This window comes from Ovis aries, chromosome 6 (assembly GCF_016772045.2).
Source record: "Ovis aries strain OAR_USU_Benz2616 breed Rambouillet chromosome 6, ARS-UI_Ramb_v3.0, whole genome shotgun sequence".
NCBI classification, from domain to species: domain Eukaryota; kingdom Metazoa; phylum Chordata; class Mammalia; order Artiodactyla; family Bovidae; genus Ovis; species Ovis aries.
Genome location: NC_056059.1, coordinates 45,706,616 through 45,953,726, shown reverse-complemented (window position 1 = coordinate 45,953,726; position 247,111 = coordinate 45,706,616). Strand labels below are relative to the sequence as shown.

At 44.1% G+C, this 247,111-nt stretch overlaps 3 protein-coding genes and 1 non-coding gene across 8 annotated transcripts; 1 reads left to right on the top strand and 3 right to left on the bottom strand.

Annotated features, from left to right (window-relative positions):
- The first annotated feature begins 31,743 nt into the window (after positions 1-31,743).
- On the top strand, positions 31,744-141,635 carry SEL1L3 (SEL1L family member 3). Of its 2 annotated transcripts, none has more exons than XM_004009750.6 (24): positions 31,744-31,927; positions 48,330-48,900; positions 62,008-62,134; positions 64,065-64,186; positions 64,542-64,657; positions 66,948-67,006; positions 76,081-76,213; positions 78,122-78,254; positions 79,710-79,850; positions 92,597-92,808; positions 94,303-94,482; positions 103,236-103,355; positions 105,340-105,480; positions 109,808-109,870; positions 112,880-113,056; positions 115,787-115,914; positions 117,296-117,379; positions 125,348-125,438; positions 125,571-125,655; positions 126,762-126,871; positions 131,069-131,196; positions 132,025-132,127; positions 132,210-132,282; positions 140,475-141,635. In XM_004009750.6, the coding sequence occupies exons 1-24, from the start codon at positions 31,763-31,765 to the stop codon at positions 140,612-140,614; spliced, it is 3,402 nt and encodes a 1,133-aa protein (XP_004009799.3). In that variant the 5' UTR covers positions 31,744-31,762; the 3' UTR covers positions 140,615-141,635. The 2 variants fall into 2 exon arrangements, with proteins under 2 accessions (XP_004009799.3, XP_042107220.1); XM_042251286.2 differs by lacking the exon at positions 140,475-141,635 and adding an exon at positions 138,623-140,452.
- Positions 70,020-70,387, bottom strand: LOC114115299 (large ribosomal subunit protein eL37-like). Its single transcript, XM_042251287.2, has one exon. It carries the CDS (start codon positions 70,356-70,358, stop codon positions 70,065-70,067), a length of 294 nt encoding a protein of 97 aa, XP_042107221.1. The 5' UTR covers positions 70,359-70,387; the 3' UTR covers positions 70,020-70,064.
- Positions 141,636-179,742: 38,107 nt separating the features above from the next.
- On the bottom strand, positions 179,743-206,275 carry SLC34A2 (solute carrier family 34 member 2). 4 transcript variants are annotated; one of them, XM_042251284.1, is made up of 14 exons: positions 206,236-206,275; positions 206,082-206,143; positions 194,831-194,945; positions 194,593-194,727; positions 193,496-193,624; positions 191,995-192,138; positions 190,709-190,820; positions 188,356-188,551; positions 187,368-187,463; positions 186,842-186,962; positions 185,518-185,685; positions 183,882-183,998; positions 183,661-183,785; positions 179,743-182,120 (listed from the first exon to the last, which is right to left on the bottom strand). In XM_042251284.1, the coding sequence occupies exons 3-14, from the start codon at positions 194,940-194,942 to the stop codon at positions 181,494-181,496; spliced, it is 2,082 nt and encodes a 693-aa protein (XP_042107218.1). In that variant the 5' UTR covers positions 194,943-194,945; positions 206,082-206,143; positions 206,236-206,275; the 3' UTR covers positions 179,743-181,493. The 4 variants fall into 4 exon arrangements, with proteins under 4 accessions (XP_042107218.1, XP_042107219.1, XP_014951914.1 ...); XM_042251285.1 differs by having other exon boundaries at positions 194,849-194,945; XM_015096428.3 differs by lacking the exon at positions 206,082-206,143.
- A 3,432-nt stretch (positions 206,276-209,707) lies between these two features.
- Positions 209,708-209,814, bottom strand: LOC114115501 (U6 spliceosomal RNA). The gene has a single exon (XR_003589837.2). It is a non-coding gene; the product is annotated as a U6 spliceosomal RNA (small nuclear RNA).
- Between the last annotated feature and the right edge of the window lie 37,297 nt (positions 209,815-247,111).

The following is a 247,111-nucleotide window of genomic DNA, read 5'->3' as shown; positions in this document are numbered from 1 at the left end:
AAGTTGTTTTTCCAGATGAGATTAACACTTAGATCAGGAGATTTCCAGTAAAACAGATTACCCTCCATCTGATCAGTTGAAGCCTTAATAGAAACAGACTGATCTCTCTGGAAGAAGAGGGTATTCTGCAAGCAGACCACCTTTGGACTCCAGCTGAAATCCTCCCAGATCTCTAGCTTTCCAGCCCACGCTGAAAATTTTGGACTGGCTGAGCCTCCATGATCATGTGAGTGAATTCCTTAAGACAAATTCTCTCTCTTGCCACCCCACCCCCCATATAAATATAAATACAGTTATGCATGGTCTGTTTCTTTGAAGAGCCCTGACTAACCCACCATCCTAGGGTCCCTGTCCCTGACACCCTCCTCCTCAGGCCTCAGCATCTTGGCAGGGCTGGCAATGCCTCACCTAGAGAGAGCTGAATGCCCGAGGGCTGCCTTTCAACCCATTTCACTGTAAACAAACTATCACTGAACCACTGAACAAGCATATTTCTGAGCCTTCAACTTGTATTATTCCCTCAGCAAAGGAAGGTTGAACGTTCAGTCTCAGTGTGAACTGCTGTAGGAGATGATGGGGAAGAAATGAGAAGAAATTCCTTTGCTTCCAAGTTAATACAGTTCTGGAAGCTACTGTTCTGTACGAGGAGTCAGAGCGGAACTGCTCTTTTAGAACAATGCACGAAATGTTAAAGACATGGTTCATGGTCTGGTGACCTACTGTTGTCTGGCAAACTATTTCACAATTGAGTGGCTTAAAATTGTACCTATTTTATTTGTTCAGGACGCTGAGGGTGAGCAGTTCATGCTGGCCTCAACTAGCTGGTTCTCCTGCTCCATCTCTTCCGAAGTCACTGCGGCAGCTTCTGTCGCCTGGCTAGTACGGCTAGGTTCAGGCTGCTGTAACAAAAACGTCATAGACTTTGTGGCTTACACAACTGCTGGGAAGTTCAGGACGAGGGGGCCAGCTGATTGGGTTCCTGGTGAGACCGCTCTTCCTGGTTTGCTGGGGGTGTCATATCCCTGTGTTCTCTCATGATAGAGACAGAGACCATCTCTCCCATGTCTCTTATAAGCGTTGAATGAGTGCTCAGTTGTGTCACACTCTTTGGGCCCCGTGGACTATAGCCTGCCAGGTTCCCCTGTCCATGGGATTTTCCAGGCGAGAATACTGGAGCAGTTTGCCATTTCCTACTCCAAGGGATCTTCCCTGCCCAGGGATTGAACCTGCATCTATTGTATCTCCTGCATTGGCAGGCGGATTCTTTACCACTGTGCCACAGGGGAAGCTCTCTTATAACAGTACTAAAACCATTGATGAGGGCTCCACCCTCATGACCTAATTACTTTTCAAAGGTCCCACCTGCAAATACCATCACACTGGGGTTTAGGGCTTCAACCTGTGAATTTGGAGGGACATAACCACTCACTCCCGGAGAAGGCAATGGCACCCCACTCCAGTACTCTTGCCTGGAAAATCCCAGGGACGGAGGAGCCTGATAGGCTGCAGTCCATGGGGTCGCTAAGAGTCGGACACGACTGAGCGACTTCACTTTCACTTTTCACTTTCATGCATTGGAGAAGGAAATGGCAACCCACTCCAGTGTTCTTGCCTGGAGAATCCCAGGGACAGCGGAGCCTGGTGGGCTGCCGTCTATGGGGTCGCACAGAGTCGGACACGACTGAAGCGACTTAGCAGCAGTAGCAGCAGCAGCCATTCACTCCACGGCACTGGAACTAGATGGTCCAAGATGACCTCACTCACACATCTGACATCTGACAACTGGTACTGGTTGTTGACTGTATACTCAAAGTTCTCATCTTCAAGATGGCTAGCTGGGGCTTCCTTACCTGGTGACACCCTGTGTTTTAAGAAGGTGAAAGCAGAAGCTGCAAGGCCCTTTAAGACTTAGGCTCAGGCACTTCCATTGTATTCCTTTGGTCAAAGCAAGTTACAAAGCTTTCCTATGTTTAAGGCAAGGAGGCATAGACCCCACCTTAATAAAACAGACAGGAAGCGATTCAAAGTGACGTTATAAAGGAATGTGCGTACAGCGATATGAGGATTTGTTGTGACAGTTTTGCAGGTGATCTACCACATTCACTGAGCGAATTAAACGCGTGAATATACAGGACGAGTTCTGCCTGGATACGTCAGTGGAGGTGACAGCGTGATACCAATCAGAGCCAGAGATCAGAGGGGCACCTCAGACGTGTGAGGGTATGGCTGTTTATTACGCCCTTTGACTGAGGAGCTGGCAGGGAAGCGTTTTGGACTCCGTCTGATTCCAAGACTGCTCCATAAATTTTTTCCTGTGAAATTACATATTTGCCTCATCTCTGTTACAGCACAGCTAGAGGCATCTGGTAGGGCCAGCTAACGTATGTTCTTAGATTTTCCTTGGCAGAAATTAATCTTTTTCCCCCTTAGGAATTTGTTTTTTCTTTCCCCAAGGCTGAGTCTTTGGGTTAATACCAGGGATCCACAATTCATAAATTTGTTCCTCATGGTTCATTGTTCCAAAACGAGACTTTTAATAGATTCCGAAGACTTAATAAGAGTGCTGCCTAGTCACATAATGAAGTTACTGTGCATGTGGCTGACAGGTAGTAATTTATTATCATCCTTGTCCCTGATAAGAGTCGTACCATGCATGGTGGGTGCCCAATAAATATTAGCTGTAACAACAAAAGCAACAGAAGAAAGTTTGTCTCTTTGTGTTTCAACCAACTATTCACAACACATTCTCCTTTTACCACCCTGTCTATTTTCCGTGAATTTTATCAGTTCTATATAGAGGGGAGACAGAGCTGTGTGTCTTTATTACTGTTAGTTTAAACGTCCTAATTTACCCTGTCATCATGTTTCACTTAGCATAGCAAGTCACAATATTTTTCTGTCCCTGCAGTGAAAGACTGCAGTAAGTTGATCTTGCTAACAAGAGATAATTATTAGCTTCCTCAGGAATGTTACTGTATATGCATTGCTAAGCATTCCAGGAGGATTAATATTTCTGTGAATTTTGGACAAGATGAGGTAGCGGCCCAGAGAGACAGGGCTGTTTGAATATTTGTCCTTGCTCCATTTGCCTCTCCATCACTTGTAATTTGTTAATGCTGCTTGTGTTCCATCTGAGGTCACGCGGAGAATTAATGCACCTCTACTGACTAATACACCCAATTCCAAAGAGAGAACGAGGTAAGACAAAACCCTGGATGATCCTGGCAGTCACAAGGTTTGCATTCAAGAGCAACGTCTTTGCAGGGTGATGCTTTTCTGAAAAGTCGGCAGTGAAATGGCAGTTTGAAATCACGGTTCATTGATGTTCAAGGGTTTCTTCCTGAGATGAGCAGAGCTGTTCTGGCACTTGGAATTGCAACAGTTTTTTTTTTTTTTCTCTTTGCTTATTTGTTTATTTTTGTTATTATTGGGAGCAGACAGGGAAGGCAAGGGGATTTAAAATTCAGCAGGGGATCACCGAGAGTTAGAGGCTGATAGGGCTGGGAAATCTTTGATTGTCAAGCTCAGGGTCTGAAAGAAACAGAAACCTTTTGAAACATCTAGGCCTAGTCATACCTCAGTTAGACTAGACACCCTAATCAGACTGCATATACCTGTAAGTATTGAAGGCATTGAATTCTTTTAATATGTTTCCAGTGAATTCTTCCATTTAGGAAAACTTTAGAAAAACCACAAATAGGCAAATGCTGACATATTAACTCGAAGTGGGAATTTAGCTGTCATTAGTACTCTTGCCCGGAAAATCCCATGGGTGGAGGAGCCTGGTGGGCTGCCGTCCATGGGGTCGCTAGGAGCCAGAATGACCGAGCGACTTCACTTTCCCTTTTCACTTTCATGCATTGGAGAAGGAAATGGCAGCCCACTCCAGTGTTCTCACCTGGAGAATCCCAGGGATGGGGGAGCCTGGTGGGCTGCATTCTGCGGGGCCGCACAGAGTCGGACACGACTTAAGCGACTTAGCAGCAGCAGCGGCAGCAGTAAACCTTTATGCAGTCTAGCTTATTCATTCATCAGTTCATTTCATCAACCAACAAACATTAATAATTATCGAAAGTCTCATGTGGGCCAGATGCATGGTGGGCTTTGGGAATCCCGGAGGGGATTGTGGTCTAGAGGGGAAGAAAGACAAGGAGGCAGGTAGTCTCAATACAACAGGATTTATGGGAGGGGTCAGTCCAGAGGGCTGTGTGGACATGCACAAATGTCTCAGGCCTCAGAAGGGAGTCTGGGTGAGTCCCTCTGGAGGAAGTGACTTCTCAGGTGAGGCAGAAGGTGTGATGAGAGGTGAGGCAGGAGGGTTAAACAGCACCCGGTCTGTGATGGAGTTTGGCTGATGGGAGTCATGGCCGACTTTAAGAAAGGAAATGACAAGATTAGGCTGAGGTTCTAAAGGCTACTCTGCTTGCAGTGGGGAGGGTGGCATGGAGAGGTGTCCTAGGCTGGGATGCCAAGAAGTTGAGCCTGAGACTGGCTTTCTGGGCAAGCAGTTTCTGGAAGAAGTGGGAAGCATGTGTGTGGGAAGCTTGAATAGGGCAGGCAGAGATATGGTCTAGCCCCAGCCTGATCCCATGCAGAGCTCTGGGTGTGGGGGCCCTGTGCCTTGTTATCAGGCTGTCCCCAGAAAAAAAGGCAAAACCTCCAGACATTTCCCACAAAAATGCCTAGTGCTTTTCTCCCAGGGCAAGTCTCTGAGAAGGGAGCAGCTGTGAGCTGTTAGCAGCCCCTGGTCAGGGGGACATGGGTGGGGTACCAAGAGCATCTACTCCCAGAGGGAAGGTAGTCTCAATACAAGTAGGCAAATGCTGGCAATGCTTCCTTCCCAGAGGGAAGGAAGAGCCATGTAGGTGGTCTTGACCTCTTCCAAGGGGGGAGCTTGCAGCTTGTAGTTGCTGGAAACGAAAGGGCAAATCGGTTTCTCTAATGGAAAATGCATTAGGCCGTCTAGAAAGAGCAGCTAAGCAAAGAGAACAACGGGAGATTACCAGCGGTTCGGCTGAGGGTGAGACCAAAGAGGTGGGTCATCAACCACGAAGAAAAGAGGCCCACAGTCCTGAATTAATCAGAGATAAAGGGAGTGGGATTACTGCAAGATAGCATTGCAGTAAGCGTCTGGCAAGGCAGGGACCGGGCTATGCCAACATCTTCAAAATAAATAATTCTCCCCCGTTTCCATCCGAGGTGCTCAAGGTAATTTGCAAATATTTGCGGGCAAGTTTTCACCAGGCTGAACTGCAGGCAGAGCTCCCACTGACTTCACAGAATGCTCCCGGGGGACAGGCAGCAAGGTGAGGCTTCGGTTCTGGGTAATTAAGACTTACGGCACCCTCGTTAGTGAAAAAATCCCGGTGCACATCATTGAAATGCAGCGGGCTCCGCAGCCCTACGGCCCCTTGGCGGCCTTGGCTGTCAGAAGCCCACTGAAGCCATCATTAATTTTGCTATCCTTCACTTTCTGAAATCAAAGGATGACATCACTTTGATTAAGAGGAACAAGCACGTTACAGACAATCAGTGGAGTCAGTTTGCATTGGTCAGTGTCCTTAGAGTTGGTGGCCTTGGGGCTCCCACAGGGATTATGAATTCTGTGAGATAGCTCACAGTCACCTTCTGAACAGGCGAAACTCTCTCCAGAACCCACCTGCACCGCTTCCTTAGTTACACTATTCTTTTCTGCTTCCCTTCCTATCACCATCTCTGAGACACCAAGGTGCTCATTGGTAGTCAATCCCAGACAGTAAGAAATGTCTCTAGAACACTCTGATCCCTCCTCTGGATCAGGGTGGAGGAGAGATGGGTAAATGAATGAGCAGGGGTCTATGAAGCTTCGTCTCATGCAAGATGCTGTGCTGGCAGCTAGGAAAGGTACAAAGAATTCTGGAACACATTCCTGACCCTACGTACATCTCTTTCAGCCAGGGTTAGCAGCACAACTTTGAAGCAGACAGCCTAGGTTTGCATCCTGGCTCTATCACACTGGCTATGTGACCTCAGGCAAATTACACAACCTCTAAAACCTCAAGTCTTCGAATCTGTAGGATGGGGATAACAACACTACCTACCTCCCTCATAGGGTCATTGTGGGGGGTAAACATATTAACAAAAGGGCTTAAACCATGGTCATTACTCAGTAAACGTGACCAAGCAGCAATCATTTGTAGAGTATTCACTGTGCTGAGTGTTTTATATGCTCTATTTCATCTAATCTGCAAACAACATGTGAGATGGGCACCAACGTTATCCTCGTTTTATCAATAAGGAAGTGGAGTCTCAGAGAAGTTAAGTGATTTTTTATACAGAGCCACAAAGCTAGGAAGTGATGGAATACTGGGGTTTGTACCCAGAGCCCAGGTTCCCTAGAAGAAAATCCACAAGGTCTTTAGGTATGCAGAGAACAAAGCTCCCAGGGAGCTGGGGCAGTCAAGGAAGTTTTCTTCTGAGTCTTCCATTCGCGGGAGGAGCTCCTTTATTTCTTCAGCCAATATTTGTTGAACACATACTGTGATCGGGCACAGAGCTGGGGACCTTATGAGTAATGCATGGCTTCTATTAACAGTTTGAAGTGGAGGAAGTAAACCACTGAATGCTACGTGGCAGGGAGGGACCTCTGTAAAGAGTCACTCTGAGCAGGACCTTGAGGGAGAAGTTGGATGAAAAGAGATGGAAGAAGGGAGAAAAACAGGATGAGCAAAGTTCAGAGGGATGAAACAGCTCCAGGAAACCCCAAGTATTTACACGTCTGAAGCCAAGGGTGAACGTGGATAGGAAGATAAGAAATCATTATCATAACCAACATCCTCTGAGTACCCACAGTGTGTTAAGTACTCTCTGCTATCTCTCATTCTTTCCCTGAAGTAGGCAAACTGCAGGCCAAATCTAGTCCACCACTTGTTTTTGTTTTTAGCCTAAGAGCTAAGCTAAGCATGATTTTTCACAGACGAACATTTGCAAAAGATTTTGATGATAGGAAAATACTAAGACTGAACCTAATTAAGCAAAGTATTATCTTTTCCCCCAAAAGAATTCCATTGTTCTCATTAGCAGACATGTATTATTATTAGAAAAGTCTTCAATCTTCAATTATTATTATATTTTGTATTTTATCAGTAAAATATGTTGTGGAAATTTATTCTCTCTTTAGTTATGTATCATAGCCTTAATTTTGCATCTTGACCTACAAACTGACCTACAAAGCTGGAAATGCTACCTGGCCCTTTATGGGAAAAGCCTGCCAACTCTTGTCCTTTCCAAATGCCCATGAGGCATCATTCTAATTTAAGGAGGTCTAGGGAAGAAGCTCAGAGAAGGCAATGGCACCCCACTCCAGTACTCTTGCCTGGAAAATCCCATGGACGGGGGAGCATGGTAGGCTGCAGTCCATGGGGTCGCTAGGACTCGGACACAACTGAGCAACTTCCCTTTCCCTTTCCACTTTCATGCATTGGAGAAGGAAATGGCAACCCACTCCAGTGTTCTTGCCTGGAGAATCCCAGGGACGGAGGAGCCTGGAGGGCTGCCATCTGTGGGGTCGCACAGAGTCGGACACAACTGACGTGACTTAACAGCAGCAGCAGCAGGGAAGAAGCTGAGGACCTGAGCCATAGCAACCTGACAAGGAATGAAGAGGATAAAACTGCCCAGACTCGGAGACAAGCAGGAAGCGAGAGGCTCCCCTGGCTATCCTGATGTGTGTGGACCTGGGCTCAGGTTTGGGGCACAATGAGAGTAAGGCTTGTTTCCCAGAAAAGAATTCTTGGCCAGGGGCAGTGTGTTTCTCCCGTGGATAACCAGGTATATTCTCAGTGCTGCAGGAAGTGCCAGAGGAAGTGCAGGTCTGGTGGACTGAAGGTGGGACAGACAGGTGGAGCTGGAAATGGCACAGGGGATAAATATGTGGAGATGTCCAGGAGGAGGGTGGGTCTCCAGAGCCAAGGATAGAGTTTAGAGTCATTAGGAATGGGGGCTGAAACCTCGGAGAATCAGAATTCGTGTACCAAGGGAAGAAATTATTCCCTCTGTCAACAGGAGTTGAACAGTTCACCTTTTCAGATTGAGAGCACAGATAGAACACTTACTCATCTTTGAAGCTCTTGGGGGTGGGAAGGAGGGGAGTGGAACCAAGCTGAATTCAGTAGATCTGGAAAAAGGAATCAGAGCTATTTTTGGAAAGGGTTATCCATGTCAGTATATGATATTTCTTCACACACACACACACGCACATACTCCAAAGGATCATGAAGGATATATTTTTAAAACTCCAGTGTGTGCATTAATTCACACAGAATTATCTGATTAGCTTCAGAGGCTGCTGACTTGAAGATCTCCAAGTAAAAGCATAGGGGAAAACACTCGTTGTGACTGAGAATGAAGGGAATTTCCTTCTAGAGAAGTTTCAGGAAAACAAAGGAAGAAGCCGCTCCTGGTTACATAATTCCAACCTGGGAAAGTAAAAATCTTTGATTATCTATTTATGCCCTGCCAAACTCAGAGCCCAGAGGATATCAGACAAGCCTAAAAGAAACTGATTTCCAGCGTTTCTCCTTTCCCTTGTTCTTGTTTGTGGTCTCTGTAACCTTAAGGAACTAGCCTGCGTGGGCTTCCTGCTGGTGTGGGGCTCCAGGCAGGGCCAGTTCTTTATGAGAAAGGGAGGTGCTAGTGAGGGAGAGACTGGGAGGAAGGGAGAAAGGTGATGACGCCGCCACCTAACTGGGGGCAGGACCGAGTCACCTTGCCTGCTGAGGGGCTCGATTCTCTTAGACCTACTGCTTCCCCAAGAATTCTCAGGGCAAATAAGGGGGGAAACGTGACGCTGTCCAAAACTCTACAGAGAGCAAGAGCAAGAGCAACTCTACAGCAAGCAAGATCGAGGTTTGGGGTGTGCCTAGTCTGAAATTTTTGCCTCGGTTTTCCTTGGGGCCAGTCCTGGACTGTAAGGTTCTTGTGTCTAAGTTATAGAAGTATGACCCATTGTCCCTGGACCCCTTCTCCCCCTCACTCTGGGCAGCCCGAGGCTAGGACTAATGGTAGAGCAGAGTGAGCAGCCTCCCACTTGCCCCCTTCAGGGAGCCTGGGGGCAGAGCATACCTGCATATCTCACCCCCCCACCCGCCTCCATACCCCCACCCCCTGATCCCAGTCGTGTGTGCCCTATTCGTTGTTGTTGTTGTTAAGTCACCAAGTCGTGTCTAACTCTTTCTGCAACCCTATGGATGTAGCCTGACCAGGCTCCTCTGTCCATGGGATTTCCCAGGCAAGAATACTGGAGTAGGTGGCCATCTCCTTCTCCAGTGGTTCTTCCATACCCAGGGATTGAACCTAGGTCTCCTGTATGTATAGTGGGCAGATTTGGTTTTTTTAACCACTGAGCCACCTGGGAAGCCTGCCGTATACATTAATTTGCAGAAAAAGCAGCATTTGCAAAATGGGTGCTGCAGAAAGCCAGATGACATGGGGGGGGGGTAAATTAAGTAGTTAATGTAAGTCCATCTCAAATACTGATCTTTTCCTTGGACAAATAATGTAACAGCTAGGAGTCGGATACGACTGAGCGTCTTCACTTTTACTTTTCACTTTCATGCACTGGAGAAGGAAATGGCAACCCACTCCAGTGTTCTTGCCTGGAGAATCCCAGGGACGGGGGAGCCTGGTGGGCTGCCGTCTATGGGGTCGCACAGAGTAGGACACGACTGAAGCGACTTAGCAGCAGCAGCAGCAGCCCCGGGGACACCTGGCATCTCATGAACTCTATTCTCTGCTGGATTTAATTCTGCGAGAGATCATCCAGGAGGCACTCTGAAAAACTGCAGCCACACATTTGGGTTGCTAGGGTTCGACTGAAGAAGTGATCATTCTATTGTTCTAAATGGAACCGGAGAGCAAGACCACAAGATCCGGGAAAGCCATTAATAAAAGAAAAGGCAACACATTCCCATATCTAATACAGGAATGAGATTTTCATGAGCTATCTTCCAAAAAGAAAAATGCATGTGCAGAAATAACATGGATAAATCCAAACCATTATCCCTCCCAATTTGAAGGGAACATATAATGTTGGAGAGATTTCTGTATTTACCTCTGAACCTGATTTTCATGTCATTCTGTCATTGATGAACAGTTCCCAAGTACCTTGTCAAAAAGAGTTGCTTATTAAGCCACTGAAAGTATGAAAATAACAATGTAAACTGTAAATCATTCCATGAAGCCCTGGTGGCCCAGACTGGATTTGGCACTGAGTTAAACAGTTGCACAAACATGAACTCAGCCCCTTTCCATGGCAGATCCAGTGCTAACTCCAGGTAAAGGATGAGTCACAAGGCACTGCTGTGTCTGAGCGTGTTCACAACCCAGGGGGGAAGGAGTGAACAGATTTTAAAAATACCGTACAAGATGAGGGTAAGCCATTAAACAACAATTGGAAGGGATCACTCTGAAGCTGCACTGAAGTATAGATTATATGCAGAGTGTGCTGGGGACACAGACGAGGTGAAAATTAACCCAACCCAGGGGTGCCAGGGAAACATCAAGACAGAGACATTTGAATGGTGTCTTGAAGGATGAATAAGAGTCTGAAAACAGTATGGGGAGTCTTCTCTGCTGAGTGACAGCGTGGGCAAAGATTTGGAGACATGACTCTGCACAGCTAACGAAGGAACAGGAAGAGATTTGCGTGGCTGATGGTGTGCGTGCAGCTGGAAAAGAGGGCAGGGTGGCTGGGCCGGCTCTATGTGGATATGAACCCTGGAGATTTTTAAGGCTGAGAAAGGCACAAGCAGATTGGTGTTTTAAACAGTCTTTGATCTGCAGAGCAGAGCCTCCCAGTGAGATACACCTTAAGGGTGATACATGGCGCTGTTTTGTGTGTGTGTGTGTGTGTGTGTGTGTGTGTGTTTGTTTTTGTTTTTTTTTACTGATTCAGAGAATTAATCCACTTCCTAAAGTTCTTTGCTTATTCTCAGGGAGTGTTTACCCTAGAACAGAGGTCTGCAAACTATGACCCACTGGCCATATCTGGTCTCCCACCTGCTTTATCAATAAAGAACACATTCTCGTCATTTCTTTGCGCTCTCCACTGTGGCTTTCGCACTGTGGCTGATCTCAAAGCAGAGTTGAGTAGTAGCAATATAGACTGTATGACTTGCAAGGTGTGAGATATTCATGATTTGATGCTTTACAGAAAAACTGTACTGACCCTTGCCCTTTGGTTCTCTGAAGTTTATGCCAATTTTCCCATCAGACTAGAAACTCTGGAGATCATCTTGAAGGTTTGCCTCATTACCTTGTGTACGGCTCACCTCTGCCTTTAACAAGTGACCAGATTTAATCGTGCTGATTAAGTCAGTAGCAGGAAAAAAGAGTGAAGAGTGTCACGTACAAAGGAGGGTGAGCACCAGGAACTAGACAAGTCTGGTCAAACCACTCCATTTCTTCTCGGCAGGAGTCCTCGAGCATGAGATGAGCAGCCTGCCAAGCATATTGATTACATCAGAGTTCAAAAACCTTCCACCATATAGGTAGAATGGAACTGATTAGTAGGTTGTGTTGATGGTCAAATAATGGCCTATACAATGTACAGATGAATGGGCTGACATCAATCTTGGAGATCTCTAACAAGTTCTCACAAGACTCCGGACTTAACTCCTGCCCCGCTCAGCATTTTTATTGGCACAAATAATTCAGAAGCCATACTATCAGTGTGAAGTTTGCCCATAGCTGGAGGATAGGGGATAGCTAGTAATGGGCATTGATTTGTCAGCATCACTGTTTCAGAAAATCTTGATGAGCTAGAGCAGGATAAATGTGAGACTCCTGAACATCCACCCCTAACATTCCTGGGCCCTGGGGCGAAAGTACAAATGAAGACCAGCATTCCATACAACCAAAGACTTCGAAGTTATAAATCAGTCTAACAAACTTTTAGACAAAGTGTGTTCTTTCTTCCTACCTTGACACCACCTGGAAGCCTAGATTCAAATTCAGATTCTGAGTCCTCAGAGTGGTAATGCTGGAAGACAGGCAGCGTGGGAAACAGTCCTAGTCCCCTGGGTTTCAGCTTTCTGGGAGATGAACCCATCTTTCTATTTTCTGGCCTTACTCGGGCTCCTCAGCAACTTCTTTCTAGTTGTTTCCTCTTTGTGGGCTCATCGCTTGTATCTGTCATTTGGTACCATTTATCTGGCTCTATCCTGTGGCTTTTATACTTAAACCCAATTCCTCTTGCATTGTGGGCTCATTTGTTTCCAGTCTCTTCAGGTAACCCTGGTCTAGTGCTTACATTTGGCAATCCCCAGGAGATAGTGTCCCTGATGGACTCCCCACCAGAGCTGGCCAACAACCTGGCCAACTCCCATCCACTTCCTAGCTCCCAGGTCTTCCATGATAGCCCCTCGGCATTGCCAATACCTCTTGAACTTAATCACCAAGGATGAACACATACTGCAGCAAATTTGGGGTAGTGAGCAACATACTTCTCTGAAAGCTAGTGTTTTTATTTTCAAAGGGTCACACGTTTTAAGAAAAAAAATTAATCTTTAGAATATGATTAAATATGCATAACATACATTCTAGAAAGTACACAAAGCATAAACAGCATAATGAATTATCACAAGGCTTCTGGTCACCAGGTAAACAAATGCCTCACAAGGCTCGCCCTCTTCTCTCTGAAGGAAACCAGCTACTATTGTCCATTTTGCCTATTCTGAGAGTTTATGTAAATGGAATCATGCACTATGTATTTCTTTGTGTATGGCTTCTTTCACTCAATACGTTTGTGAGATTCGCCTGTGATGCCACGTGTGGTTGTAGTTCACCCATTTTCATTGCCATGGTGCATTATGTGAGGACTCCATGATCCACTTGTGGGCTTCCCTGGTGGATCAGATGGCAAAGAATCTGCAGGAGACCTGGGTTCAATCCCTTAGCTTTCCAGAGTGACTGAACCCATGGAGAAGGGAAAGGCAACCCACTAAAATATTCTTGCCTGGAGAATTTCATGGCCAGAGGAGCCTGGTGGGCTACAGTCCATGGACACAGCTGAGTGACTAAAACTTTCACTTTCGCTTTTCATGATCTACTTACACAGCTCATCGTTGATGGGCATTGGGACTGTATCTAGTTGTTGGTTATTATGAATGTTCTTGTAAATATCTGTTGGCACGCCTGAGCATGAAATTGGGGTTATATAGATCTAGAAGTGGGCTTCCCTGGTGGCTCAGATGGTAAAGCGTCTGTCTGCAATGCTGGAGACTGGGTTTGATCCCTGGGTCAGGTAGATCCCCTGCAGAAGGAAATGGCAACCTATTCCAGTACCCTTGCCTGGAAAATCCCATGGACAGAAGAGCCTAGTAGGCTACAGTCCATGGGATCACAAAGAGTTGGACACGACTGAGCAACTTTACTTTCTCTTTTCACTCTCATATCTAGAAGTAGACCTCTAGATCATGGGTTTTGCATATTTCAGCTTAACTGAAACTCCCTAATAGTTTTCCAGAGTGACTGAACCCATTTGTGTACCCATCTTCAGTCTGCAAAAGTTCTTGTGGCTCCGCATTTTCTTAGGTTTTTAAAAAAATTATCCCCCATGATACAGCCATGTTTGTTTCCATGTTGAAACATATTATACATTTTTTGCCAGAAAGGGAAAATTGACCTTTCTGGAAGATGTACCAAGTTTATCCTGTGGCTTCACCTGTCCCAAAGTGGAGGAGCTCAACCAAACTGACCTCTTAGAGTTTCTTTAACCAGAGTCATTACCTTCTAGCCTTTCACCAACTTTCTTATTCAGAGCCCAGCTTCCCTCCTCTGTCTGTGAGGAGGACCCACTGCTGACCTTCAATTTATTTTTCCAAGACAGTTATCTGAATAATCTTATTTTGATCACACATTCCTCTCTCTGTCATTTGGATTTGCCTCCAAGTCCTTTCAAGGAAACGGACCATATACTCCTTTAATATATACCTTCATCACCTGCAGGAATTCTTGGGACCCCATGGGGAGCCATCAGGATTTGCTAATGGACTGCCCGGCTTAGTGTAGCTTAAATTCCATCTTTATACGATAGTTTAAGTGATTTAATGAGTGGCTGTCAGTGACAAGGCACTTGGGGACTGTGCATAAAATGACACAATAGTATAAAAATAAAGCTTTGCTCAGAGACTAATGCACAGAACTGCTTTCCATGTACACATCACTCTTTATCCTAGAGGAAACAGTGCTTTCTTCGGTCAAGTGCAGTCTGTTTTCATTGATAAAACTAAGCAAACCCTCATTCCTTTTTTGCCTGGCTTGAATGCTTACAAAGTCAGGAATCATATATAATATTCATTTCAGCAATGAATATGCAGAAAGTGCTGCAACTCTTTATTTAGGGATTTTAAACATTGCAGTCATGTTCATCATGGTGACTGTGGGCTTTTATATCTAAGTCAGAATCATTTCTCAAATTCGTATTTAAATATCTCAAATGGTGCTCTTGGCTTCTTGGGTACTTTACAACATACAACTAAAGAAGGAAGGTTAGCCACACCAAAAAAAAGAGAAAAAAAGGAAAGGAATGGTGCAGCTGTGACTATTTCACGTTTAGGAAGCAGCAGGATCAGGGAAGAGAAGAGAATTCTGGGGGAGCCAAATTTGCGATGAGAATCTGGATGTTGGCTTCATCCTAAAGCACAGTGTGGGAGTTGTTCTCTAACTTAATGATGCTCTAAGTGAGGTATACAATTTTTTTCTCAGTTGTTTTGTAGGCAAGGTTTCTCTTCTGCTCCTTTCAATAATCTCAATGCCGAATACCGACAATCCGAATGGTTACCTGGACCTAAGCACACACACAGTTTCACACCTATATCTTGGCTGGTGATTTTACGTTTTAGAATAGTTTCATTCATTCAATCATGTCGTTTCATTCATTTTATGTTTAATGTCTAATTAAATGGTCAAATAACAAATACTTACCCAGCATCTGTGATTTGGTAAGTGCTGTGCTTGTTGTTCAGCGTACAATGATGTGTCCTAGCCAGACATTATTCAAATAATTACACAAATGCTTGTAAACCTGCATCAGAGTGAAGGCACCAAAGGAAGAACAAGATGGAGATGTGTGTTTGAGGGCTTTGATTTAGGGCGGACTGGGAAGTGTTCTTAAGGAAGTGATGGGCTGAGATGATGTGTGTTAAACCAGCAAGTGAATTAATTAGGTAAGGTAGGCGGAGTGGAGGGGAGCTTGAGGAAATGGGAACAGCTTGTGCAAAGGCCCTGTGGTGGGACAGTGCCTCATATGAGGATTAGGTCAGGGTGGCAGGAGCAGAGAGAGTAAAGGCAGTGGGTAGGACCTTGCAGGCACTAAAGGAGCTTTGTCTTTATCTCAAGAGCCAAGTTGACACACGGGGAAGAATGGGTGGAGAACAGGAAGAGATCCAATTGCACAGTGTGAGTTGTGGGACTCAGAGGTATGCAAGGAAGAGGATTTTAGAACCTCTTGTTCTCGCCTTACCCACAGCCCCAGGGTGTTTATTTGACTCAATTGCAGATGTCCTCTGATAGCTGTCAGGCAGGCTTCTCTCCCAGGCCTGAGTGGGTAACAGGGAGGATGCTAAGGGGTGGTGGCGGGCCACGCTCCAGTGGTCCGGATCCGCTCTCTCCTCTGTGCACAAGGAGCCATTTGCAGGACGCCTGCGCTTTCTGCTGGGAGACCCAAATGTATTGAGCTGTAAGAGTCTGACAGGGAAGCCTGGTTTCAACTTTAATAGAACACAGTGCACCCAACCGACTGACATAATCTCTGTCCAGAAAGGTAATGTGTGGCTTTCGTGTGCTGGAGCTTCCATTTACAACCTAGATTAAATATAGACAAATGCAGAATATAAACGTTCTTGACCCCATTTATAATGCAAATCATAAAGTACATCGCAAATGGCATTCTCAGACTCCAGGTATTCAACATTTGGAGATGCAAAAGATCTGAAAAAATATTTTTGGTTCAAGCTATTCTAATGTGAGCCTGCTAAGACAACAGTAACAACAATAAGAATTCAAGCAGACTTCTGGGCGGGGACAGAAGGGAAAGGGCACCTATTTTCTGATGTTGGATGTGATGGTCATAGAGCAGAGTTTCTCAACGTTGGCACTGTTGACATTTGGGGCTGGGTCATTCTTTGTTGCGGGGCTTGTCCTATGCACTGCATCACTAGCATATTTAACAGCATCCCTGCCCTCCCCTCATTCCATGCCAATAGCGCATCATCCCCTCTCCTGGTTGTGATAAGCAAAAATGTCTCCAGACATTGCCAAATGTCCCCTGGAGGGAATAGTTCACCCCCAACTTGTGAAACCCTGTACTAGAGGATCCGTAATTAATATATATGGTGTAGAGACTATTGTGAAATAGAAGTATGCATTGCCAATAATCTGAAGATTGTTCCATGTAACAATGTTTGAATTTTTCTATGGAATGTGGCCAGAGGTTTTTCAACCTGAAATCAGTTTTACTTCTCAAACTATTTGGACACATAGCACATGTGTGAAAATGACTACTTGAAACTCCCAGCTAAGGGGCAAACCCCTTTCTATTCACTGAGGGAAGCTGAACTTTTGATTCTGCAAGTCCACTTTTTAATTTTAAGTTGGGAGTGCAAAGATGGTTTTGCCATTTCTTTCTTTGCAGAAGAATAGCAGCACCAACAAATAACTGACTGTTCATGTTCTGTGCTCTTAAGCCTTTAAATATTTCTCAGTTTGGGTGGGAAATGGGAGGATATTAAATGCTGCAATACAATCATTTGGATGCTTACCCATAGTCTGGAGGAATGGGAAAAACTTTGTGAAATTTCCCAAGAGGGTGAAGTGCCCTGTCTGGGGTCCAGTGTTCCCCGTCCTCTGCTGGGACAGGCATTGGTGTCCAGCGGGGGCTGCTGCAGCCAGGCAGACTGAAGAAATTTGGCTTTCAGCTTCTTTACTGTGGTGTACGTGAGTGACCTTGAAAATTGGCTCAATCTCCTTGGACCTCCACTGTCTTTTCCCCTGAGAATAAAAATAAAAGCAGTGACTGAATCCTTCATCTTAGTGTGGTGAGGTTTAATGAGATCACAGTTGGGGGATCTGGCGTTATCATTTAAGCACTGTTGCTTCTCACCTTGATGCTACCAGGGCTTTCCCCTTATTTTGCCTATTTTTGTTAAATTGGCTAGGTAGGCAGATGTTTCTTCTGTATAATTGGAGATGCAGGATTTAGAAATGTCAGGGAAGTACCTGTCAACCATCCTAACTTTAACTTTGATGAGTTGAAGTTAGATATAGACAAATTTAAGTGAATTTTATGTATATATAAAATATATAAACTTATATATACAAAATAAGTTTAATCTTATTTTGTATAATAAGATTAAATAAGTTTAATCTTAATCTCTAATATATAGTTATTTGCTCTCTATATGTAATATATAAAATAGATTCAAACTATAGCTATAGCAAATATCCTTAAATAGAGTCCTCATGTAAATGATAATAAAATATTACCTAAAATATTAATAGTGCCTTAATAATATAGCTTGTGTGTGTCTGTATACTCAGTTGCTTCAGTTGTGTCCGATTCTTTGTGATCCTATGCAGCCCGACAGTCTCCTCAGTCCATGAGGATTCCCCAGGCAAGAATACTGGAGTGGGTAGCTATTCCATTCTCCAGGGGATCTTACCAACCCAGGGATGGAACCCAGGTCTCCTGCATTGCAGGCAGATTCTTTGCTGACTGAACCACCAGGGAAGCCCAATAGGCAGCCTTTGTGTTTATCTGGGGGAAGGAGAATTTATCTACAGTCCCTGAAAGAATACAGGGACAGGGCTTGTTTGGTTTTGTTTTGTGGTTTGTGCTGCTGGGAGGAGAAGGGTTAGGTAGGAAGATGCTGGTCCATTTATGTGAAGGCTGAAAACTGCTCCCTGACTAAGGCTGAACTTCACCAGATAAACTGGGATGAGTGCAGGGGGGAAGCAAGCAATAAAAATGAAACTAACATCTTTGAAACTGGAGCATGATGTTGGAATATTTCAGTGGTAGCAGCTTGGGATGTTGGTCTGTGGGAAAAGGTGGGAGGCAGAGACCTCTGAGGTTTTCGTTCCTGATCCTCAGAAGTGTGTGTCCTGAATAGTAAGAATTTGATCCCTGTCCAAAATGATACAAATAACCCCACATCTGTGTAGTTTGCAACGCACTTCTCAGCCATCTTGTCCTTTAATCCTAGGAACAATCCTGAGAGTGGCTGGCATCATTTTCAATGGGTAAAGCCTGCTCAGGAGGGTGAAGGGACTTGCTCAAAGGTCCTTGATTGGGAGTTGGTGGAGAACGAATTCTATCTCACATACCAAGGAAGACAAATCCCTGTTTGTTTGTTTTTTAAAGGTAAAATAAAAATTGAAAGCAGTCAGGATTCCAGATGGAGTTGGGGATCCATAGAATGATTTTTTAAAAAGTGTCTTCCCCTGCAACTCACCACCCTTTCCTTTTTATTTGAATTTCCTGCCAATGGACTTCGGGTAAGGTCATCTTTCATTTTAAGGAGGTGAGAAAACCTGTCTTCTTGTTCATTGCCATCTCTCTCCCACACTGAGACTTCCTATAGGCTAATTGGCCACATCTCAACATTAGCTGCTGGTCTGTGTGTCACTGGGTGATAGGTAAGTGAATGATTACATGTTGTGGTTTCAATCACTTTGAGCTCTCCAAGGACCATGCCTGTTCTTCTATGCGTGTGGATTCCGGTTTATCAGTTGTAAGATGCAGTGAGCTGAAGTCTGTTCCTGTAATTGACCAAGAGGTCTTAGCCCAGGGAGGCACGTGGCTACTCTTCTCATTCTGCAGCCGTGCTCACTGCTGCTGCTGCTGCTGAGTCGCTTCAGTCGTTTCCGACTCTGTGCGACCCCATGGACAGCAGCCCACCAGGCTCCCCCGTCCCTGGGATCCTCCAGGCAAGAACACTGGAGTGGGTCGCCATTGCCTTCTCCACTACAGCCACACGTCTGCCACTTTCACTTCTCTTTTTTTTTTTTCATTTCCTATGATTTTTGTTTGGTTTTGCCCTCTGATGATTTGGCAAATACATTTATACTTCCCACAGAGATATTTAAGCCATTTGTGTTAAAGGTATGTTTTTTTTCTTAATATGTGTCTTGTCAACAGTGCAGTGAAGATACAATTTTAGAAACTGAAAATATGTTCAAACACAGCCTAGTAAATGTTATGGCTCATCACTGGGTGTTTGGCCTTTGCAGTTTCATTTTATTTAATGCCATATTTGATGTTCTTGATTTGAAATACTTCCTTTTATTTTTGTCTTGAAGGCAATATTTTTTTAACGTTTCCCATTCGACTTTCTTCTAATAACAGCCTCTCTCAAAATATACTAGATTTCTATAGTAATTCATCTCTATTTATGTGTTTGTCTGTCCTTCTAGCATCATTTATCTACCTTAAAAAAACCTGCTTACTCTGGAATGTGCTAAGACAGACCACCAGAGTGTCAGCCCCCAGAAGAAGCCTTGTGTCCTGTGGCCTCTGCCAGGCACCATGTGGGTTTGCTTTTTCGAAGCAACGCATCTGGTCATCACTCACCAACCTGCTTGGCTCTTCCTGGAATATTTTCACTGCCTTTCCACTTCACTCAGATTTGAGAGTTAATTATTTAATACGTTTGCAAAGCACATTGGGTTCCCTAGAGAAAATGTGCCACGTAAATATATATAAATGAATAATTAATTAAAGTGTAAACAGATTACTTGGTGATTTCTTCCTTAACTGCCCCATTTTCCTAATGAGGTGTTTTGAAGTTCCAGGCTGGGTTTGGTTTCTCGACCCTCCTCCTTCCCCACGCTTTCTCTTTCTTCCTCTTCTTAATTCCTTCTGTTTTTAATTCTTTTTCCCCTCTGCCAGTTCTATCAGCGCCTACCAGATTGTGAGCACTCAGTCAGTCACAATGATTTAGTGCCAGACCTATAGGTAAAAGCCTTCATTAACTTCAATGGGCATCATAAGCTCCTCAGAACTCTAGGGTGAGATTAATAATTAGATAATGATTCTAAGGCACTGAGAAAATGAGAAAGCAGGCTCCTGAGATGCTGAGCACAGTGTAGCGATCAGTAGTTGAGAAAACCTTGTTTACTGACCCCTTTTCCCTGATCCGTGTCAAGTAAAACAAGAAATCCCTGATACTCTAAAAATTAATATAAATAAAATCAAATCCCTCCTACAACCTCCCTTCCTCTCAGGGGCCAGAGCAAACCGAGGAGACTGCAATTTAAGAGCACGCTTTGGCAGTTTGTTGGATTCTTTTTGAGTGAACAGTGGACTGATTTAGATGGAGTTTGAAGGAGTGACATAATTGCTTATTGAATGTTGATGTCCAAATCCTAGTTATTCCTTTACAGAGATTAAAAGGAATCAGGGAACAGTTCACGTCCATCCTGCTAAACCTGACCCAGTTTATTTACACTGTAATCTTACTTCAGAGCAAGAGAGGTAAAATGAGCTCCTCTTATCAATTAATAGCTGAAGAAAAATTTAGATTTCAAGTTCAATGTAAGAGCTATTTATTCCAAAGTACTACAGAAATGAAGAGGTGTTCTCTCTTATGTTGGGGGTGAGGATGCGGGGAGGAGGATAAGGAAGTGCTGAAGAGAATTGTTTTCTTTCCCTCTTGAGAGTTTGAATTACTGTGCAATCTTGGATTTTCTAGTGACCTGTGTTAAAGCCCTGGGGCTAAAGCAGACCTATAATGGATCTATTTCTGAATTGTTCAGCAGTATTGGAGTTTAAAACAGCAGCCGTGGTACATGCATATAATGAGGCCAGTGCCTCCTTCTGCATCCGGGAGGGCACTGTTCACAGCCCTGCATGGCCTCCCAAAGTGCGGGGCAGACCCAGCTCTTCCTCAGCCCTCTCCTAGAATCCTTGAAGGCAGCCAGCCACATCCTGAACAGACACAGAAGTTACTTTCAGGATATAAGATAAAAGACCTGCAGAAGACTGCGCTCATCTCCAAATCCTCACTCTGCTTGGTCCACCTTACTCCCACCCCTATTCCATGCCTGGAAATTCCCTTCTCTGGGTGAAAGCATTGTTCCACATTCAAATACCTCTGGGAAGCATAACTCATTCTCTTTACCAGTCATTAATAATTTAGTGTTCATTCGACAAACATTTGTTGTTTGTTGAATTTATTCATAACATGAATTAATCAGAGTCAGGGAGGGAGAAGACATGGCAGAGCCCAAGGCTGCCTTTCTGCAGGTGGCAAGATCCCTCAGAACCTCAGCGGGCACCCCTGGAAACCCAGAAAACCAGGAAGATGGATCAGGAGACCTCCCAAGCACTTCCAGAGCCAGTATTGTCTGTCTCTCAGCCAGCTGTGGGAACCAGCACACACTAGACAGGTGGGGGATGGCTGGATTGAGCCCGAGACACAAGGGCATGAATGTGGAAATTCACCAGATGGCTCAGGGTCTCAGATTTGCTCTGTATTAACCTAAAACTAAGATCATGGCATCTGGTCCCATCACTTCCCAGTGGAAACAGTGTCAGACTTTATTTTTCTGGGCTCCAAAATCGCTGCAGATGGTGATTGCAGCCATGAAATTAAAAGACACTTACTCCTTGGAAGAAAAGTTATGACCAACCTAGATATCATAACAAAGGTCCATCTAGTCAAGGCTATGTTTTTTCCAGTGGTCATGTATGGATGTGAGAGCTGGACTGTGAAGAAAGCTGAGCACCATGGAATTGATGCTTTTGAACTGTGGTGTTGGAGAAGACTCTTGAGAGTCCCTTGGACTGCAAGGAGGTCCAACCAGTCCATTCTGAAGGAGATCAGCCCTGGGATTTCTTTGGAAGGACTGATGCTGAAGCTGAAGTTCCAATACTTTGGCCACCTGATGCGAACAGTTGACTCATTGGAAAAGACTCTGATGCTGGAAGGGATTGGGGGCAGGAGGAGAAGGGGACGACCGAGGATGAGTTGGCTGGATGGCATCACCGACTCGTTGGACGTGAGTCTGAGTGAACTCCGGGAGTTGGTGATGGACAGGGAGGCCTGGCGTGCTGTGATTCATGGGGTTGCAAAGAGTCAGACACGACTGAGTGACTGAACTGAACTGAACCTAAAGCTTTGTTCCCAGGTTCCAGAGCTCAGCACAGAGCCTGGGGCACAGTAAGGACCCAAAGACATTGAATTAAAAAAAAATAAGAAAAATGATAACACCTATATGTTAGTTTTCTAGTGCCACTGGAACAATATGTCACAAACTGGGTGGCTTGAAACAATAAACATTGCAATAGCCTTACAGTTCCAGAAAGCAAGAGTCCAAAATCAGGGCTCTGGCAAAGCCATGCTCCCTCTGAAGCCTCTAGACAAGGATCCTTCCTTGTCTCTTCCAATTTCTGGCAGACCCAGTCATTCCTTGGTTCATGGTAGCAAAACTCCAATCTCTGCTGATGTCTTCACACGGCTGTCTTCCCTCTGCGTCTTCACACTGCCATCCCTCTGTGCATGCCTATGTTCAGATTGCCATATTGTCTGAGTACAGCAGTAGTATCAGATTAGGGCCCCTCTTATGAGCTCACCTTAACTGGAAATCATCTGCAAAAACTCTATTTTCAAATAAAGTCATATTGACAGGTACCAGGGGTTAGTACTCCAACCTGTCTTTTTAGAGGACACAGTTCAACCAATAACCACCTACTCCATGGGACTATTGGAGCAGTGAACTGAAACTGGATTATGAAATGTCCTGATGCTTGGAAAGTGTTTATGCAAATGTAGGGTAAGCAACTCAGCTGGGATGTGAGTCTGGCCCTTTCTCCCAACCATTAGGCTATCCACAAGGAGCTTCAACATAAGGACTCTGATGTCCAATTGTGAAGATAAATGAGGGGGAAGAATATAGAAAATGAGGTTCAGGACCCAAAAGACAATTTTCACCACCTTTACAGGGCTACATAGGCTTAGTTCAGGTCCCAAGTGACTGAGGTCACTTCCAATCCCCATGTGCTGACCCAGACTCCCCAGAATATGTCCTGGGCATTGATTGCCTGCTGGTCCCAAGTGTGAAGGTCATACCAGAGAGAATGGAAACCACTGACTCACATTAATCTTGAGGTGGTTTATAGCCATAAACTTGGAAGGTCGCTTAATGAAGAAAAGCTTTAATAAGCAGCAGTAAGGCATTAAATATTGTACTATTCAGAAGATGGAAATGGTTCCTGACCTTCCAGAGTATGGGTCCTAAAGGACACAAGACATGAGCACTGGTATATATTTTATGTGTGAAGAAGGCTGAGCGCCGAAGAATTGATGCTTTTGAACTGCGGTGTTGGAGAAGACTCTTGAGAGCCCCTTGGACTGCAAGGAGATCGAACCAGTTCATTCTGAAGGAGATCAACCCTGGGATTTCTTTGGAAGGAATGATGCTAAAGCTGAAACTCCAGTACTTTGGCCACTTCATGCGAAGAGTTGACTCATTGGAAAAGACTTGATGCTGGGAGGGATTGGGGGCAGGAGGAAAAGGGGACGACAGAGCATGAGATGGCTGGATGGCATCACGAACTCTATGGACGTGAGTCTGAGTGAACTCTGGGAGTTGGTGATGGACAGGGAGGCCTGGCGTGCTGTGATTCATGGGGTCGCAAAGAGTCGGACATGACTGAGCGACTGAACTGAACTGAACTGCACCTGTTTTGGGGGGTTAGCACCAGGGAAGCACTGCATTCTAGTTGATTAGGAGCCACAAGTCTAAATTTCAATTCTGGGCTCAATAGTAATTTTTCCTGAAGGTTTGAATAAATCATCCAATCTGCTTCTGTTTCAACTGTTTCTGGCATTTCTATTTTAATCATTAATTTTGGCTGCTCAGGACCCCAGAGTCACCAAGCCTGTTTGTGACTTAATATGGGATTGGAATGAGGGAGGAGGCAGAAGATTCACTGGGAACCAAACAGGAGGAAATGGGCTTGAATTCCATTCTGAAAGATTTGGGCCAAATGCAAGGCACATCTTCTCCTTAATGACACCTGCAATTCTTTGGTTCACTCTGGCAAGGCAGATTATAGAATCTGAGCAATTGTAATTTTGGTAAAAATAGGAGAGATTGTCATGTAAGCAGGGTAGTTTAATTTTCATTCTGATTTGTCTGCAAGGAGATGGGTTAGATCAACTATCCATTCAAGTGAATCAGTACCTCAAGACAAGAAGAAGTGCGTATAATCCACTCTGCTCCTCTTTCTGCTTTGAATGCCAGGAAGCTCAAAGCCAACTACACAGTTCAGTTAAAATATTAAAAATTAGCCCGGGGCACTGTTTCAGTTATCTATTGCTGTGAACAGACAACCCCCAAACTCAGTGTCTCAAACAGTTTATTTGTATCTGTCATGGTTCAGTGGGTTGCCAGGATTCTGCTGGGCAGTGCTTGTTTGGGGACGCGAGTGCAGTTTCAGCATAATGGTGGCTGGGGCTGAAGTCATCTAAAGGCTGAACTAGGGTAAACATGCAGGATGCTTTGCTCATGCATGAGATGGCCAGAATGGCTGGAGGCTGGCTACCTGTCTCCCTCCAGATGGCTAGCTTGGACTTTCTCACTTCATGCCAGTGGTCACAGTTCACACATGGCCACTGACTTCCCCAGGCGTCATATTCCTCCCCTGCAAGCTTATAATGGGAGATGTGGTCTACGGGTGGGGTCATCTTTGGAGACATGCTCCCACGGCTATTTATTAACCTTTTATTATTTTTCATGGTCTTATAGGGGATGTCTGTTTTTGTGAGCTTTTTTTGAAGTAGACAAGCATGAATAACATCCACAGGATGCTTGACTCTTTTCTAGGCCTTGATAATGGACAATGCACCCACTTGTGCTACTTTACCTGGCCTTTGCAACACCATGAAGATGGGCAGGTCCACTGATTTCATCCTTATGTTTACAGACATGGAGACAGTTTAGAAAAAGATTAGTCATTTGCCCAGGGTCACACAGCTGGAAGCACAACTGGACAATGGTGTCTGAGCTGGCAGTCCGCGTCCTCACGCACCGGGCGGAGCCCTGATAGACGCCTAAGTGTGAAACCCGGGAGTGACTCCCTGACATGCCGCACAACACCTGCTGCTTCTCCAGCACCCACTCCCAGCAGGAGTTCAGCGAAGTGGCGTGAGCACGAGTCCTTGGGCAGAACTGAATCCAACCTGGCTCTGCTGCTTCCCAGCTGCCGACCTGGGACCCTTTAAACGACTCCGTGTCTTCGTCTGTAAAATGAGGTTGCTGATGACGATGCTGCTTATCCCCTCTCAGGACTCTCATGAGGATGAAATGAATTAATGCATCAAAGTCATACTTGATACCAACTTTAAAAAGAAATTTCTCCGTGAAAAGCTACAGAGATAAGTAGCTATTAAGAGGACTCTTGTCTAGCTTTCCTTCCTTTATGCTTTTATTGATTTTATATGGACCTTATTAAGCTTCCAGGATGGTATTGACATTTTACACTTTACTGGATACTGCATATTACCGGATAGATGAAAAGTCCTAAGTCAATGTTAATGACTGCCTGAGTATCACAAATGCAGTCGCAGGATGTAGTTGTAAAATACCATCAAGACTTGTCGACATAAGCCACTTCCCATGCTCCCGCACGCACCCATGCTCCCGCTTCAATTATTTACACTGACATTCTCTCCCTCGGTGCCCAGTGGCTCTCTCCTCTCACTCTCCATCCCGAGTGGATCTGCACATTCACACCCAACTCCTCTCCACTCTGCTCCTTTTCCACACACACATTCTTCTCAATATGCGCAACCAAAGACATCCTTCCACCTGTGGACATGTGCTCTTGACCTTCCGCATCTCAGAGCAACTTCCTTCCTCAGACCCACCGTGTACAAACATTTCTTGCTCACTGAGCCTGAAACGTCTCCCTCCATCTCAGATTCCCCGAAGGATCTGGAGAAGTTTTTCAGCTGTGCCTCAGAAGGGCAAGATGCAGATCTATGTATGAGTGAGGAGGTTCTGGCTGCACCTTCCCGGGGATGCTCAGCTCACAGAGCTCTTCATCAGTGGCCAGAGAGTGGATTTCCCTGCTGCTCACCTGGACACTGCACAGACATCCTGGGAGCGGACCAGGGATGACAGCTGGTGCTTAAGGGGACAAGTGTTCCCAACACGGGAGGGAGGAGGCTTGGCTAAGGGAAGCTGCCTGCTTTTTCCCAGCTCAGAGTTGGGGGGAGCATTGAGCTGAATATGCACCTATTCAGAAGGGCAAAGAGCCAAAAATAACTAGGAGCAACAGCATTTCATCTGACAGCCCCAGAAATAGAGCTCATTTCAGAGCTACAGACCGAATGATTCCAAGACCTTCAGCATCCCCACAGAAATACACAGGGAAAGTCTGAGGTGACACCAAGAGCTTTCTTTGCCTCTTCACTACAACTTCTCAGAGCGAGGGCTCTGGGGCCCAAAGGAAGCGTCTGCAGAGTCAGAGGCTTGAGGCTTGAAGGACAAGGTCTGGCAACCAAGACATGAGGATGGTACCTGGTGCAATGTTCTAAGGAAGGCAGAAATAGGAAGTAATCAGTCCATATATAACAGAGATAGTACTGGGATGGAGGGAAGGTAAAAACTAGGTGTCAAAAGAAAAATGAAGTACTGGACGTTTAAAAACACCGTGCAGAATTTAGCTGGATCCTGAATGCTGTCCTTGGCAGAAAGAAATCCCATGGTCTCCTGGTCAGAATGGGAATGTGTCTTCTTACAGCCTTCTTCTCTTCTATTTTCATTTTCTGCTCTTCTATTTTGATGTAAAAGGCAAATGTCACAGTTCATTCGTCTTGATTCCAAATATCTGAAATTGCAGAAAGGAAGTCAAGGATGGAAGAAAGGAGAAGGCGGGAAGATGCCAGAGACCTCTGACTGCAGTGGGGGCTGGGGGTGGGGAGGATGACTGTGTTCTAACAGAAGAAAATCAGGGAGAGAGGAACAAATGAAAAAGGAAAAGGAGGAAAGAAGATAAGAAGGAAGGAAGACAGGAGAGGGCAGAGAGAGGAAAAATGGAAAAGGAAGATAGTGGATTTGATTATATTCAAGGAATTTGTTTAGGAACTTTCTATGCAAAGCATGAGAGGGTTACTCAGAGCTGATTAAGACACAACCCCTGCTTTCAAGGAGCTCACAGTCCATCTGAGGAGGAGAAATGGACAACAAACTAACTACAGGATAAAGCAGGATTAAAGGGCTGCAGACAATGCTTAGTGGGAACAGAGAGAAATGACCAGTTGATTTTTTTCATAGGTATATAATTTTATTTAGTGGCATTTGAAAATTGAAATATAGTTGGTTTACAGTAGTGTGTTAGTTTCAGGTATATAGCAAAGTGATTCAGTTTTATATATATATATTTTTTCAGATTATTTTTCATTATATTGTATGTATGTGTGTATGTGTGTGTGTGTGTGTGTGTGAAAGTTACTCGGTCATGTCTGACTCTTTGCAATCCCATGGATTGTAGCCCTTTAATCTATAGGTTCCTCTGTCTGTGGAATTCTCTAGGCAAGACTATTGGAGTGGGTAGCCATTCCCTTCTCCAGGAGATCTTCCCAACCCAGGGCCTGAACGCAGGTCTCCTGCATTGCAGGCAGATTCTTTACTGTTTGAGTTGCTGCTGCTGCTGCTGCTAAGTCACTTCAGTCGTGTCTGACTCTGTGCAACCCCATAGATGGCAGCCCACCAGGCTTTCCTGTCCCTGGGATTCTCCAGGCAAGACCACTGGAGTGGGTTGCCATTTCCTTCTCCAATGCATGAAAGTGAAAAGTGAAAGTGAAGTCGCTCAGTCGTGTCCGACTCTTCTCGACCCCATGGACTGCAGCCCACCAGGCCCTCCGTCCATGGGATTTTCCAGGCAAGAGTACCATTTCCTTCTTGCCATTTCCTTCTCCATTATGATGATGCTAGTTCCTTCCTAATTTTTGCTGGCAAAAATGCCCTGTCTTGTTAATGAAATAATCCTGATAGAAGATTGTGTATAGGGGGTGGGGATTGTATTTTGTTTGGTGGTTTGGCTTAAATATTTTTACTCGGTAAGTTAATAGTTGGCCAAATGGCATTGCTCTCTGAGATTTTTCTGATCTCCAACCATTCCGGCCTGGAGTAGGAAATGGCAACCCACTACAGTATTCTTGCCTGGAAAATTCCATGAACAGAGAAGCCTAGAGGGCTATAGTCCATGGGGTTGCAAAGAGTGGGACATGACTGAGCATGTGTGCACGTGCGCACACACACACACACACACACACACACACACACACACCCATTCCAGAATCTGAGAACTACTGGCCTCAGATGTTACACAGCATCCAACCAGGCAAGCAGATACTCCCCAGTCCTTTTCCCTCCAGGACTCTGGGTGCTCCTCCACAGGTTAAGGGAGGCTGCCATCTTCCTTCCAGACTCTGTTGCCTTTCTCCTTTCCCATGTTCAGGTATGGAATCGTTCACCTTCCACTGTCTCCTTAGAGAACACGTGATGAACTGACTTATGCTTTGGCAGTAATGAGAGATATCACATTAATACACTTTCTCCAGGGGCCTTCACATTTTAGTGAAGTATTAAAACTTAATTCAAACCAATGAATTGTAATGGTGGAATTTTAAGCCATTCCACGGGGGCAATGGAAAAGAGGCTATTTTTAAATAAAGAGACTTCTTCTGAAACCAGACCACACCCTTCAAATTAATGACACAAACCTCTAGAGAGGAGGCAAGGGCAATAACGGATTTTGTCTTCTGGATCAAAATGTCATAGTCGACTGTGAATAGAAATCCTGACCTTCTCTTTCTCTGCCCCTCTGCAGTACAGAATTAATCAGTCAATCCCATCACCCCCTGCCCTGGACCACAGAGCAACTTGAAAGTCACTTCCAGAGGATCAAATTGTGTTTGGGTCAGTTTTCTGCCTGCCTGCTGCTTCTCAGGATTGCCAGTACCTGGGGTGGAGCCAGACACACAGTAGGAAGGCAGTAGAAGATAACTAAGTGAGACATAGCCTACATCAGGTTAACAAGAGCCCTGTTCCCTAGGGGGTGCCTCCACATTGGTGAGAGTTTGGTAAATTCAAACCCTTAAAGCTCAGAAGACTTGAAAGCTTTCATTCCACATATCCTGATTACAAACAACCCAAGAATTCAGTTCCCCAAAGACCAGTCTAAAGCATGTATAATGAAGGAGGAGGGAAAATCCAGAGGAAGGTCCTGGAAGACAGATGGGACCCCCAGAAACACTATGAGGTCCAGTTCTCTGGAACTGGAACAGATTGTCTTCCATAAGCATTAAAAAGTACCAACGAACCTATTTTCAGGGCAGCGGACACAGTGGGGGAAGGAGAGGGTGGGACAAACTGGAAAAAAACATCATGGAAACATACTCATTACCATAGGTAAAACAGACAGCCAGTGGGAATTTGCTGTGTGACACACGGAGCTCAATCTAGTGCTCTGTGACAACCTAGAGGGGTGGAATGGGGTGGAAGATGGGAGGGAGGTCCAAGAGGGAGGGGATAAAGGTGCACCTGTGGCTGACCCATGTTGATATATGGCAGAAAACAACACAATACTGTAAAGCAATTATCCTCCAATTAAAAAAAAAATTCAAAAAAACTACAGTCTACTATACTGATAGAAAAAAAATATGTATATAATCTAGGACAAAGCCACCAAATCTTTTATCCCTTTGGACACTTGATAGAATAAATGGTTTTCTACATCACACAGGAGAATTTTAAGAGCTTTGGGTCTGTGGAAGTGGGACAAGGTATAAAATAAAGAAATTCTCAAACGCTTTAATGTGGTTGCTTCTGGATGAAGGGGGAGCAGAGTGACCCTTTCCTATCAGCCAGTGGTTCTGGAAATGGGGTGTCCGGACTGGCAGCAGCATCACCTCCCAGCTTGGTAGCAAGTCCCACCCAGGACCAGCTGAACCCCAAATTCTAGCTGACTTGCCCAGCAATGTGGGTTTTAACAAACCCTCCTGGTGATAGCGAGGCAGACTGAAGTTTGAGAACCAGTGACACAAGACTACTTTGCAGCAAGTGACTTGGAGCCAAGAGCCTGACCCAGGGCCACAGCCCTAGGTGACCTAAAAAAAGTAAGGAATGACTCAGCTGAGTTGCTGAGTGTGGACAGGGCTGCAGAAGAGATGGCTGAGGGCATAACCAGGCACAGGGGATTCCAAAGCTGGTCTAACCCTACCCTGGGCATCCTCTCTTCACTACCAACTCTCTCCCGATGCCTGTCGGGACTTGACCTGCTATGGTGTCCTCTCAGGCTCCCAATCTATTATTAGTTCCAATCCGCTCAATCCACCAGTGCCAAAGGAAAGCTTTAGAGAACTTTCGAAGGCTGGTTAACTGTTTCACAGCAGCCGCGGGCCCAAGCAATTGTGTGAGCCGTTAGACACAGCCACACGCTTCCCAGAGCGCCAGGGCTGGCGCCAGCTGGGGACCCCTCACTCCAGCCTGGCCCCTTGGCCTCACGGCAGAACTCAGGACAGCGAGCAGCCATCCCAACCTGAGTCCTCAAGGCCGAGGTTGTGCTGGATTTTTTTTTTTTTTAAGCTGTTTGTGCACTTCAAGAGCCTCGCCCCTTTCACTTGGGGCTTGAGCACAATTGCACTGGCCTAATTAACTCATTTTCTTTTCGGTCCAAAGTGGAAGCCGCGGCACAGGGATGCAAATCAAATACAAACCCGCTTTGGGCGCCGATACTCTGGACAATTAAAACAAAGAGCTCGGCGGCGGCGGCGGCGGCGGTGCCAGCCGGGCACAAAACGCTCGGGAAGCATCCAGAACGTGCCGCGAACCAGCTGGCAGGGTGGGGCACAACCCGGGCTGAAACTGTGCAGGCAGGGAGGCGGCCCGCCCCTGCAGGTGGACAGGTGGAGGTTGGCAGGGGTCAAAATCCATCTTAAAGACTGGAAGCTGGGCCGCTGCGAGGCGCGACTCCAGGGGGCACACTCGTCCTGCGCCGGGAGGGAATGGCGCCCTCGCCAAAAAAGCCACCAAACAAAAACCCACTGCACGGGCGGGAACTGGGCTGCGCGACCCGCCGGAGGAGTGGGTGGGAGAGACGGGATGTGCAGGAGAGAGACAGAATGAGAAAAGGAAGGGGAGAGAGGAAGCGGATTGGGAGAGAAGGGAGAAAGTGGGGGGGGGAAAGGGGGGGAGGTTAGGAAGAGAGAGAAAAGAGTGAGAGAATTGGGGAGAGGGAAAAATGGGAAAAGGAGGGAGGGGAGAGGGATTGGGGAGAGAAAGAGTGCGGAAGGCGGGCGGGGCGGGGGGGGGGGTTGGGGAGGAGAGGAAAGAAAGGCAAAGCGGAGCGGGCTGGGAACTGGGGGCAGCGGCCAGGGGGCGGGGCTGGGGTCGGTCCCCACCGGCTTGGGCGCGGGCTGCCCCCTGGGGTGGATGCCCGGGGGCCGCAGGGAGCGGCCGGGAGGCGGGCTGGGCCGGGAGCGGAGGGGAGGGAGGGAACGTGGACTGAGAGGCGGGGAGGAGCAGGCGCTCGGCTGGGGCTGCGGGGGCGGCGACGGCGGGAGCGGCAGTGGAGGCGGCGGCGGGTCCGGCGGCAGGTGGCCCCGCGCGCGGCGGCCGCCCGGCCGGGGGCGGGCGGGAAGGTGGCGCCTCGGGCGGGGGCCGGTCCCTGCACCAGGTGACCTGTTCCGGCCCGGATCCGGGCGGCCTCGCCATGCAGCGGCGCGGCGCGGGGCTCGGGTGGCTACGGCGGCGGCAGCAGCAACCCCCGCCGCCCGCGGTCGGCCCCCGGGGCGCAGCTATGGCACCCCCGAGCGGCGGCGTCCCCCCGGGCCTCGGCGGGCGCCCTGCCTGCGCGCTGCTCCTGCTCTGCTACCTGGTGAGCGCCGGACCCTGCCCGGGTCCTCCCCTCCGCGCGGGGCCCCGGGGACGCGGGTGGGGGCGACCAGGGACCTCCGGCTCGCGGGCGGGTACGGCGCGGCTAGTTTTGTCTCTTCCTCGCCGCCGCACCTCGGGCGCTCCCGGCACCTGGGATGGGTACCCGGGGCGTGGAGAGGGGTGCGTGGACCGGACTTGCGGCGCTGCACTCTCGCCGGGATCCGTTCCTCTTCCTCTGAGACCCGCTCTAGACCCGAGTCAGGTTCCTCTGGAGCCCCGGTCCTGTTCCCCACTTCACCTGGGAGCCTCGCTCCCCGCGTTTCCTCTCTCCCTGCAGCGCACGGCTCTCCTGCCCCCTCCCCGCCAGTCCTGGGCTTCCCTGACAGTCTTCTCGCGGCTCCTTTCCTTCCCGTACCCAACTTCGCCTCTTGCTTTCCGCCAAAGCCACCCGCCTCGACCCTCCTTTTAGTTTCCACCCGGCCTTCATGGCCCGGACCGTTTTGTGCGGACGCACAGGGCGAGGAGCCTAGTATTTCCAGCGCTCTTCAACTCCTCCATGGTCACTCCAGCCAAGTTGCGGATGCCGGAAAGAAATCTAGTTCTTTGTAACACGCTTACCGCCAGAGTGGAGACTTCAGCTGCTTCTTGAGCATTATTTCAGAGAACACACTCGGCTCATGCATGTTCCGTTTACAGTTTGCACACTTCTTGGCTTCTGCTTTAGCCATCAACTAAATGGCAGTAGCCTATTATTTAAAACCAACTCATTTAAAATACCAGAGTAATTTAGACCCTCAGAACAAGGTGGGGAAATATTCCTCAATTCCTTCGGTAGCTTTCTTTCTTCTGCTTTGAATTCTCCTAAAGTATAGTAAATTTGCAGGAGGGAACACCCTTTCTGTCCAGCCAGCCTACCTTATGTTCCAGGATCCTGCAGAAATTTTGGGTTGTCTTGCCATATATTACTGTAAATAAATGAAATGGAAAATGCTGAATCATGAAACTGATGTAATAGGAAATTCACAGAATACTAAAAAGAAAAAAAAATGAGCAGTGTCATTGTCCAGAATTATTTTCATTTATGTGGCATTGTCATTATACGGAGACTTTTCTTTTTGGAGAATAAAACTGCTTAAGAACTGGCAGGAATTAGAATTTGATTCCAGAGAAACTTGCCATCCAGCCCAAGTTTCTTTTGATACTCTTTACTTCTTGGATGTTTCACTCCGTGAAGCAAGAGGATGTAAAAATGCACGTTGTAATTCTGCTTTAGTATCTACCTGTTGAGCAGCCCATGTTTTCCCTCATATTATAAAATAAGCCAGTACCAGGTTTTGTGGTTGGCTTTAGTTCATGTTTTTATAAGAAGTTGTCAGTTGACATGAATGATTTTTTTTTCACCCAGGAGATATTATTATTTAATATTTATGCCACAGGGTTATAGCACACAGGCTCATAAATAAAACTGCCGTAACAAATGACAGGGTTTCAGTGTAAACAGATGATTCCCGTCCACAATGCGCTGGTTACCCACAGAGGCAGAAATGATGTAGTAAAGCACTGTGTGAAACATTAATGCACAGGCGATCAGAAAAGTTCCACGTGGAAATCCCAAGACCTGGCAAGGAGAGACTGCTTCTTGACAGTTACAAGAAATTTAAAAAAAAAGAAGAAGAAGAAGAATAAAAGCCTAAGTGGTCCACAGGAACAGAGGCAGATGATGGAGCAAGTGTAAAAGTTCTCTATGGACCAAGGGGGATTTGAGAGAACCGATCACAGAGAGCACAAAAATGATGTTATGGACAGGCTATGGTGAGTTAGTGAAGTGGTAAGGTAGGGCTCCAAAAAGAAAGATTATAGAAAACACTGTAAGGTGGAAAATAACTAGAGCATGGACGAATGTCTTGGCAGACAAAGAAGGAATGAATTTTGGAATTATCTTGGAAAGGGAAATGTCAGTGCTTCCTGACTGTGTGTGCTTCCTTCAGATGAGCTTCGGATATGCTACTGTACAAGAAAAATGATTTGGATAAACAAGAAAGCCATTTTGCAACTGAATGAGAAAGTTTTGCAAAACCCAGAGAAGCAAACGTGTGACTTGGAAGGTGGGCTTAACCTTTTGTTCTAAAGGTCTAGCCATTGGCTAGAGATTTTGCTCTAGAGGTTTGTGCTACCAGAGAAACTGCTGAAAGGTAACCCCTCTTGACATTGGAGAAATTCAATTGCAAATTGGGGAAAATGTAAAACAGCTGCATGAAAAACATGGAACAACTGAGAAAGTGCATAATTGTGTGCATCTTGTATATCTAGAGAAAGTGATTGGTCAGGACAGAGAGGTGGACAGGTGGAGTGTAGAGAGCAGAAAAGCTAAGCAGAACCTCAGAAATATGGAGACACTGGAGGAAGAAAGCTATCCTGTAATTTGGAAACCTAAATAATAATAGCAGTACTACCACTACTAGTAGTTTGCATTGTGATAGGTTATTTATGTGCATTATCCAATATTAATCTTAACAATAACCTTGTGAGGTAGGAGCTAGTATGATCCCTATTTAGATGAGTTAACTGAGGCTCAGAGAGATAATGTTAGTTGCCCTGGGACACACAGGTAGTCTCCCTGACTACCTGAAACCCAAGTCTGTCTCCTTCCAGCGCCCCAGTTCTAGCCATTGGCTTCTAGCTTATTGCCTTCTGGATTTTGCTGCTTGTAACCCGTTCCCCTCATTCATAGATGTTTGGCCTATTAGTAAAGTTCTCAAAATTAGCAGCTACTGTGAAATGGGCCAGGATGTGAGGTCATGTCTAAAGTAGCTTAAAATATACAAAGCAGGAAGCCCAGCCACAGAGTAGAAGCAGAATGCTAAAGAGAAAAAAAAAAAAGGTAAAGTCAGGAGATATTTGCCATCGCAGTGGAGAGGTAAAGGATGGAGTCCTTGTACAGTCCAGAGGCAGCTGGCCGAGTTCAGCACTTGAATCTGTATGAACATGTGTCCATGAGTATAGCCAAGTGTGCCTTGGAATGTATTCCAAAGACAAACTGTCGGTGATCTGGGGACTGATTCCTCTTTTGTGTCATCCTTACCTACATGCTTGTTTACAAGGGCTGAAGGTTCAGAGTGGCTTTCTAAACAAATGCCTTTAAGCTCCTGCCCTCATGGGGGACATGCTTCCTGGAGCCAGGGTCCTGAGGTGATGGGCACATTCCTCTTCCACTAGCTGGGACAGAATAACCTTCAGGAGCAGCCCAAGAACAGTACTGTGACTGTAGCTAGGATACTGCCAAAGCATGAATAATTGTGACGAGGCCTGAAAGATAAGTCACGGAACGATGCCAGGCAGATTTCTGAAAAGATGATCCCTGGTTCCAGCAGCTGCCAAAAACATTCTGAGGTCGCCAAAGGTCAAGATGCAGAGAGCCTCCTCAGAGAGGCTGAGGCCCTTGAAAACAAAAGGGAATGGAAACCACTTCCACTGGGGTCACGGGTGCTGCCTGGTGTGGTCCGTGGAATTCTTGCCCAGCCTCACAGACCCCCTTGCCAGTCTCGGTCATCGTTAACTCTTACCTTCCTCCAGACGTGACTAGAATGACCTGAGGCTGCCCAGCCTCATCTGTGGCAATGGCACTTGTAGAAGGCAGTTCTGTCTGATCCGAACTCTAGTCTCGAATGTATAATTGTTTTTCTTAAATGGGAAAACAGATCTCACAGCGGCTGGTATTGGTGTCATCTGTAGAGCTGAAATATTCCGAGTGGACATTTGCACTTGTGAGACAACCAGAGGACAAAGAAACAAAAGTGCATTAGCGTCACAGATGTATATGGGGCTCATTAGCAGACAGGGACTGTGACAGAGTCTGGTGCAGAATTCTGACCGTCAGTTATCCCTTTAGAAGTATTCATTAATTCCTTGCTTTGTGTAACACAGGACCTAGGAAGTTCAAAACAAGGTATAGAGGCCCTCAATTATCCAGTTTGTGCAAGTAATTATGCATGTCTGAAAAGCACAGACCATCCTCAAACTTCACATCAGCCAATAGCTTCTGCATGCCTCCCAACCACAGACCCTAAAAGCTCCCAAATGGTGGTGTTTGCCTCATGCTTTCTCTTCCTTCTGGTTGCCTGTTGGCAACAGTGTAGGAGCCACTAGTTGGCTGAACGAAGCAGCTGGAGGGAAGGTAGAAGAGAAGGTGTAAAAAACCCGGGCAGTTTATGGAGAAGATGAATAGAGTGGAGTAGACCATAAATAGCCTGAAGCAAATTCAGTTACCCTGTTTATTGCTCATCCCATTCCCTGGGGAAAAGGACTGAGGGGCAGGAGGGCAAGCAGGATGTGAGGAACTGCTGAGGAGGTTCTGCTTTGGCGGCTTAGTATTGGTTTCCTAGCTTCACCTGAAGGGCTGACCCAGACTGGGGAGTCAGCTCAGTGCAGCGTGTGTGTTTATGAGTAAGATAATGTCTCCCCTCCCCAGACGTAATGCATGCATGGTGATCTGATGGCATTTTAACCTCTTACCCCCCACTTTTAAGATGAGAGTGAGCCAAGTCCTGAGACCATCCCACCTGTAACCAGAAGGTGGTGACAGGCATAGATGTAAGTGAGTGCATTTAGGCATCGTTTTGGGTGTTTCTGTGAGGCAGGAGCACACCATCACAGGCTTTGGAGTCAGCAGCTATGGATTTGAATTTTGGTTCTGCTTTTTAGTAGCTGGTTGCTCTTGGGCGAGTTATTTACCCTATCTGAATCCATTCTTAACTGCAATGCTGTGTCCCTCATGGAGCTGCTGTGAGGTTAAAGGGGAGACCTTCTGTGCAACTTAGTGTGAGAGGATGAGGTTAGAAATGAATGAGAAGACTTAACTGCATTTGTCCCAGTGCCCAGCACATAGTAGGTACTCAGTGAAATGAAACTGAACCAACCTTGTTTACCCTCCTGTAATGTGTGTTAGAAAGAAATAGCATATCAAACAATATTAAATGGGAGAGAGGAGTATTGGGTCAGCAAGGAGTATTGATCATTATTGTGATGGCGTTTCTCTAGCCAGCTCTCAGTCTGGGGAAGGCACTTGGGTCAGCCGGGAAATGTTTCCCCAGGCTTGTCTTAACCTTGAAGTCCGTGCTGACATCATTGTTCATTCTGCTTAATGGCATGCTTTGTTGACATAAACAGAGTTTTTGCTTATTTCTAGTTGGCAGAAGTCATAAACAAGAGCCTTCTAAGTCAATGCAGTTTCCCTTTTGACCTATGGAAAGTTTGATCCAGCCTGTTTGAGAGAGGGTGCTTGTCAAGAGCCAAGGTTTTCCTAGGAGCCCGTGGGGTAGAATAAACAGGGATGAGAAAAACAGTCAAGTGTTGTTTACAATCAGATACATTCATGTGCCTGTGTAAGTGTAAATGAATTTTCCTCAGCGAGGTGTAAAGTGACGAGAGTTAAGATTTTCTAATCTCTCTGCCCCTTCCTTAGCTAATAAGTGGATCGTATAGAGAGAAGAACCAAGTTTTCTCAGCTCTTTGGAACAAGCGAAGGTTATTTGAATAGTTTCCTCTTATTGATTTTTAAAGGAATGAGATGCACTCATCCTAAAAAGAGTTTAGGTGGCTTTGATAGATTTTTTTTGTTCATCCAAAAGATATATCAGTTCATCTGTGTCTTGATTCTCAGGCTGAATGAAATGCAGTTAGATTTCCAATTTGGGGTCTATTATTAGGAACATACATAAATGACCCATTTCTTTCTTTCTTTTTTAAAAATTACAAAACACACATAATTAGACAAAGACAAAGGAATCTGTTTTGTGACTCTGTGGACTGTTGTCAAGTTTGACTTTGATTAGGGCTTCCTTCTGGTATAAACAGATGTTTCAGGACTTCAGCCCAGCTCCATTGTGTGGGTGGAGCATGGATGTGGCTGCCTAAATGATCATTTGAGGGGCACAGCAATGTCCTTTACACCCCAACTATGTTGCTTATGAGCTGCAGGGCATTTGGCCTTGTTTTTAAGGCACGATCTCCCCCAAGCTGGCATAGAAATACAGATATATGACGTTACTGCAGTATTTTTTTCATTATCCCATTAACATGGATGAACTTGCCAGATGAGAAGGAGTCCAACAGAGGCTAGAGGGACAGGAAATCTAAAATTTTTTAATTTGTATTTTTAGTATATAGAAATGGAAAAGTTCTAGACTGTAGGGCAGTTGTCTGAAAGATATGGGAGAAGTCCACCTCAAAGGAACATGATGAGTGCTGGAGTACCACCTTCTCTGACCTCACTCACAGTCCCCCAGGTCAGCTCTAACACCCAGGGGCCAGGTGAGATGCCAGAGGTTAAGGGCTCTTTGGAAGGAGATTAATGAGGCTGGATGGACAACATGGAAGGAAGTTCCAATCCACTTCCATGACCAAAGAACTTGTGGATGTCAGCAAAGGGTGGTGGGAACTCAAGATTGGATCTAGCCCTTTAAATTATATGCAGGTGCCTCCGGGACTGTGGGGCAGTTGATCCGAGTTGGACCATTGAGGCTTCTGGCAAAAATGCCCATGTCTGGTACTTTATTTCAGCAAGAAACACTTAGCCAAACTCTGTACGTGCCGAGCTCTGTCTTAAAGCCGGAGACAACAATGAATAAGACATGGACTCTGACTATATAATATCTAAAGAAAGGAACATTTGGGGTAATTTTTAGCTTACGTTAATGCAACCTGGCATGTGAAAATACCTATGAAGGTTGGACACGTGTCATGCCTGTAGCTGAAACTCTTCAAGTTAATTGCCTTATTCTCCTGGCAGAAAATAGCTCATAACCACACACATGACTTGAGCCAGGAAATCAGCTTCAGCTTAATCAATATTTAGAGTGTGATGTGTCACTAATCGGTGTTGGTTTTGTACATAACAGAGGTAGCCACGGCTCACGGTGTAGCAGCTGCACACTGGGTCTGCTCCAACTCACAAGATGCCAGCTGCCTACATCACATAGGTGCCCACAAGACTGAAGATTGTAACACTTTCTTGGGGGATTTAAACCATGGTCTTCAAACCACTTACAGTGACTCTGAGGTCCTCTTTGGGGCCAGCACATCCCATCATATTAAGAATATTGCCCTATCCCTGACGTTGCTCTTCTCTTGTTCCCCAGATGACACTCATACTTCTCAAATCTTCTGTGTCAGTCCATGAAATTCTATCTTTTCTCAGCCCAGCTCCAACTTCTTGTCTTAGATTTTTAGTGAAAGAAACATTAGCAAGATGTCAACATGCCCACAAGAGACCCTTGGCAAAATAACAAATCAAACCTCATCAATCACACATATAGGAAATGATGCCTGATTGGGTAATTCATCTCATCTCTCCTATGTGATTATTCCTTTACAAAGTGTATCTCTGTCTTCTTTAAAACTCTGACACTTTAAGTGGTCTTTGTTGATTATTGTATGATCTTGTCAGCTTTCCAAATGGCTGTAATTCAAAATAATGACATGAGAACACATTTTCATAAAAATGACAAAATAATATCTAATGATACAAAAACTCTATCTAGAGTAAAGGCTTGACAATCTACAACAGTGATCTGCAAGCTATGGCCCCTGGGCCCATCTGGCCTGCTGCCTTTTTCTGTAAACAAGATTGCAGTGGGCGACAGCCATGCTCACTGGCGTGTGTGTTGTCAATGGCTGCTTTCTTGATACCGCATTAGGTGAACGCTGAGTGGCAGAGAAACCCTAAATAATTACCATGTGGTCCTTTTCTACAGGAAATGTCTCTGACTTCAAATCTAGAGTAGTACTACTGGGTAGAAATAGCACGTGAGCCACAAATCCGAGCCATATGATCACATTTTAGTAATGTATTTTATTTGAGTCACTTATTACAACATGAAATCAGTATAAAAATTATTAATGCGATGTTTTTCATCCTTTTCTGTCTTCAGTCTTTGGAATCCATTGTATCTTTTACACTTATAGCACATCTCAGTTTGAGTGCTTAGTATGACTTGTGGCTACTATACCAGATAGCACACATCCAGAACCTGTCAACCTGGAATATACTTTTACTTCACTTGAGACTCTGAAGCCAGTGAGAATAAAATGATCTTCAAATGAGTATTTGGAGGTTTCCTTAAAAACAGAATTTGAAGGGAAGGTCTTTGAGAGAATACCCCATACCTTCTTCATTCTCTTCTGTCACCACCCATCGCCACAATGAGGAGCCTGGGGTGTGGAAAGTTGTGTGTTACCACGGAAAAGTGAAACTATATTTAACCCAATACTGCACTTACTAACACAGAAAAGTGGGCTGGGGGATTTTTAGCAATAAGATGTAAACTAATGAACATTATTATTAACTGCACTTTCCAAATGAAATGTAAGGAAATCAGACAGCTCTGTTTAAAAGAGGTTTTTACTGGAGTTCCTAGCATCAGCAATAAAAGTGCGATTTAAAGAATCTGCCATATGACCCAGCAGTCCCACTACTGGGCATGTACCCTGAGAATACTGTAATCGAAAGAGATGCATGTGCCCCAGTGTTTGTTGCAGCACTTTTTACAATAAAGTAAATAAAGTACTTTACAATAAAGTAGCCTAAATGTCTGTCAGCAGATAAATGGATATGGAAATTGTGGTACATACGTGCAATGGAATGTTACTCAGCTTTAAAAAAGAATGCATTTGAGTCAGTCCTAATGAGGTGAATGAACCTAGAGCCTATTGTACAGTGTGATGTAAGTCAGAAAGGGAAAGACAAATATTGTATATTAATGCATGTGTATGGAGTCTGTAAAGATAGTACTGATGAACCCATTTGCCAGGCAGCAGTGGAGATGCAGGCATAGAGAGCAGACTTGTGGACACAGTGTAGGAGGGAGAGGATGGGATGAACTGAGAGGGTAGCATGGAGACATACTCATTACCATATGTAAAATAGACAGCCAATGGGAATTTGCTGTGTGACACAGGGAGGTCAGCCTAGTGCTCTGTGACAACCTAGAGGAGTGGGATTGGGTGGGAGATGGGAGGGAGGTTCACGAGGGAGGGGCTATATGTATACCTGGGGCTGACTCATATTGATGTATGGTAGAAACCAGCCCAATATTGTAAAACAATACCTTCCGATTAAATTTTTTTTAAAGTGATTTAAAAAAAAATTGAAGTGGAGAACAGGGCTTGGGTTAAGTGTTAAAGTATACGTAAAAAGAATGAGGAAGAAGTTTTAAGTCATTCTCCGAGAAGGGACACAATTATATTTAACAAGCCATAGCACATCCTGGACTCTGCTCCCTATTGTATCATTAAATAAGGAAATGTCTCCTTCCAGGGAGCTGAGGAAGGGAAGCCCCAGGGATTGGGGGAGTGGGCATTTGGACTGGGGAGTGTTATTCACCCATGCTCACCCCTCTGGTCCAGCTTCCATTAGCACCGGCCGCCTCTGGCTTCAGCTAAACTCTGCTGTGGGCTCAACAGCTCGATTCAGATCTTAACGGGGGCCACATCTTGGCACCTCTGGCCAAGTGAATAAACCCTCACTTGTTTAAATGCTGGCCATATCTCCCTTCATACAAAAGCAGAATTCAGCCTGGAGTTCTCAGGGAGCAGTGAAATGGCAAATCTCTGGTCTCGTGGTGTGTGCTGTCCAGTGGAGAGCCTCGGGGTGGGTGTGAAGAGAAGGAGCCGCTGAGAGTCTGAGCTGACTCGGCTAAGCCTCCAGTTGTGGGATGTTGGAGAACGTCCCCTCCGGCTTGCCGTTTCCTTGTCTTGAAAAATGGGGTGAGCTGATTTATCACCAAGGATTCATCTGCTCTAATATTCTCTACTTATGAGATGATTTTAATTTTTACTCCCCCTCTTGTAATTTGGAGGTCTACATGATAACATAAAACAGTTAAACTTCTCCTTGCGGGGGCGGGCAGTTTGGACTGTACCCACTTCTTGAGGTGTTTCTTCCTACAGGTTTCCCATGACAGATCAAAAGTTGTGGCGGGCTCTTCTAACATTCCTCTGCCTTTTGAAGAAGCTGCATTTTCCACTTTCATCTTTTAGAATGGTTGTTTTTCTCCGCCACCCTGAAACCCCGACTTTTAGGGGATAAATATTCATGTGACATGAAATTCGAAAGATGAGTAAAGACCAAGCGTGCAGGTCTCACTCTTCCCCTCTCTCCTGCTCACCTGGTCCTTCTCCACGTGAGCAGCCGGTGCCATGTGTGCTGAAACAGAAGTGTATATATTTTTCCCTTTTTTAAAAAGTTGCACTTCTGAATTTGCTTAAAAACAAACAAACAAACAACTGGAGATCATCCCATTATCTGCAGGAAATCTTCCTGATTTGAATAACTGTTTAGTACTCCAGGAGCAGATGTACTATCATTTACAAAACCAACTTTCTCTTGGTGGACATTTAGGTTTTCCATCTTGTGCAGTTACAAATAGTGCTATAGTGGAAAGTCATACATAGATCAATTTGCACAAATTTGACTATGTATATTTGTAGAAGCAAATCCTAGAAGAATTTGGGGGTCAGAGGGTAGGGGCATTTACACCTTTGATAGTGCCTGATTTCCATCCATGGAGGTGACAGCAATACATAAGGCCAGGCGTCCCCACTTCGACCAGTGCAATGTACTATTGGGCTTTTTCATCTCCGTGAACCTAGGTTCAAAATGGCATTTCAGTGTAGTATTTTTTTAATTTTAAAAAAATATTTTAAAAAATTATTTATTTTTTAATTGAGGGATAATTGCTTTACAGAATTTTGTTGATTTCTGTCAAATATCAACATGAATTAAGCATAGGTATACTTATGTTCCTCCTGAACCACCCTCCCATGTCCCTCCCCATCCCACCCCTCTAGGTTGTTATAGAGCCCCTGTTTGGGTTCCCTGAGTCATATAGCAAATTCCCATTGGCTATCTATTTTACATATGGTAATGTTAGTTTCCATGCTACTCTCTCCATACATCTCACCCTCTCCTTATGCCCCTGTGTCCATAAGTCTGTTCTCTATGTCTGTTTCTCCATTGTCAGTGTAGTTTTAATTTCCCTTTTTCTTGCTATAAGTGAGAATTTTGAGTAATATCGTTTGCTCATTTTTCTTGATTGCTAGCCTTGTTTCTACACGACCGTCAGTGCTCTAAAATAGAAACACTACCCCCTTTTTTATTTGCACACATTTGCGTATGAATATTCACTTATTCACAGATCCACAGAGATCAAACAGCCCAGTAGTACATTGTACTGGTCGAAGTGGGGATGCCTGCCCTTACGTATTGCTGTGGGCTTGATCTCCAAGGACGGGAAATCAGGCACTATCAAAGGCGTGAATGCCCCTACGCTCTGACCCCCAAATTCTTCTAGGATTTGCTTCTACAAATATACATACTCAAACCTTTATTGATTCTTTACTGCCAGTAGACTGCAAGTCCGTCTTCCTCGGGCTGAAATGTGGTGTTCTCCAGAGCTGGGGTTCTGCTCTTCTTTTCATCCTCCTAGTCCCATGTCCTTTTGTGTGTGTACCCTGTTCTGTTCTCTGGCCAAATCCAGCTGCTTGCTGGACCTTCGGACAGCCATGTTTCCCTGCCTTCATGCCTCTACTTAAGCTGTTCACAACACTTGTAGTGTTCTCCCTCTGCCTTCCTACCTAAAGAACTCTTCAAAGCCCTGTTGAAATGCCATTTCCTCCACAAAATCTGTCCCAGAGCCCCCAGTCAAAATGACTCGCGTTTGCTGTATTCCCTTAGGATTTTGCTTTCAGTTTGACTGGCGCACTGCCCATGTTCTGTCCCATGTCCCTACTATTTGCAAATGTGATTCCCTGATCCCAGACTCTGGGTGCTGTCCACCTTTGCCCCTCCTACAGAACTGAAGAAAGGGCTCCCTATTTCTTCCTTCTCTGGAGAAGACTACAGTGACCCTTTTCTTTAAAACTGTGGTGAGAATATTCATAACAAAACATTTACTGTTTTAGCCATTTAAAAATTTACAGTTCAGTGCCAGTAAGTATATCCACACTATTGTGTGGCCATCACCACCATCCATCTCCAGAACTCTTCTCAGCTTGCAGAACTGAGAGTCTGTGCCCATTAAAGCACACTTCCCCATTTCCCCTCCCTGTTGACGCTCGTAAACAACAATCTACTTTGTATCTGTGTGAATCTCACTTCTCTTGGTAACTCATGTAAGTGGAATCAAGCAGTATTCATTCTTTGGTGACTGGCTTATTTCACTTAGCATAATGTCCTCATCGTTTATCTATATTGTCGCGTGTGTCTTAATTCCCTTCCTTTTTAAGGCTGAATAATATTCCATTATATGTCTGTACCACATTTTGTTTATCTGTCTATCCATCAGTGAACATTTGGATTGTTTCTACCTTTTGAAAATGTTAGTTGCTCAGTCGAGTTCAACTCTTTGTGATCCCATGGACCATAGCCCGCCAGGCTCCTCTGTCCGTGGGATTTCCCTTACAAGAATACTGGAGTGAGTTGCCATTTCCTTCTCCAGGGGATCTTCCCAACCCAAGGACCAAACCTGAGTCTCCTGCATTGCAGGCAGGTTCTCTACTGTCTGAGCCCCCAGGGAAGCTCAGAATACCTACCTTTTTGGTGTTATGAATGATGCTGCTGTGAAGCTGCTTGTAAGTCTATGAACATATCTTTTCCAGTCCCTGCTTTCAACTCAGGTATAGACACAGAAGAGGCATTGTTCAATTATATGGGAATTCTGTACTTAATTCTTTTAGGGACTCCAGTACTGTTTTCCACAGTGGCTGTACCATTTTACATTCCTGCCAGTAATGCACAAGCGTTCTGATTTCTCTACATGCTCTCCAAAATTTGGTCCTTTCTTTTTTTTTTTTTTAATAGTAACCATTCCAATGGGAGTAAAGGGGTCCACAGTAACCTTTTTGCTATTGTGTTTTGGACTGGGAGCTGACTGTGGCTCAGATCATGAACTCCTTATTGCAAAATTCAGACTTAAATCGAAGAAAGTAGGAAAAACCATTCAGGTATCAAATTGTGAGCAATTATACAGTGGAAGTGACAAATAGATTCAAGGGATTAGATCTGATAGAGTGCCTGAAGAACTATGGACGAAGGTTTGTGACATTATACAGGAGGCAGAGATCAAGACCATTCCCAAGAAAAAGAAATGCAAAAAGGCAAAATGGTTGTCTGAGGAGGCCTTACAAATAGCTGAGAAAAGAAGGGACGCTAAAGGCAAAGGAGAAAAGGAAAGATATACCCATGTGAATGCAGAGTTCCAAAGACTAGTAAGGAGAGATAAGAAATCCTTCGTCAGTGATCAACACCAAGAAACAGAGGAAAGCAATAGAATGGGAAAGACTAGAGATCTCTTCAAGAAAATTAGAGATACCAAGGGAACATACATGCAAAGATGGCCACAATAAAGGACAGAAATGATATAGACCTAACAGAAGCAGAAGATATTAAGAGCAATAACACACAAAAGAACTATACAAAAAAGATACCTTCATGACCCAGATAACCATGACGGTGTGGATCACTCACCTAGGGCCAGACATCCTGGAATGCGAAGTCAAGTGGGCCTTAGGAAGCATCACTACGAACAAAGCTAGTGGAGGTGGTGGAATCCCAGTGGAGCTATTTCAAATCCTAAAAGATGATTCTGTGAAAGTGCTACACTCAATATGCCATCACATTTGGAAAACTCAGCAGTGGCCACAGGACTGGAAAAGGTCAGTTTTCATTCCAATCCCAAAGAAAGGCAATGCCAAAGAATGCTCAAACTACTGCATAATTACACTCATCTCACATGCTGACAAAGTAATGCTCAAAATTCTTCAAGCCAGGCTTCAGCAATATGTGAACCGTGAACTTCCAGATGTTCAGGCTGGATTCAGAAAAACCAGGGGAACCAGAGATCAAATTGCCAACATCCATCGGATCATTGAAAAGCAAGAGAGTTCCAGAGAAACATCTGTTTCTGCTTTATTGACTATGCCAAAGCCTTTGACTGTGTGGATCACAGCAAACTGTGGAAAATTCTTCAAGAGAGGGGAATACCAGACCACCTGACTTGCCTCCTGAGAAATCTGTACGCAGGTCAGGAAGCAACAGTTACAACCAGACATGAAACAACAGACTGGTTCCAAACAGGGAAAGGAGTACGTCAAGGCTGTATACTGTCACCCTGCTTATTTAACTTCTACACAGAGTACATCACACGAAATGCTGGGCTGGATGAAGCACCAGCTGGAATCAAGATTGCCGGAAGAAATATCAATAACCTCAGATATACAGATGACACCACCCTTATGGCAGAAAGCAAAGAAAACTAAAGAGCCCCTTGATGAAAGTGAAAGAGGAGAGTGAAAAAGTTGGCTTAAAACTCAACATTCAGAAAACTAAGATCATGGCATGTGGTCCCATCACTTCATGGCAAATAGATGGGAAACAATGGAAACAGTGAGAGACTTTATTTTCTTGGGCTCCAAAATTACTGCAGATGGTGACTACAGCCACGAAATTAAAAGATACTTGCTTCTTGGAAGGAAAGCTATGACCAACCTAGACAGCATTTTAAGAAGCAGAGACATTACTTTGCCAACAAAGGTCCATCTAGTCAAAGCTATGGTTTATCCAGTAATCATGTATGGATGTGAGAGTTGCACTATAAAGAAAGCTGAGCACTGAAGAGTTGATGCTTTTGAACTGTGGTGTTGGAGAAGACTCTTGAGAGTCCCTTGGACTGCAAGGAGATCCAACCAGTCTATCCTAAAGGAGATCAGTGCTGGATATTCCCTGGATATTCCCTGGACTGACGCTAAAGATGAAGCTCCAATACTTTGGCTGCCTGATTCAAAGAACTGACTCATTGGAAAAGACCCTGATACTGGGAAAGACTGAAGACAGAAGGAGAAGGGGAATGCAGAGGATGAGATGTTGAACGGTATCACTGACTTGATGGACGTGAGTTTGAGCAAGCTGTAGGAGTTGGTGATGGACAGGGAAGCCTGGTGTGCTGCAGTTCATGGAATCGCAATGAGTTGGACATGACTGAGCGACTGAACTAAACTGAGCTGACTGTGTTTTGGATGTCTAAATCACAAAGTCTCATTTAGAGAAGAGCTCTTAGCATCCATCCGTCTGTGCCTCCTAGTCAAAAAGCATTGCCTTGATTTCATGACAAAACTTTCCAGACTTTTTTTCTGGAAGGAACGTCTACACTGAGAGGGCCTCATCATTGGAACAAATAGATAAACCCACAGCTAAAAATCTTTCTTGGCACATCCGGCGCCATCCATGGTGAAAAAAAAATCAGACCACACAGTCTGTGGTCCGAGCCTGCCTATGTGTGATTTGGAGCAACAGAAACTTCCTGCTGGCTCATTTGTAATGTAGGCTTGTCCTGGCTCAGAACTTAACAGAGAAAAAGGGGCCAGGCTGGCATCCCTGATATGTGTTCTCTCGGGCGCCACTTTGAACTCTTCTCCCATCGTCTCATTTGGCTGCTTTTGACTACCATTTGAAGTCAGGACAATAGTTTGAAAATGTCTGCAGCTGGACTGCCTCTTTTCCACTCTAAGGCATGTTCACTGCTACTGTTCAGGATTTGCCCTGAACTAGCTCTTCCATTTGGAAACCAACTCTGGAATGATTGCCATGTAGCTTTGAAAGTCCCGTTTTGATCAGCAGATGCTACTCAGTCTGGGGAGAGAATTTAATGTGGCCTAATCTTCACTTGTGTGTATGTTGGTTTTTCTCCAATTGTTTGGTAGTGCTTTCGACATCCTTTATCTTCCACTTTCATTGCATGATGTAAATGGATATTTTTTTTTCTTCCAGGAATATAATGATTCATGTATCTGTTAATATGGGCAGTAGGAGGAATTGGGAGATTGGGACTGACATATGTACACTGCTGATACTATGCATAAAGTAGATAACTAGTGAGAACATAGTGTCTAGAACAGGGAACTCTACTCAGCCCTCTGTAGTGACTTAAATGGGAAGTGAATGCAAAAAAGAGGGGAGATATATATATATATATATATATATATATATATATATATGTATAGCCAGTTGGCTTTGTTGTACAGTAGAAATGAACACAGCATTGTCAAGCAAATGTGCATGAATGCCAAGTCAATTCAGTCAAGTCCAACTCTTTGCAACCTTATAGACTATAGCGCGCTAGTCTCCTCTATCCATGGGATTCTCCAGGCAAGAATATTGGAGTGGGTTGCCATGCCCTCCTCCAGGGGATCTTCCCGACCCAGGGATGGGACCTGTGTCTCTTATGTCTCTTTCATTGACATGCAGGTTCTTTACCAGTGGCGCCACCCCAGAAGCCCCTGTAAAGCAATTAAAATGAAAATTAACAAGAATATGATCATTTTTAAACTTACTTCTTTTCTTTTCTTCTCAGAATTTTGTACCATCTTTAGGGAGGCAGACTTCCCTGACAACGTCAGTGATACCCAGAGCGGAGCAAAGTGTGGCTTACAAAGACTTTATTTATTTCACCATCTTCGAAGGGAATGTTCGCAATGTGTCTGAAGTCTCGGTAGAGTATTTATGCTCTCAGCCTTGTGTTGTCAATTTGGAAGCAGTTGTTTCATCTGAGTTCAGAAGTAGCATTCCCGTGTACAAAAAAAGGTGGAAGAATGAGAAACATCTTCACACCAGCAGAACACAAATTGTACATGTGAAATTCCCGAGCATCATGGTTTACAGAGATGATTATTTCATCAGACACTCCATTTCAGTATCTGTGGTGATACTACGCGCCTGGATTACTCACCAATATAGCAGTGGGGACTTGAATGTTAAATGGGAGGAAAATTTGCTACACGCTGTAGCAAAGAATTACACGCTGTTGAAGACTGTCCCGCCTTTTGAACGCCCTTTCAAAGATCATCAAGTGTGCCTTGAGTGGAACATGGATTATATTTGGAACCTTCGAGCAAATAAGATTCCCCAGTGTCCTCTCGAGAATGGTAGGTCATTTGCCTTGCTAGGAACCTAATGCTCATTTCTTCAGACAGCCTGGATGGGAGGAGGAGGAGTGTATGAGAAAATTCTTATCTTAGCAGTCGGGGACACAAGGCAAACTGAGTCTATAATTTTGGACTTTGGGGAGAAAAGGGGTAAAATGAAAAGGTGTGAGCAGAGAAAGAGTAGGAGAGAACAGGATTGAAGATGGAGGTGAGAGAGGGACAGAGGGTCATGAAAGGGTGCTTTGAGAGGCTTGAATCTGCTTTACTTTGAAGAGGAACATTAGTGCCACTGAAATAAGGATCTGGAAAATCTTCCTCCTCAGGTCCCTCAAAAAGCCCTCAAGTGTTGGTTTTGGTGCAGCATTAGCTTGTCAGCCAAGTACCTGAGTTCAACTCCTGGCTCTGCCACTTTCTGCCAGTGTAACTTTGGAACTTTAAGAACCTCAGTTTTCTTATCTGTAAAATGGGATAATAAATAATTCCCTCAGGGCAATGTGGTGAGAATTAAATGAGATGTGCTTGACATATAATCAACACTCAGTAAAAAGTAGTAGGCATAATGATGATAGAATGCAAACTCTTTATTTTAACCCAAATGTCACAGGGTCACAGCCACTGAGGGATCAATAGAGAAGGCTCCTATGCCTTTTTTCAGCCGTCTTTAAGCACTGGGGTTGGAGGTCACTGGCTATGTGCATTTGGAAGAAGAGGGCTATAATTCTCTCCATTGTTGCAGGGGGCACCTTGCTATGTGGATATAGAGTGCCTGCCAGCTCTCTGCCCATCCTGCAACTGGGGGCCTATCCAGGCATGCTCCCAGGCACTCACCCCGAGCCTGGTCATGTTTGCTAAAGTGGGACCCTAGGATCACCTGTATCAGAATCACCCAGGGCTCTTGTTGCAAATGCAGATTCCCATTTCCTGCTTAGACAGGATCTGTGGGGTGTCCGGCCCTGGAATTCACATTTTAAATACATTTCCATGACTCTGATGCATCTTAAAGCTTGAGAATTCCTGGAGCAAGGATAGAGCTGGTGGGACTTTGAGTTGAAGTGGCTGGACCCCCAGGCAGACTTGGAGGGTGGAGGAAATACAATGGCAGTGAATATTTCCTGGGGTCACTCCCAAACAACCCAGCATATAATGAAAACAGAATGGACCAGGATAACCATGTGGTATATAGTTGGTCAGAGGCCGCTTGCTGTAGAACCAACACATTTGGCATTTAAAAATACTCTTTATTTTGAAAAAAATAGACATTTGCAGGAAGTTGCAAAAATGGGATCGAGTCCTTGTTTATTTCCCCCAGCTTCCCTTAACTGACATCGTCCATAACTAGAGTACAATATCAAAACCAGGAAATTGATGCTGATCTAATACTCCTAACTAGACTGCAGACCTTCTTCAGAGTGCATCTGTTTTTACAAGCACTTTTGTGTGTGCATAGTTCTAGACAATTTCATCCCATATTTTATTTTATAGTCCTCTTCTGTGTCTGGCTTATGTCTGAGCAGTGCTTTAAACATAGAGAAATCTGGAAGAAGAATCCCCTTTCTGTCTTTCTGTGTGTGTGTGTGTGTGTGTGTGTGTGTGTGTGTGTGTGTGTGTGTGAGTGTGCACACTGAGGGTAGGGCCGGATGGGCAGTTAAGCCTCCGAAATAGTCAAGCTGCCTGCGTTTTGATGATCAGTGTGCATCCCTCTTCCAGGCAGGGCCCCATGCTAGCATCTGCTGGAATGCCTTCCGCGGGGATACCTAATTTGTTAAGGAGAAGGCAACACGGGGCACCAGCAGCCACAGTTTTGCTTTGCCTCCGATTGATTTTGTCAGGGCTTAATGATTCCATTTCATGTTTGGCAAATCACATATTTCTCATTGAAGAATGACTGAATCGCAAACTGGAAGTTTTCAAATGAAGTCATTTATGAACTGGCTGAGTTCTTAGGGTGCCCGAACATACCCTTAAAATGCGAAACAGCTTTTCTTTCTTTTGTTGTTCCTTCTCAGTAGTCACTGGGCTCAGGAACAGCACAGTGGTTTTTGTTTCTCCCCACCTCCTTCAGACCATTACTTTTGGAGCGAGAACCAGTCTAATAAAGGCATAATGCAGAAGAAAACCTTTTCTAAGAGTCAAAATCACTGACAATGGGAGGGGGGCTCCATCCACCCGCAAAACCACCTATTTGCCAGGCTGAGGTTTGTTCACCAGGAAAGGGGAGCACTTCCCCTCCCTGTCTTAAAAAGGAAATCAAAAGAGAGTCTGCCGCAAGCCCCGTGGAAAGTGTCCACGACCTTTGTTCTTGATATCGGCGGTGCAATGGAAGGGGGCCAGGCCTCTGGCTGGTTCCCAGCGGGGGCTTCTTTATTCTGCTCTTGAAGAACAAGAGTCAAGTCCGAACAACAAGGTGGCATTAGTGCGCTGCGGGGGCGCTTTCATGCCTGGCCCCACCGCCGTCTGCCGCCAGCCCTGGTGTGGAGTTGGGGGGACGTTTTCTGTGTCAAGTGCCTGCTGTCCTGCAAGAGCTCTGCGTCTGAACTAAGTACCCCCTGTGACTCGCTTGCATTTTCTTTTCTCATTCTGAAGAGAGAGCCCAGTCTCGGTGCATACATGTTTCGTCTGTGTGGTTGGAGCGCCCCCACCTAAAGTCTTCAGTTAGGCTTCCAGGGCCAGAGCTGTGCACCCTGACACTCTTTGCAGCTCATCTCCTGTGCTGGGATTGTGCCAGCCTGGCCGGTGGGCTGGTTTTGGGTGGAGGTGCAGCTGGCTTCTGTCCCGTCCTGCTGGGTCAACCTACCCTGGATCAGAAGCTGGCAGCCTTTCAGGACACGTTTGTGCCAAGGCTCGGCCACGTGCCCTGCCAGTGCACCTGTTCTTGCCTTTGGCCAATAGATCCACCCTGCCTGGGCCCCGCTGATTGTCTGTTCCCTCCGGGGGAGGACACCGGGCATTATCCGCTGCCTTGTCACACGTGTGCCTGACTCACGCATGAGCTCACCCAGAGAAAGAAATCAACCGCTTGGGCTGGTGGCTCCAGGGGTGCACCTGGACCGTGCATTCTGTTGTGAGAGGTCAGCTGGCCCTGCGGCCTCCATCTTCAGCCCCGACCGCATATTCAATCTCTGTTCACCACGTGTCTGCTGTCATCCTGGCCTAAGCCACCATTGTCCCTGTCTGGATTCTGGCCGCAGTCTGCAAATGGCCTCCCCGCTGGCCCTTGTCCCCGTACGCAATGGCCCCTGCAGCCAGCTCCTCCCTGATGGAGTAGGGAAGGATCACCCACGTCCCTGGGCATGGCCTATGGAATCTGTCCCTGTCCCCTTACTGGCCTCATCTCCTGTCACGCTCCCCCTTGCCCATCTGTTCCAGCCATGCAGGCCAGCTTGCTTCTCCCTTGATGTACCAAGTTCATTCCCACTTTGAGATATTTGCATCACTGTCCCCTCCCCCTAACATGCTCCTCCCCTAGATCACTGTGTGACTTGCTCTCTTACCTCCTTGCAACCTCTGCATGAATGTCATCTTACTGGGGACAGCATCCTGGACCACCTTATCTAAGATGGCAGCCCTACCCAGTTGCTCCCACCACACCAGTATCCACCTTTTATTTCCTTCATAACCTTAGCTCCCCCAGGCCTTGTAATTGAATATACTGAATGGTTTATTTGCCTGTGGAGTGTCTTTGTACTAGCACACAGGCTCCATAAGGCCTGATGTGTCTGGTTCTGGTGCCCAGGGTGGCACCCTGTACACAGCAGGCACATGACAACTGCTTGTTGATTGAGGGATGAAGGCTCTTAGCCAAGAGGCAGGGACCCTTTCTCTCTTAGCTTATGTGTGACCGTCTCACTGTGACAGCCTTTTTCCATGGTAGGGAGCGTGTAGGATGGGGTCAGCCATGTGCCTTCTGTAGTGCCTGTACACACTGAGGCTTCCCGGGTGGAGACCGTTTTGCTGCGCTGGTTACGGCTGCAGTGATTCTCCTCTGCAACGACACATGAGCACACCTTCACCCCGCACCTGCCCTCTAGCTCGAGTCTGTGATCACTCATCTGTATGCCTTGGCTAATGCATCTCTTTTTACTGGAAGCTGCCACCCCGCCGCCCCCTCAACACTCTCTCTCCCAGCCCCGTGGCCATCTTTCATGTTTTCCTAGCAAAATCATAGTCATATTTCAGTAGTCCGCTCAAATTTTCTACTCCTTCCCCACAAAGGTTTCTTCTTTTCTTTTCTTTCCTTTTTTGATTCTCAAATCGGAAATGAACTCTCTGCCCTCTAGCTTCCTCTAGTTCTCTCTTGGTGCTCACCACCCCTTATGATGTGTATCGTGTTCAATTCCATAAAGACTGATTGAACACCTATCCTGCGCCAATTTCTTCACTAAGTCTGGAGATTCAAAGACCCAGACATGGTCGTTCTCTTTAACGTGGTTATCCACAAGTAAACACAGCTCCCAATAGTAACAGTCACTTTCCCTTACTGAGCACTCACTGTGTGCCAGGAGCTGTGCTAAGGGCTTGTGCAAGTATCTAATTTAATACCAGTGCACTACGGTCATTATTGATAGAGGAGGAAACTGACTCGGAGAACGAGAGTAATTGGTCTAAAGTCACACAGCTAATGATCGAACTAGGACTTGAGCTCAAGTAGTTTGGTTCCCAAACACCACACTTAACCACTAAGCTATATTGCCAGGAGATGTCGTGAAGTTATTTATTTATTTAAGTCACTTCTTCATAGGAAAAAGTTACTGAGCAATCTGCGTCTTAGGTACTTTGCAAGGGTTCTTCACAGAGGAAGTGACATTTGAACAGAAATTTTAAGAAAGAGTAGAGTTTCCATAGTCAGAAAAAGAATAAAGGAAAGAACCCATCTGCCAGGGCAGGAGACACGAGAGACACAGGTTCGATCCCTGAGTTGAGAAGATCCCTGGAGGAGGGCATGGCCACCCACTCCAGTATTCTTGCCTGGAGAATCCCATGGACAGAGGAGTCTGGCGGGCTTCAGTCCATGGGGTCACAAAGAGTTGGACGTGAATGAAACAACTTAGCATGCACGCACGCACATCTAGGCAGAAGGGAAAAAAAAGAGAAAGGAATGCAGTCTGATGCGGGAATGGGGACGAGCCTGCAACCCTTGGAATGAGGGATGGCAAATGGGTTTCATCTTGCTTGCCAGCTCAGAGCAATGGGGGTGGCTACCTAGAGCACAGTGCTGAGAAGGATTCTGAGGCCGAGTCTGTGCTTAGTGAGAGAGACGCTGTGTAGATTGATTACCAGTGTCTGCCGCAGGTGGAAGTGTGGAGTAGCCGCACTTGAGCTTTTGTTCAGGTAGACTCTCAAGTGTGAGATGGGCAGTTCCAGAAAGAAGACTGGAAAGGCAAGTTGGGGCGACACGTTGGAGTTCCTTAAATGCCATGCTCAGATGTAGCAAGCATTTTGTTCTACTTCCGTCTGCTGCACGCTCAGTCCCGCTCTGACCCCGTGGACTGTAGCCGACCAGACTCCTCTGTCCATGGGACCTCCAGGCAAGAACACTGGAGTGGACTGTCGTGCCCTCCTCCAGGAATCTCTTACGTCTGCTACACTGGTACTTCCACCTACACAAAGGTTTTTCTGACTTTCCCTCTTAGGTCAGAAACTGGCAGTCTTCTTCTTCTCTACTCTCTTTTCCTTCCATTAAAAATTCATTCTCATTTTCAGACCTAATGGATTATAAGCAAGATTTTCTTATAACAAAATTCGTTTACAACAAAATCATAGAAGAGTAAGTCAAATTTTGGAGACAGACTTTACATGTCTCTGTGAAAATATCAGTTTATTCAGTGGAACAATTCAAGTTAATGATATGATGATGCTTTTTGTAATGATAAGAACTACAAATGTGACACTCTTAGAGACAAAAGAGACTTCTTTCTTTCCCCCAGGTAATCACTGTAGACTGGGATTTTTCAGTAATACCATTAATGAATGCCTAGCGTCTACATTGCCCTTTATGATTTTCAAGTCACTTTTTCCATGCGCAGTGTCTCATTTAACCCTCATAAGAGCCCCAGGGGCGGACAGTAGTTTCATTCTCTTTTTACAGAGATGAAAATTGAGGCTCTGGGAACCTGTTTAATGGAGTCCAAGTTCTTTCAACTTTGCTAAGCTGCTTCTCTGACACATGTTAAAACAATCCCAATCCAGGTTATACATTAGAAGGAATACACTTTTGTCTAAGTTGAATTTTGATTGGCATGAATCACCTTGTTTTCCTCACCCACTGGACTTTGCCTCTTTGAAGTGGATTGAACCACTGGGGCGCCCAGGGCGGGGCAGGCCTCTGCATGTGGCAGGCTCCTTCTCCCTGCCGGCATGGAAATGCCCAGAGATGTTCTTTTCTCTTGTAGCCAACAAAGTAATACATGTACCTGGTTAAAAAATTCAGAGAGTGTTAAAAGGTTTGGGGGAAGAGTAAATTCCTACCTGCCCCAGTCTTTTGGTCCTATTTCTTAGAGGCAAGCTCAATAACACTAGATTCTGTGTTTCCTTCCAGGGATGTTCTCTGCCCATATAATCATTAGGCTGATAGACCCTTCTCTTCTTACACACGTGGGAAGATACTAAAGATTCTGCTTTGCACTCATTAACAATATGGCAGAAATTTTTTCTGTCAGTACAGGAAACATGACCACGTTCTTTGCAATAGCTCCCTAGCATTGCATTGCCTGGCAGTCCATAATTTATTTGCCCTGTCCTCTGTTGATGGTCATGCAGGTCATCTTTTGTCTTTTATTGTTAGCAACAAGGTTTCTGTAAGCACCTTTGCATGTGTATCTTTGTACACACAAATAAATATGTTTGGAGGATAAATTCCTGGGAGTGGAATTTAGTCTTAAGACTCCTAGTGTTGAACATCTTACAGGCTTCCTTATCCACTCACTACTTTGCCTAGTGCCCTTTGCAGGGATAAATTCCAACCTAAATCATACTTGCTAGAAAGTAGAATTTTTTGTTCCCAAGCTTTGGCTTTAAGGACAATGAAACTCCCAATCACCACTTCCTGTTCAGTGTCCTGCGTTTGGAAAGAAGATTGAGTTATCATCATTCTAACTTTACTTCTCTGGGTTGGAAAATCGTAGCTTATTTTCCTCCAAGTTCCCCTTACAGACTTTTAGCCTCAGAAACATCCCCTGGAGAAGGAAACGGCAACCCTCTCCAGTATTCTTGCCTGGAAAATCCCAGGGATAGAGGGACCTGATGGGCTATTGTCTGTGGGGTTGCAAAGAGTCAGACATGACAGAGTGATTAAACAACAGCAAAACAATGACTTCTTTGCCTCAAGACTATCTCTAAAGAAACATGAAAGTGAAAGTCACTCAGTGGTGTCCGACTCTTTGCCACCCCTTAGACTGTAGATTGCCAGGCTCTTCTGTCCATGAATTCTCCAGGCCAGAGTACTAAAGTGGGTAGCCGTTCTCTTCTCCAGAGGATCTTCCCAACACAGGGATCAAACCCAGGTCTCCCCCATTGCAGGCAATTCTTTATTGTCTGAAACAGAATTTCTCCACAAAAGGACTGGGGTTTCAGCTGCATCACTGTGGTGTATTTGAAGCTCATCCTAAATAAGGCTTTGTTATGTTGAAACAGGAACTTCCCCAAAGCAGGTATCCCTGTCAGGGCTCTGAGCATTCTGTTGAACTAGAGAATGGGCTGTATAACCCCCCAGCCACCCCACTTAGGGTAATAAGTTCAGTTCAGTTCAGTCACTCAGCTGTGTCCGACTCTTTGCGACCCTGTGGACTGCAGCCCACCAGGCTTCCCTGTCCATCACCAACTCCTACAGCTTGCTCAAACTCATGTCCGTCGAGTCGGTGATGCCATCTAACATCTCATCTTCTGCATTCCCCTTCTCCTCTTGCCTTCAGTCTTTCCCCGCATCAGAGTCTTTTCCAATGAGTCAGTTCTTTGCATCAGGTGGCCAAAGTATTGGAGCTTCGTCTTCAGCATCAGTCCTTCCAGTGAACACCCAGGACTGATTTCCTTTAGGATGGACAGTTTAATATCCTTGCTGTCCAAAGGACTCTCAAGAATCTTCTCCAACACCAGTTCAAAAGCTTCAATTCTTCAGCACTCAGCTTTCTTTATAGTCCAACTCTCACATCCATACATGACTCCTGAATAAACCATAGCTTTGACTAGATGGATCTTTGTCGGCAAAGTAATGTCTCTGCTTCTTAAAATGCTGTCTAGGTTGGTCATAGCTTTCCTTCCAAGAAGCAAGTGTCTTTTAATTTCATGGCTGCAGTCACCATCTGCAGTGATTTTGGAGCCCAAGAAAATAAAGTCTCTCACTGTTTCCATTGTTTCCCATCTATTTGCCATGAAGTGATGGCACATGCCATGATCTCTGTTTTCTGAATGTTGAGTTTTAAGCCAACTTTTTCACTCTCCTCTTTCACTTTCATCAAGGGGCTCTTTAGTTTTCTTTGCTTTCTGCCATAAGGGTGGTGTCATCTGCATATCTGAGGTTATTAATGTTTCTTCTGGCAATCTTGATTCCAGCTGGGGTTTCATCCAGCCTGGCATTTCACATGATGTACTCTGCATAGAAGTTAAATAAGCAGGGTGATAATACACAGCCTTGACGTACTCCTTTCCCAATTTGGAACCCGTTCGTTGTTCCATGTCTGGTGGTAACTGTTGCTTCTTGACCTACATACAGATTTCTCAGGAGGCAGGTCAGGTGGTCTGGTATTCCCATCTCTTGAAAAGTTTTCCACAGTTTGTTGTGATCCACATAGTCAGAGGCTTTGGTGTAATCAATAAAGCAGTAGATGTTTTTCTGGAATTCTCTTGCTTTTCGATGATCCAATGGATGTTGGCAATTTGATCTCTGGTTCCTATGCCTTTTCTAAATCCAGCCTGAACATCTGGAAGTTCATGGTTTACATACTGTTGAAGCCTGGCTTGGAGAATTTCGAATGTTACTTTGCCAGCATGTGAGATGAGTGCAATTGTGTGGTAGTTTGAACATTCTTTGGCATTGCCTTTCTTTGGGATTGGAATGAAAACTGACCTTTACCAGTCCTGTGGCCACTGCTGAGTTTTCCAAATGTGATGGCATATTGAGTGCAGCACTTTCACAGAATCATCTTTTAGGATTTGAAATAGCTCCACTTGGATTCCACCACCTCCACTAGCTTTGTTCATAGTGATGCTTCCTAAGGCCCACTTGACTTCGCATTCCAGGATGTCTGGCTTTAGGTGAGTGACCACACCATTGTGGTTATCTGGGTCATGAAGAAATCTTTTTTGTATAATTCTTCTGTGTATTCTTGCCACCTCTTCTTAATATCTTCTGCTTCTGTTAGGTCCATACCATTTCTGTCCTTTTTGTGCTCATCTTTTTTTTTTTTTTAATGTCACTCAGGGTGATATATATATATATATTTTAAAATATCACTCAGGGTGATATTAAAAACATTTGACAATTAGTACGAGGTGAGGGGGCCCAGGCAGGCTCCTCCAGGCACTGGCCCTGGTGCTGAAACAGGATGTGCTGAATATCGTTACTGAGCCAGATTCTACTCTGAAGGAGAAGCCAGAGTGGGTATTGTGTGTGTGTTGGGGCACATCATCTAAACAATACGGACATATTTCAGTATTTTAACAACCAGTAGAGCCGCACATGGGCATGCCAGCTGAACATCAGCCCTAGTTCTCTCTGGAAGGACTTGTGAGATGTGATGTGGTTTAATAACAAGCACATTGGTTTGCAGTGGGAGACCAGGTTTGAGTCATACCTGGGTCTCTTGTTAGTTATACGACCTTTAACAAGACATGAAAACTTCTCTTGTCTCCAAATGAAGGAGTTTGCACCATGTTAAATCTAATGCTTCTCCTTGCTCTAAAATTTGAGGAAACAAAGCAATAGAAGTGGCCAAGGGAGTGGGTTTCAAACCTGAACTGATTCTATGGCATTTCTTGTTTATGTCCCAGTGATGCCTCTTCCCCATGTAACTTCCTCATTCAAGATTAGCCAAGAGAAATGGATCTGAGAAAAGACATTTAATTTTTGACTTGGGGGGGGGGGAACATCGTAGAATGATGGAACATGATGGGTGAAAGAGACACGGATGCAGATCCCGATTTGGCCACAGCTGTGTTCATTTGTTCGTTCATCCATTCACTCTCTAAATGTTTTTTGAGGCTCTGTCATGTTTGGGCCACTGTTCTGGCTCTGAGGATGGATTAAAGAATGAAGTAAAGTCCTTGCTGCCCTGGAGCTTACATTCTATGTTAGCAATTCATTTAACCTCTTTGAGCCCATGTTTTGAAGTCGAGTTTTCCTACCTGTAAATCCTTCAATGGGCAGTGGCATTGTTGCTACAGTTTCCTGTTTAATGCCTATGCCAGTCATCACAAATCAATTATAGCAGTCCAAGCAGCCAGTCAGTTACTGGAGGATGTTATTTATCCTGGGCTAATATTTTATGTTGATGCATTTGATGTAGAAGAATTCTCAAGTCTTTCCCTACTCCAAAATGTTTCATTCTTATTCATTATTTCTAATGAAATGGGAAGACAATATTGTACTGAGGGAACCTGTAGTAGAACTCCAAATCATAGAACTATTATTAAAGCTACAGATTTTACAAGAAAACCATCATCACTTTGGTTTTGTTGGACACAAAAGATATGTGTTATTGTAAAATTATTTCAGATCTTTGGGCCTTAGATTTCCCCTCCACAGTCTTTTGCTGCAAGTTCTCGTATTCAACTAGCTTTACTTTGATCCCTGGATAAAGGAAAGGCTCATCAACATTCACTTTTGACTCCTTTCACTTTGGAAACCTCCTTTATGAAACCTCCTTTTACTGTAGTCAGATGGGGCAGAATCAAATCCTGCTCATTCTGATAAATTTTTCTACTATATACTAGATAACAGCAGTCACCAGCAGAAGGCTTTCCAGGGGGCTAACGTGGCCATCTGGTCTCCTATGTTTTGCTCACCACTGTGGAAGCCAGCCAAGGTTGGGCTGACATCAACCTCTTGGTCAGTTTTTTTTTTCCTTGGATTCTGAAGACACCCTTGCAGTATTTCCATTTCTAATCCTCTTTCCTGGCTCCCATAACTGACCAGCAAGTCCAACGTGCTCACATCGAGCTCAAATTGCAAAGAAAAAAGTTTGAAGTATTTCTGTTGGAATTAATAACTCCACCCTTTGGGGTTTCTAAATGTATCTCTGAGACTATGAAAACATCACTCTTATGATTTTCAAGTTATAATGAACTAGAGGGACCTCTTTATATATTGAAGCATTTTTCCCCAATGAGGAATGAGAGCTGGGATGTCCTCTATCCCAGGCTGAGGCTCCTATAATTTTTGCCAATATTGTCATTTGGTAACTTGCCCAGAAGTCAACTCTTCCCTCTCTAAGAAGACCAGGAAAGCAGATTATTTCCAGCATTTAAACAGAGACCTTTAGACCAGGAGCATTTTAAGAAAGAGAAAAGATGATCTTTATTTCTACGTTGAACTCAGTGAATTAATTTTTCTTTGAAGTGGGGTGGAGTATGGGAAATAAAAAAATCCATATTAACCTTTTAGACCTTAAATACAGATGAAATAACTCAGTTTTCTCTATAAGATTTGTTATAGGTACTCCTCTTTTCTAGAGCCACAGAACTCTCCCACATGTGCAAAATAAAGAGGAAGACTCTCTAGTTTTTTTTTGTTTTATTGATTCTTTAAAAAAATTATTTATTTTTAATTGAAGTTTAATTGCTTTACAGTATTGTGTTGTTTTCTGCCAAACATCAATATGACTTATCCATAGGTTTATTCATGTCCCCTCCCACTTGAACATCCTTCCCACCTCTCTCTCCATCCCACCCCTCTAGGTTGTTACCAAAGACTCTAGTTTTAAAGGGTATAGTGTTTTGCCTTAACAAAAGAAACCACTCATTATACACAATTCCACTCATTACACAACAATTTCAATATTTAATAGAAGACTATTTAACTTAATTTCAATATGCAGTCATTAAAAGAAAAGAAAGAACCATTAGAGAGAAGCAGTAGTATATTCATCACCAAATTGGGCCGAAACCTACATCCAGACTTGAACAGTGCTGGTAAATCCTGAATGACAGCAATCTGGAGTCCTAGTTGGGAAGAGGGTCCTGGACTGTGTGTTCACTCTGCAAGTAAGAGTTCAAATTGCAGTTTTCGCAGTTCTCATTTACAACCCCAGGCTGCAATCTGATATCATCATCGGTTTGCATCCAGAAATGCAGCTCTTATTTTTCTTTAACTTTTACAGTGCCCTCTGTTTCACCTTGTGAGTCAGAAGACTTCTTAGACCCCAAGTGAAAGAGTGAAAGTTGCTCAGTCATGTTGGACTCTTTGTGACCACATGGACTATACAGTCCATGGAATTCTCCAGGCCAGAATACTGGAGTGGGCAGCCATTCCCTTCTCCAAGGGATCTTCCCAACCCAGGGATCAAACCCAGGTCTCCTGCATTGCAGGCAAATTCTTTACCAGCTGAGCCACAGGAGAAGTCCTAGGCGGCTCAAGAAATTCCAGGACCCACTCCCTTTCTTACCTGAAGTGCAACTTGACTTGCTGAACAACTATATATATACATTTACATATTTATTTATTTATTTAACAGCAGTACAGACCATAGTAGATGGTACTTAAGTGTTAACTGTTAGTATTACACAAATTCAAAATGCTTTTCATAGCATTAGATGGGCAGGGCGTAAGGTAGTTAAGCACATGGAATCTAAGCTAGAAACTTGACATTTTGTTCTACTACTTATTAGCTCTGTTACCTTAGGCAAGTTATTTTATCTCTCTATACTTCAGGCTTTTCATCTGTAGAGTGGGACTAATGAAGACTCTCCTTTGTAGGGTTGCTATGGACATGAATTGAGATATCTCTGTAGAGTGCTTCTTGGGTGCCTGGCATATATTCAGGGTGCCATAAATGTTTGCTGATATTTTCAGACTTAAATGTTTGATTGGAGCTAGGCAATAGGTTGCAGAAAGAATGTGATGTTGAAAGCCGTGTTTTTCTGGAAATAATTTAAAGTCAGCTGTCTTGCTGTTTACAGATATGGTTACCCTCCTGGGATTTCTCTATGCCTCCAGTGGAGAAAACACAGGCATTGTGAAGAAGTTCCTGAGATTTCAGAATCGAGAGTTGGAGGCCACCCGACGCCAGCGGATAGATTACCCAGTGTAAGAAGGGGCTGGTGATGGGAGGCCAGTACGGCCATAGTGTTCTTTTTATCTGAGGACCAGAGCAGGCTGATCTGACTCACACACTTAGTCACTCAAACATGTCTGACTCTTTGTGACCCCAAGGACTGTAACCCACCAGGATCCTCTGTCCGTGGGATTTTTCAGGCAAGAAATACTGGAGTGGGTTGCCATTTCCTTCTCTAGGGGATCTTCCTTACCCAGGTACTGAACTTGCATCTCCTGTGTCTTCTGCATTGCAGGCAGATTTTTTACCTGCTGAACCATCTGGGAAGTCTAGAGCAGGCTAGTGGACCCACTTAGGAGGACCTACCTTTGTAATATGCTTTGAGGAAATGATGAGATCTACATAGCTTAGGCAGAATTTGTGGACCCAAAAACTTCAGCATTTGGAAATCATTCTCTCACTTAGCAATCCTCAGTTTGCCTCGGAATGACTGGTATGCCATTCCTGGGAATGACCTAAGTAAGGGAGTCAGGTGTTGGAGCCTGAGGCTTTGCAAGGTGTCAGATGCAGCCAGCCACAGCCCTGCCAGATTGCAACCTTTGGTTTGCTTTTTCTGCCTTGGAAGATTGGATGAGCTGCTTGAATCTCATAACGTCTGATCTCCTCCATTGATTTCAGCAAAACCCAGATATATATATATATATATATATATATATATATATATATATTTTTTTTTTTTTCCTTCTGCTGAATTGAAGATGCTGAAAATGGTTCGTGGTTCACCTCAGACCGGATGGATTCAGCAGAGTGATTTAATTCTTCCCATGCTGTTGGTTGTAGAAAGATCTTGAGTCACTTTACTAAGCGTATGTTCTTACTAAGCTTCCTTGTAATAACTTATCTTCATGAGCTTGCTCAGCTGGGTGGGTCAGGAGGGAGCTGTGTGGCACCATCTGTTTGTATATCTTACACTGATTTGGAGGCCAGATTATAAAGCCCAGAATATTCTAATATTCTAAGGTCTTGTTGGGATGAATCCCCAAAGAATCTGGAGCTGCTGCCACTTTAACCCAAACTGTGAATTGGTTTTTGGGGAAATGGAGAGCATTCTCTGTATTGGTTTTGACCTTGATTCATGTTTTACTCACAAAACACAATTTCTCTCAGCTCATCTTTAAACTGCTGGTCACTAGCACAATGTGTGACGTCAAGCAAGTGTTCAAACAGCAAATATTTGTTGAATGATTTGTGGATCACAAAGCTTGGCTAAAATATTTCCTCTTGAAGTTGACTACTGTTATTTTATCCTCACTTGGCAAATCACAGATGGACAGTGTATTTTTTTTCAACTAAAATAGCCCTTATCCAAAAATGGAACAATTAGAGTAGTTGCTCCATATCGGTCAGCCAGAACTGTGATACCAAACAACCTCATGTGTGCGTTAAAATAGTATTTCTGGGTCCTATTAACATATTGCAATTCCATTTGCAGATTATGACATGTTTCTGCCTTAGGGCTTTTATCTTTGAAAGAAGTGAAATTGCTCAAAAAGCCCTAATTATGTCTTTTTTTTTAATCATTGAAATTAGAATAGCTTCTTATCAAATCACCTCTTATTAAAACCCAGATTTTTAGTCTGTTTCTGGCTTTATAAGCCTTAATCAAGTATTCAAATGGCAAGTCCGTGTGATTCTCAAAAAGGCATAGGAATAGTTTTTGGTGCAAGGTACAATGTCTGCTAGTTTTATACAGTGATGCTTAACTCCTGTCTTTCCCAGTTACTATAACTACCTCCTTTGTTTCTAAAATCAAGCTTTGCAAGCGGATCTCCCATGATGAGCACGAAGGCAAATTCATCCCTTCAATGGAAAAAAAGCAATTTACTTGGTCATTGTTAACTATAATTACCTGTTCTTGGATGACATCAATCTGCAGAATTTTTTTTCTCCTCACTCTTGCAGGTTTACTGTTTCATTGTGGCTTTATTTACTCCATTATTGCAAGGCCAGTCTCTGTGGGATTCTGTACTTTGTTGACTCTAATGAGATGTACGGCACACCTTCTATATTTCTTACTGAAGAGGGTAAGTATGAAATAGAATCTTTAGAACGATAGTGTGGTTTTCTTAAGCTCTGTCTTTTGGACGATATGTCTGTCTAGAATAAGGAATGTTGTCGTTGTGGCCATGCAGGAGGAACAATGGTTTCCAAGTATGGACTTCAAGTTCAACTTTTTCTGGAAGCTTAAAACAAACATTTTTAATACAGACGAATGTACTTAGGTGTTTTTTGTTGTTTTGTTTCATTTTGCTTTTATTTAAAGGAAGAAGGAATGTGATCTAGTCATAGCTTTTTTGGAAAATCCTTGAAAAGATACAGCCACTGCCTTCACTTCTAACTATTCTTTGTCATTTTCACAAACTTTTGTTTTCCCTTTAGGCTACTTGCATATTCAAATGCATCTTGTCAAAGGAGAAGACCTTGCTGTAAAAACGAAATTCACCATACCTTTGAAGGAGTGGTTTCGCCTGGATATCTCTTTTAATGGTGGCCAGGTACCAAGAGCATGTTCCATCATGAATCATATCAGCACCGTCACTTAACTTTAAGCATTGCTGTAAAGTCAGGGAGCTAAGAAATCTGCAAAAACAAATTTGTGGTAGCTGATAAACTTTTACAACCATAACACTTTTTTTAAATAAAAATTTTATGGTTGGAATCTTAAATCATAAGCATTCTATCCCATTTAATTAACTTTTAAAGTGCTTTTTTCGACTATATTGTGAATGAATAATACATCTAGCTATATAACCACAATTATCTGAGCAATTCAAGCCTTTTTTCCTAGCAAAATAGGCTTTGAGGAGATAAATGGTAAAACAGCCTTGGCATATTTATATAGTGTTATCAAATCTACAACTTTTTTATAGGAAATTTATTGGTTAGCTCAGCCAAGAAATGGTTTGACTGTTTTTGGCAGTGAAAACAATTGCTTGTGTTTGACATTAAACAAATAATAACCAACAAACCTGAGTGATAATTCTGGTGAGGTGGACGTTCTTTATCTACTTTGTACTATGAAACACTGCGCATAGCAGTTTCAAGCACTTATAACACAGATTTTATGGATTATGGCAAATCTCTTGTTATTATTGAAGATAATTCCATTCCTTTATGTTGTTATATATGATATTGGTGTACTGCCTTTTTTCTGGTTACTTTCTTATCAGCTTCTCTTACTGATTGGTGATTTTCTGAAAATGAAACTGGAAAAGACGTTTTGTTTGTCTTCTGTGTTAGAGAATACACAGACTTCCCTTGGTGGTTAGGTTTATCACATGTCCTTTTTCTGAAGAGAAGAGAAATTGGGTCAGTCCTTGTAGCTTAACTGAGGAGAGTCTGTAAGATATTAGCTGGCATTTTTTGTATTTTTTTCCTTAATGTTGTTAGGTGACATTGCTGCGGTCTGAGTTTTAGTGTCTCATTTGCATGAAGATTATGATGGCATTATAGCTTGGTTGCTGCTTTCTCTTAAGGTCAGCTCAGTGCCTCATATCACTTAGGTATCAAATCATCAGAGCAAATCACAGATCTTATTTTATACCTGCTGTATGCCAGGCACTATGATCAAGGAGCTTAGAGACTATTTATGGAAGTCACATAGAGCAGGTAAGGGGTGTCATAAGGTGAGTCTAATTGCCAAATGATTCATATTCATTCACAGAAGAGAGACATCCAACTTCATGCTGGGATGCTCAGGGAAGATTTCCTAAAGAAGGTTCCTACAGATGGGGGACAGAGTTTAAATGGAGGAACAGAGCGGATATTTTAGCCCATCATTGGATGCTCACTTCCAATTTCTTCTTGCCATGCAGCATGGTGTCATTGAAGTTTTTTAAACAGAGGAGTAAATCAAAGTAATCCTTTAACTAATGGCAGAGTACATGATTGGGTAAAGCAGGAGAGAAGAGTTAGGAAGACCAGATGGAGTAGAAAGGAAAAAAAAGCTAGATTTTTTTTTTTAGTAGACATTCACCAAATGCCCTTTTATCTTTGCATCCCATCTGCTCTCCTTGATACCCCTAGGTTCCAAAATAATACTCACTGTTTTTCTACACAAAATCCAGCTCTGTGGTAAGACCACTGTATTCATTACTTTGACTAAATGGACACATTGGCCTAAAGTAAATGGTTGGTTTAGAAAGACAATTGGTCTGAGTCATTTTTTTTCTTTGAAACAACACGGTGTCTATGGCTGACTTGGACTGTTTTTTCTGGGTTAGCTTTTCTTTCAGAGACGTGTGTTGGAGCTACATCTTTGAGAATCTAGTTAAGCCAGAATGTGTTTTCTGAACACTTGCTCTGTGGTAGCACTGGGGAGTCAAAGAGCCCTCTAACCTTAAGGGTTTATGTTGTAGTCCAGCCACGAGAAGAATGCATGACAGCCAACAACACTCACGATGAAAACATTGTCACCACTGAAATGATGGTGACGATTCTTAGTGCTGGGGAAGTATCTTACACCTTTCTTTGTCTTTCTATGCAACAAGCTTTCAAGCACAAATTCACCAAAAGAATCTTTTGACTCAAAGTTTAGAAGTGTCTGGAACCCCCTGGGGGAAACTACGTTATAGATATTTTTATCATCTCAAGTCATTTGGAGAAATTAAATTTCTTAAGTCTCAAAATATACACAGTGTTGGTAAACTACTATTTTGATTTTTGCAGAAACTGATCAAACAAAAGACTATGAAGCATATTTTATGGGTAACTCATCCCCAGGACTGTATTTATGGTGTGGGGTCTGGAGGCATTACTAATCCTTGTGTATCTCTCCCAACATAGATAGTAGTAACCACCAGCACTGGGCAGGATTTGAAAGACTACCATAATCAGACCATTAGGTAAGTGTGGCTTTTCATTTGTGTCAAAATTTTCTGGATGAGGGCTAAAGGAACCTTCCTGTGTTAGCCCTGCACCCTAATGTTATTCCTACCCCATCCGATTCAGCTTTTCCAAGCACGAATGGTAACTAGTCTGCCTTGAAGTTAATCTTTGTACCTTTTTGTTTTTCTCTTTTTTAAATGCCCACAAACTCTCCTTGTTTTCCCCACAACCTTCTTTTTGTTTTTTCCCAAGCGAGAGAAACTAGTTCTGTCTCCAGATCTCATTGTAAATTCTTCCTTTTATAGCACTGCATAATTCGTGTTCTTTGAAAATTATCGTTTACAAAGGATTCTAGCAAACAAATCAAAGTATTAATGTTGCTTACTGGGAGGAGTTGATAACTTTGACTTAGTGTAAAACATAAAAGCAGACAGCCTTCATATTTATGTTTATAATCTAAATTTGAAATGTATGTAACTATTGATATTGGGTTAACTTTTCATCTTGATATAATCATTCTCTACAAGAGTTAAAGAAACTGAGAATTGGGTCTTTTTCCTTGTATATCATAGTTTTAACTTGCTTCTGCATCCCTGATTAAGAGTGGGTTTTAGAGTGGTAGAACCATGGGACATGAGTTCTTTAGGAACTCAGGATACCTCATTATGGTGTCATGCAAGGAAGAATTTACAGTGAGATCTGGAGACAGAAATAGTTTGTTCAGTTGCTCAGTCATGTCCAACTCTTTTGTGACCCCATGGACTGTAGCCCACCAGGCTCCTTTGTCCATGGGATTTTTCAGGCAAGAATACTGGAATGGGTTGCCATGCCCTCCTTCATGGGATCTTCCCCCAATCCAGAGATTGAACCTATGTCTCCTGCCTTGGCAGGCGGATTCTTTACCACTGAGCCACCTGGGAAGCCCCTGTATGTGTGTATGTGTGTGTGTGTGTATAAAACAGAAACACAAATTAGTAGCTTTGAATGTATAATTTTAAAAAACTTACCAGAGGAATTCCCTGGCACTCCAGTGGTTAGGCCTCTGGACTTCCTCTGCACTGGGCACAGAATCAGTCCTTCATCTGGGAATTAAAATCCCACATGCTGTGCTATGTGGCCAAAAGGAGAAAATCAGGACTGTTGGGCACTTTGGCTGGGGGGTGGCAAAGTGGTTGATTCCTTCATCTTATAGTCATCTCACAACACCAAGCATAAAACTGTCTTTCCAAACAGGCTCTGTTCACTCAGAGTCCCTGAGCAGTCCAGATTTTCTTGGAAACCAATTACTAAAGGAAGGAAAGCAAAGAGGGGTGATGTCAGCAGAGTAGGGAGCACACAGTCCGCTTTCCTCCCCCACTATTTCTCTTTCCATTTAAATCAAACAACTATGTCAGGACCTGGGCACATACAACAATTCTTATGTCCATGACCAGATTAATGGATGGAAACAGTGTCAGACTTTCTTTTTTTGGGCTCCAAAATCACTGCAGATGGTGACTGCAGCCATGAAATTAAAAGACGCTTACTCCTTGGAAGAAAAGTTATGACCAACCTAGATAGTATATTCAAAAGCAGAGACATCACTTTGCCGACTAAGGTCCATCTAGTCAAGGCTATGGTTTTTCCTGTGGTCATGTATGGATGTGAGAGTTGGACTGTGAAGAAGGCTGAGTGCCGAAGAATTGATGCTTTTGAACTGTGGTGTTGGAGAAGACTCTTGAGAGTCCCTTGGACTGCAAGGAGATCCAACCAGTCTATTCTGAAGGAGATCAACCCTGGGATTTCTTTGGAAGGACTGATGCTAAAGCTGAAACTCCAGTACTTTGGCCACCTCATGGGAAAAGTTGACTCATTGGAAAAGACTCTGATGCTGGGAAGGATTGGGGGCAGGAGGAGAAGGGGACGACAGAGGATGAGATGGCTGGATGGCATCACGGACTCGATGGACGTGAGTCTGAGTGAACTCCGGGAGATGGTATGGACAGGGAGATCTGGCGTGCTGCGATTCATAAGGTGCAGAGTTGGACACGACTGACCGACTGAACTGAACTGAGCTGAACTGAGAGAGGCTAAAGCAGTGGTATTCCTTAGCTTACAAAGAGAAAGTCAGGGGTGACTGGATGGCAGTATTGAAGCACAGAAGCCAAGATCTTAGGACAGAACAGAAATCTCAAGGGCACCAGGTGGATTTAGACCAGTTAGGAAGAATTCAACAGATAGGAGTTTTGTTATATAATGGGTGACCACTGGCTCTGCTATGAAGACTTTGAGAATAGGAAGGGCAGGGAGTTTACTCTGGAGAAACAAATGATGTGTGGCCCCTTTGGAAATGTCTTCCAGTGCCCTTTCCTGCCCCCGAAATGTTTTGTACAATTTCTTTATTTATTTTTGGCTGTGCTGGGTCCTCATGGCTGCGTGGACGTACTCTAGTTACGGCGAGCGGGGGCTCCTCTCTAGTTGCAGCGCCCGGCCTTCTCACCTCGGTGGCCACTCCTGCTGTGGAATACAGGCTCTAGGATGCACGGGCTTGAAAGCTGCGGTGCACGGTTGCCTGTGGCGTGTGGAATCTTCCTGGACCTGGGAGCAAACCTGTGTCCTTTGTGTTGGCAGTTAGATTCTCAACCACTGGACCACCGGGGAAGTCCTGACCCAGAAACTAAGGGTTTGCATTTCAGGATATAAAGTCTAAAATAATACCTGCCCTTTCTCCCCTGACACCCATCTCCAACCTCAGACACTTTGGACAACCAGTTGAATTTCATAAGCTTTTCTTTTTTTCCTTTCTGTGTCAGGGCTTCCTTTCTTCTTAAATCCGCAAAAATGTAGCTTCTGACACGAGTGGAGTGAATCACAGTAAGATCCAGTGCTAGGACCAGGGTAAGGCAAGAAGGGCACCTTCCACATAAAATTTAAGCAAGCCCCCCAAAACTTAGTGATTATATTATTTTGCCAAGGCTGCCAGAACACAGTGCCACAAACTGAATGACTTGTCCTAAGTCACTTCAGTCATTTCTTTTTTTTTTTTTTAAATTTTAAAAGCCAGAATATTTATTGTGTGACTAACCGTTGAAATCCTTAAGATGAACTGGATGCTGCAACAGCCGCTCGCTTGGGTTTAGGTGTTGTTCCTTCACGGAATCCATGCCTGAATCTGCGGTATACAATTTTTAGGTGCCTCATTCGACCAGCCCCGGTGGTATTTCGTCTTTTAGCTTTAGCACTCCAATTATACTTTCTCTTTCGCTTGGCAGGGTAGCCACACTTGCCACAGGTCGACTTCTGAAGGTGGTAGGCCTTAGAGCCACAGCGGCGGCACAGCGTGTGCGTCTTATTCCGACGCTTTCCAAACGATGACGTTCCCTTCGTCATCTTGCTTCTGCCGCCGAGCCCAAAGAGCCACTTCAGTCATTTCTGACTCTCTGTGACCCCCTGGACTATAGCCCGCCAGGCTCCTCTGTCCATGGGATTCTCCAGGCAAGAATACTGGAGTGGGTTGCCATGCCCTCCTCCAGGGGATCTTCCCAACTCAGGGATGGAACCTGCGTCTCTTATGTCTCCTGCATTGGCAGGAGGGTTCTTTACCTCTAGCATCACCTCTTTAAGCAAGAGAAATGTATTGCCTCTCACTTCTAGAGGTTGGAGGGCCAAGATCTAGGTGTTGGCAGAGCCACGCTCTCTCTGCAGGCTCTAGGGAAAGAGCTGTTCTAAGCATCTCTCCAGCTTCTAATAGTTCCTTGGCTTGTGGCAGCATAACTCCAATCCTCACATGACATTTTCCCTGCGTGTCTGTCTTTGTCCAAATTTCCCCTTTTTCTAAGGTTTACCAGTCACACTGGATTAAAGTCCACCCTATTCTAGCATGATCTCATTTTAGCTAACTATATCTGTAATGACCCTATATCCAAATAAGGTCCTATCCATACTGGGGGTTCAGATTCAACATATGCTTTTTACAGGGGGCACAATTCAATTCAACAATCTTCATAATAAATAACATTTAACACAGTGTTTTAAAAATCAGGATTAATGTAAAGAATCCTTGATGCACAAAGTAACAAATTTTTCTTTAATATTTATTTGTGTTTATTTGGCTGTGCTGAGTCTTAGTTGTGGCACGTGGGATCTTTTTAGTTGCTATATGTGAGATCTAGGTCCCCGACCAGGGACTGACCCCAGGCCCTCCGCGGTGGAAATTCAGAGTCTTAGCCACTGGACCACTGCTGCTGCTGCTGCTGCTAAGTCACTTCAGTCGTGTCTGACTCTGTGTGACCCCATAGACGGCAGCCCATCAGGCTCCACTGTCCCTGGGATTCTCCAGGCAAGAACACTGGAGTGGGTTGCCATTTCCTTCTCCAATGCGTGAAAGTGAAGTCGCTCAGTCGTGTCCGACTCTTAGAGACCCCATGGACTGCAGCCTACCAGGCTCCTCTGTCCATAGGATTTTCCAGGCAAGAGTACTGGAGTGGGGTGCCATTGCCTTCTCCGTACTGGACCACTAGGAACATTAAAAAAATAACAACATTTTAAGTAAAGACAGAACCAGTATGATCATATAGGATTCCAGAGTTCAAGACTGATGTTCAGGTACATACCAACTCAACATCCCAGTGAAAGCTTTGACATGGTTCCTTACCTGGGGATACTGGCAGTATCTAGGCCCAAGACTGCCCCTCACCACCATCTCAGCTGCTCATCCTGTACTCCTGGAGTACCCCCACTACCACCACCATCAATGGAACAACTGAAGAGTTAATCTTGGCCCACCTGGGATTCCTGTGGTTAGATATTTTTGAAATCTCATTCACCAGAGAGATTTCAGAATGGGCCAAGTCAGTATACTACGCCTCAAATATTTCAGGTGTTTATAGGTGTTTCAAGGAAAGTCTCTTAATCCTCCTTTTATTTGTTCTCATAATGTAAACATAATGATAGCTGTTATCCTACAAAAGTGGCGTAGGAAGATCAGTAATTAAGTGCTGAGAAGTGCAGTGCTGCACTGCATGAAAGGCTGCAGTGACAACCGCAGAGCTGTCTGCTGTTGAATTCATTCACCCATCCGTTTATCCATCCAGGATATATTCATTCATCCAACACGTTTACCGCATGCCTGACACAGTGCTGGACACTGGGCATAAAACAATGAACAAGAATACAATCCATCCCTGCCTTCGTGGAGCTAAAAATTCTAGCGTGGGGAAGACAGATTTTAAACAAATATATTCACAAATAAATTTAAAATTCCAAATTGTGATAAATGCAGGGAAGGAAATAAGGAGGTTTTTGGCTTCAGAGGACCACAAAGGGGCCAGAATTTAGACCAGGTCATGAGGAAGTGACACTTAAGATGACAGTTACTTTAAGGAGTAAGAGGCTCATTTGAGGCTCTAAGTTCCCCTGCTACAGAACCCTCGAACCAAAGCTGTTCCCTAGATTTGAGCGAAGCCAGTTTAACAATGGAGGCAATCCTTCCCCACTGCCGGGTCCTTCACAGTAATAAACCAGAGCATTCTCCTATGTCCAGATAAGAGTAGAGATGGCTTGCCAGTCTGTCTGATGCTTGCGTGCAGAAGGGACAGGCTTGGGCTTTCGAACCATCTAGCTCAGCTTTTATGTCAGCAAAATTGATGACCATCAAACAATGCACAGTGCAAGGAATTTCTTACAATCTTGATGCAGCCACTGAGAATGTTAGAGAAGAAAAATGTGGAGAGAGATGGAACTGAAAGGATCTATTAGTTGTATTATAATAATGACAAAAAATTACAAGCTAGTACCATAGGGACAAAGTAATTTATTGATTAATTGAGAATTCAGTTAAAGCAAAAATCCATACAAATATTCGATAAGCATTTTATTTTAATTGAAACAATGGATATGTACATTCATTTGCCAGTCTTTCTAGTTACAGCCTTGCCTTTGAGTATGGATCTACTGATTGGAGTTTCTTGTGATCTTTCTGGTATAAACGGTACCCAATTTCTGTTTCTTCCAAATGGAAAGAAAACAAAGACACTTGTGAAACCATTGAAGCCCAAAATTCATCAAGATTTCTTCAGTTTCTTTTCCCAGCCTTTTCCAGCTGTCCTAATTCCATAAGAGCTTTTTTAGTAACCATTCTTTACTGAGTCTACCCAAAATATTCAACTTAATTTTTAAAGAATGAACATCTCTTTCTTTTCCATGCTTTCGGGATTACGTAAGATTTAATTACATTGTAGGGTTACAATGACCAAACAGGTTTGGGAACAAACACATCTTAGTAAGCACGAAAAAAGTGAAAGTGAGTGAGGGGCTTCCCTGTTGGCTTGGACCGTAAAGAATCTGCTTGCAGAGCAGGAAACAAGGGTTGGATCCATGGGTCAGGAACAAGGAGACAAGGGTTTGATCTGCTTGCAGTGTGAGAGACAAGGGTTTGATCCCTGGGGGAGGAAACGGCAACCCACTCCAGTTTTCTTGGCTGGGAAACCCCATGGACAGAGGGGCCTCGTGGGCTACAGTTCATGGGGTCCCAGAGTCAGACATGACTGAGCGACTATCACTTTTTCACATCTTACTCTTGGTAAACATACAACTCAACAAATGGCAGCAAAAGTAGTAGGGTGGACTAAGTTAATAATAATAACTGTAGTTAACAGTTATGGTGCCTACTATGTGCCAGGCATCATTATAAATGCTTTGTTTAAGTGCTAATTTCTCCCAGTGACCTTGTGTGTGTGTGCATGCCAAGTCACTTCAGTCGTATCCAACTCTGCGTGACCCTATGGACTGTGGCCCACCAGGCTCCTGTGTCCATGGGGATTCTCCAGGTAAGAATCCTGTGTGGGTTGCCATGCCTTCCTCCAGGGGATCTTCCTGACCCAACATTGAACCCACACCTCTATGGCTCCCGCACTGCCACATTCTTTACCACTAGTGCCACCTGTAGATAGGTACTAATATTGTCCTCATTTAAAAATGAGAATACGAGGGATCCAGAGAGTAACCTCAGCTGGCTAGTATCCATTATGTTGAGGACTGGCCACGAGGTGAGCTGGTGAGTTGGTTAAGCAGAGTTCTGTCATGAGAGCTTCTACTTCAAAAGTGTTGCTTCGTGTCCACCAAGTGCTGGTATTACCTCCTCATGAGGGTAGTTGGAGTGTTCAAATCTTTCAAAGGTCTTAAGAAGCAGAATCAATTCGCCACTCTCAGAGATAATAACTTTGTGGTCCTGCCTTTAAAAAGAAGAAGAAGAGATCATCATCTTCCCCGGGCCCTTCAAGCCTAAGATTCTGGAAAAAGAAACAGCAGGCAAAAAGCATTTTTTTTTTTTCCTCATTGGTTGCCTTTGCAGAAAGCTGATTTCTAAGTGTTCCCTCTGGCTGCCATAGGGTGATGATGTCAGTGCCCATTTCTTCACCTTTGTGTCTTCCTTCCAGCCAGGAGTACCTGCTCAGGGTCTGGTCTCTGGCTGACAGTCAGCCCTTCCTCTCTCCTGGGATGACCCCAGGTTGCCTGGCTTCTGCCCCAACCACTGGTGGCCGCTCTGTCCCGTCTGCTTCACCCTGGCCCCTTGCTCCTGGCAGCCTGCCTGATGAGCTGTGCCCTTCCCTTCTGCTGCCATCTGCCCTCTGCACTCCCTCTGCACTCCTTTCATCTCTGCCTGGCTTCTCACTTGATGCCTGTCTTGACCCCCTCTTGCTGTTCACATGTGCTCCTTGTCCACCCACACCTATTTTACTTTCTCAATTGGTAGTAAATGCACATGGTAGAAAAGCCAAAACTATGTGAAAAGGTCTATAGTTAGATGTTTTGCTTCTATCTCTGCCCCCATCCACTCCATCCCTTAACCCTCATGCCAGGGGAAAATACTTTTATTAGTTTCTTATATATATATCTCTCTCCAGAGTTTTTGTAAACGCAGATACAAAAAAATCCACTCTTCTCTTCCTTAGATAAAATGTATATGTATTGCTCTGCCCTTACATTTTTATCTTTTTCACTTAACAGTGTATTTTAGATATTTCTCCAGAGCTTTTTGTTCTTTTTTAAACTATGTAATGAAAGAGCTCATGCTTAAGACCCATTGAATGGTGTGGGTACCAGTCCTCACTGACAGACACCTGGACTTTTCCAGTCTTTGGTGGATGTAAGCAATGCTGCCAAGAACAGCTTTGTACATTTTATTCATGTGCACCCATTTTCCTCTTCCGTTTTCCTTCCTGATCCTCTGAGTCTTTCAAGACAAAGTGAACTTCCAACACGTCATCTGTGCTGACCTCTTATCTTTGGCCAAGCCCTTTGACCTTGCTATGGCCTCCTTCTCCTAACTCTGAATTTGACCTTGGTTCTTATCTAATAGGGTGTGTTTTAATTTTTCTCACATTCACCTTCTGTCTACTCAACAAATTTTCTTTTTTTCTTTTAGAGTAAAATATTTCTATTTAAGATTAGCAATTACACATAAATCCAGTGATTCTAAACAGATTCACCAATATCAATAGTTGGCATGTATTAAATATTTATGGTGGGCAAGGCACTTTGCTATTAATAGACGCTGTATGTTTTCAGTAAAGAATCTGCCTGCAATTCAGAAGACCCTGATTTGATCCCTGGGTCAGGAAGCTTCTCTGAAGAAGGGAATGACTACCTATTCCAGCATTCTTGCCTGGAGAATTCCCTGGACAGAGGAGTCTGGTGGGCTACAGTCCATAGGGTTGCAAAGAGTTAGATATGACTGAGTGACTACCACTTTTTCTTTCACTTGCATTGAATATTTATGGTGGGCAAGGCACTTAGCTATTAATAGATGCTGTATGTTTTGTCTTTGCATCTACCTAATCCTTTTACCAACCCGGTAAGAGAGGAATTATCATTTTTACTAATGAGAAACCTCAGTCTCAGAGAGGCTAAGCAACTGATCCAAGGTCACACAGCTGATAAATAGCAGAGATGGGATCTTAGCTCAAGCCTGCCTGACCCCACCATCATCTCATCTTCTTGAATTCAGAGTAAAGGGTTTGTGGAAATTTGGGGTTTTAAGTCAAGGAGGGTCAGTGAAAAGGTCTTTAAAAAAATCTGTTCAAAGCTTTCTTAACCCTTTGTACTTTTCTAGTTTCCGTGAGGATTTTCATTATAATGACACCTCTGGGTACTTCATTATTGGAGGGAGCAGGTACGTGGCCGGCGTTGAAGGGTTTTTTGGACCCCTGAAGTACTATCGCCTCCACGCTCTGCACCCTGCACAGGTGAGCCCAGGGGACCAAGGCGTATTCTGGTGCTTATGGGTGATGGGCGGGTGGCTCAGGGACATGGAACTCAGTCCAGTGCAAACAAAAGATTTATCCATGCCAGACCTCGCATCAGCTCTGTCACCAAACATAATTAATATTGAGGCTTTTCCCCCCTGCAAACACGATAATAGATTTTTGTTAACGTTTGGTTCATTTAGTACTCATAAAATGGAAACCATTTACTTCCTCTGTTTTAATAACTAGTAGCTTAATTATAGAGTCGATTTTTATCAGGCTGTTGCCTCTCCACAGCTAATGAAAGGAGAGAAGCTTAGTTATTTGGTAAAACTTCTTTTATGTGATATTATTTAAAGTATCAGAAGAGGAGACACTCAGCAAATTAGACTCTTGGTTCTGCATACTGCTTTCTCCAGAAACAGGCCTTCAGCTCATACTGGGTGGGGTGAACGGCGGTGGCAGAGATCACAGAGGGCCCTGTAATCAGAATTGAATTCTCAAGTCCAAAACCCACCCGCAAATGGAATCGAATTGTCCAAGTCTCCAGGCCAGCTCCAGCAGGGCTAACAGCTAGAGGAGGGCTGCCCCACGTGGGAAACTTCACCCTGATTGCTTTTTGTGCTTTGGTAAGGAGATCGCTGGATACCTGAAAAAGGAATTTTTTTCATTCCCATGACCTTGTGGAGTTTGTCCTGGGAAAATCAGGAGTTACTAGGTAAAATCAGTTAGGAAAAATGGAGCACATTATTGCCCATGGGTCATCTTAGAGCCCCTGCTGAGAAATCTCTAGAAGAGGAAAAAAAAGAAATTTTTTTGTTCATTTGTGCAACCAGTGCTCATTAAGCACCTACTATGTGCCAGGCTCTGTACAAGATGCTGAGGCATCCAAGATGAATTAAGGTGGTGACTTCCAAACTCTTTTTTAAAGGTGATCTACAATTTAAAAAAAAATCTGTTTTAAAAGCATGAGCAATACATACATATTCATACATATACAGTACCTACGTGTATATATATGTATATATATATGCATATACATAATACACACACATAAATGTATAAACACAAAACTGAAAGAAGAATTTTACCAAGAACACAGACCCTTGGTGTGTTCAGTGTACTATAATATTTTGTATTCTGCTTCATAAAAAACAAAATCACTGCTAGTTACAAAGCACTGAAATTATGTCATGACCCTCTGATAATGGGTTGCAACCTGCATTTTGAAAACCACTGAGTTGAGATAAGACCTCTGGTCTTGAGGAGCTCCCTGCCTGGGTCTTTTTTTGTTTTCTGTTGTTTTGTTTTGTTTCCTGCCTGGGTCTTAAACAGTTAAGTTATGAAAGAATGGGGTCCATGCTTTGATTCAGACGTGAGCACGGTGTTTGGGAGTGCTGAGGCGGGCTCTTCTGCTTGGGTACTCGTGTGAAGGTGGGTGGGCTGCTAGGGAGGCAGCCCTGAAGTGATGACCTTGGATCTAACTCTTAGAAGTTGAACAGGAGCCTTCCAAGCTGAAGCAAAGGAGAGGAGGGCTGCCAGGGAGCAGGTGCATCACGGTTAGACTTGGTGCCCTTTGGGAACTCTGGGGAGATGAATGTGATCTCTGGGGATAGAATGCCGCAGTGGAGAAGAAGAGAGCACGGAGATCTGGTCTCTGGGAAATCTTAACATTTAAGAAGCTCTGCAGACGAGAAGATGCTACAAAAAGAAGCCAGAGGGAAGCGATCAGAGCTGGCATGCCCTTCAGTTCCTAGTAACACCTTTCACCTTTCGAGAATCCAGAGAAGATGATCTGTGTACAAACAAGCCAACTTGGGGCTCTCACTGGGAGAAGGAAACCCAGCATAGGTATCCACGGGCATTTGATGACAGTGTTGTTCCTTTCGTTTTCTTGCCCTTTTGCAGATTTTCAATCCCCTCCTTGAGAAGCAACTTTCTCAACAAATCAAGTTATATTACGAAAGGTGTGCAGAAGTTCAAGAAATAGTGTCTGTGTACACATCTACGGTGCAGCAGGGGGACAGGAGACAAGAAGCATGTACGTACTAAACTTAAGGAGAACAAGCTTTAGCTTGTTTAGCTTCAGTGGGGACAAATATGACCTCACATAGATTGATGCAAATGAAAGTGTGCCTTCTACCTAGATCCCAACAAGACCAACACTCAGCAGGAACCCAAGGCTGCCTCATAGCTTCAAGCAGCTGTAATTTAGTTTAAGAATATAAATGAGAGTGTTTTGAGCCTCAAATTGTATTATTCCCATCCATATGTGATCTTAGGCCAGTCTAAGAAAATAAAAATGAATTGGAAAATAAATTAATCATTAGAAATGTTTCCCCATCGGTGCACTTTTGTCTTGGGCCATTAATATCTGAATATTAGCTTTCAGAAATGTTGAACAATGGCTTTGTTGTCAGGGGCTGGGTTTTATTTTGTTTTAATCCTTGAAATTGACTCATTCTGGAAGACATTGGTGATTTTTCAACAGAAGGAATGAATTTCAAATAGAGTGTTTTCATGCCTGCCCGTATCTGCATGGACATCCTTTCATTCATATGGAGGGTGTACCTGTTATAAAACTCGTCTCGTCTTCCAACGTTCCAGCTTGGACCTAGCACTTACAAATTTCTCTGGCTATAGATCTTCTTGCATGGTATGGTGGCACTACAGTTAGTCACATATGTTCCTTCTGGAAGAGAAATTCCTGTGGGACCTTTGCCATCAGCAAAAGCAAATTGAGTATTTCAGTCTCTCCAAGATATCACACCATCCCCAGAGCTGAACTTCCCATTTCAGACCATGGAGGGATAGATGCCTCTTGCACAATACCCCATTCTGATAGGGTTCACATAAAATGGTCTTGGGAAGTGATTAGAGATGATGATAGGTAAGTGTGGAAAGGCAGCACTTCTGCAATTTAATTTAAGAATAGGCTATACTAGTCCCCCAGCTGCCGCTTTCACCGCTGAATCATCCAGAAAATATGATGCTGTCAGAAGAGGGGGAAGATATATAGAATAGTAATATCCCAAACAGGAAAGAAACTGATTTTGATAGCTGATGTAATTTCAGGAGAGATACCCGGAGTCAGAAGGCCGGTCTTGCATGCTGATCTGTGTGGTGGCATTGGGAGGACTTTTCTAACGTCTTCTGCTGCCTTGATTCCCTGGGGTCCCTGGGCTCTGCTCCTCGACTCACACTGCCAACAAAATGGCCTAGATATTGGCCTCTTGGGGACGCATCCGAGGCCAGCTGCTCGTTCTGTAGAATTATTCAACAGCTATCAGCAACTTTGGCACATTTCCCTTGGACGAGGCTTTGAATCTGTGACCTCGAGGCAGAGGCATCGTAGCCAATTTCAAATCCCTGATGTATCCAAACCAATATCTAGTAAGCTTAAGTCTGACGCCTTATTTCTGGTTCATCTTAGAGGAAGGGATTTAGGGAGCAAGCCCTTCCCTCTAACGGTACCTGGGGCTTCCCTTTCCTGTAGGCAACCTCCGAAATTCCTACCTGGACCTGAAACTTAGATATGGGCAGCCCTCGACGTGTAGAGCCTTCCCCTGGGAGAAGGAGCTGAGAGCCAAGCATCGAAGCTTGTTCCAGGCCTTGTTGGAGCTGAGTTTGGTGACAGGTAATTGAGTCCATGCCTTGTCTTTGGACATTGGTTAGAAAGGTCCCTGTTTTTCTGCTTTCTCTCACCTTCTTTAGTGATTTATGCCTCGAAGTTATTTTTAACACTAGTGTTCTAGCTTAATTTCAAATTTAAATTCTGCCCTTGTATGTCCAGCACTCTTGATGTACCTGTGCACATTTGTGACACTAAATAGAAAAACTTAAATTTAGGAATCACTTGAGCACGTCTTTATGTAAAGCCAAGGCCAGAAACAAACAGCCGACAGCCAGACCTCACCCCCAGGTGTGGTTACTCTGGCATACACATTGTTGTCAATTTTTAAAAAAAATTAGTTCCGGTTTCTAAAAACATATAAAAATACAAATTTCTAGCTTTTGTCAAAATATCCAAAGATCTGGCGATACTGGGCCTCAGTTCCTGAATGGCAGCGAGCTCAGAGGTGAGTGGTTGGCACAGACGGGTTTTGTCCATCTGCAGCCCCTCCTGCCTCTGGCTGAGCACTTCCTGTCTACCTCCATCATGGATCTCACCTGCCTGGGCCCTTGGGCCCTTGAACTTGAGACCCCCTGACTTGAAGTATTTCCAAGCGCCATTCCAGGAGTCTGTGTATATTCCCCAAATGTGGCCAGCTTAAGTCCATTGCCATTATGGTTTGCATCATAATTAAGTACACACTGTTGGACTGAGGGGTCAGGAAACAGTGTCTGTTGGGAAGAGGAGAGAAGCTGGAAGTGTGCAGCCTGGGGAAGGAAATGATAAGGAGGGTGATGAGAACTATTTTAGTGACTAGTGAGAGCCTGTGGTGTTCCTGGGCATACGATCAGACCCTTGAGGCAAGGCAATGCAGAAACTGATTTCTGCTTCGCTTAAGAACTTTCTAAAAATGGGAGCGTCCAGTGGAATAGATTCTCTTTGCAGATAGTGACTCACCCTCACCCCATCTTGAAAGAATTCAAACCATAAAGGATATTTCATCTTTGGTTCATTTGATATTTGCTGAGTGACTGCTCAGTTACTTGGCTAGACTGCAGAGTTAAGTAAAATAATTCAAGATTTCTGCCTGTGAAGGACAGACTTGAAAGCAAAGAAAAATCGTAATGTATTTTTAAAAATAAATGCTATGGGAGTAATCGACAACTGCACAAAGGGAGCGGTCAGTTCTACTTAGAAGTCTAGGGTGTTCAGGGTAGGCTTCCTGGAGGAAGTGACACTGGGATTGATTTTTTTCCTAATTTTATTTACTCATGTTTATTTTTGGCTGTGCTGGGTCTCCGTTGCTGCACACGCTTTTCTCTAGTTGCGGTGATTGGGGGCTAATTTCCAGATGCAGTGTGCAGGCTTCTCCTTCTCAGTGGCTTCTCTTGTTGCAGAGCATGGGCTCTAGAGCACACAGGCTCAGCAGCTGCAGCTCCCAGGCTCTAGAGTGCAGGCTCAGTAGTTGTGGTGCATAGACGCAGTTGCTCCGAGGCTTGTGGAATCTTCCTGGATCAGGGAATAAACCTGCATTGTCAGGTGGATTCTTTACTACTGAGCCACCAGGGGAGCCCCTGGTTCCAGTTTTAACTTAGTACTTTCTAGCTATGTGATCTTAGGCAAGACACTTCATTTCTCTGAGCCTCAGTTTCCTCATCTGCAAAATGGGGATGACAAACAGGAGTCTGTCTCTCCTACTGTTGGTTTAAATGAATTTATACTTAGAGTACTGGCACTTAGTAAACGCTATGTATACAGCATTTCTCAGTCTGGGCACTGCTGACGTTCAGGACTGGATAATTCTTTGTTGTGAAGGCTCTGTCTTGTGCATTATAGGATGATTAGCTTCATTTCTTGGAGAAGGAAATGGCAACCCACTCCAGTGTTCTTGCCTGGAGAATCCCAGGGACGGGGGAGCCTGGTGGGCTGCCGTCTCTGGGGTCGCACAGAGTCGTATATGACTGAAGCGACTTAGCAGCAGCAGCAGCTGCTGCATTTCTGATCTCTGCCCAGTAGATATCAGTGGCATTCTGTCTCCTCCCATGCCCCTGCACCCCCTCAAGTGTAACAACCAAAAATGTCTCCAGACATTGCCAAGTGTCCCCCAGGAGGCCAAACTCCCCCCAGCCGGGAATCACTGCTGCTGTGTACGTGTTAATCTGTTATTACCTGGTCTTCATGGATCTTCTGGGAGATGGTGGAGTTGACCCCCCGAGTTGGGTGAACAGAAGAAGGAGATGAATGTTGGAAGGTGTAGGCTAAATGGACGAAGACAACATCCACCTGAAAACTAGTTTCATGAGATTTTGGATATGCTTAAATATAGTTTTGCTGATTGGGAGCAGGAATGAATCATTTTTCACAAAACATTCTTTTTAAAGCAAATACTCTCAATAAAGAATGTTTTTGTGTTATTTTTACAGCTCAGAAGTTTCGTTTAAAGAATGTGGAATGATTTTATTCTCCGTGGAGGCCTAGAAAGGGAGCTCATTAAAAACCCAAATCATGAGCCCCCGAACCTTGAGACTCGATGGGCTGTGGTGCTGGGGAGCTGCCACGTGGCAGCTCACAAACGCATGCAGCTGCCCCGTGCCTGGGGGGAGAGGGGCCGCGAAGCTGGGTTTGCCGCTTCGAGGCTCACTGCTGGTGCCCAGCCAGCCAGGTGGGCCCTGCTGGTGCCAAGTCTGCTCACATCAGCACCAGTGAGCATACCCTGAGGGGCCTCTGCCTCCCCACGCACGGGGCCACCTGCATCCCGCCTCTCCCTGCCACTTCCTGAGGTGCAGGAGCAGGTGGGACAGGGATGGGGGCAGACAGGGTGGGCAAATCTCCAGAACCAGCCTCAGACCCCCGTTCTGTCAGCCCCTGTATGTCTAGTTTGCATTGTCCCATCTGTGGGAACTGGGAGCCGTCTGCAGAGGCAGGGCCTACACTCCTCGTTAAAATTCATCTCTGCCTGGCACACTGCCCTTACTTGGGGCAGTCATAGTTAACCAGATATTCTGCCTGCCTAATCCTAGAGAGAGACTGGTGTCGTACATCATGCCCAGTTTCTAACAATCCTGAGACAATTAAGAAAATTTGATTTTGTAAGTTGAGGGTAAAAAAAATAATAATTAAAGATTATTTAGATATCTTTAATCTGGCGCTATAGAAAGAAGGGTAGTCAGACTGGTGTGACTGTTTCTCTTCCCACGTCCTCACATACCTTTTCTCCCAAGTTTGTCCTGCTGTGGGTGTCTAGCTGGCTTTGGAGTGCTTTGGACAACTCCAGTCAACAGGACCTATGTTTGTATCATGTCTTCAGCTGTCAGCCTGAGCTGTTTCGTTCTGTTGACTAATAGACTTTTCTAGAATACCCTCATCAGATTGCATTTCTCGTATCTGAGATAAGCTATAGGAACAGACTCAAGGATCAGATGTTGGCTGCTCAAAATTCCTGATGTAGGAACCGAGCAGGTGCGGTGGCACAGATAAAGGAATGCAACTGTGTGAATAACTTAAGTCACTTGTATCACAACTTTCCATTCATTCATTCCCTAGACAAGTACTGACCAAGTGGCCCCCATGAGCCAGGATAGAACAAAGATGGGGCCATGTTTTGAGTGAGAGTGACTGAGGTCAAATGCAAAGAAAAACATCAGCTCCCACAGTTCCCACAAATAGAATTCACTGGTGGAATTATTTTTTTCCTGGCGTTAAAAAATACATATGACAGCAACAGACAATGGCCTGCAACTTCTCGTTCTTTGTGACAGACTCACCATTTTCTTGGCAGCATTGCCTGACATACACTGCCAACTCCATTGCCAGGCTGCTATACGTGCGCACTTCAGATGTGAGTGTGTCCCCCCACACCGACACCATATGATTTTAGATGGATCATCACTTCAAAGGAGCCATGGGAACAGTGCATGGGTACAGAACTGGGAGCTTGTGCTTCCTCACAATCAGTTGGAGTGTCCTCTGCTTTCTGCCCAGGGAAGTCAGGAGTGGTCACCACCTCCTAGCTGTTCGCAAAAGATTGAGCTGTACTTATCTACTACAGAAAAGAAAGTCAAGTATTTACACTATCACTCTTTAAGGATTGTAATTTTAAAAAACGTTTATGGTAAAATGCACATAATTTAAAATTCCCCATCATCACCATTTTTAAGTGTAAGGGCTTCCCTCGTAGCTCAGTTGGTAGAGAATCTGCCAGCAATGCAGGACATCCAGGTTCAATCCCTGGGTTGGGAAGATTCCCTGGAGAAGGAAATGGCAACCCACTCCAATATTCTTGCCTGGAGAATCCCATGGACAGAGGAGACTGGCAGGCTACAGTCCATGGGGTCATAAGAGTCAGACATGACTTAGTGGCTAAACCACCACCACCATCAGTAGTGTTAAGTACATTCACATTGTTGCACAAAAGACTCTAGAACTTTCTCATCTTGCAAAACTGAAACTCTGTACTCATTTAGAGGGGCTTCCCTAGTAGCTCAGACAGTAAAGAATATGCCTGCAATGCAGGAGACCTGGGTTTGATCCCTGGGTTGATATGCAGATGACACCACCCTTATGGCAGAAAGTGAAGAGGAACTAAAAAGCCTCTTGATGAAAGTGAAAGAGGAGAGTGAAAAAGTTGGCTTCAAGCTCAACATTCAGAAAATGAAGATCATGGCATCCGATCCCATCACTTCATGTCAAATAGATGGGGAAACAGCGGAAACAGTGTCAGACTTTATTTTTTTGGGCTCCAAAATCACTGCAGATGGTGACTGCAGCCATGAAATTAAAAGACGTTTACTCCTTGGAAGAAAAGTTATGACCAACCTAGACAGCATATTCAAAAGCAGAGACATTACTTTGCCGACTAAGGTCTGTCTAGTCAAGGCTATGGTTTTTCCTGTGATCATGTATGGATGTGAGAGTTGGACTGTGAAGAAGGCTGAGCACCGAAGAATTGATGCTTTTGAACTGTGGTGTTGGAGAAGACTCTTGAGAATCCCTTGGACTGCAAGGAGATCCAACCAGTCCATTCTGAAGATCAGCCCTGGGATTTCTTTGGAAGGAATGATGCTAAAGCTGAAACTCCAGTACTTTGGCCACCTGATGCAAAAAGTTGACTCATTGGAAAAGACTTGATGCTGGGAGGGATTGGGGGCAGGAGAAGGGGACGACAGAGGATGAGATGGCTGGATGGCATCGCTGACTCGATGGACGTGAGTCTGAGTGAACTCCGGGAGTTGGTGTTGGACAGGGAGGCCTGGCGTGCTGCGATTCATGGGGTCGCAAAGAGTCGGACACGACTGAGTGACTGAACTGAACTGAACTTAAGAAGATTCCCCTGGAGAAGGGAACGGCAACCTACTCCAGTGCTCTTGTCTGGAGAATTCCATGGACAAAAGAGCCTGGCGGGCTACAGTCCATGGGGTTGCAAAGAGTCAGACGTGACTGAGCGACCAACACTTCTAGTATACTCTTTTAGACCACAATTCCCCACCCCGCCCCCTGGTGGCCACCATTCTGCTTTCTTTGCACATGCATTTGATTCTTCAAGACCACATGTGAGTGGAATCATTTGTGACTGGCTCATCTCACTTAACATAGAGTCCTCAAGGTTTGCTCATGCTGTACCCATGTCAGAATATCCTTCCTGTTTAAGGCTGAATAATATTCTATTGCATGTCTAGATCACAATTTGTTTATTCATTCATCTGTGGATGGACACTTGGCTTGCTTCCCCCAACCCAATTGCACTATTTTACATAGTGCTGCTTTGAATGTAATGTACAAGTACCTCTTGAGGACTTGGCTTTCAATCCTTTAGGCTGTATACTGAGAAGTGGACTTGCTGGATCATATGATGATTCTACATTTAATCTCTTGAGGAACCATTATCCTGTTTTCCATAAGGGCTGCACCATCTTACAATCCTGTCAACAGTGTACAAGGGTTCCAATTTTTCCGCGTTCTCACCAACACTTGTGATTCTCTGGGGTTTTGATGGTAGCCATTTTCATAGGTGTGAGGTATAATTTGTAATTTATTTGCTAGGGTAAGTCTAGTTTCATAGGAATGAAGAATGCAATACTCTCATAAAGTGATGGTGTCTATGAAAGAGATCCACGGACAGAAAGGTAACTTATGGACCTGAGCCAGAGTCTCCCACGTAAAGCTCATCTCATCCGCCTTGAGACACACGTCCTTGATCCTCTGTGTGTCTCCATTACTTGCTTGACTGCAAGCCTGTCCAGGGTGATGTGAGAGGTGTAAGTATCCCACTGACACTTCCAATTACTTCGCAGTGTCTGCAATGATGCTGGACGTGGGTTAGCTGCTTAGCTATCAGCCCTTCTTCCATATGACCTGATGTAGTGCATTTCTGCACCACTCCCCACAGAGAACACATCTCCGCCACCTGTGCTTCTCAGCTTGCCTGCCTTGCAAGAAACCTTCAAGTTCCAACTCAAACAGCCTCTTCGCATCATCGTTCCTGTCCCCTTAGGCAGTCTGAGCCATCTCCCCCACCCTCCTTGCCATTGTGTAGGTTTTCTCTTATCAGTACCCATCTTACCAAGTTACAATATTGACTTACCTGTCTAGTTCCACAGCAGCACTCAGATGTCTTCAAATCTAGGCTTTCTTTGAAGACCCTCCGTATTTGTTGAGTCATTAAACGCACTCCAAATTAATAAGTGATCTCATTGTAAGTACTAAAAACATCTTTTGGGGGTATGAGAGAACAGGGAGTTTGAATTCCAGGAGATGCAAGTTCAAAGCCAAGCCATTATAGCAATCCAGACTGATGGAGTCTATGGCTTATTTGCCTTTTCTCTACACTTTTCTGATTTCTCTCACACATTTTTAGTCTGCTTCCCCCTCAGGAGGTGACATCCTGGCTCTGAAAACACTGTCCTGTTTCCCAGGTCAGGCAGAATGCTGTCTCCCAACTCTTGCCTGTCAGCACAAGTAGACCAGAATCCTTCTTAGACTATGCACACGCGTTGCAAAAGAATACCCGAAATACAGCCCTCAGGGTTCTTGCCTCCATATATCTGTAACCTCATTGCTGAGGTAATACAGGTGCCTGGATATGAAACTGCCCGAAGGTTCGTGCAGACCCAACTTGGCACCCATGTACTGAGAACCTCCAAGCATGGCGCTGGGTCCTGGGGCGACTGTAATGAGAAGCACAGACCGACCCACACACTGCTGTCTGCCAAGTGCCAGGGGGTGTGGAGGTGGGAGTCTTCTTACATGGTAACAGCTGATGTGCTAACCTGATATAAAATGCAGCTGTCCCCACTGGTAGTTCCCCCTCTGAAGCAGCACAGGACTTGTTCCTCACCTCCCGGAGTCAGCATGCCTTTGAGTTACAGATGGCAGTGCTCCTGGGGCACCCAGCTGCGATGCATACAGATGTAGCAGCCAACCCTTCCTGCCGACGGCGTTCCTGGGCCTCTGCTCTGCATCCTCTTTCCCTCGTGTGGTCCGAGAATGCTCCCATGCCGCTCTGTCCTGAAGTCCAGGCTCTGGGGGACATCCGACCAAGACCCCATGTTCAAGACTTCAGGGGGACCATTCTAATTGGCCAACCTCTGTGCTGTTTCCTGGGGAAGCTCCAATTCTCTGGAAAATGGCGCTTGTGAGAGCATGGAATCACCTATTAGCTGTTTCTAATGCTAGGCTGGTAGTATTTCAGTACGCACACCTTTTCATCCTTGAAGAGCTGGCTGCTTCTTTTACTCTCCTCTCACACCTTTCTTGATGGAAACCTTTGAATTCAGAAACCCTTTGAATGGGGCTCTGGAATCAGGGAAGAGAGACGGTGGGAACTGGCTGGTAAGAGGCTGCCGGAATGGCAAAGCCAGGTGAAGGCTCTGGGTAAGAGAAGTGCTCATGGTGGGAAGGAGTGAGGAAGGACACAAAGGCCTAGGTGCAGGGGACTCCCTGGCAGGGAGGGCCAGGGAAGCGAGACAGGTGAGCGGCTAGCACGCCCTCCAGACACATGCCCCGAGGCCAGAACTAGTGACTCCCTTTCTTCTTTTCGTGCCAGACTGGGCACCCCTGAGCCCATGAGAGCTGGTGACTGTGGCTACAGAGAGGCTGAGTTCTGCCTCAGGGGGTCCTCAGTGGTCCTCAGGGGGAGGCCGGGGTTGAGGCTGGGCTCCCATCCTGGGGCTGACGCCATTTGCATTGTTCCTGCAGGACCACTGCCTGGCTCCTGCCCCAGGCTTCAGAGAGTGGAGTACAGGAGACAAGGTTCCTCTTCACAATATGCAGAGGGGTGCTGGCTGCACTGATGTCACTCTAGCTTGTTTCTGAAAGGGAAAGTGTTAGTTGCTCAGTCCGGTCTGACTCTTTGCAATCCCAGGGACTGTAGGCCCTCAGACTCCTCGGTCCATGGGGATTCTCCAGGCAAGAATACTGGAGTGGGTTGCCATTCCCTTCTCCAGGGGATCTTCACAGCCCAGGGATGAAACCCACATCTCCCACCTTGCGGGCAGATTCTTTACTGTCTGAGCTACCAGGGAAGCCCCCAACTCTTCATATTTTTGCAGTGTTTGTTTGGAGACTAAAATGCAGAGCATGAAAAGGGTAGAAACACAATGGTGTTATTTAGCAATTTCAGGATGCTCTGGAATTTAAGAGCTACGCTTGCTGTTTTTCATTAAAGGGCCCCATCTAATTTTTTTAATTCAAGAAAGTATACATTATAGTTTTTAAAAAATACACACAGAGAAAGAGACAAAAAGAAGGAGGGAGTGGGGAGAAGAGGAGGGAGGAAGAGAAATGACGTGTATAAAGTCAGAAAATCTACACAGGACAGAAAAGTACAAATAGTTTATTTGGGGGAGAGAAATAAGCCACCTCTTTGAGCCTCAGGAACCCTCTGGGGCTCATCAGATGCAAATGCAAATGAGAGATGTGCTATTAAAAAAAATAACTAGTAAAACTTGGTGAAGATCTTTCCTTTTCTGGTTAAATGATATTTTCTCCTTCCATGTTTTTCCCCTCTTTTCAAACCTCTTTGGATACATTATACCTTTCAGAAGGTTGAAACCAAAAATGACTTTCTTAATGTGCCTTTTCCCCCTCACAAGGAATAAATAAGCCTGCTTTTTTCTCCCAAATTTTCCATCAGATGTGGCTTCAGCTCCTTCAGTAGGCAGCTACCTTCTCGCTTTCTGCTTTTTGCTTCTTTTAATGATGAGCCCACAAATGGTGACCTTATGGTATTGCTGGAAAAAAGAAAAAAGAGCAAAATAAACAATACTGTGCTCCTGGGAAGAGAGTGAGAGTTAATTAACGGTGGTGGTGCCTTTTGTTTCCTTAGCCTCTCGTGTAGGAAGAAAGAAAAATGGGAAAATGGCTCCACTTCTATTTTGTTTGTTTGTTTTTCATTACTCCATTAATCTCCATAAACAAGGCATGTTTTTTCGTTACAGATCCACTAGAAAAAAAATGCATATGCTAAACCAGATGGGTGAAATTAACAGTCTCATTAAATGTATTTTTAGATAGCCAGTTTTACAATATCACCAGTGACATCAGAGCTTTGATTTTGTGCCACATTTGAAATGCAAACTTTAAAAAATGTGCAAAATGAGCAATTTTCCTTTAGAAGTATTATTATTTTTATTATTATATCCACAAGGGCAGAAAACTGTCTTGATTCTTTTGTAGAGAAAGTACCGATTGGTAATGTTTGGGGGGAGTTAAGAATTTTAATAGGTAAAAGAAATAATGAAGGCTTTTCCACCTGCTTTCATTTCAGTCTGCAAATTGTGTGTGTGTGTGTGCATTTGCTGAGGATTGGAACTTTGTGAAGTTTCTCCCTCCTGATTATTATTCTCCAGCAATCCGTGCTTCTGGGACAATCCTGCTAATAATTTCTGGGGTTCTGTGCCAGATGTCAGCAGGGCAAGTGTTTCATTTGGAGCTTCATTTAGTTTGGAGTCTCTTCTCTCCTTTGAGTCCCCAAAGCCTATGTCCGTGGGTACTCAGGCAAAACTCATCATCTTAGTTATGTGTTTGGCAAAGCAGGTAAGGCCAGAATGAATCGTTAACAAAATGGTAATATTGCTTTGCTCTGAGTGTGCACAAAGGGGCATTGGAGATGAGCATGTATTTAAAAGTAAATATAAGAGCAAGTAGGGGTAGGGTTTATTTTGCAGCTCCAGCTGAGTGCTGCAGTACACACTGAATCACTGCAGTAGGTTCTCACCCTGTCTAATGGTTGGATGGGATGGAATTCTCTCAACTCTGCAGAGGGAAGATTCAAAAGAAGAGCCCCAGACTCCTGGTGGAAAAGGGGGTTATTATTCAGATCCATCCCAACAGATGAGCAGAGGAAAATGTTCAGGGATGTTCATTGGCATGTTGTTGGTTATAGCCAAACCACTGGAAGCAACCCAAGAGGCTAAAAATAGAGAACTGGTTGGAAGAACAACACTGCTATAAAATGCAAAACTATTAAAAGTTTGGGAAGAAGAAGAAGCTTCTGACTGCTGTGGACAGGTATTTGTGGTATGCTGTCAATTTCAAAAGAAAGTCGACAGATGAGCATAGGGAACTAGACTTCTAGGGAACTAGACTTCCTATCTGCAATAACCTACAATGGAAGAGAATCTGAATAAGAATATGTATGAGTCGTTTTGTTCTACAGCTGATACTAACACAATGTTCAACTAATTTCAATAAAAATATTCATAAGGGAAAAAAGTTGGGAGTTTGAATCTATAGGAGCTTTTCAGAAGGAAAATATGTATGTATATAGGCAGATAGATGTGTAATGAATTACTTGTGCTGAGGAAAAGTCTAGAAGTATATACACCAAACTTTCAATAGTTTTCCTTCACAATTAAAGAATGACTGGGAGAGAGGGGACTCTTTATTTTATATAAACCTACATTGTTTGAGTCTTTATTTTTTTTTAATAGCAAACAGCTATTTCTTTAGGAGTTTAAAAAAATACAGAAAGATGAGCAAAGTCTGTTTGTTCAGTGAGGTGGTTCTTTCAGCACTTACCTCTTGGCATGGAGAGAGTAAAAGCAGATCCAAGGTGCGGCCTCTGAACAAGCTGAGGAGGGTGAGGGTGAGGCGTTTCAGGAGCCAGGAGACAGGACTACCTTAGCGCTGAGGGGAGGTGGTGGGTGGGTACCTTTCCCACAGCTTAGCGAGTGAAGGCACGTGCCTCCCTGACAGGGGCAGTCAGCTGCCTATGTGCTCAAAGGGATAGGCACCAGCTCATAATCAATGGCGTGGGGCTCACAGTTTCATCCGTTGGATTCCGCTGGCTTCTGTGATGCCAAGGCAGAGGCATCAACCTCTGCCAATGACCTCCCCTTCAATCCAATCTCAGATCCTCCAGAGAGAGGTTTCCCACGTTGGAAACTTATCTCTGTTCATGCCTTTTGTGAATTTTTTGTGAAAGTCGCTCAGCCATGTCTGTTTGCAACCCCATGGACTATATAGTCAATGGAATTCTCCAAGCCAGAATACTGGAGTGGGTGGCCTTTCCCTTCTCCAGGGGATCTTCCCAGCCCAGGGGTCGAACCCAGGTCTCCCACATTGCTCTGAAGGAGTGCTGATAGAATGAGGCTCTCGTTGCCTCCTGGAAGTTGTTAGTAACATTTTAATGTGGGATAGATTGAAGAAGCTCAAAGAAAACAGTTGGACGTAATTCTTAGGGGAGAAAATTTTCGCTTTAAATAAGTTGACTGCATCTCTTTAAATGGAAATAGTACCTGTGCAATCCTATGTGGCTTTTTGTAACATAGCATCTAGTAGGTACACAGAGTAGAACTGCAAACATTTGCTGGCTGATTAATAAACGAGAGATGAATAATGTAGATAGACTTTAAAGGACTGTGACAGCTTATAAGGCCTTACAACTTGCCCGTTTGGACTTAGTTTATCAATTTATGGGAGGATTAGGTGAAAGGAAGTGCCATAGCTTAAAGCGATTGTATAGGGAGGTCTCTACCCATGGTAGTAAGGTACTTAAGACACCTGGTTGCCTATTATCAGGAAGAAGCTGGAGCGCAGTGAATAGGACTCTTTTTCTATGACCTACCAAGCTGGAGTCTAAGCGTGGCTCATCCATTTGCCAGCTTTTGTAACTTAAGACAAGTTAGTTGACTTCTGTAGACTTCAATCTCCTCATCCGAAAAATTAAGACCCTAATAATAGTACCTCCTAAAATTGTTTGAATTACATGATATAATTTGCATAAGGCACTCAACCCAGTATTGGGCATTTCATAAGCCTCCAATAAAAGTTGACATTCTTTTTGTTGTATTTAGAAACCCACAAGGAAAACCGGAGGCAAAAGATGATAAGAAGGCATCTCAAAATAAGATTCTTGTGCTCAACTTTTTACAGAAGCACCTAGAATCTATTTCTGAGATAAAACACACTCTCCTTCAGAGTTTTAGAGGGAAAAAAAAATCTCCCTGGCAGTTTCGATGGTCCTAACTTGGTGTGAGTTACACTGAGTAGATTATTCTCTTGAGGCGTTCTCTCAGCTATAGAAAGCACATCCTTTCCCCCAGGATACTAGGCTGTCATTTAGTGCCAAAGGAAAAGCTATTTACAGAATGACACTCTGGCATCCCCAACGGGTTTGATTTACTTCCCCGGAAGGTGGTATATTTCAAGGCACTGCAGGACCAGCAATATTAATAACTCAGGTGATTTAATTGGCTCTTCCCAATTCTTTTTAAAGCCATGTCGATCCCATGGTAGTTAATTGTGTGTGCTGTGAATTGTGTTATTTACAGTGCCGAGGAACCAAAATGAATCTGTATTAGACATCGGTGGGCGGATATTCGAGAAGGCTGTAAAGAGACTCTCCAGTGTTGATGGCCTTCACCAAATTAGCTCCATCGTCCCCTTTCTGATGGATGCCAGCTGCTGTGGATACCATAAAGCATCCTACTACCTCGCAGTCTTTTATGAAACTGGATTAACTGTACCTCGGGATCAGCTGCAGGTAGAGTATTTCATGCGTCGCAGGAATATCCGTCACCTAGATTGTATTTGCAGGGTAAGGCCCTCGTGCCCGAGGTGGAACTGGACATGTTCATGCTCCCTGGAGTCCTTTAAAATCTTTACACTCAAGAAAAACAGCTTAGGGCTGTGTTAAATACAGGATCTTCTGCTGGCAGTGAGTGAAGAAGTGCACTTTATCCATTTCTGGACACAGCATGGGGATACGATTGATATACTAAGGAATAGTTTGTGCAGGGCTTATCAAAACCCTAGTCCTTCAAGAACAGGTGCCTCTTACCCAATTCTTGTAACTATTCTGGCTGTGGGCCCATCATTCCATATGACTTTTTAGCTTAGTGGAATCATTTAGACCTCTAAGCAAACAATTGTCACATTCAGCCTTCTACCATTAAAACAGGAGAAGGAAATGGCAACCCACTCCAGTATTCTTGCCTGGAGAATTCCATGGACAGAAGAGCCTGGAGGGCTACAGTCTGTGGGGTGACAAAGAGTCAGACATGACTGAGTGAATTGCTCACATTAAAACAAAAGCCATACTAAACTGTTTTGTTTATGGTGTTGAATCCAAATTTCTTATGCAACTTGCTTAACATCCGGAGTTGCATTTTTATAAGTGTTGCTAAATAATCCCTGATCACATAGTTTTTGTATTTGCACCCAGGATTGTTTATCCTGGATTTGAAGAGACTCAGACTGTTCACACCCTCCCAGGTGGCTCCGCGTTTCTTTCACTTGATTCCTTTGTGTGCGCCTCTGGCCGTAGCAGCTCATGACTGATGGCATGCTTTCCTAAGTCCCTGAGGCAGTCCCCATCCAAGTGTATAGAGGGGAAGACTTGAGCCCTGTTTCTGCCACAAAACGACTGATTGACCAAAGGCATATGACTTCAACTCTCTGAGCCTCTGTTTCCTTAACTCTGAAATGAGGTGGTTGGACCAGTCTATCTCTAAGGACACTACCATTCTGAGATTGTGAGGTTGGAACGCGGCCCACCATTCAGATCCTCTGACCACAGATGATGTAGCTGAAGTGGGCCAGCATCCTTAGAACAGTTGGTGGATACACGAAGAGAAGCTGTGAGATAAGTCAGGAGAAGACCCTGTCTTCACTGCGAGAAGAACAAAGGAATTTTCAGCTATTAGACAGTAAGGACAGATAATCATGAGAAAGCTCTTGTGGCTTTTCTGAAGTTTTTCGTGTTTTTTGTTTTGTTTTTTGGCCATGCAGTGTGGCACGCAGAATCTTAGTTCCCCAACCAGGGATAGAGCCCATGCAACCTGCTTTGGGAGTACAGAGTCTTAACCACTGGGCCACCAGGGAAGTCCTATCTAAAGTTTTTCTTAAAAGGTGTATTAACTTCTTTCCAGAATGACTAAGTTCATATTATAGGGGTGGGTCCAGATGACCTTTCTGTGTTAGAATTTCACCACCCTTTTCTATAGTCTTGTGAACACTGTCCGTTTCTTTCTAACAGGGCATGTTGTACAGTTTGGTTGGAGGCCAGGGCAGTGAGAGACTGTCTTCGATGAATCTTGGGTACAAGCATTACCAGGGTATTGATAACTACCCCCTGGACTGGGAGTTGTCCTATGCCTACTACAGCAACATCGCCACCAAGACACCTCTTGACCAGCACACACTACAAGGAGATCAGGTACAGGAGAGAAATGGGTAGGAGTGGTTATGGCCCTGCTTGCTAGGGCTTCCTGAGCAATTTTATGAAGTATCTGCCTCAGCGGCTGGTTTATTCACTGGCCTTCAGAGTGCAAGCATAATCCCATGCAGAGAGAAGCCCTCTCATAATCTCTAATTCATATTTCCTCACTGTGCTCTCAGGCTGAACGCAGGGACCACCCTACATCTGTGCATGAAGAACTTTCCATGAGTGGGAAGACTGGTATGGGGAGGGGAGATACAGCCCTGGACAGACTTTGATTTTGAAAACCATGTGCACCAGAAAGAGAGACATTTTGTCTTGGCTCCAAAATCATGTGACTTGGCAGGATCTGGAGATGTCAGGGGAGATTGAGTCAAATTAAGCGGGGGCAGTTAGCCAAGGGCTGCTATCAACACATCACAAGCAGCAGAGTTGCAGAGTCTACATATAAGAAAGCTCCATCCCTCCCTATGTTCCTGCTGCCCAGCACCTCGAGAAGCATCTGCCCATCACAGGAGCCACAGGGCTCCAGGTGACTGACAGCAGGCAGTCCATCCTGGATTAAGGACTGGATGAGGGGCACTGACTCCAGCCTCTCATTTTGCAGGCTCACCTATCTTTTTGACTCGTTAGGCAAAGAAATCAGTGGCTAATATCTGCCTTCAAAACATGATGTGTTACACTGGACCAACTGATGGTTTGTTTCAGGAACTGCGAATAAAAGGCTATAGGTAAAGGTGATGCGTGCATGCACTGTCTATTCAGTCATGTCCGACTCTTTGCGACCTTATGGACTGTAGCCCGCCAGGCTCCCCTGTCCATGGGATTCTCCAGGCAAGAGTATCGCAGTGGGTTGCCATGCCCTCCTCCAGGGGATCTTCTTGACCGAGGGATCAAACCCATATCTCTTTACATCCCCTGCACTGGCAGGCAGGTTCTTTACCACCAGTGCCACCGGGGAAGCCCAAGTGAAGGTGACGGTGTAAGAATAAAAAGAAAGCTGCCTTTAAATTATGTAGATTTGCATCCAGCAGGAGTAGACTGTGATGTGGTTGGCCTCTCAGCTTGTATTTTTCATAGCCTTTAAGCTAGTTAAGTTGAGAAATGCGAGTAGACTGTACCAGGAGTTGACGATGTTTTTCTATATAAGGCCAGACAGTAAATATTTTAAGCTCTGATTTTATAGTCACTATTTCAGCTACTCAGCTTCTGCCAAAGATAGTATCTAAACCACTGGGGTGCCTGGGTTTGTGCAACCAGGGACAGTAGGTTGCTGTGTGGTCAGATTTGGCTCTGGTTGAAGCCGTAAGCTCTTGATTTTCACCTTATGCTTGGTGAGCCTGGGGGATGGGTCAGGCTTGTGGAATCTTAGACAGAGCAGGCTAACTGGGAACCAGACCACTTACTGTTCCCCGTGCTGCTCCTGTATTACATTTAGAAACCCCCAGTGCAGGAAACGTGTGCTTCGATGATTGGGAATGAATGGTTTCTGGAAAAGAACCCTGCAGTGGCCACTGCAGAGTTATGAAATAAATGACTCAGAGATACATGTTGTCAGTGAACATTGAACATGAATCAAGCTATAAGGCACCCAAAGGCTGTCTGTATAGACATTCTGATTCCTTTAGAAGATAATGATTTCTCCTGAATAGACTTGTATTCTCTCAGCATACATAGGCTATGGGCAAAATTTGACCTCAGTTTGACAGGAATGTTTTAATTTATTCATTTATAAAGTTTTTAAAGAATTATTCTGGAAACACATTCATAAAAACATTAGACCACCAAATTATATTGTTATTGTTCTGCTAAGCTTGAATGTGTTAATAATGTCCTGTACGTATACACTTTTAGGAATTCTAATGCAGCATAAATGAGCAAGGGGAGATGGTATGTTGCTAACAAGCTCCTTTTCTTTTGAAGATTTGGCCCATGAAGTGTTATGATTATGAAAGAAAATGTTTAATTGGTCAGAACCAGAGAAGATGAATAGAGAAGATCCATCTTGCAGCTGGAAAGTCGTATGATTAAGAATCATAGATACGAATTATACAGTCAGTTGTATCATAGCTCATTTTCTCAAGAGTGTGTAATTAATGGCTTCTTGAGAATTTTAGCAGGTGTCATACGTCAATTTAAATATCCTTTTGTTGAGAGATCTATTAATTCACTGGCAGCACACAACAAGGGGCTTCTCAGGTGCCACAGTGGTAAAGGATCCTCCTGCTGATGCAGGAGACACAAGAGACAAGGTTTCAGTCCCTGGGTCGGGAAGATCCACGGAGAAGGAAATGGCAACCCACCCCAGGATCCTTGCCTGGAAAACTCCATGGACAGAGGAGCCCGGCAGGCCACAGTCCATGGGGCCACAGAGAGTCAGACATGACCGAGCACACCCACACACAGCAGATAAAAAATGAAGAGATCTGGAAAGCCAGACCTCTAAGTAACAAACCAGAGATCCATCAGTGACTTCGTTCTTGATTCTTATTCCGTTTTCTATGTAACCTATGGTTCCCATCACTTCTGTGTTAGCAATCTCTCTTCATGTCACTCATATATGATTTAGAGGGACTCTACTTCAGGTCAAAGAGAAAGAAGACACTAATTGCTTTTTGGCTTGTTTTTGTGGCTTAATCACAAATGAGTTCCTATCATCCGTTTCGCCCTTCAGAATGTGCTCTTCTGAAAGGTTTGGTCCTCAGCCTTTTGTGTCTACACCTTCTAGAGGGGTCTCACACATCCCTCCCTCCACATACTGATGACACAAAAATCTGACTCTCAGGCTGAGCTCTTTCTTACAAACCCCCATCTGCAAAAATAACCTATCACAAAGGCAACACACTCTTGCCTCCTCTCCATTCCCCCCAAACTCCTCAACCCATGACACCCCTGTCCGTGCCAGGAACTGGGGAGTCACCTTCAATCCCCCCATCACCTTACCTGGGGTTATAATCCCCCCATCATCCTAGCTGGGGTTATAATCCCCCCGTCATCCTAGCTGGGGTTATAATCCCCCCATCATCCTAGCTGAGGTTATAATCCCCAGCAGCTTTACACGCCAACTTCTCTCTGCTCCCACTCCCATCCAATATACAGCCGCAGCCTACAACTGTCCTTTACATCTCTCCACTGAGCAGCTATGATGGCCTCCTTTTATGGACTGAGTATGGCATGAATTGACCGCTAAGTGCATAGACTGAAGCCCTCCCGCCCAGTACCTCAGAATAGGGCCCTACATTAAGGAGACAGAACCTTTGAAGAGAGGAAAACGTTCAGTCATGAGTAGCCCTCATCCAGCATGACTGGTATCCTCACAAGAAGAGGAGGTTAGGATGAAACAGAGGGGGACCGTGTGACAACACAAGTTAGGGAAAAGGGGCCTCAGAAGGAACTAGACCAGGACTTCCCTGGCAGACTCCGAGCTGCCAATGCGGAGGGTGTGGGACTGATCCCTGGTCCAGGAACGAAGATCCCACATGCCACGTGGCCAGAACAAACAAAAGAATGACGCCTGCCAGCCTCTTGATCATGGACTGCCAGCCCCCAGAAGCACGAGGAAGTTGGTTTCCATGGTTTAAGCTGTGCCATCTGTGGCTTTTTCTTATGGCAACAGCTCTGGCAAATACATTTACCCCCTAACTGGCCTTTCTGCCACCAGTTTTGTCCATTTCCGTGTTCTTCCCATGGAGGCCAGAGGGGGCTGACGACAGGGGAGGTTCTCAACCTGGCTGCACCTCAGAGTCTCGTGGGGGATCAGAGAACACCTCTGCGCTGGCTCCACCCCGCAGTCTCATCAAATTGACAGGGCGGGGTCCAGGCGTATAGTATGGGTATATACGTCTACGTGCATGTGTGTATTTAAAACTTCTTCAGATGGTAGTAACGTGCAGTCAGGGCTGAGAAATACTGACCCGGAAGCACCAAGTCCAGCTCATCGCTTGGCACAGGAGTCGATGCTTGATCAGGTTTCTCTCTGCTTCTCCGGTCTCAGCTCTCAGCAGTCCCTGCTTGGCTGGCCCACTCTGGAGATGCCAAGCTTTCAGTCACATCAGGCTGGCCATACTTCCTGACCCTGCCGGGTTTCCTCTATCTGGCTTGCTTTCTCTATGCCCACCCCTCCTTTTCCCATCTGCTGACCCTTCCTCCTCCTGGGACACTGGGCTCAGACATCACCTTCTCCTTGGATGTCCCCTTTGCCCTGCACCTGGGCACCCAGGCACATCCGTGCCCTCACTCAATGATGGGTGCTGAGTACAGGATCTGAGGACTGGCTGTACCAGTAGACTGGGAGCCCCCCAAGACAAACACTTCGTCTGTTCACGTTGGTGATCCCAATGCCCAGCACTGTGCTTGAAATTTAGATGGCACTCACTGTTGACTGACAGGATGGAATGCAGAGTAACCAGAAATGGACACAAAACGATAGCAGTGTTTTGTTGACTCTCTGGTACTTTTTCATGTGACCAGTGATCATTGTCGACAGCAAGCACCTAGGCACTTGGCTTTCAACTCTACCTCCCTTGCAGTCGACACCCCTTCTCCCTATTTGGGGAATCTTGAGTACTTGCTTCTGTGTCTACATTTTTGCACTTGATATTCCTCCATTCTTACTTTTAAAATCCCTAAAATGTTAAATGTCAACAAAGAACACTTAGATTCCCCGCATTGGAAGCCAAACATTGTAGTTGATTTTAAACACCCTAAGATCTGGGTTCCTCCCGGTGGCTCCTCCAGACCCTGAAGGAAGTGGTGGTTTAGGTGTAGACTCAAATTGCCCTGCTGCTGAGTTCCCGGGAGTGCTGGCTGAACCATTCTATTTCACGACTTCAGAGAACATAGATGCTCTGGGAAATGGGGGCCCGCTAAGAGCATTTGCTTCCCAGGTTCAAAGTCCACTAAGTCCTTCACCCTCCTTACCCCTCCCTGATCTCTGCTCCGTCCTGCCTGTCTAGTGATTAATGGCAGACATCTGGCATGATGTAGCCTGCAGGTGAGCAGAGAGAAAGGTGGCAAAGCCTATGAAGAGTCTAGGGACAGTGTGGAGACTTCTCTGATGCTGGGTCCAAGGACGTATGAAGATTGCAGAGTCTCTGGACACCAGACCTCCTCTCACCTGGTCAGCAGGTCTTAGCCCTGCAGTATAGGCTGTGAACTGCTCATCCTAGAGGCCTTGATTTTATAACAGAGCAACAAAAAGAACCCTTCCCCGACAGAAGCTACAGAAGATCCCAGAACTAGCCAGTCTGGACTCTTGCCAGCATCTCCCCAGCTCTGCCCCCAACACTCACCCCCACCGGTCTTTCTCCACACCATAGCTTCATCCAGGATCTGTCACTTTCCCATCTGAAGCATCATTCCTTGTTCTCAAAATGTTTGATGGATGAACAGTCCGACACTGCCCCCTTTTAGGGATTGTTCTTTCATCAGATGTCTTTGTAGATGGTTGACTTTCACAGAGGGCCTGGGTGTGTGGCTCTGACTGGTGCTGGTTGCCACTGTGGGGACCCCAGAGCTGTAAAGATGTGACCACCAGCCTGGGTGCGGCAGGCAGTTGAGGTGTAGCTTCAAGGCCAGTTTGCCTGGATTCAGGTTCCAGGCCTGCTGTTCATAGGGTGTGAAATCTGGGATAATTCCACCCACTTCTCTGTCTCTGCAGTTTTTCACTAGTAAAGACTGCCATGACATGCTCCACCTCGCAGAGTTGATAGCGTGAATAAATTAATTCATCTGATGTGTGCTGAGTGGAGCCCAACACACAACACGATGCTCTCAGATGTTTCCAGCCCTGACACTCCCTCCTCAGATCTCTCCCTTCCATCTTCAAAAGCATCAAACTCTCAGAAATTCATCCCCACAACGTAAGGCTCTGAGCTGTACAAAACTGCAAACACCAACAGGAGGGCCGATATTCTAAGCTGCTGTCAGCCTTTCACATGTTAGAATGAGTTCAGGACCTAAAACATGAGTTGCCGCTCCAGAGGGCTTCCCGTGTACCAGACGCCCTGCTAAGATCTTCACAAGCAATCTCGTTGAGTCCCCCTGCAACTCTGCGAGGCCAGTACAGGCATTGTTTCCATTTTACAAACGGGGCAGCTGAGACTCGGAGAAGCCAAAGAACTTGCCCAAACTACAACAAACAACAAGCAGGTAGTAGAGCCTACATTTGAACCCTGAGTGTTTATAACTCTTTGCAAGTGAAGTGAAGTCGCTCAGTCGTGTCCGACTCTTTGCGACCCCGTGGACTGTAGCCCATCAAGCTCCTCCATGGGATTCTCCAGGCAAGAATACTGAAGTGGGTTGCCATTTCCTTCTCCAGGGGACTTTTGCACTTTTAAAAATAATGGCTAGTAGGTAGAGTGCTTTTGATATAGCAGATACCATGCTACACTTCATTTTTATTGATGCAGAAGCTAAGACTCAGATCAATAAAGTCAGTGGCCCAAGGCCTACAGGTAGTTAGTGGCGAGTTAGAATTCATATCCCCTGGGGGTGATGTGAAAGATCTGATGTCACCACTGTGACACTATTAGATGGAATTCGTTGTGTATAAAGGGAGACGATGAACAAGACCCCTATCTGCTTTCTCCCAGAGGCATAAGTCCTTCACAGGGTGGTGAGGCTGGGTGAGGACTATCTCACAGCCAGCTGTCCTGGGTCTGATTCATTAGTTTGAAGAACTTGGGTAAGTTGCTTAACCTTTCTGGGCCTCATTTTCCACATGTGTGAAGTGGGGATATTGACAGGGACTGTCTTATGAGGTGGTAAAGATTCAGTGAGTCAATCTGGACCAAGCAGTCGGTCCCCACACACAGTCCTTGTTGGTGATTATGGTATGTTATCACCGCCAGAGAGTGGCAGAAATACCTAAGAGTATAAATTCTTGCAGCATAGAAACTCTGTCTTCATGTGCTATGTCTTTCATTCAAGTATCATAACAAAGTTAAGAAGGAAAAAGCAAAATAAGAAAAAGAAGAAAATCAATCCCAAATCAAATATCCAACTCCCTAGTTGACAAAAAAACCCTTATAGCTGAGAATTATATTATTTGAGCAGCCTGAGCTTCTGCCCAATTCCAGGCTCGTCGCAGATGACAGAGTATCTCCTGAAGTTTGACCTGAAGCGCCTACTTATTGGCCTTGCAGTTAGCGAAGAATGAGATAGAGACCAGTGCCCAGACAGGACTCCAGGGCCTTCCTGCTAGAAGGCGACATTGCTGGGGAGTCTCTCAGAGCCTGTTATTGGAGACAGGTCAACCTGGCTTCCAAGGCCCGCTCTACAACATGACCTTGAGCTCACGGTTTTACCCTGTGAGCCTCAGTTCTTTGCCTATAAATTGAGCACAGTGATGTTTGGGTTTCAGTCCTGTAATGAGGATTAAGTGAAAAAAATGTTTGTTAACCACCCTGCACATGGTTTCAGTCAAAGGTGGCAGCATCATTATTCTACTTGTTGCTATTTGCTGGGTGGTGTGTCAAGGTTAGACACCCAACAGGAATTGATACCTGTTGTGTTCTGAGTCCTAGCTCTGTCCCCAGGTCTGCCCTCTACTGCCCCTAAGAGGGACCTCTGGTTGCATGTGGTCACAGTGGATGATGGGGCTGCAGGCTAGAGCTTGTGATTCTGAGTCCTTTTCTCTTTTTAATTTTATATTGGAGTATAGTTGATTAACAATGTTGTGATAATTTCAGGTGAACAGCAAAGGGACTCAGCCATACATATATATGTACCCATTCTCCCCAAACTCCCCTCCTATCCAGGCTCCCATATAACACTGAGCAGAGTTCTCTGTGCTATATAGTAGGACCTTGTTGGTTATCCATTTTAAATACAGCAGTGTGTACATGTCTAAGTCCTTCCCTTCGCTGACAAACAGAGGATCAGAAGGGAAATCAGGCTGAGCTTTTTGTTCTCTAAAGCTGTTTGTTCTTTCTCCCAGCCTCATCCAGAACCAATTTTTTTACCATCTGCTTGTGGCCTTGAAGCCCTTCCCAGGCCCTCTGGCATTAGATAGAGTTCATCATGTATTAAATATAAGGGGAAACTGTGAAACAACAAGACTGTTTTTTGGATAAAGAGCCAAAATTTATACATAAAAATGAGCCTTATTTTCTTCAAAGGAGGCAGATACCTGGGAGGCTGTTTGCAAATTTGAAGCATTTTGTGAACTTTCCCCTTGGGTTCCTCCTTAGAACCTCTGGTGCATCCTTGTGCATATACTCAAAAAGTTAATATGCCCTTTTCTTTTCAGACCAGATTTCATTTTTGGAAATAGCCAAAAGATATTGGAGGCTGAGCCTGCTAAATAAAAAGGGCTAGTCATGCAGGATAATAATAAAACATAATAATAAGATTATACTTAAAATTCATTGATTTACCTTTTTTGACGCCTTGTATAATCTGGCCCTAAAACTGATGGCACAGAGGTGGACTTCTGAACTAGCTTGAGCAAAGGAAGAGAAAGTGGAGTAAGTTTCATCTTCCCAAGGCAAATGCTTTGATAGGAACAAAAATGCCCATTTAGATGCAAGGCGTGTGACCTACTCATTTAAAAAGAATGATCTTATGGCATTGTGGACACACCTCATATTTCCATTATTTGTGAGTTTTCACTTGAATAATTGCTGGTTTAAGAATAATGGCATGTCTTTTGCATGCCCAAATTATTTGGATATTTTCATTCTCCCTTCTCCCCTTCCTTTCTTCCTCTCTCCCTCCCTCCCGTCTTATATTCCTTCCTTCCCTTTTAGGCATATGTTGAAACGATTAGACTAAAAGATGATGAAATACTCAAGGTACAAACCAAAGAAGATGGAGATGTCTTTATGTGGCTGAAGCATGAAGCTACTCGGGGCAATGCGGCAGCTCAGGTAACTGTGTTCCACTGTGTTGGACACTGTCTCAGCCCTGATGGACCAGGATACGCTGTGATAACAAGATCTCCCAATCCTAGTGACTTAACATAGCACCAGTGTATTGCTGTTCACACTACTGGGGGTGCCGGCAGGGGCTGTGCGCTCATAGTTCTTCAGGAGCCCAACCTAACAGAGGAGTCACCAAAATGTGCTTCCAAAGCCATTGCCCTAGGGCCACCCTGTGACATGTCACAGCTGGCTCCTGACGCTTCTGCTCAGATGGGGCACTTCACACATTTCATTGGCCAGAGCAAGTCAGTTGGTCATTCTTTTTAAATAATTGGATTTCTGTCTTTGTTTCTGGTTCTGTTGGGTCTTTGTTGCTGCACGGGCTTTTCTCTAGTTGCCGAGTGTGAGGGCTACTCTCTAGCTTCGGTGTGCGTGCTTCTTTTTGCCATGGCTTCTCGTTGCTGAGCCTGGGCTCTAGGGCACGCGGGCTTCAGTAGTGGTGGCGCAGGGGCTTTGTTACTTGGCATGTGGGATCTTACGGGATCAGGGATTCTTTACCACTGAGCCACCAAGGAAGCCCAGTTGGTCACTCTTGACCTTGAGTGTAGTCAGATCTGCACCCGTTGGAGAGAGAGTCACAGGATTTATGATCAGTCCCAAGACCCCATCAGACATTCTAGTGCATCAGATATAATGATATAAATCATTTATATAGGGCAGTTCTTCAGGTTCTTTGTTTACCTTTGGCCATTTATCTGGTTTCTTTTTTCGTACTTGACCTACCCTAGGATACTCCCCTGTGTGTGTGACTGTTTCCAAGATGGATTGAGGCCTATGGGGTGGCCTTGGCATCACATATTATGGGGTGGTGCCTCCTCCTTTTGATCCCCAAGGAGCTTTCTGCACATGTGTAGTGTCTCTCTTGCCCCAAGAATAGGAAATATATGACCTCGTGATCCTTTACTCAAACAGGGTTTAGCCCCTCTCTTCCTGCCTTGTCTGTTATCTTAAGGTGTCCTCAGGGGACAAAGCCTGGCGATTTACCCTGTTTCTATTGTTATTTCTGTTTCAGTATGCAGACAGGAGGCTGGTTGTAAATATCTAACCAGGAGCCCACCTACCTCCTGTCTCAGGAAATGCAAACAGGAGGCCAGCTGTAAATGCCTAGCCTGGAGCCCATCTATCTCCTGCCTCACAGGGAGATGCCCTGACGGCCACAGATGTGCACAGGCAGGCATGCCTCACACTGGGCCCAGAAGACAGACAGTGACTCCCAAAGGGGAGGGCATTTCGAGAGAGGAGACAGTACGGTTGTTGATCCATCAGCTCTGACCTGGCTATAGTACATTCATTCACATACACACACCCACATCCCCCTGACACACAGCATTGTGTTAATAACTTGTATTTAACCCAGTACACCTTTAGGGCTCTGGTCCCCAGCAGAAAGATAGCATGTGTCCACCTAAGTCTCGGTTCTCAATATAAAAACATTTTAAACTAGGTTTGCCTTACCCTCTTTAAAAATCTCGTATGTTACGTATTACGGCTTCCCAGGTGGCTCAGTGGGTAAAAAATCCTCCTGTGATGCAGGAGGGTGAAGGGTAAAGTCGCTCAGTCATGTCCGACTCTTTGCGATCCCATGGACTGTAGTCTAGTAGGCTTCTCTGTCCATGGGAATTTCCAGGCAAGAGTACTGGAGTGGGTTGCCATTTCCTTTCTCCAAGGGATCTTCCTGACCCAGGGATTGCAGGCAGACTCAGGTTCAATCCCTGGGTCAGGAAGATCCCCTGGAGGAAGGCATGACAACCCACTCCAATATTTTTGCCTGGAGAAGCCCATGGACAGAGGAGCTTGGTGGACTACAGTCCATAGGGTCACGAAGAGTTGGACACAACTGAGCCACTAAGCGCGCGTGTGCACATACACACACATATATGTTAAGCATTTCACAGGAAAGTCATTGTTTTAAATTGCTATTGTCTTAAAGCAACGGTTGGCCCAGATGCTGTTCTGGGGCCAGCAAGGTGTGGCCAAGAACCCGGAAGCGGCTATCGAGTGGTATGCCAAGGGTGCCCTGGAGACTGAGGACCCCGCATTAATATACGACTACGCCATTGTGTTATTCAAGGTAAGAATCACTCAGTTTGTGCTGAGGTTGCAAAATTCCTATCAGATTTCCTGAGCAGTTTGATGTAGGCGTGCAGGCAAACAGGGAGCCTGTAACCCAAGAACCTCGGAATCTGCTTCTGTCAGGCTGGATGGAAAGGGGTATTTGCTGAAAAGGCAGAGTCAGAAACAGTTCCCTGGTCTTGTTTTTAATCATTAGTCTCAGGTTTGGCACCTGGATTCTCTTTGCTTTTGCAAACACTGTGGCATTCTGGAGGAGACACCCCATATTTTATGGATTGGTACATTGCTGGCAGCCCCCAAAGGTGCTGCAATTCTCTTATCAGGCAGAGCTATCGCTGAATTACAGCTGAGATGAAGTGCGTATTTGGCTGGATCCCAACAGTCTCTCTGATCAAAACAAAGATCTTGGTTTTAAGCCAACAGGAGAGCAGGGGAATGGGTGAGAAGACCATTAGCCCAGGAGACAGAAGATGGAGTTCAAATCCCTCCTCTGCAACCAGCAGCTGCATCCTTGGACTTATCTGACCTCATCAGTTCAGTTCAGTCGCTCAGTGGTGTCCGACTTTGTGACCCCATGAATCGCAGCACGCCAGGCCTCCCTGTCCATCACCAGCTCCCGGAGTTCACTCAGACTCACATCCATCGAGTCATTGGTGCCATCCAGCCATCTCAACCTCGGTCATCCCCTTCTCCTCCTGCCCCCAACCCCTCCCAGCTTCAGAGTCTTTTCCAATGAGTCAACTCTTCGCATGAGGTGGCCAAAGTACTGGAGTTTCAGCTTCAGCATCAGTCCTTCCAAAGAACACCCAGGGCTGATCTCCTTTAGGATGGATTGGTTGGATCTCCTTGCAGTCCAAGGGACTCTCAAGAGTCTTCTCCAATACCACAGTTCAAAAGCATCAATTCTTCAGCGCTCAGCTTTCTTCACTGTCCAACTCTCACATCCATACATGACTACTGGGAAAACCATAGCCTTGACTAGACGGACCTTATGGGACACTGGTAATGACCACAGGTTGAGTGAAAGAACCTAAAGAAGGGACTCCAAGAACTGCAAAATGCTTTATGGAATAACAATAGTTTACTTCGATTGATGCAATGCTTATTACCTGATGTACATTCAGTCTGCAAGACAACCTTGCAAAGGTAGCTACCGTGGTATATGATGATCTCTGTTTATGTATGTGCTAAGAGAAGCTAAGAAAGGATTTGTAACTTACCCAAGGGTTTCCCAGATGGTGTTAGTGGTAAAGAACCAGCCTGCCAATCCAGGAGCCTTAAGAGACACGGTTTCAATCCCTGGGTTGGGAAGATCTCCTGGAGAAGGGCATGGGAACCCACTCCAGTATTCTTGCCTAAGGAGCCCCATAGCCAGAGGAGCCTGGCAGGCTACAGTCCATGGGGTTGCAAAGAGCTGGACACTACTGAAGCAACATAGCACGCACGTACACATACAAGATTGTACAGCTGGTACCTTTCAGACCTGGGATTGGGATCCAGGCAGTCTGGCTTCAAAGTCTGTGCTCTTCACCCCTGAACACAGAGACATCAATTCATCCACCTTGGAAAAATGGAAAGCTGTTAGCTCTACTAAGGAAAACCTTGGTGGCTATGTCCAGGCCCGAAGGAGGCAGCTGCCCACAGACAGCAAGTGGGCTGTCAAACAAGGACTTGGATGCACATGGCCATGCTCATCTCCAGAACCACAGTTGTGGTCGCTCACTGATTAACAACCATGACTCTTGCTACATCTCCAGCTCTCCAAGTCTTAAAACCTATTGGTTGTTACAGTTTCCAAGTTTAGAGCCCAGACTTTTTCTTTGTAGTTCTTAAATCAACATAGAAGTGGTTTGACTCTTAGCCATATGCCAATGCATTTGTGTATTTATGTAATACACACACATTCAGGGCTGACAAAACGCCAGGCTCTGCACTAGATGGAGGGACGTATGGATGCCTGAGCCACGTTTCTGACCTCTGGAGCCTCAGACACTCATGGGGAAGACAGGACTGAGACAGGTGCAGAGGAGAGGCACGGGTCCCCCGGAGCTGGGGCTGGTCATTGCCCGGAGTGCAGAGAAGATAAAGGCATGACTCAGGCATCATTTCTGCCTACCAGGGAGCTTGAAATCTAGGGGGAGAGCCAAAGATATAAATATATGACATGGGAGGTGACAAAATGTTTCTTCAGGGTCTGATTTCTGAAAACTGAAAGTTTTTTTGGTTTTCCTACATTCTAAGTTATCTCTGAGTGGGAGGAAGAAAACCCATTATCAACATCTCGAGAAAGATTTTTACCTCTGGCCAAAGGTGTCTTGAAGTGTTTTCAGTGTAAAAAAAACCCCATACAAAAAATGAACTTTCCAAACAGGAAGAAGGGCAGTGTGCACTTGGCTTATTGTTTTGTGTGGATATTTGGCTTATTGTGTTCAAAAATGGTGCCACGATGATGGTTGTAGTTTTTCCAAGACAGTCGAGTCAATCCCGTTTTACACACACCTGAGCATGGAGCTTGGACTTTCACTGCAGCTACCGTCCTCCGTGAATTCAGCCAGCGGACAGTCACTGAGCGTCTGCTATGCATCAGGACTTTGTGTGTTTCTTCTGACAGCTTCCAGTGCTACTCAGACTTGTGCAGAGTATATAGTCTTCGTGCAAGAAACCATCCCACTTCTGATTATGTAATACACTGGGAAATCCCTGATCTAGAAATGAGAGTATCTTGAGTTCTGTTTGCAGATCTAACTAAGAGGCTTTGGGTTAGTCAGCCCCTGTGGGCCCCAGTTTTATTCCTTCCAAACAAAGAAGCTGGAGAAGATAAACTTTGAGTGCATCCAGGTTCTAACGTCCTGTCATCCTGATGGTTCTGATCCTTTCTGCAAAATACAAAAAGGTTGTCTCACTGCCCCGTCTAGTTACTCCAAATAGCCTTCATGTCCTTTTCTCTTTCCTCTTCCTCTAATTAAACGAAGTAATGGTCCACTTCTGAAAAATAGTTTCATCTTGCATCCTGCTTCAGCTCATCGGCTTTTATTAAATAGGTAAGTTAAAGGCGAGTAGAAACTCAGTGTATGTAATTTAACCTTTATTGGATCCACCGTTTCACTTTGGGTCCCGGAACTCTAAGGACAGATTCTGCAGCTTGTTTTCGTATTCTGTAAGGAGATTGTGAATCATTTTACTTTCTCAGCATGGAAACGACAATATACAGGAGAAAATACAGCATGGCAGTTATAAACCTGAACTCTGGAGCCTGGGTTCAAATCCTGCCTCTGTTCCTCATTCCCTGTGTGCCTCTGGGTTGGTTTCTCAGATGAGAATGATAGCAGCACCACGGCTAGGGTCGGGAGGATTAGATATGGCAGGAGAGCTCCTGGCCCAGGGTAATTAACGTAGGAATGTTTGCTAGCGCTGTCTTCATTACTAGAGCTGAGTATTTAAGTAGTGTTAATAGATGTAGTCATTGCAAAGCCCTCTGATGTTCTATCACATGTGATGTAGGGGTCAAAGACAGGCTCTAAGTGAGCTTGGAAGCATCGGGGTTTTCATCCAGTCTTCTCATCTGCCCTCTTCGTGGTCAGAGCCACGTTGAGAGAGCCCTCAGCGACTCCTCCTGTCCGGCCCTTGGACCCACCATTTTCCCACGTGGTCCGGCGGACACCCCAGAGTGGTCCCGTGAAGTTCTGCTCTTCTGACAAGAACCCCAAAGCCATTTCTCTCGTGATCCACAAACCACGTCTGCTGGAAAAACTTGATTTTGCTGGAGGGAGCTTGTCAGTTGTCAGTGTCTGAAGGAACTGATTCTAAGGGATCCTATCTCTTTCACCACTGACCTTCCAGCTGTTTCTGAAGCCACAGAGGTCCACCATGGGGACTCCCACGTGGAACTGGGATAACTGAGTTGTCCCAGCCTGGTAAGTCTTGACTGTCCGACGCAGATGAAGTGCTTTATCTGACTCACACGTTAGGTGATCCCCAGAAAAACACAACCAGAATGACCAGACTCATTTAACCTTGTTCAAGGCTTTTCCCAACTGCACCAGTGGATTGACAAGAGTGTGATTCACCTGATGATCAAATGGGGAATTTTGTGTGATGCTAAACAGGAAGGGGAGGGTTGTTGTCACTGTTCTACAAATATACCCAAAATTATGATGATGACGTAATAGCTCTGCATATGGAAATCTTCAAGATTAGGTTTTCCTTTGGCAGGGCCTGGGCTTCTGTTGGATCTTCTGTTGAACACTGGTGGATCGGTGTGATGGTTTTGCGTGCATTCTCTGTTTATTTTTTTTTTGTGATCATTGCTGTTTATTGTTGTTTAGGGTCAAGGAGTGAAAAAGAACAGACGGCTTGCCTTAGAGCTGATGAAGAAAGCAGCTTCCAAGGTAACACTTGTGCATATTGTCGGAGGGAAGCCTTTGCCTACACACACCCACCCATGCATTTACAAGTCTAGGAAAGTGAATGGCCAGCCTTCCGAGGAAGGTAGAAATGCAGTGAGGAGGGAGGGGTCTCTAGCATTGCAGCGATTAGTCATTTTTGAGCTACAACACATACACAGAAACCTGCACAATGGGGATGACAAACTTCAAAAGGCGAACTCACTTTCCAGTCAATAGAATTCAGACTGATTTTGTTTGAAGGCTAAAATTATAATCAAGGGCTGCCCTAATAACAAGCAGCAGCAGGGGCTCCTTGAAACTGAATGGATATAAATGCCAATGAATTAGGAAAATCAAAAGCCTGATTCCTCTGAATCTTGAATCCTCTGGATTAACCCTGTCATGTCCAGTGCTCATTTCCTTCTCTGTGCTTTACTAAAAGGACTGTTGATCAAGTTTATTGCTGCGTTTAGAAATTATCTTCTTTTTGTCACTATTTGCTCTTCAAAGTAACCTTCAAGCCAGCTAGTTTCAGTATTGCAGTACAGAATGGAGGTTGTAATATTGCTTGTGAGGGGATACACACACACACACACACACACATAAGCAGGGACGCACAACATATCCCTCTGTGCAAACACCCCCCCCATGCAGGCACACTCACGTGCACACTCACATGTGCATGCACACATATTAGTAAATAAATGGATTGGTAGAAACCACTGTAACTCTACAACCTATAGCCCTTCAGGCTCTTGAATGTACCTTCATCCCAAGGCTGCTAATATTTGCCCTAACTACAATGATTCCTCAAGTAACCATGCCGATTTTCGTTCCTCACTCGCTTTTCTTAGGAAGCTTAGTGTCTATTTTTCCTGTAGACTAGGAAGTTGGAGCATGTAGTCAGAGAACCAGGAGGCTTTTTCTCCACCTGTGTGGTCTCAAGGGGGCACATCACCCAGGAGACAGTGGGCTGAAACACACGCCAGCTCCCAACCCTGACACAGACTATAGTGCAGAAATAGAAAAGCTGCTTAATGTTGGTCACTGAGGGCATAGTTCTAGAGCACCCTAAAATGGGGCTTCCTGGCAGGTGTGAAATTTGCATCTCTTTAGCATGCTAGTGGTGAATTGTCGTCTAAGGTGCTTTATTCAGAGCGTGCTTTTAGCAGAGCTGAGATGAATATTAGAGGAAATGCAGTTTTATAGCCTGGAGTACTCACATTCTTAAGAGTGTTACATGATTCTCACTTATTCATTTGGCAGGGAGTTATTAAGCCCTTACTCTTTGTCAGGCACCGTGGTGAAGCACAGAGTTTGATGTCTGGAATTAGCTAAAAGTCACTTGAAAGTAAATCTGCAGATATAGCTGGGAATGTCCGGAATAAGGTGTGAGCATGAAGAAATAAAACAAGATTTCTTGTGGGGCTCCTGACCTGGGTCCCAGTACAATTTCTAAAGAAAGTTCTGCTAATGTTTTGAGTGATGACAGGTACCTTTGAATAAACCTAGGCATATGGAGGTGAGCAGTACAGAAACCATTTTGATGTAAAATTCCATAGGCTTATTCCAAAGCTGGTTCTTGCCACATCATAATATAGCGTGGTCTGTCACTTCACGGAAATACACTCATCCTGCAACTTCTCAGGAGGCTGCCTTCCATCTGGTGTCACCCGAGGCTCAGGAAGAATATCTTTATGACTGGCCCACAGCACTGATACTGTGCCAAATGGCAGCTATCTTGAGGGCCTGTGAATCTGAGCACTGCCCTCAGTGTAGGATTGGATTCTGTTTTGCGTGTCATCAGCATTCAAGGGAGGGCTCTCGTTCATTTCTCAGGTATTTACTGAGCACTTACTGTATGCAAGTACTAACACAGGTGCTTGGAATACAAAATAAAGATCCTTGCCCTCACAGAGCATTTATTCCAATGGGCTTTGTCAGTTTCCTTCTCCTGGTCTTCCTGGCACCTGGAGTCCAGTGTAAAAACTAAAAGGATTTCGGGAGCCCTCGCAGATAAAAAGGCTGCAGGCTGGGATCTTGGCATCCATAGCTGAGGGACACCTGTTCTTCACTTCTCAAAGGAGAGGGGAAAGAGATTTTGTTCCACACTTGGACTCTTAACCTGTCTCACAGATGCAAGGGCACTCACTGTTTGCCTCTCTAATCCTTTTTTCACTTGCTTGCCCATGGTCTTGTTGATCTGGCAGGAAAGCAGGAATGAGAGACCCGAATGTCCAGGTTTGCACACTTACACCCCCACAGGGTTCCTAAGCCTTCGACAGCCAGGCTGGAAGCTACTGTATAGAAGCAGGTGGGAGCACCTAGAGAGAGCAGTAGTGGGCCCCTGAGAGCACGAATCAGCAAGAGCAAGGAGATTGGAGACTAGACTCACAAGAATCAGCCCTTCTACGGTACCATCCCAGGTTTAGACACAGTCCTGAAGCCACCCTCCCTTCTCCGTCCCCTCCCCTCTGCCTCAGGCCCAGCCACCTACCTGTCTACTAAGCAGACCCATAGCCCCTGAGCTTTACAAGTAGACCATTGCAGCTTCTTCCCTCAGATGATTTGTTGGTGTCCAGTGCAGAGTAATCAACAGACGGCCGGCAGGTCACCTAGAAATCAGCCCAGCCAGGCCAGGTTCCAGCCTCCTGTCGCAGTTGAGTGCTTGTGAATTTCAAGGGCGTTGCTGATACTCAGGGCAACACAAGGCCTTCTGTAGACAAGGGCATTGTGAAACAGTCCTCGGGGGCTGAGTGATGATTCAAGGCCAGCATCATTGCCGAGGTGGAAGGCAGAAATCCCAACAGCAGGCTGGTGAAGTCCTCCTGGGAAGACTTTGAGGTGGCCTCATGTTTTAGCCTTTCTTTAGTGCCATCTGCCCCCAAAAAGAGACAGGAAATGTTTCTCTCAGACTCTGGCAGAATGCTTTCACAACAACTGATTCTCTTTAGAGAATTTTTCATTAAAAAAAAAAAAAAGTCATTTCTTTCTTGTTGTTCTAAAATCTAGGGATTGCATCAGGCAGTCAACGGCCTGGGATGGTATTACCACAAATTCAAGAAAAATTATGCCAAAGCGGCTAAGTACTGGTTAAAAGCAGAAGAAATGGGGAACCCAGATGCCTCATACAACCTTGGAGTCCTGTACTTGGATGGCATTTTCCCAGGAGTTCCTGGAAGGAATCAGGTAAGCCTTGTGACCAGCTGTGCAGCTGGTCAGACACTTGGTCAGGAAGCAGGTGTTCTATGCGCCCAGCCCAGTACAGACCCCACCCGACATACAGATCATGAGCTCAAGGAACTCAAGGGCCCAGTTAAGAAGACAAGAGAGTGAAGAGCAAAAACCGGCATTAGCGAGATGCCAAGTGCATTCTAATCGCTGTGACCCAAGCAGTTCTGGAAAGGGGAAATAAGGAAAGCCAAAGCAGTCAGGAAGGCTTCATGGAGGAGGAGGAGACTTGCACTGGGGAGAGGAGAGGGAGATAATGTGAGACAAGAATAAGAGAGATGGTGCAGAGATTGATCACTGATCTTACTGGAAGCAAAGCGCGCTGTGTCCAAAAAGGATTGCCAGGTATGAGATCGGATTGGATAATAATAATGTAAATAGCAGTGACAGTCTTCAGCGTTTGCGGAACACTTCCTCTGGGCCATATACTCATAGATACTTTCTGTCTGCCATCCCATGTCATCCTAACTACACTCTTGGAATACAAATGTTACTACATCCATTTAATAGAATAAGCGACCAAGGCTCTGAAAGGTTGCATAACTTACTCAGACGTCAGACACTGAAGTGGAGTCAGGACCTGGTTCCCATGTGAAATGGAAGCCCCTCGTTATTGATAATAATGTTAATGGTGGTAATAACAATCTGAGCACCATTACAGTCAACAAATTAACTGAACACCCACCCTCTGCCAGGCACTCTTCTGGGCAGTGGTGGTTACAGCAGCAGACAGTCTCTGCTTTGGGGAAGCTTAGAAGCTTATATTCCAGTGGGACAGAAAGATGATAAGCAAAGATAGAGCATGAGGGAAAATGGAGGGAAGTGATATGGGGAGAAATAAAGCCAGATGAGGAGGACCCAGAAGGTAGAGACTAGGGGATGCAATTTTATAAGCGAGATCAGAGAAGGTCTCTCTGATAATGTGACCTTGTACAGACTCCTAAAGGAGTCTTGTGACTATCTGGGAGAACATTCCAGAAAGAGGGAAGAACATTCCAGAAGGCGGGATCAGCAGAAGAACAGCGGGGAGATGCAACTGGCAAGAGCTGAGAACAGAGAGGTGGCAAAAGAGATAAGGTCAAGGAGGCAGGTGCCCAGGCAGCTGCCCTGAGCAGGATGGGACAGCTCTGAACAGGGCTGGGATAGGCTGTGTTTGAAAAGGCTCTTCCTGGGTCCTGATGAAGATGGAGGTTCCTGATGGGCTTGAGGAAGAGACGAGCAAGAGCGGGGGGTTGATGCAACGAGGACCTACTGTAGAACACACAGAACTCTGTACTCTGTGTTGTTATGTGGCAGCCTGGATGGGAGGGGAGTTGGGAGGAGACTGGATTCATGCGTATGCGTGTCTGAATCCCTTTGCCGTCCACCTGAAACTATCACAACATAGTTAATCGGCTATCCTCCAATACGACATTAAAAGTTTTGAAAAGAAGAAGCAGGGGATTAATGCATTGAATCCAAATGAGAATGGATGGGCAGTGTCAGAAAGAGGGCTGAGATGTGACTAGATTCTGGATCTGTTTTGAAGGTCAAGAGGGCAGAATTTGATGGTGATTGGATGTGAGGTGTGAAGCGGGGAGAGGAGTCAGGCTGACTCCAGAGGGTTTGGCATTTATTGAGATGGGAAGAAAGGTAGTATTCAGACAGATGGGCAAGCTGTAGCAGCAGATTTGGGGGTGAGAAATGAGAGGATTATTTTTGGTAAAGCCTCAAATTATTATTACTTGGTAAAGCCTCAAATATCATTATCTTATTTAATCCTCATGACAAACTTTCATGGTAGCTACTATCAGAAGCCACATGTTTCATTTGTAGAAACTGAGTATTTTCTTAGTTGGAGAGTTAAACTGACATGCTCACAGTCACACAGCTAATAAGGAGCAGAGCTGGGATTTGAACCCAGGCCTGCCTGACTCCAAGTGCCGTTCAGTTCAGTTGCTCAGTCATGTCCGACTCTTTGCCACCCCATGGACTGCAACACACCAGGCTTCCCTGTCCGTCACCAACTCCTGGAACTTGCTCAGACTCACTCCATTGAGTTGGTGATGCCATCCAACCATCTCATGGCATCACCGACTCCAAAGCCCCTGCTTAAAAATGGCAGTTAACTGCCTGGGAAAAAATAATGGTAATCAGTGGCGTGTCTACCCATTTAAGCACTTGCTCTCCCTTTTCCCTCTTCCCTCTACTTCTGTGACTACCCCGGAGGCTGTGTATTTTTATGCACTGCAAATGTCTGTTAGCCCTCCCACATATCTGCTAGAATGGATTTTTTAATTGTCATATTCTAATTTTCACCTTCCTACTGGAACTGCAGTTTTTGCATCTGAGTTTGAAAAAAGGTATTAAGTGAGGTTAGGAAAGCAAATGCCTGAAGTTTCACCAGGTGTGATTTCTGTGCAATCTTCTGTCTGGCTGGCAGGGGGTTCATGTGAGGATACCTGATGATAGTGACATTCGTAATGTTATTTATTGGGTAAACTTAACAGAATAGCTGCAGTCAAGGCTATCATGTCGAGAAGCTTCTGTGATTGTCTTCCTGGAACTTGACTTGGTTTCTTAAAGATATCAGACGTTATAAGCTTATGATGAAATCATGTGTTACGTACCTCACGCCCTTAGCTCTGATGAAACCTGCCCAGGAGGACATCTCACTAATGATACCGACGTTTGCCCATCTCTTTCCAGACATTAGCTGGTGAATATTTCCATAAGGCGGCACAAGGTGGACACATAGAAGGAACTTTGTGGTGCTCTCTGTACTATATCACTGGCAACCTGGAGACGTTCCCGCGAGATCCCGAGAAGGCTGTTGTGTAAGAACCTATCAGATGTTGCTTGTGAAGGGAAAGCCATATACTATGTTCACTACTTCTGAGAAAATAGAGTTCTTTTTTCTTTTACTCTTTCTTTGTTTTCATTTTTAAAATGTAATTTTTATCAGTTACATGTGCACAAAAAGAGCCAAATTATTTGAGGAGGCAAAAATTTAAAAAGTAATAATTTGACAAGAAAAATAGGAAGTCTCTATCCCTTACCCACATACCATTTCCTGCTGCCTAGAATAAATCACTTTTCATGAACTCTTGCCTGGAGAATCCCATGGATGGAGGAGCCTGGGAGGCTGCAGTCCATGGGGGTTGCAAAGAGTCAGACACGACTGAGCGGCTTCACTTTCACTTTTCACTTTCCTGCATTGGAGAAGGAAATGGCAACCCACTCCAGTGTTCTTGCCTGGAGAATCCCAGGGATGGGGGAGCCTGGTGGGCTGCCGTCTATGGGGTCGCACTTCTGGACATGACTGAAGCAACTTAGCAGCAGCAGCATGTTTTATTAATAATTATTTCTCTTTTTATTTGCCTCTATGTCTAAATAACATGCTTAAATCACTATTTCTTATTGTACTCACTACAGACTTTGTCTAATGATGTGTCACTGGGAAAAGACAAATATATAAATAGTTCTTTCACTCTGCAGCTTCTGACTGCCCTACATGTTCACACTTCCTACTTTCTCCCATCTTCCCCATGAGTACATCATCATTTTGCTTGGATTGGTATCAGGGTTCATATTATTGGATTTGCCAAAAAGTTCTTTTGGCCAACCCGATATTTTTACCATTTAATGCTACTCATAGCTGACCATGTAGTGTGCTCTGACTACGCTTTCTTGCATAACTTTTTGTTTTCTATGGAAGACTACTAATAATTATTATTTATTTGCTTAGCTCTCTGTGTACTTATCATTTCCTTTGTACTTGATGTTCACATTCTCCTTGTGTTGTCTAAATCTCCTCTCAGTATGTCTACACCTATCAGGTACTCTGTTCATTTAATCTTCTTGGCAACATCTCTTCTCTTTGTTCAGGGAGAGCTGTCTTCCTGCTATTGACTTGTTAGAATTCTTGATTCACACTATCTTTTTCCATATTGGTTGACTCCTTTCATTAAGCACTTGTCACATCTTTGTTTCAAAAAATGACAACTCTTAAACATTCATTATAAAGGGCACTGAACTCAAGCGCTCCCAAAGTATATCTCTCTTTGCCTTCTTAACATTCAGTTCCAACTTGTGACTCCATAAAAATTCTAACAAGCAAAATATTTCCCAAGTGAGATTTATTGAAATCACTTGAAGTAAAAAGAAATTATTTAATATGCCGCAGTTTGGATATTTTCTCCTCTGTTTCCTTTATAGATGGGCAAAGCACATAGCTGAGAAAAATGGCTACTTGGGCCATGTCATTCGCAAAGGCCTCAATGCCTACCTGGAGGGCTCGTGGTAAGTTCGACTGAACTTTCTCAGTCCTTACCTTTCAATCTGTCAGTGTATTCTTAGGAGATGAAATCTTAAAATGCAACTGAAAAAGCAATTTGCAAGGAAATCACAGCCTCCTGGTAATGATATTCAGAGTATCACCGACTGACTGGCTGTTGATTAGAAAACATAGCATTTCCATGTTTAATTATACGCAAAAATTAGTTCTCTAGGGGGTGCGTCCACATTCATCAAGTTGAGAAGCACATGAATGCGTTGACTTTTCTTCCCTTCGGCTCGTTCTACTTGGCTTCAGAGTCTGGAGACAGCATAGGGGATCCCTACCCACCCTCTGCCTCTCACTGGCACGTCACAGAAAGTCCAGGATTTCTATCTTGTTCATGGGAAGGAGTGAAAGCAGTGTGTTTTAGGGCTTAGGCTACATCTTTCCTAGGATTGCTGGAAGTCACTCAGCAGACCTCAAGTATCACAGCCAAATAGACTACCCCTCTCTAAGTACCTTCTGATGGAGTTAGCAAATCTCACCCTGTATGAAATGGGGTGAAACCCCATACATGAGGACCAGTAAATGCCCCATTTCCAATTACTTGATTTTATAAATATAAGGGCACTCCTGTCCAAGATCTACCTGAGTCCGTCTCTTTGTCCTCTGTTTTCAGGCCTCACGGTCCATCTTACTTTTCTTTGTGCTACATTTTGTGTGCTTGTTCATTGCCTTAATGACCTGGATATTTCTGTAATAAATAAAGGGGAAATGCAAATCAGCGCACATCCCATTGGTCCACCATCTCAAAGACTTTAGAGCAGCCCTATCATTGATTGTGCTCTGATATGAACTTTAATTAAAAATTAAAATATAAGTCCCAAAGAAGGTCATTTCCTTCTTTGGTTCATGGATGCCCAGATAATCCACAGATAGCATCTTGGTGAATGAGAATCTCAAATTAGAAAATGCAGGGGAAATGGGCCACGTGAAAAAAAGCACTTCATAAAACTGTATTAGTATCATCTTGTAAAAGTTTATCATTTGTGGCCTCACTTTGTATAATGAGGAAGGAATTTTTTAATGAAATGGTTCTTTTCCCAATTGATACACCTTACTATTTGTGTGCTGTTTATCTTGTTTCCCAAGTAAACTTCAATTTATAAAACTTCCCAGTTTGACCTTAGCTCATTTCTGCTTCTCACCCTCTACATTTCCCATCCTTTGCTCCTGACAATTTCTTAGGGGAAACTAAGCATTCAAACATCAAAATGTTTCTATGTGGGGTTTTCCCAAAGAAACAGCACATATGTAAACACCCCCAGCACACACATACACACACACACACACACCAAGATGTCTCACACTTTTTCCCATAAAGAGGGTATCTGCTAATAGCTTAGCTTTCTTGCCGACTTTTGAATTTAACATCACAAAGCACTTCAGGGAGCACATTTAAAAATTTTCTGTGAAGGTCAAGAGGGATTAAGCTGTAGTGGCCTGCTTTCCTTCTTAGAATATTCAGCTGCATTACATGACTGACTTGGGGGCGGTCGGGGGGGGGGGGGGGGGATTAAGTGTGCTCTCCATGGTTGGTGAGTTTGGGTTCAGTTCAGCAGTTTTCCTGAGTACACTTAAATGCAGGGTGTCATAGCTGCAGGGGATGTCACAGATAAGACTGGGGGCAGTCCGCTGCCTCATCTCTTCCTGGTGCTAAACTGCCTGCAGTTTCTCAGGTGGCCCACATTCTCTCTGACCTCTTGGCCTTTGCACTTGCTCTTCCCTCTGCCCAGAAGTCCTGCCTAACCCCTTAGTCCCTTTGTCCTTGCATGGGTCATGATGGCTCTTTACTTGTTGATTGCCCTGTGACGTGTATCCCAGTGCCCAGCACCTAATGGCTTCTAGGAAGTACTCAGAAACTACTGAGCGAACAATTTAAGGCAAATAGAACAGCCATCACTGAAGAGCCATAAGCGGTATATGAAGAGCATTGGGGATTCAGAGGAAGACAAGATGCAGCCTGGTTGGGGCACTTAGTTCAGCCTTTATAAAGGAGGTAACACTATATGGCCCCGAGGGATGGGTGGAATTTCTACCTAGTCATAGTGCTTCTATGGGCTTCCCTGGTGGCTCAGCTGATAGAGAAGCTGCCTGCAATGCAGGAGACCTGGATTCGATTCCTGGGTTAGGAAGATCCCCTGGAGAAAGGAATGGCAACCCACTCCAGTATTCTTGCCTGGAGATTTCTGTGGACAGAGGAGCCTGGTGGATTACAGTCCTTGGGTTCTCAAAGAGTTGGACATGACTGAGTGACTAACACTTTCACAGTAATGAACAGGATCACAAAAAGCAAAGAAACAGGAAAATTCTGGGAGTGTCTAGAAATTTTTAAGCCACCCAGTTTGCCTTGAGGGTAAAATTCATAAAAGGAAGTGGTCTATGACAAGACCAAAGAGGTGCTGTGTTATGGGATTTTGAATAGCAGTTATATAGTTTTTATTTAGTTTGTCAAGTAGTGGGGAGCCAATAATGGTTTGAGGAGAGGGTAGTGACATGAGAGAGGTGGGTTCTGAGATGCTTAACCAAACAGCTGCGAATTATGGGGATGAGAAGGGAGAACCTGAATGGGAGAGTTAGTTCAGAATCCAGGTTAAAGGAGCTGAGCTTTTGAGCTGGAGCTGCGGCCTGAGCCAGGTAAGTTGTTTCCACTTCTTTTATGACTCAATAATTGTTGCATACCAATAATATGTAATATGTATGTAGCCGTGTCTCACTCTTTGCTACCCCATGGTCTATATGGTCCACGGAATTCTCCAGGCCAGAACACTAGGGTGGGTAGCCTTTTCCTTCTCCAGGGGATCTTCCCAACCCAGGGATCTGACCTAGGTCTCCCACATTGCAGGCAGATTCTTTACCAGCTGAGCCATAAGGGAAGCCCAAGTTCCAAAGCGTAACAATAAAATGAACACTTGTAACCCTACCATCCTGTTTAAGAAAATAGACCATTGAAACCCCCTGTGTGTTCTTCTCAGATGAAACCCACCCCAGCCCCCAGGATCCAGAACTAACCATTTCGTGAGTCTTTTGTCCTTCTGCCCGTTGCTCACTTTATAGTTTTGCTATATATGGATATAATCCTGAGCAATAGATTTGGCTTGCTTCTGAGCTTCATATCATTGGAGTCATATCATATGTAATTCTTCATAAATAAACATCATGCTTATTTAACCTGATGTTTCTGGGATGCATATCTTTGGATACATGTAGGTCGTTCATTTTCACTGCTGTCATACGCTGCAGTTTACTTACCAGTTCTCATGTTAACACATATGTGGGTTCTTTCCCTTAAGAACAGTGTAGCCATGCACGTTTTTGATGTATATCTTAGTGCATGCAGGAAGAATTTCTCTAAAAATACACGCTGCGGAATAGGGTCACAGGCTTGCCATGTGTTCAACTTTACAAGACAACGTCAACTGTTTTCCAAAGTATTTTACCCATTTACACTTCTGTCAACCCCATATAAATTTCTGTTTCTTCATAGCCTTGCCAATTCTGATGCTGATGCTAAGTATTATTAAAGATATGTCTTCACCTGGACTTGAGGCCTTCTCCTACTAACAGGAAGAAACACCGAGTACCCACTACAGTGGGAGTGTCTTTGTCAAAGTACATTTGAGACAAAGAGCTTTTCTCTTTTCCTTCCCACTGAGCTTCCAAATGCCTCAGAGGTTAAATAGGAAATGTATGGCCGTTGGCCTCCTCACACCACAACATGGCATTTTTTGGAGTCCCATCTATTTTGCTATAATAGAACTAAACCATCCATCAATGTCCCAAGTTCACCTCTTTTTTCATTTTTTGTGAGTGCATTTATTCTGGGCATTATTTCCAAATCACATGTGTCAGTTTGATGAGCTTGTGCTTTTCTGTGTTGCTGTGAGATTTATATGGGATAGTTTAAAAGAGGAGCATGATTGAGAAAAGGGCATTTTGCTGCTTAGGCAAAATTCGGAAGATAATGCTGTCATGCCCGAGGCCATCCTTGGACACCAGGAGAAGTCAGCTAAGGAGAGGTCACCTGTCGTGTTTCATTTCTTTCCCGCATACCCTGCTGTGTGTTTTATCTGTGAGCTGTGTGTTTTATTGTCCTTTGTCTTAACTATACCCTCCAAACACTTAACCCAGGAGGTTAGCCAGATTCTAGTAAGCTTGAGGCAAGACAAGCAGGCATGCAAGATTCCTGTTCAAAGAGATGCGTCTTTTTGCCTTGGAGCAGGGTCCTAAATTCCACTGAGACCCCAGGATTTTTTTTTTTTTAATATATGTATATATATGAAACTTCCAGTTTGGACTGCTTCAGGTATTGGCAGAAAGAATCCAGAGAAAATAATTGGATTGTTTGAGAAACTGCTCAGAGAAACTCAAATTCACAGTTCACAGCAAGCAGCCAAAGGATTGATTATTAAGATGTATCATTATAAAAGTTCTATAAATGGATGTGCCAAGTCTGAAGTGGGAGGGTAGCAAATGTGCCCCTACACTTGCTCTTTAATCCGCTTCTCTCTGCACCCCCACCCCAATCCCCATCAGAATGACTCCCTGGGCGACTAGTTCACTTTAGCACACTGGAAATAAAGCTGGACACCCTGGTCAGCTTCCTAAACCTTGAGGAAGTTCACGGAAGGATAGTACAGATTTCCAGCTTGTCTCTGGGCCCTCTACACAGAGAAAATACTGAATAAATGTTTATCCTGTGAATAGAAGCATAGAAATATCTGTAATTAATACTTTCAGGCAATCTCAGTTGAGACACAAGTAAGAGCAAAGTGCTGGGAGGCTGAATGTAGATAGGGTTTCGGCAGAGGTGTCCTGTCTCTGAAGTCTTCGTAAGTTGAGAGAATCTGGTCTTCAGTGTTCTGACGCTTGCCCAGAGTTCACTATTCAATATATGAAAATGGATGCTGGTGGTTTTGGATTCCATGGCTTCTGTAAAATAGAAGACAGAGGTGGATTTCTGTTAGGTGCTTCTTTCTTTCTGCCCCTGGGCGTGTGGGATCTTCCCTGATCAGAGACTGAACGTGCGCCCCCCTCCAGTGGAAACGCAGAGTCTTAACCACTGGATCTCCTGGAAGTCAACGTTTTTAGACTTCTTTTTGATGATTTCAGTGCTTCCTCAAAGGAAACGTTTGAGAATTCTGTGAAATTTCCTCCTGGCTTCTACTGACACAATAATTGGTCAATGGAAGGTTGTTATTGTCATTTAGTTGATAAAGTCCTGTCTGACTTTTGGCAACTCCATGGATTGTAGCCCACCAGGCTCCTCTGTTCATGGGATTTCTCAGGCAAGAATACTGGAGTGGGTTGCCATTTCCTTCTCCAGGGGATCTTCCAGACCCAGGGACCAAACCTGCATCTCCTGCATTGGCAGGCGGATTCTTTACCACTGAGCCGCCTGGAAAGCCTCAGTCAGCGGAAGTCTTCCTACACAACGTGTTCCTCTCTTCCCTCTCCCATCACCCAAGTAACTTTAGAGACAAGGTATTGTCTTTATAAAGTTTATCATAGTGACTGTTTTTATAGGAAATGTCAACCTGTGTCCCCTGCTCCCAAATTCTGACAGTCTGCCCAACCACTGTCTAAGAAAAACTCATTTTCTTAGATTGCAAGTAATATGAGCCCTGTTCCATGATGGCAGCAGAGGGGGCCCACCTGACATCTGACCTTGGGCTGGCAACTCCACGCCATCTCCTTCCCTCATCCATCCCTGGGGGACACTGAAGCACTGATGCAAACCTGAGTGTTTGATATTTTAAGACCTTTGGGATGCAACCTTATTGTAGGATGGGATTTGCTGCTGAATCTTCCTCGAGGGTCCTCCATCTAGGGTCCACTCTGAGGATTCTTGTCACCAAACGTGATTCTTAGAGGCTGTGTAAGAAAATGCCTGGGGCCTTTTGTGTTGTTGCAGTCGCAGTTGTGGGCTTGTTACGTGGCTTGTCTACGCTCCTTACATGGCTGCTTAGCCAGCCATATCTCTCGAGCATGAGTCATGCCTAATTGGTCAGCTGCCTTGGGTATCTTGGAGGCCAGGAATCAGCACACTCAGCAGCCATGACCTGGGATGTCTGATTGAAGGTCTGCCTGTCCTAATTTGACCCCCAATCATCTCTCTCTGTCCCCACTGGAAGGCCTGCCAGGAGCTGCTTTAGCCAAATAGAAAAGATGATCCTCTGGGACTTTCTTGGGGGTCCAGCGATTAACACTTTGCACTTCCTCTGCAGGAGGCACAGGTTGGATCCCAGGTTGGGGAACTAATATCCTGCATGCCATGAGGTCTGGCCAACAAAAGAAAAGAAAAGAAAAGAAAAGATGACTGCCTCCAGCCCCCCACCCTGCCCAGTTCTTAGATGTAGCTAAAATTAACGTAGAGTTCTTAATGTCAGCCACTGAAAATGAAAAATAAGCTTTAGAAACAACCATTTATAGTAAAATTTTAACTTATGACATGGGTAACACAAAAGAAAATGGAGGAAATCAGATAAGTAAAAAACAAAAAAAATTCACTTGCCCTCTCAGCGCCTAGGGATAAGTACTGTTAGCATTTTGGTAGATCATTTTAAGTCGTTGTTTTTTCTCTGCATATGTGTATCTGCATATGTATGTCCATGTGTGTATTCAGTTTCATATTTGTTTTGCAAAAATGAGATTGCACTGTTTTTTATCCTGCTTTTCTCACCCAATGGAAGATTTGGCATAGACACCTTTCTACGACTTTGAATGCTCTTCTTCAACATCACTTTAATGACCTCCTCTGAAAGTGGCTGCACCATGGGTTAACTGAACTTGTCACTGGTTTTCAGATATTTGTGGGGTTTCTGATGTTGTCATTGTTGATATACACAGATCTGACATGAGCTCTGTTGTCACGGAGTCTTTGCATATTTCTGATTTTTTTTTTAAATTTACTATTTTTTTATTTTTTTAAATTAATTTAATTTTTATTGAAGCACAATCGCTTTACAGAATTTTGTTGTTTTCTGTAAAACCTCAACATGAATCAGCAATAGGTATACATATATCCCCTCCCTTTTGAAACTCCCTCCCATCTCCCTCCCCATCCCACCCCTCTAGGTTGATACAGAGCCCCTGTTTGAGTTTGCTGAGCCATACAGCAAATTCCTGTTGGCTGTCTATTTTACATATGGTTCTTGGAATAAACCTTCATGAGGCAGAACTGTTGGGCCAGGTGGTATGTACATTTGTAAGGCTCTCACATTTAACAATTGCATCAATTGCTAGTGCTTCCCACCAGCAGCGGTTAGAGAAACATGTCCGTTTTCCCCAAGCCCTTGCCATTATCCGGATTATGAATCGGATGCCAATCTTTCAATAGATGACAGGTGGTCTCATTGTTTTACAATTATTCAACTACCAGTAATCTTGAATACTTTTTTTTTTTTAATGTGTTTTTGACCATTGGTATCAAGCCCCTTGTAAACTGCCTCTCCTTTGCCAAACTTCTAATGTACCACAAAAGCTCAGCTTTAATTAAGCTTGTTCACAGTCCTAAGCCTCATAAAGCCCTTCACAAAACAGGACTCAAAAGCACAGAGCTTTTTCTTAATACCACTTATCTCCTCTAAGCAAGGGTGGAGGGTGGAGGATGGAAGGATTTCAAGGGCCCAAAGCCGATAGGCAGCTCCCCAGGCAGCACTCCACGTGTCATTCGGCCAGTAGAGGTCGCTGTTGTATCAACCAGCTCCCCAACCTTATCTGTTGAGTTCAGCCTTTTAAGATGGAAAATAAATCAGTGCAAGCAGTATTTTTAACAACAGTATTTATTAAAAAAAAAAAAAACAAACTCATGATTTTGTGCTTTTAAGAAAGCTGCTTATTTTGTGCCCTCTTATGTGCGAATATAAAGCTCTCTGTGAATATTAGTAAGAGCCACTATATGAAATTTATTATTAATCATCTATTTTTAGGCACGAAGCTTTGCTGTATTATGTTTTAGCAGCAGAAACTGGAATTGAAGTGTCACAGACAAATTTAGCACACATCTGTGAGGAGAGGCCAGTAAGTAAATGTATTCTCCTCAGACTAGAAGCTCTAAGGTTAAGGATAATGAATTGGGTTTTATGGAGGCGAAATCAGTCACTTGGCCAAAATATTAATGAGGTAACTTTTTCTCCCCCTTCATTCCCTTAGGACCTGGCCGAGAGATACTTGGGTGTTAATTGTGTTTGGAGATACTATAATTTCTCTGTTTTTCAAATCGATGCTCCTTCATTCGGTACGTATAGAGAAACGGGTGCTGACTTGAAGCTTTGGAGGCTTTTAATCTTTGGTAACAGGGAACATCTAACAGCTTTGTGTGAAGTGTGGTATTTCTAAACAATTAAGAAAGAGAGTGAGAAATCTCGGCTATTAAGGTCTTGCCTAAACTATGCTCTCAATCTCAAGCAGTGCATTTCTCTTCATCCGTCGTCTACTGAATGCTTAGAGCCACCATTTTCTAAGGAATCAGTGAGAATTCTTAAGAGAAAGCTATTCTGGAGAGTCCCTGGGCCAGCCTTTTACCCTTTTGCCCTCAGATGGATTCCCTGTCTACCTGGTTCTGCTCTGTGTGATAGGAGGCTGACCCTCAGGAACTATAGTTCCCAGACCCGTTTGGATTTGATTAGTTTCAGCCAATGCGAGGCACAGGCAGGAAATCTCAGGGTAGGAGGAGATGAGAAGCCTAAATATTTCTCCACTTCTCTGTCTGCTTTGGGCTGTATCTCTGCCAATGGCTGCATTTCCATGGTCCCAGCTCCTGCCTGGCAGTCCATCCTCTGTGGTCTCAGCTGGCCCCGAGTTCTGGGAAGGTTGTAGCTTCCTGCATTGCTAATCTCTAGGCTGCCTACTCTTTCCCATTTGCCCTTTCAGCTCTTCCAACACTCGTAGCCAGTAGCAAAATCCCAGTTTTGAATGGTCCAACATGGATTCTTTTTCTGATTGGACATTGAGAGATACATACATTCTTAAAATTTTTCCTTAGAGAAAAAACAAAACATATGGCTTAAACAGAGTAAAGACATGCTCATCAATCATAAAACCCAGGCAGCAAAACCTTGATACTCCAAACATCCTTGGCTGATTGGACTGTGGGGTTGCAGACTGATTTTCACTGGGTAGTCTCCATGTAGCAGAGCTACCCAGCCAAGCAAGAAAATGTGTCCAGAAATGGAGAAATGCAAAAGCCATTTTCCCTCTCCTAACAGCAAGGAAACCTAAAGATGTGTCTGTATTCAGATTCTGGTGGGAAAAATTTGAAATAATGCAAAAGAGCCATTCTTCTAAAATATTGATCTGAAATCAAACCACTCGACAAATGAACCTGTAATTCTTGTCCTGCAGCATATTTGAAAATGGGAGATCTTTACTACTATGGCCACCAAAACCAGTCACAAGACCTTGAGTTGTCTGTGCAGATGTACGCCCAAGCAGCGCTGGATGGAGACTCACAGGTAAATAGCAACAGAAAGGAGCTCCTGGTGGTGCTCATTCCTGAGGTTGCAAATCCACTTCTCATGCATTTTCATGAGCCCCTCACTACCTCTCTGAGGCCACTAATCAGCATGGCAAACCTTTATCAAGCACTTACTATGTTTCCCACGCCATTCTAATAACAGTCTTGTGGGAATGGGGGTCAGTGGACCTATTTTATAGTAAAGAATGCCAAGATTGTGACAAGGTGATAAGATGCTCAAGGCTAAACAACCAGGTAATAGATGAAGCAGTTAGAGCCTAAACCCAGGTCTCCTGACTCCAAACCCAGGAGTCTTTCTATCAGATTCCATCAGACTAACTCCCCAGGTAGAAACTCAAGCAACTGCAAGTGGTCAAAATGGGAAGGAGTTTACTTGTATAGCTGAGTCAGTGCTTTAGTGATAGGACTTTATTCTCAGTGACCTTTTTTTTTTTCAGGAGAGGGGGGACTTCTTATTTTGGAATATTTCTAAGAGTTATAGAAAGGTCACATAACCATAATACCAGTATCAAACTAAGAAATTAGTGTTGACTATACGGCAGAAGTTATTTGGATCTCACTACTTTTTCCACTGATGTTACTTTTGTGTTCCAAGATCCCACACTGCATTTAGTTGTCATATTTCTCTAGAGTTCTTCCAACTGGGACCATTCCTATCTTTGTCTCTCATCACCTTGGTACATCTGACGATTGCTGGTCAGATATTTTGTAGAATGCCCCTTGGTTTGTGTCTGTCTCTTGTCTCATGAATGTGGAGTTTATGCACTGGGGCAAAGATAGCCCAGAAGTGATGTGTCCTCAGTGTATCATATGAGGCATGCATGATGTCTTATTACTGGGGAGGTCGATCTCGTTCACTCAATGAAGGCGGTTTCTGCTGGGCTTCTTCCCTGTAATGTTAATATTTTTTTCTCTTTCTAATTTATAGATATTTGGGGAAGGTACTTTGCGACTACACAAATATTCTATTTCTCCTCAAACTTCTGCCCACTGATTTTAGTATCCTTCAGTAAATCTTGCCTGTAACAATGTTCAGGCAACCAACTGTGGTGTGCTAATGATAATTTTCTGTTTCTCTCGTTCCTTCTATATTTGCTAATCAAAATGCTCCTGTAAGGACCTAAGGCCATTTCATGATGGAAGTTAGACTAGCTGTTACTGTCTTATGCCACAGATTTCCGGTGTTGTGATTTGTGATCTGATCACAGAGCAAAAGTTGGAAACCTTCCTGTCTCAGTCTCTTTTTCTGGACCATGCCACTCAGCTTTTGAGATCTTAGTTTCTAAGTTCCCTGACCAAGGACTGAATCTGGGCCCTTGGCAGTAACGGCACAGAGCCCCAGCTACTGGACTGCCAGAGAATCCCCATCTCCGTCTATTTTTTTTTTTTTAAAGGAGGTGCTATATTCCTTTTACCCATATCTCTCTCACTTCACAGTTATTTGAACATAGAAAGTCACTCAAGTACTGAGTCTTGATTTTCTCATTTGTGAACTGGGGATAATAATAGCATCCAAATCATAGGTTGCAAAGATAAATGAGATGCTAGATGTAACGTGCCGAGCCCATCTCTGAGTACGCTCAGTGGACATGATCTAGCCTATATTATTATTATTTCTTCTGGAATAAAATAAATTTTGCTGCTAAAAGGATTTGCTCGAGAGCCAAACTCCCCTAAATGACATCTGTTTTTACTCAAAAGCAGGCCTGGACCTAATTTTTTTTTTCCAATTCTGAGTTTTTATTTTTCAAAAGATAATGTTATAAAAACATTAAAGAATAATTTTTAAAGAGAATAATATTGAAGAATGCACCCACAATTCCATGTCAGGGGGCTTTATTCCTTTGGTCTTTTTTTTTCTATCAATTCCTTCAGTTTTCATGCCTTTCTGAGTCCTGGCCACAGGCCAGTGGGTCTCTGTAATGGTAACTAGAGCACATGGGCCACTTGAAAAATCTGCTCCTTCTCACATATTTCAGGAATATGTGTATCCTATTGCCTAATCTCTGTAATTATTACTCTTAACTACTGCCCCATATTCTGTTAAGCTGATAGAATGTAATTTATTAAGTTTTATCTTTTCATGGACACTTATTATATCTTGTTCACTAATTTATTGATTGATTTGACAGATGTTTATGTAGTCCTGCTGTGTCTTAGATACTGCTTAGTGGTGGGGGCACAACATTAAAAAATAGACAATATTTTTGTCTACTAAGGAAGTCTATTAAGGAAGATGTGAAGGTCATTTCCTATTGTGTTGCAATTATAGTAAGTACTACAATGAATGTGTTCGTATTTCTACCTTTTACCTCCATTTGATTAATTTCTTTATAATCTGAGAAATGGTATTACTAAGTCAAACAGTCTAAATTGTTTTATGGCTCATAATAATAGTATATTGCCGATTTGCTTTCTGAAGTTGTTTCCCAATCAATATATCACCAAGCAGTACTTAAGTATAAGAGGATAACGGAAATCACATCAGCGCTGGATATTTTCACGGCTTAATTTTGCTAATTGAATAATACAAGTTGATCCTTCTTGTTTTAAATTGTCTGTATTTGACCACTGCTGGGGAGGGACACTTTTACATATACTTATATATGATAATTTATTTACTCTTCATATTTTCTTATGTGAATTCTCTGCTCTTACTCTCTGTCTGCTTATCTATTGGAGTTGTGGTATTTTTCAATTTAAATTATAATTAGTTCTTTATACATTTGGCCAATAGATAATGAATTTTAAGCTATTACATTGCATATAAATATTTCCCTAGTCCGTTTTCTCATTTATTTTAACCATGTTGTTTTTCCATTGTTCAAAGACTTTAAAATTTTATAAAGTCATTTTATTCTTTTCTTCGAATACCTCATTTTAAGAGGACCTTCCTTTCAAAAAGTGAAGAAATAGTCTGTTTTCTGCTTGTGTGTGTGTGTAAAGTTTAAAGATGCCTTATACCTATAACTATCAAGAAATTATTTGTCAGCACAGTGGAGCTTCAGATTTGGGACCGTGAATCCTGTCCGCTTGCATCTGGATTCCCTTCCCAGCTGTGTGACATAGGGCAAATTCCTTAACCTCTCTGTGCCTCAGCTTCCTAGTAACAGTAATATACAGGGTAATAGCGCCTATCTTGATTTGTTGTTATGAGGATTGAGTTAATATACATAAAACAGAACCAAGCCTCCTATACAACAGCACTCAGAAAATGCTGGCTCTGTTATTTTTATCATGATCATCACTTAGCACGCTTGTGAGACTCCTGCTGTTTACAAACCAAGGGTTGGTGATTTTTATTTAGAATCAACTAAATGAAAGAGAAGGGAGGATATAAGTCATTAAAGTATGACTTAATTCTTTGAAGGGCGACAACTCTTTGGAATCTGTAAAGCCCTAATGATAAGTAATGCATCATTGTTTATTTCTTGGGCTGGCCATGTGCTCAGCTCCTGCTGGATGGTGCATCTCCTCCAGGTACTGTAATAGCTGTCGTTCTTTATGAAGCATCTCAACCATCAGGCTCTTAACTGTGCAATTTTATTGCACCTGCACAGCGTAATATGGTAGTCCCTACCTCTGTGGGTCAAGAAGATGTTTAATAAGGGAGAGGTAGGGAAGCATGCCAGAGTAGAGGATTTGTGCCAAGAGGAATCAGAAGAGGAGACTTTCCTCACTAGCCTAGGAAAGATGAGTCAAACACTCATACATGACCCTGTGTATCAGAGACCCTCTCCTCTTGGAACATCAGCCGTGAGCAGCGCCCACAGCCACAGCTTGCTCCATTTCTGACATGCCGATGGTGACCCAGGGTAGTAATGTAATGATGCACATTGCCTTTGACTGGATGTTCTGGTTTTGCTGATAACTCAAAGGCATGTTTTCCAGAAAGTTCTGCCTTGAGAGAGTGAGCAGGAGGACAGATTGCCCCGGTTGACTGGCTTCTGAGCAGATGGGACACTGCAGCCTCTGAAAGCCTCCTGGTTCTCCTGCAAATAAGTTTCTCAGATGCATATATTTAGGGAAACAATTTATCAATGAAGATGACAAAGCCATCTGGCTCTAAAGACTGAGGAAAAATCCAGAGGTTGTAAAAGTTTATATTCTGAGGAGTGTACGTCTAAGTTTTATTATAAGGAAAGAATGAGTTTGCTTTCTGGCTTGTTTTCAGGGATTTTTTAACCTGGCACTGCTAATAGAGGAAGGTGCTATAATCCCACATCATATTCTGGATTTCTTGGAAATTGACCCAACAATCCATTCTAATAACATCTCCATCCTCCGGGAACTGTATGAAAGGTGAGTTCAGAGCCTCTTCAGTACGGTGACTTCTGGAGGAGTCCAAGTGGGTAGTGTTTGCTTTTTAGCTAAAGTTATCCTTATTCTTATTTTTTAAAGTATTAGTGTTAGTTGCTCAGTTGTGTCCAACTCTTTGCGACCCTATGGGCTGTAGCCCACCAGACTCCTCTGTCCATGGAATTCTCCAGGCAAGAATGCTGGAGTAGGTAACCATTCCCTTCTCCAGAGGATCTTCCTGACCCAGGAATCAAACCCTAGTCTCCTGCATTGCAGGCAGATTCTTTATTGCCTGAGCCACGAGGGAAAAGCCCCTTATTTTCTAATGTCAGTGGTTATAGAGGGCCCAGGATTTGCTTCAATTAGAGAACACACAGCTGGACCCAAACTTAATTCCCCTTTCTAGTATCTGAGGACTGAGATACAGAATGTGCTTGATCTGAAGTTAAAATGCTGACCCAGGTTTTCCATGAGAGTGGAAAAAATAGTGTCCAATTAGATGATGCTTCTGCAGATAGAGAGGTATCCCTGTGTCTGGACTTTGGACACTCAGACAAAAGTGTTGCTGGCCGTCTACATGCTGCAAGGTCTTCCTTGAAATGTCTTTTTTATAAATGATAAGACTGACCTTTTCTGAGATTGTTGCCTGGGTGTCTAGTATTTCCAGGTAGGCTCAGACTCCTCAGAACTGCTTTATTTCTTTTTCCCCTCATCTTACGTGTGCTCATTTGACCCAAAACAGAAGGACATGGGTTTGAGGATCTGCAAATATTGGCAATGCTACCAACATCTTCCAACACTGTCAGGATGCCCTGTGCTGTTTGTCTGCAGGTGCTGGAGCCATAGCAATGAGGAGTCCTTCAGCCCCTGCTCCCTGGCCTGGCTTTACCTTAACCTCCGGCTGATCTGGGGCGCTGTCCTGCACTCTGCACTGGTAAGCAGCCGTCTCCCCCAGCCCTGCCCTTGTGGTCCCTGCCTTCTATCAATCATCTGACATCTGCTTCGGATGTTTGCAGATCTACTTCCTGGGAACCTTCCTGCTGTCCGTATTGATCGCCTGGACTGCGCAGTATTTCCAGTCTGTCTCAGGTAAAGATTTACAAAAAGCTGGGCCCGTATAGAAAAAAGTAGTGATTCTTTTTCCCTACGAGAAAAATGACACTTTCCCCCCTTGGCCATGCTGTTGCCTTTTGTTAGGAGGGTCATTCACGAAGTGATGGTTACCCCTAGGGCTATATGGTAATCTCTGGCTGATGCAAGTCTCCAAGCACTGTATATTTTTCAAAATAAGCAAGGATTTAAAAAACAAAAAAATAAGGTGCTTAAGAAATTGAACAAAAATGTCTACTCCCATTGAAAATATACCTGCTATCAAAAAAACTATGGATTTCCCAGGTGGCACAGTGGTAAAGAATCCACCCACCAATGCAGGAGATGTGGGATCAGTCCCTGAGTCAGGAAGATCTCCTGGAGGAGGAAGTGGCACCCCACTCCAGTATTCTTGCTTGGAAAATTCCAGGGGCAGAGGAGCCTGGTGGGCTATAATCCCGGGAGTCACAGCGTCAGACAAGACTGAGCAACTGAGCGCACGTGCACACACATCAAAACTATCCTTTGTGTGTCTTAAAACCCAGTTCCAAGGCTCCCTCTGGCACAGAGTCCTCCTGTGCATCCCAGTCAAGCATGCGGGATGATAAAGAAGCTCTTGTGATGAATAGCATACCCAGTCACTTAGATTCAGAGGGAGGGGCCGAGAGGGCAGTGGAGCCAGCGTTCTGTCTAGTGCGGCTTCCACTAGTCAGTAGTTCTTTTCTGAACTTGGGTGGGGCAGTACTTCTAGCTGGGTTTAGAGTCCAGGCTTATCGCCTCATTAGCTGTGTGACTTATGGACAGTTATTCACCTTCCCGATCCTCTAATTTCTCATCAATAAAATAAAGTTATAGCAGTAGCTACTTCTCAGGGCTGTTAGGAGGGCTCAGTGAAAAAAAATACTCATGGTACTAAAATGACAACTGTAGTTCAATGTTAGATGTTATGTTTGAAAGTGAAAGTGAAGTCGCTCAGTCGTGTCCGACTCTTTGCGACCCGTGGACTCTAGCCCACAAAGCTCCTCTGTCCACGGGATTCTCTAGGCAAGAATACTGGAGTGGGTTGCCATTTCCTTCTCCAAGATGTTATGTTTATTTGAGATATAAAACCCTCTTGGTAAAGTTCGCTGTTGTGTCTGTCTTTCCTATGAACCATAGGCTGAGTCAGAGGAAGGCCTTGGTCTCATCATTTATGATCTCACACTTAGTAGGTGCTCAAATTTGCGAACCCTCTCAGTGGAGAATTCCAATTCCCCACCACCTGGGAAGCTACACCAGGACCGAATTATGCACGAAGACCAACAGGGACATTTACAGATGGATACATTAGGACTGGACATGGCGTTTGAGCATCGGCACAGCCGTTGTTTGTGTAGCAAATAATAAAAAGCAAAAGAGTGCATTTCAGCACATATTCGATGGTGAGATGGGAAGTCACTCTTCTGAGAGGCTAATACAGAGTCATTTTCCCTGATTACCTGAGGAGGTTAATAAGGAACCATCAAAAACCCTTCCAGGTTTGATGCCCTGTAGCATGCTGGCTGATAAATTTTCCTCATGCAAATTCTGTCCCGTCCCTAAATTTGTTGCCAGGTAGAGCACATTTATTTTGCATCTTGTCAGTGTTTTCCATTTCAAATTATCTTTGTCATTTTTACTCTGTAGAAATATTGTTATGATTATTACAAATGCAATTCCGTTAGAGGAGCTGAAAATTGTCTTTATGATTTTATGCCAGCTGGTCGCCATGAAAATTCATGGGCTGGTAGAATGGCTTTTATCAGAAGTCGTCTTTTTTTCCTTTCTCCGTAGCGTCATTATCAGTCCCTCCACATTCCACTCCCTGTCCCTCCTGCCTTTTGATATGTTTTCCCCTTCTTAGGTATCCTTTGCTCTTTCATTCTCTTTTTTTCTTCACTTTTTTCAAACTCTTTCACTTGCTCCTTTATATATACATACCTCTTTCCTTTGGTGAGCACTGGAGAAGTCTGAATAAATTTAATTCTATGCCCTTCATTTTACAGATGGTAAAATGGGGGCTACAGGAATGACGTGGTTTGCCCAAAATCACAAAATAAAATCCAAGAAAGGATGTAGGGCAGCTGACACCTGAGCTTTTTCACACTCACAACACTTTACAGCAGGGGCTACCATCTGCCTCTGACCCATTGTCATCTTACATAAGACGTATTTTTTAACACATTTTCTGGTACCCTGAAATGAAGGACAAGTAACCTGCCTATATACTTATTTTTTAAAAAATACTCTAAACAGCGATATAAAGAAGAAATAAAAAAGAAAGCAATTATAATAAAATTACACGTATTTCAACATGTATATCCTAGTCCCGTGCTTCTTAATTCCAATGTGCATAGAGATCAGGCATGGATCTGGTTAAATATAGATTCTAGGTCAGTCAGTCTGGAGGTGGCCTCTGAGATCCTGCATTTCGCATAGGGTTTCAGATTGCATCCACAGAGCTATTCTATGGATCATACTTGGAGTCACAAGGGCCTAGAAGTTTAAAAAAGAAAAAAAAACTTCTAGGTATTTCCAAAACATACTCCCACGGGGTACCTGCCAGCTCTGTTAGGACTAACCTTGACTTAAAATATGTAGTAAATTATTTCCATATTTTTAAAGTCTTCAACATAAGTGCAGATTTGTCCCTAGTTTTGAAATAAGAGGGTACTCCATCAGTGATTGGGCGATGGGGCAAGGGGGGATTGGAGCACAGAGAAGAAGAGAAGCACTGAAGGGGGTCCTGAGAGGGCAAAGTTTCTGCCCCAGGCACCTCCTGGATAAGCCAAGCTCCATGAGCCGCCCCACGAATGGGATGGATGTAGTAGGCGCAGGTGGTAACCCTGACCATGGTGCCGCTGGTGCAGGAATGCAGCCCGGATGCTGACACCCAGAGTCCAGAGGGACAGGATTTGTTGCGCTCAGAGCCCCCCTTAAGGTGGGTGGGAGGATTGTGCTGCAAGTTAGGGATCTTTGTCATTTTGTGATTTGCATTTTTTACTGTCAGTTGTTTTTAAAAACTAATGATTTATGGCCAGACCTTTAAATTGAACTGTCCATCCATTTTGCGTTCAGCTCCAGCTACCTTCATTTTCCTCCTGGGTTTATTCGCTTTGTGATATATAGTCAGCATTTCACTGTGTTTGCCACATTAAAATGTCCTGCATTCAGAAGGCTAGCGGTGCGGGACAGTAGCTGACAGCACGGGCTGCTGAGATTCCGGCCTGTTGCTAGCTGTGTGACCTTTGGCAAGGGAGGGACCCTTTCTGTTCCTCGGTTTCCCATTCTCTAAAACAGCAGAAGACCATCTTATTTACAGAGCAGAAATAGAGACACAGACATAGAGAACAAACATACTGATACCAAGGGGGGACGGGGTGGGGGGAGAATGGGATGAACTGGGAGATCGGGACTGACGTATACACTATTGGTACTAAGGATAAAAAAGATAACCAATGAGAACCTGCTGTATAGCTCAGGGGACTCTACTCAGTGCTCTGTGGGGACCTAAATGAGAAGGAAATCCAAAAAAGAGGGGATATATGTATTTATATAGCTGATTCACTTTGCTGTACCACAGAAACTAACGCAACTTTGTAACACAACTACACTCCAAAAAAATTTTTTTTAAAGAAAAGAAACAAAAATAAATAAAACAGCAAAAATAGTAGTATACCTACCTCGTATTGTAGTTGAGAAAGCCAAATGAAAGAACATAGGGTTCTTTAGGACTCAAGAAATGTTAGCTGGTAGCTTCCTAAGGAGTAATGGTCTCTGGGACATTTTCCTTTCAATTAAAGCATGTTGACACCAGGTAATTCCTACACTTAAAGAGCTTGTTTACCTCAGTCAGTATCACACTACTACCAGAATCTAGCATGCTTTTCTTTGCTGTTAGACTCTTTCTAAGACATAAAACTCGTTTTCGAAAACCAGCTGAACAAAGATACCGATTAGTCTAGCAAGCATACCAGAATAAGTCCACAAAAAATATTGTGTACACACAATAGATCTTTTTTTTTCCTTTGAGGGAAATTGTTTTTGATTCCTAGCTTGCATTCCCCCAGTTGGCTCAATCTTTCTGGAAGCTGATGCCTCCCAGGGACGTGCTAAGGTCCATGGGTCTTGGGTGGCACTAACCACTCAGATGATCACCAGTCTGATAGCAGAATACACACTGATCTGGGCCTACAGCGTCCTTCCCGGTCCTTCAGCTTTGCAGCTTCTGAGTCATCAATGAGTCCCAAAGCTGATCACCATTAGCCTTTCTTCCCCCAACTCTTCCTTTCTCAGATTGCTGCATGGCAAGATGAGAATTCCACTGAGCTATACCCCCAGCCAGGCTCAGCCTCTTTCTCACACTCCAAAAACCTCCTTTCCCCACCTCATTGCATCTCTAAAGTACTTTTCCTCTTCCCTCCCTGTCAAAGATGCCAAGCATAATTGCCTTAATAGACTCGGGCTTTGGGGGGGAAAAAAATCCCAAAGTGTGTCTGGGAGCACCTCAATTTCTCTTGTCACAAATCTCCCCTAAGACCAAAAAAAGTATGGAGCCTGGCTGCCTAGTAGAAAGTAAAAGGGAGAATAGAGGGAGGCAATGTAATGACCAGTTCAGAAAAAGTCCTGCCTTCCTCGGATTAGTGTAAACTTTATGTCTAAACATAACACACAGGAGAGAGCAAGATCTGTAGAACTCCCGGCTCCGGGCATGACACAGGGTCACCTTTGGAACCAATGTCAGCCAATTCAAAACATTCATAATTTAAGCCAACTCATCCGTTTCCCCTAAGTAGTTAATTTAGGGGTCTTTTAAAAAGAATAAGATGATACGAACAAGATTAATTAAACCTTTTCCTACTCTTTCCCTGTCCTCTACATTTCCAGTTAATGAGGTTTCTTCTAAAATTACAGTAAAATGTCACAAAGTGGTGCTCATGAAAAAAGCAGTAGCTTCAAAGTCAGAGTGATTTAATGGTGAGATTTTACTTTTCTCCTATCTCATTACCCTTGGTGCCCTACTGGTATCTTTACTCATGAGAAATGTTTAAATGACATGGATTTTCTACGTGGGCTGGGCCCTGCTGGAGCCAGAGGCTCAAATGAGGTAGATTTAATCTTCAGATTTTCAGAGTTTCCCTCCCTCACCTCCTTACCCGCACCTACCTCCCCTGTCTTTGTAAATATTCAATTATCTCCCAATTCACCCAATATATTCTCTACTATTCTTCTTTTCTTTGTGCTCACATCTGGTGAGCTGGCAAGCAGATATTTTTTCTATAATGGTCCACGACAGAGGTTGGCGAACTTTTTCTGAAAAGGGCCAGATAATAAACATTTGGGCCTTTGAGGGCCATCTCTGTCACAGCTATTCAACTTTCATTACAGTTCGAAAGCATTCATTGGCGATACTGGAAAACAAATGATGAGGCTGGTCTTCAATAAAATGCTACTGTGGACGTGATGATTTAAATCTCATATACTTCTCATATATCACAAAATAGTACTGTTGATTTTTATTCAACCATTTCTAAATGCAAAAACCAATCTTGGATTGCAAACTATACAAAAACAGGCAGCAAGTCACATTAGGTCCATGGACTGCAGTCTGCCAATCCAGGGCCAACTCTTGATTTTTCTCACTAATGAACAGGAAATGGTCCCTCAAGCAGCAAATAATCCAAAAATCACTTCTATTTGGCTCTGGAATGCACTCTGCAATTTTTTAAGCAGCATGCTGGTTTTCCTGGTTACCTTGATTCTAGTCCGGTAATCAAATTAGAATGGATTCCAGGTGAGTGGAGACAAAGAGGCCATTCTAAAATTGTGACCCACTATGGGGGACAGGGCTTGTCCAATGATTGCAAACTCCTGATGAAAATGGAAGAGTTCTCACATGGATAATAGCAAATTTACTGCTGAAACACTGAGCATTTTTATTACGTTCTAACAAGATTTCAGTGGTGGCAATGCTAATTATGCATTCTTTCTACATTTACACATTGGCACTTTTTTGTTTTAATCAGAAAACTGATTGCTGATTTATCTTGTTACCATGGTGATTTAAACATTTCCCTGAGCTTGAAATGGAAAAATAGGTGACTTAGTACTTCATTAACTTCCTCAGGGGATCATCAGAAGGATAAATCTTTGGGCCTGAGAAGGTTTTGGACACCATGTGATCCAAGCCCCTCAACTTACAGATGAGGAAACCGAGGCCTATGCGATTCAAGCATCATCTTAGGACTGAAATGTCTGCCATTTCAGTATCTACCCCAAAGTTGCCTACTAGTGATTGATAAATGTGATTTGCCTAGAACAGGTCTCCTGACTCCAACAAACGGTCTTTCTACCGAGTCACCGGGTCTCACAGTCCCTGCCATGCATGGTTAGATCACCTGCCAGCGTGAGTGTCATCATTACATAACACCTGGGCACCACCCCCCACCCCACACCACCATCACCACTGTGTTGTTCTTTCACAACAATCTCTGGATTCACAAAGTCTTCTGTAGATACTGGAGGGGGCTCCTTGAAGAATTCCTTTACATCTTCAAAAAGGTCAGAGGCTTTGGAGCCCATTCCTGATTTATCTTGGAATAGCCTCTCAGAGGTGGCAATCTTGAAGAGTTTATCTAGAGGTCAGATGATCAGCGTCTGGTGGTATCTTCTGCAAGTTGGTACATTTCAAGATGGACATTTGGGAACCTTTAAAAAACTGACTCAAGGACTGCAGAACTGAAAAGCACTGCTTAAAGGCAAACTAGCCATTGTTCCCACAAAGCATGGCCCCTGTACTAGCCATATGTCATGCTACCCCCATTTGACAGAGAAACTGCAGCTCAGAGAGGTTAAGTAACTTGCCCAAGATCGCTCAGCAACTGGGAACTGGCAGGACCATGTGACTCCTCGGTTTTCTGGCTTCAAATTTTAGCTATTTTCATAAGCTCTTGGGGTCTAAAAGTGAGCCATAAGCATCCCAGAAACAAATGCTTTCATCAGTCCTGCCAGCCAGGCCCCAGAAATTGATAAATCAACACATTACCATGGTTAGCCAGGTCACTAGTAGTATTAGCTAACATCTAATGAGTATGTAGACAAACCAAACACTGCTTTAAAAATGGAATATACATTAATTCATTTAATCCTTATGACAATAAGGTATAGATATTCTTATTTTGCCCATTTTTTAAGAGGCAGAAAGAGAGTGGGTAACTTGTCCAAGGTTACATCACCGATTAAAGGCAGGGCAGCCAGGTCCCAGAGCCCAGTTTTATGGATGGACCAGGATATATCTCAGCCTCAGTGCCTAACGCAGGTGTGTCAGCCTTAGCACTTGTGATATTTGGAGCTGAGTCACTCCTTGTTGATGGGAGCGGGGGAGGCTGGCATAGGCATTTTATGATGCTTAGCAGCATCCCTGGCTTCTGCCTACTAAATGCCAGTAGCACCTCACCCTCCAGTTGTGACAACCAAGAATGTCTACTGACGTTGCCAACTGCCTCCTGGAAATCAAAATTACCCCCACTTGAAAACTATTGACATACAGTATAAAACTTTATAAGCCTCCCTAATCTTTATGGTGGTCCAAGCTTCTTACTAAAGGTAGAATGATAAATAATTAAGCCTGGTAATTATGTTTCCAAAGCTTATATACATGGACTTAAATAAGTCAATTTAAATCAAATTTGGTATATCATCCAAATGGAATCAGAATATGAATGAAACCAACACTCTTTTCTGATTGATTGTTATAATCCATAGCTTGCATTGCATCAACACCAAGTGGAAAAAAAAAGAGAGAGAGATCTGACCGTAGAAAACATAGACCAAGAGTTGTCTCTCCCTTCCGTCCTTCCTTCCATCCCTCCACCTTCATTCCTTTCTTTTCATCTTTCTCTTTTTTTCTTAATATTTACCTGGAATTCGCAGCATAATTTTAAGACTTAGACTCCCAGAGATCTTTGTATATCTATTCCAATTGCCATTTTATAGGAGGAAACACCAAAGTCCAAAGAACCTAGATAATGGGTCCAAAGTTGCTCATCTGTTTATAGTATCAAGGCCACTAGATGAGCAGCATCTCTTCTGGCTTGCTAGAGTCGAGGTGTGGTTGTGTGTCCCATTCATACTGTTTTGAGGATTCAGCACGTGTTGTGCACGTGTCTCTGCAGCCGGCAGTTCCCACCTGACAGCAGCCCGGGCCTCCGCAAACCCTACGGACCCCCCTGCAAGTCCAGCTGTGACTCCAACGGCAGATGCCTCTGCTCAGGACCAGCCCACCGTCACCAACAGTCCAGAGCCACGTGGGTGAACTGTGCGATCCAGGTCTCTCCAGATGAGAGAGAATCCTTTCAGCAACTGGTATTGGAGAGCTGTGGCTGGGGCATTATACACCTTAAATGTCTTCTCAACTGGATGCAAATTTTGCACTTGGTGTCTTTTTTTTTTTTTTAAATTAAAGAAATACCCAGAGCAGACAGTGGTTATACCAAAGGTTATCAAACAAATACAAGGAGCATCCTAATCACAGAGGTGTGTTGGGGAGGTTAGCTGGGTTATTCTGGATGTCTATGCCTAATGATTGTGTGTACAGGGAGTCAGAGTTTGCCTTGTGGTGTATCCAAATCCTTATACACTGAGGTGCATTTTAAGAATCTTAGCCCCTTGTTCATTCCATTTTATTAAAACAACAGAAAATTGTGACTTCTCTACCAGTTGGATAATATTTGGTATGCGTGTTTGCCACTGCCCTGCTCCTCACAGTCCCACGGACAGACTTCCATTTGACATCTAAGACCAGCATTTCTGAGGCACCTTGAAATGAATAGGTTAAGGCTGGAAACACAGGAAAGGCAATGGCTTTGTAAATGGGTTTACATTTTTCTCCTTGATTTTTTCTAGGGTCGTAATGCTTCCAAATCAGTTAATGACACTGTTGGATGTCATTTACTTTTCAATTGCAATCCATAAAATAACATTTAGAAAATTCTTAGTATTTAAGTGTAGTATTTTCCATGAATTACCCATTAGAATAGACTGGCAGCAGTGGAAAACGCAGGAAACAAGACTTTAGCTCATAGTCTCATTCCCCACCCATTATGCCTGCCTGCATCTGCGTAGGGGTGTGTGTGTATGTGTGTGTGTGTGTGTGTGTGTGTGTGTGTGTGTGTGTGTGTGTTTCTGAGAAAGAGAGAAGAAGAGAAAGAGCCAACTGCCCACACTGTATGCTGCTAAGGTAGTAAATAAATCAGTAATGCAATATTGTGGGTCCAAACTACTCTTTGCACTACTTTATTTACAGTAGTAAATAAAAATTATTTTTATACCATTGACTCCTAGGAAGTGGCTGCTTTTTTTACTTTTTTGTAGTTAACTGTTGTCATCGTACAAAGTCCTAAAGTCCATACATTCACCTCAAGGAGGCAAAAAGAAAAAGTCCCCTTATGAGAGGGATTATTGCTGGTAACCATTAACGTTTGTGGATAGAAAGGTGGCAGGAGTCTCCTCTCCAGGGAGCCTGAGCTCAGGGGCTGGGCCCTGTGATGTTCACACAGTATCAGCTGTTGTCTCAGGGCTCTGCTGTTGTGAGGCTGGGTTTCTATCAGTTCTAGGCTAAGTCTGTAGCCCATCCTTTTACTCCTCTGTGTACTGTTCTTGTTTTAGCAAAGACTGTCTTTCCTGCTTGTGAAAACATTAGGCTTTGGAGTCAGACAGCCCTGGATACAAATTCTGGTTCTGCTGCTTACTAGCTCTGTAATCTGGGGTGAGTGATTAACCTCTCTGAGTCCCAGATTATTGTTTTACAAAATATTGGCCATATAACCCACCTCTTTGGCTTTTTATGAGGCTTAAGTGGGATAACAGGGCTTCCCAGGTGGCCTAGTGACAAAGAACCAGCCTGCTAGTGCAAAAGACTCACATTCGACCCCTGGGTGGGGAAGATCCCCTGGAGAAGGAAATGCAACCCATTCCAGTATTCTTGCCTGGAGAATCCCATGGACAGAGGAGCCTGGCGGGCTACAGAACATAGCGTTGCGAAGAGACAACAGACACAACTGAAGTGCCTCAGCACACACGCAATCAAGTAGGGTAACGTGTAAAACTCTCAGGACGGTGCCCTGAACATGATTGGTTGTTATTTACATTAGAAAGAGAAGTTGAGGGGGTCAGATCAAGGGCTCTTTGGTCCACCCAGATGCTCTTCATGGGAAACACGCCTGTTCTCCAGCTGCTGGGAACACAGGCCACGGACAGTCCATAGCTGCACTCCTCACTGGGGATTGCCATCAGTGACAGGGATCTGCCCAAGGTAAAATCTTTGCACATGCAGCTCAGGGCCAGTGACTGGTTAATGTCGGGAGGGAGGGTTTCACAATCTCAGCACTCCTGACATTCGGGGTCAGGTGCTCCTTTGTCGTGGGGCGGTGGAGGAGGGTTACCTGTCTTGGGCATTGGGATGTACTTCAGCAGCATCACTGGTGTCTACCCATTAGAAACCAGTAGGGCGTGCAGCTCCCCCAACACACACACCCCCTCATAGGCCAATTGTTACAGCCAAAAATGTTCTGACATTGCCAAACATTCCCTAGAGGGTAAAAAAATCATCACCCCTCCTTCACCTTGAGAGTGATTGGTGTAGGAAAACAAAGGCTCCTGGCCTCAACTTGGAACAGTCCTTGAAGGGCCACCCCAGCTTGAACACCACTTTGATGGCACCCTCATTCTAGCTCAAATTCTCCCTCTGCCCAATTCTGCCCTCCTTGTTTTCACATTAGATTTCCTGACATCTCCTATAAAGGCTCCTATAAACCTTTCCACACAACCCTGCACTAAGAATCTGTTTCCAAGAAACACAATTATTTCAGTCTTCTAGAGCTGCCATGTCAAAGTAGCACAGACTGGGTGACTTAAGCAACAGAACTTATTTTCTTGCTGTAGGGAGACTGGAAACCCAAGATCAAGATGTCAGCAGGGTGGTTTCTTCTGAGGCCTCTCCATGGCATGTAAGTGGCATGTCTTCTAACGGTATCTCTTTATAGTCTTCCTTCTATGTGTGTCTGTGCCCTGATCTCCTCCTCTTACAAGGACACCAGTCCTATTGAATCAGGGCCCTTCCTAATGACCTCATTTTACCTTAAATATCTCTTTAAAGACCCTATCTCCAAATGTGATCACATTCTGTGGTACTGGAGGTTAAGACTCTAATATGTGAGTTTTAGGAGGACACAATTCAGCCCATAATACCAACCTAAAACACCATGGGGGTTGATTAAGGTCCAGAATATGGACTCTTGGGAGGTGTCCTGATCTGAGACAGTTGCCCAAACTTGCTCATCTCAGCTGATTCTGGAAAGAACAGGAGTGGTTCCAGAGCCAAACCACTTCCATCACTTCAGCTGAAGCCAGTAGAACGAGAGTAAAAGTGTTAGTCGCTCAGCTCTGCCAACTCTTTGAGACCCTGTGGACTGTAGCCCACCAGGCTCCTGTCCATGGAATTCTCCAGACAAGAACACTGGAATAGTAGCCATTCCCTTCTCCAGCGGATCTTCCCGACCCAGGGATTGAACCTGGGTCTTTTGCACTGGAGGCTGGATTCTTTACCATGTGAGCTACCAGGGAAGCTAGTAGGTCTTCCATCAATTCTTGTTCCAGCTTAGACTCCTGTTCTCTTGAGAGTTCTCGGACAGTATGATGTAGATCCAGCCTCGATCTCCATCTTCTCTCCTTATGTTCTAAACTCAGTTCCCACAAGTCTGATGTCCATGCTGGCTGGAATAGAACCCTGCACAGTGAAGGAAACAGGGCCTGGGTTTGGGGATGGGGGTTGGGGTGAGAAAAAGGAATGGGAGGATGGGGTCCAGAGGTGATACACAATTACTTCCCTATTGTCCCCTCTCCTTGGGACATTCTTAGGCCAGAGGGTGAAGTTCAGTAGGTTGTCAAACAGATCTAGCACACAGATGTGATTTATTTTGTCCACCGAATACTTTAAAAAATTCAATTATGTTGTTATCTTAAAGATTTTAGGCTTTTCCTAGAAAAATCTACAGATGTGAAAAAACTGCACTTTCATTGCTATGTGGTAAGAACTGGCTGGAGCTGAGAAGGTCTGCTCTTTTTAGATAGATCTTGCGCTTTCTGGTTTGCCCCCGTCTCCACCATTCCCTGCTGTTTAAACTTAACCTACATAGGTATTTGAATTTATGATCCATGCTTTGGACTTTCTCTTCATGCTTAATGACTATTTTGACAAGTTTGAGACAGACCTCCAAATGTCTCTACTGCCTAATCACTGCAAAGCCCCTGGGGAACTGGGGAAGTGGCAGTCTTTCTGCGGTCTGATAGAGGGAGAGGCCAAGTTGCGAGTCATATAAAGTCCCAGTAAATTGTCCAAAATGTTGCGGTATAAAATGTCAACTAAAAAAAAAAAAAAAAAAACCACAGTATTTTCGGGAATTCCCTGGCAGACCAGTGATTAAGATTCCATTCTTTCACTGCTGAGGGTGTGGGTTCAACCCCTGGTCTGGGAACTAGGATCCCACAATCCTCATAATGAGATCAAAAAATTTTTCTAAAGATTAGCGTTTTCCTACACCAACAAATAACTAAATGATAAAATATTAAAGAATTATATTTGTTAAAAACAAATATTTAATAAAATAATAAATATTGTAACTTAAATAGTTCATTTACAATAGCAATACAGTTATAAAAAGGATAAACAAACATGTCTAATAATTAACAATGAATTCAATAGATCTTTACCAAGAAAAATATTTTAATTTCAAAGTATATAATGGACTTCCCTGGTGGTCCAGTGGTTAAGAGCCTTCCTAACAATGCAGGTTATGACCAACCTAGATAGCATATTCAAAAGCAGAGACATTACTTTGCCGACTAAGGTCCGTCTAGTCAAGGCTATGGTTTTTCCAATAGTTGTGTATGGGTGTGAGTATTGGACTATGAAGAAGGCTGAGCGCCAAAGAATTGATACTTTTGAACTGTGGTGTTGGAGAACTCTTGAGAGTCCCTTGGACTGCAAGGAGATCCAACCAGCCCATTCTGAAGGAGATCAACCCTGGGATTTCTTTGGAAGGAATGATGCTAAAGCTGAAACTCCAGTACTTTGGCCACCTGATGCGAAGAGTTGACTCATTGGAAAAGACTTTGATGCTGGGAGGGATTGGGGGCAGGAGGAGAAGGGGACGACAGAGGATGAGATGGCTGGATGGCGTCACTGACTCGATGGACGTGAATCTGAGTGAACTCCAGGAGTTGGTGATGGACAGGGAGGCCTGGCATGCTGCAATTCATGGGGTCGCAAATAGCTGGACACGACTGAGTGACTGAACTGAACTGAACTCAACAATGCAGGGGACATGGGTTCGATCCCTGGTCTGGGACGATTCCACGTGTTTCGGGGCAGCTGGGCCTGTGCCCCACAGCTACCAAGACTGTGCTCTGAAGCTGGAGTCAGGGAGCTGAAACTACTGAAACTCACATATCCTGGAGCCTGTGTCCCGCAACAGGAAGGCCACCTCAATGAGAAGCCCAGGCACCAGAGCCAGAGAGTAGCCCCTGTTCACCAAAACTAGAGAAAGCCAGCATGCAGCAACACAAGCCAAAAATAAATAATGGATAAACATTTTTTAAAAGTGTATAGAGAAGATATAAATAAAGCCATATACCAAGTTCATGGGTGGGATAACAACATAAAAATATGTCAATTTCCTCATAGTTGATATATAAATTCACTGAAATTTTAATCAAAGTCCTGATTTTGTGAGAAACTAGCAAACTGATTTTGAAATTTATATGAAAGAATAAAAATCCATGCATAACTAACTAAAAAAACAAAAGTGAAGTGCATTGACCTACCCAATATTATTATACAACAAAATCATAATAGCAGAAATAGTAGGGTGATGATGCAGGAACAGACAAATGATTCCAGGTGAAAAAATGGGGATCACAGGAACCGACTGGATTTATATGGAAATTTGATGTGTGATAAAATATTATCACAACTCGGTGGGACTGAGAGTGGAATATTTAATAAATAGAGTTAGGAAATTGGCCAATCATATGCAGAAAAATAAGATTGAAATTGTACCTCACGTCCTTTATTTTTAAAATTCAAAATAAATTAAAAATTTAAAATAAAAAGTAGAACCGCAAGGCTAGTAGGAGAAATTGTAGGAGAATATTTTACACATTTTAATAAGGAAAGATTTTTTAAAACAATATATAGGTTTTCCCTCTTCAAAAATGAAGGATTTTTATTCAGAAAAGTCTACCACAGCCAAAGTTGGTGGATCGGTGACAGGCTGGGAGAAGGCATTTGTAACATCCAGCGCTGCAAAGGGGCAATATATAGATTGTGCTAGGAATGTAGGTTAATTAACCACCACACCAAACAGAAAACCCAGTAGAAAAAATATTCAAAACCTATTATCAGGTAATTCATAACTGAAGAAAATTTAATCACTTACAAACAAAGAGCTGCTCAATCTATCTTGAAGTCAAAGAAATACAAACTAAAATTAAAAGGTATAACTTCATAGCCATCATATTTGCAAGAAGGAGAAAGACATGCATATGGGAAAATAGTAACTCTCATTCTTAGTCACTAGGAGGGCAAACTGGCAAGCAATATGGCAGCAATGGTGAAATTAAATATCTATAGGCTCAGCAAACACTCCTGAGTATGGACTCCACAAACTGCACAGGTCCCATGGGGAATATATATGAAGGAAGATGTTCTTCACAGCAGTACTGAGAAAGCAAGGTGATGGAGCAGCCTGGATGCCCATCATTTGGAGAATGGATATGATGGATGGATGAAGTGTAAAACAACACACAGTATCTGATAATATAAAATACCTAGGGATAAATTTAACAAAATTTTATGAAGTCTGTATTCTGAAAACTAAGAGCATCACTTAAAATTAAACAAAGAGAAAAATTAAACAAACTGAAATAAAATGGAGATATATACATGTTTATAGATTAATAGACTTAATATTTTTAAGATAGCAATCCTTTTTGAATTGGTTTATACATTCAATGCAATAATAATCAAAATCTCAGCAGGATACTTTGGTAGAAATTGCCAAGTTGATTCTAAAATTTATATGGAAATGCAAAGACGTGGAATAAAGAAAGCAATGTAAAAGAAAATATGTAAAAACGAATGTAAGAACAAAACTGGAAGACTGACACTACTTGATTTTAAGACTTATCATAAAGCTATAGTTATTAAGACAGTGAGTGTCATACTGGCATAAAAATAGACAAATAAATGGTAAAGAATAGAGATTCCAGAAATTTCCACACACATACACATGATTTTCAACAAAGTTGCAAAAAAAAAAAATTATCTGCCTTGGAGAAAGAAAGATGTTTTCATAAAAACAACTTAATAGTCATAAACAAAAACAAAACAAAAAATTTGATTCTTCCCTTACACCAGATATAAAAATTAAAATTGGTCATAGAATGTACACACTAAAATTATAAAACTTGTGGAAGAAAGTGCTGCTGCTGCTGCTGCTAAGTCACTTCAGTCGTGTCCGACTCTGTGGGACCCCATAGACGGCAGCCCACCAGGCTCCCCCGTCCCTGGGATTCTCCAGGCAAGAACACTGGAGTGGGTTGCCATTTCCTTCTCCAACGCATGAAAGTGAAAAGTGAAAGTGAAGCCGCTCAGTCATGTCCGACCCTCAGCGACCCCATGGACTGCAGCCTTTCAGGCTCCTCTAGTATCCTTGAATTTGGCAAAGATTTTCTTATGCAAGACACAAAAAAACATGAATTATAAATTTAAAAAATCAGTAAATCGGACTTGACCAAAATGAGGAACTCTTGCTCTTCAAAAGACACTTACCCAGTGAAAAGGCAAGTTACAAACTGAGAAAATATATCTGCAAAAAAATGTATATGACAGAGGACTTGAATGTACCATATGTAAAGAATCCTTGCAACTCAATAATAAAAGACCAGAAACTCAATGCAAAAACAGAAGAAACAAACTGAACAAAATAACCTCCTCATGAAGCTGACTTCATGAGGGCAAATAAGCAGACCGAAAATATACTTTAATGTCATTAGTCACGATGGAAAGGCAAATTAAAACCTCATTGAAATACCACTGCATATTCATTAGATTGGTAAAATTCAAAAGACTTATCATAGTAAATATTGGCAAGGACATGAAGCAGATGAAACTCTCATTGACTGCTCACACGTGCGTGCTCATCAGTCATGTCTGACTCTATGCCCAGGACTCCCCTGTGCTTAAGTTTGAGGATCAGTCCTCCTGGGGACTTGTTTTAGTTGCTAAGTCACATCTGACTCTCAGGCTCCTTTGTCCATGGGGTTTTTCAGGCAAGAATACTGGAATAGGGATCATTTACCGCTGAGCTACTTGGGAAGCCCCTCATTTACTCATCATGGGAACGTTGCTGTTGTTCAGTTGTGTCCGACTTTTTGCCACCATGTGGACTGCAGCACTCCAGACTTCCCCGGCCTTCACCTCCTGGAGCTTGCTCAAACTCATGCCCATTGAGTCGGTGATGCCATCCAACCTTCTTGTCCTCTGGTGCCCCCTTCTCCTCCTGCCTTCAATCTTTCCCAGCATCAAGGTCTTTTCTAACGAGTCAGCTCTTCGCATCAGTTTTTAAGTTTGACGGCAAAAAGTACTGGAATGCAATATGGGAATGTAAAATGATACAATCACTTTAGGAACTAAGCTTGAGAAATTCCTTAAAAAGTAAACAGTACACTTCCTAATTTAGTGTTGCCAGACAAAAGACACAAAGTTAAATTTGAATTTCACATAAACAGTGAAAAAATTTTAATTTAAGTATGTCCCAAATGGGACATATATATACTAAAGAATTGCTTGTTTATCCAAAATTCAAATTTAATTGGGGTTTATATATTTTTGTTTACTAAATCTGGCAACTCTACTTCCCATACAACCTAGCCATTCCATTCCTAGTTATTCACCCAATAAAACATGAAAATACATGTCCACTTGTACACCAGTGTTCAAAGTGGCTTCCTTTGTAATAGCCCTAAACTAGAGACAACCTAAATGTCTATGAGCAAAAGAATAGATAAACAATCTATGGTATAGTCATAAAATGGATTACTAACCAGTAATAAAAAGGAATGGACTATTGATACACACACAAAAAATCATGGATAAATATTAAAGTAATTATGCTTAGTTAGAGAAGCCAGATCCTCCCCCTCAAAAGAGTACATATCAAATTATTCTTCACATAAATTTCTAGACAATGCCAACTAATCTATAGTGACAGAAAGATTATCATTGACTGCCTAGGGCATGTAAGGATTGGGATGATATTAGGGGGAAAGATGGTTTTTGAACTTCTCAGAGTGATAGATAATTTGTTATCTTGATTATGATGATAGTTTCACTTTGTTTACCTATTTCAAAACTCATCAAGTCGTATTCTTTAAATGTGTGCTGTATATTGTAGGTCAATTATACCTCAGTAAAGCTGTAAAATTTTATTTCTAATTTTCTTTTATTCTGATAAAATAGTGTGTGAGACTTCAGGAGTTAAAATAAGCATTCTACTTACTTATAGACACAAAATCCACAAATACAAGAACTAAAAACCACAAGTGTTAAGGTGAAATTTGAGTTAATATTCACAAATATTAAGCCAGTGTATTTTAACTTTCCCTATAATTCATCTTCCTTTGCAGTCTTCTCTCTCATAGAGAGCCCTGAAGCTTATAATCAGAAGGTAGAAGAAAGCCAAAGTATTTGGTTTCAGATTAACAGAATAATGGACTAGCAAATTAAACCTGGTAAGGGATGAGTTTCCTACAGTTTTTAGTATATCAAGGGATAGGTTTGGAAGACTAGTTCATAGATCTTTCTATCAGTAGTGTAGAGACAGTGTCTCTTCCATTTGTGACAAATACATGCTATGGTTGAAAGAATATAATAAAGTAAGAGAAAAATCCACTCTTTCTAGCCCAAAGAGTGGTGGGGAAACAGAAAAATAGGGCCTGGAGGAGGAAGACACATGCCACAGTTCTCCTTTTTTACATCCTCTGGAGTCTCAAGGGGGATTCCTATGTGGCTAAGTTGTAAAGAATCTACCTGCAATGCAGGAGATACAGTTTCAATCCCTGGGTCAGGAAGATTCCCTGGAGAAAGAAATGGAAGCCCACTCCAGTATTCTAGCCTGGGAAATCCCATGGACAGAGGAGCATGGTGGGTTACAGTCCATGGGGTCACAAAAGAGTCAGACATGACTTAACAAGTTCCCAGGAGGACTGACCGTTAAACTTAAACACAGGACAGTCCCAGGGCATAGAAAGTTCTGTTCTGCTTCTGTTGGAAAGCACCATGACCCCCTGCCCATAGCTGGGGCACAACCAGTGCCTGCTTGCTGTAGCCAATGGAGAGGAGCCTGAGTTTGGTTTCTCAGTCTTGCCAGCTTTCTGTGTGGTTAGGTGTCCAGAAACTTTTACATGCCTCAAGGGGATCACGTGGAAAGTCACTGAGGGTGCTGGCTGTCAAGACCCTAGCAAGCGCTGCAGCTACGGAAATCTTTAAACATCATGAGAGCCAGAATTGAAGCCCATTAATAAGAAGATGTTGGAGGGGATGTCTGGAAGCAATGCTTAAGACAAGGGAGGAGACCACAAGTTTACTGAAGCAGGTGTTAACTTCAGAGCTTGGCCCAATGACTAGACGGTGTGAAGACCTCTTACATATTACCACAAGCATCTCACTGTGAAAAGAAAATCAAAATAGAGTTAGTATTGCTAAGAGAGCTCTCTAAAATGGCGCTGGGAGGTTATTAAGGAAGTGTGACTTAGGCACATCAGCCTGGATGAAATCTAACATTTTGACCTGATGAAGTAACCCAGAAAAACTGCCAGAAACTCAAGATGCTTATCACATCTTTACCCTAAGATAACTCATGACAGTCACCACGTTTCAGACCCCTACCCTAAAACAATTTGTGATTCCCTAAGGCAAATATTTTCAGACCCAGGTACAGAGTCAGTCACAATTCATACTAGGTAACTTTCAAAAACTTTGTGGCTTTTCAAAGTCCCTCTTTCTCATCTTTGGAAGACTCCTTCAGGTTCCCCAAATCTGGGTCTCCTAAATTTTACTTCTTAAGACCCTAAATAAGCTCTTCTTATTTGCAGTCTCCTGATTTATTTTTTTGACACCACAAACTCCAACACTGATACCATCTTCCAGAGGAATAATGTGTATGTGGGTGGGGGAAGGGAGACTCTGAGAGAGTAGGCAATTTGCCTAAATTAAACTACCCAATGGCACAATGTTAGTTTATTTCACTGGAATAAATAGTTTTCTGACCCTACTTCTCTAACCACCCCTTCCAATACCCAAAGGACCTACACTCAAAAGGAAATCTAGGTTACAGACAAAATGAGAAATTTATATCCAAAGCACATGAATGTAATAAATTTGTAAACCATTTCCAAGATAAGACAAGAGATGTTTCAAGGCATTCAGTGCTCAAGGGCAATAGTGGTAGCCCATAAATGAAAGATAGATTCAGACGTGGGGCTGACTCATGCAGGATGGGCAGAATTGGGCTCAAGCAGATAGGATGGGACACATCAGATGAGAGGGATCTCATGAACAAGGGCCTGGAGGTGAGGGTGGGCAATGGAACAGAGAGCTTCTGCCGGGCCGGTGGTGTCCTTGTGGGCTAGCACCACCTGGGAACTCAGCAGTGAGTAAGCTCAGATAAGGCAGGCCCTGAACTTGCAAGTCCAGGCTTGGACTTACCTTCTGGAGGCTTTGCAAAGAGAAAACCAGAGGAGACTTCCCTCGTGGTCCAGTGATCAATGCCTGGGGCACAGCAGTTCTATCTGGTCAGGAAGCTAAGATCTCACGTGCTGCTTGGTGTGGCCAAAAAAAAAAAAAAAAAACCAAATGCAGAGAACACTAGTTGGCTCCTCAATAGGCAAAGAAACTCAAAGTGGCTACCTGATGGCTCTTGGTTTTGCAGAGCAGCAAAGGGCTTAAACACATCACTTAGGCCAAAATGATTCTTAGAGGCACTAGAGACAAGGAAACCAAAGCCTAGCTGGCCCTGGCTAGGTGGCACACTGTAAGGAGAGCTCTTGTTTTTCAGTTTCTATTCTCTCCACAAAGAAAATGTACTGGGTTGATCTTTGGGAACCAGCCTATCTCACATGTCGTGCCATCTGCTGTGGCCGAGTCACTTAGCCTGACAGGACTCCTTGCTGAGAGGTCACAGAACAGAAAAGGGCATTGGTCCCACTCTCATCCATTGCTGGCAGGAATGCACAATGGTTCACCACTTAGGAAAACAGTGTGGCAGTTTCTTACAAAACTGAACATAGTCTTAACATGTAATCCAGCCGTGGCACTCCTTTGTATTTAGCCAAATGAACTGAAAACTTCTGTCCACACAAAAACTTGCATACAAATATTTAATACAACTTTTTTCATAATTGCTCAAACTTGGAAACAACAAAGATGCCCTTCACTAGGTAAATGGATAAACTATAGTCCATCCAGATAATAGAATATTATTCAGAGCTAAAAAGAAAGAAGTTAGAAAGCCATGAGCAGATATGGGAGAAACTTGAATGCATATTACTAAGTGAGAGAAGTCCATCTGGAAAGGCTTCATACTGTATGATTCCAACTCATGGCATTCTGGAAAAGGCAAAAGTAGGAAGACAGTAAAAAGATCAGAGAGGGGTAGGGCAAGATGAATAGGGGAAGCACAGAGGATTTTAGGGTAGTGAAAACCCTCTGAATGATGTTAATAACATAATGATGGGTACATGTCATTATGCATTTGCCAGAATTCATCAGATATACAACACAAGGATTAAACCATAATGAAAACTATAGACTTTTGGTGATTATGATGTGCTGGTGTAGGTTGGTTAGTTATAACAAATGTATGTCTCTGGTGTGAGATGTTGATAACAGGAAAGGCTATGAATGTGTGGGACTCTGGAAGTATATAGGCAATTTCTGTACCTTCCCTAAAATTCTGCTGTGAACTTGAAACTGATCTAAAAAAATAAAGTCTTAATATTTCATTTTAAAGTTAACAGAGATCAGTAACTGTTTTAAATGAATAATGTTAACATTTGAAGAAGAGACACAAATGTAAGGAAAACAGTACTCATTAGGACTTCAGGGCCTTCCTAGGCGACAATAGTGGTAAAGAACCTGTCTGCCTGCAGGAGACATAAGAGACTCGGGTTCAAACCCTGGGTCAGGAAGATGCCCTGGCGGAAGACATGGCAACCCTCTCCAGAATTCTTCCCTGGAGAGGAGCCTGGCGGGCTACAGTCCATAGGCTCACAAAGAGTTGGACACAACTGAAGCGACTTAGCACAAACATGAACAAGACTTTAGAAATTATGGTAATTCCAAGAGTCCTTATAATAATTTCATCCCCAAAATGATGTCCCCTAGTGCTCACAGGTATGCAAATGCCCAGAGCAAAGAAGCCTGGCCTGAACTATTTGCTGTGTAGCCCTGAGCAACCAGCAGGCCATTTGGGCCCACTTTATTCGTCCAAGTGTCATCTCATCTCTGAGCTGTCTTCAGGGTCTGATGTGAAATGATCGGGCTCCCCACCCCCCACACACACTGATGGTTAAATGGCATCACTGATTCAATGGACATGAGTTTGAGCAAGCTCTGGGAGTTGGTGATGGACAGGGAAGACTAGCATGCTGCAGTCTATGGGGTTGCAAAGAGTCGGACACAACTGAGCGACCAAATTGAACTGAACTGAACTAAACATTGTTGGAGAAGACTCTTGAGAGTCCCTTGGACTGCAAGGAGATCCAACTAGTCCATTCTGAAGGAGATCAGCCCTGGGATTCCTTTGGAAGGAATGACGCTAAAGCTGAAACTCCAGTACTTTGGTCACCTCATGCGAAGAGGTGACTCATTGGAAAAGACTCTGATGCTGGGAGGAATTGGGGGCAGGAGGAGAACGGGATGACAGAGGATGAGATGGCTGGATGGCATCACTGACTCGATGGACGTGAGTCTGAGTGAACTCTGGGAGTTGGTGATGGACAGGGAGGCCTGGCGTGCTGCGATTCATGGGGTCTCAAAGAGTCGGACACGACTGAGCGACTGAACTGAACTAAACATTGGGCCCGGAGACTTCTGACTTCTCTCTTTTTCATTCCAGCTGCTCCATAATCCAGCTCAAGTTTCTTCTCTTCCAGGAAGTAGAAAAGAATCAATGCTTCTTGGCTACTACCACTCACCTGGTGTTTTCCATGTATTATTTCTATAAATAAGATCCCATAGTCAAAAGATACTCCCTCTCTCAAGAAGCCATTTGTAGACTAGTGTTTGCATGGAACCTGGAATATCTTCTGGGAAAAAATCTTGATATGCTATTGATGCCTGTGACTTGGACATGCCTAGCAGACTTGAGGGCTATGGGGGGGGAAGCCCTTACAGAAGCCAGAAGGGAAATTGACTCTAATAACCCAGCCTGGGCGACAGGCCCTCAGGGCTGCTGGGGAAAATTAGACTGGGTTAACAGATAATCTCTGCTCAGCCCTGACATTCTAGGAATATTTCACATTTGAAAGAGCTGTCTCACCAAATTCTGACTCTCTGGGGTCCTAGCAGGCTGTGGAGTTCACTAATGGAGTGTAAGTGAGGGAGAGAGTGTTTTTGATCCTCATTCTCCCTATCAGAGCCATGACCCTAAGGCATGAATCCAGCTAAAAGAGCTGCTGATACACATCACTCTGTCCTCTGTAGATGTTTGTTAAGTAAATGAATGAAGCCATCCTGCACCATGAAGCTCAGATCCTCTGCTGTTTTTTGGTGAGTCTTCATGAAAGTTTCACCAAATGACCAGTCTGAGCCAGTAAATAATGAGGAACGTAAGTTTTGAGTGGTACCCTTGTAGAATTGTGGGGGTCAGAGACTGGTGAGTAAAGGGTCACATCCCAAAACTAAGGAACACCAGGACTACTTACGGACCTGTTTTCAGGAAGCAAATGTCCTCATGAGTGGGTCAGATATCAATATTAACATGACCTCAGTTGTATCCTCAGGATGAGACGCTAAGTTCATATTTCACTTAATTCTCATGATACGACTGCAATTGGAGGAGGGCATGGCAACCTACTCCAGTATTCCTGACTGGAGAATCCTATTGGCAGAGGAACCTGGTGGGATATTGTACACAGGGTCACGTAGAGTTGGACACAACCAAAGTAATTTAGCACACACCACTGCAAATAACATACATATTTCCCCCATTTCACTGATTAATAAACTATTATTACAATCATATCAGGATTATAATATGATTGTATTACATATCTCATCTATCCATTAGATTTTCTCAGTGGCACATGGCCATAAGCATTTATTTCTCACTCAGGCACCTGTGGGTTGGCTGTAGTTCAGCTCATCTAGGCTGGGCTTCATTCCAGACTGTAGGGGGTCCAAGCATGCCTTGTGTATCTTTTCGTCTTCTGGGGTCAGCAGGCAACTGGCGCATGTTGAATGGAATTAGAATATGCAACCCCCAAATATGCTGCTTTGGCATAAGGGTTATTGAGAATCTGCAGATGCAGAAAAAGTCCCCTGCCCTTCTGTTTTCTGCCAAAAGCAGGGCACAAATTTCCCTTTGTAATGATGTCCCCTCCTCTCCCATACCAGGAAGAAGAGAGCAACTCTTATCACTAGAGATGGAGAGTCAGCACTGAGATGAGTCTGCATTAAAGAATCTTTCTAAAATAACCCTTATGTTCCATTAGTTTCCCATATATTTCCTAGTTACTTCCCACAATACATCATCCCTCAAATCCCAAACCCCTTTTCCTTTGTTAAAATGGTATATAAGCTCCTGGGTCTAGCCATTAATTTGTGTTTCTCTTTTTCTGTAAATTCTGACGTGTGTAAAATATTAATTTCAAAAGTTGTCATTTATTGCTTTAATCTGTAGGTCCCCATTGAAAGAACTGAAGAGGGTATAGGTGAAGTTTATCTTCACCAAAAATTTCATGACAAAAGGTTCAAAACCCAGTCAGGCAAGCATCTTAAAGCCTTCATTCATACCAGCTCCAGTAAGGTCCTGTTGGCTAAAGCAAGTCATATGTGTAACCACGTGGATCAGGAAGAGTATGCCTCCTGTAGACGGAGGGGGCTTGCTTTCAGCTTCCATTTGTCTGATACCAAAACTGGAGGTTCTTTTTTGCAGCCTTCATTGACTGCTCCCTTCTATAAATTCCCCCAGGCTTGTTGTCTTTACCACTCAATGAAGCTTGTTGTTTTCACCACTCAATTACACACTTTGTCACATTGTTCAGGCCTTAGTTCTTTGGTATTTGCTCTGTTTCCCCTGCGGGATCATTTAGTTATTAAAGCAGGGGCTTTGGGTCACTCTAGGCACCTGTACAATGATGGTACAGAGAAGGAGATTGGTAAAGAATTGTTGAAGGACTAGTCAGGTTTGTTTTTCCTATTTTCCTACCAAGAAGCCTGAAATAAGTGCCACTGTGGGTATCCTGCCAGATTACATGAGGACAAGCCCTGAACTGAACATATAAGCTGCGGCTGCACAGTGCTGAAAGAATTCGACAACTCTTCATTATTTCGGAGGATCTTCCACAGCAAGTACAGCTGATTTAATCAGCACAGTGTTCTCCTTGCAGACTTAATTAGCAGCTCTTGTCAAAACTTAGCTTCCTGTTAAAAGCAGACTTAAAAAAATGATTCCAAGCTTATCCCCTTATTTTCAGTTACATTTCATCCAGACAAGACACCAAAATCTCACTTTCTTTTTTAAAGTTGAGCTATAATTGACATATAACATTGTGAAGTCTAAGCTGTACAATATGTTGATTTGATACAATTATGTATTGCTATATTATTACTAGCATAGTGTTAGCTAACGCTTCTATCACACCACGTAATTTTCATCTCCTTTTTTTCTGGTGAGAACATCGAAGCTCTACTTTCTTACTAACTTACAAATAAAATATTGTTAAAAATTAAAAATAGAACTACCACGTGATCCAGAAATCCCACTTCTGCTTATATAGCAAAAGGAAATGAAAATAGGGGCTTGAAAAGATGTCTGCAACTCTTATATTTATTGTTGCATTATTCACAATAGCCGAGATATGGAAACAAACTGTGTCCGATGATGGGTGAATAAAGAAGACATAGGATAAATATATAATGGAATATTATCCAGCCATGACAAAGAAGGAAATCTGTCCATGCCAATTTGGATGGAACTTGAGGGCATTATGCTAAAAAAGTCAGACAGACAGAAACCAATACTGTATGATCTTACTTCTATGTGGAATCTAAAAGAAGCAAACAGAAAGAAGAGTGGTGGTTACCCAGGATGCACATGCGGGAACTGGGGAGATATGAGTCAAAGGGTGCAAACTGGCAGTTAGAAGAAGAATAAGTTCTGGAGATATAGTGCACAAAATCTCACTTTCTAGAGTTAAGAAATGAAGATTCAGAGTGATTCAAGAATGCCCTTCCCCTAGTCAATCAGAGATGATGATAATACTGCTTAACATTTACTAAGCAGGATTATGTACTAAGCAGGATTATGCATTCATAACCTTATTCAGTGTTTATCTTACCCCATCTTGTAACTGTTAAGATTATTCCCATTTTGCAGCTGGGGAAAATGAGATTTAAAGAGATTATGAGACTTTCCCGGGGTCATCGTGTTTAGGAATGATAGAGATGGGACATCAACCCTAACCAAAGAAAAATCTGTGCTCTTTAGTGCTCTAAATCTCTATTGTGTTCTTTTATATATTTTATTTTAATGAACTATTTCAAACATTATAGAAAATAATGGTCAGGTACTCACCAACCAGTTTTATAAAATGCTTGGTGAAGACTCTGTACTCCTACTGCAGAGGGCCCAGTTTCCATCCCTGGTTGGGGAGCTAAGGCCCAGGCAAAGGTCCTGCATATAGGGATAAAGTTTTTTTGAATAAATAAAACAATATGAAGATGCAGAAACCTTCCCACAGGTACCCCTCCTTCTACCTGTGCCCTCCCTGTATGCCTAGTGTTAGGTTGCTTCAGTCCTGTCCGACTCTTTGCTACCCCATAGACTGTAGCCCGCCAGACTCCTCTGTCCATGGAATTCTCCAGGCAAAAATGCTGAAGTGGGTTGCCATGCCCTCCTCCAGGGGATCTTCCTGACCCAGGGATGGAATCTGTATCTTCTGTATCCGCAGACGAATTCTTTACCACTAGTGCCTCCTTGGAGAATCCCAGGGACAGGGGAGCCTGGTGGGCTGCTGTCTATGGGGTCGCAAAGAGTGGGACACAACTGAAGCTACTTAGCAGCAGCAGCAGCAGTGCCTCCTGGGAAGCCCTCTATGCCCAGCGGGATCCACTATTTGAATTTAGAATTTCTAGTTTCAGTGTACTTTTAAGACTTTTGCTGTGTATGTAAATAAAGACAAACATTATATAGAATCGTTTTGAATGTTTTAAAATTGCATTTGAATAGTATCCTTCTAAAATTTGCTTTTCATTCCACCCTGTGTGTTTGATACATATGTTGATATATATACAGGAACATTAAAACAGGACTACTGGTATGTAATATTTCATTTTGCAACTATACTATTCGTTATCCATTTTCCTGTTTTGTTTTTTTTTTTTTAGTACTAACAATATGTCAATGGCTGTTTTCTGAACGTATTTTTCATGCACAGGTTCTAGAAGTTTTTGATAATACATAACAAAAAGTTCAATTGCTGTGTCAAAAGATATGCATATTTTCTACTTTATAGCTATGTAGCTGGCTAATGTGTTAACACCCATTTACACTCCCACCAGCAGACCTGAGAGTTCTGCATATCTTGTATCCTTACCAACATTTGGAATGGTCAAAATTTTTAATATTTTCCAATCACATGATAGTCAATGGTAGTTTATTTTAGATACTCTGAAACCTCTAAGAAAGGCCAGGAGGCAAGGAGCCACCTGCAGAATACAGATTGCGTCACATGTTTGCAGCCTTACTCAGGGCTCACAGCAACCCTGCAGAGCGGGAATTATTATCTTTGTTTTCAAAGTGCAGAATCCAAGACTCGATAGATGAGCAATTTGCCCAGGATGACCTTGCAGGCTGGATGCACCCTGTGATGTCAGTGTGTGCCTGCCCACCTCTAGACCCCGTGTTGTGTGGTTGCTGTCCTCTCATATCCAGAGCCAGTAGAGTCACTCTCCTGCACGACTTTTCAGGAGTACCAGGCTTAGTAACCCCTGACCAACTCCAGTCCTATACTGCCAAGTATGACTACAAAGAGCATAAATGAGAAAATTTATGCTCTTTATATTTTATTGCTGTTGTACTTGCCTTCCAATTTTTTTGCATGATTTGGTATTAGTGTGTATGGCAAAATGATCACCATAATGAGTATAATTAACAATCATCTCCATACATAATTACAAAAACGTTTTTCCTTGTGACAAGGACTTTTAAGATTTACTCAGCAGTTTTCAAAAATACAATACAATATTACTATCGTCACCGCTATACAGTATATTCCTTTGACTTATTTATCACTGTAATTTTGTACCTTTCGACCTCCTTAATGCATTTCACGGTACTCCATTTCCTGATTCTGAAACCATCAGTCTGTTCTCTTTATCTATGAACTTGGTTTTTGTTTGTTTCTGAAGTTCCACAGATTAAGTGAGATCGCATGGTATTTTGTCTTTCTCTGGCTAATTTCACTTATTTCAGCATAGGGCCCTTAAGGTCAATCCATGTTGTTATAAATGACCAGATTTCATTCTTTTTTATGGGTGAATAACATTCCATATATGTACCACGATTTCTTCTCTTCATCCATTAAAATCAAGGTTTGTGGTATCTCCAGCTTTGTTCTTTATTCTCAAGATGGCTTTGACTATTCAGGGTCGATTATAGTTCTGTACACATTTTAGGACTATTAGCTCTAGCCCTGTGAAAAATGCCATGGGACTCCTGATAGTAATTGCATTGACTCTGCAGATGCCTTTGAATAGTATGGACATTTTAACATATCAATTCTTCCAATTGCTGAGCATGGAATATCTTTCCATTTACTTGTGTCTGTCTTCTTCAGTTTCTTTCATCAATGAGTTATAGTTTTCACGAGAAGAATCATTTACCTGAGGAGACAGATCCAAAAAACATTGCTAACACTGGTGTCAAAGATCTCATTGCTTGTGTTTCCTACTAAGTGTTTTATGGTTTCAGGCCTTAATTTAAGTCTTTAGTCCATTTTAAGCTTGTTTTTGTATTATAGATGGTATAAGAATTGGTCTAGTTTCATTATTTTTCATATGGCTGTCTAGATTTCCTAGAACCATTTATTGAAGAGACTGTTTATTTCTGTGTAAATGTCCTGGATATTTTGATAGGGATTATACTTAATCTGTAGATTGCTTTGGGTAATATAAACATTTTAATATCAGTGTGGAATATCTTTCCATTTATTTGGCTGTCTTCAATTCCTTTCACCAATGCCTTATAGTTTTTGAGGAGTACAGATCTTTCACCTCCTTGGTTAAATGTATTCTTTGGTATTTTATTCTTTTTGAAACAATTGTAAAACATATTTCCTTAATTTTTCTTCTAATAGTTTATTATTAGTGTATAGAAACAGAATGGATCTTTTTTTCTACAATGTTATTGAACGTTTGTTAGTTCTAAGTGTTTTTTGACGGAGTTATTAGAGTTTTCTATATATAATACCATGTCACCTGCAAATAGTGACAGTTTTACGTCTTTCTTTCCGATAGCCATGCTTTTTTTTCCCCCCTTATTCTTGTCTGACCGTTGTGGCTAGGTCTTTCAATACTATGTTGAATAAAATTGGTGACAGTAAGCATCCTTGTCTTGTTTCTGACCTTAGAGGAAAAGCTTTCAGCTTTTCACCATTCAGTATGAATGCTAGCTCTGGGCTTGTCATATATCACCTTTATTACACTGAGCTATGTTCCCACTATACCAACTTTGTCAATTTTTTTTTCATAAATAGATGTTGAATTTTGTCAAATGCTTATCCTTCATCTATTGCAATGCATTGTTTGAATAAATGAATGAGAAGTGGGGAGGTTATAGTTAGACCTCCCTCCTGACTCTTGGGAAGACCTCTGAAGGAGTCAAGGAGCTCTGCCAATTAACTAACAAACATGTAATGAATTGGAATTGTGTGCAAGGCAGTATGTCCTTCCCACCCTTCTTAGGCTGGTCAGTACCTGCTCTGTAGCTACTCAGGGATCTGCCAATCACAGGGGCCTGCCTGATCACAGAGGAGCCAGGGGTCTGAGACAAAGAGGAAAGAGAATCCCCAAAAGGTCACAACCATGACACACTCTGCTCTCAACTACTCAGGGACTAAACATAAGTTTAAAATTGCAAATCTCATTTTCTGGAAAACAAATTCTATTGACGCACTCAAATTTTATATTCTTCTCCAAACACAGCTGAGATTCTGGTGCTATTTTAATTTTTGTCTAAATAATATTTTTTACCAATTACAAAAGTTACAAGTAAATTATAGAAAAATCTGGAGAATATGAAAAAGCCCCCATATCTCCATAATTCCTATAGGCAAGGTCTCCTGTTGCTGGTAGGTTTACATTTTCAGGTTTTGGACCTAGATATAATAGATTGACAGTACTGCTTTATAATCTTTTTGACTTATAGTTTGTAATCTTGTAATCTTTTAGCTCTTGTTTTCACTGAACAACTTTCTATGTCAAAAAATTAGTTGGCCTCTGGGGGTGAAAGCATATTTGAGGGCTCAGCTGCTGGCTTGCCCAGCTGGCCTGCAGCTCTGCAACCCTTGGTAACCAGACACTCCTGCACATGCTGCTCTTGCCCTATAAATTCCAGAGATTCAGAACCTAGAACTAGCTAGAATCTAGAACCTGGCTAACCTTCAGGAAGAACTGATAGGTTCAGTTTAGCACCAGCTCTGAAGATGGGGAGCTCTGTGAGGGAAAAAGGAAGATGAAACTGTCTCTTGAAGTTGTCACCTTTAGATAAAGGAATCAAATGATTCTCAAAGAGGTGCTTTGTTTGATCAGGTTTCTTGTGCTCAGTCATGTCCAACTCTTTCTGACTCCATGGACTATATAGCCCACCAAGCCCCTCTGTGCATAGAATTTTCCAGGCGAGAATACTGGAGGCTTCCTTGGTGGCTCAGATGGTAAAGATTCTGCCTGCAACGCAGGACACTCAGGTTCAGTCCCTGTGTCAGGAAGATCCTGTGGAGAAGGGAATGGCTAACCACTCCAGTATTCTTGCCTGGAAAATCCCACGGACAGAGGAGCCTGGCAGGCTACAGTCTTAAGGGTCACAAAGAGTTGGACACAACTGAATGACTAACACACGATACTGGAGTGGGTCGCGTATTGACTGGCAAGGCGGATTCTTTACCATTGCACCGTCAGAGAAGCCCTTGAGCAGTTTAAATGTACATAGATAAGAGAAGCTAGATTGGATTAGATTAATTGGGTTTGGGTTTTTTATTTTGCTTTTTATTTTTTCACTTTTTAAAGTTACGATTGACCTTTGTTTTCAATATTTCAGTCTTTAAAAGAGAGCATGTGGACTCTGAGATCATGTGATCTGAGCTAAAATCTTGGCTTTAACACTTCTTAGAGATCTGGCTGGGTCAAGAGACTCAACTTCTTTGTGCCTCAGTTTTCACATCTGTAAAATGAGACTCAGAATATCTGCTTCTCAGGCTACGGCAAGCATTAAGTGAGAAAATAGAGGTTGTGCATTTGTCTGTGTGTTTAATGTATGGTAAATACTTAGAAAACAGTAATCCTCTTTTCTTATTCTCTTAGTTCAAAGCAAGTCAGTTGTAGTTTCTATACTATAAATGTGGAATCCTTCCTAAGTGTTTTATTTACAATTTCAAGCTCACTGACTCTCTCAGATTAGCATGAGATCTTATTTCAGTTAATAATTCACCGCAATAGCATGTGAATACTTCTTGAAAACTGTAAAATACTGTATTATAATTACCAGTTTGAATAATGTTGGGAATAGTAGAGAAGCAAATAGAGGAAATAAATGACTCAAGTGATGGAAATCACGTAGCCTCCCTTGTACAAAGGTGAGCCTGGCCTGCTGGTATGTCAGTTGCACTGAGTTCTTAATTGGGGATCTGGATATAACCATTTGGGTGGTTTGCATCATTCATTCTTGCCATTGCATTGGAGAAATCAAATCAGTGTGGTTGTGGTAACTCAACTCATGCTTGATGAATTCATAAATGTCGAGCAGCCCCCTACTGACACGCAGGGCTGCAGCTCTAGAAATGTCTTTCCCAGTCCTTTTTTGACACGCTAAGCAACCTGTCCCGATAGCTCCTCTGGTCTCATTCCCACACCAGGGCTTGAGATGCCTGCTCTTCTTAACTGTCTTCATGCCTGTTCCACAGAGGTTCAAATCACAAGGGGAAAAAAATAATTCAATGGGGGGAAGAAGCATCTCTTCAACAGTTGGTACTGGGACAACTGAATTTCCACATGCAAAAGAATTTCAACACCTACCTCACATTATATGGAAAAACGAACTCAAAATGGATAATGATATAAATGTAACAGCTAAAACTGTAAAACTCTGAGTAGAAATCTGTAGTAAACTTTCATAAATATAAATTTGGCAATTGATTTTTTGTTGTGATGACAAGCCAAGAACAACAACAACGAAAGTAGATAAATTGGACTTCATCAAAATTAGAAACTTTTGTGTGTCTAACATCATCAGGGAAGTGAAAAGACAACTTATGAATGAGAGAAAATATTTGCAACTCATACATCTAATAAGGGTTTTGCATTCATTTTATATAAATAATAACTCAATAAAAAGACAAACAACTCAATTTAAAAGATATGCAAAGTACTTGAACAGACTTTCTTTTCCCCAAGGAAGATATACAAAGAGCCTACAACGCACATGAAAAGGCATCAAATCCTTCTTCAAAGGATGCAAGTCAAAGCCACAATGAGTTACCACTTTACTTACACTCACTGGAAGCTTTTTTAAAAATGTAAAGTAACAAAGAGAGACAGCAAGTATGTGGAAGAATTGGAACCCTCATAAACTGTTGGTGGGAATGTCAGATAGCGCAGTGCTGTAGAGAACAGTTTGGTAGTTCCTCCAAATTTAAACGTAGAATCACCGCATGATCCCACAATTCCACCCCTTAGCATATAACTAAAAAATTAAAAGCAGGGATTCTAATGAATAAATGTACAAGCATATTCATAGCAACAGGACTTAACAATAACCAAGAGGTGGAACCAGTCCAAATGTCCATCAAGGATTAAGTGAATAAGCAAATCATGGTGCCCAAAATGAAGAATTGTTAAGCCATAAAAGGGCACTGATCCATGCTACAATGTCCATGAATCTTGAAAACATGATGCTTTATGAAAAAAAAAAAGAAACAACAAAGTCACATATTATAGGATCTATTTATATAAATATTCAGAATAAATAAATCCATAGAGAGAGAACACAGCTCGGCGGTAGCCAGGGGCTAGGGGAGAATGAAAATATTTTGGAATGTACTAAATGCAACTGAATTGTTCATTTTAAAGTGCTTAATTTTGTGTTATAGGAATTTGTCCTCAACAAATTATTATTTTAAATCATGAGAGGTCCAAAGCCATTCTTTAACAAACAATGCAGCAGGAGTAGATAGGTGAGCCTGCTCTCTAGGGGATTAGAGTATTTCTCTTCATTTGTAAAATAAGGATGACAGTAGTTCCTGCTTCACAGATCCGGTGGGGGAATAAATGAGCTAATCCTTGTAAAGTACTGAGAACAGAGCGGGGCTCACAGAAAATACTCCATACATTTTTTTTATCACTATTATTAATAATTCTTGCCCAAGGGACCCACTAGAAAGCTTCCTCAAAAGTCTTAACTCAACCATTCCTTCCTTCACTTATGTTAAAGCTGTAAAAAACCCAACTCTTCTGCATTTGAAAAAAAAGGTGGGACAGAACTAACCTGAGGACCCTGGGTAACTAGCATCGGTGGAAACTGAGCAAGGGCTCAGCAAACACTACCACATTTGTTCGTCCATCTTCTGGGCAGATATACAGTTTCCATCCTGCAGCCGGGAAACTGGGACTCAAAGAGATTGGGAAACTTGACCTCAATGATGGTCAGTTGGAGGTGCAGAGTTCACAGCCACCTGGCATTGACCTAAATGTACAGTCTTCTTCTGGGTCAAGCCCATTGGAGGCGACCAGGATGAGAGGTGAAGGAAGATGAGGAAGAATGAACCTTGGGGCAAAGGGAAAGCCTTCCTTGGGTCGGGGGTGCACACCCTGCTGACTGGTATTCCCAGCACCACTGACTTTCTAATTGGCTTCAGCAACATCCTCAATTTCTTTCATGATACATTAATCACAAGCCCCAGATTGGGACCAGCCTGATGTGGTCTCACCTCTCTACATTAACTTGCTGATTTGAAAGGAGTTCTAAAATATTGGGCAGGACAGATGCACAGAAAATTTGAGACCTCTCCCTGTCCTCTACTTCCACCTCATCCCTGCCCCATGCCCATCACCTCACCCAGGGTGTGAGGGGTCAAGACTGACATGTCTGCCTGGGTCACCTCTTCATAGGATGATACCTGATCCCTAACCTCAGCCACCCTCCAAAATCCCAATGGATCCAGAGTTGCCCAGGTAATCAATCAGCAGTATAAAGCTGTTCAGGGCATGGAAGAATGACCTCAGCTAATCAGCACACACTTTAGTTGCTTGGGACCAGTGTCAACCAAAAGGGAGGCAGGGGCATTGCTCCCTTGATGGAAGACTGAGCTGGGAGTGGGAGAAACTACAGATCCACATTTTGATATTGAAACATACTAGGCAGCCTGTGATGACTCAAGGCTGGTGGCGGCAGACCACTACCGTGGGCGGTCTGGATGCCTGGGACACTGACACTCATCTAATCCTTGGCACACCCCTCCCCTGGGTCACGGTAACCCTAAACCTCCCCTGGGCTCCCCCTCTTCCTTTTACTCCCTTCTGTTGAAGGGTACCTGGAAGGCTGCACTGGAGCTTTGCTTGCATTTTACCCACAGCTGGAGAGTTTGGTCCTCTGCACAGAGGATCACTCAACTAGAGGAAAACAAAGTAGGGTAGAGTGGAGGCTATGGTTTTTCCACTGGTCATGTATGGATGTGAGAGGTGGACTGTGAAGAAAGCTGAGCGCTGAAGAATTGATGCTTTTAAACTGTGGCGTTGGAGAAGACTCTTGAGAGTCCCTTGGACTGCAAGGAGATCCAACCAGTCCATTCTGAAGGAGATCAGTCCTGGGTGTTCTTTGGAAGGACTGATGCTAAAGCTGAAACTCCAGTACTTTGGCCACCTCATGCGAAGAGTTGACACATTGGAAAAGACTCTGATGCTGGGAGGGATTGAGGGCAGGAGGAGAAGGGGACGATGGAGGATGAGATGGCTGGATGGCATCACCAACTCGATGGACATGAATTTGAGTGAACTCCAGGAGCTGGTGATGGACAGGGAGGCCTGGCGTGTTGCAATGCATGGGGTCTCAGAGTCGGACACGACTGAGTGACTGAACTGAACTGAAACCCACATTTGGAACTAGGGCACAGGACTTGAGGGAGCACTTGTATGACCCTGAGAGGCAGCGCCTCCTACAATTTTGTGCCCCCGGTGCCTCTCTCACGGCATCCCAGCCTCATCCCTGTTGATCCCTCATCCCAGAGATTGAACCCAGGTCTCCCACGTTGCAGGCAAATACTTTACCATCTGAGGTATTCCTTGGTAGCTTAGTTGGTAAAGAATTTTCCTACAGTGCAGGAGACCTGTCTTCAGTTCCTGGGTTGGGAAGATCCCCTGGAGAAGGGAATGGCAATCCACTCCAGTATTCTTGCCTGGAGAATTTCACGGACAGAAGAGCTTGTTTGGCTACAGTCCATGGGGTCGCAAGGAGTCAGACATGACTGAGCAACTAACACTTTCATGTTTCACTTTATTATCTGAGCCACCAGGGAAACCCTACAGAATGGAAGGGGGATATAATATAATGCCAAATCCTCACTGAACTTCTACTATATACCAAGCAATATAGGAAATGCTTGATACTCAGTAGCTCACATAATCCCCAAAGCAATCCTATGAGATAGATAGGTATATAAACACATCATCCCCATTTGATAGATGAAGAAACTGGGACCCTGAAGATGAAGGGATTTGCCTAGGATCTTATCACTACCTATGTGGAGGCATACAGATACAACCAGCATTGAGATGGTTTGGAGACCATGGCAAAGCACAGAAGTGAGAGACGAAGAGGGTGTAAACTGCAGCGGCAATGGGAGCCAGACAGGGCACAGGATTTGATCAGTTATCAGAAAGTGGAAATTGACAAGTTGCTCAGCCTATGTGGCGGGCAAAGCAGAGGAAGGAAACAAAGATAGCTCTGACAGTTCCAACATTCATGGCTTTCTGGGACAGTAGAAGCTGACATCACAAAAAAGGCTCATTTCTGCTGAGATGAATAGTTCTATGTGATTTATGTGGAAGCCCCAGTTAGTGAACGAAGGGATGAGAACCGGGAAGTATGGGAGCTGCTTTTACAGATCTGTCAGGCAGCCTTGTGCACCTCCCATCTTGAACTACCCTAAATAATTCTGACATCTTCTTAGGCTGTGAATGGAAACATATGACTCCTCAGGGCTTAACTCTGACTGCCAGGATCAAGTCCAAGTTCCTCAAAGAGCATGCACTCCCTTCTTTATTTGTATCTGAGTCGGCTTATCCACCCTTCCAAGCTCATCTCTCACAGGCTTCCATTTACAGCCCAACCTGCCTACCTGTAGGCAATTCCTCGACAATGTTCGAATGTCTTATTCTACTCCTAGCCTTTGTCCCCCTTCTCTTGGAAAGTGCCTCCCTTAGCCACGCCACCCCCCAAGTTTTTTCTCACCTGTCTGATGACCCACCATAGGTCAAGCTTCAGTGTTGTGTTCATATGTCACCCCTTCTGGGTAATTTCCACCCCCCAACCCAGCCCTAAGAGTAAGCCCTCTTACTTACTCTGTGCTTATTTCTCAGAATCAACAAAATTGCGTGTATTTAAGTCTCATCTGAAACAATATAATTAAGAATATTTACAAAAATCCATATTTCCCTGCTTAACTATAGTATTTATGCCCTGGGGGGGGGGTGGTGGTACATGAAGTGTTTCTAGGGGAACTTGAATTTTTACAGCTATGCATTTGTTTTAATGTTCATTAGAAGAAAAGATAGGATTCCTGCATCAAAACCAGGATTTCACGAATATTGCTGCTTAGGAAGCAAAGGCCCCTGGGGAGACTCTCTGGAGAAGTAAATGGCAACCCACTCCAGTTTTCTTGCCTGGAGAATTCTATAGAGAGAGAAGCCTGGCAGGTTACAGACCATGGGGTTGCAAACTGAAGCAGCTTAGCTTTCTTACTCAGGAAGCAAAAGTGGGGGATGGTATTAATGAAATAATGGTAGAGGTTACAGGGAGGTGGAGAAAAGATTTTAAAGGAGAGATAATAATAATTCCTGAGGTTTGGGACAATCTCTTTTCAATCCTTACAACCACCTGTGAAATAGCTAGCTATCTTCACATTTCTGAGATAACAGCGCCCAAACGTAAGTTGCCTCAGGTCACTGAAGGACTAGAATTTGCTCCAGATTGGCTTGATTCCTCCTGCCCTAGCAAAACTCAACTTTGTCTAAGTGTCAGTTTCTTTCTCTGGACAGCTGAAGCACCTTGAAAGCAGGAAAGTGCCTTCACTTAGGGTATAGCCCATGCCCACTGCACCCTGAAGCACAGTAGAACTTCCTAAGGGTTTGTGGAAAGCCCTGAAGGCTGCAGGAGTGACTGCTGGGCACAGTTTGCAAAGCACTTTCACAAGCATCTGCATTCGATTCTCCCAAGCCTCTTGTGGTGTGAGGCAGAGGAGAGGATGGGGTGGGGAGAGGAGAGGCACCCTACGGAGCTCAGCAGGCCCAGGCCAAAGGAACTTCCTGCTGGGACACCACACATGGTCACTTGGGAGGTTTCTTTGCAGTCACAGGAACAACCCCCTGGTTCCCTCAGTTCAGTTCAGTTCAGCTCAGTTCAGTTGCTCAGTAGGGTCCGACTCTTTGTGACCCCATGGACTGCACCATGCCATACTTCCTTGTCCATTACCAACTCCCGGAGCTTACTCAAACTCATGTCCATCGAGTCAGTGATGCCATTCAACTATCTCATCCTGTCGTCCCTGTCTCCTCCCACCTTCAATCTTTCCCAGCATCAGGGTCTTTTTCAGTGAGTCAGTTCTTCACATCGCATCAGATATTGGAGTTTCAGCTTCAGCATCAATCCTTCCAATGAATATTCACAACTGATTTCTTTTAGGATGGACTGGTTGGATCTCCTTGCAGTCCAAGGGACTCATTCTCAAGAGTCTTCTCCAACACCACAGTTCAAAAGCATCAATTCTTCTGCACTCAGCTTTCTTTATAGTCCAACTCTCACATACATACATGACTACTGGAAAACCAGTTTTGACTAGACAGACCTTTGTTGACAAAGTAATGTCTTTGCTTTTTAATATGCTGTCTAGGTTGGTCATAGTTTTTCTTCCAAGGAGCAAGCATCTTTTAATTTTATGGCTGCAGTCACCATCTGCAGTGATTTTGGAGTCCAAAAAAATAGTCTCTCACTGATATTAGGAGACAAAGACTTGTTCTTGAGCAAGGAGACATTCCGGTCAAATCTGGTTTCACAATTGACATACTTGCTAAAAGTTGTTCAAGTTTTTATTTTCTTTATTTTATTTTTTTCCTAGTGACAAAATAAATTCAAAAAATTGGAAAGAGGGCCAAAAGACATAAATACAAGCATTTCTATCTTTTTATATATCCATATATAATGAATATATTGTTGCTATTGTTTAGTCACTAAGTCGTATCTGACTATTTTGTGACTCTAGGGATGGTAGCCCATCAGACTCCTCTGTTAGTGGAATTCTCCAGGTAAGAACACTGGAGCGGGTTGCCATTTCCTTCTCCAGGGGATCTTCCTAACCCAGGGATTGAACCCGAGTCTCCTGCATTGACAGGTGGATTCTTCATCACTGAACCACCAGAGAAGTCCAATGGATTTGGAGATATATTTATATATAATTTTCTTTATAAATGTTTATTACTACCCAGGAATAACTGTGAACATTTTTGAAAGTATAAGAAAAATGGAGGAGGAGGAAGGAAGGAAGAATGGAGAGACAGAGGGAGAAAAGGAGAGAAAAAGAAAAGGCTTGGCAAACTATATGAAAAAGCATTATCATTTTTGCCCTCTGCTGAGGACAGAGTCTCTCCGGGTATGATTTGAAGATTAGCAGCATAAGGATTACTTGAGAAATGAACATTCCTGGCCCTCCACCTACTGAGTCTGAGATGGGGCTTGGGGTTCTGCATTTTAACAGGTTCTGTGAAGTTGCAACACTCCAGCAATAAGGGACCCACAGAAGGCATCCTGGAGACAGGCAATGGAGGAACTGCTTTAGGTGGAGGAAAACCACTCCAGTGCTCATACCAGGGCCTAACCAGCACACCTGCGGTTTAGAAGGAAGAGCCCCACCATTCCATAGAGCCCAGGATTAGGGTGCCCGCCTCACTTACCATAATGCTCACTGACTTGGGAATTCCTCTGTGGACACCCGGGAAACAGGGAGGGAGTTTGGAAGTCCCTGGGCATGGGCCAAGGGAAATTGAAAGGAGGCTGTGATCTGAGAGGAAGGAACTTGCTGAGCACAGGGAGCTAGGCCAGGGAATAAACCGGCCAGGTGAGCACAGGAAGCTGACAGATGGAGTTGAGATGGAAATTTTGCTTCTTGCCTTGTCTGCCCCATGACATTTTCAGGGTTTTAGGAAAGCCTGTAACTTTAACGCAGTTTTGGTGCTTTGGAAGTGGAATGGAAAAGGCGAAGAAAGACCAAGTGAGTAAGTAGCAAGCAATGAGTCCAGCTCTGAGCAGAAGACAGTGCAGCTTGGAACCAAAGGTGACAGTCACAACCAAAGGCGTGAGCACTCCGCGCCAGCCTCAGAAGTTACCAGCAATGAACCAGAATTTCTGTTACCCTAGACTGAGGGTGATTTTTAAAGGAAATGTCAAGAATATAGTGGCTAGACTGAGGGTGACATCCACACACACAGACCCCTTACTTCTGCCTCTCTCCAGGTGGGCCCTTGGAGCATGGAAGTGAAAGATAAAGTTGGCTTCCAAAGACTCAATCCTGCCCTAGGCCGGGGCCTTTCACTCATTGGGAAGGGGTGGGCCCTTAGGCGGCCAACTGCCCCAGGGGCCCAATCTGCACACTATCTGGGATTAGAGGACTTTAGCCAGATGGAAAAATTTTATCACACGGCCTGCTTGCCCTCTCGTGACTTTTACAGCCATCTAATTATTGGCAAGTTTCAGCTTTGACTCACTGAGGAATTTGAACCCCAGTGGTGCATCCCTGAATGTCACACTCAGCTTTGGAAGAATAGAGACATATTCCAGGAAGTGGTATCTCCTAAGGTGTCCTGGGGGAAGGAGGGCAAGCACCTGGCTTCCCAGGTGATCCCTTCCCACCTTCCCTCTCCTGATGCTTCACACTCATCAGCTTGTCAACTACAACTCTCTCTCTCTCTCTGGATTTTTTTATTTTGTTGTTGCTGTTTATCTTTTAATGATCATACAATTTATGCCTATGTTAATGGAAAGTTTAGGAAGGTATAATAAAAAAATTACCTATTAATTATGCACTTTTTTCTTTAATAAATATTACATTGCATATGTAATTTTGATTCCTCCTTTTTCTACATTTCTTTCTAGGCTTATTTCTGGGTAGCTAATGGCATTATTACTATTGTGAGTGACATTTCTTTGCACTTTATTTTAGAAATGGTTAAGACTTTGGGAATCATGGTATTTAGTTGTGATGGTAATACGAATCTTTGTCTTGTTCCTAATTTTACTGAAAATCCTTTTGGTGTTTAACTTTTAAGCGTGATACTATTTTTTTTTTAAGATTTATTTTATTTTTTGGCGATGGTGGGTCTGTTGCTGCACAAAGCCTTTCTCTAGTTGTGGCAAGTAGGGGCTACTCTCTACTGTGATGCTCGGGCCTCTCACTGCAGTAGCTCCTCTTGTTGCCGAGCACGGGTTCTAGGTGCTCCAGCTTCAGTAGTCGTGGTGCCCGGGCTTAGTTGCTCCATGGTGTGTAGGATCTTCCCAGGCTAGGGATCGAATGGTGTCTCTTCCATTGCAAGGCAGATTCCCCATTGGACCACTAGGGAAGCCCTGATGTTAATTCTTATTTATACATGTTAGAGATTGGATGTTGAGATGGATGTTCTATATCATGAAGAGAAAGCATTTTTTTTTAATCAAAGTTTACTTTTTAGATAGATTGGAAGTGGATATTGGAGTTTATTAATTGTTTTCAAAACTATTTGGCAGAGAATTGATGTGATTTTTATGAGTAGAAGTTTTATAATAAACCTTTCTTAAATTTCTGCCATAACATAATTTGTTATTTTATGTGCTACTTGACTTATTTACTGGAGTTTTGTTTAAAATTCTTGTCTCTGTATAAGTAAACAACATGTACAACATTTATCTTTTTTTTTAAACTTTGTGTCTGCGTTAGCTTTAAAACTGAGTTGTGATACAACCCATAGTTTCTTCTATCCCTTGTCCTGCAACAATTTCTTTATTATGGGAATTATTTATTCCTCAAAGTTCTTTCATAAATTCCAAGATGAGCTTTACCTTTATAGTGTATCTCAATTCAGATGCTAAATTGTCATCAGTTATTGCTCAGTATTTAGATTCTATAAAATTTACAGTTTCAAAAGTAGATTCACATATCCAAATTGTTCTAAACATTCTTTAAAAATCATCAATACTGAATCAAGTATCATTTTAAAAATTATATTAAAGTTAATTTAAAATTTAATTTCCCAGTTACAGTAAGCACAAGTACTCAACACTTGTGACTACAACATATTGTATTGGACAGTGAAGAACTATATCCTTTATTTTACTTATTTTTTACTGCAAGATCCACTAAATAGTTGTATATTAAAATGTCCAACTACTTTAAAGAAATTATTGTTACTTTTTAAGATATGCTAATGGTATTGTACTTTTTAAGATTTTTGTTGAGCTATAACTGACATATAACATTCTATTAGTTTCAAGTACACAACACAATGATTCATTGTATTTATATATTATAAAGCAATCACAATGTCTAGTTAACATCCATCATTGTGTGACAATTTTATTTAAAGTATTCTTTATCTTTTAGAAATGCATGTTGAAATGTTTATGAATGAAATTATATGATCTTTGAGCTTGGTTTTGAAACAACGTGGGAAGGGAGAAAATGGGTTGGGCTATAGGTGAAAAAGTACTGGCTCTGAGTTGATAATTACTGAAGCTTAGTGAAAGGCATGTAGGAATTCATTATACTTTTCTGTTTAGTTTTTTATGCGACTGAAAAAAGAAAGCTTTAAGAAAACATTTTGAAGTAAACCAAACATTTTCTCTTTATGAATCTTTTTCTATTAAATGTTCCCTGCATTTTGTCTGATGTATTTCAGTGCTGTATTTCTGATCTTTAAAAGTTGTTTAATAGAAAGTTCTTTCTTTACTTCCTCATAAATCACTATTTTTCTAGTCCTTGTTAGGTTAAGAGAAAGTCTTAACTTGGAAACAACCTGATGTTCATCGATGGATGAATGGATAAAGAAGATGTGTTATATATATATATTTATATGTATATATATATACACACACAATGAATATTAGCCATAAAAAAGGATGAAATAATGCCATTTGCAGCAACATGGCTGGATCTGGAGATTATCATACTAAGTGAAGAAAGTCAGAAAGAAAAGACAAATGCTGTATGATATCCCTTGGTTTGGAATCTAAAATACAACACAAACGAAGGGCTTCCCTGGCTGAGACTCGGCACTCCCAGTGCGGGGGGCATGAGTTCAATCCCTGGTTGGGGAACTGAGATCCCACATGCCATGGGTGTGACCAAAAAGTAATAAAATGAAATATGACACAAATGAACTTCTCTGTGAAACAGAAACAGACTCCCAGATAAAGAAAGCAGACTTATGGTTGTCAAGGAGGGAGGGTTCTGGGGCAGGGATAGACCGAGGAGCTGGGACTAGGAGATGCCAACTATCACACGCAGAGTGAAGAAACAGCAAGGTCCTACTGTACAGCACAGAGAGCTATACTCAACATTCTATGATATAAATGATAACAGAAAATAATATGAAAAAGAATACAGATAACTGAATCGCTTCGCTGTACACCAGAAACTGTCACAGAATTATAAATCAAGAATACTTCAATTTTTAAAAAAAATCTTTGAAAATGAACTTATGGTTATCAGGAGGGACAAGTGAGAGGGAGGGATAGATTGGGAATTTGGGATTGACATGTACACACTGCTGCATTCAAAATAGATAGAAAACAAGGACTTAGTGTAAAAGAAAAAATTAGTTAAAAAAAGAAGAAGAAATTTAAATTAACCACTAAATGTTAAAAGAAAACAAAGCAGAAAGCAAAACTAAATGTGAATAAACATGTTTTTGATAGGTTTGAGCATCATAAAAGAAAAAAACCTGAAATAATACTTCAAAAATATTGGTACCAGTTATCTTGGAGGGGGTAAGCATGAGTTCTTGTCTTCAGTTTTTCGTTTAATGTCTCTATGTTATTTGCTTGGGAGTACTGACTCTATGCTGTTTTTGTAGATAAATAGAAAATTCAGTAAGATATTTCTTATCAAAAGCATGCAAAAAAGGAAGATTTCAAAGTGTTCCAAAAATTTTTGTAAGAAAAAACTCCTGATTTTTTTCTCCCTATTAAGTGAGCTGTGCTGACTAGTCAACCATGAAACGAAAGAGAACTTGGGGCATCCTTGGGGAAACTTGCATCGTTCTCAGGTACTGAACGTTCTCCCCTGCGATACTGTTGGAATGATTAACCTGCATTAGGAAGGAGGGACTTTCTAACAAAGGTGAACTTCACTGCTGCCTAAATTATATCCAAAAAATTGCTTGCAGTGTTTGAATACTGAGATTAGAAAAATCAGGCACTTCCCTAATGGCTCAGTGGCTAAGACTCTACACTTCCAAGAGGGCAGAGAGCATGGGTTTGATTCCTAGTCAGGAAATTCAGATTCTATATGTCACACAGTGCAGGAAAACAGAAAAAATCCAAACAAAAGATCCCCTTCAGAGCAATTTCAATATGTAAGTGATCCACCAGTGAGCATTTCTGTGAGTCCCAGAAGGTCTCTAGATGTTTATCATGAAGATGAAAAGTCTAAATACACATAAAAATTAGAGAATGTAGTGGGACAAAAAGAAATCTCTCTATGCAGTGCCCACTTTTAGTGCGGTAGTTATTCAAAGAGTGAAGAAATGAATCAAGGCTTCCAGATTTGGATAAATGATACAATGAAGATATCTGCATAACTAGAAATAAAATACTAAATAGTCGTAGTATCACTTAACTCACAAATCTAATGGAGGTGGGTTAAAAATGGCTGCAAATTCTTTGCCATTCTTCCTAGGGAATGGTGGAGTCTCTTCCCCTTTAACTGGGATTGTCATTGCTTTAAACATAAAATGTGGTAAGAGTGATGCTATAGAACTTCTGAGGAAAGGCCATATGTAAGAGGTCCAGTGCTGCTTCTTCCCCAGTCTTGGTCCGATCCCATTTTGAGTCAGTCACGACACTTTGTGAAGCCCAAGCCACAAAGAGAGGTCACATGAAAGAGACCCATGGCACTCTGGTTGACAGCCTCAGCTGGGCTCCCAGCCAGCTTGAATTTGTGACTTAAGTGATCCTAAGACTGTTTATTTATTATATATTTTGTTTCTAGTTATGCAAACATTTCCATTGTAGTGTTTATCCAAATGTGGCAGCCTTTATTCATTTCCTCATTCCTTGAGTATCCACAGCCCTAAAAGTACGCACTGTGTAGAGAGATTACTTTTTGTCTCATTACATTCTCTAATTTTTATGTGTATTGGTGTGAGTGAGCCATACTGGACATCATTCAACTGTCTGTCAGATAGGACTGTGGCTATTTCTCAGACACAGCCCTTTTTCCTGACACAAGATGGGTCCCCAGTTGTGGGACACTCCTACCTCACTCTCTGAGGGTTCCGCTGAAGTCATCTCACCAGACCTGAGCGCGAGGCAGCATGCCTGTCTGGACTAGCATTCATACAGAAACATGTGAGGGAGTCGGGAGCAGCAGTTAATGGTCACGCCTACCAACTACCAGACCTGTTTCTACCCTAACTTCCTGCTCTATCTAAAATAAGTCTCCTGATAATATCTTTTCACTACCACACTTAAATTCTTAATGCCTTCCTTCCTTGAGGAGCAAAAATGACTGTTAAGAGGAACAAAGAAGGAATATGATTCCCTGATTGTTTGCAGAAAGAATGAGGAGAGCTAGGAGTAGGATAAGGTCAGGGAATGTTCACTTCCCTGAGCAAAGCTTGCCTGTTGTCTTACTTGGGACTAAAACTCCAGGGGGAAGAAAAACGCCCCCTTTCTCACCTCGGCCGTGGGTGTTTGAGAAATGACTTGCTGCCTTGACTCAAGACATGTCCCTCACGTGCTTCACTCAAGGACCAGGGTACCTGTGAGGGCAAGGGAGCTGGCCTTGGGGGTTGATGATGCCCCATGGGGGACACCTGTGGCATTCACATCTGCCTGGGTTAGTAAACTGGTTTCATTCCAGGGTGGAATGTTAGCAAGCTTTCCCCCTCTCTGCAGAGCTAAAAGAAAGCCATGTCTTAACAATCAGCTTCCTTAGTAATACAATGGATATTTTCATCTCCATAAGTCTATATTCTGCCTTATTTTTCACTTGATTCCAAATTCTATAAGGCAAAGAAGGGACATTACTTTTGGACTTCCAGGATTCCAGTGGAAAATGTAAATACTCAGCACTAACAGGCAGACCCCCTTGGCAGTCTTTGTAATGAACTTGGGCCAAGAGAGGAAGCACTATTTTATTCTATTTATATTTTTGCCAAAATTGTGGGATCTTAGCTTCTCCACCAGGGACTGAACTGGGTCCAACCTGGGTCCAACGTGGGTCCTGGCAGTGAGAGCACCAGGTCCTAACCGCTGGGTGAGGCACATGACGGTGCTGACAGTTGTAAGCTCTCTCCAACTATCGGATTTTTAACCTGGACACAAACAATGTACAAATCCTGTAAAACAATGCCACATTCTAGACTGGGGCTAGAAAGCAAGTCACTTGTTAGAGGACAACGCCAGTCTGTTTCCAGTGATTCTTTGCATCCTGTTCCCCACTTGCTCCTCATCCTGTCCCTCAGCTGACCCCAGATCCACTTGGAGCTGTACCATGTGACCCTAGTCCAGCTCATTCTAATAACGAGTCCAAGGCTAGTTCTGACCTCTGTGGCTTGGGTTTGATAGTAGCTTTCTTGACTTGGTACTTCACTTCAGAAATACTCAAGGAAACAAAAATGCAAAGAAGCGTGGGAAGTGTATCACGTACCACGTATGCTAGTCCAATATATTTTGAGGCATAACTGTATGCCTAGCACTTGGAGTAAACCAGTTCTGGGGCTAAATGTTTACATACATTGTTGTTTAGTTGCTAAGTTGTGTCTGACTCTGTGACCCAACAGATTGTAGCCTGCCAGGCTTCTCTGTCCATGGGATTTTCCAGGCAAGAATACTGGAGTAAGTTGCCATTTCCTTCTCCAGGTGATCTTCCTGACCCAAGGATCAAAGCTGTATCTCTTATGTCTCCTGTTTGGCAGGCAGATTCTTTACCACTGAGCCACCTGGGAAACTTACATACATTACTTTGTTTTAATAACCATAGGAAGCCAAGTGTTTCTGTCCCATATTCCAGATAAGAAAATTGACATCAAGAAAGGTTACTAGGCTTGTTAGTAAATGACAGAGTCAGGGATGGAACCCAACTCTTCAAATGATCGCAACCCCCATTTTTGGGCCTCATTCTTTAGCTGAAATGCTCTGTTGTTAGGGTCCTGAAATTCTTAACAATTTTTTCTTTTAACTTAACTTTGTAAGTTAAGTGCCATGGGGCAATGGAGCAGAAGCAGATGGGCAGTGTGCATGCCTGCAGTTCTCTCCCACCCCGAGAGAGCATGTGCAATGCCCTGGTGGGTCAGATAGTAAAGAATCCACCTGCATGCAATGCGATGGAGAATCCCACGGACAGAGAAGCCTGGTGGCCTCAGTCCATAGGGTCCCACAAAGAATCGGTCACGACTAAATCAGCTTTAGCACACATGCATGAGTACAAAACTCCAGCAGCTCACAAGTGGGAGTACTGCAAGGCTCAAAGTGTAGGTGCTACATCTATAACTGATCAAGCAAGGGCCCCCAAGAGGCCATGCCTCCCATTCAAACCAGAGCTTTGTCCAAGTACAACACAAGAAATAACTGAGAAGCCATATCAGCTCTTTCCTCACCATTGTTACTTTCCTGTGTTAGCCATCCACTCAAGGCTGAAAATGCTGACACAGAAGGAAAGGGTAACCTCGACTTCTCCCTTTCATTGCCTCCTTACTCATCAGTAAGGTAGGGAACGTCAGCAGAATGTGCACAAACAAGAAGAGAAATGAAAACAGTTGAGTGAATTCTGTGCAGTGTCCCTGCTATTCTGGTGGACACAAAATACGTGTCCGAGCTAACAGACACGAATTGTGTGCTTCTAGGAATACTGCATTTGAGTTTAAAAGTTCTTGCTTTATCTGAAGTGAAGTGAAGCGAGGTTGCTCAGTCGTGTCCGACTCTTTGCGACTCCATGGTGTGTCCATGGAATTTTCCAGGTAAGAATGCTGGAGTGGGTTGCCATTCCCTTCTCCAGGGGATCTTCTCAACCCAAGAATCGAACCTGGGTCTCCTGCACTGCAGACGGATTCTTTACCATCTGAGCCACCAGGAAGTCCTGCTTGCGTTTAAAGCCGGCATCACAATATTAAGAGGAACCATAAAATTCACACTAATAATTTTAAAATGTCAACTTAGCATTGAATAGTAATTTTTTTTTAAAGTCAAAAAGAGGGACCATGGTCGAGAGGAAAACTTGGCATTTTTTCCTGCATTTCGAATGAGGGACTCCACAAATTACGTAGCTGGTGCTGTTGCTGAGTAGTGACATTAAATGAGGGAACGACCTCAAATGTTTTGGAAATAGATCTAGGAGGTCCTTATTCCCCTAAGATTGAAAACAACTCACTCCTTTGGGGTTTTATCTTTTTTATTTCTCTCACTTCCCACAACCAGTTTTTTAAAAAAAGAAACAACGCAGGTACAAGGATCCAATTTTTTAAAATCAGAGTACAAAGAGGACCACAGCCCTGCCCAGATTTAACTTACGTATTTACATATTTGGAGAGGTGTGTGGTGTGGGTGTGGCTGCAGAAGCACGTTTAAAAGGCTGCATTACAAAATATACAAAGGTGGTCTTTCTTAGTAGAACCTGGCCTGGTTTCCAAATGAGAGCGCTACATAACACAAATCACAGTACTACTTACTATATAACTTACAAAAAATGCTGTACAGTTGCAGGAGTATAAATATAGAGTATAAATGGCTCTGTTTGGGAATCTGTATCTACACAGGGAAGGTCAGGGGAAGGCTCAGTTTGGTATCCCAACCTGCTAAAGTGATTGAGAAGCTAGAATGGGGAAGAACAGGGTCTGGGAGCACGGCTGCATTGATCCCCTTTCCCAGGCTTGATTGAAGCTCACTCACTCTCCAGGGAGAACTAGGTTTGTTGAGGGTAAGAAGCAAAGGCAAGAGGTGCAAATAATAATACAACGGGGGCTCTCAAAGGCACAGAGAAGGCTTCTGGGCCAAGAAGGAGCACTTCTTGGATCCACAGACATGCACGCACCCCACTGCCACTTGAAGATCATGGTTCTGTGGGCAGTCCAGCCATGCCCTGGTTTCTACCCTCAGTGAAAAATTTGAAGCTTTGCAGACGTGGAGAGAGGGCAGATGAGCAAAGTTCATTTATGGATGGGACTATGAGACAATGTCTGGAAAGAGGTTCTGGCTTTGAGGGAAGGAGGGGTGGGTGCAAATATGGGCGGAATCTGACCCAGATAGTCATTTTGTACAAGGAGCCAAGGGGCACAGAGAGCTGTAGAGCTGTCCTACGCTCAGGTGCTTTATGTTTCAGGGGGCAGAATGGAGGGGACTCAGAACCGGCCGGCATATCTTACTCCAGAAGACTCAGCAGGGGTGATTTTTATCAGCACTAGGCTTTAGCCAGAACATATGCTGGGTTAGCTGGGTTAAGAAGCACCCAAGGCTCTTGTGGCAGAGATGAACCATCTCCCTCAAATGTTCCCCAATTCCCAGCACTCATCCTCCACCTGCCAGCTCAGGGACAGCACTGATCTTTTACGAAAACCCTGCCAGGGGATGTGAGGAGCACTAAGAAGGGGAAAAGGCCACACCGATGGTCTTCTCCAAGTCCCAGACAGTTACACCATTTCCCGTGAATTGGGCTGCCCTTGGACTGTATGGGAGCAGCTGCTCTTGACTGAAGCAGGTCTTTGATAAAAGAGAGATGCCTGAGCTGGATCATAATAAAGAAAAGTGTACATGAATACGCACCTCTGAGAACCTTCCTTAAATTCCTCCCTTGGGGCTTTTCCTTTGGAAGAGGATGGTCAGGGGGTAAAAAGCCCTATTGACCAACCCAGCTGTGTGCTGGGGAAATTGCGATCATCTCTCCGGCCAGGTTTCACTAATTCTCTTTCAGTGTCGTTTTGTGCCTTCCCGAGCCTCGAAGGCCCAGGGAGCGTGGGGCTGGGATGGAACTACTGTGTGGGCTTGATACACTGGGCCAAGGGAATGAGAGCTGGGATGGATGTCATTTCTCAATGGGGAAGGAATTCCCCTGAAATGGAGGAAGAACCAAGAGGGAGCCAGAGCGTGTGGACTATGGGGCCCTCCCCCCCGTCTCCAGGCAGCCCCTACCTACAAGGCTGTGATGCTGGAAACGATTTTGGTGCCTGAGGCCTCCACTTCACACTTAGTGGCCCCACCCTGGGCCTCTTTGTCCATGGCCAAGTTGTCGAATGCCTCAGGGGGCTTGACCGGCTCGTCCTTCACCTCCTCCAGGTCTTCGCAGCACTTGCTGCTACGGCAGCACCTGGAGCAGCCGCACAGCCCGCAGCAGACGCGGCAGCAGACGCGGCAGCAGCAGCAGCAGCGCCTCTGGAAGCAGCTGGTGAGGGAGGTGATGAGCTTGTCCCAGGGCTCCAGGGAGCGCATCCACAAGGGCAGGAAGTCCCAGCTTCGGAGCTTCTGGGGCAAGGAGCCAGGGCAGCAGGACTGCAGGATCTTGAGGACCACCACCAGTAAGATCACAAGGACGATGGGCGACGCCACGCCCACCAGCACCGGCCAGCCAAGCAGGGAGAGGCCGAACACCCCCAGAGGGATCAGGAGGAAGAAGATGATCAAGTAGACGATGGCGAACCAGCGGTACTTAGCTGAGACGCTGCCCAGCCCTTTGGCCAGGCGGATAGGCAGGCGAGTGAATGGGATTGGGTACCACAGGATGATGCCTGAGATGTTGAAGAAAAAGTGGCACAGGGCGATCTGAAAAGCAAGGGGTTGGAGAGGTGAATGGGTCTGCCTCACAGAGAGAAGAGGGCGTCATCTAGAAGTGGAGTCATGGGTCTTCCTCACCTTCGTAGCTCAGCCCAGAGTGGGAGGGATTACATTAGCTGAGGGCCTAATGTGTGTCGCTGGGGGGCGGGGGGTGGGGGGTGGGCGGGGGGGGGGGGGGGGGGGGGGAGGGGGGGGAGCCGGCCAGGTGGGGAGAGGGGAAGGCAAGGGAAGTGACCACCTGAATCACAGTTTAGTTTTCAGGGCCTGAAGTTTCCGTTAGGCAAAATCTAACAGTGAACTTTGAGAAATTGAGGCACTATGAGGTTAAGCTATTTTCCTCAAATCATACAGATGGGAGATGGGATTCAAACCCAGATAGCCTGGCTCCAGAGGCCATATACTTTGTACTTTCTTATATGTTCCACCAGGAACTGTGCATGATGTTAGGGGCTTTGGACCAGCCCTATCCAATGCATTAGTCACTATCCACTGCGATGTGGCCTAAATGTAAAATACTCGCTGGATTTCCAAGATTTAGTCCAAAACAATTGTAAATGACTTTCCACATGCTATGGAGCAACTAAGCAAGCTTGTGCACAACAATTACTGAGGCCGCACTCCACAACAAGGGAAGCTACCACAATGAGAAGCCCACTCAAGGCAACAAAGTGAGCTCCCACTCACTGCAACTAGATAAAGCCCATGTGCAGTAACAAAGACCCAGTGCAGCCAAAAGCAAATTAATAAATGGATTAATAAATTAATTTTTAATAAAGGAATATAAAATCTCATTAACATTAATTACATGTTGAAATGATAATGGTTCAATCAAACACATTATTAAAATTAATCTCCCTGTTCCTTTTTGACTTTTAAAACTAAAAGTCCTAAAAGTTTCAGATTTCATGAGTGATTCACATATTCTATACTCATTCTATACTTTGATCAACAGCATGGCTTTAGACAGAGCCTCATCAGATCTTTAAAATAATCCTACAGAGCTAGAGATTATGGTTCCTGTTTTTCAGATGAGGGAATTGATGCTAAAAGGTTAGGCCACCTGTCCAAGGGCACTGGGTGTGTAAATGGGGGACAGTGATTCAGACATCAAAGGTCATCTTGCCCAAGGTCACCTAGCTGATCCAGGCAAGGCAGATCCCCCTGATTCTTCAATGCCAGGCTTAGGACACAAGTGACCTCCCATTGTCCAGGCAGAGTTTGCCAAGAGGAGGGCAAGGAGACAAGAAGTGGTATCTATGTTTCTGGAATACCCTTTCCTCCTCCAGCAAAACAGCCACCTCACCTTTGTTTAAACAACCTCTGGTGATGGGAGTCTGACTACCACCCTAGGGAGCAGGTGCCTTTGGTTGTTCTTAAATCTGTCTCCCTGAGGCATCTCCACATCACAGTTTTGGACACAACAGAGAAAAGCTTGACTTGGTTACTTGTTTAGAAACCATGTGCTTACAAGACCATGGATGGGTTTGGATCCCACCCAGAGCCCCTGTTCCATGAAGCATTTCCTTACCTGGAGTGAGCTTTTCAAAGTATTGCCTGGGCTGGCCAAGGCGGCCAAGATGGCAGTGGTGGTGGTGCCAATGTTGGCACCTAGCGTTAGTGGATATGCTCTTTCAATGGATATCACACCGATACCTGTGGGGATGAAAATACAAAGCCCGTGGCATCAGCCCCAGAGGATGGCAGGAGATGGTATCAGCAGACAGAGGGAGACTCAGGGGAGAAACTCACCGATCAGTGGGGTCATAGCAGACGTGAACACAGAGCTGCTCTGAACGATGAAGGTCATGCCTGCACCCACAAGGATGGCCAGGTAGCCAGTCACCCAGCCAAAGGGGTAAGGGAAATCTGGAAGACAGAGGATAAGAGATGCATCACAATCCTTCCGGAGGAGGCGTGGGTTGGGAGGCCCAGCTGGCATCTCACTAGGACCCAGGCAGCAAAACTGGGCCAGGGGTTTGAGTTGTGTAAACTCCTCTCCATACCCACACAGAAGTCTGAAGCTGCAAATTGGATTTTTTTAGCATTTTTTCACCTTGCATATTCGAACAGTAGAAGTAAGGATGTGTTGCCAAGACAAAAACACATATTCACTGGAGTTCTGAATGCTGAACCCATCTGTTATGCATGGAATGTTTGTGTCATTTCCCCCACCCCAAATCCATGTGTTGAAACCCTAACCCCTAATGTGATTGTATTAGGAAGTGAGGCCTTTGAGAGATGACTAGGTCATGAGGTTGGAGTCCTCAAGAGTGGATTAGTGCCCTTATAGAAGGGAGAGCTTGTCCACGTGAGGACATGGTGAAAAAGCAGCCATCTATAAACCAGGAAGTGGGTCCTCACCAGAACCCAACTGTGCTGGCGCCCTGACCTTGGGCCTCCCAGTCTCCAAGACTATGTGAAATAAATTGCTGTTGTTTAAACCATCCAGTCTATGAGAATTTGTTACAGTGGTTGGACTAAGTGAAGTTGCTCAGTTGTGTCTGACTCTTTGCGACTCCATGGACTGTAGCCTACCAGGCTCCTCTGTCCGTGTGATTCTCCAGGCAAGAGTACTGGAGTGGTTGCCATTTCCTTCTCCAGGGGATCTTCCCAACCCAAGGATCAAACCCAGGTCTCCGCATTGCAGGCGGACACTTTACCCTCTGAGCCACACTAAGATGTCACCCAAATAACAACAAAACACTCTGAGCATTCAGACTCTAGCTTTCCTCCTGTCTTGGTCTCCCAGTGCTTCATACCCTCCACTTAAAGGAGCACTGAGGATGTGAAGCAGCTTGGAAGCCCCAGAGACCCTGTTCTTGGCAGCACCAGTCCAGGACCATGCCCCACATAGCCAACAAGCACCCAGAGAAGAGTCACTCAGTTCACCCTCATGACAACCTTGGGAGGCAGACATCCTCACCCCCATTTCACAGGCAGAGTTCATGGGGTATGTTTTCATTGGCCAGACTCTCAGCAATAGAGTCTTGCTGGCTGTTTCAAAATGCTGATATATTTCTCCAGAACCACATTTTCTTCCCAAGAGCTGAAGGGAAATAAGGGTCACAGTGGACTTCTGGTACCCTTTATTACCTAAGGGATCCTGACGGACTCAGTAAAGTCCTGGGCAAACAGGGAACCTGGTAGGAAGGAAGGCCTAACTCACAGCAATTTGAACTTAAGCTGGCTCTTTCTCAAGACCTTGCAAACAAGTGCTCCTCAGGCTGCACTCAAAAGGAGGATTTCGAAGGCAAGTGGCATTGTAACTTTCACAGCTTCTCAAAGCCAAGACAGAAACTCCATGTAGAGGCTGTTGCTAGAGAATCAACAGGAGCTCCAGTGACACCACCCCTAGAAGGTCCAGAGTAAGAGGCGGCAAGCTTACCAGTGTTGATTGTCTTCTTGATGACAGCAGCCACCTGCCCCCTGAGCACAGAGCCCAGGAGCTTGACAATTAGGATCAGGCAGGTACAGAGGATCAGCAGGGAGGCTATCAGCAGGATGACGCCAACAATAGCATCTGAGAGGTTGAAATTCACGAAGATGTGTTGGCCTGGAGAGACCACAGACAGCCCTTGTTAGGAGGGCATGGAGCCCCTGACAGCCACAGATTGTTATTTATTCCCCAACATTCTTCTGTCTCAGAGTAACAGAATCTTGGTTGTCAGCTTGACACAGGGCAGCCCAGAATAAAGACCGCTCTTTCAAGCCTCCCTTGCAGCTAAGTAAAACCCTGAGGTTATGCTTAGGCCAATGGGATCTCATGAGGGTGAAGATGTAGTAAAATCCAGGGGCAGACTCAAACCTCCAACTCCATTCTTCTGCCTCTAAATCCCATTCCACATTTTACTCATGATAACGAGGATACCTACAAGTATTCAAGGAGCAGATTGGGGCAGGAAGGGCAAGTCAGAGTGGGAGCAATTGTTAATTATAAAACTGCTTGTGTTTTTTCCTTTTTAAAATCCCTGTGTGTCCCCATGATGATTCCAGAAAAAACATGGTTATTTTAATGGATGTACAACAGTGACAATACAAGAGGTGATACATTCATATGATTCTGTGAGGTAAACCACAACTGGAGTAGTAAGGTGTACGGCTCAGAATTAATGTGGGGATGCATGGAGAGGAGGAGAGGCAGAGATATGCAAGTGGGCACACAAGGAGTAAATGATTAGAAGAACTAGCATCAGGGCCATAAAAGTCCAGAGGCAACAGTACAGCTTCTTAAGGAATCGGAGCATCAGTGCTCCATCTGGAGCAGCAAGCTCACTGCTTTGTTCACTACTATAGCCCCAGTGCCTCAAATGGGGCCTCCTGTACAACAGGGACTCCTGACTCAAGGGCGATGGTATCTGTTCTGTCAGCCTATCATCTCCCTACAGTTACTGCCAGATACCAAAGCCCATGGAGGGAGTGCTCTGGAATCTGTTGATGAGTTCTGAATTGGCCTAGAATGGCCAGAAGAACTTAGTTTCAGGTCCTAGCTCTTCCCTTTACAGGGGGACCTTGAGCCTGCCCCCCGGTCCCCAGCCTTAGCTTTTTCTGCCATGAAAGCTCACAGCTCACTGTCCCATGTAGGACTGGTGTTCAGTGAACCTCACTGCCCTTCTTTCCTTCACTTACTGGGGCTCCAGACAGATAGGAAATAACCATCATCACCCCAGACAGCCTGTCCCAGTGGCTGATGCTCTGTGAGTTCCACTCACACTTGGCAATGTTCTCCTTGTAGGTCACGTTCTTGATGGTCCAGGTGTACAAACCATCCGTCCAACAGAGAGAAGGGGAGGTGCAGTTCTCAGGCGAGGGGACGGTGACATTTCTCTCAGTCTGGGTGGCAAACATGAGAAATACTATGCGTCGTCTACAACCCTCACTTCGGGTGGGGCACGGAGGGGAATTCGGGGCATCAGGGGAGACTCCTAAGTGTGGGGTACTTTCACAAGTCCCTCTATAAATGGAAGCGAGGTGGCAGCCAGAGATAAGCCCGGAGACATGCACATAGTTAGCCAGGAATGACATGTCCACGATGTGGGCTCGTCCTGTCTGTCCTACAGCATGTTTTTCCATCTAGAAATCAGCGACTTGAGGATTCTCACTGGCTAGTTTTGACTTTTTAGGAACCCTCAATTTTTCTTTCTCCTGACCTTTTATATGCCCAATCTGAAGGCAAGATCTTGCTTTATCCAGTACAGACAAAAGAGCTAACCCAGCCAGCAATTACCAGAAACTTACCACGTTGGTAAAAGTTTTGCACCAAATCTTGATCATACTTTTGTTTTGGACCGACTCATCATTCATTGCAATTTGGTTGAGAATACTTTTATCCAGCTGAGGAGAGCAACAGACAGAAGAGAGTCAGCCCATTGTCAAAACTGATGTGGGACAGATGTTAAGCTGGTAAGAGGGGCTCTGAGGACATGAGCCAGATTGCAGCAGTGAGACTCACCCTATCTGCACTCTCAGGGCAGAGCAGAGCACCTTGATGTCAGTGGGTGCTCAATAAATGAAGGACTGGTATGAACAATGGACCTGTATCTAGGAAGCGTGCAGTAAAAGATTCATTGGATAATCAAATAAGAGAAAAAAAATGAAGCTAAGAGTGAACGAGCAAGGTCCAAGCTGGCCCCTTCTCCCCAAGGCAACATCTACAAAGCCTTCTTTCATTTACTTCAACAATATGGACAGACCCTAGTGAGCAGACAAATAAAATGGGAGGAAAGGCAGTCAACTCTTCCTCTCTGGCTGTGAGTAGGATGTGACTTTAATCAGGGAGGCCAGGGGTGCCAAGGTCAGAGGTGGGAATGAAGTGTCCAGTGGACAGTCCTTGAGTCTCGAGAAGCACTCACTACCACCCACCACTCCCACGCTAATAAAGATGACACACACGTGCTGAAGTCACAGAGATAATAAATGCCAGTTACTCCAGGAGAAGGGGATGGCAGAGGACGAGACGGTTAGATAACATCACCAACTCAACAAACATGAATTTGAGCAAACTCCAGGAGACAGTGAAGGACAGGGGAGCCTGGTGTGCTGCAGTCCATGGAGTCACAAAAAGTCTGACATGACTGAGCAACTGAACAACAAGAACTCCACCCCATCTGGTGTTCCTGAAGTTCTGCCTCCCTTGGTTTTTTTCAGAGGCAGCTAAAGGGCAGTGATTACAGACCCTCATCCATCTCTTCCATCCCACTTATCTCTCTGCAGAAAGCCAGGTTACCTGGATAATGAGCTTTGTGAAGGGATCTGTGATAACTTTCAGAAGTTCTGGGGCTTCCTCTCCATTCTTGAAGTGGAAGCTCTCCACTACTAAGTTGGTCAGGCGCTCCAGGTAACCGGTGGCGGCCTCCAGAGGCAAGAGCACCAGCACGGAGAGCCAGTTGAAGAAGTCATGGACGGTGGCCCCTGCAAAGGCCCTGCAGGAAGAGAACCCCACCCCAAGACAGATCAGTGGCTGGGTACCATCTAGGCAAGTCATCACTCGTATTATCTGCCAGGTGTCACCTACCTATATGCATGTAGGTATACAATCTCACTTTTCTTCTCACAGCAATCCCCAAAGTGAGTGGTATTAATACTACCCTCTCCCCGCCCCACCGCCATTTATCAGATGAAGAAATTGAGGACCAGCAAACAGAGGAATTGAAGATCACTGCAGCAGTGCTGGGTCCAGGAATCTCGTCTCCTACTGCCTGGCAGAACATTTCCCACCAGATTAGACAGTAGACAGTTTGCTCTGTGTAGGGGAAAGGGAACTATCAATAGAGGTTATTTTGGCTGCAATTATTAACTTAGCAAGTGGCTGTTTGGAAAAAACTTCATCAAAACTACTTCTGAATCATGCATACTGAACACAATCTTCCTTTAGAAATTTGCAATTTATTTGCAAGTACAAATTTTTACTTATGCTTCCTGGAGAGGGTGATTTAAGACATTTTCATACACTGCTGACTCAAAGTGTTACAAATATTTCTTTGTAGTTTGGAAAACTGTTTAAAAAAAGCCTTATAGGTGTTTGATATAGTTGTTGTTTCAGGAATCTATCCAGGAAAAAATGACCAGAAAAGAAAACACATCTCCAAAAATGTTATTGAAAGCAATCTATTTAAATATCTCAGAGGGGGGTGAGCTAGATCAATTATATTCTATGTGTACACACTTTCATCTTTATATATCCAGAGGTAAAAATTAGTGTAACAGTGAAAGGAACCCAGAATTTCCAATAAGAAAATCTGGATTGGTCCCAGCTATGCTCCTCAGTGTTACTCTTTGTGCCTCTATATTAATAAAATAGTACATAGAAATGTCTACTCAGTTTCTTAAGATTAAATTAGCAAACACACCCTGGGTGATACGTATTATAATTTAGATCTCAGAACATTTTATCACGGACCAGGAGTTCAGCTATGGTTGACAGAAACTGAACGGCTGAGGACATCCGGTGCCTGCCAGTGCACCCGTGGACGAGGGATGGTGTTTGCTGACCACCCCCACCAGCCTGTTTAATGTCATCTGTCTGATGTGACAGCTGCAGAATAGCTGGTGTACAATATTATATAAGCCACAGGTGTTCAATATAGTGACTCACAATTTTAAAAGGTTTTACTCATTTATGGTTATTAGAAAATATTGGCTGTGTGTCCTGTAGCGTTATTTTATACCTAATAGTTTGTACCTCTTATTTCCCTACTCCTATCTTACTCATCCCCCTTTCGTCTCCTGAATGGTAACCACTAGTTTGTTCTCATATCTGTGAGCCTGCTTCTTTGTTTCATTCATTAGTTTTTTGTATTTTTTAGATTATACATATCAGTGATATCGTGCAATTCTTGTCTTTCCCTGTATGACTTATTTCACTTAGCATAATGCCCTCCAAGTTCATCCATATTGCTTCAAATGACACAAATCTGTTCTTTTTTGTGGCTGAGTAGTATTCCATCATATGTATATGCTTGTGTGTGTGTGTGTAGATGGATCACGTCTTTCATTATCTGTTGATGGACACTTAGGTTGCTTCCATATCCTGGCAATTCTAAATAATGCTGCTATGATCATTGGGGGTGCATTGTACCTTTTTAAATAGGTGTTTTTGGCTTTGTTGGATGGGGACCGTTTTACTATTATAACAAGCTCTGGAAAAACCCATAACCAGTCAGAAGAGAGGCTGGGAAATTGTGTTTAATGGAAGCTTTAGGAAGTTATAATTATTTCCAAGTGAGATAGTAAATGCTATTCTAACTGGCCTTGTTTTAACTATGCCACAGGTCAAGCTTCTGGCTAAAACTTGTATTCAGGCAGCCCTGACTAGGTGCCAGGCACCTTGCTAAGTATTTATCTATATGATTGTGTTAATTTCTTTAGGCAACATGGAGGTTGATAGATTCTGTTATCCGAGCTCTGCAAATCAGGGAGCTGAGTTACCAACTGATAAGCATGTGATCCCAGCCTCCAGCCCTGCTCTGCTGTAGAGGTCCAGGGATAACAAACATGCTCTCTTGTCAATGACAGTTAGGAAACCTCGGCCACCCCTATATGGGCCTGGTGGTGGCCAAGGCTGGCTCCAAGCCTCCTACCTTCTGAACTCTTTCCGGTCCCCTGCCTGCATGAGCGCCACGATGGTGTTGGTGATTGAAGTCCCAATGTTGGCCCCCATGATAATGGGGATGGCAGCATTCACGGGCAGCACTGGAGGATGAAAAAGAGTAAGTCAGCAAGTTAGCCAAGGTGAGGAAGGCATATTGGCTGCGTTCCTGATGTGGCCCAAGGCAAACTGACTTCATTCAGGCTGGTAATCCCCTAAAGCACCAGGTCTTAATCTCTTTAGGGTCTGCACCTCACTGTGAATCTGAAAAAAACTTGGGCATCTCTCTATAGAAATAGGCATGTACGCCAAAGAAGATTAAAAAATTACAGCACTTAATTGCAGGGAATTCAGAGACTCCACAAAGCCCTCCTGTTTAAAAGTTTCAGTTTAAAAGTCTAAAAGTTCCATTCTAAGTCCCTCTGTCCCCCCATTCCAGATGGCAGGGTAGCTTAAAGGAGACTAGGAAACAATGTATAAGGACTTGTGTATTTATTATGGAAAATTTATGGTAATATCTTTTTCTCACAAAATTAATACATTGCCATACATTCTAATGTATAAAAGTACAAAAGTACAAATTAAAGTATATGTTATAAAAGTATTAAGTATAAAAAATATAAGTTATAAAAGTATAAAAGTACTTTGTGGAAGTAAAGGATATTTTTCTAATTTTGTCCTCGAAAAGTTGTTCTACTAAATTTTAGATAAAAATACTGGTTTGGGTTGGAAATTAATCAGTTCAAACTGGCTCCCCTCAGAGGGTTTGTCTCAACATAGTCAGGGCAAACGTTGAGTGGGTTCAAGTTTGTAAGTCAGGTCCCCAAGCTCAGATGCCTCAAGGCCAACATGTGATGTGATTACATAAGGTTTTATTCTTAGTCCTGAGAGCAATGATGGACATGTTCTAAATTTATGTGGTTCAATATGGCAGCCATTAACCACATGTGATCCTTTGGAATACAGGTCTTGCAGCTGAGCAGCTGAATTTAAGGTTAAATGAAACAGCCACATGTAGTTAGTGGCTACTAGACTAGACAACACAGTTCTAGAGAATTCGGAACTGAGTCTTCAAGTGTTGGGGCCAATTATAAGGCTCAGCCCTGCCTGGGAAGGGAAATAGGAGGCTGCCCACAGTCGAAGCAGAGCACATCATAATCGGACAAGTTAGGAAGGTAATGGCAACAAGCCTGGACATATTCAGAGTAAATCCCAGCCTCCCCAGCTGACCAGGGAAATGCCTGAAATGTGTCTGGGCTCACAGGTGCCTAGACTCACGTGAGGAGGCCACCATACTGACGACGATGGACGTGGAGGTGCTGGAACTCTGCACCAGGACCGTCACCAGCACCCCAATCACCATCCCCGCCAAGGGGTTGGACATGATGGAGTTGTTGTTGAAGAATTTCCCAGCTACCTTTCCTGAAAAACAAACCCATAACCATGTGATGGACGTTAGGTGGGCGCTGAGTGACCAGCCTCAAGTTACTGGCCGGCAACTGTAGGTACCAGCCTGCGGACTTGCTGGTGGTATCTCAGGCTTCTCCCCAGTGCTGCTCTAATCCCACCCACCCCTGTTCCTCTTGTCCCTTCACCCTGCACCTTCCTATCTACTTCAACCGCTTTCATCAGCAAGCCCTCCTCTTTGATCGCGAATCTGGCCTCAGCTCTGTACTTCGTTTGATGAATGCCAGTGCCTCTCCTGATGGCCTTGTTCTGGTTAGGGATGTATTCCCAACTCACAAGATTTATCCATGTAGATCTTCTCATTCTTCTCTACCCAACCCCTTTGATTCAAGCCCCTAGCCCCAGTTCATAACTGAACACTAGGAGCATCACTTGAGAGTGTGCTCTGAGACCATCAATCCATCCCCCCAGTTAATGTTTAAAAGAGCGGGATGCCTTGTCTGAGAGACAGCAAGGCCCCTTGCTGACGCTGCGTGGGATAGGGGCAGACCAGAGTGGCATTCAGCAAGTCAGTCTGCCCCTCACGCTTCCGCAGTTCTCCTAGACCACAAAGATGAGTTCTCAAGAACAGAACCAAGAGATACAGAAACCTATGGTCTTCCATGTCACCAGATCTCAGTTTGAATCCCACTATGCCAATTACAGGCGGTGAAACCCAGTGCTGGGTGAAAACCTTCTAGAGCCTTGGCCCATTCCTCTGTAGGTAGGAAGGACTTTGGGAAGGAATGTTTAAGACAATGTCCCTATGTCAGTAGGCCCATCAGGGATAGGCAGGTGACCAAGCACACAGTAATTTCACTTCCAGATCCCCTCTCCCCTCACTTCCATGCTCAGTCCTGGGAGGTGTTTAGGCAACTGCAGTGAAAGCAGATCCCCCAAGGGACCCCTGTCCTTCTCCAGCAAAGGACCAACTTTGATTTTTAGTAGTTGCTTTAGCCTAAGAACACTCTTAGTCAATAGTCCCTCCAGTGGGGAGGCCCCAAGACAGCCAGAAACCCTCACATAAGCCTTCAGGTCAAACAGCTTCCTGTCCAGGGATCACAGACAAACACAAGGAGCTGACGGCTTGCCCTTGGCATTGGCTCTGGCCTGGCCTAAGCCACTTCAGCCAGCCTATCATAACCCTCTCATGACCATTGGTTTTCTCTTCTGTAAATTGGGGGCATGACTTCAGATCATCTCAGGTGACTTCCATTTCCAGAACACTCGGTTAGACTGCAACTGCATAGGGCTTGCTGAGCTATGGCTTGCTGAAATAAATTCACCAAAAACACCACCACCACCCCGGACCTTCGACTTCTTCCATCCATACCTCCAACCAGCTGGAAGGCACTGCTCAGGACATCCAAGGAGCACACGAAGAAGTACAGAAACACCAGAAGTAAAATAAATTTCCCAATCCCTTGGAAGACGCAGAGAATCTTCCCTTTGGTGTCTCTCTCTGGAGGAGGGGAAAAGGCATGGCTGAAACACTGAGAAGTTTGACGATGAGCTCAGAACTCCCCCAACTCCCCTCCTAGCCAGGCAGCTATAGTCTTAAATCTAGCAAGACCTAGCAAATGGGATGCATTCATGGCTGGCTCTAGTTTTCAAATTAATTACCACTGGAGTCCGTTCAGTTGAAACCTGTGGTGAAATGTCTAAAGGATTGGACTCTTGGGAGGAGGGGGTTGGTGAGGTCTGGGGCACACACGGGCAAGAGCAAGTGTCACTGATGAGCCACTTAAGAGCACTTGCTCCCTGCTAAGTGCGAGGTCAGAGATAAAGGCTTTTCTAAGCACCTTCAGAACCATACAGAATATTTTCAACAAAGTGGCTGCAAGGTAGCAATCACAGCCTCCATCTGGGGAGGGTCTGGGCCCTCGTATGTCCTGGAGGGCTACATCCTGGGCCATCGCTTTCTCCACTCACTTTTAAAGTGATTCTCATGTCCTCCCTCCCAGCTCTCTTCTCCTTCTACCTGACCTGCAGACTGACCTTACTGTCTGGAACACAAGTGCGGCATCTGCTTGCATCCCTGCTGTTTTGTCTATGTAGACTACTTTCTATAATCTCTCTCTGATGCCCACACTGAGGTCTGGGGACCCCTCTTTCCCAACCCCCAGGGGTCTCAGAGAGGGGGCCTCGTCTATTTCCTGCTGCATCCACGGCACTGGCGTGGGACCTGGTTCAGCACACAAGGAGCTACAGAGTCTGGTCTGGTTATAACCTCGGTTCATTTGTTGAATGAATGAATGAAAGGATAAAAGATCCCCCATTCATCACAGGAGGCTTGACTCTTAAAGCCAGGACCTTTGCTTGAACAATCAAAGGGAAACCATGACACCAAGGTGACACTGTAAAGATAGTGATCTCAGTCTCTTGCCAAAGGGCAGTCCCCTCCCACCTGCCTCAGCTGCCCTCATTTACCTGACCACTTGATCCCCGTGTCCTTAAGCTCAGGCAGGTCCCAGGGGTCTTCCACCTCGGTGGGCTCCTCGATCAGTGCCGCAGTGGAATGAGACGGCACAAGTTCTATCTTGGTAATAGGGGCGCCGGTGTCATCTGCCCAAACAAGCAGAGAAGGCCATGAGGAATGAGGAACCAGGCCTGGGTCTCCTGCGGCCTTCCCAAGGGGGCCAGCCCAGGGTTGGAGGGGGGCACTTACCTTTTTCAGTCTCCTTACCTTTCTCAGGCTTGGCAGACTGGTCACCATCGGCCTTCACAGTGTATTTCTCCGAGGTAGGCAGGGCATTTCCCAACTCAGGCCAAGGAGCCATGGTCTGTGATAGGAAAATAGCTTAAAGAAGCAGCCACTGAAAGGAAGCCCACTCAGTTTCCATAAGAAGAGACAGTGGTTGCAAAGATTCATGCTTGTACGTCCTAAGTGTGGACCCTTAAGCATCGTATTTCATGCCTCTGGAGGCCTCCCTCCCTCGCTCACCCAGGCTGTCACTAAACCAAACCACTGTTTTCTATGTTTCCATCCTAGCCTCAACTCTGTACACCAGCCGAGCCTCCTTTGGTTGCTCTGCCTTGGTCTGTCACGACTCTCTCCTTTAGTCAGAAGGGGAACACGAACCCATTCATCTTCATCAACTCGTGATACCACTAAGCCCTCACAATGATCCAATGGGCTCCCCGTCTGCTTCTCATGAAAGGACAAGCTCACCTGCAGATGTGCAACAGACCTCACCTCGTGGACTTCTGGTCTGTGTCAATGCTCGAATACACTCTGCCTGCTTCACCTGCCGCTGGGTCCTCTGGAAGCATGATATATTAGACCTGGTTCAAAGCCCACAGGTGCTCCTTATCAGTGGGCCTATGTCTAGGAGAGACCCTTTAGGCCTCTGAGCCATCTATAAAATGGGGACAATGCTCCCTGCTTTGTAGGGTTATGAGATTAATGGTTATGTCCAGAAAGTGCCTGGCAAATAGTAGCAATGATTACTAGGCTATGCTGCCTGGATTAACAACTCTTTGTCAGAATCACATTCTTCCCAGCCTCTGATAGAGACTTCCTCACAACCCATTTTCTCAACAAAGCCTATCTCAGCTCCATGGAGAGGAAACCTGGCTCCCTACACGCTGGGACATCCACTACTTGCAGTTCTTGTCTTGACACACTTCAGACAACGCAACCCAAAGGACTGGAATAAACAATTCACAGAAGAGGAAGTACAAGTGGCTCAAACACTTATTACAAAGTAAGAGTTTGGCTTCATTAATGACCCAAGATATGCAAAACAGTGAGGTGAGTTTCAACTATCAAATTAGCAAAAAATAAAAATTTAAGTATAATGTACCATTCTGGAGACAATCCAGTGAAATGAGCACTGCCGAAGTTCTGGAAAGAAGTTGGCAAATGTCTAAACCCTATACATATTTCATACATCTCTGACCCAGTAATTTCACCTGTAGAAATTAAAAATCTAGGGACAGTTTTTTTTTTTCCTCAGAAAATCAAAAGTACTGCCTTGCTCTGATCACCTCTTTGGAGAGGGTTTCCCAGAACCTGGGTCTGTTTCCTTCCATTTTTCTTCAACAGAAATAATTTCTGCTTGTCAGAAGGTAAGCTCTACCAAAAAAGGGGCCTTTGTCTTGCTCTAGACCTTACATCCTCAAGGTCTAGAGCTCTGCCTGGGACGTTGATGAGGCCCAGTAAACACTGACTGATGGATGAACGTGATGCAAACCAAAATGCACTCTTATTTACAGGGTCAAAAATAAAAACTGGAAAACTACTGTATTGACTATGGTGCATCCACGCAGCAAAGAGCATGCCATTATAAAGAACCAGCAAAACAAACTAAATACAACCTCAGGAAAATGTTTTAGAAAAATTGTGAATAGAAGGCATATTTATGTCCCATTCATAGCATGATTGTGATAAGGATCCAGAAATGTTCCATGGGGTACACAAGGTGTGGTAGGATTGTCTGCAATTTTTATTTTCTTCGAGAGATGCAGCCCCATCCCCAAACTCAGAGTTAAGTGATTCAGGAGCACTTGTATGGTTACTGTCACTCATACCGATAAAGCCAGGAGTTAAAAGAAGCTGATTCTGTGAATTCCCATCATGAGAGGATTTCATGCATTTGTTTGGCCCAAGGAACTTTCCCTGTGTGACTGTAGACCATGGCACATACTCCTGTGATCAAAGCCAACATCCTGCAGTCACTGGCTTCCAGGAAGGTGCAGACCAGGTCTTTCAGCTTCATAAGCACCCAGCACCGGGCCTGGCACCTAGGCTTCATGTGCTTTCTGAAAAGGATGCTGGGACCTGCCTAGCCAGCAAGAGCCAGTAGCTGTGCTCAACCTCACCACCGCCCATTCGGAGAAGTGTTGTGATTATTCTGCCATTATATGGCTTCCCAAGATGAAGAACCGGCTTTATAGCACAAGGAGCTCAGCTCAGTGCCCTGTGGTGACCTAGAGGGTTGGGATGGGGTGGGCAAGGAGGTCCAAGACGGAGGGGACATATGTGTACAAATAGCTGATTCACTTGTTGTACAGCGGAAACTTAGCGCAACACGGTAAAAGAATCGCACGTGCATTTCTGCTCAGTTGCGGCCGCCTCTTTGTGGCCCCATGGACTGTAGCCTGCCAGGCTCCTCTGTCGATGGAATTTTCCAGGAGTCAGTTGCCATTTCCTCCTCCAGGGATCTTCTCAACCCAGGGATCGAACTCATATCTCCTGAATCTCTTGCACTGGCAGGCAGATTCTACTCCTAAGCCATCAGGGAAGCCCCAAAAGCAATTATACCCAATTAAAAAAAAGAAAAACTCAGGTACACGGAGATCTGTGACTTGCCTAAGGTCCCACATGGCAGAGCCTTGAACCCAGGTGAGTTTCCATCCAGTGTCCTGCAGTACAGCTGACCATCCTATGTGGGGCAAAGCCCACTGCTCTCCAGGCCTGCTGATGTGGCACCATTCGGGGTGTGCTGAGAGGCAGCTTACAAGGCTGGGCCTGGGCAGGGGAAGTGGGGTGAAGCTGGGTGGCTGGGGAGGAGAGGCCAAGGCTGATCTGGGAGAACTTCAACCTCAGCTCAAGGCTGCCACATCTGAAATGTGGATTTGAAATAGCTCTGAGGTTAAAAAGAAAATACAGGGCTGGCTCTAGGCTAGGTATTATATAGCACAGAGGTTTAGAACCAAACCCCAGCTCTGCCCCAGATACACTGAGACTTTGGGCAAGTCACTCGACTGCTCTGTGCCTCTGTTTCCCATACGTTGGAATGTGGTTTATGTTTATAAACCACTGGGTTACTAGGCAGCTTCAATGAGTTAATTTCTGTACAGTAATCTGTTCAATAAATTGATCCTCTTAACTCCTCTTATCAACACTGCAAGGGGTTCATGTTTCTCCCATTTTATAGATGAGAAAACCAAAGCACCCAGACAGATGAAATCACTTGGCCCAAGGTCACAGGCATGATTTGAGAGTTTCTCTGACTCCAGAGTCCACATGCTTGCCTCTCAATGACTGTATGACCTGGAACTCTCCTGGAAGGAGTGAGTTATGCATTAATAGCATCAAAAGTGATATCTATCTGATTAAAAGCCCAAATCTAGACAAATGGAAAAGATGCTTGCTTTCACACTCTAGTGGAAGTCAGCATCCCACTTACTCCACACAGAATCCAGGGAGGGGACCTTTTCTGGTGGCTCAGAGGTAAAGAATCCACCTGCCTGTGTGAGAGACTGAGTTCAATCCCTGATCCAGGAAGATCCCACATGCCTTAGACGCCTGCGTGCCACAACTACTGAGCCTGTGCTCTGGAGCCTGGGAGCCACAGCTGCTGAAGTCTGGGCACCTAGAACCCATGCTCTACAGCAAGAGAAGCCCCTGCAATGGGAAGCCTGCACACCACAACTAGAGAATAACGCCAGCTCCACAACTAGGGAAAAGCCCACGCAGCAACAGAGACCCAACACGGCCCAAAATAAAAAAAATTTAAAAAAGATTCAAAGGAGGAAGTGAGTTTCCCACAGTCTCCAAGCATCTCCCACCCCAGATATTTGTACAAAAGCACTTAGCCTGCATCCAAACCACCTAACTACACTGTTCATGGACCATTTATGTGGTCAGCACTTAGACATCACCTTAACTTAAGTCCAACTCATTTCCCCATCATTCCCAAAGTTCCCCTTGGTGGAACTCTGCTGTTTATGTGACTCCTGTCACCATCAGCCGAGAATCTCCAAGTCAGCTCTGACAGCTCCCAAACCCAGCCAGCACCAGGACTGTGCATTTTACCTCGGAGCAACTTGGTTTCTGGTGTCTGCTTCCTTGGGGCCACCTCCTCATGCTGAGTCTCTGTATCTCCTGCCTAGAGGGACACAGCAGCCTGTTGAACTGATTTGGGCCCCAGCCTCTCTCTACAGCTTAACTTTCCCAACACACAGCTGTGATCGTGTGCAGTCACCTCTTTATGGCTTACTGCTCCCCAAATCGGAGAAGGCAATGGCACCCCACTCCAGTACTCTTGCCTATAAAATCCCACGGATGGAGGAGCCTGGTAGGCTGCAGTCCATGGGGTCGCTAAGAGTCGGACACAACTGAGCGATTTCACTTCCATGCATTGGAGAAGGAACTGGCAACTCACTCCAATGTTCTTGCCTGGAGAATCCCAGGGACGGGGGAGCCTGGTGGGCTGTCGTCTATGGGGTCGCACAGAGTCGGACACGACTGAAGCAACTTAGCAGCAGCAGCAGCTCCCCAAATGATCCCTGGCCTTGGTCACACCAGCCTAAAACTGGGACCCTGAACCCTCTCCTCTGCTTCTGCCCAGGCATCCCCCCCTGGCAAACAGAAGACCCTGCCCCCATCTTTCTCTCCACCTGTTTAGGCTCAGCGCAAGCCCTCTCGCTCCCTCCTGCACCTGAGTTCCCCAGGCCTCTCTAGTCTTGCCCTTCTCTAAGGGTGTGTCCTGTCCACGTGACTCACCTGGCACTCACCACTATCACACACCACGGGGATATCTTTACTTGATTTCTGATAACAACAACTCCCATTTCAAAGAGTGACAAAGAGGTGCCAGGTGCTATGCTGGTGCTTGACACATATGTCACTAAAATCTTTAGGCAAAAAAGGAGTCATGAACGTGCTGTGCTCAGCTGCTTCAGTCGTGTCCGACTCTGTGCGATCCTATGGATTGTAGCCCACCAGTCCTCCTCTGTCCATGGGATTCTCCAGGCAAGAATACCAGAACGGGTTTCCATGCCCTCCTCCAGGGGATCTTCCTGATCCAGGGATCGACTGGGTCACCTGCTTTGCAGGCGGATTCTTTACCACTGAGCCAAGGTACACATTTCATCATGAACACTGACAATGGCAAATGGGAAAAATCTGTGATTCCAAGACATCCAAGCAACTTGTTCAAATTCACCCAGTAGGTGAGTGATGGAGCCAGTTTTTAAACACAGCTCTACCTGTCAGGGAGGTTGGGGCTCTGATCAAACATATCCTTGATTGGGACATAGACATATCTTCACAGAGCACTACTTTTACACACATAAAGGGGCAAGGGAATGTTAAATGACTTACACTATTACTGCTAAATGATGTATATTTGATTAACCCTATGAAGGATTATTGTGATGATCAAGTGTGTGATCAAGCCCTCAGAACCATGCCAACATATTGTAAACTTATGTGATTATCAATGATCATACTAAAAGCATGGGCATATTATAGAATGCAAAATGTATATAGGGGCATTTTGAAGGGAAAATTTGGTAATTCTATCACCTCTCTTTCTCTTATAATCTGAATTCACTCTAGAGCTATTCTTCTCTTACGCACATTTACACTGCCTTCTCAACTAGAATTTAAGCTTTGGAGAGGTGGAACCTTGTTTTTCTCCCAGAGCTCAGCAGACCACACGTAGTAGGTACCGTACATCTGTGAATGGAGAAGTCAACATCCAGGGTCTACTGAAGGAACACCTTAGATCCACACTGATCATGGCTAGGAAACAAATCATGCCTGAATCTTATGATGAGTGCTCGCTCCTCATCACCATATGCAAGCCTGTTTGGCCAAGATCTGTTGGATGGAGCGGCTGTCTCAAGAAGCTACAATCTGGATGTCATAGCAGCCCAGCTTGGGAAATTCTCATCAGCAGTAGGTATTATTTAAACTATTCCCAGTGACTGGATTTGACTAATCAGAATCATTTTCTTTTAAGGGGCATACAAAGTAGCGAATTCAGAACCAGACATGTCCATGGCCTGAAATACAAGTAATTCACAATAATAAAAGCAATGGAATGGGCAGACACTCATTTCCACTGAACTGGACAGAAGGGAGAGTAGCATATGGCCACAAGGGATTCAACAAACTATAGTGCCTTGAATATTTCCTCTGTGTGAGGCCTGTGCTGGCTTCATTCCTCTCTGGGTCCTCATTTCCTATTAATCAGCATCACCAAGAAGCAAAGGCAACATTCTAACGGAAGTCTCTACTCTTCCTTCCTAGAAATCTTGCTTCCCCTACTCTAAGTTCAGCCATCTGTCCCACGCCCAAATCCCCTTTCCAGACACATGCCTGATGAAACAATCATTTTCCTACATCCAGTTCAGTAGTCCTCCTTGTCCTTGGCTTCTGCATCTGCAGTTTCAACCAACCACGGATGGAAAACATTCAGGGGAAAAAATAATTCCAGTTAGTTCCAAAAAGCAAAAGCTGAATATGCAGCACACAGGCAACTATTTCCATAGCGTTTACATTGTATTTACAACTATTTACATAGCATTTACACTGTTAGGTATTATAAATAATCTATCTAGAGATGATTTAAAGTATATGGGAGGACCCATGGGCTATATGTAATTACACTATTTTATACAGAGGACTCTGCAGATCTCAGGATCTGTGCTGGAACCAAACCTAGCAGACACTTGGGGACCACTGTACTTCACTGTCCAGTACATTCATCTACTCTACCGTCACTCACTGGGTGTTCACGGTGCTAGCCACTTGCAGGAAAGAAGAGAATGAGCAGGTCCACATATGCACGGCCCCGGAGGGGCAAGCAGCCAGGAGCCATCTGACCCAGCCCAGAGCATGCTGAAGCAGCTGGACAGCCCCTCCCTGTCCTCCCCACCCCACAGCTCAAGATGTTCTTCTCAGCACCTAGAAAGTGGGGAAATGCAGGCCACCAGGTACCCACCCATTGCACTTGGCAGTGTGGCTGCAGAGTCCCTACTCCCACAGCCTTCCCAGTCACCAAAGCCTCAGCGCCCTGACCAGGCTGACCCTGCAGATTCCGAGTAAAGTGGGACTTGGAGCAAACGCACCATGATTAGCCCTGAGACTAGAGAGCTGTTCAGCCTGTTGCTATCACAGTGCCTGGCATACCACCCGGAAAGAGAACCATGCAGCAAGGGAGGGCTGGCTCTGCAGAGCCCTGCCACTTACTGTGTGAGACTCTGAGCCTCAGCTTCATCTTTTCAAAAATTAGGGACAATGTGTCTCCCTCCCTAAATAGCTGTTATTAGACTAACTGATTAATGAGTGTAGTTGAGGCCCCGAACAGAGTGCCTGGCAGAGTAAACACTCAGCACTTTGTGAAATGAATTGCATCACAAACAACAAATAGACTCAACTCCACTTTGCCCCAGCCCATAAGTTCATCTCGGTGCACAGCTGAGTGAATCCCGGTAAATGTTTGTGCGGCCACTGAATTTGAAGGACGTAAGAAAAAAGGATCTACTGTTTGTTCTGTGATGCGGGAGTGTTCTATATGATTTGTGACCTCATTAAATCTTAGGATAAGGAGATCTTTCCAGTTTACGAAGAAACTGAGGCACAGAGAAACTGAGAAAGTCTCACAGCTACCCAAGGATCATGCTAAGTTGCTTCAGTTGTGTCCAGCTCTTTGGGACCCCGTGGACTGTAGCACGCCAGGCTCTTCTGTCCTTGGGATTCTCCAGGCATGAATACTGGAGTGGGTTGCCGTGCCCTCCTCCAGGGGATCTTCCTCACCCAGGGATCAAACCTGCATTATGTCTCCTGCATTGGCAGGCAGGTACTTTACCACTAGCGCCACCTGGGAAGCCCAAGGACAAGAGTAATTTGAAGCCAGGACTGCTGGTTCCAAAGCTAGATGGCCTTTCCACAGAACCCCACCAAGTGTTGAGATGGAGGAAGGAGTTAGATATCCTCCAGGCCCCATCAGAGCAGTAAGGCACCTACCTCGGGTCCAGGCTCAGTGGGGCTCTGAAGGTGTCTGGGATAGCTAGCTGCCTGACGCCTCTGCAGGGGTCAGGCTTACCTAGTCATTCAGACAGCTGGAAATGCCAGTCAACATACTCTAAGGGTAGGCTGCTGACTCCCCACAAAGGCTCAGGCATACTAAGGGCCTGGATTCGGTGTTTATGTCCAAATTTTAGGAGGCTCAGCTGAGCAGAACAGTAGGCACTGAATGAGCCTGATGGAAGATGTAGACTGAATCTGAGGCCACTGCTCCCAGGGGTGTGGCAGACACTAGTGCCCAATTCCCCTGGGAGGCGCTTCGGCAGTCAGAGGGCCCTTAGAGCTTGTGGTCCCCTCCAAAGGCTTTCTCCCATCCCCCTCCCTCTGATTCAGCTGTTCCCTCTCCCCACCTTCGCCCAAGGCTGTGCTCTCCTACTACCTGCCAGAAGCAGAGAAGGATTAAGTCATCCCTTTTGGCAATTTGGTGCTAATACTCAGAAAAATGTTTTTTATTGCCCAGGTACAAGATGAGTGACTCTGACTACACATCTGCTCCCTTTCCCCCACCCTGGGCTCCTCTCTACAATTGAGCTGGCTGTACTGATAACTCTTTTGGCTCAACTTCCTGCATCCACATGTGTATACGATGCCAAGAGGAACTCTTGAGGGCCAAGGGGAAAAAAATCAACAACAAAAATTGCTCAGCCCTTCTCAGACCTGGGCAGTGGGGAAATGTAAGGCACCTGGCAGTCACCCAGCCCCTACACTTTGCATTGTTTGAGCCTCTCCAACCAGGACCTGTTCTGGGGCCACCTCCGCTCAGAACAGCAGTAGCTCAAGGCTATCTGAAGAAGTGGGGAGAGGAGGAAGGAGGCAAGGGGCATCGTCCTACTGAGAGACCGAGACACACAGGTGTTTTCCCACCGGGTTGTGACCTCTGCAAGCACAGGGGGAATGACCCCATTCCCTAGCATGCCGGACAGTGTCTGCCAGCCAAATATTTCCAGAGGGTTTTGTGCCAGGCCCTGCAGTAAGCCCTGTTAACAAATTAATCTATTTAGTCTCACAAGCACTTGATGCATTCCTGTCCATTTGCTTGAGGTGGCTCAGACAGTAAAGAATCTGCCTGCAATGTAGGAGACCTAGGCTCGATCCCTGGGTCGGGAAGATCCCCTGGAAAGGAAATGGCAACCCACTGCAGTATTCTTGCCTGGAGAATTTAATGGACAGAGGAGCCTGGTGGACTATAGTCCATGGGATCACAAAGAGTCGACACAACTAAGTGACTAACACTTTTTACCTTAGTATCAATGCAATCCCCCATTCTACAGGAAAGGAAACTGAGGCACAAAGAATTAAATCACTTTAAGTCACACCAAGCCTGTAGAGACAATTCAAACTTGAGTATTTTGACTCCAGTGGTCTCAATATGCTTGAGATACATTTTCCTATACTTTGAAAGAATGACCAAGAATTCAAAGATTCCCGAGGATGGTGGTTACTTTCCTTCAACTTCCTCTAAACGTCACAAAGATAATCCCTGGAGAACAGAATGGGGGAGGAAGGTGTGAGAGACAAAGCAGCTCGGTTTTACCTCGATGAATGGCTTTTAGACTTTTGAAGGCATGAACTAATAGGATTTTTAAAAGACATTTACACTATCACTTTAAACTAAGACCCTTTTAACCAAACCACATTTGCCCTCATCTGCACTTCCAATTTATTTTAAAATAAATCCTATAATTAACTTATAACCATATTATTTTTGCATTGTATGGAGGGCGTTAAAAGAGCTAATTCATAAAAGATAAACATCTTAAAATGCATTGTCATCTTTTTGCCACCTTCTTTCCACACACTTTTGCATCTTTAAATTCACTAGAATTAATTCCACTGGGATGTCCTGATTACTCCCTGCTGACACTGCCTTTCTGTTCCCAGGGTGGAGCTGGGGGGAGGGCAGGACAAAGGCAGGGTGGAAGGTGGCTAAGAAGTAAGTTTATTTCAAATCACTGATCCTGAGAAGCTATTGTCTTCATTAAAGTGAATTCAAGCAGTACATATGTCCACTTAGTGTCTAACAGCAATAAACCAGACATCCATCCTCCCCAAACCGGGAACTTATTTCAATGAAATTGTTGAGTTGACTTAGGGTGGATTTTGGTGGGGGCAGTTTAGCACTGAGTCTTTACAAAGCATGCACTTCTAGACACCAGTTCCCAAAGTTACAAAAATAGAGATCATTATCAGCTAACTGGCTGGCAGGGGCTAGAGATTCAAACATGCTCAACAATCTGAAACAATGGTCACTGCCATGAGGCACACCTTTTTTGAAGAATACCCAAGGCAGAACAGATTAGAGGGTTCCAGCCCAGGAGGAGAGTGGTGTGGAGAAGAAAAAGTCCAACAGGGCTGGAGCAAGCAGAGTTAACCCAGATCTCATGATGAACCCAAATAGGGAGGAAGAGAGGATTCTAAATGATGAAATCCACAAGCTGCCTCCATGAGATCAAGTTTGAGAAAGCTGCCTCTTCATTAACGGAATAGGAGAGACACTCAACCTCAGTGCCAGCTACCCAGAGAATCTGAAGACTGAATTAACTCCACTCCACATGCCTCCCTCTTCCTGATCTGGAGATGTTTGATCTCCCCAACATGACTGCACGTTGCCCACATCTCCCTAGCCCCCCACCCTGGTACCTCTATCTCCAAAAACACTGGAAAACTGGGGGCTCCGTTCTCCCAAGACAAGCGGAAGGCTGGGCCCTTTGCTGATGCTGCCTGTGCTGATGGGACTAGCAGACCAGGACTGTGTCTTGCAGCCACTTTGGATAAATAACCCTGCCAACTAGAACAGCAGCGTGTGGAAGTCACACTACATCACTGGACAGCCACCCAAACCTGGAATTTTTGCAGAAAAGACAGACTTTTTTGTTTCCCTTCTTGGAAAGAGGTGGGGCGGGGGTGGGGGTGGGTGGGTGGGGACTGAGGCCTCGAGGCTCACAGGGACCTGCCTCAGATCATACAGCTAGTTAGTGACCAAAAAGATAGCCTAGCTGTCCTGATTCCTATGTGGCAGGAATCCCCCCACATCTTTAATTTTAGAATCCCCAAGTATGCCACCACTAATAGTGTAGTCACTGGAATTGAAATAACAGCAACAGTAATGACATTAAGAAGAAAAAGAAAAATCTGAAAGTGTGGAGAAAGTTACTTTTTCCCCTCTTCTGTAGCCCAAAGGCAGCCAAGTTCCTTGAGATCAGGATCGAGGGAGATCTAAAAGAATTAAGTAAATTAAAAGTGAATTAAGTTTCTTTCAAGAGGCAGGAGAGAGGAAGAAGCGCCCAGACCCCAGCGGCGGTACTCACTGGCGCTCTCTACGCAGGTAATGAACCGGAGCAGGCACCCAGGTGGAGCCCGGCGCTCTAGTATATATAGGGAAGGTGTTGCGCAAAAAGGCCGGCGGCAGTTATCACGCCCCTCGCACATTCCAGGACCGCCTGCTGCCGCCGCCGGGGCACTGCCTACCTGCCGGCTTAATGAGCCCATCGTGACCTAGCCGGCTACACCGAGGAAAGAAGCGGCCGGGCTTGGGGGCGAGATCTCAGACGGCGCCTCCCGCGCCGGATCCGCGGCGAATGCCCCCGCGCCCGGTAGGCAGGCGGCCCTTGCGCCCTGAGCCCCGGCCATGCTGCCGCGCGCCCGCCCCGCCTTATCACCGGCCCCAAGATCCCAGCCAGGGCGGCCTAGCCGGGCTCCTCGTCTTCCCCAGCTTTCTCCTCCCCAAGAACCTGAATCGTCTAGTTTAGCTCCTCTGAGACCGAAAAGGTCAGTGACGCTGAGACTTAAGTAGAAGCCACCCGGAAAGTCAGGGACAAATCCTTCCAAAACAAAGCCAGGATTGTTTGGTCTTATCAGGCTCGGAGATGCCTTCTGTCCTGGTAGCTTGGACAGTCAGACACTTGGCCAGCTGGAGCCCTGGATCTGCGACAGGCTGAGAAAAACGCTTAGCTGCTCACCACCAGAACCTCCCACTTGCCTGTCCCGGCTTGGGCAAAACTTGACCTTATTTCTTTTGCTCTGCCCTGTATTCCAGGTGTGGCCACATGTTTTTCCATCCTGGCTTTGAGAAGACCTGTCCCAGGGAGACCCCATCATGACGCTGATGGAAATAACAGCCCAGTTATGTGTGGAGCAAACGTTTCCTCCAGAAGGGCATCCCTGGTGGCTCAGACCATAGAGAATCTGACTGCAATGCAGAAGACCTGGGTTCCATCCTGATGGGGAAGAGCCCCTGAAGGAGGAAATGGCAATCCATTCCAGTATTCTTCCCTGGAGAATCCCATGGCCAGAGGAGCCTGGCAGGCTACAATCCACTGGGGCTGCAAAAAGTTGGTCACAGCTGAGCCACTAACACTTTCACTTCCTTGGGGAAAGAGCAAGCTCCCTTTCCAGTGGAGGTTAGAGAGGTTAGCGGACATAAGATTCCTTAGAGTTGCTGAGCTGGGACCAAACTTGGGTTTTATTCCAATACACAGGCCCTTTCCCTCAGTCAGATGGCCCTGGTTTTACAGCTGAGGAAAAGGCTTAGCAAGTTAATTTGTTGCTCAGCTGCCAGCGACTAATAGTGGAAGTGCCCCATTGAAACTAGGGTGGTTTCCTTTTCTGGCCATAGGGGGAAAAACTCAGGAGTGCTGCTTCCAGGAAACCAGAGCCAGGCTCTCTGGGGCTGAAAAGTTAGTTGGTCACTCACACTAACTCCTGGGTCCAACTGCCTGAGACCAGTGTCCTGTCTTGCCCCTTGCTTTTCCCCTGCCTTTGTCTGCTGTGTGTAAAATGGGAATAATAGTCTCTGTCTGTTAAAGTGAGCTAAAATATATATAACGCATAGAACAGTACCTGGCACATTAGGAGTACATGTTAACTGTTAGAGCTTCACTGGAAGCCTCTGGTGTTGCGAGATGAGTGGGAAGATTTGATTAGACTCATCTGGAACCTCGGGAGTCTGAGGTCTTTACTCCACAGTTTCAAATGCTGGTCATTTTAGTCCAAGGGCTGACACATATTGCTTGAGAGTGGGCACTAGAAATCAAATCCAGTGGGCCTGTTCTTATCATTAGAGAGAGAACGATTTTGCCAGTGGGTGCTGGTCTTAAAATCCAGCCCCTGGAGACAGAGAACAAGCAGCACCTCTCCTGGGAGCGACTTCTACAGCAGAGTCCACCAGTGATAAGGATCTGCTGGCATGCGTTCACTGAGCTCAGCTCTATCTCTGGCCCTGGGCAGGCGGCAGATTCATCTCAGGGACTCCCAGGGCGGGCCTTAATTGCACATTGGTCCTGCTGAGCCTCCCCCAGTAGGTATGGACTCTGTACGAGATATGGATCTAACTGTATTCACGATGCCTTCCTAAAACTCCTAACGAAGTGAAGTGAACTGCACTCAGTTGTGTCCGACTCTTTGCAACCCCATGGACTGTAGCCTACCGGGCTCCTCCATCCATGGGATTTTCCAGGCAAGAATACTGGAGTGGGTTGCCATTTCCTTCTCCAGGGGAACTTCCTGACCCAGGGATTGAACCCGGGTCTCCTGCACTGTAGGCAGACGCTTTACTGTCTGAGCCACAAGGGAAGCTAAAACTCTTAAAAAGGAGCTGACAAATGGACATTTCAGAAAACCTAGTGAAAGTCTCACGTCTCCCTTTTACGGTCCAATGAAAAAGGCAAAATACTGGTTCAGTCAGGAGGCTTTTTTTTTTTTTTTTTTTAATGGAAATGGGTTTCATTTACAGGTCAGAGATGATATCTGTTTGATTCTGATTTTGGATTGTAGGGTTTTGTATTACTTTGTGTGTGCTAAGTCACTTTAGTCTTATCCAACTCTTTGCAACCTCATGAACTGTAGCCCGCCAGGCTCCTGTGTCCATGGGACTCTCCAGGCAAAAATCCTGGAGTGTGTTGCCATGCCCTCCTCCAGGGGATCTTCCTGATCCAGGGATCAAACCTGAATCTCTTATGTCTCCTGCATTGGCAGGTGAGTTCTTTACCACTAGCAAAAGGGTGGAGAGGGTGTGTGCATATAAAGTCTATAATCTGTCCCTTTAGGGGAACATACTTTCCTATCTTCATTCCAGTCCTAATACAGACGGCTATCATCACTCAGCCCTATAAAGCACAGTCTATGCTTACCCATAAACTTCTAAACTGCTTTCCTTCAGCAAACTTGATCTGCATACTATTGTCCTACAAGGTAGAACTGACTGATTTAGATAGGCCCGCCTAGAGGCCACACAATATCTTGTCCAAAGTTATAGTCTCTGCGCTAATCCATGTCCACATTCCTTATTGAGTCCCTGGGGCCAGATGTAGATCAGAATATAAAAATTTATATTTTTAGAAAGTAAGATGCAGATACTCCAATGGGACTTGGGCAGTACCCTGTGATCAAACTCATTGATATTTTTACTGTAAAAATGTACACATATTGGTATTAAGTGGAATAAACTTGATTTTATACATCAGGCTAGGGCATGGAATGAGTTCTTAAATGGCAGATTAGAGATCATGACTGCTTTTTTTTTTTTGCCACAGCCAAGTATTTTATATTTATTTATATTTTACTTGTGTAGGGTATTTTACATTATATATACATGTTTTCCATTTATCTATACTTTTACTATAAACATTTTTATTTTTATTAATTTTTTGTTTGATTTTGGCTGTGCAGGATCTTAGTTCTTCGTGTGTGTGCACACACGCACGCTCAGTAGACCAGGGGTCAAACCCATGCCCCCTGCAGCTTGGAGTCCTAACCACTAGACCACCAGAGAATTCCCCATAAACATTTTTTAAACGCTTCATGAATTTGCATGTCATCCTTGCACAGGGACCATGTTAATCTTTTCTGTATCGTTCCAGTTTTAGTATGTGTACTGCCAAAGCAAGCACCCTATAAACATTTTTAAACATGCAGAAAAGTGGAAATATTTTTACACTGCATATGTGTATACGTTCTACCTAGATTTTGTAATAAACATTTTACTATACTACTTGCTTTTATTATGTATCTATCCTTCTATCAATTCTCCTGTTAATCCACTATTTTGCCTAATTTTTACATCAGTTCACTTCAGCTATAAATTCTTCAGCATGCATATTGGTAACCAGAGTTCAATATTTTTTTCTGGTTTATTTTCTAAGTAATATTTACAAAAGTGAATGCAAATTGTAAATGTATCTTTTGACACATTTTGACAAATATGTAAGCTTGTGAAACTCAAACTCTTTATTAAAATACAGAATATTTCTATCACCCTAAGAAATTCCTTCATACCTCTTCCCAATAACTCTAAACTCACCTTCCCTCAAAGGCATGACTTTTACACAATTGTTTTCCACAAAAGATTAGCTTTTCCTGTTCTCAAACTCCATATAAAGGGAAATGTATAGTATGTGCTCTCTTGTGACAGATGTGATTCACTTAAACTAATGTGGTGTATATCAGTAGCATTTTTACTTTTTTAATTGAGGTATCATTGACATATAATATTATATTAGTTTCAGGTGTACAACATAATTGTTCACTATTTGCATATACAGTTAAAAGGATCACTACAGTATGTCTAGTTAACACCTGTCCCCATACATAGTTACAAAAATGTTTTTCTTGTAATAAAGACTTTTAAGGTCCTTTATTGAGTGCTTACTGTGTACAAGTACTGTTGTAAACATTATATATATATATATATATAGTCATTAATCCTTGTAACACAATGAGCTAAATATAAAGATTGGGAAATGGGGCCCCAGAGAAGTCAAACAATGTCCCCCAGTGTTACAAGACTAGTAGGTGGCAGAATTTCAACCACATAATCAGCAGTTTTCTGCTACTTTCTTACCTCCTTTTCCTTATAAGGATATTTGTTGCCCAGAGGACTTGTATGATGAGGAGGATGAAATAAAATGGACAACCCAGAAACACATATGGACACTTGCTTTACAACAATATCACTGCAGACAGTAGGTACAGAAAATCTGCAATAAAGGATATCCAGATGGAAACAAATGAAACTTCACGCTCCACCTATTCCCTCGCCACCCCCCTCCCCGGCCCTGAGAATTTATCTAGAGGCAAAAGTCAAAACAATAGGACTTCTAGAAGACAAAATAGACAAATATTAATGAACTCAAGGTAGGAAAGACTTCTTCAATAGGATACAAGATACATTAACCATAAAGAAAAAGATGCTTTTGACAGGGAGAAAAGGACAACCAGAATCAAGGGAAAGATCTGGAGCACATATAATTGACTAAGAGCTTATTCCAGAATTTGTAGAGAATGTCTGTACATAAAGAAGAAAGAATCCAATTGAAAAATGTTTGTGAATTCCCTTGCAGGCCGGTGGCTAGGACTCCACGCTTCCACCGCAGGGGGCACGGTTCAATCCCTGGTTGGAGAACGAGGACCCCACATGCTGAGGGGCACAGCCAAAAGAAGAAACATGCTTGAGACCAGAACAGGGACTTCACAAATGGAAGTAGTTAATAAACACATTGAAAGGTTTATTTATCACAGTTGAGGGGAATGCAGTTTAAACCACAGTGAGATTTAAACCCAGTGTATGTAGGTCCACTCTCACGCCACCGCCCAAGAGAAATGCACCCCTATGTTCACCAAAAAGCATACACAAAAATGCCCACAAAATGGCTTGTATGTCCATTTCCATTCATAGAATGGAATATTAACTGTGAAACACTCCTACAATGAAATACTACTATACAATTGCCATTTTTGTAGTAAAAATTTGTCAAATAGTATGCATCAATGATAATGAACAATTTATTTATCATCCCATGGAACAAAATGGATAAGCCTCATTTCACAAACATAATTTAAGTTAAAGAAGCCAGACCGAAACTTTCATACTGTTTGATCTAATACTTGTAGAAAAGTTCCAAGCCAGCCAAAATGAAATTTTAGTCATCAGGAATGTGCGCTTAAGTGGTAACTGAAGAAAAGAAGCAAAGTCTGACTTCCTGGAGGTTCAGCGTTAGGACTCCGTGCTTCCACTGCAGAGGGCCTGGGTTCCATTCCTGGTCCCACAAGCCATGCAGTATGGCCAAAAAAAAAAAAAAAAAAAAGGAAAAGTCTGGTGCAGGTCACTTTGGTGGGAAGGAGGGAGTGAGATTGAGGGAACATGAGGAGATCTCCGAGGTGGTGGCAGTCTCCTTCTTGGTCGTGACTGTTTGACTTGTGACAAATCTTTGAGTTACACTAATCCTCTGTATTTTTTCTTTCTATGAATGTCTCACAGTTAAAAGATTTTTTTAAAACTTCATCAGTGTTAGGCAGGAATTCAGGGAAGAAGATAGGTTCTGGGTTTATTTCACTGAGTTGGAATTCTTTTAAAGCCAGTAAGTTTGAGCCACTTACTAGCTTTGTCACACGAATGTTCCATCAGTAGTAGAGCTCGCCCTTCTATATGTCTTGCTCTGTCTAGGATGCTTAATCAATTGTTCGTTCATTAATTGGCCCCACACACAGAAGGCAGGCAGAGACCCTAGAAAGAGGCAACCACTTTAGATTGGAAGGTGGCAGGTTTAGTAAGCTGGGAAACTCACATATGAGGCTTGTCTTGGGCAGCCGCAAAACAAGTAGATTTGTGCACCTGCCTGCCAGAATTTTTAAAGTTTCTATGGAAGCCTTAACTGGGCTCAGTCACACATATCACCCAGATGGTCTCAACAACACCATACTCTCCCAAGGCTGTGTCCTTGAAACAGCTGGGAGAATGTACATTCTAAGAACAGGGGAGGGAGTGAGGAACCTACAATTGCCTGGGTCTAGCTCCAGGGTCAGCCAGCGGTCACATCCTCTCTGTTACCTCCTCCAACACCAATTATGTGATAAATTTGTTTTTTTTTTTTTAGTTTTTCATTTTTAAAATTTTAAAATCTTTAATTCTTACATGCGTCCCCAAACATGAACCCCCCTCCCACCTCCCTCCCCACAACATCTCTCTGGGTCATCCCCATGCACCAGCACCAAGCATGCTGCACCCTGCGTCAGACATAGACTGGCGATTCAATTCTTACATGATAATATCCAAAATCTCCCAAATCATCCCACCCTCTCCCTCTCCCTCTGAGTCCAAAAGTCCGCTATACACATCTGTGTCTTTTTTCCTGTCTTGCATACAGGGTCGTCATTGCCATCTTCCTAAATTCCATATATATGTGTTAGTATACTATATTGGTGTTTATCTTTCTGGCTTACTTCACTCTGTATAATCAGCTCCAGTTTCATCCATCTCATCAGAACTGATTCAAATGAATTCTTTTTAACGGCTGAGTAATACTCCATTGTGTATATGTACCACAGCTTTCTTATCCATTCATCTGCTGATGGACATCTAGGTTGTTTCCATGTCCTGGCTATTATAAACAGTGCTGCGATGAACATTGGGGTACATGTGTCTCTTTCAGTTCTGGTTTCCTCGGTGTGTATGCCCAGCAGGGGGATTGCAATTTTTTAAGGAATCTCCACACTGTTCTCCATAGTGGCTGTACTAGTTTGCATTCCCACCAACAGTGTAGGAGGGTTCCCTTTTCTCCACACCCTCTCCAGCATTTATTGCTTGCAGATTTTTGGATCGCAGACATTCTGACTGGTGTGAAGTGGTACCTCATTGTGGTTTTGATTTGCATTTCTCTAATAATGAGTGAAGTTGAGCATCTTTTCATGTGTTTGTTAGCCATCCGTATGTCTTCTTTGGAGAAATGTCTATTTAGTTCTTTGGCCCATTTTTTGATTGGGTCGTTTATTTTTCTGGAATTGAGCTGCATAAGTTGCTTGTATATTTTTGAGATTAGTTGTTTGTCAGTTGCGTCATTTGCTATTATTTTCTCCCATTCAGAAGGCTGTCTTTTCACCTTGCTTATATTTTCCTTTGTTGTGCAGAAGCTTTTAATTTTAATTAGATCCCATTTGTTTATTTTTGCTTTTATTTCCAGAATTCTGGGAGGTGGATCATAGAGGATCCTGCTGTGATTTATGTCTGAGAGTGTTTTGCCTAGGTTCTCCTCTAGGAGTTTTATAGTTTCTGATCTTACATTTAGATCTTTAATCCATTTTGAGTTTATTTTTGTGTGCAGTGTTAGAAAGTGATCTAGTTTCATTCTTTTACAAGTGGTTGACCAGTTTTCCCAGCACCATTTGTTAAAGAGATTGTCTTTACTCCATTGTATATTCTTGCCTCCTTTGTCAAAGATAAGGTGTCCATATGTGTGTGGATTTATCTCTGGGCTTTCTATATGATCTATATGGGCTTTCTATTGATCTGTATGTCTGTCTTTGTGCCAGTACCATACTGTCTTGATGACTGTGGCTTTGTAGTAGAGCCTGAAGTCAGGCAAGTTGATTCCTCCAGTTCCATTCTTCTTTCTCAAGATTGCTTTGGCTATTCGAGGTTTTTTGTATTTCCATACAAATCTTGAAATGATTTGTTCTAGTTCTGTGAAAAATGTGGCTGGTAGCTTGATAGGGATTGCATTGAATTTGTAAATTGCTTTGGGTAGTATACTCAGTTTCACTATATTGATTCTTCCGATCCATGAACATGGTATATTTCTCCATCTATTAGTGTCCTCTTTGATTTCTTTCATCAGTGTTTTATAGTTTTCTATATATAGGTCTTTAGTTTCTTTAGGTATATATATTCCTAAGTATTTTATTCTTTTCGTTGCAATGGTGAATGGAATTGTTTCCTTAATTTCTTTTTCTACTTTCTCATTATTCGTGTATAGGAATGCAAGGGATTTCTGTGTGTTGATTTTATATCCTGCAACTTTACTATATTCATTGATTAGCTCTAGTAATTTTCTGGTGGAGTCTTTAGGGTTTTCCATGTAGAGGATCATGTCATCTGCAAACAGTGAGAGTTTTACTTCTTCTTTTCCAATTTGGATTCCTTTTATTTCTTTTCCTGCTCTGATTGCTGTGGCCAAAACTTCCAGAACTATGTTGAATAGTAGCGGTGAAAGTGGACACCCTTGTCTTGTTCCTGACTTTAGGGGAAATGCTTTCAATTTTTCACCATTGAGGATAATGTTTGCTGTGGGTTTGTCATAGATAGCTTTTATTATGTTGAGGTATGTTCCTTCTATTCCTGCTTTCTGGAGAGTTTTTATCATAAATGGATGTTGAATTTTGTCAAAGGCCTTCTCTGCATCTATTGAGATAATCATATGGTTTTTATTTTCAATTTGTTAATGTGGTGAATTACATTGATTGATTTGCGGATATTGAAGAATCCTTGCATCCCTGGGATAAAGCCCACTTGGTCATGGTGTATGATCTTTTTAATGTGTTGTTGGATTCTGATTGCTAGAATTTTGTTGAGGATTTTTGCATCTATGTTCATCAGTGATATTGGCCTGTAGTTTTCTTTTTCTGTGACATCTTTGTCAGGTTTTGGTATTAGGGTGATGGTGGCCTCATAGAATGAGTTTGGAAGTTTACCTTCCTCTGCAATTTTCTGGAAGAGTTTGAGGAGGATAGGTGTTAGCTCTTCTCGAAATTTTTGGTAGAATTCAGCTGTGAAGCCATCTGGACCTGGGCTTTTGTTTGCTGGAAGATTTCTGATTACAGTTTCAATTTCCGTGCTTGTGATGGGTCTGCTAAGATTTTCTATTTCTTCCTGGTTCAGTTTTGGAAAATTGTACTTTTCTAAGAATTTGTCCATTTCTTCCACGTTGTCCATTTTATTGGCATACAACTGCTGATAGTAGTCTCTTATGATCCTTTGTATTTCTGTGTTGTCTGTTGTGATCTCTCCATTTTCATTTCTAATTTTGTTGATTTGATTTTTCTCTCTTTGCTTCTTGATGAGTCTGGCTAATGGTTTGTCAATTTTATTTATCCTTTCAAAGAACCAGCTTTTGGCTTTGTTGATTTTTGCTATGGTCTCTTTTGTTTCTTTTGCATTTATTTCTGCCCTAATTTTTAAGATTTCTTTCCTTCTACTAACTCTGGGGTTCTCCAATTCTTCCTTTTCTATTGCTTTAGTTGTAGAGTTAGGTTATTTATTTGAGTTTTTTCTTGTTTCTTGAGGTATGCTTGTATTGCTATGAACTTTCCTCTTAGCACTGCTTTTATAGTGTCCCACAGGTTTTGGGTTGTTGTGTTTTCATTTTCATTCATTTCTATGCATATTTTGATTTCTTTTTTGATTTCTTCTGTGATTTGTTGGTTATTCAGAAGTGTGTTGTTCAACCTCCATATGTTGGAATTTTTAATAGTTTTTCTCCTGTAATTGAGATCTAATCTTAATGCATTATGGTCAGAAAAGATGCTTGGAATGATTTCGATTTCTTTGAATTTATCAAGTTTAGATTTATGGCCCAGGATGTGATCTATCCTGGAGAAGGTTCCGTGAGCACTTGAAAAAAAGGTGAAATTCATTGTTTTGGGGTGAAATGTCCTATAGATATCAATTAGGTCTAACTGATCTAATGTATCATTTAAAGTTTGTGTTTCTTTGTTAATTTTCTGTTTAGTTGATCTGTCCATAGGTGTGAGTGGGGTATTAAAGTCTCCCACTATTATTGTGTTATTGTTGATTTCCCCTTTCATACTTGTTAGCATTTGTCTTACATATTGCGGTGCTCCTATATTGGGTGCATATATATTTATAATTGTTATATCTTCTTCTTGGATTGTTCCTTTGATCATTATGTAGTGGCCTTCTTTGTCTCTTTTCACAGCCTTTGTTTTAAAGTCTATTTTATCGGATATGAGTATTGCCACTCCTGCTTTCTTTTGGTCTCTATTTGCGTGGTATATCTTTTCCAGCCCTTCACTTTCAGTCTGTATGTGTCCCTTGTTTTGAGGTGGGTCTTTTGTAAGCAACATATAGAGGGGTCTTGTTTTTGTATCCATTCGGCCAGTCTTTGTCTTTTGGTTGGGGCGTTCAACCCATTTACGTTTAAGGTAATTATTGATAAGTATGATCCCGTTACCATTTACTTTATTGTTTGGGGTTCGGGTTTATACACCCTTTCGTGTTTCCTGTCTAGAGAATATCCTTTAGAACTTGTTGGAGAGCTGGTTTGGTGGTGCTGAATTCTCTCAGCTTTTGCTTGTCTGTAAAGCTTTTGATTTCTCCTTCGTATTTGAATGAGATCCTTGCTGGGTACAGTAATCTGGGCTGTAGGTTATTGACTTTCATCACTTTAAGTATGTCTTGCCATTCCCTCCTGGCCTGAAGAGTTTCTATTGAAAGATCAGCTGTTATCCTTATGGGAATCCCCTTGTGTGTTATTTTTTTTTCCCCTTGCTGCTTTTAATATTTGTTCTTTGTGTTTGATCTTTGTTAATTTGATTAATATGTGTCTTGGGGTGTTTCGCCTTGGGTTTATCCTATTTGGAACTCTCTGTGTTTCTTGGACTTGGGTGATTATTTCCTTCCCCATTTTAGGGAAGTTTTCAACTATTATCTCCTCAAGGATTTTCTCATGATCTTTCTTTCTGTCTTCTTCTTCTGGGACTCCTATAATTCGAATGTTGGAGCGTTTCATATTGTCCTGGAGGTCTCTGAGATTGTCCTCGTTTCTTTTAATTCGTTTTTCTTGTTTCCTCTCTGATTCATTTATTTCTACCATTCTATCTTCTATTTCACTAATCCTATCTTCTGCGTCCATTATTCTACTATTTGTTGCCTCCAGAGTGTTTCTGATCTCATTTATTGCGTTATTCATTATATTTTGGCTCTTTTTTATTTCTTCTAGGTCCTTGTTAAACCTTTCTTGCATCTTCTCAATCCTTGTCTCTAGGCTATTTATCTGTGATTCCATTTTGATTTCAAGATTTTGGATCATTTTCACTATCAATATTCGGAATTCCTTCTCCGGTAGATTCCCTACTTCTTCCTCTTTTGTTTGGTTTGGTGGGCAACTCTCCTGTTCCTTTACCTGCTGAGTATTCCTCTGTCTTGTCATCTTGGTTATATTGCTGCGTTTGGGGTGGCCTTTTTATATTCTGGTAATTTGTGGAGTTCTCTTTATTATGGAGCTTCCTCACTTTGGGTGGGGTTCTATCAGTGGCTTGTCAAGGTTTCCTGGTTAGGGAGGCTTGTGTTGGAGTTTTGGTGGGTGGAGCTGGGTTTCTTCTCTCTGGAGTGCAGTGGGGTGACCCGTAATGGGTTATGAGACGTCAAAGGTTTTGGGATAATTTTGAACTGCCTGTATATTGAAGCTCAGGGGAGTGTTCCTGTGTTGCTGGAGAATTTGCATGGTATGTCTTGTTTTGGAACTTGTTGGCCCTTGGGTGGAGCTTGGTTTCGGTGTAGGTATGAAGGCATTTGATGAGCTCCTATTGCTTAATGTTCCCTGAATTCAAGAGTTCTCTAATGTTTTCAGGCTTTGGATTTAAGCCTCCTGCTTCTGGTTTTCAGTTTTATTTTTACAGTAGCCTCTAGACTTCTCCATCTATACAGCACCGATGATAAAACATCTAGGTTAAAGATGAAAAGTTTCTCCACATTGAGGGACACTCAGAGAGGTTCACTGAGTTACAAGGAGAAGAGAAGATGGAGGGGGTAGTTAGAGGTAACTGGAATGAGATGCAGTGAGATCAAAAGAGGAGAGAGCAAGCTAGCCGGTAGTCACTTCCTTATGTGCGCTCTATAGTCTGGACCGCTCAGAGGTATTTACAGAGTTATATGGGGAAGAGGAGAGGGAGGAAGTAGACAGAGGTGACCAGGAGGATAAGAGAGAGGAATGAATAGGAGAGAGACAAATCCTGCCAGTAACCAGTTCCTTAGGTGTTCTCCACCGTCTGGAACACACAGAGATTCACAGAGTTGGATAGAGAAGAGATGGGGGAGAAAAGAGACAGAGGCCGCCTGGTGGAGAAAAAGCAGAGTCCAGAGGAGGAGAGAGTGGTCAAGCCAGTAATCTCGCTCTCAGGTAAACTTGGGTAGTGAAGTTTGGGTTTTTAAATGTACAAAATTGACAACAAAAACCTAAGAGCAAAGATTAAAAATCTGTTTTTGAAGACAATGGTCTGCTTTTCTGGTTGCCTGATGTCCTCTGCCAGCCTACAGAAGTTGTTTTGTGGAGTTTGCTCGGCGTTGAAATGTTCTTTTGAGGAATTTGTGAGGGAGAAAGTGGTCTTCCCGTCCTATTCCTCCGCCATCTTTCCCTCCAACCTCGTGATAAATTTTTTAAATAGAACATACAGACTTTCCTAGTGGGAGTAAACTGAATATAACCACCTCCCGATGGCTTATTGCCTTGGATCATTTTACAAAATCCAAAGACAATCCCAAAGTTCCTTAAGCACTTCAGAGCTGTTTTTAATAATCTAAGTAGGTCCAGATTACTAACACACCTTTAAATTTTCCCCATGTGTATATACTTTATCATCATCATTCATTATTATTATTATATTGTTATTTCTAACCAGTTGTGGATTAAGAAAATTGCCCATCTCATTCATTTATCTGTTCAATTAACAGTCATTGAAACTGTGTGTCAAGCAAGAGGAAGTAAGCCTGAATCTGTTTATATGCATCTTGTGCTACCTAGACTTAATGACATTTACTTAGGATAATCAGAAAATGTTTCCTTACTTACTAGGCTAGATTCTAAATATTTGAGGCCATTGCCACTAAATATCTATTTTAAAAGGACATACCATCATAGGAATAAGCCTAACAAGCTGGCTTCAATGTGGACCAGTATGTATGTGTGTATATGTGTATATGTGTGTATCTGAGCCTCAGATACACAGTCTGGGTGGCAGCCAGGGGTCCTGTGTGGAGACCCTCAATCCCACCCCAGGGCCTTTGCTCTTGCCATTCTCTGAAGGAAACATTCGCCCGGGCCTTCACGAGGACACGCCTCCATATCATTCAGATCTCAGACCCTCGCTGTGCATTTTCCTGGCCCACCATTCTCACCCTATTTTTATCTCCTTCACAGATTGTTGTATGGCTTTTTTTGTTTTGTATTTTTCAACAACAGACCTCCAAAGAGATGACTTCTTCCTGGGCTGAGGGATTGGGGTTTGAGGCTTCGGTTGCACCATAAATATTTCACTTTCAACTCAAGACTTTTTCTTTTAAACTTTTAATTTTGTATTAGGGTATAGTTAATTTTTTATATTAGGGTATAGCCCCCATCGGGGCTTCCCTGGTGGCTCAGATGGTAAAGTGTCTGTCTGCAATGCTGGAGACCCAGGTTCAATCCCTGGGTCAGGAAGATCCCTTGGAGAAGGAAATGGCAACCCCCTCCAGTGCTCTTGCCTGGAAAATCCCATGGACAGAGGAGCCTGGTAGGCTACAATCCATGGGGTCACAAAGAGTCAGACACGAGTGAGCGACTTCACTTCTACTACTATAGCTAATTAGCAATGTTATGACAGTTTCAGGTGAACAGTGACAGGACTGAGCCATATACACATGTATCCATTCTCCCCTACACCACCCGCCTCATCCAGGTTGCCATATACCATGGAGCATAGTTTCCTGTCCTTGTTGATTGTCCATTTAAAATATAGCAGTGTGTACATGACCATCCCAAACTTACCCCTGGCAACCATAAGTTTGTTTTCCAATTGACTTTAGCATTTCTTAACCAAGGGGATTTAGAGTTTAGAACATACAATTTTTTTATCACATTATTTTAAATTAATTCTTAATTAAAATAAAAAGATTTTAATACTAATTTGAAGTTCAAGAGGAACTCACAGCTCTGAACTTCAGTCTGAACGCCATCCAGGAGGCCCGCATGGCACCCTTCTACTCTCTGGTGTCTCTGGGTCCAGCAGGCCTGGTTGAAGACACCAAAGAGATGTGAGTGATTCCCAAGCACCACACCCACACAGAAAGATCTCCTAACAGCCCTTTAGGGCATCTCATATTCCTATCATGTGCAATCACACCTCCCCCACAAATGGAAGTTTTAGAACCCAGTGTGGGAAAAGAAGAGTTTGTGTGTATTCTCTCAGGAGGCAATGCTGGCAGTGTGACAGCAGGGCTTAACTACTATCTTCTGGGGACCTCGCTGGCAGTCCAGTGGTTAGGACTCAGGCCTCTTGCTGCCAAAGGTCTAGGTTAAATCCCTGGTCAGGAAACTAAAATCCCACAACCCGCCATCCCCCACCGCCAAATAAAAAGTCTTCTACTTTGCTTCAGCACCAATCCTGCTTCAGCTTCAGCTTCTACTCTCCCCCTCAAAGCATTACATATTTAGATGTTCCTAAGGGCTGCCGGCTATGGGATCCCACAGAGTCGGACACGACTGAAGCGACTTAGCAGCAGCAGCAGCAGCAGCAGCAGCAGTAATACTTATGGTGCCAAACAATTGGAAATCACTTAAACGAGTGTATAACAACTTCAAACCTCACAATCTTTCCCACATTGACATCGATTTTATGTGATGCTATAGTAGAGGCTAGACACAATGGTTACTGTTTCATATATACATAACAAAATCCTTACATCCAGACAGCCATTGAGCCAGTGGGGTACCACTGAGATAGCACAGCATAGATACAGAGAGAAAAAGATGAGAAGGTATGTACTAGTCTTAACAGGGACAATCTGAGGATTTATTCTTACATATACATGTGTGTATCTATATACACTTATTTTGAAATCAGAAACAGAAATTCATTTATTTATTTACTGGTGATGCCACATAGCTGCGGGATCTTAGTTCCCTGACCAGGGATTAAACCCAGGTCCTTGGCAGTGAAAGCACCAAGACCTAACTACTGGACTGCCAGGAAGTTCCCAATAAATAAAAATTTAATTTTTATCCATTTTCCATCCCTTTATTGCTAAAAGACCAGGTGGCACAGAGGTAAAGACTATGCCTCCCAATTCAAGGGATGCAAGAGGCACAGTTTCCATCCCTGGGTTGGGAGGATCCTCTGAAGGAGGCAATGGCAACCCATTCCAGTATTCTTGCCTGGAAAATTTCACTGACAGAGGAACCTGTTGGGCTACAGTCCATGCTGGTTATGGTCCATGGGGTCACTAAAAGTCAGACACGACTGACCAACCATTCCTGAGTTCCCAACTTAGAGGCCGGCAAAATGCGAGCCCTTTGATAGAATTCATACAGGTCTCATGGAGCAGAGAGCTTGGAAAGAAGGGTGGACAGTGGATCTGAAAAGAATAATGATTTATTCTGTCACTGACTGACATGGACAAGTCATCTAATTGAACCTCAGTTTTCTTACTTGTTATATGGGGGCAATGTTTTGATCTGCTTTACCTAACTCATCTCCTTCATGGATCACAGCCTTGGTGTGGGGAAGGGGTTTGCATAACTCAATGAAGCTATGAGCCATACTGTGTAAGACCACCCAAGATGGACAGGACAGGTCATAGTGAAGAGTTCTGGCAAAGCATGGTCCCCTGGAGCAAGGAATGGCAAACGACTCCAGTATTCTTTCCTTGAGAACCCCATAAACAGTATGAAAATGCAAAAAGATATGGAAGATGAATCCCCCAGGTCAGAATGTGTCCAATACGCTACTGGAGAAGACTAGAGAAATAGCTCCAAAGAGAATGAAGAGTCTGGGTCCGAGCAGAAATAACGCTCAGTTGTATCTGGTGGAGAAAGTAAAGTCCAGTAAAGAACAATATTGCCTAGGAACCTGGAATATAGGTCCATGAATCAAGGCAAATTGGAGGTGGTCAAGCAGGAAGAGCCAACTCATTATAAAAGACCTTGATGCTGGGGAAGATTGAGACCAGGAGGAGAAGAGGGCAACAGGGAGGATGAAATGGTTGGATGGCATCACCAGCTCACTCCATGGACGTGAGTTTGAGCAAACTCTGGGAGATGGTAAAGGACAGGAAGCCTGATGCACTGCACTCCCTGGGATCACAAACGGTCAGAAATGACTTAGCGACTGAAAACCAACAATCTCACAGATGATGAAAATTTAGTAAGACAGCACAAGAAAAGGGCTTTGTAACTCTAAAGAGTTACACAAATGTCTGATAGTTGGATTGTTTCAACAATCTATATACACATACACAAATATTGCTGTGTTCAGTAGGGAGAAACAGGGCAGTCCTTCCACATTCCCAATAACCTCTACCAAATGTGCATTTGTGCATTGACAAGGATTGGGATTCCATTTAGAATATTTATATCACTTATTTGTCCTTGGTTTTACCTGAAAAGCTGCTGAGATGCATAAGTTATAACACAAATTCTAGCTCTTTGGGACACCTACGCTCATGCATGTAACAACCCAACCCAGGATTAGGTGGAGGGAGGCCTGGCCTGTGTCAGGACACTCCTGTCCTATGTCTTCCTCCTGAAACTCATCCTGCTCTCACCCACCCTGTTATCTGCTTTACACTGTTTACCAGTCAACAGAGGAAGGCTTTCGGACTTTTGGCTGGATGGCATCACCGACTCGACGTGAGTCTGAGTGAACTCTGAGAGTTGGTGATAGTCAGGGAGGCCTGGCATACTGCAGTTCATGGAGTCGCAAACAGTCGGACACGACTGAGCGACTGAACTGAACTGAACTGAGTGTCCTCTCCCACTGTTCCTTCTTGAAAGCTTTGCTACTACTGCTGCTAAGTTACTTCTGTCTGACTCTTTGCAACCTTATGGACCAAAGCCCATCAGGCTTCTCTATCCATGGGCAAGGATACTGGAATAGGCTGCCATTTCCTCCTCCAGAGGATCTTCCTAACCCAGGGATTGAACCCATGTCTCTTTTGTCTCCTGAATTGGCAGGCGGGATCTTTACCACTAGGGCCACCTGGGGAAATCAAGCAGGCTGAGACTCCCCAAATGTCCCTGCTTTCCAGCAAGCCCCTCCCACCCCAATGTTCCTGCCTTTGGAGAAGGAAGACTTTGCAGAAGGCTGGAGTCAGATATCTTATCTTTAAACTCATCAGCCTTAGCTGATGACACAGATAAAGTGCCTGGGCAAAGATTGAGGCAGGAATTACTCCCTCAGGGGCAGGCCCCAGGCAAGAGGAGACAGGTGTGTTCTGTGCTAATCTGAACAGGCAACGCCCAGGCCAGGGCTTAGCTCCAGATGTTGCAGGACAGACAGGATGGGATGCTGCCAGATATTTGGACTTTTCTGAAGAAGTCAGTTTTTCATGTAAAATTTACCACTAGGAAAAAAAAAATGGCAGACCAAACAAAGCAGGTCTGTACGCATGCTCAGCTGTGTCTGACCCTTTGAGACCCCTGTAGCCCACCAGGCTCCTCTTTCCATGGAACTCTCCAGGCAAGAATACTGAATTGGGTAGCCATTTCCTCCTCCAGGGAATCTACCTGACCTAGGGATCACACCCGTGTCAACTATGTCTTCCACTTTGCAGGTGGATTCTTTATCTCTGGAACACTGAGAAAGCCCCAGAGCAGGTCTGTGGACCACCAGTTCAGTGTTCATGCGATGCCAGAATCTATCCTCAGGTGTTCAGACCCTGGCCCTTTCCTCCAGCTGTGTATTAATATATGGCTTGCCCTCTGGGGCCGGATGCTTCTTCCTGCTGGTCTCCTAACCCACTCAGTGGGGCTGGTGTTCTTTAAAGTGGTAGTGAGAAGCTCTCAAAAGGAGATGATGGCTCTCTTGCCTGGGAGATGGTTGTGCCCTGAGAGATGGGCACCCAGGAGCCAGACACTTTCATTTCTCTTCCTCAGCTCAGTGCCCTGCCTTCTGAGTCACCAGGCCTGAGAAAACCAAGGCATTCAGACAGACAGGAGAACCAACCCCTGGCCTTGCCCAGTTCATCCCCAGTTCCTCAGCAGTGCGAAGCTGCCAGTGACTGAAACAAGAAAAGAAGGGGATGGCAAATGTTCCTGTTTGGGTCTCAGCCGTGAGAACTGGGCCCAGAGCACTTGTCTGCTCAGGCACCCACCCTGGAGGGCAGCGGGCAAGCAGCTTGGTGCTATCAAGGCCACAGCCCCTGCAGTAAAAGGCATAAAGTGGATTGTACCATAAAAGCCTGAGGAAGTGGCTCCAAAAATAACACCTGAACAAAACCACTCAGAACCTTTTGCATCCATTAGGAGCTTCTTCAGGGGCTGTGGCAGCGTTGATAATTTTAGACTGTTCAGCCAGGCCCACTCTTCAGTGCAGCCAGAATTCAGGAAATGTCAGAGTATGCTGCACAGTTGTCAGACAGCACTAGACTTCAAAGACTCAGGTCTAAATGGGAAAAGTTTAAAGAAATGGAAGACAGACTGACATAACTATAGGCTGTTTTCCACTTTGCTTAAATATGTGTATAAATATGCAGAGAAAAATTCTGGAAAGCAATGCACAGAAAGGTTCACAGTGGCTATATCTGGTAGTGGAAATGTGTGAGGTTTTTGTTTTTTTTTCCTATTTGCATACTGCTACTTCCGTTGTAGCTCAGTCAGTAAAAAACCTTCCTGCAGTTCAGGAGACTCAGGTTCGATTCCTGGGTCGGGAAGATCCCTTGGAGAAGGAAATGGAAACCCACTCCAGTATTCTTGCCTAGAGAATCCCATGGACAGAGGAGCTTGGCAGGCTACAGTCCATGTAGTCACAAGAGTCAGACACGACTTAGCAACTAAACCACCAAAGAGGATTTTAGGAAATCTACAAAGACACAAAATAAATTGATTCAAAAGTAAGTGAGAAACAAGAGGCAAAGAGAAAGATGGGGAAGTAAGATTGAGGCAGGAAAGAGGCAGGTGCTATATGTTAAGTGGAACCAAATGAAATTGCCACTTTTTGCAGATCAAAAATCTTCCCCAATCTCATGTGGCCTAACTTAATATAAAATGCAGATCTATACTCGCTTCAGCTCAGGCAACTTTGGCTCTCAGTTTTCTAGTCACCAACTGGAAAGGAGAAATAACACTAGTTAAAAACCTATGGTCTCCATTAGATTTTAAAAAAAAACAACAACTAGATGCTTGAGACTTTCCTTCTACTAAAATATTTTTCAAGACCATATTTTCCTTTCTTAACCAGAAATTCTTAAGGTAAATGCTTTTTAAAGAAATCAGTGCTGGACCTGAGCTGTCCATTCCTGAATTCTCAGATTTGAAGCAGTGTCACTCCATTTCCCAATAAGATTGTATCTACTCACCTCACTCCAAATACTCACTCACTTTTGAGTATTCAAATAGGATGATGTTCAATAAGATGTAGAGTTCATCTAGAGGCCTTGCAGAGAATAGTAATGGCACCATTTATTCAGTGCTTGCTATAGTCAGGTACTGTGCTGGTGTCTAGTGACAAATAAGTCCTGGAGAGTTATAGTCACAGATGTAACAAAGTCATGTCTATGAAACTGATAAATGTAGATGTTTGTCCACAAAGTGCCTTGCATGATGTCTGACACACAGGAGATCAACCCCAGTAATGACTGTTGGTACTTCTAAGAGATAGGAATGTTCTGTCTGAGTCATAACTAATAGGTCCTAAAAGTTTATAGAACTTTGCATATTTCACAAGTTGTTTAGTAAATTAATGAATATCAAGTATTATTATAGTGCCTAGTACACAGCAGGGACTCAGGAAAAAGCTATTATTCCATTTATTTCTTGCTGAAGGTCTGTAACAACTAGAAGCAAAGTTAGGCTCTCAAACCTTGGTCTCTCTGGTTCTCAAATCCTTCTTATCACACAGTTTGAACATATAGAAGGTATGATGTATAATGATCAATTTAATGAGAAGGCTTCAGTACCTTGAGCTTTTTTTTTTTACCTTGAATCATTATTATTATTTATTATAAATGGTTCCTCTGCTACCCTCTTTTGTCTCACTGCTACTGAATTTATCATAACCAGTTTCTTCTCTCATCTCTCCTATGGGGATACATCATTCTTACATTTCTTTTCCTCTAGAATCTGAGGTCTCGCCTGTCCCTTCTCTCTTGCCAGCTGAGAGGCTGGGACCCTTCCACAGCAGTCAGTCAGGAAGCCTTTATGGAGCACCTACTATGTGTCAGGCTGTATGTGGAGGCCTGGTTCCTGCACGTATAGTGCTTACAGAAGCAGGCTGTCATCAAGACTAGTTTAACAGAGGCATGTACAATACCAAATGTACAGCTTGGCACACAGTTGGACTCCACTGTGATTTTTGTCTTAATTCTATATGGGGAGCCTCTATGTTCCAAACCCCAAATCTAGCTCCTCATGCATTATCTCACATCCTCAGTTGTGTGTTAGTCGCTCAGTCATGTCCAACTCTTTGCGACCCCATAGACTACACTCCACCAGGCTCCTCTGTCCATGGGAATCTCCACGCAAGAATACTGGAGTGGGTTGTCATTCCCTTCTCCAGGGGATCTTCCTGACCCAGGGATCACACCCAGGTCTCTCACAGCGGAGGCAGATTCTTTGTCACTGAGCCACCAGGGAAGCTCATTGAATGACTGAATTATTCATTATTTACATGCTAGAGATGAGAAATCCAGACCAAGAGGTTCATTACTTTCCCATCTGTTGAGATTCACTCACGTCTGCCTAACTCCAAAGCTTATACGTCTGTCCAGGGCCTGGCACACGAGAGGCAAGAGGCACTTAAAGCACAGAACTCAAGGACGGACTCACACTCAGGTTCAAGTGCAGGCATTTCCATTCCCTTCAAGACCCCAAAATTTACTAATGTTTGCATCACCTCACACCTGGTGAGATTCACATCTCTGTGATTTGAATCACAGTGAAATTAACATGTTCTTTCTCTGCATGTAGACTTCTTCCCTCCCTTTCTCTTCCTCCCCTCCTTTTCCCTTCTCCTTCCTCCATTCTTTCCTTTCTTCCTTTCCTCCTTCTTTCTTCCCTCCATCCCCTCACCCTTTCTTTTGTCTGACCCAACTCAGAGCTGACCTCTGTTCTGCTCTAAAACCATAGCAAGCAGGCCGGCCTCTCCATCCCTGGTTTTCCAGAAGCACAAATCTCAGGACCAGTGGTTTCTAAGGAGAAAGGCTGCTCCATGCACTACTGCTGCTGCTGCTAAGTCACGTCAGTCGTGTCCGACTCTGTGCCACCCCACAGACGGCAGCCCACCAGGCTCCTCTGTCCCTGGGATTCTCCAGGCAAGAACACTGGAGTGGGTTGCCATTTCCTTCTCCAGTGCATGCAAGTGAAAAGTGAAAGTGAAGTCGCTCAGTTGTGTCTGACTCTTGTGACCCCATGGACTGTAGCCTACCAGGCTCCTCCACCCATGGGATTTCCCAGGCAAGAGTACTGGAGTGGGGTGCCATTTCCTTCTCCGGCTCCATGCACTGGGCTCACTTAACTCTGAATTACAGGGTGGTGGTCTAACAGCAGGAACAGACGCAACTCCAAAGGCCAAGGATGTTTTATAGTCTTCAAGGCTTTAAAGCAAGAGTCAGCCAGCTGGCAAGAGAGGCCCGAGAACTCACAACAGCTCCTCATCCTCTAAACACTAGATCCTCAAGTGTGGTTCCCAGACCAGCAGCACTGGGGCCTTTTTGGCAATGCAGTTTCTTATCTCCAACCCAGAGTTTCTGATGGGGAAGCCTGGAGACGTGGCCCAGCAGTCACATGGGTGATCCTGGTGTTGGTGTGCACCTAATTTTAAAAACTGATAAGATAGAACCCAAAGTCTGCTCTGGCAGTCTCTCCATGGCTCTGCCTATACATCCACCCTCATCCCTTTTCTTCCCTTGTGTCATCTCCTCCAGGAAGCCTTCCCAAGGAAGAGCCAACACTGTACCTTCTTAATCTTTGTGTCCCTGGCTCCCAGCACAGAATCTGGTTCCCAGTGAATATTTGTTGAATAGTAATAAAATCAAAGCAGACATGAGAAAGGGGGGCTCAGGGTAGTTTCCACTGAAGTGCAACACCTCCCTGAGCTGGACCTCTGGCCAGTGGCCAGTGCCACAGTCAAGCGAGTCTTCAGTGAAAAAGCCCAGTGTAACAGAAGGTCCCAGAGCTCCCTGACCTCCAGTGGTTAGGACTCTGTGCTTCTACTGCAGGGGGCACAGGTTCCACTCCTGGTGAGGAAGCTAAGATCCTGCCAGCTGAGTAACAAAAAAATAAAAATAAAATAAAAATAAAAAAGCAGCAGCGGCCAATACTCACCTTCAGTTGATTGTTGCTATTTGGCATGAGGACCTGTGTTGCTACGTCTCTCACAGCTCAAAAAATTAAGGCCTTTAGCAAAAATTTCAGAATTTGGGCACTTCCCTGAGGGTCCAGTGGCTAAGACTCAATGCACCCAATGCAGGGGGCCTAGGTTCCATCCCTGGTCAGGGAACTAGATCCCACATGCCACAACTAAGACCCAGCACAGCCAAATAAATAAATAAGATTTAAAAAAAAATAAGTTAAAAGAATAAAATTTCAGAATTATTGAGGTTGGCTCAAAATTTTTAAATCATAAAAACCTTCAAAAACCTATCTTGGGGAGCTGAAGAAAATATATCTCAGGCCAAATGCAGCATACTAGCTGCTGGCTAGCTCACTACCTCTGAATGGCATCACTGTTTAATTCTTTCTAGAACTAAGTTCTAGATGACAATAGAATATACACTGCATGGAGGCAGGGATTTATCTCTTACTCATTGCTGTGATCCCCAAACCTGGAGGGGCACCTGGCTCAGAGTAGAACCCAACCGACATTTGTGGAGTGAATGAGTGTCACAGAGAACAGGCCTATGTCATCAGCATCGTGGCCTGCCTCTGTGCCAGTTCTCCCTTTATCAGAATCAGCCTCATCTCAGGAAAGAAGGCTCCTAAGAAACCACCTGATTGCAGGCATCGCATTCCTGTCCCAACTCTTTAAAACGCCAGTGCTCTGCCATCACTAATGTTGCTGTGGTTGCCCCTTTGGCTCTCTCCCATCACAGAATGAAGAAGGTGAAGAGGGCCTCCTTGTCCCTGTGAGGTGTCCATGTTTGCACTGGGCAGCTGTCCAGAGGATTTCATCCTGGGACCAGCTGCTACGTACCAGGAACAATGAAGCCTCTTTGTCCTTATAAAAACTCAACAAAATGAAAATCCTTTCCCCCCCTTGCTAGAAGCTTTGTAACTCCTGAGAAAGGGCAAGAGGTTTGCCATTTTTAACTACTACTGTTAGCTGTTATTTCTTTCTTTCTGATCTGTGGGGGATAGGAGGGGGGGACCCTTGAATGTGACTCAGAAAAAAGCAGTGGGTAGAAACAGTGCAAGCAAGCACAACCTAGTCTCACCTTGTTTCAGGAAATGAACCTCTTCTGATTTGGGGTCACTGCACAAGCTACACAGTCTTTGCCCTGAATGGTAAGTTTGACCAAATTTCAATTCTTTCCAGAAACCTCCAAAGTAACCCTTCTGATCTAGGCACTGTGGTACCCACTGGGCTCTCACACAGGGAACCTGTCAAAGCACTTTCCACTCTGCCAGGAATCTAAGGCATCATCCTGTGTATCACTCTGTGGAAACCTTTGCTCAGATAAAATTGCAGTACTGCAATCATCTCAACAATTTACAGGTAACACAGAACACAGAATGTTTAAGCTGGAACAAACCTTAGAAATCATCCATTCCAGAGATTTTTTTTTTTTCTGTGCAAACAGATAAAACAGATAAAAGCAGAATTGAATGATCTGATCCCCCAGACTCCCATGCTCTTTCCACCTCCCAATCTCCCTTCCAGCCTTTATAACCTGGGTGGGGGCTCTGGGGGTGGGGTGGGGATAGGGGTGCAGATTGGGAGGGAGCTCTGTGAAACCCCTGGGATTTCTGAGTTGCGGCCTGCAAAACTGAATCAGTCCTTATATTCAGAAAAAAAAGAAGAAAAATACATTTATTGAAGATTTCTATTATAAAAGGAATCTATGGCTATTGTGGAAATTGTGACATTTCCAAGACAGGAGGGAAGTTACTGTCAATGAATAGTCACTATGACGAGTTTGGGTGCATTTCACTCCAGTTGTTTTGTTTTCTCACACCCAGAGGTTTTTTGTTGGTTTTTAATTTTTGCCTGGGTCTGTGTGCCACCAGTGAAGACACCTTCCTCATGCATATGGACAGGGGAGGCAGGACTGGGCCTGTGTTAGAGCTGCACAGACTTCCATCCATGCCGGGCTGATTCCACAGACCTGGCTCCATTCTGTTTGGAATCACAATCATCCTTTTTGGTGACCTCACTGTTTACCATGGATGAGCATAAGCTGCAGACTCGGGGCCCTTGGGAGAGATTTTGACGGGAAAGCAGGTATTACACTTAGCCCCAAGTTAGCCCAGAGGTAAAGCCACCACGTGGATGTCCAAGCTTTCAGCCACAAGTCAAGAGAGCATGCAGGCACACTCCAGTGGCAGACTGCAGACCCCTGGAGGGCTTTATCATTTTCTGGTTTAGAGTTTGAGCAAGGATCTCTTACTCCCCCTGCCTTCTCCTCAGCTAACAATACCATCTCCAATCTTTGTTAGAGCCTCTCCCCTCCTCCCTCTGCCCTGCTCAGGGACAACTCTCCGAGTCATCCTCCTCATTGACCTCATATCTCCCTCTACTGTCCCATTTCTCTTTCTCACCTTTTAGTAAATCCCTTCAGTCATCCAGACCCTGTCTTTACTTCTTTCCTCCATCCCAGTCTCTCTGGAACCCATTCTAACCAGGTTTTGGCCCCCCATAAGCCACCAGAAGAACTTTATCAAGGTCCCCATTGCTTTCCATGTTGCTGATCTCATTTTCAGTGCGTAGTCACCTTACTCAGTCTTGTGATAGCATTTTTGCGGCACACGATCTCTCTCTCTGATTCAAATACTTTCACTGCTCAGCTTCTTAATGTTCCTCCTACATCACTCCTTCTCATGAGTTGCTTGTTGGAATTCTTTCCTAAACTTTACACCTCAAAGTGCCCCAGGGATCAGTCCTCAGTTCTCTTTCACTCAGCCCTTAGCTAAATGACCTTCAAACTTTTAACCATGACTCTCAGACAGTAAAGAATCTATCTGCAATGGGGGAGACCCAGATTCAATCCATGTGTTGGGACTATCCCCTGGAGAAGCGAATGGCTACCCACTCCAATGTTCTTGCCTGGAGGCTCCCATGGACAGAGGAGCCTGGTAGGACACAGTGCATCAGGTTGCAAAGAGTCAGACATGACTGAGCGACTAACACTTAGACTTTCACTTTCACAGTAAGAAATACATTTTACATCCTGACCCAGTTTGTACGTGTACCCAAACACAACTGAAATAAAATATTTCAGAAAACAATGACCACATACTATGTATAACACACTCTGAAATTTCTATTTTATTCACTTTTTTAAAATGCTGGTCAAGATTACCACTGGGGCATAGGTCATTAAATGCCTTTAAATGCCCTCTCTCTGCTGACAACTCCCAAATATTTATTTCCAGCCTGGAACTATCTGAGTTTCAGACATGAATTTCCAACTGCTTCTCAACAGTTCCTGTCATAGGCATATCCCACCAGCCTTTCAAACTTGCCATGACCTAAATTCCACTCCTGACTCCCCCAGCCTTCCTGATCTTAGTAATGAGTTACTCAGTTGTCCACATTAAAAACTTTAGAGCATAACATTAGAAAGACATAATACCTATCCTTACCAAATTATTTTTAAAAATTGAAGAGTAAGGAAAGCTTACAAACTCATTCTATGAGGCCAGCATTACCCTGATAGCAAAATCAGACAAAGATGCCACCAAAAAAAAAAAAGAAAAGAAAAGAAAAGAAAATGGAATGCCAATATTCTGGATTAAAAAAATAGATGGGACAACAAATCCTCAATAAAATATTACCAAACTGAATTCAATAATACTTTAAAAGGAGTATACACCATGATCACATGGACTTTATGCCAAGAGTGTAAGATGATTGAATATTCATAAATCAACATGATTCATCACAGTAACAAAGTGAATGATAAAAATCATATGACCATCTCAATAGATGCAGAAAAAACCTTTGACAAACTTCAACATCCACTGACAATAAAAACTTGCAACAAAATGATTGCAGAGGAAACACACCTCAGCATACTAAAGGCCATTTACGACAAACCCACAGCTAATATCACAATCAATGGTAAAAAGTTGGGAGCTTTTCCTCTAAGAACAGGAGTAAGACAAAGATGCCCATCTCACCACTTTCATGCAACATAGCACTGTCCTAGCTACAGCAATCATAGGAGAAAAATAAGTAAAAGACATTCATATTGGAAGGGAAGAAGTAAAACTATCACTATTGGTAGATGATACTATATATAGAAAACTCTAAAGGCTCTACCAAAAAACTCAGTAAAATTGCAGGATACAAATTAATATATATAGCTTGCTGTACCCCTGAAACTAACACAATATTGTTCATCGATTATATACCAATATAGAATAAAAATAAAATAAAAATTAATATACAGAAATATGTTACATTTCTATACACAGATAATAAACCATCAGAAAGAGAAATGAAACAACACCATTTATAATTGCATCAAAAAAAAAAAGAATAAAATACCTAGGAATAAATTTAACCAAGGAGGTAAAAGATCTGTACTCTGAAAACTATAAGACAACAATAAAAGAAATTGAAGACAACAAAAGTAAATGGAAAGATATTCCATACTCATGTTAAAATGCTTACATTACCCCCAAACTGTCTAGAGACTCAAAGCAATCCCTATAAAAAATACCCATGACATTTTCTAGAAAATTAGATCAAATAATTCTAAAATAGAACTGTAAAAGACCCTAAATAGTCAAAGCAATCTTGAAAAAGAATAATAAAGCTGGAACCATTACATTTCCTGATTTCAAATTATACTCCAGAGCTATAGTAATCAAAATAGTGTAGTACTGGCACAAAACGGACACACAGATGAATGGAGCAGAATGGAGAGCTCAGAAATTAACCTACACTTATATGGTCACTCTATATGGGCTCTCTATAGATTCATCCAGGGGTTCCATTCATCTAGGGGTTTACTTTTGTGCAGAATCTGCCTGCAATGCAGGAGACCCAGCTTTGCTCCCTGGATCAGGAAGGTCCCCTGGAGAAGGGAATGGAAACCCACTCCAGTATTCTTGCCTGGAGAATTCCATGGACAGAGGAGACAGCTGGGCTACAGTCCTTGGGGGTCACAAAGAGTCAGATTTAGCAACTAACACTTTCACCCATGGTCAATCTATGACAAAGGAGACAAGAATATACAATGAGGAAAAAGTTTCTTTAATAAATGATGCCTGGAAAACTAGACAGCCACACACAAAGAATGAAATTAGACCACCTTCTTATACCATACACAAAAACAAATTCAAATGGACTAAAGACTTAAATACAAGACCTGAAACATAACACCTTTAGAAGACAACATAGTGAAGTGAAATCGCTCAGTCGTGTCCAACTCTTTGCGACCCTTCCATGGGGTTCTCCAGGCAAGAGTACTGGAGTGGGTTGCCATTTCCTTCTCCAGGGGACCTTCCCGACCCAGGGATCGAACTCGGTCTCCCGCATTGCAGGGAGACGCTTTAACCTCTGAGCCACCAGGGAAGCCCTGAGGACAGCATGAGGAGTAGGTAAACTCTTTGACATTGGTCTTAGCTGTATCTTTTTGGATCTTTCTCCTCAGGCAAAGGCAACAAAGCAAAAATAAACAAATTGGACTATATCAACTGCTGTGAAGCCCTGGGGCGGCTGTGAGGTTACAGTCCATGCCCTAGGGCAAAGGAGAAGCCCCAGCAAGATGGTGAAGTGAAATCTCTCAGTCGTGTCCAACTCTTTGCGACCCATAGACTGTAGTGTACCAGGCTCCTCTGTCCATGGGATCTTCCAGGCAATAGTACTGGAGTGGATTGCTATTTCCTTGTCCAGGGGATCTTCCCAACCCAGGGCTCAAACCCAGGTCTCCCGCATTGTAGACAGACGCTTTTACCGTCTGAGCCACCAGGGAAGTAGGAGGGGCAAATTCGCATTTGGAATCAAACCCCATTTCCACCAGAGATGTTCAGAGGACTCAAACAAACCTTGTGCGCACCAGGACCCCACAGAGACTGAGACAGAACTGTGTTTGAGCATCTCCTGTGGAGGTATTCCCTGGGCTTCCCTGGGGGATCAGAGGTTAAAGCGTCTGCCTGCAATGCGGGAGACCCAGGTTTGATCCCTGGGTCGGGAAGATCCCCTGGAGAAGGGAATGGCAACCCACTCCAGTATTCTTGCCTGGGAAATCCCATGGATGCAGGAGCCTGGTCTGGTCGCCTACAGCCCAGAGGGTCACAAAGAGTCGGACACGACTGAGTGACTTCACTTTCACTTGTGGAGGTATAGGTCAGCAGTGGACTGCTGCAGGGACAGGGGCTCTGGGTGCAGCAGACTTGGGTATGGCATATGCCCTCTTGGAGGAGGTGCCATTTACCCCACCATAGAGCTGCCAGAACTTACACAGCACTGGGAAATAGACTCTTGGAGGGCACAAACAGAACCTTGTGTGCACCAAGACTCAGGAGAAAGCAGCAGTGACCCCACAAGAGACTGACCCAGACATGCTTGGGCATGTCTAGGAGTCTCCAGTGGAGACGTAGGTCAGTGGTAGCCTGCTGCAGGGCTGGGGGCATTCTTGTAGCAGTGCATGCATGGGACCTTTTGAAGGAGGTTCCCATTATCTTCATTAACTCTACCATAGTTTGAAGTGAAGTGAAGTCACTCAGTCATGTCTGACTCTTTGCAACCCTATGGACTGTAGCCCACCAGGCTCCTCTGTCCACAGAGTTCTTCAGGCAAGACTACTGGAGTGGGTTGCCATTTCTTCCTCCAGGGGATATTCCCAGAATTTCTTTGAGCTGCTTTTTGGGGGGGCGGTGGGGTGGGGGAGGTGGCGGCAAGAGTACTGGAGTGGGTTGCCATTCCCTTCTTCAGGAGATCTTTCCCACCCAGGAATTGAACCTGGGTTTGGTCACAGGTAAATAGCAGGGAGGGAACACAGTTTCACCCATCAATGGAAAATTGGATTAAAGATTTACTGAGTAAAGCCCTGCCCATCAGAACAAGACCCAGTTTCCCCCTCAGTCAGTCTCGCCCATCAGGAAACTGCCAGAAACCTCTCATCTTTCTCCATCAGAGGGCAGACAGACTGAAAACCACAATCATAGAAAACTAACCAATCTGATCACATAGACCACAGCCTTGTCTAACTCAATGGAACTATGAGCCATGCCACGTAGGGCCACCCAAGACGGACGGGTCATGGTGGAGAGTACTGACAAAATGTGGTCCATTAGAGAAGGGAATGGCAAACCACTGCAGTATTCCTGCCTTGAGAATCCCATGAACAGTATGAAAAGGCAAACATAGGACACTGAAAGATGAACTCCCCAGGTGAGTAGGCACCCCATATGCTACTGGAGACCAGTGGAGAAATAACTCCAGAAAGAATGAGGAGATGGAACTAAACCAAAAACAAAACGCAGTTGTGGATGTGACCGGTGATAGAAGCAAAGTCTGATGCTGTAATGAATAATATTGCATAGGAACCTGGAATGTTAGGTAGGTCCATGAATCAAGGCAAATTGGAAGTGGTCAAACAGGAAATGGCAAGAGTGAATGTTGGCGTTTTAGGAATCAGTGAACTAAAATGCACTGGAATGGGTGAATTTAACTCAGATGACCATTATATCTATTACTGTGGGCAAGAATCCCTGAGAAGAAATGGAGTAACCATCATGGTCAACAAAAGAGTCTGAAATGCAGTACTTGGATGCAATCTCAAAAACGACTGAATGATCTTATTCGTTGCCAAGATAAACCATTCAATATCACAATAATCCAAGTCTATGCCCCAATCAATAATGCTGAAGAAGCTGGAGCTGAATGGTTCTGTGAAGCCCTACAAGACCTTCTAGGACTAACACCCCCAAAAGACATCCTTTTCATTTTAGGGGACTGGAATGCAAAAGTAGGAAGTCGAGAAACACCTGGAGTAAAAGGTAAATTTGGTCTTGGAGTGAAGAATGAAACAGGGCAAAGGCTAATAGAATTTTGCCAAGAGAATGCACTGGTCATAGCAAACAACCTCTTCCAACAACACAAGAGAAGACTCTACACATGGACATCACCAGATGGTCAATACTGAAATCAGATTGATTATATTCTTTGCAGCCAGCAATGGAGAACCTCTATACAGTCAGCGAAAACAAGACCGGGAGCAGACTGTGGCTCAGATCATGAGCTCCTTATTCCCAAATTCAGACTTAAATTGAAGAGAGTAGGGAAAACCACTCGACCATTCAGGTATGACCTAAATCAAGGCCCTTACAATTATACAGTGGAAGTGAGAAATAGATTCAAGGGATTAGATCTGATAAACAGAGTGCCTGATGAACTATGGATGGAGGTTCATGACATTTTACAGGAGACAGGGATCAACACCATCTCCAAGAAAAAGAAAAGCAAAAAAGCAAAATGGCTGTGTGAGGAGGCCTTACAAATAGCTGTGAAAAGTAGAGAAGCAAAAAGCAAAGGAGAAAAGGAAAGATATACCCATTTGAATGCAGAGTTCCAAAGAATAGCAAGAAGAGATAAGAAAACCTTCCTCAGTGATCAATGCAAAAGAAATAGATGAAAACAATAGATGGAAAAGACTAGAGATCTCTTCAAGAAAATTAGAGATACCAAGGGAATATTTCATGCAAAGATGGGCTCAATAAAGGACAAAAATGGTATGGACCTAACAGAAGCAGAAGATATTAAGAAGAGGTGGCAAGAATGCACAGAATTGTACAAAAAAGATCTTCATGACCAAGATAGATAATCACAATGGTGTGATCACTCACCTAGAGCCAGACATCCTGGAATGAATATGAAGTCAAGTGGGCCTTAGAAAGCATCACTACAAACAAAGCTAGTGGAGGTGATGGAATTCCAGTTAGCTATTTCAAATCCTAAAAGATGATGCTGTGAAAGTGCTGCACTCAATATGCCAGCAAATTTGGAAAACTCAGCAGTGGTCACAGGACTGGAAAAGGTCAGCTTTCATTCCAACCCAAAGAAAGGCAGTGCCAAAGAATGTTCAAACTACCACACAATTGCACTCATCGCACACAGCAGTAAAGTAGTGCTCAAAATTCTCTAAGCCAGGCTTCAGCAATACGTGATCTGTGAACTTCCAGATGATCAAGCTGGTTTTAGAAAAGACAGAGGGATCAGAGACCAAATTGCCAACATCCGCTGGATTATCGGAAAAGCAAGAGAGTTCCAGAAAAACATCTATTTCTGCTTTATTGACTATGCCAGAGCCTTTGACTGTGTGGATCACCACAAACTGTGGAAAATTATGAAAGAGATGGGAATACCAGACCACCTGACCTGCCTCTTGAGAAATCTGTATGCAGGTCAGTTAGAACTGGACATGGAGCAATAGACTGGTTCCAAATTGGGAAAGGAGTACATCAAGGCTGTATATCATCACCCTGCTTATTTAACTTATATGCAGAGTACATCATGAGAAACGCTGGGCTGAATGAAACACAAGCTAGAATCAAGATTGCAGGGAGAAATATCAACAACCTCAGACATGTAGATGACACCACCCTTATGGCAGAAAGCAAAGAAGAACTAAAGAGACTCTTGATGAAAGTGAAAGAGGAGAGTGAAAAAGTTGGCTTAAAGCTCAACATTCAGAAAACTAAGCTCATGCATCTGGTCCCATCAGTTCATGGCAAACAGATGGGGAAACAGTGGAAATAGTGACAGATTTTATTTTCTTGGGCTCGAAAATCACTGCAGATGATGACTGCAGCCATGAAATTAAAAGATGCTTGCTCCTTGGAAGAAAAGTTAAGACCAACCTAGAGAGCATTTAAAAAAGCAGAACATTACTTTGCCAACAAAGGTCCATCTAGTCAAGGCTATGGTTTTCCCAGTATTCATGTATGGATGTGAGAGTTGGACTATAAAGAAAGCTGACCACCGAAGAAATGATACTTTCGAACTATGGTGTTGGAGAAGACTCTTGAGAGTCCCTTGGACTGCAAGAAGATCCAACCAGTCCATCCTAAAGGAAATCAGTCCTGAATATTCATTGGAAGGACTGATGCTGAAGCTGAAACTCCAATACTTTGGCCTCGTGATGTGAAGAACTGACTCATTTGAAAAGACTCTGATGCTGGGAAAGATTGAAGGCAGGAGGAGAAGGGGATGACAGAGGATGAGATGGTTGGATGGCATCACTGACTCAATGGACATGAGTTTGAATAAACTCCAGGAGTTAGTGATGGACAGGGAGGCCTGTTGTGCTGCAGTCCATGGGGTCGGAGAGAATGGGACATGACTGAGTGACCGAGCTGAACTGAACTGAACCCAGAAATTTTAATTTAAAATAATGATTGCATAATTGATGTAGATTTGTGAACTTACATTGAAATTTTATTCAGTTTGTAAACCATATCGGAACATTTAAGGGTACTTAAAATCCATTATTTTAAGGTTTAATTTGTTAGATTCATAAAAATGAGATAAGTATCTAGTTATTATATTCGATAATCACAATGACTTAAAGAAACCAAATATATTGAAAGTGCAAATGAAGTTTAAAATGTAAATAAAGTGATTTTAAAATTAGTTGTTCAAACTTTGGTAGGTTTATACATAGTAAAAAGATATTTTAAAACTGAATTTAAGATGAGGTGAGAAGGGAAATTCCCTGGTGGGCCAGTAGCTAGGACTCTGTGCTTTCACTGCTGAGGGCATAGCTAAAATAAAAAAAGATGAAGGGAGAAGCAGAGGTTTTAAAAATTGAAACTTAAATCTTTATAGAATAATCCTTTCCATAAGGGATTATCTTTTCAGAATAATCCTTTCCATAAAAGAATCCTTTCCAAAAGCCAATCTCCAGGGCACACAAAAGATAAACAAACAAAAAAATATCCATTTGACAGCTGGGTTGAACTTGAATGAAGTTTTTCAGAGTAGGTGGATTTGTGCTTTTTTCTAGAGAGTGGGTCTGATCTTTTTTCACATCTACAAGTGTCCTTCATCCCAAAAGTTTAAACACCTTTTCTGTGGATGGAGTGACTTATACATCTCTCTCCCCAGCCCCATGGGTCCTAAGGCTGCCCTGGAGCCTCACTTGGACCTCCCACTAGCACCCCACATGCAACAGTCTGCAAAACCATTTTATGAGTTTGCATGCATGCTAAGTCGCTTCAGTCATGCCCAACTCTGTGTGACCTCATGGACCGTAGCCCACCAGACTCCTCTGTCCATGGGATTCTCCGGGCAAGAATACTGGCAGAGTGGGTTGCCATTCCCTTCTCCAGGGGATCTTCCTGACCCAGGGATCAAACCCACGTCTCTTAGGTCTCCTACATTGTCAGGCAGGTTCCTTTACTCCTAGCACCACCTGGGAAGCTCATTATTTTACGAGAAGGACCCTCCCAAACCAGTCCCTCCCACAGAGATGCCTCTCCAACCTTCAACCCAGATGCTCTCAGCTTTCAAAGCCCTTCTTTGCCAAAAAATCCAACCAATGTCCTAATTCTATTGCTCTCTCTACTGGCTTTCCCTATCTCACTGATTTCTGCAATTGCCTAACCTATTGATCAATTCTAATTGATTCCATTGGAGATCAATAGAATTAGGCAACTGGTTGGCTATTTCTTTCCCCTTTGCCACAAAGATCCAAATTTCCCCCAAGCCCTAGTAATTCTTCCTTCTGGGTATTCCCCATGTTTTCCTTTCTCCCAGTACTCACAGAAGCATCAGTGCTGCAGCAGACTGATGGTTCTCCCCGCCACCTTGAATGACATTCCCCCCAAAAGCCCTCAAGTATGTTGCTCTAGAGCCTTCCCTGGTTCCTGGCTACCCCTGTGGAGGTCTCATCACCCAGGCAATGGTGACTTTATGCAAACTCTGAAAGTCACGCCAAGGACAGATCGCTGAGTGCAGCTGTTCCTGCCTTCATCCTCCACATGCAGGGAATGCCCTTGGAGTGTCCTTAATTTTGCCTCTGGAAATTCCATTTTCCTTCAGGACTTAACCTACTCAGGGGTCCTCTTTTCCTTCAAATGATTCAGATAACAACCACAGGTCCTCCTTCTGTTGCTGGGTTCTCCAGCCCCTAAGTACTTAAAGCCTCTGGAGGGCGGAAACCATGCCTTCTGCCAATTTGAAAACATTGAAGGGAAGCCTCATCTCCACTCATTTCTTAAGCGCCAGCTGTTTGCCAGGCACTGTTCTAGGTGTTGGGGAGAATGAGGGAAAGAAAGTTCCTACTATCAAGGGGTTTACGTCTTAGGGCAGTAGAGAGGAGGTGAAAGGCAATCAACAAACACATATATACACACAGTTGTTTTAGTGGTGACTCATACATGAGGAGAATGAAACAGAGTTATGGGATAAAGTGAGACAGTTGGTGGGGGGCACTTGAGATCTGGGTGGTAGAAGAGCCCCTTCTGAGATGGTGACATTTACACCAAGACCGGAATGGTGAGAAGCAAGCCCCATGTGGAGACCCGGGGACAGTGTCCTGGGAAGAGGGGGACAGTGTGTGTGGGGTGAGGGGACTTGTCATAATGAGATGGTGGTTCCAGTGTGGTGACTGAGGAAGTGCTATAGCAGAGAGCCTGAGTGAGGCCACAGACCATCACATGAGGCCTCAAGAGGACATGCTGAGGGGAGCTGTGGGTTTCGTGGCATTAGAGGGTCTCGAGCAGAGCGTGCCATCCGAGTCAGTTGTCTGAAGGCTCACCCCGCTGCAGTGTGGGGCATGGCTGTGGGTGCTGAGAGAAGGAGGGAGAGCAGCTGGAGAGCATGCAAAAGTGCATATTGGACAAGTGTGGCCAAAGCAGAGTAGGGTGACCGACTGCCCCTGTTGGCCTGGGACTAAGGGGTTTCCTAGCACATGGGACCTTTAGTGCTAAAATGGAAAAATCCCTGGCCTGGGTGGTTGGTTATCACAGGCCACCACGCTTGGAGGCAAGACCATCTGACTTGCTGATGGATGGGATGGAAGGAAGAAAAGGAAATCTACAGAGAATGAGGGGAGTTAGCTTGAACAGCTGGGTGGATGGTGGTGCCATTTACTGGTGGATGAGAGAGAAACAAGTTCAAGGATCAGATCAAGAGCTTGACTTTCTGAGTGCCCCAAATTGAGTTCCATAAAGCTACCAAGTGGTGAAGTCACGATATAAATTGGGAGGGCTTTACTGCTATCCTACAAGGACAGAGGACTAAAGGGCTAGTCACTCAGTTGTGTCTGACTCTTTGTGACCCCATGGACTGTGGCCCACCAGGCTCCTCTGGTCATGGGATTTTCCAGGCAAGAATACTGGAGTGGGTAGCCATTCCCTTCTCCAAGGGACCTTCCCAACATAGGGATGGAGCCCAGGGCTCTTGCACTGAAGGTGGATTCTTTACCATCTGAGCCAACAGGGAGAAAAACAAGTTCAGGAATAAAACCAAGAGTTCAAATTTCTGAGCGCCCCAAAATGAGTTCCATAAATCTCTGCTGCTGCTGCTGCTGCTGCTGCTAAGTCGCTTCAGTCGTGTCCGACTCTGTGTGACCCCATAGACGGCAGCCCACCGGGCTTCCCCGTCCCTGGGATTCTCCAGGCAAGAACACTGGAATGGGTTGCCATTTCCTTCTCTAATCCATGAAAGTGAAAAGTAAAATGGAAGTCTCTCAGTTGTGTCCGACTCTTAGTGACCCCATGGACTACAGCTTACCAGGCTCCTCCATCCAGGGGATTTTCCAGGCAAGAGTACTGGAGTGGGGTGCCATTGCCTTCTCCTCCATAAATCTCTACCAAGTGGCAAAACCACTATAATAACCTGGGAGAGCATTACCATTATCCCCAAAGTAGCGAGAACTGAAGTGGATACAAAAATAGGCATTTGGTCAATAGCAAAATCACTCTGGAACCTCTTAATTGCTAACAGTCACAGAGGAGCCAACCTTCCCAGAAAGAGTAGATGAATCCATTTCCTGCAGGTGTGATGTTAATGAAATCCAAAAGTGGACCAGGGACCACACAGACCCTGGCCTCTGCAGTCTTGTGACAAGCCTCACTCCCAGCAATTTGTGATGGTTGGAAATGTAATTTAAGATGAAGATGGAAGGTCACAAAGAGAGGTCACATGGAGTTACTGCAGTAGCATCCTTCTCTGTCTCCTCTCTTGCATCCAAAATCCTCCAGCCAGGCTCCAATTCAGTGCTCTTTCCTCTGTTACACAATAGCTTTCCTTTTCCTCTGCTTTCAGCTGCCAGTGAAGCCCTGACTGCAGCCTGTACAGCAAATGGAGTTTTTGAAGCATTTCTCAGCAGAGATGTCCTCTCTCCCACTAAGAAAACTCTCTTGTCTCATGTTCCGGCCTTCCGCCCAAAGTCTTCCCCTTGCTAGCCATGCAGGTTTCTGAGAGAGAATACCACCTCTTAGAATTCCTCTAAGCTCAGCCATCCCTTCTGCTTTGCAGCAGCTATTCCTACTTCTCCCAGAGATTCCTCGCTTGCTTGCTCAAAGCTAAGGACAACCAGAAGGATGGACCCCTGGGTCCCAACCGGTGGGAGGAGGAGAGGCTGGCCTCCCTGTCTCGCTGACCAGCCTGAGACACTGCATGATTTTCCCTCATTGTGACACGCTCTCATGGCAGGAGGAGGGGAGAGGTGGCACACACAGGAATTGACTCTTTAAACTTTGTTATTTTGTTCATTATGAACTTTTTACATGAATTTTGGTTATTTTTAAAATACTGCCTTAAGAATCGAATCGCCAGTCTATGTCTGACGCAGGATACAGCATGCTTGGGGCTGGTACATGGTGATAACCCAGAGAGATGTTATGGGGAGGGAGGTGGGAGGGGGGGTTCATGTTTGGGAACGCATATACACCCATGCTGGATTCATGTCAATGTATGGCAAAACCTATACAGTGTTGTAAAGTAAAATAAAGTAAAAATAAAATAAAATAAAAAATAAAATAAAATACTGCCTTAAAATGTAATTTCTCTTGATTACTGAGTGTTTGGGTATCCACTTAAATTTTGGGCCCCAGGCAAGTACCTTACTCATTTCATCCTGGTCTGGACCTTCTCCTTTGCCCTTTTCTGGGAGGTGGATCTTTCCATTTTAAAACTAGGGTGGTCCCAGGCGAATCAGTTAGAGTTGGTCACCCCTGGACTGCCAGGTATCACATCTTGGTGTGGCTGCTCTGTGGCTGGGGGCCAGCCTCTCTGCGCCCCCATGTCCCCATCTACCCAGCAGGAATAGAGCAGCAGCCACCTCAGAGAGGGGCTATTGTGAGTCTGTCTGCAGGGAGCTTGGTACAGCGCCTGGCCCATAGCAAGTGCTTCACGACATTAGCAGTGATGGTGATTTATTGAGTGTCTGCCACCTGCCAACTTCTGTGCCGGGACAGGGCACCCAGTGGTGCTGGTGACAGACACAACCTTGCCCTCCAGGGGGCCATGTTCTAGGGAGAGGGTCAGGCTGTGAACAGGTGATACCAAGGGATATTTGTGTATGGCAGACTCTAGTTGCACTTACAACTCTACAAATGTCCCAATTCCGTTCCTTTTCAAGGTTGAGTAATTCTCCGTCGTGTGTGTGCACCGCATCGTCTTTATCTCTTCATCTGTTGATGGACACTTAGGTTGCTTCCACGTCCTGGTTATTGTAAACAGTGCTGCAGTGAACGTTGGGGTACATGTGTCTTTTTGAATTATGGTTTTCTGAGGGTATAGTCCATGGAGAAGGCAATGGCACCCCACTCCAGTACTCTTGCCTGGAAAACCCCATCGACGGAAGAGCCTGGTGGGTTGCATTCCATGGGGTCACGAAGAGTTGGACATGACTGAGCGACTTCACTTTCACTTTTCACTTCCATGCGTTGGAGAAGGAAATGGCAACCCACTCCAGTGGTCTTGCCTGGAGAATCCCAGGGACGGGGGAGCCTGGTGGGCTGCAGTCCATGGGGTCGCTAAGAGTCGGACACGACTGAGCGACTTCACTTTCACTTTTCACTTTCATGCATTGAAGAAGGAAATGGCAACCCACTCCAGTGTTCTTGCCTGGAGAATCCCAGGGACGGCGGAGCCTGGTGGGCTGCCGTCTATGGGGTCGCACAGAGTCGGACACGACTGAAGCGACTTAGCAGCAGCAGCAGCAGCAGGGTATATCCCAAGAGTGGGATTTCTGGGTCATATGGTAGTTTTGTACAGGGTGAGGTAAGTAAAAAAGAGGAAAACAAATATCATATATTAACATGTATATGTGGAATCTAGAAAAACGGTACAGATGAACCTGCTTGCAGGGTAGGAATAGAGACGCAGACAGAGGAGAACAGACACACGGACACCAAGGGGAAAGGAGAGGGTAGAATGCGTTGGACGACTAGGACTGACATGTATACTCTGCATGTAGAGTAGACAGCTAGTGGGAACCTGCTGTATAACGCAAGGAACTCAGCTAGCGTTCTGTGATGACCTAGATGAGTGGGATAGGGGTTGGGGGTGGGAGGAGGGTCTAAGATGGAGGGGATAAGTGTATACATATGGATGGCTGATTCACTTCATTGTACAGCAGAAACTAACACATCACTGTAAGGCAATTATACTCCAACTGTATATATATACATATATATATGTATATATATACATATATATATGTATATATATACACACATATTAAAGAAAGAATTATTTGTGCAATATACATGCCTGAGAATGTACTGAGGATACATGCGATGTTGTATAACCCTCTCAACATGCTTGTAAAGGAGGTTCTCTCCCTGCTCCCTGATCTTGAAGACTGGGCCAGTCAGCGCGAGACCAGGACTTGGCTGAGATCCCACAAGGAGCGAGAGACAGACTGCCGGTTCCACACCTGCCCTCAGAGCTGATCTTCCGCGCACTGCTTCCCGGCAGCTCTGGGAGGTGTCTGGAGCAGCTAGGGCTCAGGAGGAATGAATGCCCTCTAACAGTCTTACAGAAAATTCCTGACACCAACGGTAACCCGTGCTCATCAGGCAGGTTCTCTCCTCAAGAAAGCAAATTACCCATTACCACTGACTGCTTTTACATGATGGAGCTGGCTGCCTGGGGAGGGGTGGGGGGAACGAAAAACACTGTGCTGTCTACCCTTCTCACTTTTGAACTTTGAGCTATCTGAATATAATTATTACCTATTTTAAAATAAATGCTAACATTAAAGTTCAAAAAAAAAAGAAAAGAGAGACTTACGAATTATCTTCAGGAGAATCCTGGAGCAGATTAGCCCCTAAATGTGTTCAGTTTCAGCAAAACCTCAGAGGACGCCCTAGTATGGTCCTCCCTGGTTGGGGAGGGGAGCCAGCCTCTCCCGGGTGAATTCACCCTTGGGGTCGCATTCTAGATCCTCCAGGTGTCCAAATTTCTGTTTCTCTCAGATAGACCTGGAGTGACATTGGGCCTGCAAGGTTTTCCTCAGAGCCTCAAATGGTCCAAACACAAGAAGAGGCTTCACAGGCCAGCTCCTGAAGCACGTAGAGGAGTTGTAACTGGCCTGGGCCACTCTCTCGGTTCATTGGAGAGGAGAAAGAAACGCTACAGTCAACAACTCACATTTGGAAATAACTATAGAGTCCAAGGGGCTTCCCAGGCGGTGCTAGAGGTAAGGAACCCACCTGTCAAGGCAGGAGACATGAGAGACGTGGGTTTGATCCCTGGGTCAGGAAGATCCCCTGGAGAAAGGCATGGCAACCCACTCCAGTATTCTTGCCTGGAGAATTCCCATGGGCAGAGGAGCCTGGCGACTGAGCTACTAAGCACAGCACACACATAGAATCCAAGGGGACATCAAGCCCACAGCCCTTCTGAGGGACGATCACATCCTTCCCTCTGCTTGGGTGAGAAGCTCAGAATAAAGCATTATTCTAAAGTAAAGCACAGGAGATGGTGCATGAGGTGAGGAGTGTCCCAGGCAAAGAACCCAGAGACCAGTCAGCAGGCCTGAGCTCTGTCACCAACCCAGGGAGGGCGCTGAGGAAGGCTCCACATCCCTGGGGCTCTGAGTCTGTGGTGAGGGAGCTGGGCTGATGTCCCTCAGGCCCCTCCTGAGTTCTAGCCCCTCATTCTGGGCTCCAACTCTCTCCTCCGTCCCTGGATTCACTGCCTCAGACCCCAGGAACCAGAGCCCCAGCTACCTGCCTGTGTGTCGGGGCAGAGCTGCCTAGGGCAGGGTCATGCCTTCATTCACTTTGTACATCTTCTCCCAGAACACACAGCCCCACATTCTGCTCACACCCCTCCCCCTGCCTCCTCCTCCCGTATCTCCAG

Coding starts and splice junctions, on each gene's coding strand:
- SLC34A2 (XM_042251284.1), bottom strand. CDS start 194,942: ATGGCTCCTTGGCCTGAGTTGGGAAATGCCCTGCCTACCTCGGAGAAA. Junction 193,625..194,592: donor CACGGGGATCAAGTGGTCAG/GTAAATGAGGGC, acceptor CCCCTCCTCCAG/AGAGAGACACCAAAGGGAAG. Junction 183,786..183,881: donor TGCTATGACCCCACTGATCG/GTGAGTTTCTCC, acceptor TCATCCCCACAG/GTATCGGTGTGATATCCATT.
- SEL1L3 (XM_004009750.6), top strand. CDS start 31,763: ATGCAGCGGCGCGGCGCGGGGCTCGGGTGGCTACGGCGGCGGCAGCAG. Junction 105,481..109,807: donor ACGCCATTGTGTTATTCAAG/GTAAGAATCACT, acceptor ATTGTTGTTTAG/GGTCAAGGAGTGAAAAAGAA. Junction 117,380..125,347: donor GCCTACCTGGAGGGCTCGTG/GTAAGTTCGACT, acceptor ATCTATTTTTAG/GCACGAAGCTTTGCTGTATT.
- LOC114115299 (XM_042251287.2), bottom strand. CDS start 70,358: ATGACGAAGGGAACGTCATCGTTTGGAAAGCGTCGGAATAAGACGCAC.